The 288,358-nt window shown below is 35.7% G+C and overlaps 1 long non-coding RNA gene across 1 annotated transcript; it reads left to right on the top strand.

The window, feature by feature from the left end:
- Positions 1 to 2,447: 2,447 nt before the first annotated feature.
- On the top strand, positions 2,448 to 160,311 carry LOC309659072. Its single transcript, XR_014262567.1, has 2 exons — positions 2,448 to 4,243; positions 159,261 to 160,311. It is a non-coding gene; the product is annotated as an uncharacterized lncRNA (long non-coding RNA).
- Positions 160,312 to 288,358: the final 128,047 nt, after the last annotated feature.

Below are 288,358 nucleotides of genomic sequence, written 5' to 3' on the forward strand. Positions count from 1 at the left end.
ATGCTAAAGGAACTTCTATAGGCAGGAAACACAAGAGAAGGAAAAGACCTACAATAACAAACCCAAAACAATTAAGAAAATGGTAATAGGAACATACATATCGATAATTACCTTAAATGTAAATGCATTAAATGCTCCAACCAAAAGACATAGACTGGCTGAATGGATACAAAAACAAGACCTGTATATATGCTTTCTAAAAGAGACCCACTTCAGACCTAGGGACACATACAGACTAAAAGTGAGGGGATGGAAAAAGATATTCCATGCAAATGGAAATCAAAAGAAAGCTGTAGCAGCAATTCTCACATCAGACAAAATAGACTTTAAAACAAAAACTACTACAAGAGACAAAGAAGGACACTACAGAATGATCAAGGAATCAATCCAAGAAGAAGATATTACAATTGTAAACATGCACCCAACATAGGAGCACCACAATACATAAGGCAAATACTAACAGCCATAAAAGGGAAAATCAACAGTAACACAAGCACAGCAGGGGACTTTAACACCCCACTTTCACCAATGGACAGATCATCAAAAATGAAAAAAAGGAAACAAAAGCTTTAAATGATACATTAAACAAGATGGACTTAATTGACATTTATAGGACATTCCATACAAAAACAACAGAATACACTTTCTTCTCAAGTGCTCATGGAACATTCTCAAGGATAGATTATATCTTGGATCACAAATCAAGCCTTGGTAAATTTAAGAAAATTGAAATCATATCAAGTATCTTTTCTAACCACAACGCTCTGAGACTACATATCAATTACAGGAAAAAATCTGTAAAAAATACAAACACATGGAGGCTAAACAATACACTACTTAATAACCAAGAGATCACTGAAGAAATCAAAGAGGAAATCAAAAAATACCTAGAAACAAATGACAATGAAAACACGACGACCCAAAACCTATGGGATGCAGCAAAAGCAGTTCTAAGAAGAAAGTTTATAGCAATACAATCCTACCTTAAGAAACAAGAAACATCTCAAATAAACAACCTAACCTTACACCTAAAGCAATTAGAGAAAGACGAACGAAAAAACACCAAAGTTAGCAGAAGGAAAGAAATCATAAAGATCAGATCAGAAAAAAATGAAAAAGAAATGAAGGCAATGATAGCAAAGATCAATAAAACTAAAAGCTGTTTCTTTGAGAGGATAAACAAAATTGATAAACCATTAGCCAGACTCATCAAGAAATAAAGGGAGAAGACTCAAATCAAGAGAATTAGAAATGAAAAAGGAGAAGTAACAACTGGCACTGCAGAAATACAAAGGATCATGAGAGATTACTACAAGCAACTGTATGCCAATAAAATGGACAACCTGGAAGAAATGGACAAATTCTTAGAAATGCACAACCTTCCGAGACTGAACCAGGACGAAATAGAAAATATGAACAGGCCAATCACAAGCACTGAAATTGAAAGTGTGATTAAAAACCTTCCAAAAAACAAAAGCCCAGGACCAGATGGCTTCACAGGCGAATTCTATCAAACATTTAGAGAAGAGCTAACATCTATCCTTCTCAAACTCTTCCAAAATATTGCAGAGGGAGGAACACTCACAAACTCATTCTACGAGGCCCCCATCACTCTGTTACCAAAACCAGACAAAGATGTCACAAAGAAAGAAAACTATAGGCCAATCTCTCTGATGAACATGGATGCAAAAACCCTCAACAAAATACTAGCAAACAGAATCCAACAGCATATTAAAAGGATCATACACCATGATCAAGTGGGGTTTATCCCAGGAATGCAAGGATTCTTCAACATACGCAAATCAATCAATGTGACACACCATATTAACAAATTGAAGGAGGAAAACCATATGATCATCTGAATAGATGCAGAGAAAGCTTCTGACAAAATTCAACACCCATTTATGATAAAAACCCTCCAGAAAGTAGGCATAGAGGGAACTTTCCTCAACATAATAAAGGCCATATATGACAAACCCACAGCCAACATCGTCCTCAATGGTGAAAAACTGAAACCATTTCCACTAAGATAAGGAACAAGACAAGGTTGCCCACTCTCACCACTATTATTCAACATAATTTTGGAAGTGTTAGCCACAGCAATCAGAGAAGAAAAAGAAATAAAAGGAATCCAAATCGGAAAAGAAGAAGTAAAGCTGTCACTGTTTGCAGATGGCCTGATACTATACATAGAGAATCCTAAAGGTGCTACCAGAAAACTACTAGAGCTAATCAATGAATTTGGTAATGTAGCAGGATACAAAACTAATGCACAGAAATCTCTTGTATTCCTATACACCAATGAAGAAAAATCTGAAAGTGAAATTAAGAAAACACTCCCATTTACCACTGCAACTAAAAGAATAAAATATCTAGGAATAAACCTACCTAAATAGACAAAAGACCTGTATGCAGAAAATTATAAGACACTGATGAAAGAAATTAAAGATGATACAAATAAATGGAGAGATATACCATGTCCTTGGATTGGAAGAAACCACATTGTGAAAATGACTCTACTATCCAACGCAATCTACAGATTCAATGCAATCCCTATCAAACTACCAATGGCATTTTTCACAGAACTTGAACAAAAAATTTCACAATTTGTATGGAAACACAAAAGACCCCGAATAGCCAAAGCAATCTTGAGAAAGAAAAACAGAGCTGGAGAAATCAGGCTCCCTGACTTCAGACTATACTACAAAGCTACAGTAATCACGACAGTATGGTACTGGCACAAAAACAGAAATATAGATCAATGGAACAGGATAGAAAGCCCATAGTTAAACCCACTCACATATGGTCACCTTATCTTTGATGAAGGAGGCAAGCATATACAGTGGAGAAAAGACAGCCTCTTCAATAAGTGGTGCTGGGAAAACTGGACAGCTACATGTAAAAGAATGAAATTAGAACACTCCCTAACACCATACACAAAAATAAACTCAAAATGGATTAAAGACCTAAATGTAAGGCCAGACACCATCAAACTCTTAGAGGAAAACACAGGCAGAACACTCTATGACATAAATCACAGCAAGATCCTTTTTGACCCAGCTCCTAGAGAAATGGAAATAAAAACAAAAATAACAAATGGGACCTAATGAAACTTAAAAGCTTTTGCACAGCAAAGGAAACCATAAACAAGGCGAAAACACAACCCTCAGAATGGGAGAAAATATTTTCAAATGAAGCAACTGACAAAGGATTAATCTCCAAAATTTACAAGCAGCTCATGCAGCTCAATATCAGAAAAATAAACAACCCAATCCAAAAATGGGCAGAAGACCTAAATAGACATTTCTCCAAAGAAGATATACAGATTGCCAACAAACACATGAAAGAATGCTCAACATCATTAATCATTAGAGAAATGCAAATCAAAAATACAATGAGATATCATCTCACACTGGTCAGAATGGCCATCATCAAAAAATCTACAAACAATAAATGCTGGAGAGGGTGTGGAGAAAAGGGAACCCTCTTGCACTGTTAATGGGAATGTAAATTGATTCAGCCACTATGGAGAACAGTATGGAGGTTCCTTAAAAAACTAAAAATAGAACTACCATACGACCCAGCAATCCCACTACGGGGCATATACCCTGAGAAAACCATAATTCAAAAAGAGTCATGTACCAAAATGTTCACTGAAGCTTTATTTACAATAGCCAGGACATGGAAGCAACCTAAGTGTCCATCAACAGGTGAATGGATAAAGAAGATGTGGCACATATATACAATGGAATATTACTCAGCCATAAAAAGAAACGAAATTGAGTTATTTGTAGTGAGGTGGATGGACCTAGAGTCTCTCATACAGAGTGAAGTAAGTCAGAAAGAGAAACACAAATACTGTATGCTAAAACACATACATGGAATAAAAAAACAAAAAGTTCTGAAGAACCTAGGGGCAAGACGGGAATAAAGACACAGATCTACTAAAGAATGGACTTGAGAATACGGGGAGGGGGAAGGGTAAGCTGGGACGAAGTGAATGAGTGGCATGGACATATATACATTACCAAACGTAAAATAGATAGCTAGTGGGAAGCAGCCACATAGCACAGGGAGATCAGCTCGGTGCTTTGTGACCACCTAGAGGGGTCGGATAGGGAGGGTAGGAGGGAGACGCAAGAGGGAAGAGATATGGGGACATATGTATATGTATAGCTGATTCACTTTGTTATAAAGCAGAAACTAACACACCATTGTAAAGCAATTATACTCCAATAAAGATGTTTAAAAAAAAATAAAAACATGGTATCTTATAAAATTTTCAGAACGAACAGCATAATAAAATTGCAAAGCCTCACTTTTTCTCTTCATGACTTTAATTTGCCTAAGTGTTTCCCATAACAAGTTCTTGCTTGGTGCATTTGTTTATCCCGGTGATGAGTTTGTGTTTTGTTTTTTGATTTTTATCGCAAGTTTATTATCCAACCAACAGCTGTATTGAATGAGTTCCCACCACAGTTCCATTTACAATGAAATATTTCCACTTAAATGCTTAACCTTATCTCTTGAGAGTCTCCCCTCCCACTTAGTGCTCAAACTGTACTGAATAGCCTGACATTTCCTGAAACACCATTCTAAAAGCCCCTGACTTTCTATATGTTCTGCTCAAGATGTTCTGTCTTCATCTGTTTGCCTAACTCCCTAGTCATCCTTGAAAACAAAGCCTAGAACTTTGCTCTTCCAAGAAGCTGTTTTTTCTTTCTTCCAATTCCCTTGCATCCAAAATTGTAACTCCAAGAGCATATCCAAGCTCTAGAGGCATACTTCCAAATGGTACTGTTAGTGAGCTGTACAACACTGTGATTTATTTAATTTTAATGTCTGATCTCCCTGAGATAATGAGCTCCTTGGCTGCTTCGGGGCTGTATTTTAATGCTGTCTATGTTCCCACACATCACATCCAGCCTGCTCCATTCATAGGTGGTCATTTAAAGCTGGATGAATTTAATTAAGTGCCAAATACTTCTTCAGAGATGCCTGTTATTGGAATTTCTTTTAAAGCCAAAATACATTCATTTACTATTTTAAAAATCAAAAACTAACGTAGAGGATTCAAAATCCTAACCAACATCACCACAACAAATGACCACCTCCACCCATTTAATTTTTGCTGCTTTGTTCACTGAGAAACAGTCACAGTGACAGAAATGCATTAGCAGAAGAGGATTTTCAGAAGTATCAATAATCACGGAATGTCCCAGCAATCCACCAGAAGTGTCAAAGGTTTTAATTATTTGATCCTAGGACAGTTTTTGATTCGCTTCCTTAGCTCACTCTTCAGCAAGGATGGGCTCTAGATTCAGGGTTCTTAACTTCCTAAATCTTGAGAGGGGTGGTATCCCTTTCCCCTGGGTGGAGAAACAGGGGTTACACCACCCCTCTTTCTGAGCAAGAGGACTTGTAAACCCCCAAAGTTCAGGCTGGCTGACAACCGCAGCCACTGCCCAGCTTGAGAAGACCCGAGAGTCCAGATGGGTGTTGGGGTGGAGGTGGTCGAACCTCCAGAAGCTCATCTCCAGACGCCCTTACAGGCCTCCTTCCATTTCCCCAAGCCCCTCCCCCTCTCCCTTCCCCCAACAGCACCCCCCCCTCGGCCCTCCTCCCGCCCAGCACGCAGGTAAAAGATGGGATCAGGCTCTGGGAGAAATAGTGAGGTGAAGGCCCATTACAGCTTCTAGTATCAGATTTAAAATAAATAAATAAATAAATTAAAAAAAAAAAAAAAGAATGGTCTAAACTGACTGCTGAGACCTTTTGAGAATTTTCTAGTTTCTTTCTGTCTGTTTCTCTGTCCTTCTCCCTTCTTTGAGTGGAGAATGTGGGGCAGGGGGGCGGGTGTTGCCTTGCGTTTAAAGGAAGGCCCTTGGTGGCTGTTTTATCTCTGAATCCTGTTTCTTCTCTATGAAGTTTAAGTGGGATTGGAGTTTTCTAGACTTACTGGAGTTTTCTAGACTTCTGCCAGAGGAGTAGTATCCACAAAGGGAGTGAGAGATTCACATACACATTCACAGAGTTCCTTATGACACCTCTGTCATCACTTGTTTCCGGCAGAATCCTGAGTCGGGGTCGTCATACAGCACCCACCCCGAGTGGGCGATCGGCTGATCGTGCATGTATTTGTACTTTCCGGATTGAGCCATGCAGGGAATATAAAACGTCCTGTAACTCCTTTCCCCCTCCCTCCCCCACTTACTCTGCTTGGGGAGAGCGTGAGTTGGCATGTGCGCCCACGTGTGTATTGAGCACAGGTGCTTGGCAGAAGCTAACCCTCTCGCAATGCACCCCCAGTTCTATCTGAAGCATTTCTCCCTCAAGAAGTGTCTCTCATCTGTCCCCAGCTGAGGTGTCCTCTTCACGCTGAAGTGGACAGACTCTCTCAGAGCACCCACGTCCAGAGAACTAACGCTTTGGGGTCCCAGGAGGGCGACCTGACTTCTTCCTACTGTGCTGCTCTCTCCCCAGATGGTGCCAACACTGGTTCCCCAGCAGGGAGTGTCTGTGTCGGGGTGGGGAGTGGGGACTGCCCTTGCCTCCCGCACTGCGCAGGCGGCGCTGCTACAAAACAAGACCGCAGCAGCTAGGCGAGTGGCTGTTTCTTCTCATTTCCCTGCTAGGAAGAGGAAAGGACCAATGACATCGTTGAGCTCAAGTGCAAGTAGAAGCCGCCACCTCCCATGCCTTAGAAGGCTGATCTAAAAAGACAGCTTAGTGCCAGGGAGGAGGGGTGGAGTGCCCTGGGCGCTCGTGTGAACCTCGCAGGACCACACAGGGCACCGATCGCCTGGGACACAGCAGGAGCTCAGCCTCCGTGGATCCTCCGCTTCACTGCAGAGATCCTGCTGCTCCAGGAGGGGCATCTGGGCTGCCTGATCGCCTCATATTTTATGGATTCCCCCCACCTCGGCTATTATCTCCCCCAAAAAGAACCTTCCTATCAAGAGAAGTGAGGGAGCTGGTGCCTCCAGGGCTTTCCCGGGCATCCAAGATGAGCTCCTACAGGAAGAGGTGAACGATCTGCACAATAAGTCTGCTCCTGATCGTTCGTAAGAGAAAAGAAATGGCAAGAACTGAGGGACAGGGGGAAATACAACTCATGTGGTAATTCAGGATATAACAAAAAGTGAAGCTATAAATGAAATGTGAATACAAATGGTAGAATGAGGGCTGAACACAGTGTGTGTGTTCCTATGAGTGTGTTTAGTATCATGAATTAAAGACAAAGGCTGTTGTTGAGATGTGTGTGCCTCTCTGTGCTTTTCCCAGTGTGAGTTCACCTTCCCCAGAACAGCAGTAGTGGCAGTTGTGTTGGAGAAGTCACTGAAGACATGTCAACAAATACATGTGCTCTGTCCTCTAATCTTGAGCAGAACTCAAAGGAGGTACCTGTATTCACCATTTTGTTGCCCTTCCTTCTTTCTCTGCCCTATCACTCTGGTGAGTTACAAACGGGTTTCCTGAAAGGCTGAAGTTAAAGCCCAGAAAGCAGGGAATGCCTGCCTCCTCTGTTTCTCACCTCTTCCCTCCTACAGCCGATTTACGTATTGAATTGGAAACTACAGGGCTATCAAGGACGCCACATTATTTGCCCTTCCTTGGAGGAGCTTTTTATAAGCTTGGGTATAATTGTAGAAACCGGGTATTGCACACATGATTTAATAACCTCTCTCCTGTGTTCGTCCAGATGAGGTCTTTAGTTTAACAAGTACAACCTCCGTGATTCTGAAGTTTACCCAGAAGGCGGCTATAATTTTGTGTTAATGACACAGCTTTCAGGACGTGAACCTGGTTGTAAACACATTCAATAGTCCATTTCTGGAAATCCTACATCTCTTCATATGAGAAAGTTTACATTCCTAAAAGTATAGGTGTAGGTATTTGTTCTAATGTAAGTATATACCCTTTATCCTTCAGACTTTCTTTATACTACTCATCTGCTATCCTTAAAAGATGTAGAATAAATAGCATTTATAACTTACCTTAACCATTAGTCAAAGTAAACTATGTATTATGCTACTTAAAATTCTTCTTACTTTCACAGAGCTGGCATTTTTTGTTTTCAGTTTCAGGGATGATGAACTCTGTTTTAATTGATCTCTCATTAAGAGTTCTTTACTCTTTATCTACAAATAATAAATGCTAGAGAGGCTGTGGAGAAAAAGGAACTCTTCTGCACTATTGGTGGGAATGTAAATTGGTGCAGCCACTAGGGAGAACAGTATGGAGGTTCCTTAAAAAACTAAAAACAGAACTACCGTATGATCCTGCAATCCCACTCCTGGGCATATATCTGCAGAAAACCATAATTCAAAAAGATACATGCACCCCAATGTTTATTTCAGCACTATTTACAATAGCCAAGACATGGAAGCAACCTAAATGTCCATCCATAGATGACTAGATAAAGAAGATGTGGTACATATGTACAATGGAATATTACTCAGCCATAAAAAAGAATGAACCGATGCCATTTGCAGCAACATGGATGCAACTAGAGATCATCATACTAAGTGAAGTAAGTCAGAGAAAGACAAATATCATATGATAATCATTTATATGTGGAATCTAAGAAACGATACAAATGAGCTTATTTACAAAACAGAAACAGACTCACAGACATAGATAACAAACTTATGGTTACCAAAGGGGAAAGTGTGGGAGGGATAAATTAGGAGTTTGTGATTAACAGATACATACTACCATATATAAAACAGATAAACGAGGTCCTACTATATAGCACAGGGAACTATATTCAATATCTTGTAATATCGCATAATGGAAAAGAATCTGGAAAAAATATATCTATATATAACTGAATCACTTTGCTGTACACCAGAAACTAACACAACATTGTAAATCAACTATATTTCATAAAAAATCATGTGATCTGTTTATGAGACATTGCTCTAACTTCTTTCAGAAAATGAATGTTTGTAGGATTCACACACAAAAAGAGTTTTTCACTCTTTAGCACTCTCTAGAATGTTACAAAATCAAGTACTGTTTAGTGCTGGACATAAAGTGAGTTTCTTTAGTAATGCATAATGAATTTAACATCATGTCATAGATGCCTTGTGCTTGACCAACATATTAAACACTGATTTATACTTTAAATATAAATATTTTAATAAGAGAGTGTCAGCTCAATTTAATGATGCTTAGGGAATGATGTGTATCATAAAAGTAAAACCATTACACAATTGACATGTTCAGGGATCAACCTATGATTTTTGAATCACTGTCTTCACACTGTGCTGTTAAGATATTCAACAAAATACTTATATTTAGCATCTTATTCTGTTCTGTACATAATGGCCCCCCAGAGAGAATTTAAAATTATGTAGCCCTATGGTTTTAAAACTAAAAGATAGATATGTCTTCTGATGGGAATTTTTTTCCCCGTCTTAGCTGCATGGAAGACTCAATTGAAATTAAAGTAAGCTAACCTTAGGATGTACTTGAAAATCTTTTATTAACTTACCTTATAGATTAATTGCTACTCATATTTCTACATTCTTTTACATTGATGAAACATTTACTGAGTACTGCTTATGTATAGATGTCTGACAAAATCCTAACTCTTAAAGGGAGAGATTGGAAAATAAATGTGAATGAAACTCAGTACTAGGAAAAATAAAAATGTGATGGAGAAGGAGAGTCTACCTATTAAAAAGAAGGAGAGTCTACCTATTTCATTCTGCTGGAAAGTCTTCTGGGTCTAATAAAGAAAATGAAATTTAAATGACTCTCTTTGAATAGATAAATTTTTGATATAAAAATTGGGGAAAAGGAAAAAGGCAGAGGAGATATGTGAAGAAAGTGAAGGCTTTGTTCAGGAACCAGTTTGGATACAACTTTGTTTATGTGTCAAGACCTAGAAGAAAAATGTCTAGAAGTATTAAAAATAGGTAGGGATAAGTTGGGCAGACCTGGCTTCACCCCCATAATTTTACCCAGACCCTTTCCCTTCCCAAAGCACTTTCTCTGTATGTTCTTTATGGAAGAGCAGAAAGTATCAGATGGTACCAAACTATCAAATGGTACATGGCCCTGAGAAACAAAGACATGGGTGGACAACCATTAGGTAGTAAGCTGCCCTTGAAGTAAGGAAAGAGGAAAGTGTGTCGGGCCATTTTGCAGCTCACCTGTGACGAAGGACATATTAATCACTAAGAGGTGTGGGGATTGAGGAAAGGGAGAAAAAGTCTAGTGGCTTCCTTAACGTTACTTGGTAATAAAAATAAAGCTAAAAGTCCATAACCCCTCCCCTTTTTTAAAAAAATGTCAAGAAGAAAGAATTAAACTGTTGCATTTACTCACACTCCCTACCTTATTGTTAAAAAGTCTTAATTTTAGCTTCCTTGCTCTGGCCATTAAAATGCCCACAGCATGGACAGCATAGTTAAAATGACCTACATGTAGGAAATGCTATGTAGAAAAAGGAAGAGACTGAGGATCATGGAACGTACCTCTCTGGGGAGTGGGTGAAAGAAGAGAAGGTTGTGAAGATGTGAGATTTCTAGAAGGGTACTGTCAAAGAGAAACAGAGTCAGACGCTAGCCAAGCGCTAAGGACAGGTTTCATTCAGTAACTACTGCAACAGGGAAAAGAATCCAGCATGAACTGAACTCAAATCCTCAAAACAAAAGCGAGAGACCTTTTAAAGGCTGAGGGTGCTAGGAGAAAGGCGTGGAGGGGCGGTCCACGTGAGCAGGCCACCTGGATTTAAGTGGTGCTTACGGGGAGGAGAAACATACTTCTGTCTTCATGACAGGAGGCAGTCATGCAAGGCACTCACTGAAGTGACGCCCTTATCCTCCCTCAGGGACTAGAGTGAGAGGTAGCTCCCTGAGTGCATTTCAAAGAGACTACTCTGGTCCTGAAGACAAGGGTTTGGGTGGTAGTTTTACATCTCAAAGGGCAGAGAAAAGATTTATAATTGCCAGCTTTCTAAAGTAACTCCTCTAACAGAGGCTTCTGGGCCTAGTCACTTATCACCAGATTCTGGCGGAAACAAACAATAAATTCTGGCAGCATTGAGATTTCTCAGGAAGGCACCTTAAAGGGGGCTGGGGTCACACTAGGCCATGACCCTGAGCTGATAGGAAAGTGCTAGAGTCTGCAGGGGTTCTCCAGGAGTCACTATGTGCTGAGAATTCTGCAGTCCTCAGTGCAAAGCCATTTAAACACAAGTAGGTTAAAAAGAGTTTTTGCAGCTATGAATTAATAAAGTGGGTTTAATGATAATTTCATTTCAATGACCTGTTTATCAATATAGTCTAAAACCTTAAGATTAATGCATTCATGCACATGTCGTATTAGGAAATAGTGTATTTGATATCTACATTAATACAGATTTTATTAAGTGCTTACTATAGGCATGGCACTGTTTTGAATTACAGTGCATTTTAAAAGTATATTTTTAGAAACCCATTGATTATTAATTTTTCTTTGGGTATTATTTTCATAGTGGCAATAGTAACGGTGACTCTTTTCTTTATAGTTAGAACCTCATAATCAATATGAACTACCGTAATAACTCTGCATAATGTTTTTTTCTGTTGCTGACGTACACCTAAAGTTTTATTGCCATATCTATTAAAATGCTGCACAAGTTTAGGGAAATCTTAAATTATAATCTAGACATAATTGTAGAATAATAGTTTAGAAAAGATCAATTAATGTTCTATTATTTCTGCTATCAATGGGAAACAATTTAAACTTAAAAAGCCATATATACATTTATTATTTTTCTAATAATGTAGGTTCTCCCAAAATAAATCTTCATAAAAGATACAAGCTAAAGTGACAACACCTTAATAATAGGAAATATGCGTTGGATGCCTTTACTTCTCCCTGGGCCTAGCATCCTGTCATGCACTTAGCATACACTCAATGATCACTTATTAATTAATATTATGATTATAAATGGAAACATTTTAATTAAAAAATTACTGGATAAAGAATACCTATAGATTTCTTGGGGAAAAAAAGTTGTTTGAGGGCAGAGACTATTTGTTCTCAAACCCGCCACTAAATTTATAGAATTGGAATGGAAGTAAGTTGGAAAATTCATTGTCATTCAGGAACTAGAAAAGTTTCCTCCCACCTCAAACAAACATGCATATTCCTTCCTTGATCCCACACCTCTCTTCTCATTAAACTACTAGTGTGCATGCACTGCCATTTCTTTTGGTTTTGTTTTCATTCTTAAATTCACTAGCTCTGCTCCCAGCATTAGGCTGATAATTCTGTGGTGTCAGTTCTTATCTTACGGAAGAGTAACTTGTACAAAGTTGGAGTTCATCAGTGGGAATATCACCTCTCTCTTCTCTTCTAATTTCTCTTTTTTCCATCCTTTTCTCTTTTGCTCTATTTTTCTTTGTCTTTAATGTCGTCTTATCAATCATATCTACTTTTTTTCCCCCTTTTATTCTAACTTTATCTTTTCTGATATATTTATACAGGGAATGTCCTTTTTAACACTGGTGTCAGGGAATTTGACATATTGTTGTGACATATACATTGTTTGTCGTTATGTTGGGGACCATAAATCTCTGTTAACATTTAAACATGATGGAACAGAGCTCTACTAAGCACATTCACATGCACCCCTTGACCAGATAATTACAAGTTTAATCATGAGCTCCTTTGTGCAAATTATATGGTCTAAAGAGAACTTTAAGCTAGAATTTTATTATCTAAATTTACTGAGAGCTGAGATTTGGGTGTTGCTGAAGTGCTACATCCTCACAGAGACCCTGTGTACAGCGTCTACAACAGCCTCCCTCTCTTTCACCCTCTGTTGCTCTCTCTGTCTTATTTTTCTAATCACTGATGGATGTTACATATTTTTTCAGACGTTACTTTTTTTTCAATGCATTTACCCTTCCTTAGAGGACAAGTCTACAAGGGAAGTATTTTAGTTTGTTTTGTCTATTCCTTCAATAAATATTCATTGAGTAAATAAAAGAAGGAATACTAAAGTATAACGATGCTTCTGAACTGTTCATTAGAAATCATAGATAGTTTGTTCCTATTTCATTTGCTCCCTTTACAGGAGAACTGGGAAACTTGGAGATGACTTGTAATGCTAATTGCCACTACTTGAGAACATATTATCCTTTCTTTGGCTGAGATGGAATTCAATATTTCTTTACCTGCTTTGCGGGTTTCAGTTCCAAAAATGAAAAACACGAGTAACTTGCCTTTCTGATGTTAACTCTAGGGAAGAAGAGAATTCATGAGTTTATGGAAGATCTTCTTGAACTCTAGTGGAGTTACGTGGTGCTTTTCCTCCATGCTCTACCTGCCCTTAAAGCACACCCATCAGCGTGGGACTCTCTGGTCATCACACTCTAGATGCAGTTATTGTTGAATAATTTATTTGGCACTTACTCATGCACATCTTTGGGACATCACTTTCATTATAGTTGTAGACTGTTACTTAACATTTTCTGTTGTTGTTTTCCTCAATCACATTTTAACCTCCTTGAGGGCAGTGGCTATTTCTTATTCTTTCTTAGCACAGTCCATATAATAGGCACTTAATGAATGTTTATCTTATCTGATACACCAAGATGTACAACATCTATTATCCAAATCATGGATTCAATCTCAATTATGACTTTGCCTTGAAATGTAGATTAAAGCGCATATCAGTGTTACTCAGATGCTATTTCTTTCCATACATTTAAGCAGTAAGAGAACTCATTAGGATTTTATAATACCTTCATTACAACTGAAGGACTTTTTTCTTAATTTAATTTAAGAGCTCTGTAACAAATGATATTCAAATAACCAAATCTTCTTGGTACATAATGTGTTACCATTACCATTAAGAGAACCTGAGAGAAATATAAACAAATGTAAGAGAACATAATAAGTACGATATACAAAGGTTGTATGATAAAACACCATTTCTTTTCCTATATAAAGGTAACAAATATTTCTACATTAGTAAGTACGTATTAAATGAAATCTATTTAATTACCTCAAACTTCTTTATCAACCAACATAGACACGTGTATAAATTTAGAAATACATGTGTGTATATACACTAAATGCATATATATATACACATAAGTAGAATATTTACATATGCATTTACATATATATACATATACATTCACAGTATATACACTATAATTTTCAGTAGCCTAGGTGTTGATCTGCCTATTGGAATAAACCAGAATCTGAGAAGGAATTCATTTTTTTATATTTCCTAGCTTAAAGAAATTCAGGAATTGGAGTGATTTCCTCAGAATATTAAAACATTTCTCAGAAAAAAATCATAGTAATGGTAGTGATAAGTCATAGTAAACCTTCAGACTTACATCATCTATATGTAGTTTTGATCTTGGGAATAAAACTAATTAGTTCAACACTATAACAAACTTAAGTATAAAAAAAAAAAAAAGGAAGATTTTAATATCTTAGAAACCAAGACTTATCATACAGGTTTCTGTGAATGTCTTGGTTTCAAAATGACTTTAGGAAGTTAAAGTTTTGTGTCAGTTAAAGGGAAACAAATTCCATAACCAATCTTAATGCATCCCACAGAATAAGAATCACCCTCCTGGGTACTCTGCCTCTTGGGGCTAGATAAACTTGAATTGTTCAGTATATGAAACTATGATCAACAAATATTGTTGGGACTTCCCTGGTGGCGCAGTGGTTAAGAATCTGCCTGCCAGTGCAAGGGACACGGGTTCGAGCCCTGGTCCGGGAAGAACCCACATGCCGTGGAGCAACTAAGCCCATGAGCCACAACTGCTGAGCCTGCGTGTCACAACTACGGAAGCCCGTGCGCCTAGAGCCTGAGCTCTGCAACAAGAGAAGCCACCACAATGAGAAGCCTGCACACTGCAACAAAGAGTAGCCCTCGCTCGCTGCAACTAGAGAAAGCCCATGCGCAGCAACGAAGACCCAGTGCAGCCAAAAATAAATAAATAAAAACAAAAACAACAACAACAAAAAACAAATATTGTTGACTAACTCTGATCATAAAAGGAGGATGACAAGGACATGAGTCTTTAAGGGAAAGTTTTATTCACATAACTACAAATGAATAGACAAGTATACCATGCTGTAGAACTAAAAAAACAAAAGAATCTAGAACCTAAAGCACATTTGAATGGAATGTATTGATGATTTTATGGTTAATTTAATATTTATAATTTTTGTCAAACACTATGCTAATTGTCACTATAATTAGCAAAATTTTATTTTAAGGGTTGCTTAGGAAGCTTTAAAGTTTGCTCAAGAAGAGTTTAATTTGATTTCCAAGTTTTTTATTTGTCAGCCTTTTTTTTTAAAGTCAACAAATTCATATAACTAAATTTACTCACAAGTTCCTTTTCCACCTGTGAAATATTTTATAAATACAAAATACATTGCAACTATATTTTAAGAAATAAAACGCTAAAAATAAATTTACTCATAAACTTTCTTAGCCTTATATTTCACTCCAGAAACCCAAACTGCAAACAGAATTGGACTAACAACTACAGCACAGGCAGATTGTATATTACTTGTATCAAATATCTATAAAGATTTATCAGGATAGAAATTTTTTTTTTTAATTTCCCTACTTCAAATTTTAAAGGCTACTACTTTATTACTTTATATATCTAATTGTTGAGTGTTTAGTAGTTTGGGGGTTCCCATTGACATGTCTGGGTTTCCTCTATCTATCTATCTATCTATCAGAATATTTTTATATCCAGAAAGAACACAATTTACCCTAATAAAAATTGCAAGATATATGTCTGCAGAAAATTTATGCATAATATTGTAGGCATTCCATGACTGTTCTTGTCTTCGAAGATCAAAAGAGAATTTTACTCTTTTACAAGGGGTTCTGGCATAACTGTCTTTCATCAGATATCTTTTAAAAATCCTTAATAATTTCGTTAGAATAAATGACTAGAAGTGAATTACTGGAAGAGAGGGTATAAACATTCAGATGTATTTTTTAAGAAATTATTACAATTTAAAATTCTACTAAAGGAGTGTAAAACTCCCCATCATTCTATAGTAATTCCAATACTCAAAAACCTAACTCTTGATGTCTACATACTATATGTCTCTTAAATGAATGAATTCCAATGGTAAGTTGTATTTTCCAGAGAAGTCTCATGGATGATCTATTCCTTGACTTCTTCCATACTTGATAATATTTGTTCTCTTTATACTCAAGAAAGTTCTGACTGTATAAAAAATTCTTGAGTTATATCATATTTAGTTTTGTTCAGGACCCAGAGACATTGCTTTATTGTTTGTAACTGAACATTACATTAATCCTTTTACCATATTTTTACTATTTGCATCATCTTGGCTGAATTTCATTACTGAGTAATTTTTGTTTTTGATTCGTTTTTTCGTTTCTCAAGAAGGAGCTGTGCATGTCATATACACTGAGTTCCTTCATGTGTAAAGATGTGTCTGTTACACTTTAAATTCAAAAAACAGATTACCTAGGTTTAACACCCTTGAGTCATATTTTATTTCCAAGTTTTGGAGACTCTTCTACTATGTCTGGACAGTTAATAATGCTGTAGAGAAGTGTGAGGGGCAGTTCAACTTTCTCCTTTTGTAGGTAACTTTTTTTTTTTTCTGCCTGGATGCTTAAAGAATTTTATCTTTAAAGTCCAATTACTTAAACATATTGACATTAATTTTCTTTAAATAGAATGTGTATTTTAGATTTGAATGTGTAGATTCAAATCTTCATTTTGAGAATATTTTCTTTGATTATATCTGTTAATACATTTTTGGGTCCATTTGATCCCTGTGTAAAATCATATTTATCTTTTGTGGGAAAATAAAACTTTCCTGGATTCCTCAGTGCTCCTATAAAAGCTCTAGTCTCTTAATATTCTTCACATACTATGAGAATTAAATCTGTAGCCTTTCCTCTGGTTAATTTTTCTGATCCCTGAAGGCCAAGTGGTTACAGCCCTGATTAGATCCCTAGGCTAAGCCCCAAGCTGAGGGAGAGACTAGAGCATCATCTCTTTAGAATGAACAAGGAATGAAGCTCCAGGAACTGAAGATACTTTAGGTCATTAAAGCTTAAGAGGCACCACCTGGCTCTTGAAGAGATTTTATTTACATATCAAATGATTGGAGTAAGAAGAAGACCCCTTCAGGAGGGGAGGAGTCAGCTTCCTCCTTCCCCCTTTATAATCAGAGCAAAATCATTTTTCCTTATCCTTCAACTTTAGAGTGTCCTGTTACTTCCATGAAACATTTGACCTTCTTTTGATCACATCACCCCATGGATAAGGCCTGGGGACAAAAGGCCAATATACTTATTATTTATTGTAAAGTCATTGATAAGAAATCTATTTCTGATCCAAAACACCTCATGTGTGCAGTCAGGATAAAATTAATACAGATGAATATTAAAAACAGGTTTTGTTTTGGATTCCATGTATTGATTGGAAAGCACTGTTATTAAGCATGCCCCTGCCCTCAGAATTGAGAACTGGACAAGGACTATAAAACTTCCAGCTTTTCCTTTCCTTTCTGTGTAACTAGACAAGTAGATAAGGCTTAGACCAGTGCCCAAACTGGTTATCATTAAGGGTCTGCTGAGCAGTTACCCAGGTGGCCACACGTAGACCTGTGTCTGCTATGAACCCACTGAAGCTGAGAAAGAGCACCTGAGAGCAGCAAGATTGAACACATCATCTCTACACAGCAAGTGAAGGCAAGGATGCTACACTCTCACCCAGCAGATAGATCATGCTGTCTTCCACTGGGAAGCCAGGAAAGGTACTGATAAGGGCAGAAGGTTTCTATATAAATTATTGTTTATATAATGAACAAGAATGCAGAGAACATCACAAAAACAGCACCTCTTACATTATATAATAAGGGTACCAGTCATATTGTAGTAGGGTCCCACCCTTCTGACCTCATTTAACCTTATTTCTTTAAAGGCCCTATCTCCATTCTAAAGCACAGTCACATTCCAAAATACTGGGGGTTAGAGCTTTAACACATGAATTTTGGGAAAACACGACTGAGTTCATAATAACTGTGATTAAAGAGTTGGATTTAATGCTAAATGTCTTGGGAGGCCATGGTAGGATTTCATATGGAGTGGATAGGGTGAATGACTTACATGTGATTTGTTCATCCTCCATTCTGAGTTGGAGTTTGTGAGTGAGTATTACTTTATGTCCATTTTTCTGATACGTGAGGTCTGGGCACAGGACAGGGAATGTGCAAACCTTTGTTGGAGGAACCAAAGTTCTAGCCTCTCCTTTGAGCTTGTGTTAAAAAGTATCTACCAGAGTGCTCTCCAGCAAGCCTGAAATATATATTTAGTCCCATGGTGTGGGAATTCTGCAATTCAGCTGAGAAGCCTGAAGCTCTAAGTGTTCAGTCTACCTCATCAGATGGTCTCTTCCTAGAAGCTAAGGCTACTTCTCTATCCAGCAGAGGGAAAAGTAAGGAGGATTTGTGTGGAGTGGAGGGTGAAGGACAAGTGACCTTGGTACTCAAGTACTCAGTGTACTTCTTCACCTCCACCCCCAGCACTCTGCTCCCTTAGAGGGTGCTGTAGCTTCTGTGCTCCCTATTTATTGCTTAGAATAATTATCTAGACAGAGTTGTGATGATTTCCACTTTTCTTTCAGTCTGAAGAGACAATATGGATGGAGGCTCTCTCCTGGAACTTTCCTGCTGCAACTGAAATCCCACTGTGATGGCTTCCTTCATGACTTTCCCTGGATACAGTCTCCATTCCTCTCTACATCTGTGCATGCTAGTGAGCAGTCTCATGATCTTCTACCCACATTTTCTGTCCCCTGTATATTTCCTGGGGGCAGATTGAATCAGTGTACAACGTGCTAAGAATTTACACCTGATTTCTTTTGGACCACCACTTTTCAAATTTTATGACAAAATGCTGTAAACTCATCTCTTCTTGGTCGATTGCTTCTGGTGAAAAAAATTGCTCATGCATGTATTTTATTATTATTAATTTTGGTTGGAGGCAAAGTCAGTGATCTGGGTAAAATCTGCCCTACAGTTTCTCTAAGGATATTTTATTCTTATATTCTGCGTATTCTTGTGGTTGCTTCACATTTGGTTTTATATTTAGTGATTCAGTTACATGGCAGCCCCTTCCTCTCTTTAATTTTAGATTGACTTCACTCATTATTTTTTAATTAAACAATGTTTCTGCCACTGGATTTGTGTTTCTAATCAAGAGAAAGCAGAGCAATTAGTTGCTTGAAATTACGAACAAACTAAACCACACAGTTCTCAGCAGACACTGATTCTGTCCTGACTCTTTTACATTCTAAATGAAGAAGAGAACTCATAAAAGACTCTGCTGTGAACCAAACAGGCAGAGATAACACAGGCTCAGACATACTAAAGCTAATTACCTACAGTAAAGTGATTTGAAGAAGAGCCAATAAGAGACTGAGGAGTAAGCATATTAAAGCCACTGTAATAGAAGACATGAAATGAGACAAAAGAAAGGAAAGAGGGAAATGTAACGCATGGAAGGAAATTCATATGGGAGATTAAGAAAACTACATTGCTATTGTGTTTTATTCTAGGTAAGTGAATGACCTTCACTGGCAATTATTTTGAATCCAGTATTTGTAAGAGAAACGGACTTGTCAGTGGTTGATGGCATACAGGCTAACTCCTTTCTGTCCTCCCAGCCCTGCCTTCTTTCCTTATCCCTTTCCCTCATGGTGTAGATAATTAGATATATGGCAGAGAATTATAGGCATATGAAAATTCAAAGAACACGGATGCTGTGAGCTATGCTTATCTAGCTGAAGGCAGAATTTTTTCCAATGTCATCCTCTTCGTCAGTTACAAAACTGCTGGGTTTATACATTAATAATTCTTCAGTTGATGAAAGGACGTTGCTGTCAGAACACATTCTTCCAACTTTCATTGAACTGTTGGTCCCAGAAGGTCTGGCTCTCAGTTGGCTGGATGTCTCTATTTTGGTGGAAAGTCATTTTTTCAATAACTCATTATCATATACTAAAAAATGTGAAAAATTTGCTTTATTATTCCTGTGACAAGGCTGCAGTGGACCACACGTGTGACTGGAGAAATGAAACATAAGTCAGGCAGCATTTTGGATCTGTGTACTTTCTCGCTGGATAAGAAGACTGTGCTAGAATCCACGAAATTTTAATGAATATTTACTTGACTACTAAAGGAGTATGGAACAGGGATAAACTCTAATAACCTTTTTTTTTTTTATTGCTAAAGGCAAGAAAACAAGAGGGAGAGACTAGGAAGTTAGACTAGTCAGATAACGTAGCATTTTACAGAGATTAAATTCTTGTTGCATAGTTTTTGATATGTCATGCCTTAATCTGATTCAGTCATCTTAGCGAAATTACACATTTTAAAAGATGTATGTGCCCTGGCATATTTCATATTTTAAGGACTATCAGAGGAGCACAGAAATGTTTTCCCATCTTCTCGGATTAAAATAGCAAAAGTGCACCATCAGATAGGGTTCACTTTACAGGAGCAAAATCTACTCTAGCTGATTAACCAGAATAGGATTTCTTACAGAGTACCGAATGGCTTAAAGAATGATTAGGCGAGCTGATAAAATAGACTTCAGGCTAAGCACCCAGAAACTGTTTCTCAGGTCACACCACAGACCTCGGCAGTCAAGGCAGCTGCTGCTCCTGTGACAACCAGGGTGCTGCCTGGTGAGGAGATACCTGATGCTCAGCTGCCTGCTCCAGGGCAGTGCTAACCCCGCCATGATCCTCGCCAGGAAAAGGGCACTTGATGCTCTGCTTCTCTTCCCACTTAGCTCCTGTCTGAACTCTAGTTTTCTAGCAATGCTTCTGATTGGTGAACCTAAATCACATTCAGAACTGCACATCTAAGGGAGTCTGGGAAACGCAATGCTTACACTGCCAGTCTAGGCAGTACAAGGGACACACTAAAGAAGTTGGATTATCTGCTGAATGCGTTAATCTAGTATCTGTAATTTTATAACATGGGTGTTGCACAAAGATTCCTTGAATTTCTTGGCACTCTACGGGTTTCAAAGTGCCTTTGGAGTCATTCATGCATTTGATCATCACCACAGGATTATAATGGCTAAGGTCAGGTGTCCGAGTCTCAATTTTTCTCATACTTAGCAATACTGTGTAGAAATATTTCTAAGGCATCTGTACACCTTTAATTCATACATTTCACTAACTGCACAGTATTACATGATGTAAATGTACCCCAAGTTATTTAATAGTCCCCCATTAAGGGACAGTTACTGAGTTTCCTATTTTCCTCCATTATAAACAATGCTACAACAAATATCCTAGAAGACATGTCCTTGTATGCAATTACTTTTTTCTTTTGCCCCATCAAAGAGTGAGTACGTGGCTAGTCATCTCTTAGTATCATTTCACCTTCTTCCTTAGCAATATAACCCTTAACTTTCAAGTGAGCATATTTATTTCTTGTAGCTAAAAGTAGTTGTGTGACTAAGTAATATAAGCACAGTTCCTAGAAAACATCTTAATATGGAAGCAATGAGTTCTTTAATGCCTTTCTTTCATATACTAATTGACAACTGATATGCAATTGTGATGGCTGGAACTCCAATATTCTTTGAGAGTCCAGAGGTGTAAGCTGTGGCTAAGGATGGCGGTTTCGGACAAGACCCTGATGACCATGGAGTGTCCTAACCAGATTGTGTATTTCTAGGCTTATTTTATGTGAGACAGAAACTTCTATTTTGTTCCTCCACTGTCATGTTAGATTTTCTGTTAACTGCAGCCAAATGTACATATTTTAATAGTCAAATTGTGTTCCCCCAAAGCTATAAACTTTACATTTCCATCAACAATGAATAGAAACATACTTTCCCCCACATTTGTTTTTTAATTTTTGCCAATTATATGGGTAAAAATATCTATGTTAATTTAGTTTGAACTCCCTTAATATTATATTTGAGTATGTTTTTATGTGTACTTGGCCATTTGGATCTGCTTTTCTGTACATTATCATGCCATACTGAGTTGTTTATCTTTCTTAAAATGTATGAGAGCTTTTCATAGGTTTTTGATAACTATATCTCTTAGCTATTATATTGTTTTTGTAAAATTTCTAAAACATGTGAAACAATAATAGTAATTCCATGTATATTTCTAAAGTTCTTTTTATCAAAAACTTTTTTAGTATTTCTTAACTAAGTATAGTTTGGGGGAGTGTATATTATGTTTATTATGGTAACATAAGATACTTCTGTGGATATTTTATTTAAAAGTTTTTTAAAAACAATAAATGATAGGCAGTATGAAATATAAAAATAATTTTTAAAATAAGAGCAAAATCAAATGATCTTAGTCATACAAAATTTCTAAAGTTTATGTCCACATACCCATCAGGAAGATATGGAGAATGTAATGGTGGAGTAACCAAGATAGAGACAGAATATAAAAAACAGAGAATGCCCATAGGAAAGAATGCATTACCAGTCTCCATTCTAACTCCCACAGCAAAGCAAAGTTCCCTTCCAGTGGCAATGCTCGGCTATGTATCTTGGTGAAGAGAAACAAAAGTTCTAGAATACAATGATTACAATTGGTGTGCCTCATGGAGCTTTTTATAATTTATAAGAACATAAGAATCAAATGTTTTCTAATAATAATCTAGATGATACCCATTTTATTCTTTAAAAAAATTATTGAAATATAGGTAATTTATAATGCTGTATTAGTTTCAAGTGTACAGCAAAGTGTTTCAGTTATATATATATATATATATATATATATACACAAACACATATATACATATTTTCTTTTTCAGATTCTTTTCCATTATAAGTCATCACAAGATATTGAGTATAGCTCCCTATGATTTTATTCTTCATTCAAGTATTCTTTAGAATAAAATAAATGTTATTCTGTATATGATTTTCCTCCAAATGCTGAACTCCTGACCTAGACTTAGTTCTAGAGGACCAACACTAACACACAGGTGTCTCACACTGTGTTAGTAGATTCAAGGCTAGTCTGATGCTAGACACCTTGTGAGCTATTACTGTACCTACAACAGGTACAAAATCCCTTATTTTATTCATTTTATGTTCCTTGGCGTCACAAACATTTAACTCTGAATCCTAGGAAGTCAATTAACTTCTCTGTATCTCCATTTTCTCACCTATAATCTCTATTTTACTTGTTGGGAAGAACAGATACATTAATGTATGTGCAGGCACTTCATTCAGTTTTGGCATATGATAGATTCTCAATAAATGTAAGCTTCACTGAGTCCTTATATGATGTTACTGGGAAGACGACTTGAATTCCTGTAAAGATATATATGCCATACTCCCTACACTAAAGTAGTGGTTCTCAACCCAGGACAACTCCCCACCACCACCAGAGGACATTTGGCAATGTCTGGAAGCATTCTGGTTGGGTCACAACTGGGAGAGGTGGTATTACCAGCATCTTCAAGGTAAGGCCAGGAATGCTGCTAGATTTCAAACAATGCACAGGACAGCCCCCCACAACAGAGAATTATCCAGTTCAAAATGTCAGTAGTGCCTTTCTCTAAAGATACTTGCCATCTAAAATATCTAAACATGTTTCTGACTAGATTCGTAGCAAAACTGAAAGCATGACCCAATAAACTTGTTACATCTTAACATTCTCTCCTTGACTATGGTTTGAGGGAGATGCATTACATACTTTTGACCAGGCCATTGGGATCCTTTCCACCAGGAGCGGGGGAATCTTACAATCTGGACCCTCAGCAAGACCATCATCAACTGCAGAATATGAAGATCAAGCTTTGTCCGGAGTGGTGATCTGTTTAACTCAACCTGGCTCAAGTTGCACGGTAGTCCCGTTGCTCTACCATATGGCTTTCTACTGTCATCCAAACTGTGACATTATCCGTACGGTTTAGGGCAAAATTACTAACAGCGCATACATTAGCCACAAAAAAATGTAGTGGTCCCATAATAAATATGCCATAGAAGAAAATGACTGACTGTTGATGTTCTGGTGCAGAAACTAGGTGGATAGGGTACCTATTCACTTGCTTGTGTGACAGGGGATGCAATATTTATGATTTATTTAAGGCAGAAATTTCTACATCTTTTTTAATAAAGCAGGCTGTACAATGAAGAAAATGTATTTTTATGAGGGCAGTTTGGGAGCACCTTGGCATTTCTTTTATTTTTCTATCTGACTTTTTGCAAGTTTCTCTCTGATGCTTCCATAAATCAATAGTTGACTTATGAAATGCAGATTCTGCACACTCTCTAAAATCACAAAAACCTTCTATAAGGTAAATATAATTGATTAATATAAGCATAACATCAATATCCTCAAAATATGCATATTTCAATGGTAATTTTTAAATGTTAATATCTATAAGCCTGCATGTATCAAAAAGTTGTAAGCTTTTTATAGAAATTATAATTCATCTGCATATTCTATTCCATGTGTTGATATAATATATCCCTACATAAATCCATTTAAGTATTACCAAAAATCTGCAAACATAAAATTAAAATATTATTGTGAAAACCTCAACCTCTGTCCCAATAACTGCTTTTTATTTATACTAAAATAATACAAATTTGATAAAATTACAATATTTTTATAATGCATTTTATTATATCATTCATATTTTCTTCTCAAGTTATCAAAAGCTTAGAAATTAAAATTAGGCAAAATAAAACAATTTACTTGGTAGAAATGTGGCAAACTTCTTCAAATCTCTTAACCAGTGCTCCTAAGAAATATAATAACAAAGTGTATAAAAGAGCCAATAAGACATGATTTCCAAAGATGGATTCAATCTAACTACCAAATATACCAGTCATGCAAACTAGTATTAACCTACTCTCAGGGCTGAAAAGAAGTTGGGCTTTATAGGTCTACTACCATAGAAAAATGAGGGAATCCACCTGACCATTTTGATCAAAATCAACTACTGTCCTATCATTATATTAAAAAGAAACCAAGCAAACAATAATAACTCTTAATGACTCCTATAGGTTTTTCAAGTCTATGGTTGATAATTAAGAGCACATGATCCTAGAGAAATAAGTGTGCTAATTTATCCTGGCATTTTCTTATACAGGCCTCCCAGTAAAACTCATTAGCAGATATTTTACTCTCATCAATTGCTAAGCGAAATTGTCCTGCCTTTAGTGTCATCTGCAAATCTTGAGATTTTATAATCATTCACTCTATGGAGAACAATATGACAGGTCCCAGAAATTCAGAATTGGACATACTTATGCGAATGTGTACTGGCCATCTATTCTAATTCTAGATTCCTTTTCTGCACCCTCTTATCCGATCTATTCTCTTGGCTTTCATCACTACTAGTAAATGGAGAGAGGAAGAAGGTAAAGCAAAATGTTTCATACTCTGTGCACGGTCGTTTTCCTGTCAGGCAGAGGGAGATGTTGTTCTCCTGCTTCCTTTCCCTTTTGACTTATACCCATTTATTCCTTCCCTCACATGGCCCCTTCAGCCTCTGAACTATTTGTTTTTTATCTCTACCCTCCCCCCAACACACCAGGTTCACTATCTTGAGATAACTCTACAACAAATTTATAATTTTATAAAGTTATAATTTTATAAAGATTCATAAGTCTTAGTTTCAAATAGGTTTTTTGTTTGTTTGCTTTTGTTTTTATTTTATTTTTTACCTTGCAAGGAGAAAAATGCTAAGGATTTGACTACTTGCTTGAAATGGAAAGCTGGGAGAGGAGGTATGGAAGAGAGAAAACAGTTCTATAGGAAGCAAACGTATCTCTTTGTATTCTTTTTTTTTTTCTTTAAACAAAGGTATTTGGAAATCCTAATACTGGAAGGGCAAAGAAAGCATGTATTAAATGTATGTATATAACTTCTTTCACAAATTTATAATTTCTCTCAATTTTCTTACAGACAAATATTACTTCCCATAGATATTCTGTGTAATTAAAATTTTTATTAAGAAAAAAATACTAAGAAAGGTAGATTCAAATTAGGAGTGTATTTAAAAGTTTAACTATACCCTTAAATAAAAAAAGTTCTTTACTAAAATTAACTATTAATTCTTTAATGGAGTCCAACTGCAGCAGATAAGACATGGATGCTTTCATATCACCCACCCTGTCCTCCAATTAAAGCAACATTATCAGTACAGAATTTTTATACGATTTTTCAAAAAAGAATTTATAATTGATATATAAATCACTTGAATCTTAGACCCTGAATTAACATATATACTGAATTATAAATAACCCAGGGGTTCAGGGAGCTTTTAGTTTCTGAAATTTTCATAATGAGTTGTAAAAACGCTTTGTCAAAATCTGTGACTTCCAGAATGAAGATTCTCTTAATGTTGCCAGAGAAACAAACAAACAAGAGCCTCAGAGTCCTTGTAAACCTTTCCTCTAGTTACAAAATAATGGGAACTGTAGTTCCTGAAATGGCTCAGGAGTCATTGATTCTACCTTTCAATGAGCATCTTAATATAAACTTTAGAATTTACAGAAAGAAAAAACAATAGTGTAGCTATAAAACAAACTGCCATAATGGTAGATCCTTGTTGCCCAGCTCTGTGATTAATATTTTGCAAATGGCATCTGAGAAAATGGAGCTTAAATTCACTCTTCAGTTGCAATATCATATTAAACTGTATTTGTGAGCTGTTAGACCATCATTGCGCTTGGTATTAAAATAGATCTTTTTGGCGTTTTCTTTCATATCATAATTGCAATACAAAATTGACATGGGGACAACAGTTAGATAGCCTTAATGTAAAGCAAGTTCCAACCCAAATTAGGATAAAAACTTTAACTAATCCTTTTAAGTTTAGCACATTGTCTAACTGATAAGTGTAAAAAAAAACAAAACAAAACAAAAACAAATGGCTTTTAAAGCTATTTCTAGTCTTCTTAAATAATAAATATTATCATTTGCAATTTGGAAGTGAAAGAGCTAGTTTTAAGGGAAAGTGCTCTGGCTAACCTTATAATGAAACCAGATATTTGAATGCATGTTTGAATTTTGTGGAACTGAGTGATGTGTTCAAGTTTGCTCTTGGAAAATTGTTACTTGTCATCCATGCCAAGTATCTATCTTTACAGGTGACGGCTGCATTGGGGATTATTTCTGGCAAATAAGAACGGTGCAGACTTTGGAGGCTAGGCACTGGATTTTCATTATTTCTTCTACAATAAATGAAATTATGTGTAATGAACTGTAATTTTGTTAATGTGTATGCAGATGTTCAAAGAAAATCTAGTTTTTGTTCGGTCTGTCTTTCTATTGTTTCTTTGTTGTAAACCTGTTGAGTAGAATAGGAACCATAGTCCCACATACTATATTTAGAACAATCCAGTAAATTCATTTGAATCCAGGAACTTAAACTGTTTCTTTAGGTATACTCATCTGTTTTGAATGAATCAACCGCTCAGATTTCTTCTCTCTCTGCCTGCTCTTTCTAAGATACATTTTGAGTGCTGGTCATAATGTTTACATGTTCTTGTAATAGTGTCAGGAAACAGGGCAGTGGAGCCAAATAATTTTCTCTGCATCATTCTGGTCTCCACTGAACAGTGGCTGGTCCCTTCTGTTCCCTGTACAGATGACCACTGAGGTGTGAGTCCTGCGGCTCACTGGACGTGGTGAGGGCATCTACCTTAAAGCATATGGTTCCAAAAACATGTCACGCTATATCCCAACCTAGGTCTCTGCTGGCCCACTGAAAGCCTTTTCCAGGACAAAGAGGAAATTTCTGAATGCCTGTGTACACCCTCTGAAGCCAGTAGGGATCAAGGACTAACTCAGGCTTATCTTTCTAACCACTCCCATCTCCCGGTGCCATATGATTGCTTATCAATAAACTTGAACTTCTCAATAATAATATCACTGGCCATTCCCTCCTGATGTTTTCAAGATCTACTTTCTCCAACTGGGCATTTCTACGGGAAAAAATAAGGACATGAATATCTAAACTTTACCACACACTTGAATACATTACTCTCCTTCCTACTGTCCACTGGGGTCTTAGTGGATAGCTCTCTTACACTCTTGAATAATAGAACTTTTCAATGTCATGGCCTTCTCTCTGAGATGCTATTCACTCTAACTCTTTTCTTGAGGTCTAATGGCAGGTAGGAAAGAGAGAAGTACAAACTGGTTTACAGATAAGAGAATATAAATGGGGAATATTTAAAAAATACTATTTCTTTTACACAGCTCAATTTTCTTCTTCTATAAGTAAATGTCAGTAAATAGGCTTTTAAATAGTAGGTTATTACTTTGTTATTATAATATTATAAACATACTTATTATCTATTATTATCTTTTTAAAAATCTCATCTGTCAAATTGATAAGTATGGGAAGCTAAACATAATGATCATGAATGATCCAGGTAAGCGGATAACAAAGTGAAGAAATAATTTAAGAGAAACACTGTGATGTTAACAATGTGGAATGTCCAATACCTACTTATACTAATGCATAGAGTTATGTCATTCTTCTGAATGTCTAATATTAATATTCTCCAAGTTTTAAACCACAATCTGCAACTCAAGAATCGCTGATCAATGCACATCCTAAAATCCTTGAGCCTGACATTCTGAGTCCATTATCTCTTGTTTATTGTCTGATGGGTTTATATACATAACATTTGTCTTTTTCTAAAAAGACGGAATTATTCATAGGTTCAACTTTAGTTGATAGTACCCAATAGCTTTCAATTGTGATTGCAAAAACTATTTCCACCAGCATTGTAGGAGAATGAAAGGTGGATGGTAGAGATTTTTATGATGATATGTGTTTATGGTTTTTCTATTATGGTGGGATTATTTTCTAGGAAAAAAGATCAATAATTATGTAAATTACATAGACTCATATATAAGAGAGTTTAAAAAGTCAGGGAAGCTTAAAGTCAATGCAGTATATCTCATGACATCTCTCTGTTGTATCATACAGCAAAATGGTTTAATTCTTTTCACTGGCCTTTAATGAAAGTAAAATAAAATTTTTTTCTTATGAGACTCTCATCAATATACATATTAGTATAGATATATTTATTAAATACATTTTTGAAATATATGTTTTAAAATAATCTCTGGTAAAAACTAAAACTAGGATATTTGTCTTACAAAACGATAAAAGGAGTAAACACAATTTGAATATGTCCTATATTGAACAAAAGAGAAAAAAAACTAACAAAAAAGCATTACAAGCATAAACTGTTAAGTAGAGAAACTGAAGCCAAACCAAGTGTAATAACTACTGGATGATAGTAAGTAGCCCAATCTTTTTTTCATTAAGAGGTAATAGTGGGACTTCCCTGGCGGTCCAGTGGTTAAGACTTCGCCTTCCAATGCAGGGGGTGCGGGTTCAATCCCTGGTCGAGGAGCTAAGATCCCACATGCCTCAAAGCCAAAAAAATAAAACATAAAACAGAAGCAATACTGTAACAAATTCAATAAAGACTTTAAAAAAAAAATGGTCCACATCAAAAAAATCTTCAAAAAAAAAAAAAAGGTAATAGTTTCACAATGGAATGGAAAGGGCTTGTGATACATATTGAATATTGCCTTCACCTCTCTAAGTTTAAAGATGAACAGTTCCAACAAGGTATTCCAGTGAAAAGAAGGTTAGCTACAGATAAATGATAAATATAAAAAAATTAAGGCCCCATCACCAGACTTACCCCCAATATCCTGCTTTGCAGAGAATTACTTGAATAATTTGTGATTTAAAAAAAAGTTATCAGGTTAATTACCTTAATACTTCATTTTCTTTGAGTGTGGAGACCTAACTACTGCTTCATCATACTAATTACACACTGCATTTTGTTAATTCGTATTAGCTACTATTTATGAGGATACATATTATCTTCTAGGCATGGTATTGGGCCTACATATATTACAATAATCAATCCTCACAATGAAAATATAGATTTTAGAATTATTTCACAAATGAGGAAACTGAGGCTCAGAATAAAAACATAACTAGCTCAGCTTCACCTCGGGTAGTAAGTGGCAGAAAAGGATAACAAACAAGGTCTAGCAGACTTTAAATTTGTTTTCTTCCAACTAACCTATATATAAAGAATTTATTGAGCACCTGTTCTGTCCTTACTAATTTTTACTGAAAATCTGGGTATGGTTAAGCACAAAAAGGAAGGTCAATTACCTATAGCAAAACCTCCCTCTCTCTTATCTATTACATTGCCAAATATATATTCTTTTATGATACAGAACACAATGATATCTGCCTAAGGTATGGCTTTATAAAGGGGGCTCTACTTATTAAGTTACATAGTTTGGATTATTGCTCAGTAAATATTTACATCTCCCCCGCCCCCATGTGAGTGCAGTACACTTCTCCATCTCATTGACATCGAGTTCGGCCAAGAAATTTACATTGACCATGCGTTATTTGCAATTGTGATGTAAATGGAAGCTTGAAATATGCTCTGAAGTTGCACTTGGTCACTTGTATTCCTGCCTCTCTATGAGAAGACTAAGTCTCAGGTACCTACTGGTCTAAGAATAAGAGACACATGGATCTCATGATTTTTCCCTTTTCATCTATTAAGGTAGTAAATGAAATTGACTGCTTTTCAAATTAAACTACCCTTGCAGTTCTGTAATACCTACATGGACAGGAGAAATAGTACATTTTATACACTGCTGGATTTTATTTTCTAATATTCTGTTGTGGATCTGCATATGTTCATTAGGGATATTGTTCAGCAGTTTTATTTTCTTGTAATTCTTTGTGATTTTGGAGTCAGGGTAATGTTGGCCTTTTAAAACAAGATGGGAAATTCTCTCTCCTTTTGCATTTTTCTGTTTGAGTTTTTGTAGAATTGGTAATACTTCTTCCTTCAACGTTTGATAGGATTTGCCCGTGAAGTCTTCTGGACTTGGGGTTTTCATTGTGGGATGGTTTTTATATATGAATTTGAGATGTGTAAGAGTTATTGGTGTACTAAGGTTATATATTCCCCCTGAATGAATTTTAGTAATTTGTATCTTTCAAGATACTTGTCTCTTAAGTAATAGGATTTATGGGCATAAAGTTACTTTTAATATTCTTTTAATTTGTTCTCATTTTTCTGGTTTCTGGTATCACAGATCACTGATTCAAGGCCTTGAATCAGTTACCTACTTTTTTTTTTGTTATAAATTTCTCTGTAAGCACTGCTTATCTGCGTCCCACGAAGTTTGATATTTTATGCTTTATTTTTTATTCAGGTCCAATATTTCATAATTTTCCGTCTGATTTATGCTTTTACCCATGAGTTAAGACTGTGTATATACATTTTTAATTTCCAAATTATTTAGGGATATGTAAGATACCTTGCTGTTTTTGAATTCTAGTTTGATTCCATTGTTGTCAGAAAATTTAATTTGTATAATTTGAATTATTTTAAATTTGTTGAGATTTGTTTTTTTGCTAAGGCTATACACTATCTTGATAAATATGCCATTTGCACTTGAAAAGGATGTGCATTTTGCTATGGATATGTCTACTGAAATATGGTCAATACATCTGAAAACCTAAACTTTCTATTTTCTTTATTAAAGTCATTTAATTAATTTTCAGATTTATTTTAAAATTAATCAAATGAACTTAATTGATTGAAAGTAAATAAAATTTAACTTACTATGCAAGACTTGATGACTTAGAACTATAATAGCAACAACAACCATTTCTTATCTCTCATTACTCTGTGGGTTGCCTGGGCTCAGTTGAGTGGCTCCTCTGCTCTGTGTAGTGTTACTTGGACCACAGACTCTAATGAGTGAGAATTTCCAGTGAGGCCCACTTGCATGGCTGGCAGTTGATGCTGGCTCGGCTTTCAGATTTCACTTGGGGCTGTGAACCAGTGTGCTATGGTCCTCCTCTAGGTGGGCTCTCCACATGGCTTGGAGTTCTCACTGCATGTCTGCTGAATTCCAAGTAGAATGGAAAATATGAATGGTGAAAGCTTCTGAACTCTTAAGGTCCATCTTCAGAAGTTACATAGTGTCATTCCTGCTACTTTGTATTGATGAAAATAATTTGCAGGATAAAGTCAGATTCTAGGAGAGGGGAAATAACCCCAATTCTCAGTGAGAGAAATGGGGAAGACTTTGCAACCATCTTTAATGCCCTATCTTCTCATATATCTTTTTGACAAAAACAAAATATGTCAATGGTAATTCAAGAGACTTTTCTTCTCTTTTAATCAGGAAGTTCAAAAAGTCATGGATACTTCGTATTACCATATTTTAACAATGCTAAAATGTGCATTTTTTCTACTTTATAAATCAAGAAACATGATCAATAGTATTTTACATTTATAACTGGTAGCATATTATTTCTCTTTATATGAGGATGCAGCTCAAATAGTGGTTTAGATTTGATAAAATATCACAGTTAGGGGATTTTATGCATCTACTTAGCATTACTCATGCTCTTTTTAGCTATGAAAGTTTGGGATTTTACTTTATTCTATGCCAATGTTGTTACGCTTGAATGTGAGTGGGGAGTCTCTTCAAAAATAATACATCTGACAGGCGGAAAAGAATCTATGAGCAGATCCACCATATATGTTAGGTGGTTGGTCAGAATAGGCTAGATTACAATGCCTTAAACAATCCCCAAATCTGTAATAATGAAAGGTATTTTTCTCACATACTACATGAACAATACAGCTTTGTTTTATGCAGTAACTCAGGCACCCAAGATGATAGAATGTTCACATCCCATAGTGTCATCATCTGTACATATGACCTATTATGGGAGCAGGAAAAGAGATGGTTGGTACTGACTCTTTTATTTTGCTTTCAGCTGGTCCTGTCTATTGCACAGTCTATTCATCTTAATAATTATGACTCCACACAAATGAAAAGGGAGGTTGATTTTGGGGGAGACAGATGGAATACTGGGTGTGCATCTTTCTTTCTACATAGGCTGGCATTGCTTCTATCCAGTGTGATTTAAGAGGACATCAGGAATTCTCACATTTAGAAAAATTGCCCTGCAGGCTAATTATTTATGTTTAAACATCCATTATTAGAGATTTATTCCAGTGGATTAAGACAGTATTTCTCATTAACATAATTATGTAATTATACAGTGAATGCTGAATACTTTGAATCATTATTAATATTAACAGCTTGGTATGAATGAAGTTATTAAGGGTTTTTTTAATGGATAAACTTAGTAAAATATAACTTGGTAGCATGAAAATCTAGATTCAACTCAGTAAAGTCAGGCTTGAGTAGCATGTTTTAGTGAGGCATTCTGTGCAATTCAGGTAAGGATAATGGAACTAGGCTTCTCAGAGTGACAGACGTATCATAGGAAAGGGTATGATAAAACAAACCTTACTTTAAGTGACTTACTCTAAAAATAATAACTAAAAAAAAAAAATTTGTGAGAACCTTTGGTGCTGTTCTTCAAATATTTTAAATTCTGTGCCTCCAGAACGTATGGTTAGTTTTCACTTTCTTACCTATTTATTGTTGGATGGAGGCTTGTAAACTAGCCAGGGCTGATTTGTGGGCATGTGATCTGTGCAGTCTCACAGGGCCCTAATTAGAATGTTCCCATGCTTGATTCAGTTTTCTACTACCATCATCTTTAAAGTCCTACAATTTTTTGAATAAAAGATACCACATTTTAAGTATGCACTGAGCCGCATAACTTATGTAGCTAGTCCTATAACTAGTTCTAGGCAATTAGTTGTGAATGGAAGTGATATGTATCACTCCTGGGCTGGTGCATTTATAGTCAGGGCCAAATCCTGCCCAGCTTTCTTCTCCTACAGCAAATGATCCAGGTTTCTCTGTTAGCCTGGAGTGAATTTCATTTTGAACAGAGGTGACACGTGAAAATAATGGTCATGTCATATGAATGAGGAGTAAGTTTGTAGTAGATTTCAAATATTGATGATAGGGAGAGGGACAGAATAAGATAGTTACACAGCTAGAAATCCCACTAGGGGAAGATAGATAGAGAGGGACTTCAGGAGATCACCAATAAGCTAGACACCAACTAGAAAATGCCCATAACATATGGCAGCTAAGCAACAATCAGAACATTTCAAAACTAAACAGACTTACTTAGGCCACTATCACAGAAAAATGGGTATAAGACCTGCATTCGGCTTTGGGAGGTCTGTAAGATAATGGACCCTGAAAAAACTGTATTCCTGCACGTAGCCAAAACAGGAATATAGGTGAAAGGGGAAAGAAACTAGGTGAAAGGGAACATCATACTGGAACCCAAGATGAATTACCATATTTTAGTACGTGTTACCACCCTTCTGCTAATATATGTATGATTTAAATAGTGCCATGACAGTCCCAGTTAGACCATATAGGGTCAAAGGAGGAACTACTGATGTAAGCCTTAATGTCTACCCAAGAATGAGGAAGAAGGTGGTCTTCTTCCCTCCCCATTTTTTCTTTGATTATAAAAATGTAGCACTCTTTGTTCTCAGGGCTGAGTTCCCTTGCCTGCCTGCATGTATCTCTCACAAGCGTCCTGTGCTAATATACTCATTCTTGACTTATCACTTTGCCTCACGCTGAATTCTTTCTGCATCGAGACAAAAGAACCTGAGCTTCAGTAAGTCCTGACACTAGGTGAGCAGTTTTATTTTTTATTTTTTTCTGGGCCAATTTTATTTATTTATTTGGGGTATAGTTGTTTTACAATGTTGTGTTAGTTTCGACTGTACAGAAGTCCTGACACTAGGTGAGCAGTTTTAATTAAAAGGAAGTGGGTTCAAGTCCCCTCCTAAGGCAGGGATTGTGGGTTCAATTCCCAATCTGTGGTACAGCTGGGTTCGAGGGCCGTCAAGGAGTATGGTTTCATGGATACAACTCTCAGTGTTCCATGTGTGTTTGCCCCTTAGGAATGAGCTTTTACAGATCCTTACTTCAACAGTGGAGTCGACTTTTCCACTCCTTGAATCTTGGCTTTCTTGTAACTTGCTTTGGGAAATAAACTGTGGCGGCAATGATACTGTATCTGATCTGAGCCCAGCCCCTGGGAGGCCTTCCATGCTTTCTCTCTCTCTCTTTGAAAGCCCTGCCAGCTGCCATGTAAACAAGCAGGGACTAGCTTGCTGGAGGATGAGAGACCATGAGGAGCAGAGCTGAACCACCCCAGTTGAGACTGCAGGGATGTGTGAGATCCCAGCCATAAGCATAGAGGCTTCCAGTAGATGGCCCCCCAGCTGACCACAGATGCATGAGTGATCTCCTCTGCGAGTGGTTACCTCTGCAGAAGAACTGCTCAGGAGACCTATGAGCTTTGAGCTATTGACTTTTTGGGTTTTTTATTCGGCAACCATAGCTGATACAAAGATTTGAGATTGTTATCACAGAATATTGACTGAAAAGCTATTTTTTTGAAGCATGTACTCTGTGCTACAGATACTGTTCTAAGTTCTTTATATATTATCACATTTGAGTCTTGTAACAATTACATTGTTCTATTATTATTCTCATTTTACTTATAGGATAACTGAAGTAGCAGAAAATGATTCACCCAATGGTTGCAATACGTAGTACAACAGAATGCAAGCCATGCAATTTCACATTGGGACTGTTTATTTTACTCAAGGTCACAAAAATTGCTAATAGGAGATCTCTTTGTGTGACAAAACACAGATTGCTGGACATCAACACGAAGGTTTCTTATTTGCTAATATTACTGTACGGGGGACTGTACCTTGTAACCACTGCTCTTGGCTTTTGACCTTAGACTGGTTAAAACGTGTTATATTAAAATTCAGAGTGTTTCTCTTAACATTTATTGCTATTGATGCTTTTTACATTAATTAAGTGAAACATAGTTTGATATTTCTAGGAACTATTATGTTCACTTTCTCTATTTGCTATTTGTAAATGAACCATAGAATTCCTAATTGAAAAGAGAAATTCTGTGGCAAAATCTTAAAGGAGAACTTCTAAAACTCTGGTTATTCTTTTGTTTCAGAGATGCCTGGAAAAACCGTGGTTATAGATGACAGTGAGAAGATTTAGTACTAGGGTTTTTAATATTCAATCTCACCATATTTTCAGGCTGTAGTTTTACAAAAATAGTAGTTCATGTCAATCTAGATTGCTCTGATAATTGAAAAAGAAAGAAAACTGCAACTTAATTTGTTTCCTCAATGGCTGTGTAAAAGCAGACATTCCATAATGATGTTAACCACAGGAGGTCATGGTGAAAGATAGCCCACTGGTATTTCGATTACCACAATGAGTTTGTATAGGCATCACTGATGAATGATTATTATTGTACATTCACTCACAACTTCATTAAACTCCATTAGGAAAGTTTATTGCACAGTTGCATAATTATAAGTAACACGAACAGCCAGAAAACCCTGAGGAAAACACAGTTAAATGGTGGATTAAATAGTTTACTTAAATGGAAGAAATGGTTTAATATTAATTAGAGAAATGAGTATTTTTAATTGTGCAAGCCTGGGCTTACTGCCACATGCATACGGGTTAGGGCTATCTATGCAACAAAATCAGTATGAGGCCAGTTTCCATATACCATCCGTTCGAAAGACTGAGGAAAACAAACATACTATTTTCACCAAAGTCATCAAATTGTAGACTGGCATCCTAGCCATCTTCTATGGAAATTATTGATTCCAGTGGTATGACAGCTGTTACCTTTCTTCTAAGTAAGAAACCAGCTGTTACTTTTACTGGAATCAAATTATCTGTCAAACACTGTTGTTGAACACAAAGTTAATAAGTGTCTCCCAGTCCAATTTGAAAAGCATCTGACATAGAAGGAATTTACCTCAACATAATAAAGACCATATATGAAAAGCTGACAGCTAACCTCATACTCAATGGTGAAAAACTGAAAGCTTTTCCTAATCAGAAACAAGGCAAGGATGCTCATTTTCACCAGTACTGTTCAACATAGTACTGGAAGTCCTAGCCAGAGCAATTAGTCAAGTAAAAAGAAGTAAAAGGCATACAAATCAGATAGAAGAAGTCAAATTATCTCTTTGTAGATTACATGATCTCAAAGAAAACTTCAAGAATTTAACAAAAAATGTTAGAACTAATAAACCAGTTAGGTAAAGTTATAGGATACAGAGTCAACACACAAGAATCAGTTGCATTTCTATACACTAGCAAGGAACTATACAAAAAAGGAAAATTTTTAAAAAGTCCTATTTACAACAGCATCAAAAAGAATACTTAGAAATAATCTTATCCAAGGAGGTGAAACACTTGTACACTCAAACTATAAAACATTCATGAAATAAAATAAATTGTTTTTCTTAGATTTAAAAGAAACTTTAAAGAGATTTGAGATGTATTTTATCATACATCCTTACGTAGGTGAGGTAAGAACACTTCTGGAATAAACAAAATCAGGTACCCATTTTATGCCATTTATAGTAAATCCATTTGCCTTCCACTTACTGAATATATGCCATGTGCCAGATTTTGTGCTTGGCACTTTCCAGATTATACTTCATCCTCACATCAGCCTTTAGGTTAAATATTTTCTTCCCTTATCAAACAATTCCAAAATGTGTACTTATAAACAAATTCTCTTATGGACTAGAATAATAATTCTAGTCCATCACAGTTACTTGAAAACTATACTTCTATTAATGACAACTAAATCCAAGGATCAAACTAGTAATGGTGATAATACCTAATTATTGACTGAATGTCTCTATAGTATGTCAGAACATTGATAAAATGGGAAAAAAATCATGATGTAAATAGTAATATAAATGGAATTACAATTTTGGTGCCCCTTATTTTACCAGTCATATGGGAGTGAATATATAAGACAGTATTTGATTTCTATTTCTACCCAAAAGATATTTCTTCCCTTTTTCCTTCCTTATTAACAAAAAAAGAATCTGATTTTGTTCAATTATTTACTCTAAAAGGACAATAACCCTGTTCAAAAATTAGGGGTAAATGTGCTTTAATGAAAACTAATCATGGAAAGCCCAGACCTCTCATAGATAATTAATCTAGGATGTGATACAATTCCATTCAATGGGATGTGAAGGAACATCAGCTATGAGGCTTCTTGGAAGGGATTTTTTGATTTTTAATATGATTAAATTGGAGTAGACAGCATCTTTTTTTTCCCACTGTACATTATTATATCTTTCTGTGACAAAGGAACTGCAGCACCCATTGTATGATGATAGGATAGCTGGACTGTTGAAAAAATCACTTGTAAAGTTATACTACCTCAGGCTTTCTCTGCATACAAAATTAAAATTTTAATTAAACTTACTGATTTTGAATTAAGCTTTTTGTTACTGGTAGCTAAGGTACATCCTATTTATTACAGTATGCAAAGTACCGAGTGCATGGAGACTACAGTGAAAGAAGAAATTGATCTACAGTTTGTTCTATGTGGTCTCTTTTTGCAATTCTGAGACTAGTAGTACTTAATTTGCTTAATAAATGATTTATCCTCCCATTTATTTCTCAAATTCAAATTACAATCAATGAAGAATATAAAATATCTCAACTAGATTCAGATTTCCCACAATACACATGATTTTTTTACAACTATACCTTGAAAAATCAGGTTATTTCTTTTTGAGTTTTCTCTTGCCATCATCTACAGTTTCATATATCAATCAATGAGGGTTATAAAAAATGAACAAAAATCTAAAGAATATTTTGAACTTTACTAGACATAGAAATAACTTTTCAGAATTATCTGATCAAGTAATTTCTTTAAAGAATATAGAAGGAAAATCAATTACAAATCTAATGATAAAACAAAAGCATGGAACAAGTCAAAGTAGATGAAATTGATTTGTAAATAATTTAGAAGGTGGCATGAAAGACCAGATGTGGAAACTTGGAAGGCCTTTAATAATCTAACCCTTTTTTTAACCTCTCCTCCCTTATCCCATGCAATGTCTTACCCTGGTCTCTCCCCAACAGTTTCCTTGAGAAAGACAAAATTTCTTCCCATTTTCTCATTGAAACCAGTGCTTCACTCAGCTGAGATCTTTCTCTTTAATACAGCACCTTCTTCCTGGAACATTCATTCCCCAGATCTCAATGTGACCAATCCCTACTCCTTTTTCACTTCTCAGTTTAAACTCCTTTCTCCTTGAAGCTTTTCCTGACCCACTATAACCTGTTTAGGTACCTTCCTATTTAGGATGCACCTGCTACTTTTCCCATTATGGCACTAATTCTATTATATCGAATTTGACTCTTTAATAGACTATGAGCTCCAGAAGAACAGGGTTGTGTTTGATTTGTTCACCATTTTATAGCCAGCATCTAACACAGCACCTAGTACTTAATGGAGACTTAGTTAATACCTGTAGTTTGAATGAATAAATAATTATTCTGAGTAATGATGTTGGCATTTTAGAGCTTATGGGAGGAGAAGAGATTACACATATTAAGAATGGAATTGCAGGCTTTGAGAGGAAAACAAAATAAACTCAGACTCCCTGGCAGATCACTGCACTGTTTTCCAGATGTGGAATCCTACAGAGCTGTAGGTTTAGTTTTATAAACACCAAAAGCTATTAAGTATATTATTTTTACCTTTCTTCTATATATGAGATACCATGGTAGATATTGTTTAAATAATGATGAATAAAACCTTGGTTTCTGTGCCTTCAGGGGCCTTTCAGTCTATGGAGTGAATGTCTGAATAATGTGTTTCTGTGCAGTACTTTAAAAAAGTATTTGCATTTACTCTCATTCCTCAGAGACTCTTCTTCCACCAACCCATTTCTCTTTTATCAACAACTTTTTCCAAGGAGTTTAAATTTAGATCCTTGGGTAGGAGGAACTTGATTATTATGCTCATCTCTACGTGGCCTCTCTATTAGTTATGGTTTGGCAAATCTACATGTGTTCCATCTTGAATTGTTGACTTTGTAGCAGCTTTAAAAAGAGATAATAAAAGTGGAGAAATGTATTGGACCCTTAATTAATGGGTGGTTCTAAGAGCAATGTCAAGATGATCAAAGGCTTAAAATAAAAACAGATTGATTGAAGTGATGAAACAAAAAAGTAATTTACCTTTCTTGGTACAACAAATAGGCTGAATGTTCTTGTGAAACTAACTTTGACCCAAGTACGTTACATGTTTGATTACAGTGAACATATCAGGCCTATATAATTTACTGGTAAATAAATGTTATGTAAGGTTGATGTGAGTTAGAACTTCATAGACTAATGGCCATTTATACTATGAATACCAATTTTCAGCACAGCTGAGGCAGCACAATAATGAATCATGGCTAAAAGGGGAAAGAATGAGAAATATTTCCGCATTATGAACCACAGTCCACTTCTTGCTAATGAGGCTTAAATCCTGCCTTCATATTCAGTATAGAGACTGAGCTCTTCATGTCCAAATATTTTTGGGACAACAGATCCTTCAGTTGGGGAAGACATTAAGCAAAAACCCAAACAAACAAAATATTCATGTTTCAAAAGTTAGAGAACAAATCGAGTTTTTCTGTTTTATTGTAACTAAAAACCCTTTAAAATAATATAACTAGATTATAAAGGCAATTTGTAATAACAGAAATATATGTCACTCATTATTTTACTAGTATTAACCAAATTGCTGTTATTAATAACTATATTTGTTTCTATTTCAAGGCTTTTACATTTTTTAAAAAAAGTGATTCTTTTTTCTTGAAAATCTTCATTGTTATCTATATGTGTAACTTTATCTATATATAGTTTATTCATACATGTACAAAGTTTGTTTTTTCCCATGGGTTAGGATTTTATTAGCCTAACTCTTGGAATGTCTAGTAATTTTAGATCAAATACCATTTTCTGTTAATCTTTTTAGAGATTCCAGATGATATTTCCAAGAGAAAAAATAGACAACTGAAAAAGACTCATAGGTGATTTAGATATTAGTGTTTACAGGTTAGGGCTTTAACTGAAATTACCATGTTTACAAAAAGGAAAAAAAAAATTTGGAGAAAAAAGTTCAAATGATTGGGAAACATTAGATTGTAACATGGAATTCCAAGAGTTCTTGGAAGAACCTAGTATGTCCTCTGGAGTTTACTGTTGTACTTCAGTACAGACTGAGTGAACAAAGACATTGGTGGTTTTCTTTTGCTCGGTGAATTATGAATGCAGAAGCATGGGTGGCAAAGTCTGCTACTGTAGGCACATCACACAGTGCCACGGTGGGGCATCTTGTATTCCCCTATCAGGTGTGGTAAGAATAGGTGGCCTGCCAAATGTATGTCATTGTGGCTAGCTGGACTCAAGCTGTCTTTAAGCAACCTGTCCCTGTTGAGGAGTGTTTGTCTTGGTATGAAACTTCAGGAGCAGTAACTACTGCACATAAAAGAAAGTGTAGCCTGTATGTATATAGCTCATATCAGGAAAATATAAAACGCTGAGTTTCTCACAGGGCCCCCAAATATTCTGATGTTATCAGTTTGCATTATGTTGAAGATTGCTGTACCTTTGTTTTACTTTTTCTTATTTTTTCATTTTATTTTTTCCTTATTATTTTATTTTTCATTTCATTTTATTTAATTTTATGTTATGTTATTTTATTTAATTTTAATTTGATTTAATTTGATTTTCATGGGGAGAAACATTTCTTGTTAGTAGTTATCTTGAGCAAAGCTATGAAAATTATGAAGTAAAGAAAATTCCATATGAGCCATGGACTATTTACATATAAGGATTTATATGTTACATTTTCATTATTTACTTTAAAAGCTTTATTTTAGAGGAGATCTTTCTAATACTATTGGGAAGTGAATAACTCGCCATAAGTAGAAAATAATAAAAAATTATTAACTATTTATATTTTTTAAAGTTCTCTTTGTATCATCACAAAGTCTCATTACAAACAGTGACATCTATAGCCCGTTTGGGAAAAGATGCGTATATTTGAACTAGCAACAACTCTGATGTTAGGAAGACCAAGACTACATCTAACTTTCTATCACTTTTAATTCAAATAGTGATAATTTATTCTTGATAGTTGTCTAACATATCTGGCATTGGTTTCCTCATATGTAACATGCAAATAAGGGTATCTCAAGATTAAATTTAGCAGAATGTCTTTAAACAAGAAAATAGAATAGTGCCTGGTCAGAGTCCCTAAGCAGTGCATAGGAATTCTTATTATCATCGTCATTTCTTTTTCCTAAACTGTTTGTTCTACTTTCTTTATTTCCATCTGCTAAAATCCTATACAAGACCAAACTTAAGTATTACTTCTCCTATTTTCCTAGTTGTAAGTAATAATTTCAAATAATATCTTCAAATAATTTAAAATTATATATGGAAAAGTAATACTTGGAAAAAAGTCAACACCTTTTTAGGCCTTTAGTTCAAGATACAGATTCAAATATTAAGAGAAAAATAAATGGATAACTGGTAGGATTATGGGCATATCTTGGAGATATTGCAGATTTGGTTGCAGACCACCACAATAAAGCAATTATCACAATAAAGCAAGTCACATAAGCTTTTTGGTTTCCCAGTTCATATAAAAGTTATATTTACAGTATACTCTAGTCTATAAAGTATGCAATAGCATTGTATCTAAAAGAACAATGTATATACCTTAATTAGAAAATACTTTATTGCTAAAAATGCTAAGCATTTTCTGAGACTTCAGCAAGTCATAATCTCTTTGCTGGGGGAGGGTCTTGCCTGGATGTTGATGGCTGCGACCAATCGGGGTGCTGGTTGCTGAAGGCTGGGTGGCTGTGGCAGTTCCTTAAAATAACAATGAAGTTTGCCCCATCAACTGACTCTTCCTTTCATGAACAATTTCTCTGTAGCATGCAGTGCTGTCCGACAGCATTTTATCCACAGTAGAACTTGTTTCAAAATTGAGGTCAATCCTCTCAAACTCTTCCACTGCTTTATCAACTAAGTTATATTTTAAATCGTTTATTGTCATTTCAACAATCTTCACAGTCTCTTCACCAGGAGTAGGTTCAATCTCAAGAAACGCTTTCTCTGCTCATCCATTGGAAGCAACTCCTTATTTGTCTAAGTTTCATCATGAGGCTACAGCAATTCAGTCACATCTTCAGGCTCTACTTCTAATTCTAGTTCTATTGCTATTTCCACCACATCTTCAGTCTTCGGTACTGAAGCCTTGAACCCCTCAAAGTCATTCATGGGGGTTGGAATGGACTTCTTCCAAACTGCTGTTAATGTTAATATTTTGGCCTCTTCCCATAAATCATGAATGCTCTTAATGGCACCTAGAATGGTGAATCCTTTCCAGAAGGTTTTCTACTGATCTTGCCTGGATCCATCAGAGGAATCACATTCTATGGCAGCTATAGCTTTACAAAATATATTTCTTAAATCTCAGGACTTGACATTACTCCTTGATTTATGGGCTGCAGAACGAATGTTTTGTTAGCAGGCATGAAAATGACATTAATTTCATTGTATATCTCTACCAGAATTCTTGGGGGATCAGGTGCATTGTCAGTGAGTGGTAATATTTTTAAAGAAAAAAATTTTTTTTTCTGAGCAGTAGGTCTCAACAGTGGGCTTAAAATATTGAGTAAACCAAGTTGTCATTCAGGCTTTGTTGTTCCATTTATAGAACACAGGCAGAGTAGATTTAGCACAATTCTTAAGAGCTCAAGGATTTTTTGGAATGGTAAATGGTAAATGAGCATGGGCTTCAACTTCAAGTCAACGGTTACATTAGCCCTTATCAAGAGAGTTAGCCTGTCCCTTGAAGCTTTGAAGCCAGGCATTGACTTCTCCCCAGCTATGAAAGCCCTAGACAGCATCTTCTTCCAATAGAAGGCTGTTTCAGCTACACTGAAAATCTGTTTTTTAGCATAGCCACCTTCATTATTTTAGCTAGACCTTCTGGATAACTTGCTGCAGCTTCTACACCAGTCCTTACTGCTTAATTTGCGCTTTTAAGTTATGAAGATGGTTTCTTTCCTTAAACCTCACAAACCAATCTCTGCTAGCATCAAACTTTTCTTCTGCAGTTTCCTCACCTCTCTCTGCCTTCATAGAGTTGAACAGAGTTAGGGCCTTGATCTGGATTTCAGCTTAAGGGAATACTGTGGCTGATTTGATCTTCTGTCCAGATCACTAAAACTTTCTCCTATCACTTATAATAAGGCTGTTTTGCTTTCTTATCATTCCTGTGTTCACCAAAGTAGCACTTTTAATTTCCTTCAAGAAGGTTTCCTTTGCATTCATAACTTGGCTGTTTGGCTCAAGAGGCCTAGCTTTTGGCCTATCTTGGCTTTCGACATACCTTCCTCACTAAGCTTAATCATGTCTAGCTTTTGTTTTAGACTAAGAGATGTGCAACTATTGCTTTCACTTGAATACTTAAAGACCATTGTAGGGTTATAAATTGACCTAATTTGAATATTGTTATGTTTCAGGGAATAGGGAGGCCTGAGGAGAGGGAGAGAGACAGGGGAACGGCCGGTCAGGGAAGCAGTCAGAACACAACATTTATAGATTAGGTTCACCATCTTATATGGGCGTGCTTCATGGCACTCCAAAACAACTACAATAGTAACATCAAAGATCACTGATCACAGATCACCATAACAAATATAATAATAATTAATATTTTTGAAATATTGTGACAATTACCAAACTGTGACACAGAGACAAGAAGTGAGCAAATGCTGTTGAAAAAATGGCATCTATAGATTTGCTTGTTGTAGGGTTATCACAAACCTTCAATCTGTAAAACAACGCAATTTCTGTGAAGCGCAATAAAGTGAAGCACAATAAAACAGGTATGCCTACGCCTGTACTCCATTACGTGCTTTTCATAGCATTATTTTTATGAAATTGATATTTTAATATTAGAAATAATGGGGGTTCTACTTTACATTTCATGAAAATGTTAGAGAAATAATACCCACAATCTTATACACAACACACAATTACTGAAAATAATCCACTGCTCAGTACTCTCACTATTTTTAAAGAGAAAGGAAAAAGGGCAGTATGCCATTTTGTATAACTAGAGAGTTTAATAATTATAATAATAAAAACTCTTATATAAAGAACAAAATTAGCTGCACTTGCAAAAGGAGTGTAGAACACATTAAAATTTGTTAGAGTAAGTGCTTCTGCCTTTTAATGAGCTGAAGCATATTCTCTGTCTGTACAATTGGATACATTCCTATCAGGACAGGGAAGGGCTATTAAAGCTGAAGAGGCCAGAAAATAGCAAAATCGTGAATAATATTAAATGCTTAACAATATGCATATAGTGATTCTTCCTGACATCATTAGTGGAGTTTAATGCAATGTATGTAATTAACATATCTGTAATTATTATTCTTATTTTTAAGGGAGAGTGCACTTATTTAATATGAATTTTAGTTGTACATAAAAAATTTGAATATTTAAAATATAATAATCATTGTTTTTATTCCTACAATGAGATTAAATCAAACTAAATAGTGTAAGAGCTCAGCACTGAAAAATTATAGAGCAATAAATGCACAAGAAAAACGTGTCAAACATGATTTTGAAGGGTCAGGATAAGTTTTCAAGAAAGTCTCCTTTCTCAGTGGTAACATTTTCTTTCCTATAACTTTTAATTTAGTCTTCTTTAAGGTTATAAAGGAAAAGTTATACAGTATATATAAATCCATAAGCAGTTACAATCACTTTATAAAGTCAAATCTTAGCAGATGGCACCACTGGATGATTGAACAGTTTCCTGTAGTACTGTGTGTCTCAACTAAAAGAGTTCTGGAATTCATAAATATGTAATGTGTGAAATGTGAAATAAAATGGAATCTCTTATGTCAAGAGGCTTTAACATGGAGCCAGGAGGCCATTAAGGAGGTGGTGGACCTCATGCACATCCTCACCAGGCAGAACCAAGAACTTTTTAACTGGGCCAAACCACAAATAGTCCAATGACTCTACAAGAACACCTGCAACTTGTCACAGTAACAACTTTTACCTCCCTCTAGGGACAGCCTTAGCACTCAATCAAGTTTAGCCAAGACTAGCTTCTGCCTCTAACTCCAATTAAAATCCTTCGTAATGTAAACCTCCCATCTTCACCTTTAAAAGCCCTTTTCACTCCCTAGTGTGGACACTGAGTTGTTACCCAAGGATTCTATTTGGTCCTGAATTGCAATTCTTTGATTCTGAATAAACACTTTTTGCTTCACTATTGCCTCCTAAGTTTATTTAGGTTGACAAATGCATTAGTAGTAATGGAGGCTGAGGCAATGTCTTATCTTTTGAAACTGGCAATCTTAGCAGTGGTGAAATGATGTTTTTTATTTTTTAATTTTTTTTTCATGGAAATAGCTCAGCTGACTAAAAGTCATTGTTTATATTCTATTAATTAACTTATTAAAAGGTCAGAAGTCAAATTAACTTTTAATTTAGCAAGTTCTATTTAAATACTAGCTTGTTCTTTACAAGTGATCTGATAAAAGTTTTTGAGGACAAGCTTCTAATTCCCAATAACGTGTTGTTATGTTCAGAAGGCATTTGATAAAATTTGAAAAGATGACAAAAATCTCTGAATAATATAGATCCTAGGTCACCAAGTATTAGAACTGTAGGGGAATCTCTTAAAATGAAGAGGCAGCTGCATCCAGTGGTTACAGATCAGCTTCTTTAAGGTTTTCTCTCTAACGGCTGCTGTCATTGCTATAACCTCTGGAGCTGCATCTTCCCTTTTAACACTCTGGACTAAAAAATAGACATTTCCTTTGGTAAACCCATGTAGAACTGGAGATAGGTTGAGACTTAAAGAGCCAGGGAGTAAGAGAAGGAACATGAGTTACAGTACAAAGAATCTGAACAGCCTGGATTAGAAGGGGTATTTTAGAGTTTTTCAGAATTTGAGAGAGTGCAATGAACTGAATGTTTGTGTTCCCCCAAATTTCACATGGTGAAACCCTATTTCTAATGTGATGGTATTTGGAAGTAGGGTCTCTGAGAGGTAATTAGGTCATGAAGGTGGAGCCCTTATGAATGGGATTCGTCCCCTTATGAGAAGAGGCCGGAGAGCTAAGAGAGCTAGCTAGCTCTCTTTCTGCCCTGTGCAGATACAATGAGAAGTCGGTTGTCTTTAAACCAGGAAGCAGGCCCTCACCAGACACTGGCTCTGCCAGAACCTTGATCTTGGACTTTCCAGCCTCCAGAACTGTGAGAAATAAATGTTTGTTTTTAAGCCCCCAGCCTACTGAAGTTTGTTATAGCAGCACAGAAAAGTCTAAACTAAGACAGAACTAATATAGACAAAAACTAAGACAGAAAAGTCTGAAACACTACCAATGTTTTAGGTTTCAAATATGTTAATAATGAAGAAATCCAAACAGAATTATAAAAATGGGGTGTTCTTTAAATGTGAAAGAATTTATACTTTTAACACAGTAATATAACTACTGCATATATAGCATCTTTTGGCTGTGTAATTAATAACCTAAATTTTAATTTTCTTGGAAATATGAGGCTTGGGGACAAATGACCTTTTTCCCTGTCTTGTATAGGTCCTGGATTACTTCACAGAATTTCTTTCTCATTGTGATCAAATCTTAAATATAGAAAAATATTCCACTGGGTCCCTTAAATGCCTGCTGCCATGAGGCAAATGCTCTGTTTCACAGTCATCACATATGAACACTTCCTACTGTAGTCAGACTTTAAATTTTCTACTAAGACAGAGGCTCATTCCCCTTTTCTTCTTACCTGTTACCTATATTTGGTTTTCTGGCAGAGGAAATTTCAAGAGGAAAACCATGCCCTAATGTCATGTACTAACCACATTTATTTAAAGAGAGACACGCATAGTAATAGTGAGGTCATTCCCTTATAAGAAGGACAGCAAATGAGAACTCCTTGGTTTTGTAAAGCTAAAAGTTGTTAAGTGATAATACTCTGAAGATCTGCACTCTTGGAATTTAAAGTTATTTTTCTCATTTTGTGTGGAAAACTCCCTAATAGTCTTATAAATAGATATACAATTACTGTATTAGTGCTCACATTAATACCTATACCAGGCTACAATGACTTTGGGGCAAATTTCTTCCCACAGGTTCTGCTACCTAAGCTGCCACATTCACTACTTATTATTTACCATCAGGGATTAAACTAGACATGTGGGGATGTCAATATATGATTGGCTAGTAACTTATGACCTGTGTATATAATCTTTTGCACAAAGATGTATTGGCCCTTCAGATTACTTCCTTGAGTATTTGGAATTGGGCAACAATCAATGACAGAGGCAGCTGGTACTGGGTCTAGATACTGATCTAATTGAGAGATTACTGATTTAGAAATAGGACAGAAATGAGTCGTGAGCAATCACACAGGATGAGGGAGCAGGAGCTATCAGTAAGGAGAGGAATCTGGCTGATAGAAGAAGGAGAACCAACCAGAAGAGCCACAGACACCATCCAGGCCCCGAAAGAGAGAGTCAGCACAGTTTTTGACAGTTTCCTATGTCCAGTTGCATGTATTTTATCAGTGAATCACTGCTCTTCTCTTGAGGTGACTTGAATCTGGGTCAGTCCTAGCTTTTACATAAATTTGACTAAATCGTTGTCAGTTCTTAGCTTTTACTCTGTATGTGTGACTAAAACAACGTTTTGAGAATGATCTGCAGGGACAAATCAAATGAGTATTCTTTCTTCTCCACCTCGTTTTAGGGCCAGTATTCCTTTGAGGATACATTTAGAAACAGCCAATTTATATTTGATATCAAAGTCACTGATAATGTAGCAAATTTAACTTCAGTGAAGAGACTGAAAAATTCAGCAGCTTTGACAAGGAGATTTAAGGGTCAGTGGGTACCCAACAGATTATTTTATAAAGAAGAAATGAAGAATGATTGATGCAATCAGCAAATTAACAGCCTGCCAGAAGCTGTCCCATTCAGGCAGCTCTGGACCCAGACATGAGCAGCTTGGGTGGAACCATGCAAGGAACCCAGTGCAAACACAGATTCTAGCTTACATTCTTCAGTAATTTACTAACTACCTTCTGGGTTCCAAGCACCATGTTAGGTGTTAAGCACTCATGGCAGGAAACAATCAAACACAGAAAACAAGGCTACCATACAAAGAATCACAGCTTTCTCTGTTTAGGAATTTGTTTTTTGCAGCAAATCCATTAGAGTACCTAAAATAATAACTAAGCTTCTTTTGGTTGACAAAGGCTGTATTAAAATATATCATTTTAGATGGCAAAGCTAATATATGAAACCACTAATAGTCAATAATTTGTGAGCAAGAATTAATTAGGTAAGTGGATTATGAACAAAGAAGATAGTGCTACTGGTAAAATTTTAGTCATCAGAAACAGCACTGGGGATATATTTATGGCAGAGACCTCACTGAGGCTCTACAGATCAAAAACTATAGAGAACTCTTTTTTCTTTCCTTTTAAGAATAAAATAGATTTGGAGTAGACAACAAAAAAGTTAAAGTGCAGCACCTCTATGGAGAGTTCCAGAGAGTGAAGAAATGACATGAGGGTAATGCACCATTGGGCAAGGGGAGGGGTGAAATGGAGTAGGAATTTAGAAAAGTAAATCCTGAAAATGAATAACGCTTAGCAAAACAGAGGCAGTGAGAAGTCAGAAGAGAAATGCTGGAAATTTGGAAGATGTTCTGGCCTCATTTGATGAGACTAAGATTCCACAGCTTATTGTGTTGACCACGCTTCTCTAAATTATCTCTCTTCATGAAAACATTTTAAAAACTACATGTTGACCCTGGGGACCACTGGGGCAAAGCATCTTCCCACAAAGAGAATTAAAAACCATGGAAGTACAGTTTTCCAATGTCTTTTCCCTGTGGTAGGTCTAGAGTGAACCAGTAGTTCTGAATGTGAGAAATTTAAATTCAAGAATAATATTACAATATTAGCAATTGTCCTACAGTGAAATGACACCAAGGATGGAAACTAGCATTTATTAAAACAACAACATTTGAGCTGCTTTCGGAAGAAATCGGGCTTTACGTATGAGTTAATTCTCAGATTAGCATTTTAGGGACTAATTGACTTTGAAATTACTTTGCTTTCAGAAAGACACCTTGTTGAACTCTTACCTCATCCGATAAAACAAACATTAACTTAAGGAGAGTGAAAAGAATGGTGGCATTTTATGAATATGAAAAGCAATATAAATGCTGAATGACAATAATGCCATTTCTGCATGACATCTACTGAACTTTTGTTTGTAAAAGTTCTGCCTGTGTACTAGATAGCTGTTCCTTCTCTCTGCATTAAATAAGTGAAATGAAAGTATATCAAGAAGCGGAAAACGGATAAACACAGGAAAAGTTTGTTCTGTTTGAATGTTTAATATATTGGAATTAATTGCTAAAAGTGTTTTCAGCTGTAAGACTGTAAGAACAACATGCCAGTACCAAGCCAAATAAATATGCCAGAAAGAAGAGAGTAAATCTGGAAAAAATCATGACGCAAAAGAAGGATGTCTAAATAAAGAGCTATGGAGCTCTGGGTTCAAGATGGCGACCTAGTTACATCCCGAATTCACCTCCCCCCTCCCCGCGAACATGCTGAGTCCGCAGCTCCAGAGCGAAAATTTTCCTCTTAAAAAAACCTAAAGGCTGGCTGAATGACAACTCCACATCAGATAAACTAAAGAAAAACCACATCAAAGCAGGGCAGAAGAGGCCGAAACACAATCTCGCCATAACCCCCCTCCCCCTACCACCCCGTGACGCGATCCACAGCAGAGAGAGAATTCAAAACCTGGACCTTCTCCCTGAGGAGCAAAGGGTTCGAAACCCACGCGGGGCCCCTCAACTTTTTAAGATGTGTACGCGAGAAACAAGCTCCCAAAACATTTAACTTTAAAAACCAACAACGCTCCCGTCTCCAGACCCAAAAAACTGTACGTAATGATCTGAGAAACAAAGAGCTCGCGCTACTCACCTACCCCAAGGCCCAGCAGAGGGAGCAGATGGCGTCCAGACATCAAGTGAAGGAGGCTCACCTGCTTATATGATAGGCATCCGCCTGAGGGGCAGGCGCCTAATTAGCACATTCATCTAGGAGTTCTGCCTGTCTATTAGATTACTGTTTCTTCTCTTCTGCATTAAAAAAATGAAATGGAAGTATATATTTTAAAAATAGGCACTTATGTTTTTTGGATCTGTGAGTCTACCAGAATCACCAAGGCGATCCCTGAATTCTGCTAAAGGTCAAAATAAAGTGCCTGCCAAATCAGGATTGTTCCCAACACCTGGGAAAGGAGAGCGGCCATCCATTTAAGGCTTTAATATTGGAAACTAGAGGACTGTGGAAGGCAAAAAGTAAAAGCTGAAACTTTAAATTCAGTAGGAGAGTATTAGATACACGAGTGGAAGAAGATCAGTTCTTTCCTCATCAAGGAAACTGACTCAAATTAACTTAAGCAGGAAAACGGGATGTATTTGGCTCAGTAACTGGAAACCTCAAAGGAGTAAACGGGCTTCAGACATGGCTGGATCTCAGCATTAAAACTACACGATCAGGAATCTGCCTCTTTCGCCATCTCTTAACTCTACTTTCATCCACGTTGGCTACATTCTCAACAGGACCAAAAAAACAGCCACCACCAGGCGGACTGAATTATCTTTCAAGCTAGAAAATTTAGTGGAAGAGAATATCTCTTCCAAAAGTTTCAGCAAACGTCCAAGCAGGGCTGATTTGCCTGGCTTGTGTCCTGTGCCCACCCCTAAACCAATCACAGTCTAGAGAATGAGGAATCTGATTGGTGGATCTGGGAAATGTTTCCACCTGTACGGGCGAAAGGTGCGGGGGTGTGCAGACATACCCAAACACAAAGAGAGGGTTCCTCAGAAGAAAGAGGACAAAGGAAGGGGAGCAAGAATATATGATGGGTAGACAGGGAATACAGGCATCCCAGTTCACTACAGCCTTGTTACTCAGTGCGGTGGGCTGAGCAGGAGCATGGCCATCCCCCAGGATCTCCCGTACAAAGGCAGAATCGCCAGGCCTATCCTAGACCTGCTAAATTAGAATTGGCAACCAAAAAAAGATCCCCAGGTGATCTGTATGCACGCTGCGTTTTTTACAGCACTGACTGACACTTCCACAGAGGATTACATCCATAACTAATCTCTCCAACCGTACCTTCTGCCAGTTCCTATTACTAATCTTTTTCTTACTCACATCCCCAGGTTTTTAGGCTCTACTTAGTGGCAGAGAGGTGGCAGAATGTCTGATAGTTTCCTCCGAAGGCTCCCACACATCACAATAGCAGAAATAATCCTGATGCAAAGTGAGAGTAAGTGGCAAGTTAAGGTTTGCTTGCAGGATTATAATGCCCATCCGTTCCCTTCTCTAGATAAATTTTAATTTAATTCTGTATTCCACTTTATCCTTTAACGGCTTTTCTTTTGCTTTTTGTTACATTATCTTATAGTTTATGCAGATATAGATCTAGAAGGATCAGTGGATATTATTTTAGTCACAGCCCTTGCTCAGACCTTGTGCAAGTCACTTGATTGGCAATTGTTTACTCTGCTATTGTCTGGATCATCCCAAATACTCAGACAAGGGATGTCAAAACCATTCACTGTTCTTTTTTTTTTTTTTTCCTTGTGGTTTTGTTGCTATGCTGCTGTGCTTGCTCTGTGTTAATGTGACATTACTGTCAGAAAGTTTTCATTTTGGTCATCACTAGCAGTTGCACTGCATTTTTCCATGGCAGCTCATAAAATGCCCTGGAGTGCCTTGTTACTCCGTTGTAATCACAGGGCTGAAGTTACTTTGGCTTTTCTTATGGTCCAATTTACCAAGATACATCAATAGTTTTGCAGAACCAACTCAATGAGGCTAAAATCGCCTTAAACATGACATTCATTTTTCCCTTAACTTTAAATAAATAGTAAATGGATAAAGAGTAAATTGGTTTATTTCAAAGGCTTTACTTCTCCTATTAGCAACCAATGTCTTTGCTTCCTGACTCCTGCTTTCCTGAAGACATTTTGCTAAAATATGCCATTCTTGGAAACCAAAACCAGCCTATTCCCCCAGAAAGAATGCTTACCTCTTTTTATTTGCTAGTAAAAGGAGGGAAATAAACATTTCGCTTCAAAAAGTTTAACTTGGAAATTAACATTTATTTGTAATTAGTTACCTCTACTTTTCTAAGATTCAGATCACTTCAAGAGCAACCACAAATAAATTACTTGGAAATAATCATTCTTTTTGGAGTATGCTGAAATGGGGCACGATGTGAAGACTGGGCAGACCTATGCACAAATGATTGTTTCATCTCTGCTGGGAAGTCATTTTATCCTTTAAGGTGGGGAGAAATGGCAGGTGTAGTTGACAAACACTGAACATATTTTTCTCAGTAAAATATAAAATTGCTTATCAGGTTTTGGAATGCTAAAGAGCCATCATTTTACTTTTATTTTTAAAAATGTAAACAGTACTATACATGAGTACATATCTTAATCTGAATCATTCTTTAATCTGAGTTCATGAGAAGCAACCAGAAAGAGATTCTCAAATACTTGGTATAAGCTAGGCAGGTGAAGTGAGAAAAAAGTGGCTGAGATAATAGTTGTCTTAAATATTAAGTAATGTAGGAGAATTCTTTTCAATATCTACCCGTATTATTAGTGTTAAATAAACAAGACTGGAAGGGCATGATGTGATTTTTCAGTCTATCCATTGTTGAATTATCTCTCATGGCTCATGGAAGTTCCCTAAAAGGAAAAATGTGATTGCTCTTAAATTGCTTAGGCTTTTTTTTTTTTTTTACTAATTCAATCATCTTTGATATTTTGTTTACTGTTGGTCATATAAAAATCAATTTTTTTTTAACTTTTTCAACATAAAAGTATACCTTAAAGTAGGAGGATAGAACATATTTTAAATAACTTTGTTAGATTGAGTCATAAAATTTAAATATTTAGATATGTATTATGTTGGGTCTTATTTGTATTTTGTCCCTGAACCCCTTGTATCTTAGGGAAATCCAATTTGAAGGTTATTATATTGCTTAGGCTTTTAGAATTTACTGAGCTTTATGGAATTTTATTAGGAATTTCTGATCTCCCATAAGTAGTCCTAGAGCAATGAATTTTTGTCAGGACAGGTCTTCTTTGCCATATATCCTCTAGGGCACACCGCCCAATATGGTAGCTACCAGGCACATGAGACCATTAAGCACTTGAAATGTAGCTAGTTAAAATTGAAATGTGTTGTGAATGTAAAATACACACTGGATTTTGAAGACTTAATTTGAAAAAATAAAGTGAAATACCTTATTAAGTTTTATATTGATTATACATTGAAATGATAATATTTTGGATATATTAGGTAAATATATATTATTAAACATAATTTCAACTGTTTCTTTTTACAGTTAATATGTGGTTACTAAAGAATTTAAAATTATATATGCGGTCCTCATTTGTGGCTCATATATTTCTACTGCAGTGCTGATCTAGATTCTTTATTGTTTCTGAAAAGGATTTAACTTGTGCTTCAATTATTAAGCACAATTACTTAATAATACTTAAATTCTTAGTTGATTAATAAGATATTTTTATCTTCAATATTTCTCGTGGCAATTGAGACAGAAGGACATATGAATCTCTAATGTAGTTTGAGATTAGGAGAATACATAATGCAATGTGTTTGTGCCGTGCTTTTCATTCACTGTTCAAGCAATCAAATAAATGAAATATAGAGACTAACAAATGACTTAATGTTTAAAAGAGAAAGAGAGAGAAAAATGTTTCACTGAGTACTCTTTGGAAATACCAATGACCTTGGCATTTGGTTACCACATCTGTGGCTTAGCCAGAGGTAACTTTTTTTCCATATTAGAAGGAGAAGCTGTTATTCTCTCAAAAAGAAGATTAAAAATAAATGAGTGGCATTTATATTATTAAACACCAATTTTTGTTAGTAGTTGAATCCAATAGCCAGTTTATAAAAATTGAGTACTGTAATAAGAAAATACCTGGTGTAAGTGAAGAAACCAATGGAACAGTTGGTTTCCTAGGAAGCAATTTGCAGAGGTATCCTGTAATGTGAAGAGTTGATGTTGAATCTTACATTGTTAAGTGGCTTTGCTCAGGAATTTTATCGACACAGTTATGATGCATTTTTCCATTAGAAAACTAATTTTCATTTAAGCAGTGAAATCAAGCTCCAGCTTGATTGTTACAGTGACAAGGATTATGCTGTCAAATCAGATGGATCCACATGAAGGCAATGTTTTTGTTTAGACAAATACTGAAAATTATTTGAGTTCAAAAGATCAGCACAACAATAAGCTTCCAACTTCACTGAATAAACTTTAAAGAGAACTTGTGTCTTCTTTCTTAAATGAGAGTTTAAAAAGACTAGAAAATGCCATGAACAGAATTTTATTTTTCATTATGAATTTAAAAATTTGATTTTGATTTTGTACTGATTACCTGGAATACTATATTGATAGTGTTCTTTACTAATGTTAATGCTTCCAGTATTTCCAAGTTGTACACTTCCAGTATTGCGGGACATTATCCCCCAGAGGCTTTAATTTGGTGAAATTCTTTTGTTGTTTGTTAAAGTACATCGTAAAACCAGCAATGTGTGAAGTGATGATGCTTGTGGCTAGGTAGCCGTCTTTCCATAATGAGAGGAGGAAGACTTCATCACCAGTGAGAAGAGCAGAGAAGAAGAAACAAAGGAGCCTTGAAGACATCACTGAGTTCCTGAAAATACCTTGGGACTTCCCATCTTAGTGATGTCTTAAGTAAACAACTAATAAATAACTAAAGCACTACGCTTTAATCACTGCCCAAAGCATTCTTTTGATGATGTAATTCCCAACCTGGGGATCTAAGGTGCTTGCTCACACCCATTAAGCACTTTCAGAATCTCAGAGGTCCTGGCATGTGGACAAGGTACATTACCAGGTTAGTAGGGTGGCCTTGGCTTGGGCCACAGCTGGCCTGATAAAGCAGCTTTGGTCTGGTAAAGCTACCTTGGCTGGCATACCTGTGTCCTCAGCACTGGCTTTCAGTGTACTGACTCAAACGTGCCTATGGAAAGGATGAATGAACAGGATCAGATGGGTGGACGGTGTAGTGCCTTTGATGACGGGTCTTCATAATCCACTCGCACCTTCCCACTCCCCTTTCTCCTCCTCAGCTGCTCTAAGTGCTCTGTTGAAAGATAGTGGCGGCTGGGGAGTTTGTAAGAAATTGATGCTTTCACAATTTCATTGTTGACTGCTTAGAAAAACATCTGTTTTTCTTTTTTGCAGGAGTTTTAATTACAATCTCCTAATTCCAGGAGCTAGGGGAAAGTAGTTATAATTTTATAATCCACAATATCATAATATCATGGCACTACAGAAGGAAGCTCTGTGGGCAGAAGTAATTGTTGATGGATCATGGGGAAAATTTGGAGTAAGGGTCAGGGGGCTTTAGTTCTTGTCCAGCCCCACTACTGACTAGCAATGATGACCTTGGGATCTCAGTGTATTCATCTGTAAAATGAGGAATTTAGATGACTAGCTTTCTTTCACTAAAACACTGTATAACCCTCCTACAGTCCTCATTGCTTTGTTGCTTTAGTGGAGGCTTCAAACCTAAGCTGTACACTGTGTCACAGCTCTAATATATATTGTGCTATTTCATTTTTTTAAAAACGAGGAAGAATGTATGTGTAGCTTTTGGTAGCCACTGGGCTTTATTTCAAGTAACTCTTGATAGTTTTATACCTAAAGGGCAAAATACATCAAAGGGATGATCCACTCTGTAACTCCTGACATATTTTACATTGTCATACAGGTGCCTTTTCAGCTACATATGCCAATACTAAGGTTATACTCAAGGTCTTCAAAGTATATTTGGACTTCTCAAATGAAATTGAGTTTTCTGTGTCTCCTAATATTTTGTATGTGGAAAAAAATTTCTATTTTGGCATTGGATGGGAGTAGTTAAGTGTTGTTGCCCGTGATGGCAGGACAAAGAGATAAGTGCTTAAAGGTATGTAAATTATCTATCTATCTATCTATCTATCTATCATCTAGCTATCTATATAAATATTCTAAATGAAAGGCTTCCATGAAGTTGGTGCTGATTTCCCTATGAGCCTATTAAGTACTACAGACTCTCACCAAGAGTAAAAGTAGAAAAAGAAGGCCTATTATCATCCACACCATGCCCTTTCAACAAAAAGAAACGCTGTGCCTTTTGAGAATCCAGCTAGTCACAGGGATTTTTCTGACTCATTCAAAAGAATAACTCAGGTGCTTTCCAAAGAAGGATTAATTTTTTTCTAAGTAGCAAAACAAATTTCTTCCTATGCCAATGATTCACATGAGGAGCTGGCCCAAAAGCCAGAGATTAAAATGAAGCTGTCCTATTCCTCCTCTACATCTCTCTTTGGAGCATACTTTGCTTTTGGAGTACACAGACACATTTTCAATCAAAAGTAAGCTTTCTTTCTTTTTTTTTAAACAATGTACAAAAAACTGTTACTGGTGGACACCTGAAAATATATTTTCTCCTTATCCTAACTGAAAAGGTACAGTTATCATCATTTCTATTAGTACTGCACCTGTAGAAAGGCAGAATCCATCCAGTCTAAATTCCTTGCTGCAAAGTCTCTGCCTCGGCATATTTGGGTGCCTTGGCTCTTTTTTCCTGTTGTTGTCAGATTGACAGATTCTATATTTCCTAATATTTATACCACCATCACGGACAAAAATAAATGGGATTTTCAACTACAAGTGAGTGAGAGTCTTGGGTTTGTTAAGAACTCTGCACTGGAATGGGAGCAGCCAAAGAAGTAATGCCTGGGCAACTGTCCTCAGAGCCTAAGTCCTGGGGCTGGATTATGAATATCTGCTCAAGCCTTATTTGCTATGGGATGTTCCCTAACTTCCCTCCAGTCAGAGGATTACTCCAGGAAGATGGTCTATGTGCTCAATTCTCCATTTCCCCTGTATATATGAGTTTGAAAATCCAAAGGAATAAGGTTGATAGGTACTAAGAAATTTTGTAAGGGAAATCTGTCTCAATGAGAGCTTAGTGTAGACTGGAACATATGGTGCGGCTCTACCTTATGATAATTCTTTCATAGATGAATCCCCAAAAGAGACACCACCTCCTCGAGGTCACATAGCTAACAACTCAGACTCACCCCCAGGTATGTCTTACTTTACAGCCTGGGTTTTCCACCCCACCAATGCTTTACCATCTTTACTGGTGTGGGAGAATATCTTTAGTAGACAAGTTTAGTAAGAACACTATTTTTCCAATAAATTCTGGGTGCTATTGGAAGAAATGGAATGGATATTTGTTTTGGGGTTTCCTTCAGATTCACTTTAATTATAGTTATGATGTACAGAACATATCAAGCTGTTTTGGACTTATAGCATATTAAGTTCTTTGGGATTTCAAGACTATAAAAATAATTAGTGATAGGACAGGAATCTCAAGAGACTGGGAACTGAAGGTTTGATACAGGGCCAAGGACCATCATTAATGATTACAAATAGTATCAATAAAAAGTGATGCTTTTTTTTTTTTGCTTTAAAGGTGAGGAAAAATTGGTGGGAAATCAAAGGATTTCATGAGTACCTAAGCACTTATCAGCACTGTGGAGCGTCACAGCTCAGGTGAGATAGTACTGCTTTCTGCCTGTGGGTGGCAGCAGAGCACCCCTGGGCCAGTAGAGCCTGTGGCCTGTGACCTGGGAATTAGAGACTTCAATGAAGAGCATATGAAACTGCAACTATAGTCTGTGGAAATCAAGAGGACGATGAAGAACTCTGAGGAGTTAACACTAAGCTAAAATTAGTCAGAAGAGCTTCCATGAAGCCGCAAATCAATCACATGCACACAGATATGGAAAATGAAGGCCCAACTGCAGTATTCTCTACTAAGAGCAAGTAAAGAAGCAGCAGTGGGTGGCTCAGAACAGGGGTCCCCAAGCCCCGGGCCGTGGACCGGTACCGGTGGTCACGCCTGTTAGGAAGCGGGCCGCACAGCAGGAGGTGAGCGGCGGGCAAGCGAGCGAACCTGTTACCGCCTGACCATACCCCCCGCCGCCCATGGAAAAATTGTCTTCCACGAAACCAGTCCCTGGTGCCAAAAAGGTTGGGGACGGCTGGCTTAGAAGGCTTGAGCTTTCGGAAAATCTTTCCTTCTCTGTCTGAGACACTAGACCAGAAAGAAGATCTGAGTTCAAGCTCTACCCCAGCACTCATTCCTAGTGCAGCGTGGGAGAGCGCTGGGCTGTTTTCCCATTTAGAACAAGGCTGCTTCAAAGGTTCTCCCAGCTGCGGCATCTAGGATTCTCCCAGGTTGGCCACCGCTAGCCCGTACCTGCTCCCCTTCTGAACGCTCCTCTACCTGTAACAGGAGTCACCTAATTTTGTGGAGTTAGGTTCTCAGTCTCCTTCTCAGGTTCGAGGTCTTCATCTGACTGGGTTCCTGGTCCTCTCTTTGCTTCACGTCACCTCTGGCTTATCCTCAGTCTTCTATTTCAGTGTACATCGCTTGTTCTTTCTGCCTCTGCTCCCTAAACTGGGCTCCTCTCTGGATTGATTCTGTCTTGTCCTCCACCCACTACCACTCTTGCCTTCCTAAGCCAAGTAAATTACCAGAGTTCAGATATCTTAACTCTAAAGGAGAGCAATACAGGACACAAATGAACTTCAGGTATACTAAATGATTCTAGAATGCAAGTTATGAAAAAATGAAAAGCATAAGGATCCTAGAAAACCTTTGCTGTTTTGTACAAATACATTAGATAATCAGCTGAAGAAAACAAGTATTTGGTATTTATTAAAAACATCTGGGTTCAGCTGAAAAGAGTAAAGATAACACACTCTGTAAAAAAAAAATTTGAATTTAAACAGGTAGTTTATTAATTTTCACATCCAAAATTAGATTTTCCAATGCACTTTTCCTAAGAATGGCAAAAAACATTAAGAAATAATAAAGATATATAAAATTTTAATTTACCTCTGAACCCTTGATAGCGAGGAAAAAATCACTCATCACCAGGATTTTCTGAAAGAAACGTGGAAAGTTCTGTGGAAACTATGTGCCCTATCATAGTCTGGCTCTTGCTATGCCTTGTCACCTCTTACTTCTCTTTTAGCTTTCACCTTGGTGCATCACTTTCTCAGCAGTAACTGACCTTTGTTTTATAAATGTTTGCCATTATCAAAACATAAACTGCTTTGTACACAGTAATTTTTGATCCATCTGCTACGGCCTTTGTTAACCATGACATCCCTGAGTGGAATTTTGTAGCCAGAAGAATCACACATCCACCTGCACTGCAGATTGTGGCAGAATTCTGCAATGATCACAGCAATGCAACTTTTTAGTGGATGACCATTAGAAAAAAAAGTCCTCATTGCATAATGTGATTTGGGTGCTTAGCAGCTAAAGCTTGAATGCTTCCTGTAACTTCCAGGTTTCTAGAAGCTCCTAGAAGTTAGATTGTCCTACAGAAAGAGACTGAACTCTAGAATTAGATAAACCTAGATTTGAATTTGTGTTCCACTGTTTACAGTCTGAGTGATGCTAGGCAAGCTTTTTCACCTTTCTGAGCTTCTGCTTCCTTTTACTTACAATGGGAATAATACCTTATAGCAGGATTTCTTAGCCTTAGCACTACTGGCAATTCTTTGTGATGGGACCCCTCCTGTGCACTCTAGGCTATTTGGCAGCATCCTAAGCCCCTCCCCCCACTAGATACCAGTAGTACATCTCTAGTTGCGACAACCAAAATCTCTCCAGACTTTGCCAAATGGACCCAGGGTTAGAAATTACCCCTGGTTGACAACCACTGCCTTACAAAACATGAGAATTAAAAACAATATTTGTGAAGTGCTTCATATATGGAAATAACTAGTTATTAACTGGTACCCTCTTGGATATCATTTTAAACTCTGATTTGAGTTAGTATTTTGGGTACTGAGAATAAAACTACACAGATCAATGAGACAGGAGCCAGGAGCCTGGTGATCGTAAGGATGTAAGGGGTCGCTGAGCTGGAGTCAGGCATGAAAGCAATCTGGATAATAGATGTTGGGTGGCATAGATTATAGTGTATTACTGATATCTCCACCAGCCTCTTTTAATTAGGTAGAGATGAGGGTAATGCTTTTTGTTTGAGAAGTGGGTAAATGATTTAATTTGGGAGGACAGGAGCAATTTGGACATATGGCATTAGTCAATGATAACACTGGGGAGTTTCTAAGAGCAACTAACAAACAAAACAACCCAGAGCCATCCAGGAGACTGTCTTTCTGAGAGAAATACATATTGCAATTCAGGATCTGTTATTCTTTCAGCAAGATCTTAAAAATGCCTCCCAAGAGAAAGTTCAGTTTTCAATTGTCTCCCCTCTGTTGTGTTATTGCGTATTATGTAGTATTTCAACATGATTTACAATGTAGTATATGAATTATTAGTTGTATCCAGAAATCTGTGCCCATTTTCTCCTCTGCAACTATAAATATTTCCTTAGAAATCTTTGTGGCAATACACTATATACTCTGGATATTGCTCTATGTAGTGTGGATGGTTCTATAAATTATCTTGAAAGGAAAAGGGTAGTAAATGTGAGTCATGGCACCACATGCTGCTATAAATAAACAGGGGTGGGCTCAGTGACATTTTGAAGTCATTCAGAAGTGTTTTGTGAGGTCACCTGTCCTATTAGATGCATATTCTTATTAATGGTTTCTCCGCCTTTTTTTTTTTTTTTTTTGAGAGAAGACTAAGAGGAGCTGGGGAAGAAGTTAGGGGAGTAGAGACGGTGGAAGGACATGTCAGCCCTGGCAATTATATTTATTAACTCAATTACCTGGGGGTACCAATAAAAACTGTAATCATGAGGCCATCTAAAAGGCATTAGCTGTTTTACTGCTAATGGGGCCCTTGCCAACATGAAATGGAACCAGATGCTCTCGGTGGGTGCTGGCAGCTGTTTGGTAGCACAGAATCAAATAGGTTGGACTCGGGTAGGGCATCTGGACTAATGACAAAAATGCTTTGTATTTATAGAGTGTCTTTATTCAAGGAATACCAACACATGCTTTGCAAAACATGAATGCACGAACCCTTACAGGGCCTCCCCTGGGGAGACAGCCATAAAGACAGAATGAAATTTTATGGATGGAAAGAACTGTATGCAGGAGCACACAGAGGTGTGCCTTCCCAGGCCATCTGTGATAGACTGAGCTATCAAATCTTAACTGACACATGCCCCAGGTTTTCCTTCTCCTTCCCAGCTCTGCAGCTGAGGCTGCTCTAGAAGTTTCAGTGCCCACTGTGAATCTGTCAACCTAAGTATCCAGTGAGCTGCTCAGGAGGTGGCATCAACTCTGTACTCTGAGGTCTAGAATTCTATGAACAATTACAGGGTGATCCTTGGACTGCTAAGACTTCAGGGATGGCATGTGAATATTTAGATCTTTTATTCATTTACCGTACATTTATTAAAAACATGTGGAATGCTAATCACTGGGTTGGAGAAACAGCGTCATGGAAAACAGCATTGTCCCACACAGAGCTCTCAAGACACACTGAAAAAAAAAAAAAAACAGCTGGCATTCATAATACATCTAGGCAACTGGGATGGACACATACAGTCTGGAATATTTGTGGGTGGTTAGGAGAGACTTCCTGGAAGTCAGGAGAAAGGCACGATCAAGCTAGATCAGAAGGAAGAGCAAGAGAAAACCAGGTAAAAAATGAAGAAAATAGATGATGTCATGTGAACGGCAGATATGTCTAAAGGTCTAGTGGCAAAAAAGTATTTTCCACTCCAGGAACAGCAAATGGTTCCAGAAATTAGGAGACAGGAAAGAAGACGGAGAAAGGGAGAATAGAGAAAGATGAATTGAAGAATTATGTAAAGGACTAGACTTGTTACAGGCACACGAAGGATTTCAGATCGTGTGCTGAGGCTGTCATGGAGGACACCTAAAGGAAAAAGACAGGATTTTCCCTTTATAAAGGTCATTCTGCTGGCATTCTGAAAGTGAGTGAAACTGGAAACAAGACCAATATGTGGCAGCGGCAGTAATCCAGAATTGAGCAATGAGAATGCGGCAGTGTGCAAAAAAAAAAAAAAAAAGGAAGGATTTTAGAAATACATAGCAAATGGAATCCTCAAGACTTGATTATCTGGATGAGTGGTTGAATGATCTGAACTGACCGGCAGTTCTTGCTAGAGTTGGTCTATTTCTGATTCTCTCACTCTGGAGTATAGCCACTGGGGTCCTAATCCACGGTGACTTAAGTGTACCAAGGCCCTGCCTATTTGACATGCCTCGAACTACAATATTTCCTCCCAGGCCATCGTGGCTGTCAAAGGTGGGGCTCAGATTCTGTTACACTTACAATTTCAGGAAAAGCGTTAACCTTCCATTTCTTGGAGATGGAAAGTCCCCTTTTGATGATTATCAGTTATATTAGCCATGCAGATTGTTCAAATAGCTTGATAGACTGTAAAACGATTTACAAACCTGAAGAATTTCCATGTGCTCTTCCTGCTTATGGTACATTGCAATGATTGCTCTGACAGGGCAAAGGTGGAGACAGGTAATGACTCTGATATTTTTTAACCTCTGCTTTCCATAAAGAAGGTACTTCTCAAGAAGACTATGAAAGTGCTCACCTTGCTATTCTCCTTTCAGTAGATTGTTTACTACACTAGGATTAAAATTAAAGAAATTGGATCCAATCAGAAGACAGAGTAATTGATTTAGTTGACATTTCTTTGTTAATTATTGATAAAGAGGTGAAGTTAAATATTTTGAATATTTGTCATATTGGTTATTTTCTTCAATCATTACTTTTTTATTTTTATTTGTGGTGGTTTTTACTTATAAATTTTTAAAAAAATTTTTGTGGCGGACACACCTTAAGGTGATCGTCAACAAGTCATGCCCTTATACAATCCCCTCCTAATAGAATATGAGAAAGGTGATGGGACTACATTGTATTATATAAGACTCTGTCTTAGCAGACGGAAGTGAAATTCCCCGTGGCATTGAAGAGGTAGGTTACCATGCTGTAAGAAGTCCTTTAAGAGGAAAGGAATTGCTGGTGGCATCTGGGAGCTGAGGTTGTTCCCTGGCGGACAGTCTGCAAGAAAATGGGGATTTACATCCTCCAACCAAATGCAATTGAATTCTGCCAACAACTACATTAGCTTGGAAGAGGACGCTGGGCTCCAGAACACAGCAGTATGACACCTTGAAGGCAGCCTTGTGAGGCTCTGAGAGTGAGGGGAGAGGCTGTTTTATGCCTGGACTCCTAAACCATGAAACCCAGATAGTAAATGTACGTTGTATTAAACTACAAAGTTTGTGGTAATTTGTTATCCAGTAATAGATAACTAATACAGTTGTCATTTGATCAAATTGTTTTTGTGTGACTTTTCCCATTGTTTTAATTATGCAGAAATATTCTGCCCATATTAAGATCATGAAATAGTCACCTACTGGTGTGTTCAAATTCAGAATAAATGCCTGATATTTGCTAGAAAAGAAAATTAAAGAAGTCTCCAAATTACCAATTCATTCATTCATTCACTTATTCATCCCAATAAAGCTACCAACCTCCTTAACACCAACTATATACAAAGTACATGATAAATAAGCCACAGTTCTATCTTTGAGAGGTTGTAGTCAGGTGCAGATAGAGGCTGACTATAAACAAATATTTTCTCTATAATGGGATAAAAAACTACAACAGAGGCATACATAAGAATTAATATCAATATCTAAGAGAAAAATTGTTTTCCTTAGTGAAAAATAATATAGAAAGACTTCAAAAAGAGGTATTCTTGACTTGACTCTCAAATATGAATATGAGTTTCAGGCACTAAAGAAGAGAGGAAGATATGCCAGGAAGAGGAAAAAACGTGTGGAAAGATATGAAAAGATTTCAACTAGGTTTTAAGCTCAGTGAGGGTGAATCCGTTTCTGGCTTTACCACTTTTGCATCCCCAGCACTTAGCACTTTGCCTTACCCAAATAAATCATTAATATGCTCTGAATACATGAAAAAATGAAGACATGCAATCATGCAAGAAATAATCACAAATGTTCAGGAAATAGAAAAATTTTTGTTGTGGCTGGACCATGGAGTGAGGTAGTGACCGGAGTGTGAGTGGCAACAGTAGGGGGAGAGGAAGGGCCCAGTTTATGCAGAGCCCTTACATTTGATATCTATTCAGGCTGAAATGGGATGACCAGCCACTTTTATCTGACAACAGAGTAGTTATTTATTTTGCACAAGAGCTTTTTAATATGACAATAGTTACAAAGGTAGAAATACTGATTTCTTTAGCTTTTTTAAATAAAAATTCACTCTATCAAATTTTTCTTCTGACAATAACCCAAACATACGGCTAAGATGGTATGGTTTTAAAAGCATTAGCAGGGGGTGGGTGTCAATATAGCTATACTGGGAAAAATAGTGTAAGACTGCTGTCCAGGCACCAAGATAGTTTGCTACCTAGATTCCTGCACTGTGAAGCTAACTTTGTCCTTTCCAGATTCTGTTGACTTTAGCAATGCCAACAAGCCTAATCTGCTGTCCTGACATCGCTGCTATGTAAAACCTTCAGGATTTTCATGACCTCTATTATCTCAAAATATTAATGTGATGTAACGTGGTTGGGGACCTCTATTGGGTGTGTGGGTGTTCCAAATGATGCTCATGTAATTTACAGGCCAGTTTCTAAAATTATTGAAGTGGTTCCCTGTGATGCTATTTCTGATGTAATTTCTCAGGAATGTCTACCATAATTATCATCTTCTTGACTCTCATAATCTGGAGTTGAGAAGTTTTGTGAACTTAATACATTATGAAGACAGACTTGAAAGAAGCTGGTGATGATATAATTCTTCTCTTCCGTGCTCCCTAGGAATTGAGTTGAGACTAGAAATTTCCTATCTAGGTAAAATGCATCACTGAATAAAATGACTAAGGGTGCTTCCTGACCAGAATTGCTCATAATGAGGTAAAATTGCCTTAGATCTAGAAGAAAATAATATTTCTAATAGACACACAAATGAATACACACAGACTGTAAATATAGTAGCTTTAAAGAGATTTTGCTGAACTGATATCATTAAAAAGGCCCAATGATCATTTGTGCCGTCCCTCAGCACCCCATGATGCACTCCTGGGCCTTCAGCATTTGACAGCAATAAAAATCTGTTTGCATTTCCATGCTCATTATTGGAGGCATTCTACCACTGGGAAAGATTTAAATTTCCATAAAAAATGCAATGAATCTAGAGCTGACATAAATGTGCTTATAAGATGACAAGTTATGATCAGTGCCTCCTTGGATGTGGTGGTCTCCATTTATTAATTCTAGAAGGAGGTCAGTGCATCGGCTGCTCATTAATCACTTCCCTTTCAACGAAATGACTTTTAAAATGTAACAGTGCATAAATGTACCTGTTGTTCCATAACATGCGTGTTAAATACTTCAGTCTTGAGTGACTCAAAGTAACCCATATTTGGCGATGGATTTGCATTGGTGCTTTGTCTCCTTGTTCTCCAATTCTACTCTGATGGTGTCTCCTCTTATTTGAAAAACTGACGAACAGTTAAGTGCATGATTATGAGGCACCTAGTTTAGGTCTGATGAGTTTGTTAAGCTGAGATGTTCTGGAAGTTGAGGAGATCTATGTGCAATGCCATGAAAGGCTGATTGATTATATACCAACGTGCCTACAAGGAATTACCTGGCTGTTGGCAAATAAGACTAAGCTATATTCATACTTCATAAAAATTACAAACATAAGCACTAATGTCCACATACCCATAAATGCATAGAAACACAAGCAGTCAAAATGAGCATGATTAGCTTCTTCTGAGGTACTTATGCTTTTGGTTCCTTGTACCTAATCTGTGCATATTTGTTATTTGCTTTCATTAACTAGTAGATAATAGGTAGTGGGTTCCAAAGGCTCAAGAAAATAATGTAGGAATTTAAAAAAATATATAGTATATTAAAATTAAATGGGATAATAACTCCATATATCTTCCTAAAGAATGTTAAATTCCTCTAACATGTTATATCAGTCATGGTTTACCTCAGTTCAGGTGCCACAGTTTGAGTATGACAAAGCTACTGCTCTAATATGAAGAACTTTGTGATGAATTATAATAATATATAAAGTGATAAATGACAAGTCATGCTAAATCTGGATGAGAATAAATTTTGAGAAAAGAGAGACTTAACACTCAAGCCAGTTGAGAAGGGTATTAACATATTATGCAAGATAATTACATACAGATTCTCAACAAAATAAATAAAATAAATAAAGGCACAAAGCACTGTGGAAAGTATCTGTGGCAGAGTGAATCTGGGTCAATGAATAACACTGTTAAGGCTGATTTTTAAAATAAAAAACAAAATGAAAAACATGTAAAATTTAAAGATAAATATTCTTAAGTGAAAAGAGTATATAGTATTAGAATATGTAGTAATTTACTCAAGGTAAAATAGAAACTTGCAACAATTGTATGTGTAATGGACTAGAATATGAAAAGGAGATGATATTTTAAAATGTTTTACTTAAACTATATTGACATACATTTGCATCATGCCTGTTTTTTAAAGAATGTTATTTACCTTTAGATATTGTTTATTGTTATTTTACAAACCAGCATTTTATGATTTAAACATCACATTGAAAGTTAACTAAATAGTCACCTTGGTAATAACACACTGTATTATGTATTCTATAAATCATTAAAAAATTCTTCCCTGACCTTTTTGGTTTAGTTGCCATCTAGTGGATTTGTTACTTAAAGATATGGACAAATTGATGTATTTACTACAATCATATCCCAGTTAACCCTAGGCTAGCCAATATATTTAGAATTGTGTTTATTTTATTTGCATCTTTGCTTATTTAAATATGTGACTATTTAGCAAGTGTGCTGTCATTATGTACTCAGTACCCATTTGTTGCATTATTGAAGATTAAATCTATTACTTCAAAGATTCAGCCATTAATTCTAAAAGGCATCACTAAATTTAGTTATAAAATTCACATTTTTATTAATAAAGTAAGAACTGTAACTTCATTAAATCTTAATACTCCAACTGTGCCAAAGAAATGTAGAAAAATAACCTAGTTTTGAAGAAGAGTCAGGATTTTTTTTGTTTTTTTTTTCATTTCAATTACAAGAAAAAAGATTAAGGGAGCTCTGACATTTATCTGGGTCTAAGGTAATGGTTATAGATTTTAAACACATTTAAGGATTTATTACTATATTAGTCTCTATTTTTCCCTCACCGAGTATTATGTAAGTCTATGAATTTTAATTTTTTAATCACTCCACTCAAAAAGAAATGGGCAAATATTATCAACACATGACTTTGTTCCTCATGTCTTTTATAATTTCATGAAATAGTCAAAAGCAAAAGCTTCAAAGTAAAAAAATAAAATTAAAAGTGTTCTAATTATCTTGACTGTAGTAAAACAAAACAAAATAAACAAAACTAATTTCTTAATGGCTAATATTTGTGCCACAAAGCTAAACAATTGAGTTAAACTGAGTTAGATGATGTGTGTTTCAAGTTATTACTGTACCTAGAAGAACCGCAACTTACAAAAGGAAATTTTATGTTCATCCTTCCTTGATCAAGAGTTTTGGTTGGAGGGTTGTCTCCCTCTCTCTCTCTTTTTTTCTTTTTCTCCCTCCTTTCCTCCCTGCCTTTCTCCTTCTCTCTCTCCACATTAAATCCCCCAAACCTGGGAAACAGATTCATGAGGATTTGATGTACTGGTCAAAATGGCTTCTTTTTAAAATTTATGCTTGGTTGGGTTTGTTTTGCTTTACTAGGGAGCAGAAATTAAGGATCTGAATATTCTTATCTTGCCAGATATTAGGCTTTCATATTTGAATGGAGCCTAATTTTTTTTCCCATAGATGACAGAGTTGTTCATGAACTAGAGTAGAATGGGAAGTTAAGGGTCTACTTTTGTTCTGACTTTTGACATCCAGTCCAATTGCCAAGTAAGCCTCTTTGAGTCTTCTTTTCATCATCAGTGGAATAAAAACCACTTCAAAAACACACTGGCTACATCCCTGTCATGTAGATCTTAAAGTGTTAACAGATCAAAGGAGAATAAGAAGAATTCCAATCTAAACTTTTCTCCTGGAACAATAAGAAAACAAAGAAACAAACACGGCAGGGGAAGCCTCCCGAGTGCTCCTGTGAATTAAGCTGTTACATCTCTTGGCTTCTCTTTCTTGGATATACAATGGTAGGGAATCCTAATTTAACTTCCACAACTTCATGCTACTACCACAATGCATAAAGGGTTTAGGACTAGAGCCAGAATTCAGGGAATAAGCCAGTAAATCCTGATCCAAATCTCTTTTCAAAATTACATTTAGAGATCACATGTCTGGAGTTCTCATTCTGCATTATCATAATATAGCTTAACTGTGCCATGGTGTCATATATAATACATATTTACATGATTAAATTTCCCAGCTGTTATGAGAATTTACTGAATATAAAACACTTTATGCAATATTTATAAAGAAATATTTTTACTACTAAAGGAACTAATATAATGCCTAATAATTTTTATTGTTACTTATAAGGACCTGTTAAAAAAAAAAACTCTTAAAATCTTGTGGTTGTATGAGTCTGACTATTTCATATTCTGCATATAAGTGAGATCACATAGTATTTGTATTTCTGTGTCTAGCTTATTTCATTTAACATAATGCCTCCAGGTCCACCCATGCTATCACAAATGGCAGGATTTCCTTCTTTTTTTAAGACTGAGTAATATTACATTCTATCTATTGATCAATCGATATATATATCAAACTTTATCCATTCATCTATTGATGGACATTTCAGTTGTTTGTGGGGAGGTCATGGTTAAACAGCACAAAACTTCAGTTGTACAAGATAAGTTCAGAGATCTACTCTACAGCATAGTGCTTAAAACTAATAATATTGTATTGTATACTTAAATTTTTCTAGGAGGGTAGATCTTATGTTAAGTATTCTAACTACACACACACACAAATAATAATAATAAAGAGGGGTGGGAGGAAACTTTGGAAGGTGATGGATATGTTTATGGCCTCGATAGTGGTAATGGTTTCAATGGTGTATACTTATCTGCAAACTCATAGAGTTGTATACATTAAATAAGTACAGCTTTTTATATGTTAATTATACCTCAATAAAGTGGTTTAAAAAAACATCCTTTGGTTGATTATGAATATTTATGCCTCCCTATAACGATTACCTTGGATGATCCCTTCCTAAACCAAATCTGGCTTTGGCTATGTAATTTGTTTTGGCCTTTTGGATAATGGGTCAATATCAAACATGACAAAGGAGCAGAGACTTGAAAAGCGCTTCCATATTGTTGCTCCTGGGATAGCCTAACGCATATTGAGAGATATATGGCTCAGTCAGCCCCACTGCCCACACTGATAGCCAGTCACCCCACAAAGCAGCACTTTCCAGATGACCAACATTTGACTGCAGATGTATGAGAAAGCACATCCAAAACCAGCAGAAGGACCACTTAGCTGAGTTCAGGCCAAATTGATGACCCACAGAATTGTGAGCTAAATAAATGTTTGTTTTTTCTGCTACTAAAAGTTGATATGGTTTATTATGCAGAAAAAAAGCTAACTGATACAAAAATTGGTACCAGAAACGAGGCACTGCTGTAATAAGAATGTAAAACACGTGACACTGGCTTTGGGACCATGTGGCAGGCAGTAGCAACAAGGAAACTCTTCATGCAGTCCAGAAAAGCAGTGAGAAAACTGTTAGTAAAGGCTGAAAAAACTGGTGAGGAAATTGTTAATAGAGGCTAGAAAAATGGCAACTTGCGTGTGTCTGTAACAAACAGCTGGCAAAACTGTCACTTGTGGTATCTTGGAATCTCAGAAAAGTATCTCAAACTTTTGGGGTCTGCTTAGAAAGGATGTTTAAAACATGTGTTAGATATTCCTAACCATATAAAATAAAGCATTATAACAAGTTAAGCTAAACAGGGAACAATTTAATGTGTAAGCAGAATTTAGAGGAAATACAGAGGGATAGGACTTGCTGTATTAGGAAATAAAACTGGCTTTCGTTTCATTCTCCCTAGCTTATAAATGTTTTTCAAAGAAAATGCAGTCTGAGGAGAAGTCTTCAGGCAAGGATAAGATTGTAAAAACCATAAACTTCTATTCAAACTTCTAAACTATTTAAGTCAGTGCCTAGTAGACACTATAACTTCAGCACTATCGACATTTGGGGCCAGATAATTCTTTATTGTGGGGAGTGTCTTGTGCATTAAAAGATGTTGAAGAACATATCTAGCCTTTACCCACTAGATGACAGAACACCACCCTCACAACAACTGTAACAACCAAAAAATGTCTCTAGACATCTTCAAATGTCTCCTGACGAGCAAAAGCACTGAGAGCCATTAAGTCAGACAAAAGCGATTCTAAGGATCTTTATGACATTTTCCACAGATGCATGAAATGCCCAGAGTGGAGAGAGACCTATCTCAAACAGAACTGTTGTCGTTATCTTCCGTGGAACAGAGTGGGCCATAATCTGATGCACAGAAATTCCACAAATTTTTAAGAGAGCTGTATTAATAAGTGACCACACTAAATTAGACAAACATGGAATGAGATTGCTCAAGTTGCCAAAAGACTTCTGGGCCTTTCTATGGACAAGTAGCAGGCTGAGAAAGCTACTACACTGCATGTACAGACCATTTTTCACATAAAAGAAAAAAAATATGTGAGTGGATCAACACAAGAGTCCAGAGAGAAGAGCCAAGAACAATGGAAAATAATGCACTGGGGAGTCACTGGCCGGGAGCAGAACCAAGTCCTCGTAAAGAAACATTCCCTGCTCCCAGTGTAAGGGCCTGGGCAACAGGTCCCTCTCAAGACTTCAGAAGAGTTATACAGCAACAGACTGTGCCTCTTGTTTCCTCCCTTTCTGAAATGGAGAATCTTTTGTGACTACTGCATTCCTACCTCACTATCAAGTGTTGGATGTGAGGACAGATCATTTGACTTTTTATTTTATAGGTTCCTGAATCAAGTATAACTATATCAAAGGATATCCAATAAATTTGATTCTAGATTTTGTGGTCTTGGATTTTGAAGTTATCCAGTGAGATATTTAATGAGTTATGTGCATAATGAGTCTTATTATCCAATTAGACTTCTGGGGATCCTGGTAAGAAATGAATGAGTTTTGCACTGTGAGGAAACTGAAGCATTAAGGTCTCAGGACAGACTGTGGTAGATACTCTTTAAATATGGTTATCCATTCATTCATGCCTTGCATATTCATGACCTCTGGTTATCTCCTCTATCAGTGAATCTGTCTATCCACATGGCTTATTTTGGCAAATAGCACAATAGCAAATCTACTTGATATAAACAGATGATTGAAAAGTGCTTGCCTATTGGGGCTTACCCTCTCCTGATGCTCTCTGACGTACATTTCCACATTGTGGAGATACCTGGGCTAGCCTACTGGATGAGGGACACATGTGACTACGGCCATTCTTATCTCAGCTGATGAATCAAGCCCCAGAAGCAGAAGCAACTCAGAAGCCGAAGTAGCAACTAAACACAGAATCATGAGTGAACTGAGCCAAGACCAGCCTAGCTGAGCCCAAGTTAAATTATTAACCCACATACAAAATTCTGAGCAAAATAAGTGGTTGCTGAATTAAGCCAGTAAATTGTGAGGTAGTTTGTAATATAATAATCAAACAACTATTCCCAGAAAATGTGTTGCTAATTGCAATTCATGTTAAAAATACTGTAAGAATGTTAGATTTCCATACCACCCGAATTTCCTTTTTACTGTGCTTGCACAAAGCCTACCCGTAGTAGGTCCTCAATCCATATTTATGAAGAAAAATTAATCGTAAGCAGGCTTTAATTGGTTTAGATAGTGGCATCATGTTTTCCGCTACCAAATTGTTTTCTTTGATGACTTGGAAAAATATTTCACCTTTAGATCTGTCCTCTTTTAATTTCACATGATTCAATCTCTCCCCTTCCTTTCATCCAATTCTAAGGGAGGCTTTGTGGTTAAAGCAAGCTTCTAGTAAAGCCTGTCAAAATTCTCACAAACTAAGATCAATATGATGATTTATAAAGTTAATATTTTCCCTTAAAAATTACTCTTAATGATGAGGATGCCCTTTATTAATAAGGTTATAGAGACAGAGCTCATTTGCATAACCATACCAAAAGGGGGCTAGAGAGGGTAGATCTCCATTCTCATGTGTGAGGAAAACAGGAAATAGCAATATGCTCAATAGGCTATGTGCATGGTCTAATCACAGGGCTCTGCATGTCACTTTATTAATTAATTATATAAATAGCTGCTATTTAAATCTCTGTCTTTGAATGAATCACTATAAGACACATCAACTAGATATTCCCATTAATGAGATGGTATTGCAAATATAGTAGAAAATGGGTATCTCTATTAGTATACTTGGAAATTGGAGGAAATGGTGAAGAGTGTGGCAGATGTCTTCATCAGACAAAGAGCTGTTTGACAAGCACCTAGATCCACTGACCCGAACACCCCTGGGGAATGGGAAATGAGCCAGAACATGTGGGGGAAAGAGTTGTCTATGTATTACCTATTATGAAAAGATTTTCTTATTGCTTTTTCATAGTTTTATGGGGTTCATTTTCACAACAGATCCTAGGCAGTGTCATTTCATTTGAAGACAGGGCTGCATCTGACAGAATGGGAAAGAAGTTATTCATGGTCCCTATTATCTTACAAAATATTTAAAACGAAATCATTGCTACCTCTTACTGAAAAACAGCTTGTTAGACAATGTTCTGTCCTATTAGATATCAAGTTATATAATTGCATGGGATATATATTTATAATATATATATATAATGCAAGCATACTCCAAAGAACTTAGAATAATTTAATTTTTAGCCAAGAAAAATTATTATTATTTTTCCAGGCCAACAACAAAAATGTAATATCCAGCAAAATGTTTGTACTGAACAGTAAAGAGAAACAAATGATGGCATGTCCCTACCTGAATAAAATTTAAATAATTCAGTTAAAAATTATTTCTCCAGGTACATTATTTTTATAGCTATTTTGACTTAAAAAATTAAATTGTACGTAGCTTTATCACATAAGATAAATATATGATTTCATATATTGCGATCCTTTATAATCTTTCACAAATAATCCTTTCTGATACTATATATCATTTTACAATAGAACAATAATTTATTTCATAGTAGTAGTTGCATATGGATGTCTCCTATATATGTGGGCACTACGTATCTTAGATTTTCTTAAATAGCTCTCTTTTCAAATAACATTTCTCTACAACCTTCAATGGATTATTAAGCCTAGTATTCACCTATGCTGCTTAATTTGCTTACAGATGAACCTATTTGCAGGGCAGGAATAGAGACACAGATGTAGGGAACAGACAGGTGGACATGATGGAGGGGGGTAGGATGAATTAGGTGATTGGGATTGACATATATACACTACAAGTGTAAAATAGATAGCTAATGGGAACCTGCTGTAGAGCACAGGGAGCTCAGCTCCATGCTCTGTGGTGACCTAGATAGGTGGGATTGGGGGGGGCGTAGGAGAGAGGTCCAAGAGGGAGGGGATATACGTATACATATAGCTGATTCACTTCGTTGTACAGCAGAAACTAACACAACATTGTAAAGCAATTATACCCCAAATAAAAAAAACCTTACCATTAACGAATGAAACATTTTTTAATAATTAGAAAGTGATACACTGAAGAATTCCTTATAATTACATCAGTTTTTGCAGGCCCTTTAAGAACCATTAATCCCACAGTGGCTAACTGAGTGCAACAAAGTGGCTGCAGGCTTAATTAATATTTTTTGGATTATACGATGTTGACATATCTGTAGTTTTGGGGTACAATTTTTCATCATGAAATCTTATTTTAAAAAACGACAATGAGGGACTTCGCTGGCTGTCTGGCAGTTAAGACTCTGCGTGTCCACTGCAGGAGCACAGTTCGATCAGGGGTTGGGGAACTAAGATCCTGCATGCTGAGTGGTGAGGCCAAAAAAATAAAAATAAAAATAATTTTAAAAAAGGACAATGAGAGAAGAGCATGTGGCGGGCAGATGGCGAAAATCTCCCAGAGATCTCCGTCTCAATGCCAAGACCCAGCTCCACTCAACAACCAGCAAGCTGCAGTGCTGGATACCCTATGCCAAACAACTAGCAAGACAGGAACACAATCCCATCCATTAGCAGAGAGGCTGCCTAAAATCATAAGGCCACAGACACCCCAAAACACACCACCAGACGTGGACCTGCCCACCAGAAAGACAAGGTCCAGCCTCATCCACCAGAACACAGGCAACAGTCCCCTCCACCAGGAAGCCCACAAAACCCACTGAATCAACCTTAGCCACTGGGAACAGACACCAAAAACAACGGGAACTACGAATCTGCAGCCTGTGAAAAGGAGACCCCAAACACAGTAAGTTAAGCAAAATGAGAAGACAGAGAAACACAGAGCAGATGAAGGAGCAAGGCAAAACCCCACCAGACCAAACAAATGAAGAGGAAATAGGCAGTCTACCTGAAAAAGAATTCAGAGTAATGATGGTGAAGATGATCCAAAATCTTGGAAATAGAATGAAGAAAATACAAGAAACGTTTAACAAGGATCTAGAAGAACTAAAGAGCAAACAAACAGTGATGAACAACACAATAAGTGAAATTAAAAATTCTCTAGAAGGGATCAATAGCAGAATAACTGAGGCAGAAGAACGGATAAGTGACCAGGAAGATAAAATAGTGGAAATAACTACTGCAGAGCAGAATAAAGAAAAAAGAATGAAAAGAATTGAGGACAGTCTCAGAGACGTCTGGGACAACATTAAACATACCAACATTCGAATTATAGGGGTCCCTAAAGAACAAGAGAAAAAGAAGGGGACTGAGAAAATATTTGAAGAGATTATAGTTGAAAACTTCCCTAATACGGGAAAGGAAAGAGTCAATCAAGTCCAGGAAGCACAGAGAGTCCCATACAGGATAAATCCAAGGAGAAATACAACAAGACACATATTAATCAAACTATCAAAAATTAAATACAAGGAAAAAATATAAAAGCAGCAAGGGAAAAAAATAAATAACACAAAAGAGAATCCCCATAAGGTTAAGAGCTGATCTTTCAGCAGAAACTCTGCAAGCCAGAAGGGAGTGGCAGGACATATTTAAAGTGATGAAGGAGAAAAACCTACAACCAAGACTACTCTACCCAGCAAGCATCTCATTCAGATTTGATGGAGAAATCAAAACATTTACAGACAAGCAAAAGCTAAGAGAATTCAGCACCACCAAACCAGATTTACAACAAATGCTAAAGGAACTTCTCTAGTCAGGAAACACAAGAGAAGGAAAAGACCTACAATAACAAACCCAAAACAATTAAGAAAATGGTAATAGGAACATACATATTGATAATTACCTTAAATGTAAATGGATTAAATGCTCTAACCAAAAGACATAGACTGGATGAATGGATACAAAAACAAGACCCGTATATATGCTGTCTACAAGAGACCCACCTCAGGCCTAAGGACACATACAGACTGAAAGTGAGGGGATGGAAAAAGATATTCCATGCAAAAGGAAATCAAAAGAAAGCTGGAGTAGCAATTCTCATATCAGATAAAATAGACTTTAAAAAAAGATTATTACAAGAGACAAAGAAGGACACTACATAATGATCAAGGGATCAATTCAAGAAGAAGATATAACAATTGTAAATATTTATGCACCCAACAGAGGAGCACCTCAATATATAAGGCAAATGCTAAAAGCCATAAAAGGGGAAATCGACAGTAACACAATCATAGTAGGGGACTTTAACACCCAACTTTCACCAATGGACAGATCATCCAAAATGAAAATAAATAAGGAAACACAAGCTTTAAATGACACATTAGACCAGACAGACGTAATTGATATTTATAGGACATTCCATCCAAAAACAACAGAATACACATTCTTCTCAAGTGCTCATGGAACATTCTCCAGGATAGATTATATCTTGGGTCACAAATCAAGCCTTGATAAATTTAAGAAAATTGAAATCATATCAAGTATCTGTTCCGACCACAACGCTACAAGAGTAGATATCAATTACAGGAAAAAAATCAGTAAAAAATACAAACGCATGGACGCTAAACAATACACTACTTAATAACCAAGAGATCACTGAAGAAATCAAAGAGGAAACCAAAAAATACCTGGAAACAAATGATAATGAAAACACGACGACCCAAAACCTATGGGATGCAGCAATAGCAGTCCTAAGAGGGAAGTTTATAGCAATACAATCCTACCTTAAGAAAGAAGAAATATTTCAAATAAACAACCTAACCTTACACCTAAAGCAATTAGAGAAAGAAGAACAAAAAACGCCCAATGTTAGCAGAAGGAAAGAAATCATAAAGATCAGATCAGAAATAAATGAAAAAGAAATGAAGGAAACAATAGCAAAGATCAATAAAACTAAAAGCTGATTCTTTGAGAAGATAAACAAAATTGATAAACCATTAGCCAGACTCATCAAGAAAAAAAGGGAGAAGACTCAAATCAATAGAATTAGAAATGAAAAAGGGGAAGTAACAACTGATCCTGCAGAAATACAAAGGATCATGAGAGATTACTTCAAGCAACTATATGCCAATAAAATGGACGACCTGGAAGAAATGGACAAATTCTTAGAAATGCACAACCTTCCGAGACTGAACCATAAAGAAATAGAAAATATGAACAGACCAATCAAAAGCACTGAAATTGAAACTGTGATTAAAAATCTTCTAACATACAAAAGCCCAGGATCAGATGGCTTCACTGGCAAATTCTATCAAACATTTAGAGAAGAGCTAACACCTATCCTTCTCAAACTCTTCCAAAATACTGCAGAGGGAGGAACACTCCCCAACTCATTCTACGAGGCCACCATCACCCTGATACCAAAACCAGACAAAGATATCACAGAGAAAGAAAAGTACAGGCCAGTATCACTGATGAACATAGATGCAAAAATCCTCAACAAAATACTAGCAAACAGAATCTGTAGATGGAGAGATATACCATGTTCTTGGATTGGAAGAATCAACATTGTGAAAATGACTCTACTACCCAAAGAAATCTACATATTCAATGCAATCCCTATCAAACTACCACTGGCATTTTTCACAGAACTAGAACAAAAAATTTCACAATTTGTATGGAAACACAAAAGACCCCAAATAGCCAAAGCAATCTTGAGAAAGAAAAATGGAGCTGGAGGAATCAGGCTCCCTGACTTCAGACTATACTACAAAGCTACAGTAACCAAGAGAGTATGGTACTGGCACAGAAACAGAAATATAGATCAATGGAACAGGACAGAAAGCCCAGAGATAAACTCACACACATATGGTCACCATATCTTTGATAAAGGAGGCAAGAATATACAGTGGAGAAAAGACAGCCTCTTCAATAAGTGGTGCTGGGAAAATTGGACAGGTACATGTAAAAGTATGAAATTAGAACACTCCCTGACACCATACACAAAAATAAACTCAAAATGGATTAAAGACCTAAGTGTAAAGCCAGACACTATCAAACTCTTAGAGGAAAACATAGGCAGAACACTCTATGACTTAAACCACAGCAAGATCATTTTTGACCCACCTCCTAGATAAATGGAAATAAAAACACAAATAAACAAATGGGACCTAATGAAACTTAAAAGCTTTTGCACAGCAAAGGAAACCATAAACAAGACGAGAAGAGAACCCTCAGAATGGGAGAAAACATTTGCAAATGAAGCAACTGACAAAGGATTAATCTCCAAAATTTACAAGCAGCTCATGCAGCTCAATATCAAAAAAGTAAACAACCCAATCCAAAAATGGGCAGAAGACCTAAATAGACGTTTCTCCAAAGAAGACATAAATATGGCCAAGAAGCACATGAAAAGCTGCTCAACATCACTAATTATTAGAGAAATGCAAATCAAAACTACAATGAGGTATCACCTCACACCAGTTAGAATGGGCATCATCAGAAAATCTACAAGCAACAAATGCTGGAGAGGGTGTGGAGAAAAGAGAACCCTCTTCCACTGTTGGTGGGAATGTAAATTGATACAGCCACTATGGAGAACAGTATGGAGGCTCCTTCAAAAACTAAAAATAGAACTAACATACGACCCTGCAATCCCATTACTGGGCATATACCCTGAGAAAACCGTAATTCAAAAAGAGTCATGTACCAAAATGTTCACTGCAGCTCTATTTACAATAGCCAGGACATGGAAGCAACCTAAGTGTCCACTGACAGATGAATGGATAAAGGAGATGTGGCACATATATATAATGGAATATTACTCAGCCATAAAAAGAAACGAAATTGAGTTATTTGTAGTGAGGTGGATGGACCTAGAGTCTGTCATACAGAGTGAAATAAGTCAGAAAGAGAAAAACAAATACCGTATGGTAACACATATATATGGAATCTACAAAAAAAAGGTCATGAAGAACTTAGGGGCAAGACAGGAATAAAGACACAGACCTACTAGAGAATGGACTTGAGGATACGGGGAGGGGGAAGGGTAAGCTGGCTCAAAGTGAGAGAGTGGCATGGACATATATACACTACCAAACGTAAAACAGATAGCTAGTGGGAAGCAGCCACATAGCACAGGGAGATCAGCTCAGTGCTTTGTGACCACCTAGAGGCATGGGATAGGGAGGGTGGGAGGGAGGGAGAAGCAAGAGGGGAGAGATATGGGGACATATGTATATGTATAACTGATTCACTTTGTTATAAAGCAGAAACTAACACACCATTGTAAAGCAATTATACTCCAATAAAGTTGTTTAAAAAAAAAAAAAAAGGACAATGAGAAATTCCTTTATTACCATCAAGATTTGATTCAGATTTCAATGACAATGTTTCACCAACATTTCAATTAACAATGAACTCACATCATTTTATTGCATCAAGCTATTTTTCAGTGTCAGTGCCCAATTTTGTACATGAGATTAAATGACACATATTAATTTAAAAAAGGCTTCCAAATATTTATTCCATTAGTACATGTAGGTCCAATTTTTAACCTGTTGGTTGTAGAATTGGATTTGATTACACTTAACATTGCTTCTGACCTAGATATTCTGATTCTAGGTACATAAGTTTAAAAAATATTATTACATATCAAGAATGTGATAATTTAAAAAATATACTGATATAAACATTTAAAATTTCATTTAAGACAATTTTCTTAAATTGAAATTATATATAATGGCTTCTCCTGTAATATTCTCTGTCCTTGCAACAATGTTTAGTTCTATATCTGTCTTTTGTTGTTTTTTTTTTTTTTTTGGCCACAGCCTGTGGCTTGTGGGATCTTAGCTCCCCCACCAGCAATCGAACCCTGGCCTATGTCAGTGGAAGTGCCAGATCCTAACCTCTGGACTGCCAGAGAAGTCCCTCGACATTTGTCAAGTAACTATTTCTTCTCTTTTCTTTCAAAAACACATAAGAGGGGGAAAGGGGGAGAAGGACATATTGGGAGATTGGGATTGATATATACACACTATTATATATAAAATAGATAACTAATAAGAACATACTATATAGCACAGGGAACTCTACTCAATACTCTGTAATGACCAAATGTGAAAAGAATCTAAAAAAGAATGGATATATGTATATATATAACTGATTCACTTTGCTGTACAGTAGAAACTAACACAACATTGTAAATCAACTATAGCTCCAATAAAAATTAATTAAAAAACAAAAACATGTAAGATCCTTCATATGTCCCAGTAACTCTATATTTAAATATTTGAATGGATATGTTTAGCTACAAGCATTAAATGTGTATTTGTTTGTTCTCTATTTCCTATGTCATGAACCTAAATAAGTAGAAAGAAAAAGAAAAGCTTAGAGTAGATTTCTATCATCCCATGAATAAATACTGAAGCACCATCATTTTCCTTTCGCTGGTTGAATCAAGACATTACAGCAATATTTTGGATGTGTCATCTATCAGTTTAAATGCCTACATCAATTAAATTATGTATTAATAGCTTGCTCTCAAGACATATATGAGGCAAATGTTATCACTGTCTACACCTTATAGATAAAGAAACATGCAGAAAACAGTTGCATAACTTTCTGAAGACCGTGCTCTTAAGCCTATGCTCTGAACCACTGCCCCGTAATAAGTTAACTTCAGGGTATCTATCCAGCAACAATAGTTTCCTGAAACTACATTTCCTAGAATTTGTTAATTTACTGCACTGGACTTAATTACTGAAGATATTTGTTGTTGCAAATTTGTCATTTCTCATTTCTCACTGTTGTTTCCTTCACATGAGAACAATAAATTATATTTCAAATCTGACCCACTGTGAATTATTTCACCTAAATTAAATGCTGTTTGGATAACTTCACAGTAGTACTTTAAATGATATACTACTAGCTACCAGTTTATGTGTTGAGTATAAAAAATTTAGCTGGAGTAAAACAGTCCCAACAAAGTCTCTCCATTTTAATTGCAAAATATATTTTTATTAATGTTATACTGCCTATATGTCAGAAGTCTCTTATATATAAAGAACTAAAAAACAAATCAACAGATTCTACTGTATTTTACACCAGGACTCATAATCCAGTGAATTGAGATAAAGGAATGTTGTTCCCAGAAAATTCAGTCTTTCTTTAGATTCACTCATTCATGTTTTATCCTACAAGTTTACCTACCTAGACTTAAATAAATTTGAACACTGAATCTTCACATGGAGCTGAATCTTTGATTCCCTTTTCCTGACTTGATGAATACATGTAATCAACTGTTAGGAATTCCTATGGGAAAGATAACTAACTGCAAGCTCACTCTTTTTAGTTTCTGTGTATTTACACGTACTCTTGGTCTTCTTTAATTCTTCCTTTCACATTCTTTTCCACCTTCTGCTTTCTCCAAGAACATGTCAAAAACATTTCTACACATACCCTCAGCTCCCCAGCAAGAAGGTACAGCACAAATCATTAAAGTTTTTAAAAAGGCGATCTGGAGAGAAAATCATGAGAACGTGCTCCTTTTAATGAGCCCAGTTACCTTAGCTCTTTATTACTTTGTTATAGTGCTTTTATTAGTTGTATAATACTGACAGATTCAAAACTGAACACATTGGAGGAAGTTTAACATGAAATGAAAGGTCTTTGGTGTGTATGTGCGGCTGTACATCTGTACAAAAACAAGTGACAAATCCTAGGCAGAAAAATCTAATGTAGCCTACGAGTTATGTTTCTAAAATCATGGAACTTATTTTTGAGTCTTGTACTGAAGTGTGTCATGATTTACAGTTCACTGTAGTCTCTAGCAGTGCTATGTAAATACTTCATGAAATATTCTATTGAGTATTAGCATTTTGAGATGCAGCGGAAATTATTTATATGCCTTTCTGTTTGGTAAACACTTTTTGTCTGTAAATATGAAGACATGAAGAACTCATATGTTTTATTTATAGTTGGGAAATCTTGCCTGGGAATTTACTATAAGCTGAGGCTTTGCCTGCTGAGATTCTATTAAGTCTTCATTGCAACAGAAGCAAATTATTTTTCTTTAAAAATTATCTCGGGATTAGCATCATTAGAAAATGCTGCATGCTTGCAATCAGAGTTTGTTCTAAGGCATCATTCACAAAATCTTCAGTAAATTTTAAGAAACTAACCATTTCCCATGGGCCAAAAATACATTTTCTTTCTTCACTCAGCTACAGGAAATAAAAAAGAAAACCTTTTTAAGTGAGATTGGGAGAGGGTGAAAACTATCATTTCAAATAAACGTAAGCACCACGCTTGGATTATTTAATTTTCAACATAATTTTAAAAATATTTATATATAAAGTATAGAAACAGATGCTTTCTAATTTCTCCAGTGTCTTTAATCCCTTGAGCACATCACATTTCTCAATTAACATCAATTTTAAGTAATTACATTTAGTCATGACCTTATGGCAAATAAGATGAAGAAAGATGGCCTATTCTGTTTAATAAACATATTTCAAATATTTCCTCTACTCCAAGCAAAAAACCTAATGCCATAAATACAAAAATGAAATACCATGTAGTACCTACCATTGTAGTACTTTTAATTTAGTAGGGAAGAAAAAAAAGATGTGTACCTCATAATATAAGGTATTCAAAAGCTGGGCTTCCCTTGTGGCGCAGTGGTTGAGAATCTGCCTGCCGATGCAGGGGACACGGGTTCGAGCCCTGGTCTGGGAAGATCCCACATGCCGCGGAGCAACTAGGGCTGTGAGCCACAACTACTGAGCCTGCGCGTCTGGAGCCTGTGCTCCGCAACAAGAGAGGCCGCGACAGTGAGAGGCCCGCGCACCGCGATGAAGAGTGGCCCCCACTTGCCACAACTAGAGAAAGCCCTTGCACAGAAACGAAGACCCAACACAGCCAAAAATAAATAAATAAATAAATAAATTAATTTAAAAAAGTAATTGGTATGACATATTAACAAAGTGATATTGCAGACAGTAAGGAAGATTACTGTTGAATAAGAGAATTAGAAAGTGCTTCATGAATTAATAATGCTAATATCCAGAAACTTCTAACATATGCCTAACTTAAAATGTTTAAGGCAAAGATAATTCTATCCATGATATCAGAGTAAACATATGTCAGCTTTTTTCCTAATTCAATGTATTATTTTAATACATATTCTATATTCTTTTCCTGATTCTAAGGATCTGTGGGAATGACAAAGAAGAGAATATGTTCTACATATGCTTTAGATTTGATAGTAATTTAAATTTATATTTAAATTTGTCATCACCTTTATAATTTGGAAATTGACACATTGTTTTAAAAGTGCTGAGTCCAAATTTTTAGTCCAAATTTTTTCTATGTCGTAATTATAATTCACTACATTAATTCCCTCTTGTAACCAGATAATACTCTGAAGCATTATATATGCACTTAACAAGAAAGAAAAGTATGCCTTTAAATCTTAATCTTTGAAGATACTAAAGAATAGCCCATTTCTCCATCCCTTCTTCTATATCAGTTCATAGAAGACCATTTAATAGACACCTATATAGGGAGATGCCCCTGATCACTTGACGTGACCATTAGCCTTCAAGATAGGCCTGAAACCTGAGGGAATCATTGGTTGGCTTGTTAGTTTGTTTTTTGAAAATGACATGCTCACCCACCACTATGTAAAAAGAATCTCTTGCTGTCTTCGTCCTGCCAGTCTGTGAACAAAAAAAATCACATTCCTGTTCTTTCTTTAAAACAAACAAACATTAAACTAAAATCAATTTAAACAGACAAAAAAACCCAAATAACCCCCTCTCTTATTTCTGGGTTTATTGTCATTTGTTTTTGCCCAAGTTAACGTTCTTGGACTAATAAGTCATGGATTGAAAACAGTTTATGAACTTATTAACTATTATACTCATGGCCCTCATAAAAAAAATCAAATCTTGATATCTTTAGTAGGAAGAGTTGCAGATAAAGATCTCTCAAAAGTAAGGTCTCAATGGAACATGGCTTATCTCTTTTTTATGAAGGCTCTAAAGACAGAATAATTGAAATTCCAAACTGCTTTGATGGTTGAATCAGTGATGTGGAAATCCTTGCACATAAGAACCATTTCAGAATCATGACTGAAAACTACTATTGATTCACTTGTGTGGGAAACTTGAGCAAAGTGCCTACAATCTTTCAATGTCTTCTGTAAGAATTATGAGTTATATATAACCCAAAATCTCAAGGAAGCTTGACACACCATCCATGTTTGTGCTTAGAATTTACTTATTTATGTTCTTATTTATGATTTGGTGAACAATAGAGGTGTTTGAAAGATGGCATTCCGGTGGTTGGAATGTTGAGTATTCCACTAGGAAGTAATAATGGAATGAGGAATAAAGATAAATATAAGCAATCCCAGACACATTGCCATGCTTGGGTGATTTATGTAGTAGTTTTGTTACCAATTCTATTTTGTTCCTACATAAAAAACCCTTCTAAACCTCTGGGTATTTACATTTTTCTTGTAAGATCATAAAGGCAATAAAGATGCTTATAGTGGCTTCTAGACTTGGTGTTAAAAGCTGTGATTTAGGAAACAATCAACATTTAAATGGGGAATATTAGAAAGTAAAATAACTTGTCACATAAATTACTTTTATGATGTACTACTCTAGCTATGTTATGCATAGGCATGCTCTCATTTAAAACTGGCTTGCTTGAATATTGTTTATGCCTTGACAATATGTATGTGCTGTCTTTTTTTTCTGCTATAAAAAGATCCTAAATGCTTTTTGCATATTCTATAAGCACATCCTACAGAGTTTTTAGTAAAAAAAGCACTGACTTAAAGGTTAGAAGAGTTACTACAAATTTGTAACTGCGCCCCACTCTGAGCTCCTCTGCATCCATGGCCTCTAGGCACTTAATTTGTTAGGACAAATAACATGGAAGGGCAAATGACTGCCTATTGTAGACTAATTCAGGGGCACAATACTGCAATACTGACACATGCTTAATGTTACTGCTATTGATTAATGGTATAGCTCACAGTTTGTTGACATAATATTTCCAGTAACTATTTTTCTTATCATGGTATATTTTGCTACTTCTCCCATGTAACAGAATTTGTGAGTATATCCCCAGTTAAAATTCCAGTAGCATTGTTTCATGTTTCCTACATGGGCAATTACTGGATCCAAAACATTACAGCTAAGTCTGGCCTTACCTATGTGTTCTAATCAAAAAAGGTCATTTGAAAAATTAGGGGAAAAAAAAAAAGTAGCTTCCTTGACAGAACGATTTTAGATGCAGTGATTATAGGTATGTTTAAATCGGGGTCGGACTATTTACAGAATGTCTCCACTTTTGGTGAGAACTGTAAGATAGAGTGGTGTGAGGTATTGGTATTCTGAGATTATCAAATAGTTTAGAGATTAAAGTAGAGATGGCCTGTTGAGAACAAACATTCTATATTCCTCAGTTGGCCAAGTTTCACATATGGCTTAAACTGTTCTCTGCCATTTTCTTCCTCTGCCTTTCTCTCTGTCCTGAATATGCAAATTCAAGGTGTGGATGCAGAGTCTTAAAAATTATACAACCTTCTCACATAGCTGAAACTGTTTTTAGCATCAAAAATTCTTCAGTCTTGTTCACAAAATAGGCTCTGTGGAGCTTAAGAGATGTACGAGTCAAAAACTGTTGCTTTTTTTCCCCCAGTCTCCTCCTTTTTTTTTTTTTAAAAAAAATCTCTTGGGATAAATATTGCATTGCCAAGAAAAACCTGCCTTTACCCTTCCAAGTGCACCATTCTCTCCTCAGCTAGGGTAGCACCTATCAATAAGAGCTCATGTGTCTCCAGCACTTTTCAGCTTATGAAGTGATCGCAGCACCCCAACTGATGTGCACAACCAACTTTGTGGCAGGTAAAAACTTAGCATCTCTATATAGATGGGGAGGCTGAGGTCCAGATTAGTTAGTGAGCGGTAGAGCTGAAACTAGAACCCATATATAGAAATTAATTTTGATGTTCTTCAAATTGTGGGTCCATCACACTCACCCTGCACTCAAGCTAACACTAGAATTGTAGAACTGGAGCAGACCCAGGGTCACTAAACTAGTCTCAGTACCTCTCCTTATAATGCCCCCTTTCTGGAAGTCAGAAACACGTACCACGTACTCTCAGAGAGACCTTGTTGGTACAGTAGTTGTGCAAAAAGGTGTGTGTCTGTGTGTGTGTGTGTGTGTGTGTGTGTACAAAGAAAAGAACACAATTTCTGCCCTGGTGAGCAGTGACCCAGCCTGTTAGAGGCATAGCCAGGGCAAGCAGGAGAGCACAAGATCTCTGACTGAGCCTCCAGAAGAAGGGGCTTCCCTTCCCACTGCCCATGCAGCAAACCACCCTGCTCACCTACATTCCACCCAGCACCTCCTTGTACCCACCACACTCAGCTTCTAACGTTGCTGAGACCATCCTTTCAAAATCTTACCAAGATAAAAATAAACTTGTTCTCAGTTTCTGTATTATAAAACCCTGTCAGTGGTTCTGTCAGGTATATCGCTACCTCTCGTGTCTGTTTCTTCATTTTGACAGAGCTAAGTCATGTTTGAAAATATGAATGGAAATATATGTGAGCAAAACACAACATTTCTGAAGTTAGAAAAATGATTTTACCATAATTAGATTCTCATCAATAGAGCCGAGGATCAAAGGATTAGGTAGGCATAAATTAGGGATATGGACACTCCTTATGTTTCAGTCATTCAGTTTCTCTTAAATTATACCTCTTCAATTTCATATTTCTTTTTTATGTTCATGTCTTTGATGTTTTGAAAGATTTAGTGTAATTCTGTGGATTTGGAATACAACATAATTGATGGGTTATTTGTATAAACAAATCCACATTAATGCAAAGTTAGAAGTATGTTACAAATGAGTTTGCTCAAATTTGCTTTCTCATATGTGACTGGTAATTGCTCTTAAGGAATGATTCACTATTTCCTCTTTCAAGAGACTTATGACAGCTGAGCAGCAATCCAGAATGTATAAACCGAAGGGCAGTGAACAATCTCACACATCCCAACAGAAAATAACTGCAGCATTCACTTCTAAAATCCATAGCAAAGCTTTAGAACAGATTCTCTCAAACTTTATTACAGCATATAATCAATATGGACCCTATAAAGATGAAATAAAACAACTTACTTTTGTTAAATTTAATGTAGACTTTAAATTTTTTTAATTAATTAATTAATTTTTATTTTTGGCTGTGTTGGGTCTTCGTTTCTGTGCGAGGGCTTTCTCTAGTTGCGGCAAGCGGGGGCCACTCTTCATCGCGGTGCACGGGCCTCTCACTGTCGCGGCCTCTCTTGTTGCAGAGCACAGGCTCCAGACGCGCAGGCTCAGTAGTTGTGGCGAACGGGCCTAGTTGCCACGTGGCATGTGGGATCTTCCCAGACCAGGGCTCGAACCCGTGTCCCCTGCATTGGCCGGCAGATTCTCAACCACTGCACCACCAGGGAAGCCCGACTTTAAATTTTTAAATAAAACAACCGCCTTGATTATAAAGTCTATATAAAACTAAAAACAAATGTCCAAGAATACTTCAATGAAATAGAATGTATTTTAATTCCATTATTTTGGGGGCCAAGTTAACTTTCTAGCTTCAATACTATACAATTTTGGTATTTGATATCAACTTTTTTCCTTTATGCACTTCAAATAACTCTCAAAAATAATTTTATAAATAAACAGGCAAAGGTAAAGCAGTATTTATACAGATAAATCATCCAATGGCTATTGATATTTTTCATCAGATATGAAAAGAGAAAAAAATAAAAGCACCTGCTTTCTAAGGTGTTGGAAATATATCTTATTTCATCACCAACAATACCATGGTTGGTAAGAATAGTAGGAAATACTTATAGTAGGTGTTCAGTCTTTTCTAGAATCCTGAGTTCTGAGACCTTCAAGACGGCGGAGGAGTAAGACGTGGAGAACACCTTCCTCCCCACAAATACATCAAAAATACATCTACATGTGGAACAACTTCTACAGAACACCCACTGAACACTGGCAAAAGACCTCAGACTTCCCAAAAGGCAAGAAACTCCCCACGTACCTGTGTAGGGCAAAGATAAAAGAAAACAGAGACAAAAGAATATGGACAGGACCTGCACCATTGCGAGGGAGCTGTGAAGGAGGAAAGGTTTCCACACACTAGGAAGCCCCTTTGCGGGTGGAGACAGCGGGTGGCAGAGGGGGGAAGCTTCAGAGCCACGGAGGAGAGTGCAGCAACAGGGGTGCAGAGGGCAAAGCGGAGAGACCCTCGCACAGAGGATCGGTGCCGACCAGCACTCACCAGCCCAAGAGGCTTGTCTGCTCACCCGCTGGGACGGGTGGGGGCTTGGAGCTGAGGCTTAGGCTTCGGAGGTCAGATCCCAGGGAGAGGACTGGGGTTGGCTGCGTGAACACAGCCTGAAGGGGGCTAGTGCACCACAGCTAGCCGGGAGGGAGTCAGGGAAAAAGCCTGGATCTGCCGAAGAGGCAAGAGACCACTGTTTTGGGGTGCATGAGGAGAGGGGATTCAGAGCACTGCCTACATGAGCTCCAGAGACAGGCGCAAGCCGCAGCTCTCAGCACAGACACAAGAGATGGGCGAGAGACGCTAAGGCTGCCACTGCAGCCACCAAGAAGCCTGTGTGCAAGCACAGGGCACTATCTACACCTCCCCTCCTGGGGGCCTGTGCAGCCTGCCACTGCCAGGATCCCGTGATCCAGGGACGACTTCCCCGGAAGAACACGTGGTGAGCCTCAGGCTGTTGCAACGTCACGCTGGCCTCTGCCACCGCAGGCTCGCCCCACATTCGGTACCCCTCCCTCACCCCGGCCTGAGAAAGCCAGAGCCCCCTAAGCAGCTGCCACCTTAACCCCGTCCTGTCTGGGCGGGAAACAGACACCCTCAGGCGACCTAAATGCAGAGGCGGGTCCAAATCCAAAGCTGAACCCCAGGAGCTGTGCGAACAAAGAAGAGAAAGGGAAACTTCTCCCAGCAGCCTTAGGAGCAGCAGATTAAATCTCCACAATCAATTTGATGTACCCTGCATTAATGGAATACCTGAATAGACAACCAATCATCCCAAAATTGAGGTGGTGGACTTTGGGAGCAACTGTAGACTTGGGGTTTGCATTCTGCATCTAATTTGTTTCTGGTTTTCTGTTTATCTTAGTTTAGTATTTAGAGCTTATTATCATTGGTAGATCTGTTTATTGATTTGGTTGCTCTCTTCCTCTTTTTTTCTTTTTATATATATATATATTTTTTCCTTTTCTCTTTTTGAAAGTGTGTATCTGTATGCTTCTTTGTGTGATTTGGTCTGTATAGCTTTGCTTTTACCATTTGCCCTAGGGTTATCTCTGTCCGTTTATTTTTATTTTTTATTTTTTGTATCATTTTTAGCGCTTATTATCATTGGTGGATTTGTTTTTTTGGTTTGGTTGCTCTCTTCTTTTTTTTTTCAGTACTTTTTTATTTTTAATAATATTTATTTTTATGTTTTATTTTATTAACTTTATTTATTATATTTTATTTACTTTTTCTTTCTTTCTTTTTTTTTCTCCCTTTTGTTCTGAGCCGTGTGGCTGACAGGGTCTTGGTGCTCTGGCCAGGTGTCAAGCCTGAGCCTGTGAGGAGGGAGAGCCAAGTTCAGGACACTGGTCCACCAGAGACCTCCTGGCCCCACATAATATCAAACAGAGAAAGCTCGCCTGGAGATCTCAATCTCAATGCTAAGACGCAGCTCCACTCAACGAACAGCAAGCTACAGTGCTGGACACCCTATGTCAAACAACTAGCAAGAGAGAAACACAACCACACCCATTAGCAGAGAAGCTGCTTAAAATCATAGTAAGTTCACAGACACCCCAAAACACACCAACGGACATAGTCCTGCCCAACAGAAAGACAAGATCCAGCCTCATCCACCAGAACACAGGCACCAGTCCCCTCCACCAGGAAGCCTACACAGCCCACTGAACCAACCTTATCCACTGGGGGCAGACACCAAAAACAATGGGAATTACAAACTTGGAGCCTGTGAACAGGAGACCCCAAACACAGTAAGTGAAGCAAAATGAGATGACGGAGAAACACACAACAGATGAAGGAGCAAGGTAAAAACCTACCAGACCAAACAAATGAAGAGGAAATAGGCAGTCTACCTGAAAAAGAATCAGAATAATGATAGTAAGGATGATCCAAAATCTTGGAAATAGAATGGAGAAAATACAAGAAACATTTAACAAGGACCTAGAAGATCTAAAGAGCAAACAATGATGAACACCATAATAAGTGAAATTAAAAATTCTCTAGAAGGAATCCTTAGCAGAATAACTGAGGCAGAAGAATGCATAAGTGACCTGGAAAATAAAATAGTGGAAATAACTACCACAGAGCAGGATAAAGAAAAAAGTATGAAAAGAATAGAGGACAGTCTCAGAGACCTCTGGGATAACATTAAACATATGAACATTCGAATTATAGGAGTCCCAGGAGAAGAAGATAAAAAGAAAGGGACTGAGAAAATATTTGAAGAGATTATAGTTGAAAACTTCCCTAATACGGGAAAGGAAATAGTCAGTAAGTCCAGGAAGTGCAGAGAGTTCCATACAGGACAAATGAAAGGAGAAACACGCCAAGACACATATTAATCAAACTATCAACAATTAAATACAAAGAAAAAATATTAAAAGCAGCAAGGGGAAAACAACAAATAACATACAAGGGAACCCCCATAAGGTTAACAGCTGATCTTTCAGCAGAAACTCTGCAAGCCAGAAGGGAGTGACAGGACATATTTAAAGTGATGAAAGGGAAAAACCTACAACCAAGATTACTCTACAAGGAAGGATCTCATTCATATTCCACAGAGAAATTAAAAACTTTACAGACAAGCAAAACCTAAGAGAATTCAGCACCACCAAACCAGCATTACAACAAATGCAAAAGAAACTTCTCTAGGTAGGAAACACAAGAGAAGGAAAAGACCGACAATGACAAACCCAAAACAATTAAGAAAATGGTAATACGAACATAAATGTTGATAATTACCTTAAATGTAAATGGATTAAAAGCTACAACCAAAAGACATAGACTGGCTGAATGGATACAAAAAGAAGACCCGTATATATGCTGTCTACAAGAGACCCACCTCAGACCTACGGACATACAGACTGAAAGTGAGGGGATAGAAAAAGATATTCCATGCAAATGGAAATCAAAAGAAAGCTGGAGTAGCAATTCTCATATAAGACAAAATAGACTTTAAAATAAAGTCTATTACAAGAGACACTACATAATGATCAAGGGATCAATCCAAGAAGAATATATAACAATTGTAAATATTTATTCACCCAACATAGGAGCACCTCAGTACATAAGACAAATGCTAACAGCCATAAAAGGGGAAATTGACAGTAACACAATCATAGAAGGGGACTTTAACAGCTCACTTTCACCAATGGACAGATCATCCAAAAAGAAAATAAATAAGGAAATACAAGCTTTAAATGACACACTAAACAAGATGGACTTAACTGATATTTATTGGACATTCCATCCAAAAACAACAGAATACACTTTCTACTCAAGTGTTCATGGAACATTCTCCAGGATAGATCATATCTTGGGTCACAAATTAAGCCTGGGTAAATTTAAGAAAATTGAATTCGTAATCGTATCATTTCCAACCACAACACTATGAGACTAGATATCAATTACAGGAAAAAAACTGTAAAAAATACAAACACGTGGAGACTAAACAATACACTACTACAGAACCAAAAGATCACTGAAGAAATCAAAAATTACCTAAAAACAAATGACAATGAAAACACAACAACCCAAAACCTTTGGGATGCATCAGAGGCAGTTCTAAGAGGGAAGTTTATAGCAATATAATCCTACCTCAAGAAAAAAAAAAAAAAACTCTCAAATAAACAACCTAACCTTACACCTAAAGCAATTAGAGAAAGAAGAACAGAAAACCCCCAAAGTTAGCAGAAGGAAAGAAATCATAAAGATCAGATCAGAAATAAATGAAAAAGAAATGAAGGCAATGATAGCAAAGATCAATAAAACTAAAAGCTGGTTCTTTGAGAAGATAAACAAAATTGATAAACCATTAGCCAGACTCATCAGGAAAAAAAGGGAGAAGACTCAAATCAATAGAATTAGAAATGAAAAAGAAGAAGTAACAACTGACATTGTAGAAATTCAAAGGATCATGAGAGATTACTACAAGCACCTATATGCCAATAAAATGGACAAACTGGAAGAAATGGACAAATTCTTAGAAAAGAACAACCTTCCGAGACTGAACCATAAAGAAATAGAAAATATAAACAGACCAATCACAAGCAGTGAAATTGAAACTGTGATTAAAAATCTATCAACAAACAAAAGCCCAGGACCAGATGGCTTCACAGGCGAATTCTATCAAACATTTAGAGAAGAGCTAACACCTATCCTTCTCAAACTCTTCCAAAATATTGCAGAGGGAGGAACACTCCCCAACTCATTCTACGAGGCCACCATCACCCTGATACCAAAACCAGACAAAGAGGTCACAAAAAAAGAAAACTACAGGCCAATATCTCTGATGAACATAGATGCAAAAATCCTCAACAAAATACTAACAAACAGAATCCAACAGCACATTAAAAGGATCATACACCATGATGAAGTGGGGTTTATCCCAAGAATGCAAGGATTCTTCAGTATATGCAAATCAATCAATGTGATACACCATATTAACAAAATGAAGAACAAAAACCATATGATCTTCTCAAAAGATGTAGAAAAAGCTTTTGACAAAATTCAACACCCATTTACGATAAAAACCCTCCAGAAAGTAGACATAGAGTGAACTTACCTCAACATAATATAGGCCATATATGACAAACCCACAGCCAACATCGTTCTCAATGTTGATAAACTGAAACCATTTCCACTAAGATCAGGAACAAGACAAGGTTGCCCACTCTCACCACTATTATTTGACATAGTTTTGGAAGTTTTAGCCACAGTAATCAGAGAAGAAAAAGAAATAAAAGGAATCCAAATTTGAAAAGAAGAAGTAAAACTGTCACTCTTTGCAGATGACATGTTGCTATACATAGAGAATCCTAAAGATGCAACCAGAAAACTAGTAGAGCTAATAAATGAATCTGGTAAATTAGCAGGATACAAAATTAATGCCCAGAAATCTGTTGCATTCCTATACACTAATGATGAAAAATATGAAAGTGAAATTAAGAAAACACTCCCATTTACCACTGCAACAAAAAGAATAAAATACCTAGGAATAAACCTACCTAAGGAGACAAAAGACTTGTATACAGAAAACTGTAAGACACTGATGAAAGAAATTAAAGATAATACAAACAGATGCGGAGAAGTCCATGTTGTTGGATTGGAAGAATCAACATTGTGAAAATGACTCTACTACCCAAAGCAATCTACAGATTCAATGCAATCCCTATCAAACTACCACTGGCATTTTTCATAGAACTAGAACACAAAATTCCACAGTTTGTATGGAAACACAAAAGACCCCGAGTAGCCAAAGCAATCTTGAGAAATAAAAACTGAGCTGGAGGAATCAGTCTCCCTGACTACAGACTATACTACAAAGCTACAGCAATCAAGACAGTATGGTACTGGCACAAAAACAGAAATATAGATCAATGGAACAGGATAGAAAGCCCAGAGATAAACCCATGCACATATGGTCACCCTATCTTTGAAAAAGGAGGCAAGAATACACAATGGAGAAAAGACAGCCTCTTCAATAAGTGGTGCTGGGAGAACTGGACAGCTACATGTAAAAGAATGAAATTAGAACACTTCCAAACACCATACAAAAAAATAAACACAAAATGGATTAAAGACCTAAATGTAAGGCCAGACACTATCAAACTCTTAGAGGAAAACATAGGCAGAACACTCTATGACATAAATCACAGCAAGATCCTTTCTGACCCACCTCCTAAAGAAATGGAAATAAAGACAAAAATTAAAAAATGGGACCTAATTAAACTTAAAAGCTTTTGCACAGCAAAGGAAACCATAAACAAGATGAAAAGACAACTCAGAATGGGAAAAAATATTTGCAAACAAAGCAACTGACAAAGGGTTAATCTCCAAAATATACAAGCAGCTCATGCATCTCCATATCTAAAAAACAAACAACCCAATCCAAAAATGGGCAGAAAACCTAAACAGCCCTTTCTCCAAAGAAGAAATACAGATCACCAACAAACACATGAAAGGATGCTCAACATCACTAATCACTAGAGAAATGCAAATCAAAACTACAATGAGGTATCACCTCACACCCCTTAGAATGGCCATCATCAAAAAATCTACAAACAGTAAATGCTGGAGAGTGTGTGAAGAAAAGGGAACCCTCTTGCACTGTTAGTGGGAATGTAAATTGATACAGCCACTATGGAGAACAGTATGGAGGTTCCTTAAAAAACGAAAAATAGAACTACCATATGACCGAGCAATCCCACTACTGGGCATATACCCTGAGAAAACCATTATTCAAAAAGGGTCATGTACCACAATGTTCATTGCAGCAGTATTTACAATAGTCAGGACATGGAAGCAACCTAAGTGGCCATAACAGATGAATGGATAAAGAAGATGTGGCACATATATATAATGGTATATTACTCAGACATAAGAAGAAATGAAATTGAGTTATTTGTAGTGAGGTGGATGGACGTAGAGACTGTCATACAGAGTGAAGTAAGTCAGAAAGAGAAAAACAAATACCGTATGCTAACACATATATACGGAATCTAAAAAAAAAAAGAATGTTTCTGAATAACCTTTGGGGCAGGAGAGGAATAAAGACGCAGACATAGAGAATGGACTTGAGGACATGGGGAGGGGTAAGGGTAAGCTGGGATGAAGTGAGAAAGTGGCATGGATCTATATACACTACCAAATGTAAAATAGGTAGCTAGTGGGAAGCAGCCGCATAGCACAAGGAGATCAGCTCGGTGCTTTGTGTCAACCTAGAAGGGTGGGATAGGAAGGGTGGGATGGAGACGCAGGAGGGAGCAGATATGGGGATGTATGTATATGTATAGCTGATTCTCTTTGTTATACAGCAGAAACTAACACACCATTGCAAAGCAATTATATGCCAATAAAGGTGTTAAAAAAAAAAAAAAAGAATCCTGAGTTTTGTGGCTTAAGATATAAAAGGCCTCAAAAGTAGGAAGTATTTTTTTTTCTTTGTCAGTGTACAAAGAGGATGTCAAAATTAGGCAGATAGGAATTAAATTGACTCTTTGGAAATCCATATGGATGCTGTTAGAGAATTCTCTTTAATTAAATATATATTTTTTTATTCTATAATAATAATAATTTTATTAGTTTTTTATAATTTTATAATAATAAATGTATAATTTAGAAAATTAATAGCTCTTTATAATGCCCATGTTCCTCCCTCCTCTACCAGCAAATTGACAAGAAAGAGCTAATGTAATTGAGTTCATCTTACTACATAAGAGGAGATTTTTATTCATAATTCTAATATTACTCAAGGAACTTAACAAATATGTAAGAATACCTTTTTTAATGTATGTAGACAATTTTAGAAATAAAATGGCACATAAAGTGATGGTAATAATGTTTTTTTTTTCATAATTTGTTTTGTTCATCTCACAGTAATTTGGTTCTAATATGGACAGAATAATGGAAGCACCAAGAGGGTAAACGAGTGACTCTTATCAGATAACTGTTACAGGGTCAAGACTAGCACATACTTTATGCTCCTAATTTTAGTTTGCACTATAGGCCTTTACCAATATTATAGGGAATGATAGATCATTCCATGTTTTAATTACCATGTGCACACTTACTTTGAATTATCAAGGAAGTGTTTGTTTGTTTTTTGTTTTTTTTTACTCCTGTCTTCCTCTGGGCTACACATCTAAAAATTTTAGGATACGCTATAAATTAGTATATCCTAAAATTTCATTCTAAGTAGTTAAAGACCTGAGTTTACAAATAAGGTCAAGTTTAGGCCAGGCTGGTGTCTTTTGAATCTCTCGTCTCCTTTAATATCAGAACTAACTTTCTTACTTGAAACATTTAACATCTTTCACATGGATTATCAAATGACTTCCTAACTGCTCTCCTGGCCCTCCGCATTTTACTGAAAACACTTAGTCTGAAATATCTTTTAAAAATGTGTATCTGATTATATTATTCCTCAGCACAATAACTTTCTTCTTAATTTTTTCCAGGATCTCCATGATCTGGCCCTTTCCTATTTCTGCTTTTCCAAACCACACTGCCTACATCTCTTCGCCTCACTACGTTTCTGACATACTAAATGTCTGGCAGTCCCCTAATGTATTCAGATGCTCCACAGCTTCTACATTTGTTTATCCCAGGGCTTAGAACACTTTATCTGCTTGGTGATTCTTTGAATATTCACTGTAGCTCAGTTTAATGATCTCTTCCACAGGTAGGCTGTACCTCCTATGAGCCATCTCTGCAAACATGTACCTCTGTATAGCTTACTTACTACGACGTATTACAATTATCTCTACATACTTGTTGCCTCCACTAGTCTGAATTTACTTGAGGATAACAAATGCACTATTTCTGTGTCATGAGTCTATCTACAGCCATGCAACCTGACACGCAGTAGTTGCTTTAGAAATGTTTGATAAATAAATGAATGTTACTGGAACAGTATTTAAATCTGTGAATCAGAACCTGTTATACTCCTAGATGAGGCCTGGCTTACTCACAGCAATCCCATTTTTAGAAGAAGTCACATTTATTTTGAACCTGATTATAAGTAACCTGAATTAAAATGTATTTTTGATCGGATTCAGAGAGGGCAAATAAGATTCCAGAAAAACTCTTAATGAATATTCATGTAAGAACTCTGGTTTCAAAACACAAGAAAGAGGAGACACAACAATAAAAGCTCTGTATACTAAAATTTGATAATTTACACTTTATATTATTCAAGTGGTTTTACAATTTTGGGCTTCTGTTCAAATTTAATTTCATGTTTTCTGGCAAAAATATTCATCTATAATAACAGCTGTGCTCTTCAAATGTAAGAACTACTTGTTTCTATTTTGAACTTGGCATTAGTATCTGTATGAAGTAGAGGATTTGTAAAACATATTGAATTTGTCTATTAAAATAAATGCTGTATATGGTCTGTGGGTGTGGCTTACAGAGTGGGAGAATTTAGTTGTCGGCAAGGTCAGATGTGCATGAATGCTGTTTTGTTGTTGGGTAAATTGAGTTCTATCTCTGATGTAGTTTCAGAATAATAGTTTAAGTGCTAAGTTATACATATGTTTCACAGCAATTTTAGTGTCTATGGATGAATTAACGTCTTTGATATTTATTTCAGTGTTTTTAGCACCAACCATGTTAGAGAATAAGGTAGACTGTCTTTCAGATTTCCTGGATGACGGTTTTGCTCTGGCAGTTAATGTTCCCTCAAGAGGAGTAGGAACTGTACACTCATGGTAGCTTTTATCATGTACATTCCTCATTGTTATTTACTTCACTATGTGAAAGCGCATGTATAAGAGTAAAGTCAGGAGAAGGAGTTGTTCAATTTATTTTCTCTCTCTTTCCCTCTCTCTCTCTCTGTCTCTTTTTAATAACAGTGCAGTTCTTATCTTCCTGTTTTCTTATAAGTCATTAAAATGCTATGAGTTTTTAAAGTAATGCTCTCCTATGTCCACAGATAAAGGGATGTAAAGTTTGAAGCTGATAATGTGTGAACACATTTATTAGGAAGTGTAATAGTTGCGGCTGATATTAACCATTGTGTGTGTTCTTCCTTTAAAAAGCAAGATCTAAGGTGTGACAACTGAAATATCTAAATGTTGAACTGAAAAGTCATCCATAAATATTTACAATCATGTAGAAACACAAAATAATCACCGAAAAAATTTTTTACCGATATTCCAATGAAATCAACTGGTAGCTTTCTCTTCAAAAAAACAGCACTTAATGTATCACCATACAAAATTACAGACAAGATTGCTTTTTATGTATTCAGTGGATCTGCTCTGTTTCTGAAAATAAAATAAGACATGCACTTCCTCTAGAAGAAGACAGGACCAGCCACTTTGTACTTTTGTTGTATGTTTACTAACCTTAGGAGCATCTGCCCCTGACAGCAGGTGTTTGGCAGTTTCCTGGGGCTTAGGAAGGAGTTGGCTGCAGAAGGATGGCTGCACTGTGTCAGGACCAGTGGGTTCCAAACTCATCCTGGAAACCATCGAGCAGGGCTCATATAGCAAATGATGCATGGAACTAGGGGAAAAAACATCTCCCATACAGTAAACCTTCTGTTCTCTTAAACCACGTACATTAAAAGAGAAAGCTATATCTGTATAGTGTTGTTTTCCTTTATTCTTATTCAGAGCACTAGTTTAAGCTTCAGAAGAGATAGCTGCATTATCTCTATAAGAATGAGAAAATCTGTTTGAAAGGATGTTCAAATAAATTGGGAAAAAGACATAGAAGGAAGCTAGAGAAAGAGATACTCTGATCACCAGGTAGAGGTTATTATGCTGAGAAATGAGACATGATTTTCTTGTTTTGCTTTGTGTTCCCCATCTCTAGGACTACAGATCCTTAAAAATATTCTTTTGCCCTTGAAATCTGATGGCTAATGCTCAGCTTGACATGAATTGCTTTAGCTATTTCTTATTGTTCTGAATTTACGAACTTTAACATATTTTTATTGAAAAAATGCTTTTTAAAAAATTTAATTACAATTGTTTAAGAGCTCATCTTATTGTTGAAAAGAGAAATGAGTTTTTTTTATAGAAAAGAACAGGATGGGGATAGGTGCTCCATTCTAAGATGGAGTGGGATATGCAAGCATTAGAATTTAATTATATGCGGACTATCTCTTTTTTTTGAGATTTTGCATTACTCTTATTATTTAAAAAAATTGAAAGTCATTAATTAAACAAATGCAGTCAACATGGTCTTCTAAAACTTATTTTTAGGGAGTTCATACTAATAAAACCAGACATAGAGGTCTAAAAGATGTATCCACATAAAAACATATAATGCAATTTTATAAATTTTTTTGAAGGGGTGGAGTAAAGAAAGTCCACAGATTAATGAAGATGAGGCTCTATTTTCAAAAATATGAATGTGTGAAAACACTGGTAGTGCTGGTCAGGGAGCAGAGTCTGAATGAATTAAAGAATTTTAAGAGTTTTCATTTAAGTAACAAGTATCTATTAAGTTCCTAGCAAATGATCAATGCTGTTAATCTTAACTACATGGAAACTATTTAACAATAACAGCTTCAGCAGCAGTAACAGCAGCAATAAGCAGCATTTATTGCATTCTTTCTGTTTGCCAAGCCCTCTGTTAAATACTTTTTATGGTTTGGCACACCAATATGTAGTGGGGTGGAATCCACATAGATGCTGACTGACTCTAAAGCCTATGTCCTAATCCCTAAATTGCCTCATAGAGATTAAGTAAAATATAAATCTTGAAGCTCCCTGTGGTGGAGATCATCCCCAAATACACAGCAGCAAACGATTAGGCACAGGTCTTTATATGACAGACTATGCAGTGGGGTAAAGGGGAGGAGGAAGTCAGTGGACACTGGACAGATCAAGAAAAGCTTTCTGGAGGGTGCTTTGAGCTGAAGAATGGGGTAGCTTCTATATATTGCTATTAGAGGTAATGGAGGTCGTGGAGAAAGAGAATTCCAATTTAGAAAATATACATGAAACAAGGCACAGAACATAATGTATTTATGAGACTGGATTTGATTAAAGAGTATGCATTGGCAGAATTCAACTCAAAACTGATTTTTTTTGAGTCCCCCCCAACTCCCTCCATAGCCCAACCCAACAATATACTGTGGCAGAAATCTCTGTGTTGTGAAGTAAAGTGCCGGTGGAAACAAAAGATGAGGAGAGTAGCTATTTGGAGCTTATTCTTGAAAATGACTCATTTAACTCTGTATGATTTTGTTTTCTCAGTCTAAAATGATTAGCTACATGGCTTGAATAGCTATGCACATTCAAAGAATGAAAATGTCTTTGTATCTGGGAAATAAAGGCAAAATGAAATGGGCACTAGGATAAAGATGCGGGCATTTCCAGTAATAATTTTTCCTTGATGCAAAATGTTTTTCCTGGAGTGAACACTCCAAATATGATGCAATACATTGTCCATTTCACTTGTTTCTTCAGAGGTGGAGAGGGAAATGTTAGACAGTCTAATGGAAAAGGAGACCAGTTCAGTGAAGAATACTTCAGTGTAGGATGAGATTAAAATTTCAGGTTCACAAATAACTCATTTATCTTACCATAGAAATTTAAAAAATAAATTCACCTCTACTTTTTTAATTTAATGAAACCAAATTTTTAAAGTTATTTTTAAGTCCATGAAGTCAGAACAGAAAAAAAGACTAGCTAGATGATTTCAGATTAAATAACATGTCCTAGATGAACGGAGTATATGGATAGTTAAAAAACAGTATGGGTGTGGATGTAGTGTTGACAAGCTTTAATTTTTTTCCAAGAAAGAATATATACTAAAAGAAAAGCACTGCTACTCTCCCTTCTCATATTTTTTAGCATAATGGATATTTTAAATGTAAAGTACATAATCCTATAATAGAGTTATCATTTAAATTGAATAAATTAAGTTGAATAGACTTGTTACATTTTTCTTATTTGTATTATTTCCTTGAAAAGCAAAAATGTTATCAGTGACTGCTCCTGGTATGTGGATGGAACGAGGAACACTGAGCTAGGCCAATGGTTTAAAATCATTTTACAATGTGAGTAATCGTGAGACAGAGTATGCTATTCTCATTAGGATACAATATGGAAATACCTTTATTTTGTTTCCTCTATGGACTTCAAATCCATTTTCCTAAATTCCTATTCTCTATTCTTTGTCAACATCTCAAGCATACTCCCTCAATTTCCTTTTCATTTTCAGCTGTTAGAACAGTTTCATTTCAGTTATTTAAAAGTCCTAACAAATTTGAATCAAAATTTTAACCTCTCACTCAATTCAAACTTAACACCCTTTGTAACTCACAACACTCCTAGAATTCTCAGACCCAGTAAGAAAGGGGGGATAATCTGACCTTTTTGCTCTCCTTATTACACTTAATTACTTCTGCTGTTTTCTGGCTTTTATGGGATCAGGGGCAGGTGACAGAGTAAGCAAGAATTAGAAAGAAAGGTCAAATTCCTCTGCTTGGTGCTGATGTAATCTGGCAATGTACGGTGCATGACCAAATTCTAGCTATCTCTTGCTTGAGGCTCTTTTGTGTAATTTTGAGACCCTTCCTTTGGTGACTGCTGCACTGAACTATGACCTGCTGTAGGTAATATTCTATTCAAATAGCTTCTTACACATCCAGCCAAACTCCTGTGCTCCAGCACTACACCTCTATCCTTTCTACTAGAATACTGAGTCTGGAAGACAGATATCCTGGGCCAGATTTCTGTAAGATAAATACATGTATACATATCAAAGAGCAAAGGCCAGTGGAATTCAGGCATTCTTGCCCCAACCAACCTTGGAAGCACATTCATCACTCTCCCCTTTCCTTGTTCTGTTCCATAGGCAGGAACAGTCAACTGTTCTTGAAAATTCAGAGGAGAGTCCAGTCCAAATCTTCATGTCCTGCCCAAACTCCAGAGGACGATGTCAAGTTTATCAAATATTCTTTCATTGTTCTTAGTGATGGTGTCATAACAGGGTCTGATCTATTTCTACAGACTAGCAAATGTCCAACTAGAAAGGAAATTCTGGACTCTCCTCTGGAAACCAACCCAATCCCACCACCACCGTTACAGTCTCTCCAGGGAATTCTCTTGCTGCTCACTTTACTTGGCTTGAAGTACATGAAGGAGCACGTCTGAGTCCTCTCTCCTGCCATTAATTGCTTCAAAGAATTATTTTTTCTCCTCAGTGAATCTCTGACTGTCTTTTATTTAGCCTGCATAATGGTAGCTAGACTTGTTTTTTGTTTTCCGATACCTCTGCTAAACCTTGAGGAGGTGTGGCCTAGAAATGTGGAAACTCATTGTCCACTGTGCTGACAATTTCAGCCCAGACAAAAATTTCTGAGACAAAAGAAAATGTCCTATCCAAACTTCACTAGATTTATTTATACTTTTGCTAAATCATTTGTTTGAATATTGGGAAAAAAACATTAGTCTAGGCAAACCAGAGCTGTAGATTCTAGAGATTTTTTTTAAAGTTAAGGTTAACTGTATAGCTTCTATTACTGAAAAACAATTATAGTAAATGATCCAGCTCTACTTGATTTTAGAATGGGCATACCTAAGAACAACATTTTTCTGTCTTCTACTTGGAAACTATAATCTACAAAGCCAGTACTGTGTGATGTTTCCAGGCACAATCTTCGATCTGAATTTGAGAGTTATGGCATGTGCTTCCCAACAGAAATTTTGAAAGCACTTCTGTTCAGTTCTAAATAAATTACTATTTGAAATTTTTCCTAATACTTCTACAGTGCAGGGACTCTTAAACCCAGGTCTCTGGCAATATGAATGGTTTATTTATAGCCCTCATAGAACTTTAGCTTCCTTTTGGGGGGAAGAGGTATTATTTTCATTTTATAATGCAATGTAGCCAAAATTATTATTTTGATTCTCCAAGATTGTGCGTGTGTGTGTATGTGTGTGTGTGTGAAGTTTTCCAGCATCTGGGACAAACTCTCATCTCCTTTTAAACCCAAACACAATATATTGGAACCAGTCTCAATGAAAAACAGAACATCAAGAAAGTAGATAAAGTGCTACAGCTTCCAACTTTGGCCTTGCTTTACAGGTTCAACTAATTCACTAGTTCAACATGGGATTTAGGAGTCCCATGACAGCTGGTGATTTGTTATTGATGGTAGCAGTGACTATGATATATCAATATACATCTACTGGGTGCTTTACAGAGATCAGAAAACTAATGTCACATGATTTAAACATAAAAGGTGATTTTTTTTTTTAAATGAGGAGCTTCACTTTTATGGTAGTGATTTAATATCGGAAAATATTCAATTGAAAAATAACGCAAGGTGAAACCACCGAATTTTCTTCTTTTGCACCATTTTTAGGAACATGTGATAGAATTATTTTTGGACAATTCAGGGTAACTTGGGGGTCAGAAACATTACTTTTAAAAAGATAGAACTGAGGGAGGGGCAAGATGGCGGAAGAGTAAGACGCGGAGATCACCTTCCTTCCCACAGATACAGTAGAAATACATCTACACGTGGAACTGCTCCTACAGAACACCCACTGAACGCTGGCAGAAGACGTCAGACCTCCCAAAAGGCAAGAAACTCCCCATGTACCTGGGTAGGGCAAAAGAAAAAAGAAATAACAGAGACAAAAGAATAGGGATGGGACCTGCACCAGTGGGAGGGAGCTGTGAAGGAAGAAAGTTTTCCACACACTAGGAAGCCCCTTCGTGGGCGGAGACTGCGGGTGGCAGAGGGGGGAAGCTTCGGAGCCACGGAGGAGAGCTCAGCCACAGGGGTGCGGAGGGCAAAGTGGAGAGATTCCCGCACGGAGGATCGGTGTTGAGCAGCACTCACCAGGCCGAGAGGCTTGTCTGCTCAGCCGCCGGGGCGGGCGGGGGCTGGGATCTGAGGCTCTGGCTTCGGTGCTAGCCAGGAGGGAGTCCGGGAAAAAGTCTGCAGCTGCCGAAGAGGCAAGAGACTTTTTCTTGCCTCTTTGTTTCGCAGCGAGCAAGGAGAGGGGATTCAGAGCGCCGCCTAAACGAGCTCCAGAGATGGGCGCGAGCCGTGGCTATCAGCGCAGACCCCAGAGGCGGGAGCGAGCTGCGGTTATCAATGCGGAACCCCAGAGACGGGCAGGAGACGCTAAGGCTGCTGCTGCCGCCACCAAGAAGCCTGTGTGCGAGCACAGGTCACTCTCCACACCGCCCCTCCCAGGAGCTTGTGCAGCCCGCCACTGCCAGGGTCCCGTGATCCAGGGACAACTTCCCCGGGAGAACGCACGGCGCGCCTCAGGCTGCTGCAACGTCACGCCGACCTCTGCCGCCGCAGGCTCGCCCCACCTCCTCTGTACCCCTCCCTCCCCCCGGCCTGAGTGAGCCAGAGCCCCCGAAGCAGCTGCTCCTTTAACCCCGTTCTGTCTGGGCAGGGAACAGACGCCCTCAGGTGACCTACATGCAGAGGCGGGTCCAAATCCAAAGCTGAACCCTGGGAGCTGTACGAACAAAGAAGAGAAAGGAAAATCTCTCCCAGCAGCCTCAGAAGCAGCGGATTAAAGCTCCACAAACAACTTGATGTGCCTGCATCTGTTGAATACCTGAATAGATAACGAATCATCCCAAATTCAAGAGGTGGACTTTGGGAGCAGGATATATTAATTTTTCCCCTTTTCCTTTTTCTGTGAGTTTCTGGGTGAGATTTTGTCTGTATAGCTTTGCTTTCACTATTAGTCCTAGGGTTAGGTCCGTCCATGTTTTTCTTTTACTTAAAAATTTTTTTTTCCTAATAAATGTTTTCTTAATAATTTTTTCCTTATTTTCTATTTTTAGAAATTAAAAAAATTATTAATAAGTTTTTTCATATATTTATTTTAAAAAATTTTTTTCTTAATAAATTTTTTCTTAATTTTTTCTTATTTTTTACTATAAAAAATTAATAAATCTATTTTTAAAAATTAAAAAAAAATTTTTCTGAATACATTTATTCTTCATAAATTTTTTCTTATTTTTTACTATAAAAAATTAATAAATCTATTTTTAAAAATTAAAAAAAAATTTTTTTCTGAATACATTTATTCTTAATAATTTTTTTCTTATTTTTTATTATAATAGCTTTATTTTATTTTATTTTATCCTCTTTCTTTCTTTCTTTCTTTCTATTTTTTTCTCCCTTTTATTCTGCGCTGTGTGGATGAAAGGCTCTTGGTGCTCCAGCCAGGCATCAGGGCTGTGCCTCTGAGGTGGGAGAGCCAACTTCAGGACACTGGTCCACAAGAGACCTCCCAGCTCCACGTAATACCAAATGGTGAAAATCTCTCAGAGATCTCCATCTCAACATCAAGACCCAGCTTCACTCAACGACCAGCAAGCTACAGTGCTGGACACCCTATGCCAAACAACTAGCAAGACAGGAACACAGCCCCATCCATTAGCAGAGAGGCTGCCTAAAATCATAATAAGGCCACAGACACCCCAAAACACACCACCAGACGTGGACGTGACCACCAGAAAGACAAGATCCAACCTCATCCACCAGAACACAGGCACTAGTCCCCTCCACCAGGAAGCCTACACAACCCACTGAACCAACCTTAGCCACTGGGGACAGATACCAAAAACAACGGGAACTACGAACCTGCAGCCTGTGAAAAGGAGACCCCAAACACACTAAGATAAGCAAAATGAGAAGACAAAAAAACACACAGCAGGTGAAGGAGCAGGGTCAAAACACACCAGACCTAACAAATGAAGAGGAAATAGGCAGTCTACCTGAAAAATAATTCAGAATAATGATAGTAAAGATGATCCAAAATCTTGGAAATAGAATAGACAAAATGCAGGAAACATTTAACAAGGATGTAGAAGAACTAAAGAGGAACCAAGCAACGATGAAAAACACAATAAATGAAATTAAAAATACTCTAGACGGGATCAATAGCAGAATAACTGAGGCAGAAGAACGGATAAGTGACCTGGAAGACAGAATGGTGGAATTCACTGCTGCGGAACAGAATAAAGAAAAAAGAATGAAAAGAACTGAGGACAGTCTCAGAGACCTCTCGGACAACATTAAACGCACCAACATTCGAATTATAGGGGTCCCAGCAGAAGAAGAGAAAAAGAAAGGGACTGAGAAAATATTTGAAGAGATTATAGTTGAAAACTTCCCTAATATGGGAAAGGAAATAGTTAATCAAGTCCTGGAAGCACAGAGTCCCATACAGGAAAAATCCAAGGAGAAACACGCCAAGACACATATTAATCAAACTATCAAAAATTAAATATAAAGAAAACATTAAAAGCAGCAAGGGAAAAACAACAAATAACACACAAGGGAATCCCCATAAGGTTAACATCTGATCTTTCAGCAGAAACTCTGCAAGCCAGAAGGGAGTGGCAGGATATACTGAAAGTCATGAAGGAGAAAAACCTACAACCAAGGTTACTCTACCCAGCAAGGATCTCATTCAGATTTGATGGAGAAATTAAAACCTTTACACACAAGCAAAAGCTGAGAGAGTTCAGCACCACCAAACCAGCTTTACAACAAATGCTAAAGGAACTTCTCTAGGCAAGAAACACAAGAGAAGGAAAACACCTACAATAACAAACACAAAATATTTAAGAAAATGGGAATAGGAACATACATATTGATAATTACCTTAAATGTAAATGGATTAAATGCTCCCACCAAAAGACACAGACTGGCTGAATGGATAAAAAACAAGACCCATATATATGCTGTCTACAAGAGACCCACTTCAGACCTAGAGACACATACAGACTGAAAGTGAGGGGATGGAAAAAGATATTCCATGCAAATGGAAATCAAAAGAAAGTTGGAGTAGCAATTCTCATATCAGACAAAATAGACTTTAAAATAAAGACTATTACAAGAGACAAAGAAGGACATTATATAATGATCAAGGGATGGATCCAAGAGGAAGGTATAACAATTGTAAATATTTATGCACCCAACATAGGAGCACCTCAATACATAAGGCAAATACTAACAGCCATAAAAGGGGAAATCAACAGTAACACAATCATAGTAGGGGACTTTAACACCCCACTTTCACCAATGGACAGATCATCCAAAATGAAAATAAATAAGGAAACACAAGCTTTAAATGATACATTAAACAAGATGGACTTAATTGATATTTATAGGACAGTCCACCCAAAAACAACAGAATACACATTTTTCTCAAGTTCTCATGGAACATTCTCCAGGATAGATCATATCTTGGGTCACAAATCAAGCCTTGGTAAATTTAAGAAAATTGAAATCGTATCAAGTATCTTTTCCGACCACAATGCTATGAGACTAGATATCAATTACAGGAAAAGATCTGTATAAAATACAAACACATGGAGGCTACACAATACACTACTTAATACCGAAGTGATCACTGAAGAAATCAAAGGGGAAATCAAAAAATACCTAGAAACAAATGACAATGGAGACACGACGACCCAAAACCTATGGGATGCAGCAAAATCAGTGCTAAGAGGGAAGTTTATAGCAATACAAGCCTACATCAAGAAACAGGAAACATCTCGAATAAACAACCTAACCTTGCACCTAAAGCAATTAGAGAAAGAAGAACAAAAAAACCCCAAAGCTAGCAGAAGGAAAGAAATCATAAAGATCAGATCAGAAATAAATGAAAAACAAATGAAGGAAACAATAGAAAAAATCAATGAAACTAAAAGCTGGTTCTTTGAGAAGATAAACAAAATTGATAAACCATTAGCCAGACTCATCAACAGAAAAAGGGAGAAGACTCAAATCAATAGAATTAGAAATGAAAAAGGAAAGGTAACCACTGACACTGCAGAAATACAAACGATCATGAGAGATTACTACAAGCAACTCTATGCCAATAAAATGGACAACCTGGAAGAAATGGACAGATTCTTAGAAATGCACAACCTACTGAGACTGAACCAGGAAGAAATAGAAAATATGAACAGACCAATCACAAGCACTGAAATTGAAACTGTGATTAAAAATCTTCCAACAAACAAAAGCCCAGGACCAGATGGCTTCACAGGCGATTCTATCAAATATTTAGAGAAGAGCTAACACCTATCCTTCTCAAACTCTTCCAAAATATAGCAGAGGGAGGAACACTCCCCAACTCATTCTATGAGGCCACCATCACCCTGATACCAAAACCAGACAAAGATGTCACAAAGAAAGAGAACTACAGGCCAATATCACTGATGAACATAGATGCAAAAATCCTCAACAAAATACTAGCAAACAGAATCCAACAGCACATTAAAAGGATTATACACCATGATCAAGTGGGGTTTATTCCAGGAATGCAAGGATTCTTCAATATATGCAAATCAATCAATGTGATACACCATATTAACAAACTGAAGGAGAAAAACCATATGATCATTTCAATCGATGCAGAGAAAGCTTTCGACAAAATTCAACACCCATTTATGATAAAAGTGCTGCAGAAAGTAGGCATAGAGGGAACTTTCCTCAACATAATAAAGGCCATATATGACAAACCCACAGCCAACATCGTCCTCAATGGTGAAAAACTGAAACCATTTCCACTAAGATCAGGAATAAGACAAGGTTGCCCACTCTCAGCACTATTATTCAACATAATTTTGGAAGTTTTAGCCACAGCAATCAGAGAAGAAAAACAAATAAAAGGAATCCAAATCGGAAAAGAAGAAGTAAAGCTGTCACTGTTTGCAGATGACATGTTGCTATACATAGAGAATCCTAAAGATGCAACCAGAAAACTAGTAGAGCTAATAAATGAATCTGGTAAATTAGCAGGATACAAAATTAATGCCCAGAAATCTGTTGGATTCCTATACACTAATGATGAAAAATATGAAAGTGAAATTAAGAAAACACTCCCATTTACCACTGCAAGAAAAAGAATAAAATACCTAGGAATAAACCTACCTAAGGAGACAAAAGACCTGTATACAGAAAACTATAAGACACCGATGAAAGAAATTAAAGATGATACAAACAGATGCAGAGAGGTCCATGTTGTTGGATTGGAAGAATCAACATTGTGAAAATGACTCTACTACCCAAAGCAATCTACAGATTCAATGCAATCCCTATCAATCTACCAATGGCATTTTTCACAGAACTAGAACAAAAAATTTCACAATTTGTATGGAGACACAAAAGACCCCGAATAGCCAAAGCAATCTTGAGAACGAAAAATGGAGCTGGAGGAATCAGGCTCCCTGACTTCAGACTATATTACAAAGCTACAGTAATCAAGACAGTTTGGTACTGGCACAAAAACAGAAATATAGATCAATGGAACAGGATAGAAAGCCCAGAGATAAACCCACGCACATATGGTCACCTTATCTTTGATAAAGGAGGAAAGCATATACAGTGGAGAAAAGACAGCCTCTTCAATAAGTGGTGCTGGGAAAATTGGACAGGTACATGTAAAAGTATGAAATTAGAACACTCCCTGACACCATACACAAAAATAAAGTCAAAATGGATTAAAGACCTAAGTGTAAAGCCAGACACTATCAAACTCTTAGAGGAAAACATAGGCAGAACACTCTATGACATAAATCACAGCAAGATCCTTTTTGACCCAGCTCCTAGAGAAATGGAAATAAAAACACAAATAAACAAATGGGACCTAATGAAACTTAAAACCTTTTGCACAGCAAAGGAAACCATAAACAAAACCAATAGACAACCCTCAGAATGGGAGAAAATATTTGCAAATGAAGCAACTGACAAAGGATTATTCTCCAAAATTTACAAGCAGCTCAATAACAAAAAAACAAACAACCCAATCCAAAAATGGGCAGAAGACCTAAATAGACATTTCTCCAAAGAAGATATACAGATGGCCTACAGACACATGAAAGAATGCTCAACATCATTAATCATTAGAGAAATGCAAATGAAAACTACAATGAGGTATCATCTCACACCGGTCAGAATGGCCATCATCAAAAAATCTACAAACAATAAATGCTGGAGAGGGTGTGGAGAAAAGGGAACACTCTTGCACTGTTGGTGGGAATGTAAATTGATACAGCCTCTATGGAGAACAGTATGGAGGTTCCTTAAAAAACTAAAAATAGAACTACCATACAACCCAGCAATCCCACTACTGGGCATATACCCTGACAAAACCATAGGTCAAAAAGAGTCATGTACCAAAATGTTCATTGCAGCTCTATTTACAATAGCAAGGACATGGAAGCAACCTAAGTGTCCCTCATCGGATGAATGGATAAAGAAGATGTGGCACATATATACAATGGAATATTACTCAGCCATAAAAAGAAATGGAATGGAGGTATTTGTAATGAGGTGGATGGAGTTAGAGTCTGTCATACAGAGTGAAGTAAGTGAGAAAGAGAAAAACAAATACAGTATGCTAACACATATATGTGGAATCTAAGGGAAAAAAAAGGTCATGAAGAACCTAGTGGCAAGATGGGAATAAAGACACAGACCTACTAAAGAATGGACTTGAGGATAGGGGGAGGGGGAGGGGCGAGATGTGACAGGGTGAGAGAGTGTCATGGACATATATACACTACCAAATGTAAAACAGATAGCTAGTGGGAAGCAGCCACATAGCACAGGGAGATCAGCTCGGTTCTTTGTGACTGCCTGGGGGGGTGGGATGGGGAGGGTGGGAGGGAGGGAGATGCGGGAGGGAGGAGATATGGGAACGTGTGTATATGTGTAGCTGATTCACTTTGTTATAAAGCAGAAACTAACACACCATTGTGAAGCCTAACACACGGGAAAAACTGCATACACATTTCTGGAATAAATAAACTTATTTTCTACTTAAAACTTAATGAAATAGGAAAATACCAAAAGCCAAGGGGGTACATTACTTGATTCTTCCTATAAAAATGTTTGTGATGAGAAAATGAGACATTAAAACGTGGAAGAAATAATGACAAGTGACTTCAACAATGGCTGTTAGTCACATTATTTTACTCATTACAATGTCTTTAGATAACGGATTTCATCTATATCCCTTCTGATGCAATTCAAAACACAAACCAAATTCAATATAGACATTCTACTCATAATATATAGCAAAACACAAGGAAGGAAACTTATAGAACGCAGCAATGTTTATTGAAAGATGTTTCCATATTATCTAGTGGGAAAAATGTCCTATTCATTCATCTCGCTGTAGTAATTTGGTATCATCAAATATTACACATTTGTTTATATCTCATTTCTATCTAAAATGTATGTAGATTTATTTATAATAAGTGATACACTTAAAATGAGGATATTCAAATATACACAGACCTAGTAAACCAAGGTCACAAAAAAAGAGAAGGAATAAACATACTAACCATAAAAGGGTGATATTCTGCCTTATATTACCTTAGGCTCTCAGCATCCCTTTTAGCAGAATCTCCCTAAGACAGCACTTCTAGCTTATCAGAATGGAAGAACACAAAAGCTCTTCTAGATAGAGTTTCGTTTACACTAATTTCCATGTAAGGTCTCATATAAGTAACACTGAGTGATGATATATCAAAGAGCATCATAAAATATTTTCACATCAAATACAGTACATATTTATGTGTTATTTCTTATCATGTCCAATGATAAAAGCTTATGCCATAGTATTAAAATACAACTTGGCATTCACTCCCAACTTTCCCTTATTAACTGTCCTATGCTTTTTGAGAGGCAAGTGTTTCAACAGGTTTGCTATATGCTCATAGGAACTTGTAAATAAGAACAGTGATTATGTAACCAATTATGCTGCCTTACTACTTTTATCACTTGGGTATATGTATCAAGCACCTCTGTTTGCAAGATAAGACCCATTCACACTACTGATAATTTCTTAAAGGATGGAGAGCATATGGTTTAGATATTGGGTCTGTTTCAATGCTTGTCACTTCTAGTGTCTTGCTTTTATAGAATTTCCTATGGAGCTTCTTGCATTGCTGCTGATGTTTCTGTAACTGGGCCTTCTGATCCTTGGAATAATAAGCTGGTTCAGAGAGAGTAAAAAGAGACTTTCCTCTAGTTTTATGCTGAAGCCCTCTATTCCAACATTAAGATGATTCCTTTATGCTTGCATAGTTTTAACTCATGGTATCCCTCTGATATCTTTCAAGTTTAGCTTCCTTTACTTATGACCTTATACTCTTAGCGTTTCTTTTTTTTTTTTTTTTTCAGATTGTTCCAAAATAACTTGGATTGGCCAAATTAATTTGGATCCATTTATTTATTCTGGACAATACTCTCAGTTGATGGACAGCCTAGGGCTTCCCTTGTTAGGGATCCAAGCCTCCTCAATATAATATAGAGAGCTTGACTACTGTAATGTGTTTCACTACTCACAGATTAGATAACATAGTAACTAAGATGATGAGGGTATTTAAAGACGATTGGCCTTCAATGCCAATGAGAAACGCATGGATATTTCTCTTTGAAACTATACTTCTACCGCGACTCCTATATACTTCTCTTACTGTCCTTAACCTACCATATAGCCAATTCTTCTGTTTTTCATATGTTCAGTTCATTCAAGTTATATCCCTTCATCTTAGAAATCTGTTTATATTTAGCCAACTCAAAACGAACAAAATGGAATGGTTCATAATTCTTTGTTTCTATGATGTACTTAAGTTCTTAGAGGATGTAAATCTTGAACTGGGACTTGAGGAAGTTGATGCACAGGGAATAATTGTTTGAACGCATAAAAGATCTCCAGCAAAGAATGAGACCAGGGGCTTCTCTGGTGGTGCAGTGGTTGAGGATCTGCCTGCCAATACAGGGGACACGGGTTCGAGCCCTGGTCTGGGAAGATCCCACATGCCGCGGAGTAACTAGGCCCGTGAGCCACAATTACTGAGCCTGCGTGTCTCGAGCCTGTGCTCCGCAACAAGAGAGGCCGCGATAATGAGAGGCCCGCGCACCGTGATGAAGAGTGGCCTCCACTTGCCGCAACTAGAGAAAGCCCTTGCACAGAAACGAAGACCCAACACAGCCATAAATAAATAAATAAATAAATAAATAAACCCAAAGTTTGAAAAAAAAGAATGAGACCAATATTTATATGAAGTGAGAACAATTCGCATATGAGTTAATTTAGAAATTAAATTAAAAATTAAGAAAAAGTGCTAAGCTCTATTAATTACCTGGAAAACTGGTATTAGAAACCTGGTTATATGATGACAATAATTACTGACTTAAAAAGTGGAATGATTTAGATAAGGTAAGTTATTGCAGGTCACATACATAAAGATCTACAAATAAAATCAATTTAACATTTAGATCTAGAATGTAGACAGAACTTCATGTCTATCATATACCACATTTAAGAAAAATTGAAGTAGAGTAGATTTACAGTATTAGTTTCAGGTGTACAGCATAGTGATTCAGTATTTTTATAGATTATACTCAATTAAAAATTATTACAAAATAATGGCTATAATTCCCTGTGCTATATAATATATCCTTGTTGCTTATCTATTTTATACATAGTAGTTTGTATCTCTTAATCCCATATGTTTCCTCTTCCCTCTCCCCCCTCCCCACTGGTAACCATTAGTTTGTTTCCTATAACTGTGAGTCTGTTTCTGTTTTGCAATATACATTCGTTTTATTTTTTTAGATTCCATGTATAAGTGATAATATATAGTATTTGTCTTTGACTTTTTTCATTAAGCATAATATTTTCTAGGTCCATCCGTGTTGCTGCAAATGGCAGAATTTCATTTTTTAATGACTAATTCCCATTGTATATGTATATCACGTCTTCTTTATCCATTTGACTGTTGATGGACACTTGGATTGCTTCCACATCTTGGCTACTGTAAATAATGTTGCTATGAACACTGGGGTGCATGTACCTTTTTGAATTAGTGTTTTCATTGTTTCCAGATATATATCCAAGAGTGGAATTGCTGGATCATATGGTAGCTCTATTTTTAGTTTTTTGAGGAACCTCCATACTGTCTTCCATAGTGGCTGCACCAATTTGCATTCTCACAGTGTACAACGGTTCCCTTTTCTCCACATCCTTGCCAAAATTTGTTATTTGTCGACTTTCTGATGATAGTAATTCTGACAGGTGTGAAGCTATAACTCATAATGCATTGTGGTTTTGATTTGCATTTCTCTAATAATTAGCAATGTTGAGCATCTTTTCATGTGCCTGTTAGCCATCTATATGTCTTCTTTGGAAAAATGTCTATTCAGGTATTCTGCCCATTTTTTGATTGGGTTGTTTGTTTTACACAGAGCTGTCCAGTTTTCCCATCATCAATTATTGAAGAGACTGTCTTTTCTCCATTGTATATTTTTGCCTCCTTTGTTGTACATTAATTGACCACAAGTGCATGGGTTTATTTCAGAATAGCATGGGCTATTCTGTTCCCTTGACCTATGTGTCTGTTTTTGTGCCAGTACCATATTATTTTGATTACTGTAGCTTCGTAGTATAGTCTGAAGTCAGGAAGTGTGATACCTACAGTTTTGTTCTTTTTCCTCAAGACTGTTTTGGCAATTCAGGATCTTTTGTGGTTCCATATAAATTTTAGGATTATTTGTTCTAGTTCTGTGAAAGATGTCATGGGTATTTTGATAGGGATTGCATTAAATCTGTAGATCACTTTGGGTAGTATGGCCATTTTAACAATATTAATTCTTCCAATCCAAGAGCATGGGATGCCTTTTCATTTCTTCATATCATCATTAATTTCCTTCATCAATGTTTTATAGTTTTCATAGTATATGTCTTTCACCTCCTTGGTTAAGTTTATTCCTAGGAATTTTATTCTTTTTGATGCAACTTTAAATATGATTTTTTTTTTGCTTTCTCTTTCTGATAATTCATTGTTAGTGTATAGAAAAGCAACAGATTTCTGTATATTAATCTTATATCCTGCAGTTTTACTAAATTCATTTATTACTTCTAATAGTTTTTTGGTGGAGACTTTGGGGTTTTTTATATATAGTATTGTGTCATCTGCAAATAGTGACAGTTTTACTTCTTCCCTTCCAATTTGGCTGCTTTTTATTTCTTTTTCTGATTGCTGCGGCTAGGATATCATACACCACTTTGATGAAATATATGAATTGTGAATCAGTTAGTAGTATATTTTTGTCAAAGAGCAAACTATAGTAATGGAAGTGATTTATCCAGATTATAAGAACAATATAATCTCTGTGTTTCAAGTCTTACTTGAGATCCTGTTATTTAGGGCTATTACAACTGCAGCTGGTAAAATACTTACTTAAATTATATTTTTAAATTGGGGTTTGGGGGCTTATGCAACACCAGAGTTCAGAGTGATGAATGTAGCTGGTTTCAGTCAGTCTGGACTCAGGATCTCAGATTACAGGGTCAGAACGTTATTGCTTTCCATTTTGTAGCTCTGCTTTTCTTTTTTGTCTTCTCCTATTCAAGTTAGCTTGCCCCATGAAAAGTCTGATATTGTCATGAAAAAGATTATTTAACTTTCTATTATCTAACAATCCTACAAAAAGTACATGTTTTATTTTGAATAATGTTAGCAAAATTCTTGAGACTGACTCTCACTGGGCTGGCTTGGGTCACATGTCCATCCCTGAAATAATTGCTTCAGCCTATCTAGTGGAAGGTACTGATTTCTGTGTCTACTACTAAGTGGGGAGGTGCTTAGGGCTGGAGGGTGTCAGCACTATCCCTGCATATGAAATGTGGATGGGGAGGGATGGTCTTCTCTCCCTCGAAGACATAATTCTTTTTATCAACAAATGAAAATGTAGGTAACCCGAGACAATAAATAATCAATTCAGAGGGTAATCTATTTACTAGAGATTAAGGGATAAAACCCAGATTAAGAGATTTGACCAAGGTCATTAGAGGGCTTACTAGAATTAACGACAGATCCCAGATGTTCTGACCTTGAGTCAGGTGCCAATTCTATTTACCTCTCAAAATGCACTGTTTGTGGTGACAGTGGGATCAGAGGGCTTGAGTCTTCAGCATATTCTGTGATTGTTCTACTTTAAGATTCATAGCATTCCATCTCTGGTCAAACTTTGGAGTTGTGCAAATTTAAACACATTAAAATAATAGAGAAAATGGATGAGAGGAATAACAAATGTACAAAAAACCAGAATGCACTCAATAATGTACTTGATCCCACTGTCCCCATGTGGGCATCCTGGAACTGTCTGGCTACCAAGTGATCCTGGAGTTCTAATATTTAGAGGGTATAGTTGATTTCTCCCCCAGGAAACCACATCTTTGACACTCTAGAATACCCCAGAGAGCTGTCAATGTTTGTTCTTGGACAATATCTATAAGAAATAAAACTGAATTATTACCATCTTATTTTATTTCATATTTATATTTTCTAGGGCTTTAAAAACTTTTAATAGTCACATTGTATCCTTTATTTTTTCTTAGTGCTACTACATAAAATGATACTCAGGAAACTAGTTTTGTTTGTACATATTTTACAAGAAATCTGTGCTAACCAGTGTATGAATAGCTGTCATAAACATGTGGCAGTTGTTATACCAAAGTCAGCAGATTGTTCTATTTTAATAATTATTTTGTGAAAAAAAGATGATGAGATCACGGATTTCATTGGTCATCACAGAGGATAGTCAATATTTCTTATTGCTTTATGGCAGATGAAATTACATGCAGAAAACTGGAGCTATCATATAGAACTTTAAATCACAGTGCAATTAAGTATTGCAATCGCTCTCTGCTGGGTGAAGCAGAATGCAGGGTTTAACAGTTTCTAAATCCTTCTATCTATTTCTTATACATTTTTTTAACCAACAAGAGAGCACAATATTCTATTCTATTTAATTCATAAACCCTTTTTTTCAGAAAGAGATCATGATTGATGACACATTCTGCGGTCCTTTCTTCCATAAAGCTATGACTGTTTGTATTGCTCTGAGCTTGTGAAACAGAGATGATTCTGTTGTTTTCATTCTTCCTTTTTATATTTTCGGATTTGTTGTGTGTCAGCAGAAGTTGATGAGAGATTCCAAATGACTGCTTATAGAGCACACTCTCCAGAGTTCCTGAAGGCTCATTGTTATCTGTCATGCTATACACAGGCTCGATTTACTGCCCTTCCCAATAAACACTATCAGTACACTCCTTAAAAAAAACACCTGTTTTGCACATGAAGTCGTTTGGGATAGAACCACTGGGCAGCACCTACACTCTAAATACATTCCTGAGTTTTACAACATGAACACATTGTGAGGTTGAATTCCCTTACACTAACACTATCAGGTGTTAGGAAAGGAAGTTTGTTTTTCAGGGTTCAGTATTTGTTTTGAACATTAACTATCTTTGCTTTTATTATATCTCCCCTGACGCTGAAATCTGTTCAAACTCACCTGGTCAAGAGATTCTAAGTGCAGCATAAGAGTCCCAGGAACTCTCATGCTGAATATTTAGTGAAAAACTCACTAGGAAATCATAGACAGTGTGTGCGTTTCCCATTATTAAGACTGATGATGTGGAGTGCTGCTCAGAACAGGTGGAGGCTGGCTCTCCTCCTTTACCCTTGAAACTGCCAGAGTAAAAATAAATTTTACCTGCTAGGAGCTGCTTACATCTTCATGGCCTAGGCTACGCATTATTTATGCTTTATAAAGACAGTACAAATTTGATAGTTAAGTGCATGTGAGTTGTAAGGTAGAATATGTGTCTTAGTAACATATGATTTGAGTGTACATACAATGCTTTTTATCATATGAATTCCTAAAAAAGATGGAAATGGAGAATGAGCTTTTGATACTGTATCATCCAGTAATTTAAGTCATTTGATGCTGTATTTCCTGTTGCTGTTAATTAATCTTACCTATTGCCACACAAGAGCTGAAAATGGATAGTTTCTATTGATTTTCTGAGAGTAGTGTGGTCAAAGTTCCTTTACTTAAAAAAGGCAACGAGAGAGAGACAGACAGAGAGATGGAGACAGAGACAGAGAGAGACAGAGAACTGATTGGTACCTTACTGATCTCTGAGTATCTCCCTAATGACTATTTTGAGACCTAGACTTTGGAAATAAGTTCACCTTGCACAGGATGTGATGCTCTCGTGACCGTAACAGAGGCCAACAAGTGGAAAATATTTTAGGGCAGGAGCCATCTTCAGATAATGATGTAGTTGTTACAGGAACAAGTACTTGAATACAATTTTGCAGCAACTTCTCTCCTTTGGGGTGGAGAGAGATTCTCCAGTGGCAAAGCTTACACTGTTCTAAGTCTCTAGAGTAGCAAGAAATAAAACACACATACATATACACTGATCTCCTTCCCAGGAATTAAAAAAAATACAGTATTAGACTGTTAGAAGGTCTAATAGAATTTTAAGAGGTTTACCCAAATGTGTGTATGTGTTCCCTTTCTAGTATATTTTGAGGGATACATGGAAGTTAACAATATGGCATCAAGTCTGATAACCCAGAGACGAATTTAAGCCACGGCCTCTGAGTTGAACTGCACAAACTGAACTTTGTTGATTTTTCTAGGAACTAAGATCCGCTGTAGGGAACCAGCAGTGGTAGACCATCTCTGGAACTCCTTCCTTCTGATCTGCACCTTGAGAGTTTAGTTTTCCAGTGGAGTTGGGGTTAAACATTCCCTTGAGTTCTAAAAGGTTTGTGTTTATGACATGGGGAGGGGCTGTGAGAAAAAGAAACAGGAATAGCCAGAGGTAAAATTACATATCAATAGTCTAAGTATCATGTATTTCTCCTTAGTGTTAGGCCTTCCTAATGTGTCCATGTGAGCCAAATACTAGTAGAGGTCTCTCTAACTCTGACCGGGCACCTCCTGTAGGTGAAATAGAGCCTCTTCTATTCCTCCTTGGCTACAGTGTTATAGATTGTCTTTGTTTCAGACTTACCGCTTTATGGCATGGAACATGCTGTTTGACATTGTAGTAGATGTTCTTATTTGAATATGAAGCCAGAAGAGGGCAATGTTAACCTTACATTTTTAGATCACGTAAAGGTTTGTTTTTATTTGAACATATGTTTTTCTATTTAGAGATTTTATGCTACATAGTTCAAACATTCTGTGTTATATAGATCTCAATTAATGTTTAGTATCTTTTTAAGATTCCAAATCTTAGTTAGAATAGCATTTTATTAGCTATTAAATAATAAAAATAGGAGAATAATACCATTATTATATTCTATTGTGAAAAAGTTTATGAAAAATTTCTTCATTTTCAATGTAAATACTTGCTTTTTTATTATGCTGCACACTAATCAAGTGCAAAAACTACCTTGATTTAAAATTTAAAAAAATACAGCACACACAAAGTTAGGCACAGCAAGTTATACCATATTTGAGATGCATTTTATTCATGCAAAGGTTAGGGCTAATATAAAATGTTTATTACTCATGTAATTTTGGAGGCATACATGTAAATTTGGAGAAAAAATGCCTGTTGTCACTTATAAATTTCTTTTGCATATAACCAGCATCAATAATATGGAAATCTAATTTGGTGCTGATAATATTTCACACATTTATTCTTTCCTAAATTTACTATAATGGCTTTCTTGCTCTTATAAGTTTTCCACGTAATTGCTTAGATTCTACTTAAAAAGAAAAAGCTCTGAAGGAGAATGTCTTCATTGTCAATATCTGGCCTGTACTTATCCTTGAGTCTGCCTTTATCTAATTCTGCTAGCAAAGCCCTCGTTTGCTGCTCTCTTTCTGTTGGTATCCCCCTCAGGGCTCTGAATAACTGTTTCTTTTAAAACCATGTCTCATCTGAGGTCTCCCATACAGAATGAGAGTAAAAAAGATTACTTAATTTTAAAGGTACCTTGGAAACGTAAGTATGTGGTAATACCATGTGAGATTTTCTATACTTCCATGAGTTTCCCCATAGCTCAGCCCATGGGAACCTCTGACTGAAGGGAGTCCTAAATACCTGCCTCACCAAATTATCATGGAAGGATGGCAACATTTTCCAAAGATATGCATCACCAGACTTTGTTAGGCAGTAACCAGAGACAGAAGGAAAGAAGATTATACATCATACTGTATATTACCTTAGCATAATTATTTTAACCAAGGTTAAAAATCAATATTTGGGAGGATTTTCTTGGTCAATGAATGGAGTAAGAGTAGGCTTTTCCTACAAAATATTCCCTTTTTCCATATGAATGATGCTATATCTAATTTAAAAATTTTAAGTATGCATGTATTATTTTGAATAAGCAACATATAATAACAAAATTCAAAAGGTACAAGAGTACAAGTGAAAAGTAATTTCCCTTCTTCTCTTGTCTCCCAATACCATCCCCTGAGGCAACCACTGTTTACAGAATTTTGTTGATTAGCTGAATTTGAAAACACTGATTGTTTTTAAAAGACAACTTTTTAAAGAGAAGTTTTAAATTCACAGCAAAATTAAGAGGAAGATACAGAGACTTCCCATATAACACCTACTCCCGCACATGCATAGCCTCCTCCATTATCAACGTCCCCCACCAGAGTGGCACATTTGTTACAAATGATGAACCTACATGGACACATCATAATCACCCAAAGTCCACAGTTTAAATAAGTTCACTCTTGGTGTTGTACCTTCTATGGGCTTGGACATATGTATAATAATATGTACCAATTATTATGGTATCATATAGAGTATTTTCACTGCCCTAAAATTTTCCATGCTCTGCCTATTCATCCCTCCCTTTCCCCAAGCCCTGACAACCACTGATCTTTGTGTTGTCTCCATAGTTTTACCTTTCCCAGAATATCATGTAGTTGGAATCATACAGTATGGAGCCTTTTGAGATGGGCTTCTTTCACTGAGTAATATGCACTTAAGTTCCCTCCATGTCTTTTCATAGCTTGATATTTCATTTCCTTTTAGTGCTAATATTCCATTCTTTGGACATTTATCCATTCGCCTACTGAATGACATCCTGGTTACTACTAAGTTTGGCAATTATGAATAAAGCTGGTATAAAGTCGTATGAACATGTTTTCAATTCCTTTGTGCAAATACCAAGGAGCACAGTTACTGTACCATATGGTGAATGTGTGTTTAATTTTTTAAGAAACTGCCAAACTGTCCTCCAAAACGGCTGTACCATTTTGCATTCCCACCAGCAGTGAATGAGCATTCATAATGCTCCACCTCCTTGTCAGTATTTGGTGTCATCAGTGTTCCAGATTTTGGCCGATCTAATAGGTATGTAGTGGTATCTCACTGTTGTTTTAATTTGCATTTCCCTGATAACATATGACGTGGAGCATCTTCTCAGGTGGTTATTTGCCATTTGTATATCTTCTCCTTGGGTATATGTTAAAGTCTTTGGCCCGTTTTTTAATTGGATTGTTTCTTTTCTTATTGTTGAGTTTTAAGAGTTCTTTGTATATTTTGGATAATAGTCTTTTATCAGATGTGTCGTCTGCAAATATATTCTCCTTGTATGGGTTTGTCTTCACATTCTTTTGATACTGTCTATTGCAGAACAGAAGTCAGTAATTTTAATGAAGTCCAGCATACCAATTCTTTCTTTCATGGATTATGTCCTTGGTGTTTTATTTAAAAAGTCATCACCATACCCAAGGTCATCTAGGTTTTGTCCTATTGTAAATGAGCAGGACCTTATGGGGCATTCCTGGAACAGACCCTTCCCCCATATCCTCTGCTTTATCTCTTTGAAGTACCTAGATAACAGTATTTGATGCACATTTCCTGAGTTGTTTTAGAGATGTGAAAACCCCCACCAAATGGAAGACATTAACTACTTGATGACCATGAGCACATAGCCTCCAGGCCTACTGGAGGATTAGAGGCCTAAATTTAAGACCAGACACTATAAAACTCTTAGAGGAAAACACAGGAAGAACACTCTTTGACATAAATCACAGCAAGATCTTTTTTGATCCACCTCCAGAGTAATGGAAATAAAAACAAAAATAAACAAATGGGACCTAATGAAACTTCAAAGCTTTTGCACAGCAAAGGGAACCATAAAGAAGACGAAAAGACAACCCTCAGAATGGGAGAAAATATTTGCAAATGAATCAACGGACAAAGGATTAATCTCCAAAATATATAAACAGCTCATGCAGCTCAATATTAAAGAAACAAACAGCCCAATCCAAAAATGGACAGAAGACCTAAATAGACTTTTCTCCAAAGAAGACATACAGATGGCCAAGAAGTACATGAAAAGCTGCTCAACTAATTATTAGAGAAATGCAAATCAAAACTTCAATGAGGTATCACCTCACACCAGTTAGAATGGGCATCATCAGAAAATCTACAAACAACAAATGCTGGAGAGGGTGTGGAGAAAAGGGAACCCTCTTGCACTGCTGGTGGGAATGTAAATTGATACAGCCACTATGAAGAACAGTATGGAGGTTCCTTAAAAAACTAAAAATACAATTACCATATGACCCAGCAATTCCACTACTGGGCATATACCCAGAGAAAACCATAATTCAAAAAGACACATGCACCCCAATGTTCAATGCAGCACTATTTACAATAGCCAGGTCACGGAAGCAACCTACATGCCCATCTACAGATGAATGGATAAAGAAGACATGGTACATATATGCAACGGAGTATTACTCAGCCATAAAAGGAACAAAATTGGGTCATTTGTAGAGACGTGGATGGATCTAGAGACTGTCATACAGAGTGAAGTAAGTCAGAAAAAGAAGAACAAATATCGTATATTAACGCATATATGTGGAACCCAGAAAAATGGTACAGATGAACCAGTTTGCAGGGCAGAAATTGAGACACAGATGTAGAGAACAAACATATGGACACCAAAGGGAGAAAGCGGGGTGTGTGTGTGTGTGTGTGTGTGTGTGTGTGTGATGAATTGGGAGATTGGGAGATTGGGATTGACATGTATACACTGATGTTTATAAAATGGATGACTAATAAGAACCTGCTGTATAAAAAAAAAAATGCCTACATTAAGTAAAAAGAAATCTCAAATAAACAGCCTAACTTTACACCTTAAGAAATTAGGAAAAGAAGAAGAAACTAACTGTAGAATTAGCAGAAGAAACGAAATAATGAATATTAGAGTGGAAGTAAATGAAACAGAGACCAGAAAGACAAATAGAAATGATAACTAAAACTAAGAGCTAGTTTTTTGAAAAGATAAACAAGTTGATGCATCTTTAACTAAACTAAGAAAAAAGAAGAGAGAGAAGACTCAAATAAAATGAAGTGAAAGAAATGAAAGAGGAGACATTACTATGACAACACAAAATACTAAGGATGGTAAGAAACTTCTAAAAACAATTACATGCAAAAGAAATAGATAACCTAGAAGAAATAAAAATTTCTTAGAAGCATACAACCTATCAGTACTGAATCATGAACAAATACATATTGTGAACCAAGTAAGGAGATTGAATCAGTAATCAAAAATCTCCCAACAAAGAAAATCCATGTCCAGATTTCTTCACAGGTGAATTCCATCAAACATTTAAAGAATTAATACCAATCCTTCTCAAAGTCTTCCAAGAAACTGAAGAGGAAAAAACACTTCCAATACTAGGCCAGCATTACCCTGATACCAAAGCCAGGTAAGAACACTGCAAGAAAAGAAAATTACAGGCCAATATCCCTGATGTATATAGATGCAAAAATTCTCTACAATATAATAGTAAACCAAATTCAGCACCACATTAAAAGGATCATACACCATGATCAAGTAGGATTCATACCTGGGATGCAAGGATGTTTCAACATATGCATAACAATAAATGTGATACATCACATTAACAGAATGAAAGATAAAAATCATATGATCATTTCAGTAGATACAAAAAAGTATTTGACAATATTCAACAACATTTCATAATAAAAACTCAACAAATTAGTTATAGATGGAATGTACCTCAACATAATAAAGGTGATATATGACAAGCCTTGAGCTAACATCATATTCAACAGTGGAAAAGCTGACAGATTTTCCTCTAAGATCAGGAATAAGAGAAGAATATCCATTCATGCCATTTCTATTCAAACAGTACTAGACGGCCTAGCCAAAGCAATTAGAACAGAAAAAGAAATAAAAGGCATCCAAGTTGAAAAGGAAGAAGTGAAATCGTCTCTGCAGGGGACAGGTTACATATAGAAAACCCAAATGACTCCACCAAAAAACTGTTAGAACTAAGTACATAATAACTGATGCAGGATTGAAATACTTTTCTCTATTATAACAAAGTTTCTTTACATAGCATATTTGTTCTGCTCCTTCTTGGGATACAAATGAATAAACTTTTTTTGCTAATCAACATGAGAACTTTACGAAATGTTGCCCATGTGGGAAGCCTCTCTTTTGTAAATAAACCTCTGTGATGCTAATAATGTCCCTTGTTCTCACTGTTCAAAGTTAATCAGATTCTGACTGGGGAGTATAGGTAGTTGAAATTACAGGTTGTTCAAAGGAACTAGTAGTAACTGAAGAAAAGTAAGGGATGTGTGTGTTTGTGTGTTTACCATCTTTTTCAAATTTGGATATCAGAGAAATACTTGCTGGAAATTCATGAAAACTCAATTCCATCTCTGTGTTCTATAGTAGTTGAAATATTATAGAAAATTTGTTTCTTAATATTTAAAGAAAATCCTTGGTGAATATCTCTGGACCCAGCATTTATTTTTATGATAATTTGATAACACTTTTTTCTTTATTTTTTCAGGTTATTGTTCTGTTAAGGATTTCTAATTTTTAACTTTAATTGTATTTTTGTAAAAAGCAGTCCAGCTTATTTAGAATTTCAAATGAATTAGGGAGAAGACTATATAATATTCTATTATGATTAGGATAATATTCTACTTCGGCTAAAATACTTTACTTCCATTTTTTCTCTTAATTAAGATATGTAGTGTTTTGTCTGTTTCTTCAAAGAATCCCTCTTGACTCTTTCAGTTGAAATTTTTTCCAGGTTTTTTTTTTAATTTTTAATTTTTTTGTCGTTAGGAAAATTTTTTTCCTATTCCTGCTGTTATATTTTACAAACTCCTTTGTCTTGCTTTTTAGAGATATATAATATTTCCCTGCCTCTTTTTTTGGTTTAACATAGAATTTATTTTAATTTCTCTCAACTGGAAAATACTTACGTTTAAAAATGTTTTACCCTTTAAGTCCACATTATTGTGGGAGCCTATTTCTGAGTACACTCTGATAAAGAGACAAAGGAGAGAATTTTCCAGAAAATAGAACCAAACAATGTGGGCTGGTGCTCTTGAACGTAGTATAGTTTTTTGTTTTAATTTGATAGATGAATATCACCCATTAAGAGACTGACATAAAACCAAATATGTTTACATTCTGTGATAGAATGCAAAATGCCCTTAAAATTTAAAGATAAACCTGAGGATCTCAGGGACTACTTGGGAGTGTAAAAGGATGGTTGTATGATGCATACAGAACCCCCAGGGATACTCAGTCTAACTTTTCTACTTTTAGGAGTAATTTCCTGGGAAATCTAAAGACTGGTTTGTCAAAATACACCTCAATTTCAGCAGGATGCTTCAGAGTCTCTATTGACTTTTTAAAAATTGGTTAATTAGTGGTGAGATTCCCATTAAAGAAGTTATTTATATAGGGAGGCTGGACCTCCAACTGGCAGAGAGATCACAGCAAGAAATCTAGTAGATTTGCAGTTGAACTCAATGAGATTTAAATTTCTTTCTAATATTCATGACAATAGGTGGTCATGTTGTTTGTTTCTTTGTTTACTTAGAGACTTTGAACTTTTATGTGCATTTTTCAAGACTTTTATTGTTTTTTCATTGTTCTCTAATTGGAAGAGTGTTTTTATTTTTCAGCTCAGAATTCCATACTCTTCTTTGAAAGTATAGCATGGGTAAACAATCTTTATTGATGTCTCCTTTTTTTTTTTAAAGATAAGTTTCATTTGACTTTGACATTTCATGTATATAATTTCTCTTAAGTGTTACCATTTAAAAAACAAAAATTTCTAGATTTCAAAAACAGCAGATTTCTACATTTCCCAGAAACTATAAATTGTTCTATTATTTGTAACATAAGATGCATCATACTAAGAAATTTTTTCCTAGTGTATTTTGTAGGCACAGAGATGGCAGTTATTCTTTTTCTACACATAAATCCTTTCAAACATAATAGAGGGCAGATCAAAGAAAGCTATGTATTTGTAATTATAAAATAAACTGCTAGGCATAACAAGAAATAAAATTGCTAATTCTCAAAGCCACTTGTCACAGTGTATATTAATGTGAAGGTGTATCATTTGCACTCTCACCTAAGGCAAATGGCTGAGCATGGTGTGGAGAAAGTCTTGGCTTAAAGGCAAAGTTGTGTATTTTCTGATGGGTTGAAAATCAGTCATCAAAGGCTCAGCTGTCATTTAACAAATGTTTAAAAATATGAGAATAAACTGAAAACCTAGGGTAGAAGCAGTAATTGTAATGCTTGCAGAACATAGCCTTCTTAAATGCTAGGTCATTTTTGCTTATTAAATCCTTCTTTGGTAGCTTTCCTGCTGTGTAAAACTCACTATGAAAAGCAGGTACTTGTAAGGCACAGCTGGAGACCAAGTGTAACAGGATTTCAAAACCCAAAACATTCTAAAATTTCTTATGATCTCCCCACATGCTTACTTAAGAATGCTAAAGCTTCCATTGTTAGCCATTTTATGTATGTGTGGCTTCTGATTAATTATACTTGAAATGCTGCTTGAAAAACATGTCATAATAATGATGATATAAAATTTTTTTTTTCTATAGAGTTTAAAGTGTGGTGGTTGGCTCTTGTTGTAAAGGAAAAATTGGGGGAAATATATCTGTTCATTGTCTACAGGTATGTTACTTAATTGTCACCAGAATTAATTTAATAAATTATTTTCCAAGATAATGTGGATTATACTAAAACATCATTAGGTTCAAGTTTACATATTTGTAAAAGAGGGCAGTTGATTAGGTTATCTTTGAGTCACTTTTCAATCATAAAATTTTATGATTCTAAAAAGAAATATTTAACATTATTCTCAATCATAAATAGCAAACATTGAAATCTCATATCAATGCTTTTTTTTAATCACTCTTTCTCTCTCTTTCTTCTTTCTCTTATTCGTTTTCTCTCTGGTTATAAAAAGTTGCTGGAGGCAAGCACAAAGGCTCTTGTAGGACATGCGCATTGGTAAAACTTACTGTAAGTCTTTGAACTGATACAGGTACCTTGTACAATACTAAAACTATTGGGAAGTTCATATAAAAGTATATTTAGTTCTAGTTTCACATCTAACATGTAAAGAGCTTGGAATTCATCATTCCTATCATTACAATTTGAAAAAGCTGGAAAAACTGAAAATCAATGACTTTTCTTGAAACCTAAAGAGAACTGATGTCTAAGAGCAAACCATCACCTGAAAATCTGGAGAAAAAGGCACATACACAGAGACACAGAAACCAAGATCTGCTTATCTAGAGTAGAAGCTGCTGGAGATACAAACTGGCAAAAACATTTAATGGTAATTTTGATGAATTGCTGGAAGCTGAGAGTGGATTCACATGAGGGTGAGAAAATCCTAGAGATCACAGTCTTAAGGGCGTCCCAACTGTTTCCTTCTAGATATCCCACCGAGTTCCCACTGTGAGGATGCAAGAATCCAAGGATTCCTTGTGGCTCACAAGGAGGATGAGAAGAAACAGACAAATACACTATTATACTTGAACACTTCACTACTCCTTTATCAGTAATGGGTAGAGCAAGCAGGCAGAAAATCAATAAAGATATACAAGTCCTGAACAGCACTATCATCAACCTAATGTAATTGATATTTATACACTGAATCCAACAGCAGAAGACTCCACATTCTTGTCAAGCTCACAAGGAACATTTACCAAGATAGGCTATATTCTGTACCATGAAACACAGCTTGACAAAATTATAAGACTAAAAATCACAAAAAGTATATTCTCAGATTAAAATGGAATTAAACTAGAAATGAACAATAGAAAGCTGAAAAATCCCCAAATAGTTAAACATCAAACAACATATTTCCATATGACCATGGTTCAAAGAAGTCTTGAAAGAAATTTTAAATATTATGAATTAAATGAATATGAAAATGAACTTATCATTTTTTTTGGCTACAACTAAAGCAAGGTATAGAGGGATATTCATAGCATTAAATTATAGGTTATAAAACAAGGAAGACCTAAAATTACTAACCTAAGCATCCACCTTAGGAAAATATAGAAAGAATAGAAATATAAGCAGTGTAAAAAGAAGAATGAAAAATAACAAAACTAGAGTAGATATCAACAAAGTTGAAAACAAGAAAACAGCTAAGAAAGAGAAAATAAACTAAACCAAAAGTTGGTTCTCTGAAAAGATAAACAAAATTGATAAAATTTTATCCAGGCTAATCAAGTAAAAAAGAGAGAATATAGATTAATAATACCAGAAATTAAAGAGGGGTCATCATTACTGATTCCACAGACATTAAAAGGAATAATACAAATAACTCTAAAATTTTGTCTAAATTTTTGATAATTTAGATGAAACAGACAAATTCTTTAAAAGATACAAACTACCAAAACTAATGCAAGAAAAATAGGTAATCTGAACAATCTTATATCTATTAATAAAATTTAATCAATAATTAATAATCTTCTAAACAAGAAAGCTTAGGCCCAGATGGTTCACTGGTAAATTCAACCAAAATTTTAAGAATGAAATAATTATTTTCCACAATGTTTTCCAGATAATAGAAGTAGAGGAAACAATTGTATGAGGCCAACATTACTCTAATATGAAAACCACATAAAGACTTTATATGAAAAAAAATATATAGATCAATATCTCTCATGACCATAACTGCAAAAAATACTTAATAAATATTAGCAAATCAATTCAGAATATATACAAGCAAAAATACATGATGATTAATTGGGCTTCATAAAGGAATTCAAGGCCGGTTCAACATTCAAAATCAGTCAATGCATTTCATCATACTAACAGACTGAATAAGAAAAAATGTATCATCATATCAATAGATGCAGGAAAAATATCTAACAAAATTCAAGATACATTCATGATAAAAACACAAAATATGAAGACTAGCAAGAAATTTCCTAAACAATCTACTAAAAAAGACAGCTTGACACTAACAAGCAAGTGGAACAACATCCCAAGATACAAGGTTGATAGACAAGTTAATTGCTTTTATATATATGAGCAATAACAATTTTTGAATTTGATGTTATTTTGGAACTGCTATTTACATAGCACCAAAAAAAGTGCATACTTGAGTATAAATCTTATATGTACAGATCTGTATGATGATAACTATAAAAGAGATGAAAAAAATCAAACAAGATCTCAATAAATGGGAGATATTTTGTGTTCATTGATTAGAAGACTCAATATTGTTAAGATCTGAATTATACCTAACATGATCTATAGATCTGATATAATCCCAATCAGAAGCCCAGCAAGCTTTTTTATAGATGTCAACCTACCTATTCTAAAGTTTATATGGAAAGGCAAAGCACATATAATATCCAAGAAAATGTTGATAGGGAAGAAGAAGGAGGAGGAAGAGGAGGATGAAGAGGAGGAGAATGACAACAACAAGTTGAAAGAACCATACTACCTTATTCAAGACTTACCGTAAAGCTAAAATAATCAAGACAGGGTGGTATTGAAACAACAGGCACACAGATCAATGAAACATAATAGGAAGCCAAGAATAACATAAATATACTCAATTGATTTTTAACAAAGGCACAAAGACATTTCAATGGAGAATGGATAGTTCTTTTTCCAACAACGTGGAAACAATTGATCATCCATATTTAAAAAAATGAACCTAGATGAAGACTTTATGCCTTACATATTGATATTATAGGTATGTACCTTAGATATGATGAGACTAAAACTTTACCTCTATGTTCTTCCTCTTAAAAACATATAGCCCCAGTGTAATCATGAGGAAGACAACAAATTTCAATTGAGGGACATTCTACAAATGTATAAATACATGTACAAAATACAAATGTATAAATCTATTTATTTATATAAAATGTATCAATTTACTTATACAAACTAATTATTTATTTATATAATATTAATACATTATACCAATAAATGTATGAAATAATGAATGTGTAGATAAATATATAAAATATCTGACCAGTTCTCCTCAAAACTGTCAGGAACATCCAAACAAGGAAAGTTGGAGAAACTGTCATAGTTCAGAGGAACCTCAGGAAATATTACAACCAAATGTAATGTGGTATCCCAGATGAAATCCTGGAGCAGTAAAAGAACATTATATAAAAACTAAAGAAATCTGAATAAACGACAGTCTTTAGTTAATAGTAATGTATCAATATTGGTTCTTTAATTGTCACAAATGTACCATACTAATTAACGTAAAATGTTAATAATAGAGGATACTGGGTATGTTATATATGATGATTCTCTGTACTATATTATTAATTCTTCTGTAAATCTAAAGTTGCTGTACATTTTAAAAATGTTAAAATATCTATTCAGATTTCTCCCTTTTAAAAGTATATTGAGCCTAGTACTTATTGTTTATATCATTTTGGATATTACCATGCTAAAATAATATAATAATTGAAAAATTGTGTTACATCTATACCATGGAATTCTACTCAGCAGTAAAAAGGAACAAACTATTATACATACACAACTTGTATGAATCACTAGGTAGTTATGCTGAGTGAAACGGAGAATAGAGTCATGGTTGCCATGCATCAGAGGAAGGTGTTTACAGGAATCCTTGTGATCAAAGAAACTTAACTGTATTAATATCCATACTCTGGCTTTGAAATTGTACTATAGATTTGCAAGATGTTAAACCAGGTAATAGGTACACAGGATGTCTCTGTATTATTTCTTACAACTGCATGTGGATCCATAATTGTCTCAAACTAAAAAGCTTATTAAAAAAAAGAGAGCCTCTAAATACTGAAAACAAACTAAAGCTAATGAACTTAAACGAATTATGGGTCAGCAGTATAATCACTAAAGGAAAAGAATCATTCCAAGAAGACTCAGAGTAGTATTTTGCACTAAATCTGTGGGATAGGTAGATGTGAAAATGTGAAAATAATCCTCTGATTGCCTCTATTTCCTCTGTGAAATAGAAAGCAAGGAGATCAGCCGGAGATGAGGGCCAGAGTAAATGTATTGGAGCTGAATTGGGAGAGTGTCATGGAAATGAGATGAGATTACTGGGCATCCTTAGGGTCACATTTGGGCTATAGGGACTGAATTTAATGTGAGATGAAGTTAGCAGCTGTGTGTTTTTCTCAAGCAAGGATTATTAGTAGATCTGTGTAACAGGCAGAGAAATGGCTTCAAAACAGGGTGGGGCTTGGCAAACAAGTATCACAAATCAAGAAAGAGGTAAGGCAGTTGAGGTTTTATGCAGAATAATAATGATAATGAAGGACCATGAAACTTAAGCTGGGTAATGAGGGTAATGTGATATGAAAGTGTTGATTAGCAGTGAAAAAGTCATTGGATCAATGGATTATATCTGCTGACTGTAGAAGAACGTGGGCAATCACCTGCTTTGCTATAATCCTTCTCTATGTATAGTACACATGCTTCCTAAAATCTCCTGAGGTCTAATACTTAGCCTTTGGTATGCCTCATGTTCTACAAGCAGTAGCTTACATTTATAGGCTGCTGAGATTACATTTTTCATTCATTCACAGGACAAAGCTTCTTAATTTTTCTTTAAAAAATGTGGCTGTGTATCAATGTATACCAATTGGGCAAGTTACATAGCTTCCTTCTAAGAGAAGACAACATTATATGTATCATCAGATATTTCCCAGAGATTCTATCCGCAAAATGTAAGTAGCATATATTTATTTTAGATTCAGTAATAATACGTACTCTAGAGGTAAACAGATGAAAATGACTTCTGCATGGGTTAGCTAGCAATCATACAAGAATATCTGTGTACAGCTAAGATAAATAATAGAATAAAAAGTTATCTTTTTGCAGCTATACCAGCTGCTTTTTTCCAAAGCTATACCATTTGCTTTGGAAGGTTTAGGAAGATGGAAAGACCTAATTGCCCCTTATTGGAGAGTGAAAAGGAAAAGAGAGCAATTTACAATGAAATATATCGTAAACAGTGCTCTGAATAGACCACTTCTTTGTGTATATTTTTTAAATATTTGATGTTTTTAAAATGCATGTAACTGTGATTTTTGAAAAAAAAATTCTCCTTTCAATTATTTTCATTATTCAGCAACTACTCTGTGTAAAGAATTGATCTAGGTAATATGATACAGTAACAAAAAGATATAGTATTTGGTCACTGCCACCTAGGAGTTTTAATCTACTCTGAGAAACATCTTTTTAATGCATGCATGTATGTTTATTTTAGCAAACATTCATGGTGTGTCTAATAAGCATTGTGTTGAATGTTGGCAATTTAAAAAAGAAGTATACATTTATTCAACAAAAAATTATTTTAAATTCCTATGATATATCTCACGTTGCTCTGGGTGCTACTGAATCTACAGTTAACAAGACTGACACATTTCCTTTTTGTAAAGGGATTATGTTCTATAGCATAAAAAAGAACACATTAATTAGATTCTGTTAAGCCATATTAAGGCAAAATAGGAAAGAAAACAAGGGAATGTTAACAAAAAAATTCAAGGAAATATTTCTCTTGTTTGAGGAAGATGGAATGGAGATGAGGTGAAGATCATATCATTCTCCATGCATTGTTGTGTATATCCCAGGTACGTATGTATGTATGTATGCATTTATAAGTGGTAGCTTTGCAGAAGTGTATTAATACTCTTAAAATGACTAAGTGATTCATTAAAAGTGAGGTATTCATGGGCCTATGATGAGAATAATGTGCCATAAATCAAGAAGAATAACTGGTCCAATTTTGTGCATCTTCAGTCCAAAGAGAAAGAGGGAGAATAAGAGAATGTGAGAGATCTACGTTTTCTTTGTTCTTTTTCTTGTTTCTTTTAAATTTATTGATTCCTTTTTATTGGGGTCCATTTTAGTTGAGATGCTTGGAAATTTAAACATAGGCATTTTAAAAAATAAAGGCTGATCAATAGTTTTACTCTCTTCCTTCCACAGAAAAGGGAGGTTAGAACACGTAAATTCCTATTACCCAAACTGATAGAACTATTATTCTCACGTATTTTGATTGTCACTCACTTTTTTAAACTCCGAAACATTTATTTATTTTCTACAGTCACTTGTTTAAATCTACCTGCATAGGTATCACTTTTTCTCTTCATTTCTTCTTATATCTCAAACCTTCTGAGATCATTTTCCTTCTCCTAGAATATTTAGGAATTGCTTTATTGATGGTCTGTTCTGTTGATTTTAGACTCTTACTTTTCCTCTCTCTCTCTATTTCCCCATCTATCGCCCTATCTATCTATCTACCTTCCTACCAATTTGTCTTTATCAATTATAAGACTAGTTTAATACATAAGAAATTTTGATTATATTATATACAGGTTGTACAGTAAAAGATTCACTCAGCAGATCTGTATTGTCCAAATTTTGCATATTCCAAAGAAAGATTTGGTTCTTGCTTACATCCTAGGAATAACCTCTAAACCCTTGGACTATCCTGCCTGGACAGAATGTGTTTGTTTACCTGAATCCTTGGACAACATCATATAGTTTATGCTAACTATGTGATTTATGGTTGAAGCTTTGGGTCCATTGTTACCAGCTTGACCCCTGGAGAGGATGGAAACTGAAGGTTAGCTATGCAGGTGGTCAGCCATGCCTACGTGATAACCCTCAATAATATCCCTAGACACCAAGGCTTGGGTGAACTTTCTTCCCCGGTTGGTAATACTCCCTGCATACTGTCATTCATCATTGCTGGGAGAATTAAGCACTTTCCACATGACTCCACTGGGAGAGGACAACTGAAAGCTTGTACCTGGCTCTCCTGGACCATGCCCTATGTGCCTTTTTCCATAGCTGATTTTAGTCTCTATTTCACTGTACTAAATCACAACTGTGAGTATAACATTTCTGAGTACTGAGAGCCCTTCTAGCAAATCACTGAAACTGAGGATGGTCTTGGGAACCCCCAAACACACAAAACATATGGTAATTTGTTCTTCTAGGCTGAACCAACATGAAGGTTTGCATTCTTAGATCAGATTCATACAAAACAGATCTTATCCAGTATCAAGTTTTACTGATAATTTCAAAGATACAGGTAATCAAGATGCTGAGACAAAGCAGGTATAAGAAATCTTGCACAGCTGTCTAGATCTATTCTTCCCTTACTGAACATGAACAATCTGACCCAGAAAATAGGTGACATCTCTATGTGAGAACTACAAGTAACTTTACAGAGGGAGGAAGCCTTTGGGTTTTGAAATATCTTCATTTTATACTCCACATAATGTGACATTTGCTGGCATCTAAGCCTCACAAACCATAGATTTTCAGTTTATTTACTCCACATAATCCTTGGCCAAGTACATCCTCCTAAGACCATTCCAGAAATAAGGGCTATTGTTCTTAGAAAATATCACTCATTTATTTATGTGAAGGAGGATAGATTGGGTAACCTGCTTTCTTTTTTCCTTCTGGTTAGAGAGCTTGAATAGACACAGGACAGCTAATTTATATCCTTATTCCCCAAAATATGAGTGAACTGTGATGACATTTAGCTCAGGACTATAATTATATCTAAAAATGACATAAGATCAGAAATTATAAGTTCCATGGAATCTCTAATAAATTTTTTAAAAGATTTATTCTTAATATCCGGGTCATGATGTTACTAATTATTATCAGTTTTCCACCTTTGTTAAAGCCCCTTTTCCCAACCTTCCACACTGCTTTGTTGGATAAACTAACACAATGTTTTTTAACTAGCTTCTTTCATAAAGAGTCATTTACTTTATTAATTAGTTATTGCTGTATAACAAATTACCACAAAATTTAGTGGCTTAAAACTATTATAAACATTTGTTATTTCTCACAGTGTCTGTGGAGAATAATTTGCTGGGAGGTTGTGTCTCAGACTTTCTAATGAGGTTGCAATTAAGATGTTTATCGAGATCTCAGGTTTAACTGGGGATAGGGGATCCACTTCCAGTGAACTCCTTCACTTGCCTAGCAAGTCACTGCTAGCAAGTTGTCCAAAAGCTTCAGTTTCACTCTCTATAGGGCTCTCCACAGGATTGTTTGGATGCCTTCACAACATAGCGTTCCGCCTTCCCCAGAGCAAGCAAAAGTTATTCTCTATTTATGATCTAGTCTCAGAGGTCACATAGCATGACCTTGGCTATATTTTATTTGTTAGTTCCTAAATCTGCGTAACAGAAATTAGTGGGTGGGAAATTTGTGGGTGGGAAATTTGGCTTTTCATTTTGAAGGTAACAGTGTCAAAGAACTTGTGGACATATTTTAAAACTATCACAGTTAGTGTTAGAACTGATAATCCTTCAACATATCACAAATTTATTACACCAACTGGAAACTTCCCAGGGATGACTCATCAAAAGGTCATGACTACGATGTCAAAGGTGACATTTAAAATATGAGCAATGAAATCACGGAGACACTAAACAGTCAAAACAGAAAGCAACCCACCAGGATGGTGTACTGCACTTACACTGTGCCCAGCTAGGAGTCACTTTGCTGTTTGTGGGCTTTATAAAGTGTGAATGATGCTTTGAATTGGTTTTGAGAAAATCTCAGTTATTATCTCTTACAACTTTGCCTCCTCTTCTGAAACTCCAATTAGATTTTCTCACTTTATCCTCCATATCTATACCCTCTCATTGTATGCATGTGCCTTTTATCTTTGGGATAATTTCTGGATAATTGTTTTCAGTCTGTCTTCTTGTTTTTAGTTTTCTCTACTGGAGTAAATAATATTTTTTTTAAAAAAGCATCCAGTAGGTTTAAATTACCACTGTTGTATTTCTATTAGTAGTTTTGCTTGGCCCTTTTTTCAAACAGTTTTCTTTTTTATATTTAAGGTTCTCTTTCATTTTTTGAAATATTTCATATTCTATATCTGATCATTACAGTGTTTGAATGGTTAGATTCTGCTTTTTTGATTCTCTGCTGGCTCTTGTTCATGGTGCTATAATTTCTTGAGCATTTACTAATTTATGTAAACTGTTTGCTGGCTAAAAAAACTAGTATTAAACTATTTTGTTTTATTTTCTAATAAGAAGAATATAGATTTAAGTGTGAGAACTGATGGTAGACTTGACATTCAAAAGTGAAAAATACATAGGATTATTTTCTGCTTCTAGTTTTTCTTAGAATTACCAGAATGAGTATTCGTGGGAGGTTTAACACAGGTGCTTAGAGATGACATGTTATTAGGCAGAACTGGGTTTAAGTCCCAGCTCTGATACTTACTACATATATAATCTCAATTTATTTCAGTTTACTCAGAGGTAGAATGAGGATATTAGTTACCTCATGGAGTTACTATGGGATTAAAGAGATTATGTATGTGATACACCTAGCACACGTTTTGCATATAATAGATACGCAGTGAAGAACTGTTATGTTGTCATCATTGATATGAATTACTAAGGAAGATAATCTTTAAGTCAAAATATCAGTCCTTATATGCACCACAGAAAGATGTTTTAGAATGTCATAAATCATTTTTTTGTGGACTTTGTTTACAGATTTTCTAAATTTAAAGCAACTGCACATGGTAAGGCACTGATATATTAATATTAGTCTCTGTATTACCAACATGAATTTTTAATAAATTTAGTGAAATGGTTTAGGCCACAGACAGTGAAGTCTGATAAGCTGGAAAGAATCCCATTTCCACTTCTCACTACTTGAACCACTTGGGCAGTTACTCATTTTCACTCTACATCATTTTTTTCACTTATAAAGTGAGGATAATAATGGTGCTGAGCTCATAGCCTTGGTATGAGGATCAAGTTTTATTAAGGTGCTTGGAGGACTGATAGGCTCATACCAAGTTCTATGTGAGTGCTTAGGAAATCAAGTTTCTAAAACAAATATTTTATTACATAGGCTCATTTAAAATGGGTTTTAGGAAAAATAATTCTAAATGAAAGAGAAATCCCTACCTTGAAGAAACACGGACTTGGTTTTTTAACCATTTCCATAACCAATTGGTTTCTCAGTGAATCCCTTCTTTGGTTATAGTATCTCTTCCTGTCTGAGTTAAATTAACCAGGGGAGTACCTACCATTAAGCATATCAGATCTGGAAGGTGTGTGTGTATGTGATTTAGGGTACTAGGGAAATTAAGGCACAGTGGAAAGCATGGGTTCAAACTTGTGTTCTACCTGCTGAAAATGTCTGAGGAGGATGACTACCTAACCTTTTTCCTCCTCAAGGCAATAAAATCTATAGACAGCCTGATATCAATAAAACTCACAGAAGAATCTAGCTCTGCTAATCTGTCCTTATAACCATCAACAGAAAGAATGTTATATAAATGAAATCATACAGTGTGTAACCCTTTGGCATTGGCTTATTTCACTCACCCTAATTCTCTGGGGATTCAACCACATTGTTGTATATATCTGAAATTCATTCCTTTTTATTGCTGAGCAGTGTACTATGTCATGAATGTATCACAGTGTAATCATTCACCATTGAAGGGCATCTGCTTATTCCCCTCCCCCTCCCACCCCTCTGGTTTTTGGTTATTGTAAATAAAGCTGCTATAAATATTGTTATTAAGGTTTTGTGTGTGTGTGTTTGTGTGTGTATACATTCTATTTCTTTAAGATAAATGCACAAGATTGCAACTTCTGAATCATATGGTTTTGCATGTTTAGTATTTTAAGAAAGTGTCAACTTATTTTACAGATTGGCCATACCATTTTATCTTTCCACCACAAATGTATGAATGAGTAATTCACAGTCTCACGGTAGCTTTAATTTTCATTTCCCTAATAGCTAATGATGTTGAATATTTTTAAATGTTATTATTCTCCATTTTTATATCTTCTTCACTGAAATGTCTGCTCATGTCTTTTGGCCAATTTCCAATTAGTTTTTTTTTATTTGTTTTGTTTTTTACTGTTGAGTTTTGAGAGTTCTTTATGTGATACAGATACTAGTCCACTGTCAGATATGTGGTTTGCAAATATTTTCTCCCAGTCTCTAGCTTCTTTTTCATCATCTTAACAAGGTCTTTAAGAGATCAAAACTTTTTATTTTTGATGAAGTCCAATTTATCATTTTTCCATTTACATATCATGCTTTTGATGTCAAGATCTTTTTGCTTAACCCTAGATCCTAAAGATTTTCTCCTATGTGTTATTTTTTAAAGATTTATTTCACTTTTTACATTTAAGTTTGTGATCCATTCTGAGTTAATTTTCATAAGGTGTGAGACTTAAGTCAAAGTTCATTTTCTATTTTTAATTTATTATAGATGTCCAATTGTTCTAGCGCCATTGTTAAAAGGCTCTTTCTTCCATTGCATAGCCTTGAGAACTTAGGCAAGTACTGGGTGAGCATTATTTGTATGGGACTATTTCCAGGTTATCTATTTCTTCTATTGATCTATATTTATCTCTCTGCCAGTACCACATAGACTTGACTAATGTAGCCACAGATCTTCCTCGGCTTATGATGGGGTTACATCCTGATAAACCCATCGTAAGTTGAAAATATTGTAAGTCAAAAACGCATTTAATACACCTAACCTACCTAACACACAGTTTAGTCTAGTGTAGCTTAAACATGCTTAGAACACTTATACGAGCCTACAGTTGAGCAAGATCATCTAACACAAAGCCTATTTTATAATAAAGTTGAATGTAATTTATTGAATACTGTACTACAAGTGAAAAACAGAATGGTTGCATGGGTACAAGGTGGTTGTTAAGTGTATCGGTTGTTCACCCTGTGATCCTGTGGCTGACTGGGAGGTGCAGCTCACTGCTGCTGCCCTGTGTCATTGGAGAGTATTATACTGCACATCACTAGACTGGGGAAAAAAATAAAGATTCAAAATTCAAAGTATGGTTTCTACTGAATGCATACTGCTTTCACAACATCGTAAAGTCAAAAACTCTTTAAGTTAAACTATCATAAGTAGGGGACCATCTTTACATAGTAAATCTTGGAATTAGGTAGAATGATTCATCTGACATTCTTCTTTTTTAACATTGTTTTAGTTATTCTAGTTCCATTGCCTTTCCATACATATTTTAGAATAGCATTTTCTATATGTGCAAACGTTTTTCATTGGTATGGGAATTTTGTTAAATCTATATATCAATTCAGGAAGAATTGACCTCTTTACTATATTGATTTTTTTCAATAGTGGTGTATAGCTTTCAGCATGCAAACCCTGACTCTTATTTTTTTTAAATTTAGATTTAAACCTAAGTATTTCATTCCTATGCAATTATAAAGATTTGTATTCTAAATTTCATTCTATTGTTCATTGCTAGTATGCAGAAATATAATTGATTTCTACGCTCTACCTTGTATCTTGCAGTCTTCCTGAAATACCCTGATTCCTTGGATTTCCTACGGAGATGAATGGAATAAAGAGCTACCAAGTAGATCATCTATATCATCTTTCTAGATTTCACATATATACGATATTTGTTATTCTCTTCCTGACTTACTTCACTCTGTATGGCACTCTCTAGTGAACCCAATTTCATTCCCTTTTATGGCTGAGTAATATTCCATTGTATATATGTACATCTTCTTTATCCATTCCTCTATTGATGCAGACGTAGAGAACAAATGTATGGATACCAAGGGGGAAGGGGCAGGGTGGGAGGAATTGGGAGATTGGGATTGACATATATACACTATTGATACTACATATAAAATAATTAATGAGAACATACTGTAGAGCACAAGGGACTCTACTTAATGCACTGTGGTGACCTAAATGGGAAGGAAATCCAAAAAAGAGGGGATATATGTATATGTATATGTATAAACTGATTCATTTTGATGTACAGTAGAAACTAATACAACATTATAAAGCAACTATACTCCAATAAAAAAGCACAGAATTTGAATTTGTGCTTTCAGATGACAAAGGTCATCTGCTTTTAACTTCACATGAGTAACTTACATGGAGTGTTACCTATGTATGTCGGATGTTACATCACACTGAAAAGTAAATATTTGTGTAAATTATACACAGCAAGGAAAACCTAAAAGAAAATCATAAATTAATGCTTTATATACAAAACGGTTTAATCGGGACATATACTGACAAAAATAAACTCACCTGTATGAAGTCACAATATTTGATCCAATGTAGAACATTACTTTCAAAGCACTTAACCAGGGAAAGCAATACTGGCCCTTTTCCCATGACAATGCATAAATAATATATCACCAGTGGCTCAAGCTTCTTGGGAGATACTTTATACATTCACAGATTTGCTTAATCATTGAGTCAGGCTCTCTTAAATTATAAATTATTCCTCTGATATGTTAGACATTTTTTGGAATTATAGAAATTCATTCTAAGACAAGGTGTGACTGTAAATTCTTTGTGTTTATTTTTGTAGGGGTAGCTACAGATCAAGGAAATAATTCATTAAATGCTGTTGACATATTCCAAACAATAGTGCCATCTCTGGATTATAAGGAGGGTATAACAGAAAGCTCAATGTCCTGACATTATTATCTTCCTTCTCACATCAAATCATACTATAATGTTTCAATTTCCTTGAGAAAAATCCATTTTCCTTTCATTTTAAAATGTAATAAAGCATAATCTATGGAATTATCAGATACCAGCCTTGCAAATTCTGAAACATAAGATTATATATATGTATATCTATATTATATATATGTATATCTATATTATATATATGTATATCTATGTGTGTGTGTGTGTGTGTGTATGTGTATATATATATATATATATATATATATATACATATACATGTAGGGTTTTTTTTTTTTGTCAAAAAATAAATAAATGAATCCATTGTGGAAAACTCAAACCCTACCAGGATAGATTTTGGCTTCCAATTACAATGACTCTGATTGTGGGGCAAAGGATAGAACATTATACAATAGTAGGTCAGGGCATGTTGCAATTTGTTACCTGCACCCCAAAACACACAAACCATATGATGAGTATATTTATGTCACACTCCCTTTATTTCACTAATTTAATTGACAGATACAATAAAAGCTTGAAATGGTTAACCTAAAAAATAATGTTGGAAAGCATATCCATCCATACATATTTAACTTAAAATGCATACTGTTTATTTTCTAATACCAATATATGCCTCAAACTGATTCAGTTTCAGCTCTTTCTTATCTAACCTGTATTCACAGGGCATCTATGTTTTCAGTTTTGGTCTCTTTAAATTAGAATATGAACTTAAATATATTTTAAAAGGACTCTGGGTGACAAATGTAAATCTTCTCATTTTCCCCAATCTTTTACAGTCATCTCACATTTAACATCAAATTTTTTATGCCATGTTGAAAGCATTTAACTTAATTAAATTTAATTAGATTAATTAATTATTCTAAATTAATTAGACTAATAACAAAAATGGCATAAACAAGTTTTGGAAAAAAGACTACTGTTGTTGGAAGCATTCAACTCCACTGTCAGGCAGAGAATTGTGTGGGCATCCTGGAGAATCAATATGCCAGGAGCTCAGTCTAGCAGTGGGCAAATCCCCAAGTCAGTTAAGTGGAAGGAAGTAGGCTAAAACCATTTAATGATCCTGTTTTACATTCATTTCTTTTGGCTTATGAAGGACAGTCCAGAAATTGTCTGCAACTCCTTACAAAGGGTCTGGGATATCTCTTTCCTATTGCCACTTGTGCCACCTCAAGCAAATGCAAATACCATGAACAACACTTTGGCAACACATGATGCCAGCTCTGACTAATGCCTGTGGGTTGGCATATTTTCTGCATCAACTCTTCTTCCAGATGATTGGATCTAAAATGGTGACAGGTGTTGTGGGCTTTATTACTCCTCTTCAGGAAGAAATTTGAGGGCACTTAAATTTTTTAAATAGTTGTATGCTATCCTATACAGCTGCCTTAACCGCCTCATCTTTTATTATTGATACTTACATCATAAATATACTTCTAAATACTAAGCATACCAATATATAGTAACCTATTTCCCTCCTTGCATCAAGTATGTAAAATATTCAGAAAAGCAGGGGACAACTTTTAAGAACTCAATCTACTTACGTTTCTACATGGCTAAGAATGACTGTAACATGACTTAACTTTTGATGAGCAATTTTAAGGACCTCCAGCAAATGACCGTTCACTTCCATTACTGCTGTTGGATCCAACTGCACTTCTCACACTGTGTTTTTATTTTAAATAGCCAGATTCTGATTTCTATGTGAAGGGGATCAGAAAATGCCATCCCAAAATATGCCACTCTGGCGTAAGGATTCCTTTGAGCTGAAGGCAAATGAGAAAAAACAGACACAGGATACTCTTCCCCTTATGTGCCTAAAAAACAGGACATACATTTCCCATCTCACCAGAGACAGAGGCAGTGCCAAGATGAGTCTGCATAAAATCTTACCAAATAACCCTTATCTTCCATTAGTTTCTCTCATATATTTACCTTCCACAATTTACTGCCCAAACCCCTTTTCCTTTGTCTCTTAACTTCTCCACAATTTGTTGTCCATTGTTAAAATGGTATATAAACCCCCAAAGTTAACTGCTTCTTTGGATCTTGCACTTCTTTGCTCTGAAAACCTCCATGCACATAAAAAATTAAAATATTACCATCAAATGAAATGTGTATGCCTTTTTCCTGTTAATCTGTCTTTTGTCCATTTAACCTACAGGTCCCAGTGATAGAACATAAGACAGTAGAGGCAAAATTTTCCCCACCTACACGTTAGAAATACATATTTTAATACCCAGTAACGTTTTATTTCACTTTAAAACTCTGTTTAGTACTCAGTGATGGAAAGAGATAGCATTGTGTGTGTGTGTGTGTGCGTGTGTGTATAATTTTAGAGGCATTATCATGTAGTATTTAAGAGATTTCTGTTGTCAGACTGCCAATTTTTAAACCTGCTCCATCACTTAACTGTGTAACCTTGAAAATTTAATTAAGATCTCTTGCTTTAGAAGTTTTTTTTTTTATGAAAACAAATTTGCTTCCCCATAGAATTGTGGTGAAAATTAAAGGACCCTATAAATATAAATCACATAGAACAATACCTGACCCATAGTTCTCAACAATGTTAGCTTTAAATAGTAGTACAGATGTAGACTCCAGTACTACAGTCACACTGAAGCAAAAGAGCAGTACTCACATTACACTAAAGCTCTTAGCTTGAATTTAATTCATTGCGAAGCTTTAAAAAATTAATTTGTAATTTGGCTTTGGTTTTATTTCTTTAAATGGACCCTCAGTTAACTCACATATGAGAAACACTGTCTTAAATCTTCTTCCACCATCCCAAGTCACAATAACTTAATTCGACCTACCAATACATACATTCATGTGGCATGTTGGACAATACAAAGATTAGCACAATATGGCTTCTGGCCAGGATAAATGTAATTTTTTGGTAGAGGTCTGGGAACCTGCTATCTCTTCTGGGAAATCAGAGAATTTTGAATACAAATGGATTGCCAATTTACATTTGCAGTTAAGTAGTTGAAATAAAGCTTTTAGTTCATAAGATACTGGATGATACAATCATCTGTTTATGTACAATGTATATTACATCTGCATTTTTTGTAGAAGCTAAATTTTCATCTAATATGTTCAATATGATCAGATAAAAATCTCATCTCATTCCTTATGTGTGATCACTGTCATTAGTAATTTGACATATACCTTTGACTAATATAAAACTAGTCAAGACTCACTTTTCATGGGAATTTCTGAGATAGTCTAGAGCAACTTCTAATTATCTGGTTCTTTACCCTTTTTTGTATTTTGACATAGACATGAAAAATGGAATGATCTGACTGGAATATAAAGTAACATTTCCATAAAGTGCTTCTACAAATTGTGCTATGCTTCCCTACCCCTGTTTAGATGACTAATGTGATTGATTTATTTAGTAGCGTTTTATACTCTGTGGTAACAGGAGCAAAAGGTTTTCATGACACAGGAGCATAACATGTGTGTAAAACACTAAATATCTTGTCACTTGTGCATTAAATAAAAACATTCTAAGAGTGACTCTATGGTCATTTAAATGATATTTTAAAAGTAATTTTAGAATGCTTATCCAATTCAGAATAGGACCACAGAAAGACTACGTTTTCATTTACAAATGAAATCACATTAAAATAACTAGGACCCGTATCTATCTTTGGCATAGGCTGCTTCCGATGATGAATCTCTTAAGAAGCTGAGGGAAGGTGACCTTTTCAGAAAATGTCTCTGCTCCGAATGGTCTTTATTTAATCACATTGCCTAAACACTGACCAATTTGGGTCAGCAAGCTTCTTTTTAAAAAATCTATCTCAGGATGTATATTAATCTTGCTTATTAGTCATTCATACCTACTACAGAATACTACAAAGAGTTTAGAAGAACTTCATAGAAATTTAAGAACTCATCTAGTACACCCTCATATTTAATAGCTCGATTCAAGGTCATTTCAGCATAATGGCCAGAACCACTGCTTCAGGGACTGGACTGCCTGAAGACCACAGGAAACTTGTGAGACCTTGGGGAAATTACTTAAATTTTCTTTACCTCATCTTTCTCAATTGTGAAATGAGATAATATCTGATACCTTAGTAACTACCTCCCAGGTTATTGTGAGGATTATATGCCATAGTGTATACACATTGCTTAGAAGAGTATCTGGTACATGATAAGTGTTCTTTTGCTATCATTACTGTACTTATTATGAGGAGACACAATTAACTTGCCTTAAGTGAATATCAGGGTTGGTATTTGTAGATACTTAACATTTTTATTTTTGGCTGTGTCATGCGGCATGTGGGATCTTAGCTCCCCGACCAGGGATAGAACCCACGCCCCCCTGCATTGGAAGCACGGAGTCTTAACCACTGGACTGCCAGGGAAGTCCCAACTTTTTTTTTTTTCTTAGTAATTCACTACATGACAGTGAGGGTAGTAGGGGGAAAGGGAACTGATGGCATTCATATACATGGGTCACAATGCTGCACCAAGATATAAGACTTAGCCCATCTTCTTTAAGTGGCTTCTGTTCCCTAAGAAAGAGGCATACGAGAGGAGACCAACACTCCTACTTGACTTTCAGTAGGGGATAAATATGACAACAGAAAAAAATTACTGAAGAACAGACCTTTCTGCCTGGCTTCCTCACACTTCCAACAATTAAATGATGCTCTGGTAAATGGAAGAAATTACTGTATTTATTTATTGTATACAAATGAGCCAAGCGCAGTTAACTAAATTCATGGAGTTAGCTATTTCCATTGTCTCCAAATACATTTTTCTAAGATCAAAGTGACTGAGTAAAAATTACAACAGGAATTCAGTTCTAACATAGAGATCACTTTTAGCAGAATACTTAAGAAACTAAAGATAATCATCAACCTTACGAGATCACTGAATGATGCCACGAATAGAAACATCTGTGAAAATAGTAAAGAACTTTAAATGCTTTTTTAAATCTAGGTATAAAGAGTCAGTTTAGTGAATACTGCATGGAGTTCTAATTGCATTCTTAACATTAGAACCCAATTGCTTTCTTTTCAAAAGCTCCATTTCCCTAACCTAATCATCCTTTTCCATGATATATATGGGATTACAATGTTTCTAGTATACCCAGAGCACTAGTAGTTGGCCTTATTTTCTCTTCTACATGTATTTAACTCAGTAATTGTTCCGACTGCTGAAATTTCCCCTGTTATTTGATATAAAAACTAACATTATTCTATTGTGTATGTATCCTTTGCCTTTACTTGTAAGACCACTCCTTACCAAATGGCAGCCATTTCATGTCAATAAAACTTGGAAAATTCAGCACAGGAAAGTTAAAGCCTTTTTCTTGAAGTGAGTCTCCTTGGGAAAGAGTGAGCAGGGATGCTAGAATCAGAAACACCCCAGGTCTTATATGGGATGAGTTTTCTCCCTATTTATACCGTCACTAATATTTGGCTAATGGAAAGAGATGTGCTGGTGTAAAGATGAGGTTGAGACTGTTTCTAAAAGGCAATTGGAAGGAATTACACTAGCAGCCTTCTGTCCTTGCCTCCCTAAGGCTGAAATACCAGGGGCAAATGAAAGAGGCTATGGTTGCCATCAATCCCAAACTATCTAGCAAAGCACTCATGCTCTATATCTGTATGTAGCCCTAGATACAGGCCAGTTTGGGGTGTAAATTTTATCAGAAGATGGAAGAAGACAGGCTGAAGAGGTATGGTTGATAAGGCAGATAAAGGTGATTTGGGATCCATTGGGGATAGAACTCAAGGCAGGTAAGACAGGGAAGAAAGTGAAAGCCTAAGGTCATAGGATCCTACCAGGGAGGTTACTGGATCCACGATGGGAAGGAGATATTGTAAGATGGAGTATTGGGAACATACAAAGAGCCATTGTAAAATCAACATTAAAATGTTTACTTTGGTGTTTTAAAGTATTTTATTTGTCTGTTTATTTTCCTGACTATGTTTAGCCTTGTTCTTTTTCTGACAGCATTTGTGTAGACTTCTATTTAGATTTCACAACCAAACAACAACATTTCTGTGGAAGGAGCACAGATGTGGAATTAGGGTCAGAGTCTGAGTCACTGCCCGGGCACTCACTCTCTGTGGTCGCGTGCAAGATTCATGTTTCTTCCTATTTGCAAAATAGGTTTCTTCATAATACGTAGTTTATACTGTTGCTATAAAGATTACATAACGTAGGTGGGAAATGCTTTGTAAAATATTAACTGTTAATACAAAATATTAACTTTGTAAAATATTAACTGTTACACTGCTTTAAAAGCAGGGTAAAATGCGAGATTCCTGTGGCAGCATTATCTATTCTAATTTCTCAGTCTTTTAAAAAATATCTTGTTATTTAGAACCTCTGGGTTTGGTTCTACTTGAGCCCTTTCATGCTTCTGCTAAACTGAAGGTTGCTGGTCAGTGTCGCAGTGCTGGAAATTTAAGACAAGTCAGTATCTGCACCTGGGCAGAGGGCCAGCATAAAAGAGATGAGTCCTAAGATCTGGGATGGTATCTGGGAGAGATGACAGCAGATATTGTATCCAAAGGCTAATGCTGTGGGGAGGACCTTGGGGCTTGGGCAACAGTATTTTGGAGCCATCTATACTAAAAGTAGTTCTGGCATCTGCCAGGAGGTTCTAATGCCTTCATGAGGCAAAACAGCCAGGTTCTAATGCCTTCATGAGGCAAGAAAGCCAGGCTTTCTTTTTCAATCTTACTCTACCTAGCCATTCCAGTTCAATTTGAAACACTCATGGTAGTTTAATATCCATGGGGCCATGGCTAAACCACCTCCTTCCTCATTTCTGCTCTCTCTAGCCAGGTTTTTTGTGGAAGCTTTGTATACAGGAATTCTAAACATGCCTTTCCCTCTACAAGTGACAGATTTTTTGCTCTGCTCTCAATTAGCCATGATTAACAGCTATAATTGTAATTGTAACCAAGGCGAAAGTCAGAATTCCAAAATCTGGTTCCAGGGCCTGGGAAGCTCTCTACTGCTAAGAAGGGCCATATGAGCTTGGTCTGCTACCTCCACAGAGATGCCATGCCAGTGTAGGTGTCACACTAGAATTCACCTTGGTCTGTTCTCAGAACGTGTCAAAACACACTTGCTGTTTAGTCAAAGGTGGAGACATGATTCTACATCCAGTTAGTGTAGATTAAAAACAACAATAGGGACTTCCTTGGTGGCACAGTGGTTAAGAATCCACCTGCCAGTGCAAGGGACATGGGTTCAAGCCTTGGTCCAGGAATATCCCACATGCCACGGAGCAACTAAGCCCATGAGCCACAACTACTGAGCCTGCGCTCTAGAGCCCGCGAGCTACAACTACTGAACCCGCGTGCCACAGCTACTGAAGCCCATGCGCCTAGAGCCCGTGGTCCGCAACAAGAGAAGCTGCTGCAATAAGAAGCCCGTGCACCGCAACGAAGAGTAGCACACGCTCACTGCAACTAGAGAAAGCCTGCGCTCAGCAACGAAAACCCAATGTAGCCAAAAAAAAAAAAAAAAAATGAAACAAAAGACAAAACCAAAAGCTTCTGACCACTCTTTTCCCCTCTAAATTGATAGACTCCCTGTTTTTGTGCTTCAGCTTCTCATTGCTATCAAAGTAATGCAGTCTTTTTCTAAATACAGTTGATTTATTTTTTCATTATTGACATGGGATTATCTTTTGCTCTGACTTTATATTAAATTATTAATCTTTTCTTAAAGTGAGAGTTTTCCTATGACTAGTGCTCACAATCATCCTTTGTGTTTTATTGTTTTTGAGCCACTGAAAAGCAAAGGTTTCAACAAGCAATTCTATTTTATATATGTCTACATTATCTCAGTGTCATTTATCTATTCACTTTGCTATATTTATGCATAAGAGTAAATAAAGAAAAATGACTTTTCTAAGTCATTGAGCATTATTTTCCTTCTCTTTTTCCCAGATTTATTGAGGTATAATTTACAAAATTTATTTTTCTTCTTAATCCCAGGAAATAAGTTGTCAACTGTGTTTCCATGTTCACATCTTCATTTTACCTTCAAATGCTCTTTCACCTGGTCTCAGCAGAGATGCTCAGAGGGAGGTTAGAGGGAAAATCAAGGAGTGGATAGAAGCTATTACTCTGTCTTTTGAACTATTTGTGGATTTTCTAGTCCTTACACAGAAGTTTATAAAACTCTCTTCTTCTCACCAGCACCACAAGCAATATATAAGAAGCTGGGGCCATTAGGAGTCCAATATTACTGATTGGATTTTCAGTTACTTTAAAATGTATCTTTGCCCCTAGTACAGATTTATTTACAGGTTTCTGGTTGGGTCTTATTCTAATCTGATGGGCTATGGTTTCCAAACCCATTATTGAATTGGAAGTTACAACTACAAAGATTAGTTAAAAAGTTTTTCAATTCCACCTAGCATCTGTGGTCACAAAGTCAGCTCCCGTGTTATTATGTAACTTTCCATAGAGAAGTGTTAGTTCCCTTGGAGAATTAATTTTCACTGAATTTTCAACATGATTTAATCCTAATAGGATTTACCTAAATATTTCCCAAACTGCAAAACATGTTCTCCAGAGTTTCAAAAGAAGAAAAGAGATGAAAATAGTGCACGTGGGAAAATGAAGTTTACCTGTAAATCCTTACTGACTTTTTCAGCATATGTGTTTATTAGCAGTTCCTCAAATTACAGTAGCAACAATACTGATACAATGCAAAGTACATATTTGGCAATTATCAAATTCTTTTGAACTTGTAGGTTCAGCCAGGCCAAATAATACATGGCTTTCTGAATGTTAGTTGGTTTGTGGTTTTCCTAGACAGGTAGTCCAAAACAATTAAATTAGCAAATAAAGGGCCCAAAGATAAAATTTTAATTATTTAAAGCTTAAAAAATTTATCACAAAGGCTCTCTGTGTGTGTGTGTGTGTGTGTGTGTGTGTGTGTGTATATATATATATATATACATATATATATTTCAGCCAAGAGTATCAAATCTAAAATTCAATCTTACTTTGCTATCATATTTAAATCAACTCTCTAAAAAATGATTAATCAAAAGTGGTAGGGTTCATTATATATCTTACAGAGGCTCATCTAATGTAGCAGATTTTATTTCCCTAATAACCAACGGTATTACTTTTCCTAAGTGCATATTTGGTAAATTATGCAGAGTATGACACACAAGCATTATGTCATGTAACCCTCATAAAAGCACAACAGGCACAGGCAGCAGACTGCCTGAGCTCACAGTCTGTTTCTTTTTTTTTTTTTTTAATTAATTAATTAATTTTATTTTTGGCCACATTGGGTCTCCTTTGCTGCGCGTGGGCTTTCTCTAGTTGCGGCGAGCGGGGGCTATTCTTCATTGTGGTGTGCGGACTTCTCATTGCAGTGGCTTTTCTTCTTGCGGAGCACAGGCTCTAGGCGCAGGGGCTTTAGTAATTGTGTTACACAGGCTCAGTAGTTGTGGCTCACGGGCTCTAGAGTGCAGGCTCAGTAGTTGTGGCTCACGGGCTTAGGTGCTCCGTGACATGTGGGATCTTCCTGGACCAGGGCTCGAACCCATGTACCCTGCATTGGCAGGTGGATTCTTAACTACTGTGCCACCAAGGAAGTCCCACATAGTCTGTTTCTTATACTTACAAGCTGTGTGACTCTTGGGTCTATCACTTCACCTCTCTGTGACTCTGCATCTTCATCCATAAAACTGGAATGATGATAACAGCACATAACTCATAAGGCTGTTGTAAGAATAAAATGTGGTAATTCATATGAAATACTTAAAAAGCCAAATACCTAGTAAGCCTTTTATAAATGTCCCTATTTCAATGATATGACTGCTATTATTATCATATTTTATGCATGAATAAAATAAGCCCTGGTTTAAAGAATGTTTTCATGAGCAGACAGGTGATGGATTGTGGAGCTGGAATTTTAACACAGGTTTGTCTGATTTTAAAGCCACTGTTCTTATTTATTGTTCAAGTCTCCCTCACTGCTAGTTAACTGTTTGTTATTGAAAATCCAGAGACTTCCAGAAAGCATCTCCCTTAGGAATATCATTCGTTCCAATGTAAAATCAACAAATGTTTATTGAAAATAAATAGCTTTTTGTTGTTCTAGTTAATCAATATTTCTTATTTTTCACTCAAAATTAAAGTTTTATGCTAATTTGGGATATATCACTTTACTAGTTCACTTATTTATTTAATAAATAATTGAAGCATAAACTACCTATTTTAAAATCATTGTCTGAAGAAAGCTCATGTGTTAAAATCCACACATATCTGGAACTCAGGAGTTCTTAACTGCTATTTATTCATACTTTAGGTGAGTGTGATTTTCAGTATTATTCACCTAGGTTTTTTTTCCCTTCAGATGTACAGAAATTTTACAAATGTCTTTTTTTTAAATAAAGATTTGGTTCCCTAGAACCACTGAGTTTTGCCTTATTTCATTCTATTACTTAAATCCTGCATATGTGCTTTACTTCTCTGCATGTAAATGGAGACCTTGAAAGCTAAGAAATTCTTTGAAATACTCTCTGAATACCAGATTCTCCCCAACTCCCTTCCCAAACTCATCCCCAACTGCCTAATACAGATATCCTGGGACTACTGCTTTTATCAAACTTTCACTTCTATTGCTTCAAATCTTTTTCTCAAAAACCCAGTTTTCTTCTGCACTGCCTATTTTTATTTTATTTAAATTTAGACAACCTGCATTTTTGTAAAGTTCCATAAAAATAGGCATTAACCTCCTTAAATATCTTTCGGCATCACATAGGAAATGAAAAGCATACAGAATTTTAAAAGCATAGTGTGTTAAACCAAGAAAAAAAGAAAAAAGAAAAAAAGGGCCAACTGATGTGTTCAGAGCCACTGTTGGAAATTCAAATGCCATTCTGAGGTTAGAAGTTAAAAGAGTCCAGAGTTGGAGAGAGGAGAAGATGGTGGAAGAGTAAGACGCGGAGATCACCTTCCTCCCCACAGATACATCAGAAATACATCTACACGTGGAACTGCTCCTATAGAACACCTACTGAACGCTGACAGAAGACGTCAGACCTCCCAAAAGGCAAGAAACTCCCCACGTACCTGGGTAGGGTAAAAGAAAAAAGAAATAACAGAGACAAAAGAATAGGGACGGGACCTGCACCAGTGGGAAGGAGCTGTGACAGAGGAAAGGTTTGCACACACTAGGAAGCCCCTTCGCGGGCGGAGACTGCGGGTGGCGGAGGGGGAAGCTTCGGAGCCACGGAGGAGAGCGCAGCCACAGGGGTGCGGAGGGCAAAGCGGAGAGATTCCTGCACGGAGGATCGGTGCTGACCAGCACTCACCAGCCCGAGAGGCTTGTCTGCTCACCCGCCGGGGCGGGCGGGGGCTGGAAGCCGAGGCTCGGGCTTCAGTCGGATCGCAGGGAGACTACTGGGGTTGGCTGCGTGAACACAGCCTGAAGGGGTTAGCGCACCACAGCTAGCCGGGAGGGAGTCCGGGAAAAGGTCTCGTTCTGCCCAACCGGCAAGAGACTTTTTCTTGCCTCTTTGTTTCCTGGTGCGCGAGGAGAGGGGATTCAGAGCACCGCCTAAACGAGCCCCAGAGATGGGCGCGAGCCGCAGCTATCAGCGCAGACCCCAGAGACAGGCATGAGACGCTAAGGCTGCTGCTGCCGCCACCAAGAAGCCTGTGTGCAAGCACAGATCACTATCCACACTGCCCCTCCCGGGAGCCTGTGCAGCCCGCCACTGCCAGGGTCCCGTGATCCGGGGACAACTTCCCCGGGAGAACGCACTGCGCACCTCAGGCTGGTGCAACGTCACGCTGACCTCTGCCGCCGCAGGCACGAGCCGCCTCTTCCATACCCCTCCCTCCCCCTGGCCTGAGTGAGCCAGAGCCCCCGAAGCAGCTGCTCCTTTAACCCCATCCTGCCTGGGCGGGGAACAGACGCACTCAGGTGACCTACACGCAGAGGCGGGTCCAAATCCAAAGCTGAACCCCGGGAGCTGTACGAACAAAGAAGAGAAAGGGAAATCTCTCCCAGCAGCCTCAGAAGCAGCGGATTAAAGCTCCACAAACAACTTGATGTACCCTGCATCTGTGGAATACCTGAATAGACAACGAATCATCCCAAATTGAGGAGATGGACTTTGGGAGCAAGATATATTATTTTTTCCCCTTTTCCTCTTTTTGTGACTGTGTATGTGTATGCTTCTGTGTATGATTTTGTCTGTATAGCTTTGCTTTCACCATTTGTCCTAAGGTTCTGTCCGTCTGTTTTTTTTTTTTACTTAAAAATTTTTTTTCTTAATAATTATTTTTTATTTTAATAACTTTATTTTATTTTATCTTACTTTATTTTATTTTATTTTATCCTCTTTCTTTCTATTTTCTCTCACTTTTATTCTGAGCTGTGTGGATGAAAGGCTCTTGGTGCTCCAGCCAGGCATCAGGGCTGTGCCTCTGAGGTGGGAGAGCCAACTTCAAGACACTGGTCCACAAGAGACCTCCCAGCTCCACGTAACATCAAATGGTGAAAATCTCCCAGAGATCTCCATCTCAACGCCAAGACCCAGCTTCACTCAACGACCAGCAAGCTACAGTGCTGGACACCCTATGCCAAACAACTAGCAAAACAGGAACACAGCCCCATCCATTAGCAGAGAGGCTGCCTAAAATCATAATAAGGCCACAGACACCCCAAAACACACCACCAGACGTGGACGTGCCCACCAGACAGACAAGATCCAGTCTCATCCACCAGAACACAGGCACTAGTCCCCTCCAGCAGGAAGCATACACAACCCACTGAACCAACCTTAGTCACTGGGGACAGACACCAAAAACAACAGGAACTACGAACCTGCAGCCTGCAAAAAGGAGACCCCAAACACAGTAAGATAAGCAAAATGAGAAGACAGAAAAACACACAGCAGATGAAGGAGCAAGGTAAAAACCCACCAGACCTACACAAATAAAGAGGAAATAGGCAGTCTACCTGAAAAAGAATTCAGAATAATGATAGTAAAGATGATCCAAAATCTTGGAGATAGAATAGACAAAATGCAAGAAACATTTAACAAGGACCTAGAAGAACTAAAGAGGAACCAAGCAATGATGAACAACACAATAAATCAAATTTAAAACACTCTAGAAGGGATCAATAGCAGAATAACTGAGGCAAAAGAACGGATAAGTGACCTGGAAGATAAAATAGTGGAAATAACTACTGCAGAGCAGAATAAAGAAAAAAGAATGAAAACAACTGAGGACAGTCTCAGAGACCTCTCGGACAACATTAAACGCACCAACATTCGAATTATAGGGGTCCTAGAAGAAGAAGAGAAAAGGAAAGGGACTGAGAAAATATTTGAAGAGATTATAGTTGAAAACTTCCCTAATATGAGAAAGGAAATAGTTAATCAAGTCCTGGAAGCACAGAGAGTCCCATACAGGATATATCCAAGGAGAAACACAACAAGACACATATTAATCAAACTATCAAAAATTAAATATAAAGAAAACATACTAAAAGCAGCAAGGGAAGAACAAAAAATAACACACAGGGGAATCCCCGTAAGGTTAACAGCTGATCTTTCAGCAGAAACTCTGCAAGCCAGAAGGGAGTGGCAGGACATATTTAAAGTGATGAAGGAGTAAAACCTACAACCAAGATTACTCTACCCAGCAAGGATCTCATTCAGATTTGATGGAGAAATTAAAAACTTTACAGACAAGCAAAAGCTGAGAGAGTTCAGCACCACCAAACCAGCTTTACAACAAATGCTAAAGGAACTTCTCTAGGCAAGAAACACAAGAGAAGGAAAACACCTACAATAAAAACCCAAAACATTTAAGAAAATGGGAATAGGAACATACATATTGATAATTACCTTAAATGTAAATGGATTAAATGCTCCCACCAAAAGACACAGGCTGGCTGAATGGATACAAAAACAAGACCCGTATATACGCTGTCTACAAGAGACCCACTTCAGACCTAGGGACACATACAGACTGAAAGTGAGGGGATGGAAAAAGATATTCCATGCAAATGGAAATCAAAAGAAAGCTGGAGTAGCAATTCTCATATCAGACAAAATAGACTTTACAATAAAGACTATTACAGTAGACAAAGAAGGACACTACATAATGATCAAGGGATCGATCCAAGAGGAAGGTATAACAATTGTAAACATTTATGCACCCAACATAGGAGCACCTCAGTACATAAGGCAAATGCTAACAGCCATAAAAGGGGAAATTGACAGTAACACAATCATAGTAGGGGACTTTAACACCCCACTTTCACCAATGGACAGATCATCCAAAATGAAAATAAATAAGGAAACACAAGCTTTAAATGATACATTAAACAAGATGGACTTAATTGATACTTATAGGACATTCCACCCAAAAACAACAGAATACACATTTTTCTCAAGTGCTCATGGAACATTCTCCAGGATAGATCATATCTTGGGTCACAAATCAAGCCTTGGTAAATTTAAGAAAATTGAAATCGTATCAAGTATCTTTTCCGACCACAACACTATGAGACTAGATATCAATTACAGGAAAAGATCTGTATAAAATACAAACACATGGAGGCTACACAATACACTACTTATTAACGAAGTGATCACTGAAGAAATCAAAGGGGAAATCAAAAAATACGTAGAAACAAATGACAATGGAGTCACGACGATCCAAAACGTATGGGATGCAGCAAAAGCAGTTCTAAGAGGGAACTTTATAGCAATACAAGCCTACCTCAAGAAACAGGAAACATCTCGAATCAACAACCTAACCTTGCACCTAAAGCAATTAGAGAAAGAAGAACAGAAAAAAACCCCGAAGTTAGTAGAAGGAAAGAAATCATAAAGATCAGATCAGAAATAAATGAAAAAGAAATGAAGGAAACAATAGCAAAGATGAATAAAACTAAAAGCTGGTTCTTTGAGAAGATAAACAAAATTGATAAACCATTAGCCAGACTCATCAAAAAAAAAAGGGAGAAGATTCAAATCAATAGAATTAGAAATGAAAAAGAAGTAACAACTGACACTGCAGAAATACAAACGATCATGAGAGATTACTACAAGCAACTCTATGCCAATAAAATGGACAACCTGGAAGAAATGGACAAATTCTTAGAAAGGCACAACCTGCCGAGACTGAACCAGGAAGAAATAGAAAATATGAACAGACCAATCACAAGCACTGAAATTGAAACTGTGATTAAAAATCTTCCAACAAACAAAAGCCAGGACCAGATGGCTTCACAGGTGAATTGTATCAAACATTTAGAGAAGAGCTAACACCTATTCTTCTCAAACTCTTGCAAAATATTGCAGAGGGAGGAACACTCCCCAACTCATTCTACGAGGCCACCATCACCCTGATACCAAAACCAGACAAAGATGTCACAAAGAAAGAAAACTACAGGCCAATATCACTGACGAACATAGATGCAAAAATCCTCAACAAAATACTAGCAGACAGAATCCAACAGCACATTAAAAGGATCACACACCATGATCAACTGGGGTTTATTCCAGGAATGCAAGGATTGTTCAATATACGCAAATCAATCAACGGGATACACCATATTAACAAATTGAAGGACAAAAACCATATGATCATCTCAATAGATGCAGAGAAAGCTTTCGACAAAATCCAACACCCATTTATGATAAAAGCGCTGCAGAAAGTAGGCATAGAGGGAACTTTCCTCAATATAATAAAGTCCATATATTACAAACCCACAGCCAACATCGTCCTCAATGGTGAAAAACTGAAACCATTTCCACTAAGATCAGGAACAAGACAAGGTTGCCCACTCTCACCACTATTATTCAACATAATTTTGGAAGTTTTAGCCACAGCAATCAGAGAAGAAAAAGAAATAAAAGGAATCCAAATCGGAAAAGAAGAAGTAAAGCTGTCACTATTTGCAGATGACATGATACTATACATAGAGAATCCTAAAGGTGCTACCAGAAAACTACTAGAGCTAATCAATGAATAGTAAAGTAGCAGGATACAAAATTAATGCCCAGAAATCTGTTGCATTCCTATACACTAATGATGAAAAATCTGAAAGTGAAATGAAGAAAACACTCCCATTTACCATTGCAACAAAAAGGATAAAATATCTAGAAATAAACCTACCTAAGGAGACAAAAGACCTGTATGCAGAAAATTATAAGACACTGATGAAAGAAATTAAAGATGATACCAACAGTTAGAGAGATATACCATGTTCTTGGATTGGAAGAATCAACATTGTGAAAATGACTCTACTACCCAAAGCAATCTACAGATTCAATGCAATCCCTATCAAACTACCACTGGCATTTTTCACAGAACTAGAACAAAAAATTTCACAATTTGTATGGAAACACAAAAGATCCCGAATAGCCAAAGCAATCTTGAGAACGAAAAATGGAGCTGGAGGAATCAGGCTCCCTGACGTCAGACTAAAGTACAAAGCTACAGTAATCAAGACAGTATGGTACTGGCACAAAAACAGAAATATAGATCAATGGAACAGGATAGAAAGCCCAGAGATAAACTGATGCACATATGGTCACCTTATCTTTGATAAAGGAGGCAAGCATATACAGTGGGGAAAAGACAGCCTCTTCAATAAGTGGTGCTGGGAAAACTGGACAGCTACATGGAAAGGTATGAAATTAGAACACTCCCTAACACCATACACAAAAATAAACTCAAAATGGATTACAGACCTAAATGTAAGGCCAGACACTATCAAACTCTTAGCGGAAAACATAGGCAGAACACTCTATGACATAAATCACAGCAAGATCCTTCTTGACCCACCTCCTAGAGAAATGGAAATAAAAACAAAAATAAACAAATGGGACCTAATGAAACTTAAAAGCTTTTGCACAGCAAAGGAAACCATAAAGAAGACGAAAAGACAACCCTCAGCATGGGAGAAAATATTTGCAAATGAAGCAACTGACAAAGGATTAATCTCCAAGATTTACAAGCAGCTCATGAAGCTCAATAACAAAAAAACAAACAACCCAATCGAAAAATGGGCAGAAGACCTAAATAGACATTTCTCCAAAGAAGATATACAGATTGCCAACAAACACATGAAAGAATGCTGAACATCATTAATCATTAGAGAAATGCAAATCCAAACTACAATAAGATATCATCTCACACTGGTCAGAATGGCCATCATCAAAAAATCTAGAAACAATAAATGCTGGAGAGGGTGTGGAGAAAAGGGAACCCTCTTGCACTGTTGGTGGGAATGTAAATTGATACAGCCACTATGGAGAACAGTATGGAGGTTCCTTAAAAAACTAAAAATAGAACTACCATACGACCCTGCAATCCCATTACTGGGCATATACCCTGAGAAAACCATAATTCAAAAAGAGTCATGTACCAAAATGTTCATTGCAGCTCTATTTACAATAGCCAGGACATGGAAGCAACTTAAGTGTCCATCATTGGATGAATGGATAAAGAAGATGTGGCACATATATACAATGGAATATTACTCAGCCATAAAAAGAAACGAAATTGAGTTATTTGTAGTGAGGTGGATGGAGTTAGAGTTTGTCATACAGAGTGAAGTAAGTCAGAAAGAGAAAAACAAATACCATATGCTAACACATGTATATGGAATCTAAAAAAAAAAAAAGGTTCTGAAGAAGCTAGGTGCAGGATAGGAATCAAGATGCAGATGTAGAAAATGGACTTGAGGTCACGGGGAGCAGGAAGGGTAAGCTGGGACAAAGTGAGAGAGTAGCATGGACATATATATACTGCCAAATGTAAAACATATAGCTAGTGGGAAGCATCCACACAACACAGGGAGATCAGCTCGGTGCTTCAAGACCACCTAGAGGGGCGGGATAGGGAAGGTGGGAGGGAGACGCAGGAGGGAGGAGATATGGGGATATATATATATATATATATATATATATATATATATATATATATATCTGATTCACTTTGTTATAAAGCAGAAACTAACACACCATTGTAAAGCAATTATAGTCCAATAAAGATGTTAAAAAAAAAACTCAACAGAAAAAATAAAACAAAACAATCTAATTAGAAATTTAACAAAGGACATGAAAGATATTTCAGCAAAGGGGATTTACAAATCGCAAAAAAAAAGAAAACAGATGAAGATTAATCTCATTAGACATTATAAGGAAGCACAAATTAAAACTATAATGAGACATCACTACACACCTAACAGAATGGCTAACAAAAAATAACTATAACACCAAACACCGATGAGGATACATATTGCTGGTGGGAATGTGAAATGTTACAGTTTGGTAAAGACTTCAAGAATTCTTACAAAACTAAACATGGAATTACCTTACGGTATAGCCACTGTACACTTGGGCATTTGTCTCAGAGAAACAAAAAATTGTGTTTACATAAAACATGTACACTAATATTCATTATTGCTTTATTTGTAATAACTACAACCTGAAAAAGCTCAGATGTCTTTCAATGAATGAATGGTTAACATACCATAAATTTTTATATTAATTTATTAATCAACTATAATTCTAGTTTTGAGTGTTTCTTAAAAATGTTAAACTATTTTTCTAGTTTTTTCTTTTCATCATCTTTATTGAGATATGAGACATACAGAAAAGTAGAAAAGTGCTCATATTTAAAACATTTAATTTGATGTTTTGGTATAAATACATATGTGTATATATTCTCCATGAAACCATCAACATAAACAAGACTTTGAACAAATCCACCACTGCCAGAAGTTGCATCATACCCCCTTGTAACCTCTCCCTCCTGCCCCTCCCTGCCCTCTTCTTGTCCTGGAAACCACTGAACTACTTTCTGACACTATAGATTAATTTGCATCATATAGAGTTTGATGCAAATGTTATAATATGTATTTCTCTTTCCATGATTTACTTCACTCATTTGTCATTCATGTATTTTTTGAAGATGTTCCATTTGAAATATTTTGCCCTTTATTTATGAGTGTTCACTTTTTTGTCATTAAGTTTAAAGTGTTTTTTAAAACATTATGTTTAAAAGTCCTTTACCAGATACACAATTTTCATATATTTTATCCCAGTGTGTAATTTATCCTTTCATTATCTTAACAGTGCCTTTCAAAGAGCAAAGCTTTTCAACTTTTATGAAGTTTGAATTATCTTTTTTTTTTAATGGCTTGTGCTTTGTATCCTATTTAAGACATCTTTGCCTAAGTGAGGTCACAAACATTTTTTCTGATGTTTTCTTTTAGAAGTTTTCTAATACTAGCTGTTCCATGTATATTCATGATATATCTGAGTTAATTAGGCAATTCTGTATTTTGGTACAAAATATGGATCAAAATTATTATTTTTTGTATATGGAAATCCAACGGGTTCAACCCATTTCTTAAAAAGATTGTATTTCCCCACTGAATTGCCTTTGCATCTTTGAAAAAAGTTAACTTCCATATATTTATAGTTCTATTTCATCACTCTTCTGTTCCCTTGATCTATTGGTCGATCTAGACAATAACATAACTTTCTCGATTAGTTGATGATCACAGTCCTATGGAGTGATAAAGTTAATTTTGGTGTTTAAGTAGCTAAATGCATATATCATTTCACTGTTACATAATTTGTCTACTGAGCTTTACTGAGACTTGTGTATATTTGGAAAACTTCTCCATGAGGAAGAGAGCTACATATATTTGGTATGTATGATTCACCTCACTGTTATCTAACCAAGTTTTATACTTGAGAATCTTTAGCCCAATTAAACATTTACACATGCCAGGGGAATGCAATTACCATGTCAGAAGGACTGCTTCTAAAGAACTCAGGAATCTAGGAGAGAAGAGGTGAGAACTTTAAATATATTTTTTTCCTAGCAAGTTATATTTTTCACCTAAAACTGTGAACAGCAAGGTATGAGCACAAACAGATTTGATAACACATTCTTCCTATTATCAGTTAAGGCTGGCTGAAAAGTCTGACTTTCCTGTAAGTCAAACAATTAAAATGAACTTCAATGCAAGTCATTTTCCTGAAATTTTCTGCCTTTTCCACTTTTTGATCGGGATGCATTTTCTAAGTTTATTATTGGAAAAACTTAAATATTCAGTTCTCTTATTAATAGAAGATGATGCTAGATAATCATGAAAGTCTTTCACTGTTGCCAAGATGACAAATGGACCAAGAAAAAAAAAGACCATATGCATTCTGACAAAAATCAATTGACTATATATTTCTGGACTCTCCATTCTTTTTCATTGAGCTATGTATTTCTTTTTCTGAAAAAAGAAATCCTGATTACTATAGCTTTATTGTAAATCTTGAAATAAGGTAACTTATCCAACATTATTCTTTTTAAATATTGTTTGAATCTTATAGGTCTCTTGCATTCTTTTATTAATTTAAAAATAATTCTGTCAATTTCCAGAAATAAAACCTGCTGGGATTTTCATTGGAAATGTAATGTAATCTAGAAATCAGTATGGGGAGAACTGCTATTATTGCACTGTTGATATTCTAATCTACAAACATGGCATATCTTTCCATTTATATAACTTCTCTCAGCAATAATTTTACTTCTCAATGTAGAACACTTGTGCACAAGTTTTTAGATATAGTCTTATGTACTTTTTCTACCAAAAATGGAATTTTTAATTTAAAAAATTAATTGAAATTAAACTAACATTAATTCATTTTTTAAATTTCAAATTTTTAATTTTTGCTGTTACGTATACAAATACAGTCAATTTTTATATTAAACTTGTGTCTTGCTAACGTGATACATTCAATAATTTGGTTTCTTAGCTGTGTTATAGATTTCCCGAGATTTTTCTATGTAAACAATCATAACATCTGCAAATAGACAATTTTTACATCTTCCTTTTTAATCTTTAACTATATTTTTCTTACCTTATTGGAATGGCTAAGTCATCTAGTACAATGTCAAATAAAACTAATGAAAACAGGTGTCCTAGTTTTGTTTCCACACTTAAGGAAAAACTATTCAGCGTTTCACCATTAGTATGATTTTGGCTGTAGATTTTTGGTAGCTATCCTTTATCAGTTTGAGGATGTTCCCTACTATTTTAAGTTTGCTGATCATTTTTTATCCTGAATGGACATTGAGTTTTGTCAAACTAAGCAGCTATTTATCCTCCTTTATTTTACGGAAAAAACTCTGTAAATTTGGCAATTTTTCCTTCTGAAATGTCTAAGAGAATTCATTAGTAACACCGTATTTGGTGCTTTTTTTCAGGGAGAGTTAATATAAACACAAATTTTTGTAAATATATAGCACTATTCATTTTGTATTTCTCTGATCAGTTTGCTTATAATCTTATCTATGTGTGCTTCATTTTAGATGTATTTTCCTTTCTTAAAGTTTTTCTGTGACGTTTTTATGTCATATATTTCTCTCATCATGTTCATGCTTTTCCTCATGTTCACAAGAATATGGAGCATATCAATTGTAGCAGTTTTAATATCCTTTTCTTTGTCCTTTGTTGATCTCTGTCTATCGAATTTTTAGTAAATGACAACACTAACAAAACAAACAGTTGATAAACCCACTAACAGTTTAACAGCCCACCAATATCTCATCTATATATTGACCTTAGCATCTTTTGAGTTAGGAACTGAGCATTTTCATTTTTAAAATAACACTCTAGTTGTTCTCTTTACTAAAGTTGTGCACCACTAACGTAGAGGTTAACAGTTGGGCTTTGGATCAAAAAGACAGTGGTTTCTTTGCTATCTCCAAATATTTCACTTACTAGCTATGGTAAGTACGTTGTATTTCTGTTCAACAATATAAAATTATTTTGCCAGAGTGAACATAATACTTCCCTACCATCTTGATATCAGAATCAGCCATATGACTTGATTATGCAGATGAATTGTTAGCAGCAGTTTTGAGGATATAAGGACCAGTGTGCATTTCTACCTCTGCTGCAATGGTCCACACTGTCTCAAACTGGCTGAACCATCATCCTTAGTTAATGATGATGAAATAAAAAATAAAAAGCATAGCCACCCACCAAGCATAGTGGATATGTAGCCAGAGAGAGAACTACATCTTTGTGTTTCTCAACCATTAAGACTAGTTTTTGTTTAGTAATTCATTCATTTATTCATGATCATTTATTAGAAATTAATTGTTGCATAACATTATAACTGATATTCAAATGACAGTTAATGGTGTTTCATATTAGTTTCAAAACACTATTGTTTTGAACTAAATATTAGCTTGGGTTTCAAAATACATATATTATTTTTCAAGAAACACAAAGTTATCTATAGAGATACTATTATACAAAAATACCTAAACCAGAACTGGCAATTGGGATGGGAAAATTACTATAGCCCAAATTTCTGGAACTGAAAAGTAATTGTTTAAAGCATATTCATCAGAAGAAAAATTGACTTCATTTGAATTTTTAGAAGAGATGATTTTATGGTGATTGAACATGGCTAATGTAACAAAGAGTAACAGTTTATTCAAATATCTTTGAAGAATATAGGAGCTTTGTTTCCTTTGCCATTAAGCGAACTATTTAATGTTTGTCCTAAAATAATTTCAATCAAGGGAGTTTACATTTATCAAATTGATATTCTTTTTCATTAAAAGAACATTTCTCAACCTAATTTCACCAAGACATGCATGACAGCTTGTGCTAATAGTTTAATACATTTGATTTTAGGACTATCCTTGCCTTTCATGAAGTTAACCTGTCTACCCAAGACAGTTTTAATCCATTTTGATGCATCTAATAAATGTCACTTCTTTGATCCACCCTGTTAGTTTGTAGCATGTTAAAATTTTATCATCTAAGAAACTACTGTATTTTATGCCCAGTGTCTTTATGTTTGTGAATTATTATAGAGACCCTACATCTGCCAGTTTTCTGTGTTTCCAATTAACATGTCTGAAAATGTGTTTTCAATGTGTAAAAAGGTAAAGGATCCTTTTAAACATTTAATAATATTTACATGTATATTGTCATTTTCCAAAATATGTTAATTTTTTTAATTTCAGTGGTAACTGACAAATTAACTAAGACCTCACCTGCATTTCAGTAAACTATTATGCCTAGTGAGAGTGCACCGAATATTTACACTGGGGTCTTTGTGGTTGATTTTCTTTTTTTTGCTATTACCATAAAAGATGTACACTCCAGTTTTGATAGGTAGTTTTTCTCGCAAAGGGTTTAAACTTTACATTAAAAAGACTGTTTGCTTTTTTCAAAGTAAAATGTGGAGAAGTTTTTGGTTTAAGTACAATAATTTTAAAAAAGGTAAATCAAAATTCTAAACTTAAAACTTTTAAACAGTTTGGACTTTTTTCCTGAATCAAATAAACACCTGCAACATATAATTGTCATTTGAGAGACCCTTTCAACCCATTAGCTTTAGATATAAAATATTTAAAACTGTTTTGAAATTTTAACCTATTGTCATGATAGGTTGAATCACTCAAGTTGCCTATGTTGCTGGCACTGGAAGCCAGATATTCTTTCTAAAATACTATGCGATCATTTTCTTCCTTTGTGCTGATATCACTTAGCATTTCATTGCAGGCCCTTGGACATTTAGTTTCTGACTAACCTCATCCTTCTCTGGTTCCCACAACTACCCTTTGAAGCAGTTATGTATCACACCAACACATGTCTCCAAGGTCCCTCTATCAGTAGCAAGCAACTCACATTTTTGGGTCTAATTCATACATATTCATTATTCTAATTTAGAATAACCTCATGTCACAAACCCTCTTTCTCCTCTCTACTCCCATAAAACTTTTAGACAAATTTTAATATTTAAATAAACCAATTAATAAAAATTAAAATGTTTTAATATATATTATGACTGATTTACTCATCTATCTCCTCAACTATTTAAGCTTCTTGTGAGAAAGGACCATGTCTGTGTCACTGCATCTCCTCACCAAATAGCATATTATCTGGAACCACAGTGTCTAGTAAGTGACACTTACTAGACACTGTGGTGACTGGATAAATTAATAAACAGCAGTGCTTGTCAGATATTTAGTAAATATTCATGGAATAAAGTACATAATGATATATTGAGGAGAGTCCCCCTCCTATGTTACTTATACCCTTTGTCACTAAGAAAGTGAAAATAATATCCATCTGTTACACAAAGATCTTGAATTATATATGTAATATCCATTTAAAATATTCCATTGTGTTAGTTTCCTTTACTTATGTTCTTCATCCAAAATGCAAAAGTGCCACAAATCCAACATTTAGGAAACGATCAACAAATACACCATCCCTAGCCATAAGACATCCTGAATCTCACTATAACTTACATATTGTTTGTGATCACAGGCCCCACTGATATTATTTCAAGTCTCCTTGAATCTTTCAGAACTCAGAATGCCCACAATTTCAAATATCATCAAAAAAGGACAAAGATCAAAATACACAGACTTTCCACTATCTTTGATAGCTCTTATTTCTGCTTGAATAAATGGCATCTTTAAATGAGTAACTTGCATTTCTATTACCAAGCAGTATATGTGTAATATCCCTGAATTACCTCTGTCACATGCAATTGGAATCAAAGTTTTCTGCTATACTTCCTATTCCAAATTAACTAAAAATCAATTCATAATCGAATGGAATGGATTCTACTTGATTGTAAATTCTGGTTTCCTCCTTTTTAAGGTGTTTATCTACGTCACCAATTAGAATTATTACATTTTTATAGTAAAGTGCCACAGAACTAATTGAATTGAAAGAAATAATTGAAGATATATCTTATCCCAAGATGATCTAAAATATTTTTAACAAGCCTACTGTTTTAAGAGTTAAGGTTCTAAATATAGGAACTGACTTCTGAAAATCATAAAAGTACTCATATTCTTGGGCAGAAACCTTAAAACTGGCTATTCAGGCACTATTAATTTGTTTTACACAATATATTTAATAAATTTGAATTCTTACAGATATTAACTTTTAGTTCAATGATAATCATAGTGTAGGATTAAAAATATTTTTAATTTGATCACTACATTGTTACATAACCATTAAACATTCTTATGTAAGAAAAGATCATAGCAAAATTGATACATGCATTGAAGAACTAAGTTCACATGATTCATGAAATGAAAGAATGGATCTATTTCATTTTCTAGGAACTATCATAACATTTTAGTAGAACTAAAAATTGAAATCAGAAGTTCTATGTAAACAAGTTTCAGAAAAACATAATTCCTTATATACTTTGCTCCAAATGTATTGAGAGATTGTAATACTGCAAGGCTTTGAAAACTGCAATGTGTCTTTCCTGGGGGATATATGGAAACAAGGTTTTGAGAAAACCAGCATAAGCATATGAGAACGAACATGGGCTCTACATTCTTAATATGGGAACAAAGAGATTTTCTTTTATGAAATGTTTCACTATCTGTGTCTGACTCATTGTGTAGGCAGTTTTCACCTACACAATAAGCTGTTACTGAAAAATGTCATGCAAGATTTATTCCCATGCCTTCATTCACTCATTAATTCATCCATTTATTTGATCAACATACATTTACCAAATGCCTTCTATGTGACAGGTGCTAGCCTAGGCACTTTGTATTCATCAGTGAAAAGAACAGAAAAGATTCTAGACCCTCTTGGGCTTACCTTTTAGAAGCAGGATACAAACAATACATAATAAACATTAAAAAAACTATACATGTGGTTGCTAGTTTTGATCAGTACTAGAAAAAATAGGTTAGAGTAAGGAGAATCACTAATGTCTATAAGTTGTTTTGCCTCTCAATCTCACAAATATTAAATTTATGGAAAATTGGGAGAAATGTTGTCACCCCAGAAATCTTATTTTCCTTAGAAACATTCATTCATGCAGGTATTGCTTAATTTTCTATTTAGAAAATGTAGTTTCCACAACTCCCATTATTTTCTAAATAATTTTCTATAATAATGTTGTATGTGTTTTTTCTCCTGAAATTTTTTTCTCTGAAAACCTAGTGCAATGCATGTAAAGTATTTTAATATATGAGGGAATTTATTGTTTAAAGGAGACCATCCACTCCCTGAAGGTGTTCTCTTGTTTAATCTGATATTAAAATATTGCTCCTTGGATAGCTTGCCTTATCAAGATAGTTGTAAAAAACCTTAGTACTTTTCTTTGGAAAATAGATTTAATGATATTATGCAAAAAAAAATATTACTTGAAATACAAGACCAGATAACAACATACTTTTTGACAACATTTGGGTCAAAATCACCTACCTGCTATAACAAATAGTCACATTTATAAAGTATTTTGTATTTTGATTAGTTTTGTTTGTCTCATTATATTTTGTTTAGTTCTATTTGGCTAGCGTCTTTTCTATATTCTATATTGTCTTTAGTCTCTGTTGTTATGAACAGTCCAAGATGGTTAAATCTGTCAGTTCTAAAAATATTCTTTATTGATGACTGATTACTGTATCTTCATTGCTCACCTGGCAGCTTATGGTATTTTTATTAAGGATTGTTTGGAGAATTAAGATGTGCAAATCAAATCACTGTTATTATGATTTCAAAAAAAAGTTAATCTATTTTCTCTCAACTCCTTTAAGTTAGAATTGAAATAACAATGATCACCTGAGATTACTGATCACCAATTTTTGTTACCAAAAGCAAATGATTTAAACCATTATTTTCTTCTATGAGGTGAAGATCTGTCAGTATCAAAGATACTACATCTCACTCTAGGTTAATACAATATACAGTATCATGATATCAGAAAACTATTTAGGCTGGAGAGAAAAGGTTAATGCATTGTTCTGTGTGATTACTATGGGACTTTGTTGACCCAGAGCTGTAACATTTATATATTTTGGTCAATGGAACTGCTTAATGAAACAATCACAAAACCCTTACAGTCAAACTGAACAGACAGAATAAGAAAGGGGGTGGGGTGGGAGAGGAGCTTGGGGGCAGTTGTTTGAGCATGGTATAGATTTGAGGTTTCACTGAGAAAGACTGGGAAAATGTGATTTGTGAGATTCTCTAAGCTATTTAGGTTTACTATCCACTTTCTTTACACCTAAAATAGCTCTTTGGCTAGGCGAAGAGATTTTAAATCAACATTTAAAATTGAATGGAACAGTTTCCATCAGGCTTCTGGAAGAGAAGTTAGAATTGCACTTCTACAGTTTCATCAATTTCCCTCTTTATATTTCTTCTGAAAATCAACTAGGGAGAAAAAAAGAAGAGAGATTTACTATCAACCCAAAAGATTATAGTAGCGATGGGGCAGATGTGATATAGTTTTTTAATCAAACCTCCACAGAAATTTAGATAGTAGCTTATCAGTATCTAAATATTTAGATAGTAGCTTATCAGTATCTAAATTATTAGATTCCACGTTTCACTCTTAAAGGCTGGCCTTGGTAGAATAACTGGAACTGGACTAGTCTGTCTGCTGGAAACAAGTTTGGAACTGGACGAAGCATATGAGGCATTGAGTTTCACAAAGAGGACAACAGTCAATGCAAAGCTGCAATTCTTGACAGAACTTTGGAAATGACTCTATGATGTGAGGAGTCTCTGACTGGGTGGAACTTGGGCTGCACAGACATTCGGAATTCTGCAGAGCATGGCAGTGCCACTGTACTGAGGAGGCAGAGATCAGAGTGCTGGTCAGCTGAAGTGGCAGGACTCCTCAGGCCAGGGTACTGATAAGGAAGAGGCTGTGTAGAGACTGGAATTCAGAAGTCCGCATGGGGATTCCTTGTGAGCCCACGGCTGAGGGCTGGGCTGTGCATCTGCAGGGTAAGACCACTCATGTCTACCAGAAAGTGGCTGATCAAAGACTGAGAGGGGGATACTAGAAAATGAAAAACTCCAGCAGAAGAAGAGTTCCTTGGGACACAGCAATTCTGACTCTGTCAGAATTGTTCAACCTACTGAATATCTCCCTGGAATCCCACTGAAAAACCAAAAAGACCAAACCTGCAATATAAGGATCATGTCCTAAATTAAGACTTGTATTTGTTTCCTAGGGCTGCGATAACAAAGTCCCATAATTTGGGTAACTTAAACAACACAAATTTATTGTTTCACTGTTCAGGAGGCTAGAAGTCTGAGATCAAGATGTTGGCAGGATTGGTTTCTTTTGAGACAGTGAGGGAGAATCTGTTCCATGCCTTTCTCCCAGCTTCTAGTGGTTTACTGGCAAGCTTTGCCATCCCTTGTCTTAGAAATAAATTACCCCATCTCTGCCTTCATGTTCACATGATGTTCTTTCTGTGTGCATATCTATGTCCAAATCTTCCCCTTTTATAAGGACACCAGTCATACTGGATTGGACCTCACCCTACTCCAGGCATGACCACACCTTAATTTAACTAATTACATCCGAAATGACCCTATTTACAAATAAGTGTGCATTCTGAGGTACTTGGGGGTTAGGACTACAATATATGAATTTGTGGGGGGACACAGTCCAACCCATAATACTTATTGTAAAGTCATCCTAAGAGAAAGATTTAAAGCGAGACCTGAAAAGATTCCCCAGGGGCGAAAGGGTTTGGAAGTTGAGTCCCTCATTTTAGAAGGATTGTGGATACCATGGGCCTTCCACAGTCCACACTAACAAAGTTTAAAAACAAGCCTACAGAAGTTCAAATACACATGAGAGCCTCACACAAATTGTGGCTTCTGGATTACATCATGTTGCAGTTGTTCTGATACGTCACTATTCTCAATTCTTTCTTTAGAAAAGGCCCATATATTTGACGCTCAGTTCCTTGTAACAATTCCAGTGAACACTGAAATAAAGATACCTTTAAACTGAACTGCTTGCTAAGGTAAGAAGCAACATTCTGCAGAACTGAGTTTATAGTGAAAAATTTAAGGAGTTCCCAAAAATAAGAAATCAAGATAAATAATATTTAAATGCAACTTTTAAAAATAAAAGAATGTAAAAAATCCATGAGAAATTAAAAAAAACAAGATTTTAAACAGAGATAGTATCGACATCACTGATCGTTCTCTTTTGCCTCAGGCTCCAATACAACAATTTGAATTAACCTACACATAAAGTATAATTTAATATGCTGAATAATACTATGACTACACATACTGTATTTTAAATGTTTAAAATACCTTTTCTCTGGGAATGTAAACTGGTGCAGCCACTATGGAGAATAGCATGGAGGTTCCTTAAAAAATTAAAAATAGAGTTGCCATATGATCCAGCAATCCCACTCTTGGGCATATATCCAGAAAAGACAAAAACTCTAACTTGAAAGGATACATGCACCCTGATGTTCATAGCAGTGTTATTTACAATAGCCAGGACATGGAAGCAACCTAACTGTCCATCAATATGTGAATGGATAAAGAAAATATGAAATATATATATATATGATGGAATATTACTCAGCTATAGAAAAAGAATGAAATAATGCCATCTGCAGCGATCCCCAGTCTCATTTATCTGAGGGCACAATAGGCTACACGTTCCTGGGGAATCATCTGTGACTCTGAACATAGGAGATACAATAAGAAAGAAAGATGTTAAGAGGCCATGCCAAGAGATTCTCCTACATATCTGTGACAAGGCTGGGACAATGAAAGAAAAAACTGTGAATTCCTGTCCTCCTTGTAAAATTTGACCAGATGTGAAATCATTCAAAATGTGCAAAAATTATGTCAATGGGAGGTGCTCTAAACATTTTCTCTGCTAATTCAACCACTTTATAGCCTTGTCTCTTGGCTAGGTAACCTAACTTCTGTAAGCTTAGTTTTCCTATCTGTGAGAAATACATGAAGTTCTTAGTACGTGTTTGACACTCTTACTGCTTAAAGTTATTTTCATTAATGGTTATCCATCCTAACACTCTGACCTTAAACATAGTCTATTCACCAGTAAAATTCAGGGAAAAGTTATCCTCCAAACATATACTAGTACTTCTTGAGGTTGTCCATTAGCTCTTCCATTCATAATTTTAATTCATCCTCTTTTGTAGAATTGATATAATCAGTTAGCATCATCTTAGAGATGAAATAAAATTTTGATGTGGTCCTTTCTTTTATTTCTTCCAAACTTAACTCCCTAAAGCTTCAATGTGGTAGATACTGAAAATACAACTTTAAAAGATCAGCTCTGTGCTTTGTGACAACCTAGAGGTGTGGGATGGGGAGGGCGGGAGGGAGGGAGATGCAAGAGTGAAGAGATATGGGAACATATGTATATGTATAACTGATTTACTTTGTTATAAAGCAGAAACTAACACACCATTGTAAAGCAATTATACTCCAATAAAGATGTTAAAAAAAATAAATAAATAAATAAAATAAAATCGAAAAAAAATATAGCTGTTGTAATAGCTTCAAAAAATATCTCCTTAAAAGAACAGGCCACCCACTTTCAAATCAAGCACCTAGAAAGCATTCTGAGGCCTCATTAAAACCAAAGGGCTGTATAGAAATAAACAACTTCCAGTTAAACTAGTTAACTGCCATTTTAGCTAATGTCTTCATATATTAACACTGAAGAGGATTAAATCAACATAGTATTAACTTTCAATATCTAACACACTGTAAAAATTAAATCTTGAAAAGTGATGGTGGAAGCCATATTAGGAATCACCTTTTAGTTTCTTGAAATTTAGATTCAAATATTGACTAGTCAGTTAAGACCTTTCAGCCTAACTGAACTGTGCTCTTTCCCTCTGAAAATGAAACAATCTGATTTTTTATTTTATTACAAATGTATTAGTTTCCTTTCAACTGTTTTCGGTGCTTTATTCAAATGTGTGATTACATCATCTTGGGGCTAGCTTTTCTTTTCAGAAAAACATCTGTTATTTCATAGTCATAGTCAATATAAAAATACTATTTGGGGTATATTCTTTTCTTGCCAAGTCTTCCTACTTCCTCGTAATGTGTTTATTCTAATTATTAAAGCTTTCCTCAAAGTACACATTCTTCTCCACATAAAAGTAAAGTGCTAACATCTTGTTTGTATCTAGATACCATCTGTGTGTTTTCACTTTACTCAAAGTACATGTTTTTATCAACATTGGTAGTAAGATTGGAAATAAAAATGTCTTGCATTGACATAAAACTGGATATCAATCAATTTTCACTACTCACAGTGACTATACAGGACTAAAATCAAGTTTTTAAATATCTCTCGTTTTGAAAGAATATTAATGCCAACACAATCAGAAGCTGATAATGCAAAAACAATCCTCAAAATTGATGTGGAAAAATTGCAAACTCTTCCTGAGGAAAAGACCTAAGACCTAAGAAAATTATCTATTACTTTGAAACTAAATTGTCAACATTAGAAGCAATTTGAAACAAACAAAACAAGTCAGCTCATTTAATAACAGAAAAAGTTTCATTCACATACAAGATATTGAATAGTTTGCTTTTCAATATATTTAAGCATTTGAGAAAGCTTAATAACTATCTATTTGCAAAATATTCAATTTCAAACTATTGCAAAAATCCAACATATTATTATTATCACTCTCTGTGAATTTGTGAGTTTTATCAATATTCATATTAATCTGGTCAAAGAGAAATAATCAACATTATAGTAATATAAACATTTATTAGTAAATAAAAATGTCAGTTCTCCTCATCTAATTTATTATAGGGTTTTTTTTATGATTTAATTTGGTTGGACTTTTATATATCACAGAGCCATAGGTTCTTGTCTAAATCTAGGTAGGCATTGCTCTTACTGAAGTGATCTTACACACACACACCTGTGTGTGTGTGTTTTAGCACCTGGTTTTCACCCTTAACAGCAATCAAAACTATTTCATCTATTTACTTACATACTGCCAGTGATCTCCATTAGTACAAACAAAGGAAAGTTCTGATTATTCACACCATCATTCCTGCTAAATAAATACCAGAGTATGGTTCTTTTCTGATTCCTTAATATCTAGTCTATGATGAGATTTCTTAGTGTTTTGAGAATGCACTTGCCAATAGTCAACAGCAAACAATTTTAGGAATTATTCCAGCCTCACTTGATTTCATTGCTTTCAAATTCCTTACTTTCTTGCATAGCCTGTTTTCTCAAATGTTTTTCAGAATATTTATCCTTTTATAATTAAAGAAGACATTTTGGACCACTCATCATGGTCACTCTTATCACTTCCTTAAAGTAGTAGTACTTCCAGTCATTTCCACCCAATGACATGGTACAGCTATGAGCAAGAGCTGCTTCAACTCTGTACCTTGTCCAGTCCTTCAGGAATCCTGCCTGACTACACTTATGATGCCACTTTCAAAATCTGCTTTAAAATTAGGCTTAAGACTGATCACTACATTCAGATCCAAACTATGTTTTGCCACTCATCTACACAAATTATTAGATCAATGACAGGAAATAACTGATTTGTGAGTTATTTTCAATATTTCAGATAGCCTACAGAAAATTTTAAAAAATGTTACTCACTGTTTTATGTTGGTTACATAGTTATTTAAATATTTGAGCAATATAAACAACAAACTTAATGACATTCTTCAACAGAAACTAAACAGCATATTCTATTACATTTGATAATAAAAGCTCTAATGATAGAAAGGAGATAAGCTGCTAGCTCAACAAAATGAATAATGCATTAAATAAAATTTATAGCAGAACAGGATAAGAACTCTAAGTTTAAAATTAAACTAGAGAAATAAATATAACCTCATGAAATTAAAAAAAAAATAACCCTTCTCAGACACAAAGGAGTTTCTGAAATTTCTGGTGTCACCCTGCTTTCCACACATGGTTAGATAGGGCTATTTTCAGTGAAATTTAGCACTCAAATTTAGACCTCTAATGTTGGACTAAGAGTCAGTTAAATCAAAGTTTAGGGCAAGAAAAGTCAAGATAACCCAGGGATATCTTGTTACCATCAAAAAGTAAAGATAATTTCAAAGATGTCTAAAATAGTACCAATAAGAATGAAGAAGCCAGAGTATCAGAGTCCCCTCCTGCCAAATAGTGACAATTTGTGCTTCATGAAAAGAAAACAGTAATTGCAGTCAATTCTATCAAGTTGATTCTATAAAGGGTCCAAGTTCATAATGACACTCAAAAATGACAAATACTTAAAATGTGCTAAAGGTAAATCACACAGAATCTTCCCAACTATGTTTACAAAAAAACTGCTATATGCTGATTGAAACAAATCAATGAGTAGTATGTATTTAAATTTTGGTAATTGCCAGCTGAAAGTCATATGGAATATACAGCAATTTTAAAGTAACTTTTGAAAGTATTTATATTGCTTTCCAATGTTAATGAAAAATGTTAGCTTCCCTGGAGTCATATAAAAGGTAATAGTAAATATATACCATGACATTAGTATTATAAATGTCATGAAATAACATAAAATCAATAAAATATATGATATAATAAAAGAGAAGCTATCAGGAGTTTACACCTCCATTATACCCTAGATATGAAAACAGCCAGAGAACTAAACAATAAGTTGGTAACCACTTTCTAAGACAGGATTAAGCAACATCAATAAAATAGCTTACCAGCATTTTCATAGTACCTCACAATTAGTCAGGGTTTCCATGTCTTTGATCTTTCTTCTTGTAAAAAATAGAGACACATTTATACACCATGTTTTACTCCACAGAAGCTTTTGTGAATTTTATCAGATACTCTGCCAGGCATAATGCTGGTTTGAACTTTGGTTCATTAATATTTGCCTGACTTTAGTTTTTCCAAAAACAAATTCTATGGGACCCTAATTCTACTGGGTAGTACTGCAGGTCAGGCAGAAAGGGAAGTTTCCAGTATAAATTAAAGAGGAAAACTGCAAGATTAACTACCTTAAATCTATCTATCTATCTATCTATCTATCTATCTATCTATCTATCTATCTATCTATCTATCTGTCTTTGTTTCAGGGCTTATTGAGATGTTAATAATTTAACTTATGTTGAATCTCCAAAGAAGTCTTATGGTGTATGGTCTCCAAACATAATGAACCAGAGAATTGTGTTCTTTTTTTGGGCATCTTGAGAAACTACATTTCTGCAGAATGCACTTTAGGAAATTATGTTTTCATTTATTCTACAAAAATCCACAGTATCCTAAGAATCAGATTAATAATACATTTTGCAATTTGTATTTCTGGTATTTCTAAGATTGAAACAAAGTTTTGTGGTATGTAAGGTGCTCATGACGCTTCTAGGACTGCAGTGGTGTCACATTGGCTATGAAAGTGTATTTAAAAAGACTATTAAAGTTTTAAATAAGGAGAGAAACTGCATATGATGTGTTTACCTATTTTTTCTAATATAATATTTAGTATTCAAATTCACACCATGCTCCAATTTGCCTTTCCTAGAGCTTAACATACATAGACTAATAAACAGTAGGTAATTTCTCTTCTGATTCCTGATTTATTTGAGAACCATAACAGTAAAAACAGCTTGCTCCAAAAGCATATTTTATAATATATCATTCTAAGATTTTTAAAATGTAACAGAGGCAAGAATTTTTTTTTCTAGGAATACATTATAATAGCACTGGGAATGATCTAAGAGGAATATAATAGGAAGTCACATTAAAGAGAAGTAGCATTCTCTCTTTAAAATAAAAAATAGTACTCATTATTGTATGTTTGCAATTTCATAATGCTTTTCATTTGAATACTTCAAATGTCCAGAGTGTGATTATAATAGTGGCAGGTTTACCTAACAGACTCAGGAGAAGAAGTATGCTGTGTGAGTGAAAACAATGTATGTTTTTAAAGAAAATTTGTTTTCACAGCACTGAGAGCTGGTTTTATTATTGTAGTTACAGTAGAGGTAGTTTTTCTGCCTAAAAACTTTCAGGAAATTAATAGGTCAGCAAAAAATCAGATATTTGGATATGTATTCAAGATTATAGCAAGCGTTTATTCATTTTAGTAAAATACTAAATCCAAAAAGATAGGTCAAAAGATACAACACAGAGTAAAGTAGTGAAAACTCTCCTGTGACTTCTTTAACCTCTTGAGGACATCTGGTTTTACGGGCTCTGTTCAATGTGGGCATAGTGCCATGTCAAAGGAACTCTGAGTCAACTTGCCCTCAGTACTTTTATCCATTAGTCAGATGATATATGGCTGCTTCCATGACAATGAAACTGCTCTGGAACTGCATGTTCCAGAGACCTCGTTTCTGTATTCCTGGTATTAGATTTATAAGCACGCCACATGGCCTGGAACTGTTCAACCTAACAGGTCTTAACACATTACATAGGAATCACCACACATGTCCATTTCCAGGCTTGGGGCTTTGCAAGCAACAGTGGCTGTGTTCTACCACACTGAGTAAATGCTCTCATTGTATCTGATATTTCATAAAGCACTTTTGTGAGGTTCCTTTATATTCTGAATATAATGGTTGTCCTTATGAAGTCACTCTCAATTAACCTATCTACAGTGTTGACACGTAAGTTAACAAAAGGTTTTTTCGAATAGACAAAACTTGCTTTTCCAGGATGAAAAGACAAAAGTAAAAGAGGCAAGAGTATGGGTGGGGCAAAGTATGGTTCCAGAGTCTGCCCTATTTTTCTATAATTAGTAGAATATATATATATATATATATATATATCTTTAAAATAGTCTAGGTGGAGTTACTTAATCCAAATGAATTCAAGGAAGAAGTTAACAGTGAAAACAGTGAGGGAGTTTCAGAGGGTGGGCTATTGCACTCACCTGTCAATACTGGCAGCTTCTCTTCTAGTGTGGGACTGGCCTTGCCCCCTCAATATATATAAGAAACCTAATTAAAACCTAAATACAGAACACAATGATCCTTTCCATGGATATTTGCTTGCATAGTGCTTCCTGATCTAACTGTTCTACATTTCAAGACACAGTTTTTATATATTTCTTCTTATTGTGAAACATCCACTATATACCAGGCATGTAAAAGACACTTTCACACATCGCTATAATCTTTGAACTCTCAATATACTCCAGAACAATATTATCATCATTTTACAGATGAAGACAAATAAGGCTCAGATTAAGCAATTTGACCAAAATCATTGAAATTAAGAGGAAAAGCTGTTATATTAAAAAATGACAATTAATGTATTTATAATCTAGTCCATTCATTTACTCATACATTGACTATACTGAAGACTCATTTAGCACTCAGGACTGAGATAAGTGAAAGGGGTATGTCACAGTCACTGAAAGTACCTTTCCAGAAGCCATTCTCCACTTTCCCTCTAACGGAAGGCCAAGCTCATCTGAGGCAGCCCCAAGGAATGTCTCATGGTTGACCCTGACCAATCATAATCCCACTCCCCCTTGGTGGATTCATACTTTTCTTACTTTTCCTGCAGCTATGGGTGGCCATATGATCCAGTTATGGGCAAGACGAATTTTGTGAGGCATTATTTCTTTGATTGAAAAATCACAGCCTCTCAAGCAGAAGACCTGGCTCACGCCCTTTCTTCCTGCTAGACTGTTGGGTAAGAAAGTATTGTTTGTAACTATGGCAGCCACCTCATGATCATGAAGGACAAAGACGACAGGCCAAGAGGTTGAGGAAAGTGGAGAAGACGAAGTAGGTTTATGGTAACATTGAGGCACTGAGGAAACTCTGCTATACCTCTAAATTTTCATGTTAATTGGGTTAGTAAAGCCATTTCCAAGGTGGTGACATAGACCTGAAGGATCAGCAAGAATTGATTAAGCAGAGAGAGCAGGGTCCTCTCAAGCAGCTATGTATCACAGTGTGTTTTAAGAATTTAAATATATGATGTTGTGGAGAAAAGGATTAAACTTGCCAAAAGAAATGTTTGGCTTTTGTTCTCAGCTCCTGGGAGATAATCTCTAACCCCTTAGAAGGTTTGGCCTGAAAAGAGTGTCATTGGCCCACATCACACAGTCTATGCTAACAATATGACTGATGATGGTAGGGGCTTGAAGGAGTTGGAACCTAACCATTGGAGGATTTTTTTCTTTTAACCCTTTTAACCCTTAACCCTTCTTTTAACCCTTTTAACCCTTTTAACCCTTTTTCTTTTTTCTTTTCTTTAGTCAGTGTCGGATTCTGACTTAAAGCCTGCCACCAGATGCAGCTGTACAATTGAAGTACATCAACTCACTTGCCACTATAAAGCCTGCCACCAGATGCAGCTTAATTGTCACTTGTCACTCACTGATAGGGTTTTGATATGAGTCTGCAAGCAATTTATTTATTACGGTTTCTGTGCGGTCAAACCTCTCTGCTAATGATAATCTGCATTTGCAACCACTCCCCAGCACTAGCATCACCGCCTCAGCTCCACCTCAGGTCATGAGGCTTTAGATTCTCATACAGAGCACACAACCTAGACCTCTCGCATGCACAGTCCACAGTAAGGTTCGCGCTCCTATGAGAATCTAATGCCGCTGCTGATCTGACAGGAAGCGGAGCTCAGGCGGTAATGCGAGCGATGGGGAGCGGCTGTACATACAGAGGAAGCTTCGCTCGCTCGCCCGCCACTCACATCCTGCTGTGTGGCTCAGTTCCTAACAGGCCACGGACCGGTACCTGTCCATGGCCCGGGAGTTGGGGACCCCTGCTCTAACGTAATTCCTGAAATCAGAAAAAGCTCCATTCGAATATGGAAATGACAATATGAGAAAAATCTATCACTGAAACATTTTGAGAATGCGATTTTATATAAACAAAACAGTCTTAGAGAATTACATTGAACTAAAACCCCAAATCATGAAAAGTTAGTGTGACCTGAGTTTTCCAGGAAGAAGGCTTTAAAATTTATATTTTTCTAATTTGAAAAAAAAATAGAATGTAAGACATTTTTTTCCCTAAGGTGATTGTAATCAACTATGGTGGAGGAACATTTCTGCCATTGGTTAAATGGCAAAGTGTATTGAAAAGTGTGTACGTCATCCTTATCAAAATTCAGAAATCATCAATAAAAACTTAGTATCATGTGGCTTTTAATAAAACTCATAAATGTAATATGTCACATTTTAAAGCTTCCTCTACTTTAATTTTTATGTTCTCTCTGAGAGAATCTCACCCTGAGCACAATGGAGCATTTTCCCAATAACCTGTGGAGTAATACATGCTTTTCACAATGGGAAAATCAGGGGCAATTCTGTTTTCTTTGAACAGTCCTCCCAACATCCTGACATCATAGGCCTAGGCCTATGCCTACTCTTATAGACAGGAGGCCATTTCGACTCTATTGTGCTTACTTTTCTTTCTTTACAATGTTTTCTGAAACTAATGCTGACAAAAATAACTTGGGGGAGTAGAAAGAAAACTTAATTAGTTGAAAGGAAAAACAACACATCAAAGTCTACACCCATGAGCTTAAATGCAAAACAATGTCATTGTTCTTACCAGAAATCCTTTCTTGGCTTTCAATATGTGAAAGTGTGGAGGAGATTAATGACCCTTTAGCTGAAAGACTCCAGCAGAAAGAATCTGTAAATCATTTGTTGGTTTCTAGAAAATACCCCAAGAAACTTTCATTAGATGTTCTATTTCAGTGACAGTATTCCACTTCTTCTTCAAGTCTTTTCTTCTTTCCAGTGTTGCTAGGCTTATAATCAATGAGGACATGCTAATTACATTTCTCTCCAAGGTAGCCTCTCCAGCACAAGCCCTGTCTACAAAATCGCTTCAAATGGGATTGCCTGACTAACCAACTCATTCCCACAACTAATTTGATGCACTTAAAGAATTCTGTCTTTAGTTCTTTCATCTTGGTTGCAGACATAAAAATGTACAAAAATGGTTTCAAATGTTAAAAACTAGGAATCATCTGTCTTCTAAATGCAAAGAAATTCCATTAGGTGATTTATCTTTCACTTTAAAATCACTGCTTTTTTTTCCCCTCTATATATCTGTTTTCTCCTCTTTTTGTTTTAGCTGATTTTCTTGGGAGTATGTAGATTATTAAATTTCTTTGGTGACATTTTTGGCCATTCAACACAGATGTCAAATATTATTGGCATTCAGTGATTAATTATTAAGTAAAGTCTATATTTTCAGACAAAAAATCAAAAGCTCATTAGCTTATAGAGAAACCAGGTATAATGAATGTCAACACCATAGATGAAAACTTCACCATTTCCATACAGGGAGTGAAAACAGTTGGGATTTATTTTTTAATTAAAAAACAGGGGAGCAGAAATCTCTGCTGAAAAATAAGCATGTGCTTAAGAAATAGATAAAGAGAATTGCAAAGAAGGAGATGGAAATTAGTAACTTCTGCTTAGAGAAAACTTTTCATTGAGAAGGTAGTCTAATGATAATTCTGTGCATTTGTTTACTAGAGAACTTTGCCTGTTCAGGAATTCAAAAGAATCAGTTATGTGTTCCTAAATTATTCATGTCACTGTGTTATATACTTTGGTTACTAAAAACAAACAACAACAACAAAAAACCTAACCAAAAAAAAAAAAAAAAGAAACAAAACAAAACAAGGAAGACACAGGCCATGATGACAGAGTAAAATGTTCTTGTCAAAATAATTTCCTTTCCCTGCTAGACTAAACCATGAAATTCCAGTTAACAGAAATACATTTCTCTAAAGTTGGTTTACCAAACAAAAACAAGAAGAATATAGATTTTTTTCTTTAAGAAAAAGAACTAGTTAAATATATATTTAAATGTATTTGATGTAAAAATACAACACAATATTTGCTTCACAAACTTTTAAACAATCAAATAGACTCTGAATTTAGTAATGCATCATGATATAAAGTATTTAATATAAAAATCTCTATTTTATATTTTGTTTGAGCAATACTTTTTTCTATCACATACAAAAACTTTGAAATATGTTATTTTATTTTTACTTGTAACTTATACTGCTCAGTATATATGAACTGCATAATGTAACACTCGGCACAAAATAACATTTCACCTACTAAGAATTGAACTTATCAATTACTCTTTAATTATTATATTATGCATACAAAATATTTTGCTTGTGTCATTTTAAAATGGATGCAGCAAGTTCCTTGAGGGCAGAGGCTCTCTCCATCTTTCTCACTGCTGTATTCCCTGTCTAGCAAAATACCTTGAATCTATTAGCCACTCAGTATGTGAAGAATGAGTGATAAGAAAATAATGCATAAGTGAAAGATTATATTGCTATAAAATCTCAGCAAAGACAGAAAAATGACTTATTATTTGATTCTCATTCAGCATGTTATAAACATCCAAGGCAGAAATACCCTTGTTATATAAATAGAATAACACCTTAAGTCCTTTTTTCAGCTTAAGGTGGGATCAGGAACAGAGAGTTGTATAACATCTCTATAGTTAATTCACTTTTTAAATTCTATGACCTCATAGTTGTTATAGTATGTGAATAATATGTTTAGCAAAAAACTTCATAAAATATTATATTCATAATTAAAATAGGGCAGCAAGAGTTTCATAGTAATAAATTCAACTTTCAAACCTTTTAATTTAATTTAATATTTCTTTATGGGGAATGCTGGCAGGCCGAGGCTGGGGCCTGGTCTGGGTGGATGGAAGGTGGGGTTTTCCAGGCAGGCAAACGGGATGCAGGCTGGAGCCCACAGGGTGCGCTGTGTGGCTCTGGGTGTGTGTGGAGGGGAGGAGTAACTGTGGTCCTAAAGGAGGGGCAGGGAGAAGATGGGCTAATGCACTGAGCAAGAGGGGTGGCTCAGAGAATGGAAGAATCAGGCCCAAGTTGTTTCTGCCACAACTACTCTTCCCTGAAGAAGCCCAGTCTCCCGGGATCTTGGTAATTCCACTGGGTCAGCAGGGGCATCCTGGGATGAGACACACCTGGGTGCTCTGGTGCCCTTGTCCCAGACTCATGTGTAAGAAGTCTGGCTCACACCACCCACCAAGCAAACCCCAATCCTTGTCAGGCCTAGCCCCCCACCCCTCAGAGTCACAGGGCAGCAGAGCCTTGCTCCAGGGCATAAGTGTGGGGAGAAACTGTTACTTACTGTGGCTTTTGTGTGTGGCATGTGAGCTCTACCATGGAACACTACCATTTCCCTTTCCATCTTAAAATGTTCAACATATCCAAATGAATGGTTGAAATACCACCTATTCTTCTGTAATAAATACATCAATAAAGTTCTTGATTATTTTTAAAGAACATTTTTATTATTTACTACTATGTTTCCTGAGGATAAACGGGGGCTAGAAAGTGGTTGAAATTGATTTGCTCAAGAATTTGACGGCCTATAAGCCTTTTCTATACACATCATATTGTTCATCACCATAAAACCTCCTGAGTATTTAAAGCAAATATCTATCTACTGGCCATGCTTGTTTCATGATATACATACTTTGGTTTTATTGCCCTGTTTTTGCAATCAGATGCTATAATGTGTAATGCAGTTGAATCATATCTTTGTTTCTTGTCTCTTCTGCATCTGGTCTAACAAAAAATGGAACATTAAGTCAAAAGGGAAATTTAGTGCAAATCTAGATCTACTATAGCTGGACTTTGCTATGGTGTGGATTTCAGAAAAATAAGTGCAGGCAACTCAAGCATGCCGAAATGTCCAAAGCTATCTGTTATCTAGAACAGAAGTAGACAGATAAAGAAGGTCATTATAAAGATGGACTTTGATCTTCAATACATATTTCTTAAGGAATACATTTTTCCCTGGGTAGTTCAGGGCTTGATGCACAAAGGCACCTGCTATATACTGTCTGCAGTGAAACTGTTGCTGCTTCTCTCCCTGAGAACAGATTCACTTCTTGACCAACACCAGGGAATTAAGTATAAAAGGCTAAATTTAAAAGGCATCTAATTAATTGCCACTATTTCCAAAAAAAAAATGTGTGAAATGAATTGTAAAGTGCCAAATTTTGAAAGCCAATTATGAGCAAGGGATTAAGAATTCAGAGATGAATAAGGCACAGCTCTTTCCTTCCTGAAGGTGCATTCTATTGGAGAAACAAACACTTCCATAACAATTTAGGAGAAAGTGTGACAAACTCTATCGACATGGTACAAACACTGGGCTGGGGAAGTACACGGAAGACAGAGATTAATTTTGACTGGAGGAATGCAAAACTTCCAGGAGATGGAGACTGAGATAGACATTAAAGGGTGAATTCAAGAGGACTTTCCTTGGTGTGAGCATAGAGAGGAAATTCAAGGCAAAGAAAAGAGGGGGTAACTTAAAAAAAAAAAACGGGGAAAGTCTTCTTTATTTTAAACTTAAAAGAGTCAGAATTTTATACCTGGAAAGGACACTAAAGTTCATTTACTTTATGAGTCTTCAAATCACATTTCTTGTTACCCTAAATATAACAGTACTCCTAGAACATGAAGATAAAGGGGAAAATATTTTGTGGCAAAAATTAGTTTTCAGTATCAGTGGTCATTTCTAATAGCTCAATTTTACCAAAAGGGAAATAGTTGCTTAGAAGTGGCATGTGATAGCCATTCAGAAATCATTTTGCGTGGAAGATAGGATTTAGGAGTCTTGACCTGTATTCTGATCAAGTTTACCTTACTCTACTACTACCATATATCTTTTCATCTAGAAGGATTAAGCCAATCTTTGAAAATTAAAAATACGGCATCTAAGTTGTGATAGTATCATACCCTCGTTTTTTAATTCAATAAATCATTTCAACACATGATTAATGAGCCTCAACTATAAGCTACGTGCTGTTTCTATGCATGAGAAATACAGAAGGAAACAGCAGAATCCTGTTTGCATGAAGTGTAGCTTCCACCAAAAGAATTTTTAGTAACTTACTATTGTTAATGTCTACATTATCATCATTATTATCAATGTAAATAGCTCAAATATGTTTGTAACTGAGAGAAAATAAAGGAAAGCCATTAGTATTAGCCACTGCTATATAGTTCAGTACTAGTTTAGTACTAGTACTGAACTGTCAATGTTTAAATCTAATCTATACTCATAATTGGCTGAATGACCACATGTAAATTACTTAATATCTCTGTGACTGAATTTCCTCATTTGTAAAACTGGGTAACTATGATATTGAGTTCAAACTGTTGTTTTGAAGGTTAAATAATACGTGTAAACGTCTTAGAACATTGTTTCACATATAGCCAGGATTCATTATTATTTTCTTTGTCATTATTTTTTTTCATTTATTTTTATTTCTATACTGTACTGCAATATGCCTTTTCTAGTCTTTTAACTTCTTTATTCATATAAAATTGACATATAAAAACTACATATATTTAAAGCGTACAATTTGATAAGTTTTTTTTTAATTTTTAAATTTTATTTAATTTTTTTTATACAGCAGGTTCTTATTAGTTATCTATTTTATACATATTAGTGCATATATGTCAATCCCAATCTCCCAATTCATCCCAATTTGATAAGTTTTGTGGTAAGTATGCATCAATTGAATCTTTCACCACAATGGATAATGAACACCCCTAAATGTTTCCTCATGTCCCTTTACAATTCCTCCTTTCTTTCCTCCCATCCCCTACTTGTTCCTAGGCAACCACTAGAGATTACATTTGTATTGTCTGGGGTTTTCTTTTTTGTCTGACTTCTTTCACTCAGCATAATTATGTTGAGATTCATTTTTGTTGTTGCACATAACAGTTTGTTCCTTTATACTGTTAGAAGTATTCCATTGTACCAATTATGCCATAATTTGTTTATCCATACACTTGTTGATAGACAAATATGTTGTTCCAGTTTTTAGTTAATGCAAATAAAGCTACAATGAACATTCATATATGTTTTTGTAAGTACATAATAATATTGAACGACTTTTCAGGTGCTTATATGCCATCCATCTTCTTTTACAAAGTGTCTAATCTAAACTTTCGTTCATTTTTTACTGAGTTTTTTTCTTATTGTTCAGTTTTGGGAGTTCTTTATATATTCTAGATACAATTTCTTCATGATCTGCAAATTGTTTTCCCAGTCTGTGGCTTCTCTTTTCATTCTCTTGAGAGTGTCTTTCGAAGAGCAGGCATTTTTAGTTTTGGTGTAGTCCAATTTATTAATATATTTCTTTATGAAATATAATTTTTGTGCTAGATCCAAGAAACTCAGTCATAAATAATTTCTCAACACTCTGTTTCCTGATAGTATTGAGTTTTGGGTTGTACATTTAGGTCTATGATTCATCGTGAGCTCATTTTTCTTTATGATTTAAGGTATAGGTCAAATTTCATTTTTCTTTGCACACAGACATCCTCTTTTTCAATCACCATTTCTTGAAGACTATTCTTACTCCACTGAACTGCATTTGCACATTGGTCAGAATCAGTTATCCTTTTTTGTTTAGGTATATTTCTGGACTAACTATTCTGCTCTATTAGTCCAATACCACACTGTCTTAAAACTACAACTTTTTTTGGGGGGGGGTTATTTATTTACTTATTTATTTATTTATGGCTGTGTTGGGTCTTCATTTCTGTGCGAGGGCTTTCTCTAGTTGCGGCAAGTGGGGGCCACTCTCTTCATTGCGGTGCGCGGGCCTCTCATTATCGCGGCCACTCTTGTTGCTGAGCACAGGCTCCAGACGCGCAGGCTCAGTAATTGTGGCTCACGGGCCCAGTTGCTCCGCGGCATGTGGGATCTTCCCAGACCAGGGCTCGAACCCGTGTCCCCTGCATTGGCAGGCAGATTCTCAACCACTGCGCCACCAGGGAAGCCCCAAAACTACAACTTTTTAAAAAAATTATTTATTTATTTATTTTTGCCTGTGTTGGGTCTTCGTTGCTGTGCGTAGTTTTCTCTAGTTGCGGCGAGTGGGGGTACTCTTTGCTGCGGTGAGCGGGCTTCTCATTGCGGTGGCTTCTCTTTGTTGTGGAGCACCGGCTCTAGGTGCCCGGGCTTCAGTAGTTGTGGCACGTGGGCTCTACAGCGCAGGCTCAGGAGTTGTGGCGCCTGGGCTTAGTTGCTCCGCGGCATGTGGGATCTTCCCAGACTAGGGCTGGAAACCGTGTCCCCTGCATTGGCAGGCAGATTCTTAACCACGGCGCCACCAGGGAAGTCCCAAAACTACAACTTTTTAAAGTCTTGAAATCAGGTACTGTTAGTCCTGCATCTTTGTATTTTTGTCAAAATTGTTTTGGATATATTGGGTCCTTTGCATTTCCATATGCAATTTAGAATCAGCTTGACAATTTTTACAAAAGAAAAAAAAAAACCTGCTGGGATTTTGATTTGTTTAGGTAGAATCTATTGATCAATATGTAGAGAATTTATACCTTAACAATATCAAGTGATCCAACCCATGACCACAGTGTATCTCTCCATTAATTTAGATGTTCTTTGATTTTTCTCAGAAATGATTTTTAGTATTCATGATATTGATGTTACATATTTCCCCAAATTTATCCTTAAGGACTTCATATTTTGTGATGCCACAGTATATGGTATATTTTTATTTTGATTTCTGATTGTATTGCTAGTTTACAGAAATACTAATGGTATTTTTCTATATTGATCTGGTACTATGCAGACTTGCTAAATTCACTTATTAATTCTAGAAGTTTTTTTGAGAGTCTTGCGGAATTTTCTACACAGATGATCATGTCTTCTAGGAATAAAGAGTTTTATTACTTCTTTTCCAATGTGGATAATTTTACTGCCTTTTCTTGGCTTATATCACTGCCTAAAATCTCAGATAATGTTGCAAAGAAATGAGGATCTTTGGAGGAAAGTATTCAGTATTTCACTTTCTGTTAGCACTAGGTTTTTCATAGATTCATATTATAAAATTAAAGAAGTTCCATTCTATTCATGGGTCACTGAGTTTTATCATGTTTGGCTTTTAGATTTTGTCAGATGCTTTTTTATACATCTACTGATGTGTTTTCTTTTTTTTTTTTTTTAAATATAGTTCCCTGTGCTATACAGTAGGACCTTGTTGTTTATCACTTTTTTTTTTTTTTTTTTTTAATGGCTGTGTTGGGTCTTTGTTTCTGTGCGAGGGCTTTCTCTAGCTGCGGCAAGTGGGGGCCACTCCTCATCGGTGCGTGGGCCTCTCATTATCACGGCCTCTCCTGTTGCGGAGCACAGGCTCCAGACGCACTGGCCCAGCAATTGTGGCTCACGGGAGCAGTTGCTCCGCGGCATGTGGGATCCTCCCAGACCAGGGCTCGAACCCGTGTCCCCTGCATTGGCAGGCAGACTCTCAACCACTGCGCCACCAGGGAAGCCCCTGATGTGTTTTCTATTTTCCTTTTTAGTGTCAATAAAGTAGGTTATATCAGTCGATTTTTGAATTTTAAGCCAGCCTTGAATTCTTGAGATAGACCCTGCTTAAATGTTATTGGATTCACTTTACTAAATTTTGTTAAGGATTTTTATATCTACATCCATGAGAATACTGTTCTGCAGTTGTTTTTTTTTTTCTTGTAATGTCTTTGATTGGAAAGTGTTTCCTCCTTGTTAAATCTGTAGAAGAGTCTGTGTAGTATTGGTACTAGTTATTTCTCATGGACTTGGTAGAATTCATTAGTGAAGACATCTAGGCCTGGAATTTTCTTCTCTTTTGCTCACCTTTTTCATCTTCAGTGTCCTTTAATAGGCAGTCAAGGAATGTTTCTATTTCATCTACATTGTCAAATTATTGCAATAAATTCATTCATAATATTTTCTGTTTATCCTTTCAAAGTCTGCAGAATCTCTAGTGATGTCACAGTTCTCATTTCTGGCATTGGTAATTTCTGTCTTTTTTTTCTTGATCTGACAAGCTATACATTTATCAATTTTACGATCTGAAAAACTTGGAAACCACTTTTTGGTTGCATTGATCTTTTCTACTGATTTTATAGTATTTATTACATTGTTTTTCACTTTAATATTTAGTGTATTTTATCTGCTTATTTTGGGTTTAATTTACTTTTTTTTTTCCTTTTTTTTTAACATCTTTATTGGAGTATAATTGCTTTACAATGGTGTGTTAGTTTCTGCTTTATAACAAAGTGAATCAGTTATACATATACATATGTCCCCATATCTCTTCCCTCTTGCATCTCCCTCCCTCCCACCCGCCCTATCCCACCCCTCTAGGTGGTCACAAAGCACCGAGCTGATCTCCCTGTGCTATCATTTGTTAGTTTCTTAAGGTGGAAGCTGAGATCACTGATTTGAAAACTTTCTTCTTTCCTAATAAGGAAAGGCACGACTGCTATAAATTTATTTTTTAGTGCTTCAGTAGGCTTTTGCAAATTTTGATTTTTTTTTCATGTTTATTCAGGTGAAATATTTTGTAATTTTCACCTGCATTCCTTTTTGCCATTTAGAAATGTGTTGTTGCATTTTCAAATATTTGTGAATTTTACACATACTTTTCTTTTATTGATTTCTAATTCAATTGTGGTCAGAGAATACACTTTGTACGGTTTGAATCATTTTAGATTGAGACTTGTCTTATGGTCTGTTTTGGTAAATGTTCCATTGTGCTTGGAAAGAATGTGTATTCTGCTTTTGTTTGGTGGACTGTTCTATAAAACTCAATTAGTTAAAGTTGGCTGATTGGGTTATTCAGACATTTTATATCTTATTGATTTTCTTTTTATTTTTCCTACAATTTTTGTGAGAGGAATATTTAAATTTCAAAATAAAATTATATACTGATCTATTTCTCCTTGTACTTATATACTCATCCTCCTCTCTCCACCCCCTCTATGGTCGGGCCCACAATGAAATATGTAACAATTTAAATGCTTATTTCTGAGGAGCAGTGTTTCTGATTTTATCAGTAAAACATTTTCAGTAGCCACTTTGTTCAAGGAGCAAACCAATGTTTTACTTTGCAAATGATCATCTCAGTCAAAGAGCTGGCAAAATTGTATGAAGATAAAATCATATTTTTGTTTGATTGAGTGGACAACTAACTTCTGTTAAAATGTTTGATCCAGAGTTAACTGATCTCAAACCCTTACTTTAAGATGTCCTTGACAATTTTTATATATAATATATTATGTAGATAGATAAGATATGGATATATAGTTTTATATATATGTATATATACATATATATGTATATATACATACATACATATGTATATATACATATTATACATATATACACATATATGTATATTTTATATACATATAAAAAGCTATATAGAAACATACGAATACATGTAAACTTAATTTTATCTTCACAATGTTAAAGAATTCTTTCATTGTATAATCTTTAGACATGAAGTCTTCTTCAACTGGTAACTCCCATGAGAGAAGTTTTCTTTCATTATTGTCCTTTTAAAGATGGATAATGTAGGTATTTCAAGAGAAACATTCTGTCATACCACTAAGAATTGTATTTCCTCAGTATAATGAGCAGTTTTGAGTTGCTCTGTGGATCATTATTTTTTTCTTGATACTGCTAGAATTCTAGTGTTTTGAACTGTGCTTGTCATATAGCAGATTTATCCTTTTTGTAAAATGACCATGGAAAATCAGTGTTTCCCTGTCTTACACAGAGAGGCACTTGATCTTGTAAAACCTAAATGACTTTTCTATTTTCTTCCTTGAGACTTCTGGAAAAATACTTCTTTCCCTGGATTTCTAGAGTATCTAGAATTTGATTTAACTCTAGAACAATGGATAACACTTCTGCCATCTTATCTCATTGATGTACAGGAAAAAAAGGTATAGTCTCTCAGCACCATGGAAATTTCTTGTTATTTTCATGCTGTAATAGACATGGCAGAGTAGACTGCTGGCTCCTACTCTAATATACAGTTTCTCCTTAGCACCTAATGAGAACCCTGATTTTGTTTTAACCCTAATATGCCCAGCATAAAAAGAAAATCTACATTTCCCATTCTCCCTTCATCTTTTAAGCATTTCCTCCTTCTTTCTACACAAAATTCAAACATGATGTCTGGTGATGAAGCAGCCATCCTATACGCATAAGGAAACAAACCAAGTGCATTGCTGAGACTTTAGATCTGATATCTTCAAGTCTCTGAAACAACACCATGAGCTAGCTGCCTGATCTATATTTCTACTTGAAAATAGTAACACACTATATTATTTTTATATCATTTAGCTTTTCTTTACATGCAACTGAACTTAGTACATCACTACAATGGCAAATATTACAAAGGTTCCTATTACAGTAGATCTGTATGGCCTATGATACATTTTACATTGAATATTTTGATTGTTGTCATTCTTGGCTATCTTAGCTTAAACATTAAAAAGACTTTCAGGTTCAGATAACTGAGGAAATCAAGAGGAAGAAAAAGTGGGCTGGCTGGGTACATCAAGGTTCTGCCTGTGTTGCTCTGAAATACTTTGTGAGAATGCCGTCTTCAGGCTGACATCTAGAAGACTGCAGTTCTTCTAGGTTTTACATATTCACACTCAGTTTCCAAACGAAAAGAGAAAGATCACTTCTAAAGCTTTTCTCAAAAGAGAGAAGGAAAGGCCCCCAGTAAACTTTTCATAGTATTAATTTATGTAGTCAGGGGATTACCAAGCACACTCTGCTTGTCTAAACGAACCTCCAGCAACAGAATAGGATTACTTACACTGGCTAGCTCAGAGGAATGGGTTTAAACTTATTTGATGACAAACCTCATCGAGCAAAACCTGATATTTACATTGTGAATCATTAGGCACATATATGCATATACATACACAGCATAAACATATGTTGCTAAAATAAATTTTTCAGATAACAAAATGCCCACATCTAATTTTATTTCAATGCTGGCTACAACACTGTAAATTGATCTGATAACCTACAAATAGGTCACAACTTCCGTTTGTAGAATGAATCAGAATTCAATCAGTGCCTAACCACAGAGTCAATCTCATTCACCGCACTGTGATATACAGTGTAACAGAGTGGGGAAAATACTAGAGATACAACCATAATGGTCTTCAATACCCTCAAAATACCAAAAAGTCATAAACACATACATTTTTCTTTACTGATTCCAGGGACTCACAGAATCCCTGAGAGTTCACAAACCATGGGACACTCATGTTGTTCTATCATAGAAGGGGAAAAAGTTTTTGATAGGGAAGGAACCTGATGGTTTATTTTAATTCAATGGCTGCAATTTGTAGAGTTTTCCATGATATACACCTGTCAGAAGGTTTATGTCCAATTACAGGCATACTGATCAGCTTATCTTAAATTTTGGAAATCCAGTATAAAAAATAAGAAGAGTTTGCTATCCACCTTAAAATTTAGTTTCATTTCTTTAGATGCTTATTAATTTTCCTACATGTATAATAAAAAGATTATTGACTAGCATGGAAACCTGCGTGCTTGCTTCTTTAAGTTTGGAATGGTTGTGTCATGGACAGTCACTGAATACAGGTCAATAAGTTGCAGACAATGACTGGGGCCACTTTGACAAGAAATTCATGATAATAGAACTCATTTATTTTCATATTTTTAAGCTAAAATAAATTCATTTGTTGTGTTTATTCTGGTAGCACTTTCCTAAAATTTGATAAGCAACAAAAACTTAAGAGTTGAGCTCATTATTTTAATAAACTGTTATAATTTTAGGGATCACTTCTTTATCCATTTAACACATTTGTTTGCATCTTTTACATACAAGGCAATGTGTTCTTTGTTTTGTGTAGCAATAGGATGAGCTTGGTTACACCGCTGTAACAAACAACTCCATAACCTCAACAGAAATTTATTTTTCTTTCATGCTGCATCATTACTGCCTGGTTTTTGGAATTCAGCTCCCTGTCTTTCTTACTCTGGGATTAGGCTGGCTCTCTGAAGTACTGCAAGTTGCTAATGCAGAAGGAAAGACAGAATGTGGTGAGTCATGCATTGACTCTTAAGGCTTTACACCAAAGTAATAACTATCTCTTCCATTCATTTCTTTTTTAATTTTAAAAATTTTTAAAGGTTACTTTTCATTTACGGTTATTACAAAATATTGGCAATATTCCCCGTGTTATCCAGTATGTCCTTGAGCCTACCTTACACTCAATAATTTGTATCTCCCACGCCCCAACCCCTATATTGCCCCTCCCCCCTCCCCACTGGTAACCACTAGTTTGTTCTCTATATGTGTGAGTCTGCTTCTTTTTTGATATATAAAGTTTGTTCTGCTTTTTAGATTCCACATTTAAGTGATATACAGTATTTGCCTTTCTCAATCTGACATTTCACTTAGCATAATGTTGATGGAGTCACAGGACTGTAATTCCAAGGGTCAATGAAGAGCTATCCTACCACGGATCCATAAGGAAAACTGGAAATACTTGGTAAGCTGTACTAATGTCTACTTCTTGTTTTTAAGGAAAAAACACAACAAAAATGTTGAGCCTAAATGGATATACATCATGCAAAAATAGATATATATGATCCTTGTAGTAACAGACTTAAAGAACATTTGGGATAATAAAGAAGGATAATAAAGAAGTTATTCTGAGTAGGATTATTTCAGAAGGCTTCATGGATATGGCATATAAGCTGGAACCTGCAAGGACAGAAAGTAGCTGCAGAGGTACATGAGTCATCTGTGCTAAAGAAAGCACGTGATTACAGCGAAATGGAGGACACAACAGAGTCCAGTGAGAATGGACAAAATAAACTGTGAGAAGCCAAATGGCAATAGTTAAGATGAAGGGCAATGGGATAAAGAAGAAGTATAACATGTAAGACTGACTGAATTTGGTCAATAGCAGATGGGAAAGTAAGCAAGAGGCAAGAATTTCATTGACAAAATTATGGTTTTGGCTTAGGGAAGAGCTTCAAAAACGGTGTTGTATGGAACCCTGGTTCAGTGACATGGTAACTGTTATGGAAAAATCACCCATAGTCAAATGACATTGGAAAATATTGCACCTAAGCTATTCCCCCTTCTAATTTCAACATAAATATTTGTCCATTAAGGTTATGGGGAAAAAAATCATTTGAACTCAATATGGTTTTTTTGGTAAACAACATTTACTAACAGACCATATACACTAAATGAAAACAGTTTAGATGTTCTAATTTGTACTAAGTATGACTTAGGCTTCCTGCTCTGTGACTAGGAGTGTTTTGCTTAATATACTCACACAAATGAAGCATCAATTTCCAAGGGGGGAAGATGAACACTAAATATGTGCTGACTACACACCACAGTCTTTATTAATCCAAAAGTCACTTCAGGATATTGCAAAGTTTCAGAGTTCTCATTATGTGCTATTATTTGAAAATTAGAAAATTATTTTAAATCTATATTAATCTTATTACATGTTCTAGAAACAACATGTTGGAATAGGCTTCTAAAATCAGCCTACTTCCTTACCATTTGTGTTTATTTAAAAGAAAATGAAAGAAAATAATGTGTGGATTTTGACATTACTTTTTAATATCTAAGTTTAGATATATATTAACTCTATTGTTAGAAAATAAATAACTTGGGATCTTTGTAATTCAATAGTTTTTTTCCTCCCCCTTCTAATGTTAGTATTGTTGTCATTACTGATTTGCTTTTCCTATAGGGATTTGAGAGTGACAGGCTGAAATGTGTTTCTAACTGGCAAGATTTCAGATATCTGAGAAAAAAGACTATTTATTGAAATTACCAAAAGTAACAAAACATCTCAGGTGCCGTTTCTGATACAATCTCACATATATCAAGTGATCTAGTAGGGGTTGAATGATTAATTCATTTACTCATAAATGAGTATCTCTGATGTTTAAGTATAGAGGAGAATCTTTTTATTTTCAAATCTATGCTATGCTATGTCGAAAAGGTAAATCTATATTAACGAAAATATAATCTATTCTTGTTGTCATATATATGACATATATACATATAAATTATACCTTATAAGCTTTAAATATACTGGCTGAAAATGGGTTATAAGTGACACACAAATTCATGATTCATTTATTTATGAAAAGATTCAACTTATAAATTTATGAGAAAAATATTAAATTAGCAAACCCAACTACACCTAATTAATTTGTTTCATCACTCAAAACTTCTTTTCTGCAGATTTCATTGGACCTTCATCAGTTACTACTTTTTATTTATTAGCTGATGTTCAGGTTGATTCAACTAACGTCCAGTTGAATTTGTAATTCCTTGTGGTCATGAATTGAGTCTTCATGCTTAAATATCCCATTAGATACACTTTGCTGGCATTATTAATTCTCACCTTGGGTGTGTAGCCAAAGGAGGATAGTAAGACGGGATAGACTGAAAGGTCCTTCTGCTCATCATCTTCCCTTCCACTCCTTCCTGCACTACTAGCATTTGTATGTTACTTCATTCTTCTCTTTCATTTTATAATTTTAATTGTCCAAAGAAATTTTTGTAATACACTAAAGAATATTGTGACTGGGTATAAATAACTCTTGGAGGAAAAACATCAAATAGGATTGTAAAGCGATAAAGAGCCTCTCAACACACCTAAAAAACTATTTTGGGTACCAGAAGATAATGTTTTTCTCTCTCATACCTTGTCATTTAATACTCCTGTGAAGCCAAGTATTTGTTTAGTTGACTCTGACCCAATAAATATAATCCAAATGAAAGAATTAAAAAATTATTTAGGAAACAATGTATGTGTATAAACATACACTCATACACACACATATACACATACACACATATCATCAATATTCTCCATGATACATACAATGTAGTAGCATATTTCCATTTATGGAAATATTAGATATATATATATAATAAATTGTATTTAAATATATATAAAATATAAACATATAAAATAAAATCATAATAAAATAAAAATATTTGTGATATATATCACATAAGGCTATAACTAAAAGCATACTCGCTTGAAATTAAAATGTTGAGATCTGAAATACAATACGTTGCACCATGAAGATGGCAGTTTTCAGCAGCTAATTAGCCTTCTAATTTGGAACACACTGTAATTGGGTCTCCTCTATTATGGGAGTTAAAATGGAAAACAAGCATATATTCCTTACATTTGTATTCCTAAATTGTCACACATAATTGTTTTTTTTAAGTTCTGCAGGTAATTGACTTGTAATTTTTATGTTATTGCCATATATTTCTGCCTTGGAGTCTCTTTATAATCCATATCCACTGCAAATTCTTCATTTCAAGGACTATAGAATGTGTAACAACATGAACTCACTTATATAGCTTTATGAAAACAGTATCATCTAGAAAGGAGGCACTTCGTATATCAACTAATAAAACATTTTAGAACACTTTCTCATGGTCCACAACCCTGATTTTTTATTATAAACTCACTGTAAAATTATGGAATATGTGGAAATAAAAAGAAAATATGTAATAACTTTAATAAGACATTTATATACTTTACATTGATATATCTATAATTTGAATTGTTTTATATTTTCTAACACAACATTTTTTAAGGAACTAAGAAATCTGAGAGATGAATGTTTATTCTTTGAGGACCATAAATGAGAAAATAAAAAGCCCCTGAAGTTTGTGGATTTACTAAGCATCAGATTGAATATAATTTATAGTTATGTTTTTTGCAATATAGAACAGTTGAGATTTGGTTGGTTATGCTACCAAATTACAGATAAAGGCAATAATTTAATATTGGAGCATTTGGCTAATAATGGGTGAAAGGGAGCCTGGAACAGGGAGTATCCAGAAAGGAGTATCTAGAAAGAAGTATCTGTTCAAGTAGGGAAGATATTGCAGAAAAAAAAAAAAAAAAACAACCCTACACTAGGTTAATTCCTACAAAATCATTAACTGTTTCTCACTCACCTAAATATCCAATGCACGTTTGGTTGCTTCAACCCCACAAAGTCATGAATGATCCAGAATAATGGAGGTTGCATTGTCTTTTGTGTCAATCCACTCTCTATAAAGATGAGGTCCCTTTGGTCACTGCAGCAGGGAAAGAGGTAGAAAGAAAGTCTCATAATTAAAAGATTTAGCCTAGAAGTAAAGGTATATCACTCCACTTACACCACTATGACAAGAATAAATTTTAATGCTCTATCTTATTGAAAAATTGTTAGAAAATTTTGTTTTCTCTGGGAGCCCAAAAGGAGATCCAGATGGTATTGAGCACTTATTCTACGTACCACAGACAAATGGTCATATTTCTACCATTGCAGCTAACTAAATATGATAACTCTACCAATTAGAATTGTTTCTGTACATTTAGTGAGCTGACTGGTGTTCCTCCAAAAATCATGTCTACACAGAACCTCAAAATCTGACTTATTTGGAAATAGGGTCTTTATAGTTGTTATTAGCTAAGATGACGTCATACTGAATTAGGGTGGGATGTAAATCCAATGACTGACATCTTTATAAGAGGAAGGGATTCAAAGAGATACACAGAGAAAAAGGTCATGTGAAGTAGCCAGAGAGTGGAGAGGTGGAGCTACAAGCTGAGGCTTACCCACAAACATACAGAACTGAGGAAGAAGCAAGGAAGGATTCTTCCCTAGAACCTTCAGAGGGACCATGACCCTGCTGACACCTTAATTTTGGACTTCCATCCTCCAAAACTGTGACAGAATAGTTTGTTTGTTTTAAGCCACCAAGTTTGTGGTAATTTGTTATGGCAACTCTCAGAAACTAATACAGTATATATAATCAAATTTTCAAAAACATAATTTTGTTCTTGAAAGCTGCATCAATTTATTGTAAGTTTCTTTTGCTGGAAAGATTTACTGAAAAGTTATACTAGGGACTTTCATTTCTATTTGATTCTCCTTTTTCAACTTTGAATTTTACGTGTAAAGTGGTACCATTTTGGGGAGGGAAAATTCCTCTTATTAGTCTATTTTAATTAAAGTGACTTTTAATAAGGTATAAAGAATTAAAAGGATAAAGAACTAGAATCACACTTCTGTAGTTTCATGATACAGACTATGAATCATATCAGATGGATTAAATTTAAAAAGACAGTGAATCATATCTGATGTGGATTAAATTTTAAAATATGTTTGCAGTGTTTCACATTGTGTAGGTGTTCAATAAAGAGTAAACCATAGTTTAATTGTATGAGATTAATGTAATTATATACCTATAGATAATAATCACATAAATGACTACTAGATTTAGAAAAGCAAAGTTTTATTAGTATTTACCTCAAATTACATATGTGATAAAAGATCAATTATAAAGAGCTAAGCACATACACAGACACACAGACACACACACACACAAACACACACACACACGAGTCAATGAGATTGGTAGGTTTAATCAATATCAATATCCTGGTTGTCATATTGTACTATAATTTTGCAAGATGCTACCACTGAGGAACACTGTACAAATTGTAAACAGGGACTCTGTATTATTTCTTAAATAGCATGTGAAGTTTCAATGATTTCAAAAATAAAAAGGTTAATTAAAAAATATATTAGGGCTTCCCTGGTGGCGCAGTGGTTAAGAATCTGCCTGCCAATGCAGGGGACACGGGTTCGAGCCCTGGTCTGGGAAGATCCCACATGCCGCGGAGCAACTAGGCCCGTGAGCCACAATTACTGAGCCTGCGCGTCTGGAGCCTGTGCTCCGCAACAAGAGAGGCCGCGATAGTGAGAGGCCCGCGCACCACGATGAAGAGTGGCCCCCGCTTGCCGCAACTAGAGAAAGCCCTCGCACAGAAACGAAGACCCAACACAGCCAAAAAATTAAAATTAATTAATTAATTAAAAAAAAATTAGATGGTACATTAAAACACATAATATTAAAAAGAGACCAAAAATATGTCCTGCAGACTGCTACCTTTAGGAGATAAGGGAGTATGTGTATGTATTTGTGTGTGTGTTGACAGACACAGTAGTACTAATATAAGAAAAACATTAAGGACTGTTTATGGTATCCATTAAAATACCAAAAAAAGAGGGTTTGAGATAATAATAAATTTGCAATAATTTTATTTATTCCATCAAAATGACCAGTTCTGGTTACGACTGTGTACACACATGATCATGAAGATTCTATTTGATTTTGTTTTGTGATTGACAAAATTTTACTTTTCCTAGCTATATTTCTTAGGCTTTTAGTATTACCTTTTTTGTTAATTAATAAAAAATACTGTGCAGAATTTAAAAAGAAGAAAAATTTGAAGATGAAAAAATATTTTCACTAAAAAGTGATGAATGACTACAAATAGTTCATCAGAGGTTAACATAATTTGGTTGTTATTTTAGCATTTGTATCCTAAAGCTTCAATTATTTTTCTTAATGGCAATTTATAAATTAAATATTAATGCCAAAGTTGAAAATTTCAAATTATTGCCAAACTGACATATTATTTAAATAAATGTGTCATGGATTTAGGCTGAGTCAACAGAAGGATGTATAATAAATAACATCCTCCTTGCCCTAAGCCTGCTCCTCACTCTTATCTAATCTCCTGAAACAATAACTTTTGTTTTACAGTTCAAGTTTTCTGTTTTTAGCTTCTATAACTCTAAACAATATATAAATGCAAAATGCTATTTATTTATTAACTTTAGTAAATAAAAGATGAGGCCATTCTCATATAAGTTATTTCCTCACAACTTTTCATGCCCCAACTTCAGAATTTGTATATTTGTATTATATACTTTATATACATACACTACATATGTAAATCTCTAATTCTTATTTTATTAAGCTAAGAGTATATCTTGGCTTCTTATTATATAATATGACCATATTAACAGCCCTGCATTACTTCCATCTGCCCACCCCATCATAAACTTTCCCCTTCAAACGTTTACACTATTTACTATAATACTTTTGAGGTATAATACCACTAAATGTTCTAAAAGTTTAAAAATAAATGAAGTACACATTTTAATAACCTGGTAAATTCTCTTTGTTAAAGAGCCAAGAATGCACTAGGGTTATTTTTGTCCCTATGACTCAATAACACAATTTCTCTGTCATACAATGGAAATGAGCTCCAGAACAAATAATATTCTCTTTTCTCATGTTCCAAAAATTATGCCACATTTTACTTTGCTTCATATTTGGACTATTAGTTTCTTGTATCTCATGTTTTTTCTCCTGATATCTATCAACCATTTTTGTTCTTTTCTCTTATTGAAACGACTTTCCAATTTCTAAAGACAATCTCTTTGAAATCAACCCTACTATATGAAGGGAAGTGGGGATAATATCAGTAGTGCGGTGGAGAGATTGGGATTGATTAATGCTGTTTCTCTTTATAATAATGGATGGTCGTCCATACAATATTATCCACAATATCAGATATTCTTCTAAGTCTCTATATAACTCTACCAGCTGTAAGGCTGGATCTTCTGGTATTTTACTTGGAAGATTGGCTTTCACACACTAAAGATATATTGCCAAAATATATATTGTCAAAAAATTTTGTCCAATAATACTCATTATAATGATGACTTTTAAGAAACTATGATATCATGAGAAAACACAAAATATCATGTGGAAGAAAAGGACAGCTAAATGCATTCTAAAACATACTAACTTCCTGTACTGACTTCCCTTTCTATACTTTTATAACATATAATAACGTTATGACTAAATTGAGTAATTAGTAGTTTATAGTCTATTTCCTCTCTAAAAGCATAGGTTATAACAATATTGCTCAACATAATATCCTCTGTACCTCACATAACAATTGTACATTTTCAGTCCTGATAAGTTGGGGGAGAATAAAAGGATGAATAATGATCACTAAGCTCTAAGATACTGCTATCAAAAATATTATAATCCAAATTCAAATTATTTAGCAATTCATTTAATAAAAATATGTTCTGGTTATAGAGTTTGACCTTGGGTTTATAGTTGAATATAAAAAATAAAATATTCTATCCTTTATAGTAAGCTTATCCTTTCTCAAAGAGGAGATGACTTATTAAGAAAAGAGACTGTGAGAATTACTGTGAGTCAAATAAATAAGGAAAGATGTTATATAAAAACTAAGACTTTCTTTTTGGTAAGATGGTCAAATAAAGCCTTTTGGAGAATGGATAATGAGAATTTCACGGATGCACAGAAGATTATTTTTTGGTACTTTTGCATATCAACTGTGACTAAGTTTCATCAAACTCATCAGTGAAATTATTACATAGTGTTTATATTCATATATTTGTGTTTTTAAATAAAAATAATATTAGAAATCGTTTAAACATAATATAAAATTCTATGCCGAAAAGTCAACACTCTTATGGCTCTTTTTTGGAACTTAAACCACTGTACAGCAGCAAGACAATTAAACATCTCATAAAAGTGTTTAAAAGGCTGTGATTTGAGAGTGTTTAGCAGAGTGTACACATGTGAGAAATCATATGGGGTTAATAATACAATAATCATGGGAGGAATTAATTTGGAGACCCTAAGGACGCTACCAACTGGCATCATAGGAGATGGGGTAAAAGAGGAGGACATACACATGGATTTCCTCATACACATGGCAAAGTTACTACTTGTAGGATTTGTCACTTCTATTAAATAAATGTTATCGTTCTAACAAAATCATTCATTTCTCTAGTTTATATTGTTGTCCCCGGTAGAGGACTGCATAGTAAATCACTGAAGGTATCGTATTTAATAGATTTCATTCCATATGCCATTCTAACAGCTCTGCCAACAGATTAAGAATTTAAAAAATAAAAGTTACCTCCAAGCAAGTGTTTGAATGTAGTGATAACCTAGAAAAGGGTTAACAATTAAGAAAGCAATTCTTTCAGACTGGGCTGCAGGATAATTTGGGGCAGGTTCATAGAATTCTTTACAAAATCATCTTTTTCACTGACTGTTGGTTGTTCAAGTTTCTGGTTTATATATATAACCAATTTTATCTTAAAATAAATACAAGGATGTAGAAGATGCTTAGAAAAACTCAGTTTCTAAATTGTTAGAAAATAGTTTTCATATTTATACCCCATCAAGGAAACTATTTTAACCAAATCTGATTTTTAAAAATTCTGCTTCCATCAACAGATTAAAATAGCTTTTCATAATAACACTGAGTAAATTAAAAGATTTTCTTCTCCCATAAGGAATATATTTTCACCAAATATTCATCTTGGTGGTTTTATTTTGACTGATAGCTTTTCTTTCCTTGCTACATATTTAATTGCTGCTATGTGCAACTATAAGAATTACTATGTTCTCTCATAAAGCCTGTAATCCAATTCAGCTTTTCATTTGTTATGATATTTCTATTAAAAAGGAATTAATTTGGACAGTGATGAACTATGAAGGATTGGGATTGACTTGCGGACATACCCAATTAATGGCACAAGTCACAGTGGGTATAGGATTGTGGATCTACCACAACAATCTCCATACACAGAAGGATCTTTATAATTCGATGCTGTGGCAGATTTGCAAACAAGACTTTTCCAACACTGAAGCATCAGCTTTAGCTGTAACCACTTTGAACACAGTATTTCCAATTCTCTAAAATGTTTAACTCTCAAATATAAGTTGGATGGGGTACAGAGTTACTCATATTTATTTTGGCAAAAATTCAACTCAGGGAAATACACATATGAAGTATCCATCAACTGCTTCAGCACTTGCTATGTCAGTGCACTGCATGGCAGGCGGTTTGCTGGTAAAGTGGAAGGATACATGTACTTCTTCCAACTGGTTACAACGCCTTCCCTGATTCTATGATAGCAACACAACATCTGGTTCCAGGTAGACAATGAATAAAGATATAGTCAGCCATGTACATGTCTTTTTATATAGTTCTTGATAATTCATCATGAATTTTATTTTATTTAGAGAAACATTTAGAGGCAAGGTCCTACTGTCAGTTGCTGTTATTTTGAAAACATTAAAATATTAACAGAAATAAAATGAATTTATTGTGAGATGTCAAGAATGATAAGCTTTTCTTCTCCTAATTTTGTACTCCCTCCACAGACCACATCTATTAGTAATTGTTGTGAGATATTAGCAGAAATCTGGTGGTCTTAAAAACCCCAATAAATTCTTAGCACATGGAGTCTTCATAACGTTTATTTTTTTCTGCCTCCCTGCTTATCTTTTGCAATAAAGTTAAACTGCATTTTCACATGTAGTTGAGTCAAGGGGAAAGTTATGTCTCAAAGATGGCAAACCTGGGCGACTCTAAAAGGCTTACTGAAAATTACAAATAAGATTTAAAGACAAAATAGTGATGGCAAAAAGAAATAACTCAATTCAAAAAAAACGTAAAAATAAGATAAGACAGGTCCTTGGAGAAAGCTACCAGCTAGAGACAAGTTAACTAAAGTCTATTTTCAGGCATCACAACAGCAGATTATTCATTTTATAGGAAGGGACAAAACAACGCTCTGGTGTTATCGCAGTTATCAAAGATATGTAGATCAGAGGATGATTATAGTGCTTAACACTTTTAAAGTACAAACTTTAATAACTTGACATCACTATTTAGCTAGAATTTTAAAAGAATTATCAGCTACTAAAAGTCACCACCTGCTAATGAATCACTGGTTGCTTTTGAAACCAATTTATTTCCTTTACAAAGCAATTTCAGACAAATTCATAGCCATTAAATTATTAAATACAAGTGACATGCTGGGAAAAATGTGAAGGAAAGAAAACATTCTAAAATACTCATTATTTCTTACAAGTGAAATCCCACAGATTGGACTACTCCTGCATTATTGGTTACCATATCAGCCAAATACTCAGAAAATCTAGGAAGTTTTTTTCTCCTGCATCTTTTAATTTAATTTTTTAATTTGAGGTATGCTTGGCATGCAATAAGATGCATATATTTAAAGTGTGCAATTTGATAACTCTTGACATATGCATACACCCATGAAATGATCATCATAATCAGGATACTAAACATACCTATCACCTTCAAAAGTTTCCTTGTGCCACTTTATGATGCCTCCTTTCTACCACTCCTTGAATCCCCTTCCCCAGACATCACTGATCTCTGTTCTGTCACTATAATTTGTGTTTTCTAGAATTATATCAGATAACTAATATATTATGTACTCTTTTTTGTCTAGTCTTTTTGTTCAGCATAATTATTTTGAGACCCATCTATATGGTACTATATATCTATACTGCATTCATGTATGGCTGAATAGTATAATGTTGTATTGATATTTGACAGTTTATTCACCTACAGATGAAAAATTTTGGTTATTACAAATAAAGCTACTATATGCATTTGTGTAAAAGTCTTTGTTTTCCCTTGGGTAATTGCTCCTGAATGCAATGGCTGGATTGTATGACAGGTGTCTGTTTACACGTTAAGAAACTGGCAAATTATTTTCCAAAGTAGTAACAAAATTTTACATTCTCATGACCAGGTTTGAGAGTTCCCATTCCTCCATATGATTACTAAAACTTCTTATGGTCAGTCTCTTTGGTTTAAGTTATTGTAATTGGTGTGTAGGGTGTGTACTGTTATCTCATTTTGGTTTAATCTGTACTTTCCTAATAACTATTGATATTGATAGTTTTCCAATGCTTATTTGTCATTTATGTATCTTCTATGGTAATGCGCCTATTCAAATTTTTGTGCTTTTTAAAATATTTGGGTATTTTGTTTTCTTATAATTGAGTTTTGAAGGATTTTTTATACTCTAATTTGGATACAAATTCTTAATCAGACATATGATTTGTAAATATTTTCCCTAGTCTCTAACTTTCTAACTTGTGTTTTTATTTTCTTTATAGTCTCTTCCAAAGTGTATATGTAATACACTATTGAGATATGTTTTAAACAGTAATGAGAGTCCATGGCAAGATTTTCAAACACACTGATTCCTGAGCTTTACTTCTACAGATACTGGGTCTAGGGAAGAGGCTATGGGTATGCATTAATTTGGTTGAAATGTATATTCTTCATTTTAAAATCATGTAATATTGATTAATTTGTTGTTTAATCCACTTGATTAAGATGTAATTTACATAAAATAAAGTTCAGTGATTTTAAGTTTAGAGTTCAATGTGTTTTGATAAACATATACTCTTGTGTAACTACCACCAAAATCAAGATATAGAATGATGACATCTCCCAAAAGAGCTCCCTCTTGCCCCCAGGTAATCACCAATACCCTATGTCATGCAGCCAACATTCCACTTAATCTACAGATTTGACATTTCTATAAAATCATACAAATATAATCATATAATAGTATTTTGTGTCTGCCTAATTTCACTTAGCATAATGCTTTGGAGATTCATTCATGTTGGTGGTGGTATCAACGCTTTGTTCCATTTTTGTTGCTGAGTAGTATTTACAGTATTGCTATAACACAGATTTTGTATTCTTCCATGACTAACAGACAGTTGGTTTGCTTCCAGGTTTTGGCTATTATGAATAATGTAGAATATTTGCTTACACGTTTTTTGTGTTGGCATATGTCTTTATTTCACTTATATATCAATGATATACCTGTGATATATGAGAAGTCAAATCAATCCACATATTTTCAATACTTGTTATTATCAGCATTTCTAATTGTAGATATTCTAATGAGAGTGTAGTTGTATCTCTCTGTAGTTCTTGTTTGCATTTGCCTAATGGATAATGATTTTGAGTATCGTTTCATATGTACCTTTATATAACTTTTTCATAAGAGAGCCTATATAAATATTTAGTCCACTGAGATTAATTCTTTCGGCTTTTCGTTATTCATTTGTACGAGCTCTTGACATTTTTAGATACAAGTCCTTTATCAGATATATGTTTCACAAATAATATCTCCCATTCTGCAACTTATGTTTTCATTTTCTTAGTGGTTTTCAAAGAGTGTAAGTTTTAATTTTGATGAAGTCTAAGAATCTATGTAATTCTGGTATGGTTCATACTTATTTTTAATATCCCAAGATAATGTTGTCTAAGCCAAGTACACCCGTATTTTATCATAATTTTCCTCTTGTAATTTCTTAGTTTTGACTCCTACAGTGAGATCTCTATTCCATTTTTGGTTAATTATTTTAAAAAACAGTTTGAGGCATGGGTCAAGTTCATTTTTTTGTCCAATGGCTATCTGTTTCAACATTATTTGTTGAAACATGTACCTGTTCTCATTGTTTTGACACACTTGTTAAAAATGAATTGATTATATCTGTATATTTCTCAACTTCTCATTTCTGTCCTTAATGTCAATACCATCCTGTTTCATTAGTGCAGGTTTGGAGCAATGCTAAGGTAGTTTCGATCTTCTAATGTTGATCTTTTTAAAAAATATTGTGTTATTCTAGCTTTTTATTTGCATTTCTGTATAAGTTTTAGAATCAACCTGTAAATTTCTGCAAACAAAAAAAGCTTGCTGAATTCTGACTGGGCTTTGGGTTAGCTGATTGATAGCTTAACTGTAGTGAATCTTCTAATACATGAAATCTTACAAATTTGTAGGTCCATTATTCTCCCTCTGTATTTTATGTTATAGTTATTATATGTATTAAACCTACGTGAATTAAGAAACTCTAAGACTATCTGCTAATTTTCACTTTAAACAGCCATATGCTTTATAACAAGGTAAGAGGAAAATGGCCAAAAATAATCTCTTGCAATTTACCCACCCAGTTATTTACCATTTCTGATCTTCTTCTTTATTGTTTTCCCTGAGGATCAGAGTTTCCAAGTTGTATCTTGTCCCATTAAGCTGAAGAGCTTCCCTTTAGAAATTCTGCTGGCCAAAAAAAAAAAAAAATTAGATTTTTATCTGAAAATGAATTCATTTAATTTTTAATCTTGAATAATATTTTTTGCTGGATATAAAATTCTGGGTTGATGGTTTCCTTATAGTGGTGCTTACATGATTATATATGATAAATAAGGACTGTTATATGAATATCCATTTCATCAATGATCCTGTAATTTGTTTGAGGTATATATGGTGAGTGGTTTCAGCTCAGTTGTTCCTAACTCTTCAAAATAGAGTGTTAAAATTTCAACCCTTATCAAATAGCTAAATGCAGTTGACAAACTCTCTCTATTAAAGGGGTTATATAATGTAGTTTCATAAACTATGCCTCACCCTAATAGTCAACATCCAAATTTTACCTTTTTAGTTTATATTTTTTTAGTCATTCCCAAATAAGCTTTGCCTGTTCTATGAATACAAACAAAGGTTATTATATCATATTTACATATATATTTCTGTTCTCTAGAAACATGGGAATTTATTATTATAACTGTTATTATTGTTGATTTGTAGATAATGCAAATCTCTAAGAAAGTTTAAGGTTACTAATTTATCACAAAGGGTTTATTCAAATATACTTAAATCAAGATGCATCATTTCTACAAAATAATTTTTAAAAAACCCTCCTTTGGCAGTGAAAATCTGGGTTACAGCTAGTAAATTCTGTCTTTTAACTTCACAGTTATTTTCTCAACTAACAGTAAGTGGAACTTTTATAGTGATAGTCACATTAAGAAAGATGAAAAAAGGAATGGTATCACTACTTAAATAAGGATGGTTAATCAAATGCTAGCAAGGATATGGTGATGTAGGTATCTTAAAGATTGTAAACTTCAGTGTATATTGGTAGAACCTATCTGGAAAGACAGTCAGCTGGCTTCAAGAGCCTTAAAATGTTCTTTTAAGAAACAATTCTAATGAAACAAAAATATGAGATAAATTTTATGAACAAAGATATTCACATCTTGATGCATCTATGATAATGAGGATTTGGAAATAACCTAAATAAACAATAAAAATAATAAACCATCATATAGTTATACAGTGACACATTATGCATATATTAAAACATTGCCTTAAATATGAAGTGGCATAATAAGCAAAACCATAATAATAAACAGATAATATTAACAAAAATGGCAAACACACTTATGAAATATTTCCCATTTTTTCAGCATCAAACATTGACCTACCTGGAATGTACAAAATAAATGTTTTTTGATTGAACATTGAAATTGGCATCCACTGTTCATTATTTTAATAATTTCAAGAGAAGAAAGCTTATTACTTCCAATATTTATCCATATTCCAGCTTAGCTGGGATTGTAAGGTTCACTGACAATTACTACAAACCATTCAGGTTCATTTCTAAACATAAATATTTGATTTAAAAAGAAACACTGAAACACACAGGTGTTTGGCATCAGTAATGTGGTCACTGAAGGACAGAAGAATGAAGTCAAAGTAAATTAGCTTAAGGAGGATTGTTTTAGAAATCACAAATTGAAATAAAACACTATCAATTATTATAATAAACATTTATATGAATAACATTTTTATACATCTCCTCATATGGTCTCCAATCTTAAACAGAAAATTGACCAAGAACATATTATTATCATTATTTATAAACTAGACACAAACCTTGAGTGTTTAGGTGATTTTCTCAGTCATACTTCTAAAACCGCTGTGTACAAATAAGATTCAAACACCTAAGCCCTATTTTGTTAAACACCTTGTTCCAACAACTGGAAATGTAGAAAAAGAAGAGAACATGGGGGTGGAAGGGGGGAGAAAGTTCCTTATTGTCTGAAGCGCTGACTTCCAGATTATGGCAGATTTTAGAATCTGTCACCACTGGAAAGATACTTTATTGATTATGCGATTGTTCAACTGTTTTCTTGTTTACTTTTTTGTCTTTTTATTGTATTAAGTAATAAATACTGTTACATTACCAAATCACATCACCATGATTCTTTTGTTTAAGGATAAATAAAATACTGTCCATCCAAAATATTTCTGCTTCACAACGTAAAAACTGTTTCAATCCTAAATTCAAATTAATAGTGTGAAAAATTTCAAGCACTGAGAATGTTTTCAATATTTTCTTTTGATCCTAAATTAGGTTAAGATGATGAGCAAATCAGGCACTTTGATCAACACCAATCGAGAGGAATCAAATTTGAAGCTTTAAACTTGATGCTTTAGATTTGATTCTTTAAATTTAAGGGCAGGAAATCCACTGTCTATGATTTAGCAATTCTGTGACAGCCAAAATGCCATGCACAAGTAAAATCTCACTATAGAACATGACCACATGTATTCAAAAGTGCAAAGGAAGCAAGTTAATAAAATGGAAGAATGTTAGGACCTGTATATGTTTTAAATGCAATTCATCATTAGAAATAGAAAATATATGTTTAAGCAAAGGTTTAAAAAGGTATGCTTGTAATAACTTCAGAGTTCTGATGCTGTAAAATGGAAGCCCCTTCATCTCCTAGCTTCTTTTGTATCAAAAGCTAGATGAGTGGAATACAAGATCAACATAACACAGTGCTTTTGGACCTGATTTAAATTTTTTTAAAAAATTTTATTTATTTATTTATTTATTTTTGGTTGTGCCGGGTCTTAGTTACGGCACGCGAACTCTTGGTTGCGGCATGCATGTGGGATCTAGTTCCCTGACCAGAGATCGAAGCCGCGTCCCCTGCATTGGGAGGTGAATTCTTAACCACTGCGCCACCAGGGAAGTCCCTGGATCTAATTTAATTTTGAGGCTTCTTGTCTTGATTTGAATAAAGCAACCACATTAGGAGATCCAAATATCTTGAGGAAAAAATATCTTGAGGAAAAAAATAAAGCCTTCTCATTTGAAGCCAGTAGTTTTTCCTTCATTCCCTCCTGTTCTGCAAAAGGCCTCACATTTATTACTCCTATGTAAAATTCTATACTCCTATAATCTACATACTCTCAGTTTTGAATCAAAGAGCTACCATCTGCAACTTTCTTCACCTTTAACAGCAAATTTCATTTCAACATGCTTCTTGATTGGCTTAATGGAAAGTAAAAGATAGGTAACCATTACACTCAGTCTGAGATATGAAAAGCTAAAAATACTCATAAAATTAACAAAATGTCCTCCTTCAGAGCTTAGCTCCAAACACCTTTAGAGACTGTCTGCCACTATCTCAATTTTCATGTTACATAAATCTCTAACCAATCGCTTTTTAACCAGAAAGTCTTTAGAGCAATTCCATATAACAGCAGGGAAGGTGACCAGGTGTAATTAACAACTTTCTTGTTCAATTTCTTTTAGAGCAAGAAAATTGTTCAAATTCATCTTGGCCTCTTACCTTGATGTTTATTACAGCAGATGAGATTTCCCCTCCGGGCAACCAGTGTGTTATTGCTCTTTTCATACTAAACTAATTTTCTGTTATACCTATATTAATTTTTCCCTTCTTTCTTCCTTCTTTCCTTCATTTCTCTCCCTCCCCTCCCCACCCTTACCCCGGCCTCTCTCCCTTCCTCCCTCCCTTCCTTCCTTCTTTTTTATTTCTTTCTTTCTTTGTCAGCATTTTAAAATTCCATATTTTATATATCCAAAAATCTCAAACAAGTATACAATTGATTCATGAATTGATAATCTGTTTAGTTTTTAACAACTTAAATTTAATCTCAGTGTATTTATACATCTTCTGGGTTAAAAAACTGCTCTGTAACAGGTGAAAGGTGTTATAATTAACTGTATATACAAACAAGCTTCATGGGGTTCAAGCCAGATATCTGTGATATTGATAGTAACTAAATAAATATTTTTATTATTTAAGCTTCATCATCAATATTGGACCTATGATTTTAGGAGTGCTCTATAATTTTCTCATTTAAGCTATCTTAACAAATAATATTAGTAGACATATAATTGCTTTCAACTAGAATGCAATGGTTTTCTCTCCCTTAGCCTAATTTGTAGTTTTTACATTAAGTTAATAAATATTTCAAAGTAAAAGCATCAGTTGTTATTTTCACATCGTAATAACTCAAGTCCCTAAACTAATATTTCTGATTTTTTCCTTACTTTTTTCAGGAAATAACAGAAGGGTGTGTGGAAAAAGAATACACAGATCCAACAACAATAACAACTACCACAACAAAACTTTTAGAAGTGATATTTATGATACTTCTAATTTGAGTAAAAGCTTTCTTTCAACGTGATTTTTGAACTTCATCAAGCCCTTTTTGCTTTACTTGTAAAGCAGCACTGAAAAAGAATGCCAAGGACATATATGCAAAACATTGGTCTACTATTTTCAAAAGTTGATCTTCTAGTGGAAGTATTTCTACATATCTGGGTAATCCACAGTCTTTTAAAAGAACTTTGTTTATTTTTAGATAAACACATGACTTTCAGAAAAATACCAAGCAGCTTGAAAAAATGAAAAAGGAATTACAATATCATTTGAAATCTCTTTACTCACAAATAATCACAATGAAGATTTTTAAGCAAAATTACAGACATTTCTCTTTGCCTATAAAGAGCTACATATTAGAAAGAACTTAATAAAGTGCAATTGGATTATACTTGCTTATAAATATGAAAAAAATACTCAAATGCATTACATTCCTTTGTAAGACAAAAGAGTTTGGAGAAACTGCTGAATTTCAGATAAGTATTTTCTTAACAAGGAATATGTATATACACAATACACCTCTAAAGTTTAAAAGGATTAAAACAATAAGGCATTTGATTTCTCTAAGTGCTATATGTTACACATTTAACTATATCTATAAATTTTATGCTATAAAACAGAGAAGATTGTGAAATTAACATCTCACATTCTCCTTATACTATCCTGTCTCCTATAATAAACTGTCAAAGTGTAAAACATTCTTTTCTATATTCTTTTCTGCAATCACCACAGTTTATACTAAACTAATTCAATATTCAAAATTTGTTTGTGGTTGTTATTGTTGTAGTTGTTGTTTTCCTGTGAGGGGATATGCATGATTTTTGTTGTTGTTTACAAAGTTTAGAAAACTTTACTAGAGTATATCACCATGCTGATTATTTTTGTTGTTCACCTGAGAAATGCAGTGCCATTTCAGGATTTTGGAAACACTTTTATTATGTCTTCAAACACTTTCCTGTTTATTATGTTATTTTCATCAAGAAAAATTATAAATATGTTGGAAAAAATTGTTGGCCTTTCAAAAAAGTACCTTAAGGAAAAAAATTATTCTCTTCTATTCAGTTTTGTCTGATTTTGCCTTGTCTTCCCATGTTAGTTATTTCAATTCTTTTTTGCTTTTATTTCTTTCACACGGGCTTCATTTCTATTCCCTACCTTACATCTAAATAGTACCAAATAGTGAATGTGGGTAGGAATATTGAATATTACAAGTCTAGATACTAAGATACCCACCATGAGTATCTATCCTCTCTCTTTCCTTTATCTAAGGAGCTGAAAGTGAAAGCCTAGGAGGGAGATAGCAGAGACAAATTAAGGAAGAAACCAACATCTTGACTCACCTCATGGAGGGAAAAACTTAAGAGAGTAGTCTGACCAATACTAAACTGTGATTCAATCAAGAAAGCAACTTTTATTGAGTTAAGCCACTAACTTCCATTAGTTATTTTTATGCCTACATAAAAGTAATTATAATTGGAATTTAATTTTAAGTAACGAATGTGGTCTATCACTCATAGAAACTTTCTCTCTCTCTTCCTATCTCTCCCTCTCTCTCTCTCTCCAGTAAACCAATGTGACCTGATTATGTATGTAAAGGGAAATTTCAAAACCCAACAACTCCTCTTTTGTCTGAATTTTCATTGTTTTACTATGAAGTATGCTTCCTAATACACACTATAAAGGTATTCAAGAGGATACAAACTAGAATTTATTGTGCTTACTGCTTATATATTGCATATATTTTTATCACTTTAAATGTATTTCTTTGAAAGTATTCTATGGATTGTATATAAGGTCTTTAGAGGCCCTGATGCTACACTATCAATTTAGTATTATCTAAGGAAACTATGTTACCTTTAACCAAAATCAGAACATTTCATCATTACTTTTTTTCTTTGAGATTGTTTCAAGGTTTCACATGAAGTTCTAACCAGTTATTTTCTTCCCTTTGAATTTCAATAGAAAAAATTTCCACCTGTTCTTGACACTTACGTTATACCTTCCTGATTTGTAGTTTTGTTTTTCAGGTCCTATTTGTTCAACCAGATTGTAAGTACTTTAAGACAGCGACCATGTTTAAAGAATCTGTGTGCCCTGTGGCACTTAACAGATACAACTAGCAAATTTTTGCAAAATGATAGTTGCTACAGCTCCAAAGAGACTCATGTGATTTTGTAGCCTTTGTTTGATCATTTTCCTACAAGTTTATTTTAAATGAACCTGCATTCTGATATATGAGCCTGCTACAAAAATGAAATAAGCTTGTTTTTACTTTTTCAGCCTTCTTAGATCATTGGTCTTACCACTACTATAGAGAACTTGTTCAATTATTTAATATTAAGTTTTAAATATATTGTTTTGTATCTCATCTGTCGTGTGACACAGTTTTTACCTTCTTCGTGGACACCTGCCTTTCCTCTATACCCACAGTTCACCCAAAATAATGCACTGAGCTATGACATCAGCTGTCAGTAAAAAGGTTTTTTAAAATATAAATGAACAAAATTATTTAATTATTTGATTGCTGAGTAATTCTATTAGTGATTTGTTTTACTCTATCTTTAAGCATCAATATAAAGGATACATTACTAAATATTTAATATTACTAAAGTATAACTATAAAGGCACATTGTTAGAATTACTGGCATATTTTACCATTATGCTGTTGTGCTTTAGTGATAAGAAAACACATAGAGTTGTTTGAAGTAATGTTTTAGTGCTTTTCTAAGCAAACATATAAACAGAAGACTAAACTACTTTTGTTTTAATCATCACCTGCTAAAAACCTATCTTTGATGTCTTATGTCCGTGTTTATGCCTACATATATTCTCCAGATATATAATTCTATTTATATTCCAGACAGTTTTGCTAAATTAAGAATGGATGATTTATTTTGAGCATTTTACATACAGTTTATAAATGCAATGCAGGGATAGCTATCACTCAGAAAACACACACACACACACACACACACACACATACACATCCTATTCGTGGACATAGCAGTATATAATATGGGCAGCTGAGAGATGGATTCATTTTAGAAAATCATTACACAAGGTTACACAATTAATTTTAGATAAAGAATAAGAGTCACATGCTTGAGGTTGACAGCTTCATTAGAAACCTAAAACATATTCCTTTCTGCTAAGGAATGTGGTTCAAAAGGACATACAGAAAATATGTTAGCCGGTTTAAGACCTAGTTATAGTCAAAACAGTGTCATTTTCTAATTATATAGAATCATGTTTTCATTTTGTTCCTATTAAAACTACATGAGTTGGATTAGTAAGGGAAAAAGAAGCTACAACAGTTGCTGTGGCAAGAAATTAGTGAAAAGCTTTAAAATTACATTATTACCATCAACATCATCACACCATAGAGAAGAAAAACTGCATCATTATTGGCACTGTAAGTAGAAATAAACTAGTTCAGCCAAGTTGCCTAATTTAGGAATGAACAGTAATAGGGTGAGGTGGCTTAAGGTTTAAGGTGAGATGGTTAAGAGGTTTAAGACGGGTGAGTATAGGCACAGCCTTTGTGTAGTACATGTAATATCTTATTTCCTACCTCCCAAGTGAGAAAGAGAAGCTAATTTTATCATGTGACGTACTTCTTTATTTTTCTGACCCATATTTTAAGCTTCAAGGTAGAAATCTGTCCCAGAGATGAAACTGAAAAAGTCACCTGAGATAACAAGTTATCTAGAGTCCCTATTTCAGATTCTGCTACAGAGGTTCAGTGTTTTTAGTTTAGCCATTAAAAGCTCAGCTACACATCAGGGGAGACTTGTGACATTACTGTTCCTTCTATGACAAAATATCTAGCCATCCTGACTGTAGCCTATCCTCTTCTGGAAAACAGCTCATATCACTAGTGATTAGCAAAAGACAAAATCAGAACTTCAAAGAAATAAACTAAGCCTTCTTTTAATTTCTAATTAAAAAAAAACATTGACCGGAATATAAAACATGAAACAAACAAATGAATATAACAAAACAGAAATGGATCCACAGATATAAAGAACAAACTAGTGGTTACCAGTGGGCAGAGGGGTGGAGGGAGGGGCAAGATAGTGGTAGGGGATTGAGAGGTACAAACGACTACATATAAAATAAATAAGCTACAAGGATATACTGTACAGCACAGGGTATATAGCCCATATTTTATAATACCTTTAAATGGAGTATAACCTACAAAAATATTGAATCACTATGTTGTACACTGAAACTAATACTGTAAATCAACTATACTTCAATTTTTAAAAAGATATTGAATATATTACATTAGAAAGCAGGGAATTTATTAACTAAATCAGAGAAAAGAGGAAAGTATGACAACTTCTGGGTTGTTTTATATTTTCAGCCTTGAAATTTCTGTGTAGGCTAGTTGCTGTATCTGCCAAGGGTAGTAGGTGGCAGCAAAGAAGCTTCCCTTTGGGGATTTCAAATCATTTTAAAAACAGTAACTGACAAATCATAATTTACTGGTGGCAACAACATAAACTGAGGTGGACCATCAAAATGTGCTGTGCATTGATCCACTGAGCAATTACAGACAGTGGTGAGGTCTGCAGTGAAAGTGCCAGGACATTTGAACCACACTGTTACTTATAGCTTGCTCACACTGGTCTGATCCAAAGTCAGATTTAGCTTATACATAAATTTTGTATATAAAATTATGACTTTAATAAACTGTTGTTACTAATGGAAATAAAGTACAGAAATTTATAAATGATTTTCATTTCATAATAAAAATTAAAGCACAATAAATTATCCCCACAAAATAATGACTTTACTGCCTCCAGTAAGTATAATTTTCCCAATGACTTAGCCTGAGTTACGAAAAAAAATGGGCACAGACATTTTAAAAATGTTGAAATAAAAGTCTTTGGCCTGTCATACAGAGTGAAGTAAGTCAGAAAGAAAAAAACAAATACAGTATGCTAACACATATATATGGAATCTAAGAAAAAAAAAAGGTCATGAAGAACCTAGTGGTAAGACGGGAATAAAGACACAGACCTACTAGAGAATGGACTTGAGGATATGGGGAGGGGGAAGGGTAAACTGTGACAAAGTGAGAGAGTGGCATGGACATATATACACTACCAAACGTAAAATAGATAGATAGCTAGTGGGAAGCAACCGCATAGCACAGGGAGATCAGCTCAGTGCTTTGTGACCACCTAGAGGGGTGGGATAGGGAGGGTGGGAGGGAGGGAGATGCAAGAGGGAAGAGATATGGGAACATATGTATGTGTATAACTGATTCACTTTGTTATAAAGCAGAAACTAACACACCATTGTAAAGCAATTATACTCCAATAAAGATGTTAAAAAAAAAAAAAAGCTGACGTTTTTATCCCCATGTATCTGGGGAAAAAAAAAAAGTCTTTGGCAAATAATGTTTTGCTTTTTGCTAGGTGAGGTTTATATATGATTATTTTCTTATCTTTCATTTGTTTTGAATTACTTACTATATATTGAGGGCGTTTTTTCTTCTTTGTATTTATTTTTAGTTGAAGTATAAGTTACATTAAGTGAAAAGCTCAGCTATTTTTACTATTTTTTAATTTTTTAATATCTTTACTGCAGTATAATTGCTTTACAATGTTGTGTTAGTTTCTGCTGTACAACAAAGTGAATCAGCTATAAGTATATATACATCCCCATATCCCCTCCCTCTTGCATCTCTTTCCTACCCTCGCTATCCCACCCCTCTAGGTTATCACAAAGCACCGAGCTGATCTCCCTGTGATATGCAGCAGCTTCCCACTAGCCATCCATCTTACGTTTGGTAGTGTATATATGTCAATGCTACTCTCTCACTTTGTCCCAGCATCCCCTTCCCGCCCCCTGTGTCCTCAAGTCCATTCTCTACATCTGCATCTTTATTCCTGCCCTGCCACTAGGCTCATCAGTACCAGTGTTATTTTTTTAGATTCCAGATATGTGCATTAGCATGTGGTATTTGTCTTTCTCTTTCTGACTTACTTCACTCTGTATGACAGAATCTAGGTCCATACACCTCATTACAAATAACTCAATTTCATTTCTTTATATGGCTGAGTAATATTCCATTGCATATAAGTGCCACATCTTCTTTATCCATTCACCTGTCGATGGACATTTAGGTTGCTTCCATATATGGGCTATTGTAAACAGTGCTGCAATGAACATTGGGGTACATGTCTCTTTTTGAATTATGGTTTTCTCAGGGTATATGCCCAGTAGTGGGATTGCAGGGTCATATTGTAGCTCTGTTTTTAGTTTTTTAAGGAACCTCCATACTGTTCTCCATAGTGGCTGTATCAATTTACATTCCACCTACAGTGCAAGAGGGTTCCCTTTTCTCCACACCCTACCCAGCATTTATTGTTTGTAGATAATGGCCATTCTGATCAGTGTGAGATCATACCACATTGTGGTTTTGATTTGCATTTCTCTAATGATTAGTGATGTTGAGCATCTTTTCATGTGTTTGTGGGCAATCTGTATATCTTCTTTGGAGAAATGTCTATTTAGGTCTTCCACCCATTTTTGGATTGGGTTCTTTGTTTGTTCTGATATTGAGTTGCATGAACTGCTTGTATATTTTGGAGATTAATCCTTTGTCAGTTGCTTCGTTTGCAAATATTTTCTCCCATTCTGAGGGTTGTCTTTTCGTCTTGTTTATGGTTTCCTTTGCTGTGCAAAAGCTTTTAAGTTTCATTAGGTCCAATTTCTTTATTTTTGTTTTTATTTCCATTACTCTAGGAGGTGGATCAAAAAAGATCTTGCTGTGATTCATGCCATACAGTGTTCTGCCTATGTTTTCCTCTAAGAGTTTTATAGTGTCGGTGTTACATTTAGGTCTTTAATCCATTTTCAGTTTATTTTTGTGTATGGTGTTAGGAAGTGTTCTAATTTCATTCTTTTACATATAGCTGTCCAATTTTCCAAGCACCGCTTATTGAAGAGGCTGTCTTTTCTCTATTGTATATGCTTGCCTCCTTTGTCAAAGATAAGGTGACCATATGTGCATAGGTTTATCTCTGGGCTTTCTATCCTGTTCCATTGATCTATATTTCTGTTTTTGTGCCAGTACTATACTGTCTTGATTACTGTAGCTTCGTAGTATAGTCTGAAGTCAGGGAGCCTGATTCCTAAGCTCCTTTTTTCTTTCTCAAGATTGCTTTGCCTATTCAGGGTCTTTTGTGTTTCCATACAAATTATAAATTTTTTTGTTCTAGTTCTGTGAGAAATGTCATTGGCAATTTGATACAGATTGCAATGAATCTGTAGATTGCTTTGGGTAGTATACTCATTTTCACAATGTTGATTCTTCCAATCCAATAACATGGTATATCTCCCCATTGCTTTTTATCGTCTTTGATTTCTTTCATCAGTGTCTTATAGTTTTCTGCATAAAGGTCTTTTGCCTCCTTATGTAGGTTTATTCCTAGGTATTTTATTCTTTTTGTTGCAGTGATAAATGGGAGTGTTTCCTTAATTTCTCTTTCTAATTTTTCATTGTTATTGTATAGGAATGCCAGAGTTTTCTGTGCATTAATTTTGTATCCTGAGACTTTACCAAATTCATTGATTAGCTCTAGTAGTTTTCTGGTCGCATCTTTAGGATTTTCTATGTATAGTATCATGTCATATGCAAACGGTGACAATGACAGTTTTACTTCTTCTTTTCCGATTTGGATTACTTTTATTTCTTTTCCTTCTCTGAGTGCCGTGGCCAAAACTTCCAAAACTATGTTGAATAATAGTGGTGAGAGTGGCCACCCTTGTCTTGTTCCTAATCTTAGAGGAAACGATTTCAGTATTTCATCATTGAGAATGATCTTGGCTGTGGGTTTGTCATATATGGCTTTTATTATGTTGAGGTAAGTCCCCTCTATGCCCACTTTCTGGGGAGTTTTTATCATAAATAGGTGTTGGATTTTGTCGAAAGCTTTTTCTGCATCGATTGAGATGATCATGTGGTTTTTATCCATCAATTTGTTAATATGGTGTATCACAATGATTTGCATATATTGAAGAATCCTTGCATTCCTGGGATAAACCCCACTTGATCATGGTGTACGACCCTTTTAACGTGCTGTTGGATTCTGTTTGCTAGTATTTTTTTGAGGATTTTTGCATCTATGTTCATCAGTGATACTGGCCTGTAGTTTTCTTTCTTTGTGACATTTTTGTCTGGTTTCGGTATCAGGGTGATGGTGACCTCGGAGAATGAGTTTGGGAATGTTCCTCCCTCTGCTATATTTTGGAAGAGTTTGAGAAAGGTAGGTGTTAGCTCTTCTCTAAGTGTTTGATAGTATTCACCTGTGAAGCCATCTGCTCCTGGGCTTCTGTTTGTTGGAAGATTTTTAATCACAGTTTCAATTTCAGCTCCTGTGATTGGTCTGTTTATACTTTCTATTTCTTCCAGGTTCAGTGTTGGAAGGTTGTGCTTTTGTAAGAAAGTGTCCTTTTCTTCCAGGTTGTCCATTTTATTGGCATATAGTTCCTTGTAGTAATCTCTCATGATCCTTTGTATTTCTGCAGGGTCTGTTGTAACTTCTCCTTTTTCATTTCTAATTCTGTTGATTTGAGTCTTTTCCCTTTTTTTCCAGATGAGTCAGGCTAATGGTTTATCAATTTTGTTCACCGTCTCAAAGAACCAGCTTTTAGTTTTACTGATCTTTGCTACTGTTTCCTTCATTTCTTTTTCATTTATTTCTGATCTGATCTTTATGGCTTCTTTCCTTCTGCTAGCTTTGGGTTTTTTCTGTTCTTCTTTCTCCAATTGCTTTAGGTGTAAGGTTAGGTTTTTTTATTTGAGGTTTTTCTTGTTTCTTGCATTAGGATTGTATTGCTATAAACTTCCCTTTTTAGAACTGCTTTTGCTGCATCCCATAGGTTTTGGGTCGTCGTGTTTTCATTGTCATTTGTTTCTAGGTATTTTTTGATTTCCTCTTTGAGTTCTTTAGTGACCTCTCGGTTATTTAGTAGTGTACTGTTTAGCCTCCATGTGCTTGTATTTTTTATAGTTTTTTTCCTGTAATTGATATCTAGTCTCATAGCATTGTGGTCGGAAAGGATACCTGATATGATTTCAATTTTCTTAAATTTACCAAGGCTTCATTTGTGACCAAAGATATGATCTATTCTGGTGCGTGTTCCATGAGCACTTGAGAAGAAAGCATATTCTGATTTTTTTGGATGGAATGTCCTACAAATGTCAATTAAGTCCATCTGGTCTAATGTGTCATTTAAAGCTTGCATTTCCTTATTTATTTTCATTTTGGATGATCTGTCCATTGGTGAAAATGGGGTGTTAAAGTCCCCTACTATGATTGTGTTACTGTCGATTTCCCCTTTTATGGCTTTTAGCATTTGCCTTATGTATTGAGGTGCTCCTATGCTGGGTGCATAAATATTTACAATTTTTGTATTTTCTTGTTGGATTGATCCCTTGCTCTTTACGTAGTGTCCTTCTTTGTCTCTTGTAATAGTGTTTATTTTAACGTCTATGTTTTCTGACATGAGAATTGCTACTCCAGCTTTCTTCTGATTTCCATTTGCATGGAATATCTTTTTCCATCCCCTCACTTTCAGTCTGCATTTGTCCTTAGGTCTCAAGTGGGTCTCTTGTAGACAGCATATATATGGGTCTTGTTTGTGTATCCATTCAGCCAGTCTATGTCTTTGGTGGGAGCATTTAATCCATTTACATTTAAGGTAATTATCGATACATATGTTCCTATTACCATTTTCTTAATTGTTTTGGGTTTGTTATTGTAGGGCTTTTCCTTCTCTTGTGTTTCCTGCCTAGAGAAGTTCCTTTAGCATTCGTTGTAAAGCTTGTTTGGTGGTGCTGAATTCTCTTAGCTTTTGCTTGTCTGTAAAGGTTTTAATTTCTCCGTCGAATCTGAATGAGATCCTTGCTGGGTTGAGTAATCTTGGTTATAGGTTTTTCCCTTTCATCACTTTAAATATGTCCTGCCACTCCCTTCTGGATTGCAGAGTTTCTGCTGAAAGATCAGCTGTTAACCTTATGGGGATTCCTTTGTATGTTATTTGTTGCTTTCCCCTTGCTGCTTCTAACATTTTTTCTTTTTATTTCATTTTTGATAGTTTGATTAATATGTGTCTTTGTGTGTTTCTCCTTGGATTTATCCTGTATGGGACTCTCTGTGCTTCCTGGACTTGATTGACTCTTTCCTTTCCCATATTAGGGAAGTTTTCAACTATATTTTCTTCAAATATTTTCTCAGTCCCTTTCGTTTTCTCTTCTTTTTCTGGGACCCCTATAATTCGAATGTTGGTGCATTTAATGTTGTCCCATAGGTCTCTGAAACTGTCCTCAATTCTTTTCATTCTTTTTTCTTTATTCTGCTCTGCGGTAGTTATTTCCACTATTTTATCTTCCAGGTCACTTATCCATTCTTCTCCCTCAGTTATTCTGCTATTGATTCCTTCTAGAGAATCTTTAATTTCATTTTTGGTGTTGTTCATCACTGTTTCTTTGCTCTTTAGTTCTTCTAGGTCCTTGTTAAACGTTTCTTGTATTTTCTCTATTCTATTTCCAAGATTTTGGATTATCTTTATTATCATTACTCTGAATTCTTTTTCAGGTAGACTGCCTATTTCCTTGTCATTTGTTTGGTCTGGTGGGTTTTTACCTTGCTCCTTCATCTGCTGTGCATTTCTCTGTCTTCTTATTTTGCTTACCTTACTGTGTTTGGGGTCTCCTTTTCATAGGCTGCAGGTTCGTAGTTCCCGTTGTTTTTGGTGTTTGCCTCCAGTGGGTAAGGTTGGTTCAGTCGGTTGTGTAGGCTTCTTAGTGGAGGGGACTGGTCCCTGAGTTCTGGTGGATGAGGCTGGATCTTGTCTTTCTGTTGGGCAGTACCACATCCGGTGGTGTGTTTTGGGGTGTCTGTGAACTTATTATGATTTTAGGCAGGCTTTCTGCTAATGGGTGGGGTTGTTTTCCTGTGTTGCTAGTTGTTTGGCATGGAGTGTCCAGCACTGGAGCTTGCTGGTCGTTGAGTGGAGCTGGGTCTTAGCACTGAGACAGATATCTCTGGGAGAGCTCTAACTGATTGCTATTATTTGGGGCCGGGAGGTCTCTGGCGGACCAATGTCCTGGCTTGGCTCTCCCATGTCAGAGGCTCAGGCTTGACACCCGGCTGAAGCACCAACATCCTGTCAGCTTTTGGGAAATCTGAGGTCTTCTGCCAGCTTTCAGTAGGTATTCTGTAGAAGTTGTTCCACATATAGATGTATTTTTGATGTATTTGTGGGGAGAAAGGTGATCTCCATGTCTTACTCCTCTGCCATCTTAAAGGTCCTCCCTTATACTGTAAATGCATTACTTAAAGAAACAGCTAAATAGTGTTATAATGGGATTTGAAATTAATAGCCATAGCCATTTGTGTGTGTGGAGGGGGTTTGTGTCTGTTTGAGAGACAGAGAGAGAGAATGAGAAATGGAAATAAAAGATTATACAGAGGGGGGCTTTCCTGGTGGCGCAGTGGTTGAGAATCTGCCTGCCAATGCAGGGGACACGGGTTCGAGCCCTGGTCTGGGAAGATCCCACATGCCACGGAGCAACTGGGCCCGTGAGCCACAATTACTGAGCCTGCGCGTCTGGAGCCTGTGCTCCACAACAAGAAAGGCCGTGATGGTGAGAGGCCCGCGCACTGCGATGAAGAGTGGTCCCCACTTGCCACAACTAGAGAAAGCCCTCGCACAGAAACGAAGACCCAATACAGTCATAAATAAATAAATAAATAAATAAAAAGAACGTGAATTTCTTTAAAAAAAAAAAAAAATTATACAGAGGGAATCCCAACTATATAATTTTAAATTTACACAAAACAAAAATAAGCACATGAGGGGCTTCCCTGGTGGCGCAGTGGTTGAGAATCTGCCTGCCAATGCAGGGGACATGGGTTCAAGCCGTGGTCTGGGAGGATCCCACATGCCGTGGAGCGGCTAGGCCCATGAGCCACAATTGCTGAGCCTGCGTGTGTGAGCCTGTGCTTCGCAACGGGAGAGGCCGCAATGGTGAGAGGCATGCGCATCGCGATGAAGAGTGGCCCCTGCTTGCCACAGCTGGAGAAAGCCCTTGCACAGAAACGAAGACCCAACACAGCCATAAATAAATAAATAAATAAATAAATAAATAAAAATTAAAAAAAAAAAATAAGCACATGAATAATGATTATAATCTTCTATTTTGGACCAATCAGAACAGAGATGACATACAACTGTTCTTTACCATTCAACCAGTCAATCTAGCATGTTGAATTAGTTACACTGCAAACATCTGTGTAGGAGTGATCTCTTCATATTATTACAAACTCTGGTGGAGAATAAAAGGACACAAAAGATGGGCTGATAACTATAGAATATATTCGTTTTCCTAGGTGCCATTACTGAACTATTGCACAGCTTGTAACAGTATGGAAAAATATTTCTAATATAACAGTTTTATGTGGCCCATATAATGGCATTGATGCTGGCCATACTAATATCAGTATCTCTAATTTCTAACCATATTTGCTAGTTTACTCTCCATATTAGCTGCTCCATATTAGCTCTACATAGTAATATGGAGAGCTACTGTTCTCCATATTAATAGACAAGTAAAAATTATAATTATCTTTTAAAAATTTCTTCATAAATTCCTAATAAAAACAAATCGAAGTAGAAAAGAAAGTACTGTTTTTGGCATTAGACTGCCCTAACTTGTTTCATTACTTTGGCTAATAAGGAGATTCTGATTCCCAAGAACTCTGAGAATACACTTTATTTTGTGCCCCTTTTCCCTGATCTCAGAATGCCAAAAGAAATATCAATGTGGTATAGAAGTAAGCTTTCCATTCACAATAAATAGTATTTTTCTCTTCTTTTATGCCTGTCTTTTATTTATTTTTTATTTTTTCTTTTTTTTATTCAAACAGAAAGTCACAAAAATTATAATCATCCTCATCAGTTCACTCAGTCCCATGTAATTAATTTTTTTTATCTTGATCTTTTGTTAGCACTTTTATGAATTCATCAGTTTTCCATTAGATTTCTGAAAATGCTTATTCATTCAGTTCAGCCGTATAGTCAGTTACCAGAAACCTGTACTTGTCAGTGTTTTCCATGAATTCCTTGAAGATGAAACCCTTTTATAGGAACATTTTTGCAAAAGCATCAGAGTACACCCAGAACTGTCTGTAAATGACAAAAGACTTAAAAATGACCATGGTTAAAGATTTGATGAAAGTTCATAATAATGCAATTGGCAAGGAAATTTAGTTATTTCTGAGATATACATTTTAAAGTAATAACTAGAATTATGACTTATAACATTATACCAGAACATATAAGATTTTTAGGAATTTCATGTAATGTCTGAAACATTTATATTAACATATTTCCATATAAATAACCCAAAGAAAGTTTAGGATTAGTTCTTTTATTTTTTAGTTTTTTAATTTTAATTATTTTTTATACAGCAGGTTATTAGTCATCAATTTTATATACATAAGTGTATACGTGTCAATCCCAATGGCCCAATTCAGCACACCACCATCCCCACCCCCCATGGCTTTCCCCCCTTGGTGTCCATACGTTTGTTCTCTACATCTGTGTCTCAACTTCTGCCTTGTAAACCGGTTCGACTGTACCATTTTTCTAGGTTCCACATACATGCATTAATATACGATATTTGTTTTTCTCTTTCTGACTTACTTCACTTTGTATGACACTCTCTAGATCCATCCACGTCTCAACAAATGACTCAATTTCATTCCTTTTTATGGCTGAGTAATATTCCACTGTATATATGCACCACAACTTCTTTATCCATTCATCTGTCGATGGGCATTTAGGTTGCTTCCATGACCTGGCTATTGTAAATAGTGCTGCCATGAACATTGGGGTGCATGTGTCTTTTTGAATTATGGTTTTCTCAGGGTATATGTCCAGTAGTGGGATTGCTGGATCATATGGTAAATCTATTTTTAGTTCTTTAAGGAACCTCCATACTGTTCTCCATAGTGGCTGTATCAATTTACATTCCCACCAACAGTGCAAGAGGGTTCCCTTTTCTCCATACCCTCTCCAGCATTTGCTGTTTGTAGATTTTCTGATGATGCCCATTCTAGCTGGTGTGAGGTGATACCTCATTGTAGTTTTGATTTGCATTTCTCTAATAATTAGTGATGTTGAGCAGCTTTTCATGTGCTTCTTGGCCATCTGTATGTCTTCTTTGGAGAAATGTCTATTTAGGTCTTCTGCCCATTTTTGGATTGGGTTGTTTGTTTCTTTAATATTGAGCTGAATGAGCTGTTTATATATTTTGGAGATTAATCCTTTGTCCGTTGATTCATTTGCAAATATTTTCTCCCATTCTGAGGGTTGTCTTTTCGTCTTGTTTATGGTTTCCTTTGCTGTGCAAAAGCTTTGAAGTTTCATTAGGTCCAATTTGTTTATTTTTGTTTTTATTTCCATTACTGTAGGAGGTGGATCAAAAAAGATCTTGCCGTGATTTATGTCAAAGAGTGTTCTTCCTATGTTTTCCTCTAAGAGTTTTATAGTGTCTGGTCTTACATTTAGGTCTCGAATCCATTTTGAGTTTATTTTTGTGTATGGTGTTAGGGAGTGCTCTAATTTCTTTCTTTTACATGTAGCTGTCCAGTTTTCCCAGCACCACTTATTGAAGAGACTGTCTTTTCTCCATTGTATATCCTCGCCTCCTTTGTCATAGATTAGTTGACCATAGGTGCGTAGGTTTATCTCTGGGCTTTCTATCTTGTTCCATTGATCTATGTTTGTGTTTTTGTGCCAGTACCATATTGTCTTCATTAGTGTAGCTATGCCTGTCTTTTAGATTGTTGGCTTCAGAAAAAATCATTTAGAATATTGTGTGTGGTACATATGCTTGGAATCATTCATTTGGAGCTCAGTACACATTCTGTATACTTCTCCACCCTGCCTTCTGTCTGGGAAGCTGAGCTGTATAAACTAGATCAATAGGACTCCCAGGCCTTTTTCCTCTGCCTAGGTCCAAACAATGCCAAGCTCTGTCAGGAATTGGAAGAACATAAAGTGAAGAGTGAGGTCAGACTGCTGATTCCTTTGACTTTCTCTCAGCATGCTTGCCTTGAGCTGTCTGTTACCTTCCAATGAAGATTACAGATCCTTTCAGTATGGATGACCCGCTGCAGTTCTCTCTCCTTTCTCTAGTTCTAATAAATGTCCTTCCCCTGTCCCTTGATCTTGTTTAGTTGCATTTTGAATTATCCCCAGACTCAGTGGTATAAAATAACTTGCTTTGTCCAGACAGGGCAAAGCAAGGTCAGGTTGTCTCTGATTCATGATGTCTGAGGACTCTGATGAAAATTAAGAGTCAGGAATAGTAAATAACCAGGGACTGGAATTATCTGAAGGCTTGTTCATTCTTACGTCTGCTGTTTGAAGCTAAATATCAGCTGGAACTTTAGCTGTGCTCTGTAACACCTTCATAGAACCCTCCAAATAGCCTGGACCTCCTCACATTACGGTGACTAATGTGAGCGTTCTGATTGTGAGACAGAGAGAAAGAAAGACAGAAATAGAAACTAGACAGAAGCTCTATTGCTTTTTAGGTTTAGCCTAAAAACTGAGCCTAGGTTTTGCCTCAGATGTCTTGTAGCATCACTTTCACTCCATTTCTTATTGAGGCAGTTACAAAGTCCTGTCCAGTTTTAAGAAGAGGGGAAATAGATTCTAACTCTTTTAACTGGGGAGTGGCAAGATTCCTGAAGTATTCATAGGACTCTCAGATATTTCTATGGACATTTTGAGATAACTTATTTAGCCACAAACCTAGGGGTGGTGTTTGTCTACTACTCGTCCAAAGTTCCAACACTACTCTTTGTGGTTTCTAAACTTCTGTAATAAACACTCTTTGAATTATGCTCATTCAGAGTGTTTTCTGTTTCTTGTTGGAACCCTAAATAAAGTACATTATTCAAGTACTGTTTGAAAGAAACAATATTTTCAGAATATTGAAATAGTCATATTTATAATATACATATCAATCTGTTATTTTTATAGTTATTAAGTTGAATTATTTTTTGTTACGTGGAAATCATGTAGAAAGCAAGTATAATCAAAATAACATGTATTTCTTATTTAATCCATGGAATTCCTAAGGAACAAGTTAAAGAAACCTACTATCACCATGTTTTTTTAATATTGTTTTACAACTTCTGGCTGATGTGATAGAAAAACAGTTTTAGAGGAAAAATATTACAAAAGACTAGATAAAATTTTATGCATTTCTAGATGATATAATCAGATATATCCAAGGCCTAATATGCAATTCTAAAATATCTGCAAAAATTAAATACAGAATTTTGTAAGATGTGTCTGTTTTTACAATAACCATTTAAAAAATATAATTACCAAATTATACTTTTGTGGTAAACTGAATGCCACAATGACCTCAATCAACAGTATCCTTGTGTGTACATGCTTTGCAATTTGACTTTGTAGCTTTTCCCAAGAACAAAACCTGCCATAGGCTCCACTATTTCTCACTCCTTGAATCTGCTCTGTTTGTGTGACTTACTTTCCCCAACTGAGTCTAGTGAGAAACTGACATTAATTAGCCAGTTTAAATTCTAGGCATTGAGTAGTCTTTTGCGCTTTCATTTCTTATCTTTGAACACAGCCTCCTTCATGAAAATACATGCTAAGCTCTAAGAGGGTGAGAAACTGCACCCCAGGTCATGCTAGTCAACACCCAGAAACAGAGAGTAAAAACAAACCAGCAGCTGATGACAGAAGTGTGAGAAAGATCTACTGATACCAGAAAAAACAGCTGGACCCACTCTAAATTACTGGCTTTCTGATTCAAGAGTTGACAAAAGGCTTTTATTTTTTTAAATCAGTTGAATTTTGGAATACTTTGTTAATCAGTAATCAGGAGTTAACTGATGCACCGTTTATAGATGTTTCAAAAGTATATAATATTTAGCAATATTTTTAATGGGAAATATATTTATCAGGCCACACACATATAGAAAAACACCAAATATCTGTTATATTTCTTATTTTATATATGTTCAAATATATGACTATAAGAATTTTATAGTATATAGCATATTTAATATAAAATATATATATTTAATGTTTATGTCTATAAGTATATTCAACAGGATATATATATATACACATAATATATATATATATATATATAAAAATAAAATTAGCCTTGAAATAACGAAAAGTAATACTCTTATTCTTGGATAGGAAGATCACAAAAGTTTCAATTATTCACAATATTCTACGATTTACATACAGTTGCAATTAGAATCCTAAAGGAAATTTTGCTGTTGTGCTTTTTTGTTATTTTTCTCCTTTTGAAACAGTCATATTCTTTTGAACTCATTCCCAAGAATATCCATGAAATTTTTTTAAATGAAGACAATAAAAGTAAAAACTAATGTGTGGGGTAATCCTGTACTGAATATTAAATGTTACTATATACAGTAAGTCCCCTGCATGCAAACGAGTTCTGTTCCGAGAGTGTGTTCATAAGTCCAATTTGTTCGTAAGTCTAACAAAGTTAGCCTAGGTACCCAACTAACACAATCAGCTATAAGGTACTGTACTGTAATAGGTTTATAATATTTTTCACACAAATAATACATAAAAAACAAACAAACAAATAATAAAGAAAACATTTTTACTCTTATAATACAGTACCTTGAAAAGTACAGTAGTACAGTACAACAGCTGGCATACAGGGGCACGTTCACATGTTTGAAAGTTCGGAACTTGAAGGTTCGTATGTAGGGGACTTGCTGTAATCACTATATAATTTAAAAGATTGAATGCCACAGAAAAATAAAAATAAATCTTCAAAACACAATAAGGTGTCCATAAATAGATATCCAACTATTTGTGAAAACTCAACATACAACTGAGGTAGACTGTCCTTCAATGCAGTGAGAAAAATATGGTTTAGTAACTGGGAGACTGCATTTGTCTACTTCTCTAAGAGAGAAAGCAAAGGAAAAAAACCCTTATGTTACTAACTCATGCTATATCCCAATGTAAATCTAGAGAGAATAATAATTAAATTTAAAAATAAAAGAATAAAGATACTAGAGCAAAATATAAGAAAATGTACACATGAAACTACCTTCACCTTCAGTTTTTAATAATATTGTTGCTGGATGTAGGCTAGTCTACTTGTATACCTAAGGTTCCTACAGAATGCCCATGTTCTGAACAAGGAAAGCTTCCACTTTGCCCGGCAAAATCTGGAAAATCTTCCATCCCTGAATGAGCTATGAAAATTGGTTAGCTCATAACTTCCCAGGTAGTACTTTTTGGTTGTTCTTTGCCTGGCCTCACAGAATCTAACCCTGCTCCTGCACAGTTTAGGATTGAGCCAAACATTTAAAAGACCCTCTATGCAAATTTCTGGACTTCTTTCTATGATTAACTTCCTCCTCTCTGGCTGTTTGGCCTACAAATTCCAGCCACCTCAATCTCCCCAAAGACTAACCTTGTCTCTTCAATAGATAAAAATACCAAAATATCCTTAGGCCAACCTCCTCCATCCCAGGTAGAAAGCCTGTGTGTTCTCAGGCTTTGTATTCATATTCCTTCTGAGGAATCATGGCTACATGTTGTTGCCCAATTTCCAAAATCATTTATTTGACATTCTGTTCAATTTTCTAACTGATTTTAGACAGAGGGTTTTAGATAACAGGTACTATGCCAGGTCAGTGCCCAAATAATATTTGTGTAACTGTACAGACACCATATATCATGAAGTCAATGAATCAGTACTAGACTCCAAAAATTATCTGCAACATATATGATAAAAAATAGCTAATATTCCTAATATACAAAGACTCTTAAACTAGGCAAAAAAAAAAAAAAAATGAAGAAAGAATCTAACAGAAAAACAGGTAAAATATATATTTGGAAATTCATAATAGGGAACAAATACATTGTAGTATGGGTGTAGAAAATACTGTATTTCATTTGTGGTTAGGAAAATTAAAAAGTGAAAAAAAACTTTAAAAATTAGATCAGAAAAAGCCATAAGTATGAATATGAGTGAAAACATCCTATGCTTTTGAGGATGTGGGAAATAGACGCATACATATGTCTGGTGGGAATGTATATTCCTATAACTTTTTTTTATTAAGAATAATATGACTACATATTAACATTAAAACAATATACTCTTTCAGTTAGTAATGGTAAATATGTAAGAATCTCTATTTTAGAAGCAATGCCACCAACATGGAAAGATATGTGTACAGTAATATTTATTTCAAGAGTTGTGACACTGGCTAAGATCGCAAAAGAATTTGAATATACACCAGATGGGCATAGTTGAAGGGACTGCAATGCATGCATAACATATCATTATCTGAAGCTATTTAAATGAAGAAATATCCATTCATAATGCCAATTGAGAAAATCGGGTTCAGAGGAATGTGTAAACTATAACAAAATCGCCTATATTGGTGAATAATTTGTGAGCTGGAGAAAGACTTGAAGGTTACACAAAGCTGTTAATCTTTGTTACATCAGGAGATCATTAGTGGAAGTGTGGGTGATGGGGTATTAATTTTTCAAAACATACCTTTGCTTTGTTTCACTAGTCACAATAAACTATTTCTGTAAAATTAAACAGAACATTAAACTCACATGAAAATGAGAAATAAAATATATTGTATAATGAGGAAAAACCCAAGTATACCAGGCAGCAATTGAAAATATCTTGCTATTATAAAAATAAATACCTCAGAGATCCACCCCTATCTCAGTATGGTGTGTCAATTCCTCTAAAAACTTAAGAGCAGGCTTCTTCTGAAGGTGTCTAATAAGAAGGCTGTATGACCAGGTGGTAAAATGAATGACTCTAGACCTGTCTCTCTAAGTTCTAATATTGACTCTAGCACTTGTTAATTAATTCCATCTCAGAAATGTAACTTCTTTGAATATAGCATTCCTGACTCTTTTGAACAAACACAAAAATTGCAAAAGAACAACGAGAAGAAGAGAATGACAAGAAGCTAGTTCTAAGTTTTAAAAAATATTTTGAATATGTCTGAAGATAAATGGAGAAAATCCTGTAAATTTATGATCATAATACTTTAGTAATTAGGATTTGAAAGTAAATTTATATATTATAAAAGTTTAATATTGGTAGACTATTTTTATTTTTATATTTTATATTTTTCCAGTTCTGATAATAATTTACCTTACTAAATAAAATTTATTCAGTATTTGGCTTGAAATTTCATCTTAGCCTTTTTAGTTGGTGCATATATAGGAAAGCAAAGCTGGAGATGCTGAAAAAAGTTATTACTTTGGTATTAGAAAGTCTATGCACATGTGCATAAATGCAAATAAGTTTAGGAACACAGAGCTAGAAACTCCTCTTTCAGTAGGTATACCATAAGCTGCTTAACAAGCAATAGTGGAGGGTTAATAATATTTTGCTGCCTTGCTTAACAGGAAAGAGATAAAAAATTGAAATTTAATAGATGTAATTCTTCTGCTCCTTCTACTGAGACTCTGTGCTGAGTGTTGAGGACACATCCAAGGACAGTTATGATTGCTTCAGTGGAGCACAGCTCTCTACGCTAGCCCCAATCTGAGAAATCTTTTATTAAAGAATGGCCCACTTATTATAAATCATTATTCCTGTTCATGCACTGTTAGGAAGGAAGAATGACAGTCTGCTCAAAGTGATACAAAGATCAGTGATTTCCTAAAAGGCAATGAGACAACATAGGGTTCTTACAGTGAATTCTGGCCAATTTTCTTGCACTCAGCTCTAACATATAATAAGCTGGGACCAGAACAGTCATAATAGTCCAGAAACCTTTTTAAGTTGGGGTGAAACTGCACAAAGTTAAGACATCCTTATTTTTCCAAGTTCTCATGAAGCACTTAAGCATAAAGGAATGTGAGTTATTCTCTATCAATATATTTTAAAAGTAATCTTAACAAACATAAGATGCTAAATACTATTTTATATTTATCAATATATTGTCAATGAAAATTTTATGTAACTTTTTCATACCCTAGGAATTATTATGTTTATATTTTATATGGTTATTAAAATAATGAATTCACAGAAATATACCTGATATATCAAATAAATTAGTCTCTAGTTTTTTCAAATCATGTCATTTAGGATCTGTTTCTGAGTTCTCTTTTCTCACAGCAAAATTACCCAGGATGATCTATGACCTTTGATTATTTAATTCTATGGAAACATCGTAACTAAACCTTTGATTTTGTGAACTCTTACAAGGCATAAACAATGCTCCTACACAAAATCACTTAAATACGTGATTTCTTATTACCTTGTGTGGATGTATTCTAGTGTAATTTTACATATTAAATATACTGAACAAGTATTTATTGAAGAACTACCATATCCCAAAGTAAACAATAAGCAGAGATTTCTGCCCTCCTTGGGCTTACTTTTTGATGTAAATCTGGAGTTCAAGAGAGAGAAGTGGGTAAAAATATGAACCTGGACATCATCAGCATATATACATGGTATTTAAAGCCATGAAACTAATGAGATCATAAGGGACATAGGGCAAATTTTTAAGAGAGAGAAAGGATCACAGGACTAAGAGATGGGAGAAAGGCAGGAACTTTCAAGAAGCTTGGTACAAACAATGGATAGGACGTACAGTGAGGATTTGTAGTTCTAGAGCAAAAGAGGTCAAACATTAGGAGGTAACGAGTGAATGAGGAGGTAATGAGCGAATGAGGTTTATAAAACCTTGAGGTTTATAGACTCTATATGATGGAAGGGTTGCAGGTATCAGTAAAAACAGGGTCTAGTTTATGACCAGGCCAGTGAAGAGCTCAAATAATTAGAAGTTAATATCACTGGAGGAGAATATCTCAAAAGATTGAGAGGTCTGGCCATTAGAAAGATTATCTAAATTTGTACTTTAGACTACCAAGAAATAAGGCAGGAGAAGTCCTGAAAAGAAAGGCAATGATCTAGGAGGTACATTTACTGAGAAATGAGGGAGAATGACTGGGTTTTTGTAGATGACAACACAATGAGGGAAAGTAGTGCTATAGTACATTGACAAGTTTTAAAACTTGGATTTTTGGTTGGAGAGAAGCAGAAGGGTTGGGAGGTGACAATGAGGAGCCAGAACCACAAATCCTGTACCTCCAAGCCCAGTGATAACCAGAGTTGTGAGATGGCTGTGGGGAAAACAAGGTCCCCAGTGGAGAGCCAATGTTCCCTCAGAGTAAAAAGGTAAAGGAAATGCTTAGAACAAAGGTAGAAAACATAGGAGATTTTTCTGTTGATCTGCCATGAATCCCAGAGGGCACAAAGGAAGCATTTGGGATGTTGGGAACAAATAAAAAAGAGGTCTAAATAGAAAATGTGCTAAGGGTTACCAGGATTAGAGTACACAGATGACTAGGTGGTGATCTGGTAGTCTGCAGCTTCTTGTCATGACTGACATCCTAAAACATAATGACACCATTCTTAGAGAACTCAAGGTATAGAGTGACAGACAGCAGGGCTGTGATTGTTAGTGGTAGGCAGGGCAGTTGTAAGTGAGGTGCAGTAATGCACTGGTTCTTCTTAACCCCTAACCATGCAGGGTGTAAGTCATGGACAATGTTTCATATTAATCCCTTCATAGAGATTACTCTGATATCTGTCCATGATGTGTGCATTTATTCCAAACGTGCAGTTTTTCACATTGACCTTTTTGATGGAATTGAGGACTTGAAAAAAGTCTTATTATAAGCTCAGCTCTCATATGCCCCTTGTTATTGGAAAGTAGAGGTATTCCAGAGGAATGAAAAATACATTATCCTCATCTCAAATGAGAAGATGCTTCCCACCAATTAAGGCCAAATACAGTTTTCTTACCACCAGAGGGGGGGAAATATAATTCCTCTTTACTCTTTACTTTGCCTTTTGTTCACCAAATCGCCCTATGTACCTAATGTCCTTCCCATTAGGCCATGGTCTCATGCAGGAACCATAGATAATTTATCTTATTCCCATTTGTGTTGTAAACAGAGGAGCAAGGCCCCCATGTGGGGTCTTTAAGGATTACTCCAACATGGCTGTGGAAATTACACTCAGAAAAGTATATGCGATTAAAAGGATTTACTATATTCACTGGTCTCAGAAGAGGGAGGCACAGCACACCATGCAAGGACCACATGGGAGAAGCACCAAGGGAGTGGTACAACCTAGTAGTTGGGGAGCTAAGAGAGAGTGTGAGGACTCCTGGGTAAGAGTCTCTTTGGAGGATCAGGATGGAGGACACAAGCAAAAGGCATGAAGGTATTTCACTGGTGCATTTGCATGTCACCACGCCACAACCAGAAGAGGGCAAAGGAGGGGAACTTGGGAGAAATCTGATCACATTGGTGCACCTGGTCATCTGGAGCGTTGCTCATCGCCTGTCTTTGGGGATGTTGAGGCATCAGGAAATGTGAATAGCTTATGAGTGGCAGTAAAATATTCTAGAAAAGTGTTTCTTAAACTTATTTAGTGGATGTGCGTGGAGGCTGAGATTCTACCATTTCTAAAAAGCTCCCAGGTAATCCCAATGCCAGTTGTTCTTGGCCACACAAAAAGTACCCAATTCTAAGATGGTAGACACATATAAATTAAAGACTAATTATAATAATTACTATCAGGTCATAAAACGGCTATAATTTTGCTTCCCTTTAATCAAGAGAAATAGATTTTTTCCATATAAGAGAGCCATTCTTTTTTCATGTTAGAAATATTCATGATACTAATTTAAATAAAACTTTGATTTTCATGTTGTGCTACAGGTGAAATTATAGTCCACTTGAGGCTGAATTAACAAAGCAAGTCACAACAATATATAAAGAAAAACAGAGTGTAAGTGACTTGACCTCATCTAGAATAACGTCCTCTGATCATGCAGGCACCAAATACCATTGTGATCAAGAAGCAGAGAGTGTCAAAAGACCTCATCTGAGATGAATACACTTTTATCCCTAGTTCACAGAACCCAGAACATCAGACAGGGTAAATGTGACAGAAGTTACAGACGGACTTTAGCTTGGAACAATAGTTTCAATAATCTAATTTCTTGAACATTAAGTTATTTAAATTCACCGTATTTATCCTCGTAAGACCACTGACAAAAATCCATTCATTGCATGTGAAATTGGACTTCTGTGGTTATACTGCAAGGAACGTTTGTGTTTGGAGAGAGTGTCTGGTAACACCCTGTGGACCCATATTCTAGGAGCACCCTGAGGACCGTGGGTTGCTGAGTGGGGAAGAAGAGCCTACTGCATTACAATAGTAAGACCAGTTTGACCCCAAACCAGGGCTTGTTTGCAAATATTTTAGATGTTTACAATCTGAATATGAAGGATATACAAAACTAATTTCATTTACATCAATTTCTTGGATTTAAGAGTCCCATAATTGTGCTGGCACAAGTCAGAAAGAAGAGATGCCATAATTTCTTTAAAATGTAATACATTATCCCTGGCTCTTGTTAATGTCCAGGATTCTTTCTGCAGACATATATATATACTCTCTAAAATTTTACTTACTGAGGTGCTCCTATGTTGGGTGCATAAATATTTACAATTGTTATATCTTCTTCTTGGATTGATCCCTTGATCAATGTCCTTTTTTGTGTCCTTCTTTGTCAATACATAAGGCAAATGCTAACAGCCATAAAAGGGGAAATTGACAGTAACACAATAATAGCAGGGAACTTTAACACCCCACTTTCACCAATGGACAGATCATCCAAAATGAAAATAAATAAGGAAACACAAGCTTTAAATGACACATTAGACCAGATGGACTTAACTGATATTTATAGACATTCCAGCCAAAAACAACAGAATACACTTTCTTCTCAAGTGCACATGGAACATTCTCCAAGTTAGACCATATCTAGGATCACAAATCAAGCCTTGGTAAATTTATGAAAATTGAAATTGTATCAAGTATCTTTTCTGACCACAACAGTATGAGACTAGATATCAATTACAGGAAAAAAACTGTAAAAAATACAAACAGATGGAGGCTAAACAATATGCTACTGAACACCAAGAGATCACTGAAGAAATCAAAGAGGAAATCAAAAAATACCTAGAAACAAATGACAATGAAAACACGACAACCCACAACCTATGGGATGCAGCAAAAGCAGTTCTAAGAGAGAAGTTTATAGCAATACAATCCTACCTAAAGAAACAAGAAAAACCTCAAATAAACAACCTAACCTTACACCTAAAGCAATTAGAGAAAGAAGAACAAAAATACCCCAAAGTTAGCAGAAGGAAAGAAATCATAAAGATCAGATCAGAAATAAATGAAAATGAAGAAAACAATAGCAAAGATCAATAAAACTAAAACCTGGTTCTTTGAGAAGATAAACAAAATTGATAAACCATTAGCCAGACTCATCAAGAAAAACAGGGAGAAGACTCAAGTCAACAGAATAAGAAATGAAAAGGGAGAAGTAACAACTGGCACTGAAGAAATACAAAGGATCATGAGAGACTACTACAAGCAACTATATGCCAATAAAATTGACTAATTCTTAGAAAAGTACAACTTCCCAAAACTGACCCAGGAAGAAATAGAAAACATGAATAGACCAATCACAAGCACTGAAAATGAAACTGTGATTAAAATTCTTCCAATAAACAAAAGTCCAGGACCAGATAGTTTCACAGGTGAATTCTGCAAAACATTTAGAGAAGAGCTAACACCTATCCTTCTCAAAGTCTTCAAAAATATAGCAGAGGAAGAAACACTTCCAAATTCATTGTACGAGGTCACTATCACCCTGATACCAAAATCAAAGATGTCACAAAAAAAGAAAATTACAAGCCAATATCACTGAACACAGATGCAAAAATCCTCAACAAAATACTAGCAAACAGAATCCAACAGCACACTAAAAGGATCATACACCATGATCAAGTGGGATTCACCCCAGGAATACAAGGATTCTTCAATATATGCAAATCAATCAATGTGATAAAGCATATTAACAAACTGAAGAATAAAAACCATATGATAACTTCTATAGATGCAGAAAAAGCTTTTGACAAAATTCAACACCCATTTATGATAAAAACTCTCCAGAAAGTGGGCATAGAGGGAACCTACCTCAACATAATAAAAGCCATATACAACAAAACCACAGCCAACATCGTTCTCAATGGTGAAAAACTGAAACCATTTCCACTAAGATCAGGAAGAAGACAAGGGTGCCCACTCTCACCACTATTATTCAACATAGTTTTGGAAGTTTTAGCCACGGCAATCAGAGAGGAAGAAGAAATAAAAGGAATCCAAACCGGAAAAGAAGAAGTACAGCTGTCACTGTTTACAGATGACAGGATACTATTCATAGAGAATCTTAAAGATGTGACCAGAAAACTACTAGAGCTAATCAAGGAATTTGGTGAAGTAGCAGGTTAAAAAATTAATGCACAGAAATCTCTTGCATTCTTATACACTAACAACGAAAAATCAGCAAGAGAAATTAAGGAACCACCCCATTTATCATTTCAACAAAAAGAATAAAATACCGAGGAATAAACCTACATAAGGAGGCAAAAGACCTTTATGCAGAAAACTATAAGACACTGATGAAAGAAATCAAAGACGATAAAAAGCAATGGGGAGATATACCATGTTCTTGGATTGGAAGAATCAACATTGTGAAAATGAGTATACTACCCAAAGCAATCTACAGATTCAATGCAATCCGTATCAAATTGCCAATGGCATTTCTCACAGAACTAGAACAAAAAATTTTACAATTTGTATGGAAACACAAAAGACCCTGAATAGGCAAAGCAATCTTGAGAAAGAAAAAAGGAGCTTAGGAATCAGGCTCCCTGATTTCAGACTATACTACAAAGCTACAGTAATCAAGACAGTATGGTACTGGCACAAAAACAGAAATATAGATCAATGGAATACGATGAAAAGCCCAGAGATAAACCCACGCACATATGGTCAACTAATCTATGACAAAGGAGGCAAAGATATACAATGGAGAAAAGACAGCCTCTTCAATAAGTGGTGCTGGGAAAACTGGACAGCTACATGTACAAGTATGAAATTAGAACACTTCCCAACACCACACACAAAAATAAACTCAAAATAGATTAAAGACCTAAATGTAACACCACACACTATAAAACTCTTAGAGGAAAATATACGCAGAAACCTCTATGACATAAATCACAGCAAGATCCTTTTTGACCCACCTCGTAGAATAATGGAAATAAAGTCGAAAATAAACAAATTGGACTTAATGAAACTTAAAAGCTTTTGCACAGCAAAGGAAACCATAAACAAGACGAAAAGACAACCCTCAGAATGGGAGAAAATATTTGCAAATGAAGCAACTGACAAAGGATTAATCTCCAAAATATACAAGCAGCTCATGCAGCTCAATATTAAAGAAACAAACAACCCAATCCAAAAATTGGCAGAAGTCCTAAACAGACATTTCTCTAAAGAAGATATACAAATTGCCAACAAACACATGAAAAGATGCTCAACATCACTAATTATTAAAGAAATGCAAATCAAAACCACAATGAGGTATCACCTCACACTGGTCAGAATGGCCATCATCAAAAAATCTACAAACAATAAATGCTGGAGAGGGTGTGGAGAAAAGGGAACCCTCTTGCACTGTTGGTGGGAATGTAAATTGATACAGCCACTACGGAGAACAGTATGGAGGTTCCTTAAAAAACTAAAAATAGAACTACCATACGACCCAGCAATCCCACTACTGGGCATATATCCTGAGAAAACAATAATTCAAAAAGAGTCATGTACCACAATGTTCACTGCAGCACTATTTACAATAGCCATGACATGGAAGCGACCTAAATGTCCATCGACAGATTAATGGATAAAGAAGATGTGGCACATATATACAGTGGAATGTTACTCAGCCATGAAAAGAAACGAAATTGAGTTATTTGTAGTGAGGTGGGTGGACCTAGAATCTGTCATACAGAGTGAAGTAAGTCAGAATGAGAAAAATAAATACCGTATGCTAACACATATATATGGAATCTAAAAAAAATGGTTCTGATGAACCTAGGGGCAGGACGGAAATAAAGACACAGATGTAGGGAATGGACTTGAGGACACTGGAAGGGGGAAGGGTAAGCTTGGACGAAGTGAGAGGGTAGCATTGACATATATACACTACCAAATGTAAAACAGATAGCTAGTGGGAAGCAGCTGCATATCACAGGGAGATCAGCTCAGTGCTTTGTGACCACCTAGAGGGGTGGGATAGGGAGGGTGGGAGGGAGGCTCAACAAGGAGGGGATATGGGGATATATGTATACATGTAGCTGATTCAATTCGTTATACAGCAGAAACTAACACAACATTGTAAAGCCATTATACTCCCATGAAGATGTTAAAAAAAAAAACAAACAAAAAATAAAATAAAATAAAATAAAATTTAGGGCTAATTTTAATCCATTCCATAGACTGTAAAAGAAGAAAAAGGCAATGACATTTAGCTTACCCTTATGAAACACTAGAAGTTATTTTAAAACATTGTATAGAAATATTTAATTGTTGAGACATTTGAAGCTATGAGAATTTCACCCAAAAAGAATCATAATATTGGGATTATATCTTTATAACTGTGTAATTATTTAAACCTTGTATATCTATTAGGACTTTTTTTTATGTCTTTCATAACTGCTAAGCACTGCGGTGTTTTTAGAGCCTCCTTGCTTTTTCACTTTATGTTTGTTATGTCTCGTTATAGTTTCATCTGTATTTAACAGAAAAATCTCAAAGCATCAGATATGAATAAGTCATGAAATGATAATGGAAATAGAAGTTTTCTTTATTCATTTTACTCAATTAGGTTTGACAGGTGGATTTCATAATTTATACCATTAAGATTTCATCCTTTTTCAATACATAGCTTTTAAAATAAAGATAGTTGTGTTGTATCAGCTCTTAGAGGAACAAACTTAAGGACAGTTATTAAGTAAAGGGAAATATTGACCTGGGTAAGCTTTATAATTTATATTCCTATATCACAAAATCTAAAGATATAATTAAAATATATAAAATAAAATCATACTTAAATGGTTTTTCACAGTGATTTTATTTAATAGTACACTGGGTTTTGGTAGGTAACGCCAATTATGAAAGAAAAAACATAACTTTACAATTTTTGGAGTATACTGAGAAAAAATTGCACAAAATATGGTTATTTCTACATTCTGGCTAGAAAAACTGAAACAATATTACGCAATAAAAATTAGTCTACCTAATTTCTCTCATAATTACAAGACACTTATTAAATATTCATGATCACAGTCATAACCAAAATCATACAGTAGGATCACACATTGCATGCATGTGTATAGAATAATGTACCAGCTTAAGAATAATGTATAAGTGGTACATTATAACAGATTTTTGTTATAATCTGTTTACTATGTTCTCTTTATCATCATATTCATCAAAGATTCTTTTCTTCTTTATTTAGGAAAAACTTCAGCTTTGCTATTCATTATCATTGATGCAATTTTACACAGAGCAAATGCTTTGACTGACTCCCAGGCAAATGTTAATTTTACCTTTTCATTTTACTTTCCTTGAGCTCTTTCTATAATTTACTTACCTTTTCATGCCACCCCGTTTTCTTTTATCTTAGCCTGAACTTTTCTATGACTTTTTGCTTCCATTTCATAGAGAAGATACTGCTTTATTTCTTTAGAAGACACCAAATATCTTTTTAAACATTTCTTGTACCCCCCTCCCAACAATGAATCACTTCTGCTCTGATCTATTCTTCATAAAATACGCATAAAACAGTAGCAGAAGAGAATTTTCTCATAATGCCTCTTTGCCCTTTTTATTTTGTTCTGTAGTGTTTTTCCCTTTCTGGTTATTTATTCTAGAATGAGATGAACTCAGTCCATAACAGGTGTTCATAAAGAGACGGTGTATGCACCATGCCCATTCACATGTCCTGTGGGTATTGACAAAATCCCTGTATGAACTAAAGGGGCAGCCAGTTGTGCACAGCCACTGTCCCAATATTCTGCATGTACTACATGTTCAACTAGTGTAGGTTAATAAACATGCTAGAAACAAATAGTTGTTTGCCATATTGAAATTTGAATCTTGGCCTATTCTTGATCACTATACACTTAGCCACTCTCTCTAACCAGTACCTTCATTAGAACACCTTGCTTACTAAAAACATTGCTGTTATGAAATGCACCTTGTCAATTACATATCTTCCTAGGCTTTTATCTTCAGTACAATACACACACACACACACATACACACACACACACACACACAGTTTTCTTATAGTTGAAGTTTCACATGAAGGTATAAGATATAATACTGATATGAGTATGGGAATCATTTTCTGGTGATTTCATAAACCACTACCAAAATGTCACAGAGAATTGACAAAGCGTTCTGTTTGGTTCAGATCTTGGGTCTAACTGGGCAAGAATGCAGTCAATGGGGAAGGACAAACACTCCCATAAGCTCTTTTAGATTAAGCAGTTTGCACTGCCTCTAGCTATTGTTTCTCTCCATTCAATTTTGCTAGAATTCGAAGGTAAGAAAAATCAAGCAATAATTTGGAAGTCATGACCATTGATCAGGCATTATTTTAAGCAAACTTAACTGTTGAAAAAATTTCTAATAATAAAGCCACATTATAAATATAAAGTAAGGAGTATTTGGATAGTATATCTTATAAACATTCTTTGAAATACACGTAGATATACGGAGAAAAAATATTTATGGCCACTTTGTTTTTCCACTGGGACTTTTTCTCCTCCAAAATGCATGGCATGGAGGATGACAAGAAAAGAGTGACATTGAAATTATGCATTATTTTGGGTTATGGAGACTAAAATTATAATTCAAGGCAACAAGTCAGTCAGGATTTCAGCAGGGAAGCAATGAGAAGATTGTCACAAGTCCTGTTTTCCCATATGTGTTCAAGAAGGCAGAAAGGACAAAGAGGCACTATAAGAAAGTTCTCTTCTGCTACTGTTTTTATCTTGAAGCAAAATGCTTTCCTAGAAATCTTCCTTTAAAAATTGTTTGCTAGAATTGTGTCACCCATAAATGTAGAAGAGTTTGCACAATTGAACATGACAGCTAGGAGTGGCTGCCATCCAAAAACTGTAATTCCATCCCACTGCCTATTTCAACACTGAAGGGTTGTGTGCAAAAATTATTTCTGATGAGTTTGCTCTGTCTCTGCCATTTGTTTCCATGAGCAAATAATTTTAGCATATTTTTCTTCTAGGGCATTTGCTTTTTGGTATAGGAGAAGCCTTTTAAAGTATGTAAAATAACTGACATACGATAGAAAATTTTCAGATACAGGATATACACTGGGGAGGGAAACTGGGGAGGGGAAAATTCAAGGGGATTCTTGATGCATTTAAAATCTCACAAGCAGATGTTTGGTTTAACAGATCCATAGTTTAAATGTTACAATAAATATAATTTTTCCCATTTTGATAAATTGGGGATTAATAGCTGGGCAGTACAATATGTAATGCTGGGTTCCAAAATGTTAATGCTATTCTAAATAGGACATTTGGTTTCTTTTTAAGCCATTACCACCTCCTTGATTTCATGGAATTTCTGACTCACTAGGCATCACGTTCAGATTTTGAATAAATGGCTCTTGTTCCTGGAATTAACCATTTAACCACACATTGGCATCAGTCAGTCTAATAAGCAAGACTTGAGAGTACTTGTAAAAAGGCACTTCACTGTGGAACACATCACATATTTTCAAAGGCACTATCAAATCAACACATTGTACACAACAAACCTACACAATGTTTTATGTCAATTATATCTCAATGAAAAAAGAACAATACCTTGATAACCAATTGTCATAGAAATGTCTCTCTTTATCCAGTAATTTGTAAATATAATGCCAAGATAAACTGGTCTATGTATTATTTATTGCCAAATTTGTTTGGCATTTGTGTGTAGGTGTGTGCGGTTTCAACTTGACTTGATTAGCACTCACTCTTTCTAAAACAACTTATGGTAGAAAAATGTATTAGTATTGATCTATTGGTACTTTAATTTCTTTAAAAACTATTTGGTCAATATATATCTGATTGAGATTACTGCTTGTTTCATTATATGCCTATTATATAATGGGGGTATAATAATTATTTTTATAGTCTTAGAATACGCTCCCCACAGCTGTTACATTGAAATAATTCAGTTTTTATCCCCATGCTAGTGACATCAATAAAGAATAAAAAGATTCCAGAATAGATGAAGCATAGACTAAAAGAAAGAAGATTATCATCATGATACTTATAGTTTCACAAATAACATAATTTGGAATCTCACATTTTGTAGATATTTGTTTAACTTATAAAACTGTAATCTTGAAAAGTTGTGTTTTATTGAAGTTTCATGTTTCATGTCCTTCTCTAAACTCCCTTTACAGCTTTAATACCTTCAGAATAATAAGGTTGGCTGGTTGTCAGAAAAAAAAACTCAATGAAGAGTTTTGCGGTGAGGGCATGTAACTACAATTCATTGAATCTGTTAAAGTTCCAAACATTCAAAGAGCATTACCTATGTAATATAAATATTTATACCTATCTGCCTGTGATTACTAACTAGGTCCACATTTCCTACAAAATTATCCGAAAGACTTGCCGTGTCTTAGGGTAGCCATCTTGAAATGCCTCAAGGGATTTCCAGGTTTTCTCACGTTTGAATATGGATCATATGTCCACTCTATTACTGTGCCAGCTGCCACCAGCCAGGAGAGTCAGATCATCACAACAGAACCTTCTAAAATGAAACTCCATTACTTTTAGTTGGCCCAACCACCTGGTTTTTACCGCTTCTAGTTCTCTTCTTTGTGCGTTTTGCTGAATACTATGTGAAAACCACAGCCATCCCATAAAGAAGGAGGTAGGCCCTATCATCAATTTTTCTGGACCAGAGTCTTCATTTACCATGGTCCCCAAAAGGAAGAGCCTTGGTGTCACCCTGGTAGCCCAATACTAACCATCTCCTGACAAAGTCACCTAGTGACACTCTCAATCTAACTAACGTAATTCCATCATAATTCCTCTAGGTCATAGGGATCCCTTAACAAATGTTTTTCAATGTCACACTCTGTCAGGTGGTCTCACGAAAAAAAAAAAAAAAATCCCAGTGTGGTATAGTTATTCAGTTAAATTTTAGTTCACACATATACTAATTTTCCTGAAGGTCACCGATGGAAGCAGATGAGAGTGATTTCTAGCATCAGCCATGGGCTATGCAGAACCATGAGTCCCTCGCAAATTTAGGCCTCCTTTAGACCTCAGGGTTAACATGCCACCTGACTCATCCCTTTATTTGATCGGTATATTTGAACTCAGAGGATTCAGCTGGTTGGAGTCATCTAACTTCAACTATGAGAACCCCAGTTCATCAAAAATATTTGAATAATTGTTGATTTTTTTTTGTATTTAAACTGGTCACAATTCTCAATCTTGTTGGTGAAGAGAAACTCTCAAATTTTCTACCTTAGAGTTAGTCACTTTCAACATCAAATATCAGTCAGTTACATGTTAATTAACTATATTTAATATAAATACATAGTCTTGTAGTTTCTCTCCAAATTATCTTTCTCTTTTCTTTCAGCCTGAGGTGCTATCTAAGTTCTTAAATGGCTTATATGCTATCAGCTGTGACCTAGCTTCTACCTTCCTTCATCTATTCATTGGAGTTTCTTCAGACCTACTCAAAGTTTTCTGGTTTGTCTTTTTTGGGTACTTTGCTTATATAACATGCTGAAGGCCATGGTCTCTGTTACTGAGGTCTTACTACGTGGCTTTCTCGGCTCAACCTTAGTTCCTTTTACTTAGGCTTTCTGTATCCCACCCTAAGATATGTAGAAAACTTCTGATTCCATCTGTACCACACCCAGTCCATGGGTTAGGAAAGGTCTATCTGTCTAAACACTTTCTGCGTCAATAGCCTCAAAAATGCGCTTGTATTTCTCAAAATTATGTCTTGGAAATGAGAAATAAGCACCCCTGAGCTGGAAAAACCCCCACAATTATTTGACTGTCCTTTCCCTTCCAGCCTTGTCTGACCTAGTTTAATACCATTCAAATGGGGCATAAAAAGAAGTAGAATTATCTCTAGCACATCAGTTCTTAGTCTTTCCTATAACCCTTAGAAAATAAAGCTTATGAAAAAGAACATGATTGGAGATCTAGTTCTTGATACCCTCCTTTTACACTAAATTTCTTGAGTGGAAGTTCAATTTGTACTTTGTTGTTTTTGATCTATTTGATTTAATGTTAACTTTAAAGTAAAACTTCTTCAATGGCAGTAGTATCTATAAAATTCCTTTACAATCTAAAATTGTGCAAATTCTTAGGATATATTTACCATGTTTAAATGAGGATGAAAATTATCCTTTCTATAAACCAAAATATAAAATAAATGCCCAGGATTCCATATTTATATAAATGATTGAATAAATAATAAATTGAGGATGAGACAAATAACTCATGCAGAATAACTCTAAATTATTTATGTAAATATTCCACCACCCCTCAATTTGATGAGTCATAACCCTTCACCTCTTAAATGTGGGCTGCACATAGTAGTCAAAGAGAACAATGTGGAAAGAGAAAAAGAAGAATATCCTTTGAGTAGAGAAACATGACAAACACAACCTCAGTCAGGTGATGAAGGTGAACATCAACAGTAATGTCATGTTGACAGTATGGACCCTTGATATGTAATGAAAATGGCACCTTATCTCTGCAGTCTTCATCCCCAAAACACATAAGCCCTGCCTAATTAGGAGAAAAGCATCAAACAAATCCTAATTGAAGGATATCACACAAATTATGACCAATAATCCTCAAAACTGTCAAGGTCATCAAAAACAAGCATGTTTTGGGGAATGGTGGAAGCAAGGGCTTTCCAGGGAGGCTGTGAATAATCTGACACTCTGGAGAAGCTTCAAGTTATTCACTGTAGTAGTAACATCCAATGTGGAAAAAAGTATAGTTTATATTAATTTAGCAGGGACCAAATGGTGATCCTCTGTACACTATGTCAAGAAGTTTGAGCTTCCTTCCATATGGAGCTTTCTCTTATGGTTTTTAAGTTGCAATCTACTGTACAGTGATATGTGGATTAGAAAATATAGCAGAAGGAGTAGACTAAAGCAAATTGATTGAGATGATAAATAAATGCAATATAACTGAATTACATTTTTTCCCTTTCTCAAAGGTTTATCCTTTAGATTGAGTAAATATGTTTATTCCTTCATTATACACTGCTCTGTAATTTTCTCAAATGGTACCTCATTTGAAGTCTTTTCTCCCTGATCTACTTTTTAGAGTTTCCTAGACAGGGACTGTCACATTTTTCCCCCCTATTATCTCCCAGTGCAGTGTTGACCATATATAACTAAGCATACAATTAATATGTCTTTACTGATCAGTAACTCATGTAACAGACATGCTTTAGGACAATAGATTTATGTGCACATATAAACTAATAGTTTTTTGTAATTTATACTATTTACCTGATATGAACTGTTTTTGCTATTTTTAAATTACTTTAAAATTGAAGGTAATCTTTACTTTCAAATGTTAAAATTAAAACAGGATAATATTTAGCCTTTCATTGCTTTTCTAATGAAATGACAACAAATGGTGGACTTACACAGTGAAAAAAATTTCCTGTCTCTTTTTATCCAACTCTTTCAGCACAACAGGTATCTCTTTGTTATCTTCTTAATTTATACGATTGCACATTATTGCTTATTGAAGTAGGTTTTAAAGCAGTAATAGCTTAACGAAAGACATTATATGTGATACGGACTTAGGACACTATGTGTCCATATATTTTTAAATAGGTGATGGACTACTGGTCGATGAACAAGGGATCTTTGTTTTATTTTCAAGGTAATTTATAGCTATGTCTCTGTGGCAAGACCTTTAATCTCTATGCTCCTTAAATAACACATTTATAAGGGAAAAGGTTTAAACTAGATGAATTTTCAGTTTTCTTTTTATTTTAATATTCAATGATATGTTCAATGCATAAGAAAAAGAACCATTTTGGTCACTGTGATAAAAATTAGTAATCTTTTAACATATTCTTGGCCAATTTTTGATACATGCAATTTTAACACCACAGTTAATTGATAGATTTATATCATAATCTAGCTTTATCATACTGAATAAAATGTAAATATTGAGATTAAATTTATTTCTGTACCTGAATTAACTAGCAGTCTAATTTCCTGATTTGTCTCAAGTCCATTATCAATATACCTGATCAAGATAATGAAGTACTCTATGATGGAAGAAACGAAGTATATTAAACAAATCTAAACTCTTATATGCCTTTTTTTTTGGTACAAGATGTTCTCCAAAGGTTATTAGTTAACTCTTACAGAAGATTTAATGTTAACTGAAATATGGATGTAGATTTGCTAACGAAATATCAAAAAGAAATTATAAATATCTAGGAAAATACAATAGTTTCCTTAGTTATATGGAGATTAGTTTGCATTGGAGATTTCACTTCATTAAAACAAATTAAACTTAATTTTCTTTCCAGAGCGGGTAAAACAAAGCAGTCACATTAGTTCTGGAAGCGTAGTGACTATCTTTTGAAATAGGACTGTAGAGCTGGTATGGGGTCATACTGATGCTTCAAAAACATACTAAAAAACTAGTGTAAGAATGCAAGGAGAATGATAAGGGAGTTTAATTCTCTCACTCTTTCCCTCACCTATTCCTCAGAAGATGGCCTACATTACTACATAAAACCTTGATTGGCTATTCCAAACATCAAGCAACAGAATATAGGAGGAACTAAAGTCATGATGTTCATAAAGTGATCAAAAGCAAAAAGTACATTGATCCTGTTCCCTCTAATCTTAGAAAACCAACTACGGAGCAATCTTCATTGTGATGAAATGTCTGTTTTTTTCTGCCTACCAATTTTCCATTTTATCTTTGACAAAAAGTCTATCAAACTGACACACTAATGGAAGGAATAGTTATAAGTTGTTACCGGGTAGCTGAGGCTAAAAAAGCCAGTGGTAGACAAATTCCTATCATCTACACTCTCCAAAAATAAGTATGAAGGCAAAAGATTATTCATGCTCCTCATTTCAAGAAGATTGAAGAGGCAAAGCTGAGGAAGTGGAGGTCCTTGATGCAGTTTTTAAGCCTTTGTATTGTGTCAGTAAACTTGAAATACAAGAAAAATGGAACATAAGCATTAAGACAACCACCAACCAAAAATGTACGCATTATAACAATATGGCTTCCTCATGTATTAGACGTTTCTTAATGTCTCAGGCATACTACCTACACCAGGAGCATCCCAGTTTCTTGCTAAAAACCGTGATTTGTGGTCTTCTGTGGTTCCAGAAACTCTGCATCTCTGGGGGTAGAGGAATATGAATTGTTGTTATGTAACCTGAGGAATTCTTATTCCCTTCATTCAGAGCTTAGAAGTGACTGAGTCAGCTGCACTGCTCTCATTTTATACCAACTTTACTTTCGATTCTACAAAGTCCACACTCTCACACACTGATGCTCATAATCTGTCTTTTAGAAACCAACTTATGTCTTTTGTACATCAACTGATGAAAGTTAAAATTTATTGCATTATGATGTTGCCTATCAACCAGGAGTTTGCTCCAGCAGTATCAAAACCTTCATCTTTGAATGTATTAAAATGCATTCAATATGTATCTGAGAAACCTTTAAGATGGCGGAAGAGTGAGACATGGAGATCACCTTCCTCCCCACAAATATATCAGAAATACAATAACATGTGGAACAACTCCCACAGAACACCTACTGAATGCTGGCAGAAGACCTCAGACCTCCCAAAGGCAAGAAACTGCCCACGTACCTGGGTAGGGCAAAAAAAAAAAAAAAGGAAAAACAGAGACAAAAGAATAGGGACGGGACCTGTACCAGTTGGAGGGAGCTGTGAAGGAGGAAAAGTTTCCACACACTAGGAAGCCCCTTCACTGGTGGAGATGGGGGGTGGGTGGGGGGGAAAGCTTCAGAGCCACGGAGGAGAGCGCAGCAACAGGGGAGCGGAGGGCAAAGCGGAGAGATTCCCGCACAGAGGATCAGTGCCGACCAGCACTCACCAGCCCGAGAGGCTTGTCTGCTCACCTGCTGGGGCAGGTGGGGGCTTGGAGCTGAGGCTTAGGCTTCGGAGGTCAGACCCAAGGGAGAGTACTGAGGTTGGCTGTGTGAACACAGCCTGAAGGGGGCTAGTGTGCCACAGCTAGCCGGGAGGGAGTCCGGGAAAAAGTCTGAGCTGCCTAAGAGGCAAAAGACCATTGTTTTGGGGTGCTGAGGAGAGGGGATTCAGAGCACCGCCTAAACGAGCTCCAGAGACAGGCGAGAGCTGTGGCTGCCAGCTTAAACACCAGAGACTGGCATGAAATGCTTAGGCTGCTGCTGAAGCCACCAAGAAACCTGTGTGCAAGCACAGGTCACTATCCACACCTCCCCTCCTGGGAGCCTGTGCAGCCCGCCACTGGAGGGTGCCATGATACAGGGACAATTTCTCCGGAAGAACACATGGCACGCCTTAGGCTGTTGCAATGTCATGCCAGCCTCTGCCACCGCAGGCTCGCCCCGCACTCTGTACCCCTCCCTCCCCCAGGCCTGGGTGAGCCAGAGCCTCCTAATCAGCTGCTACTTTAACCCTGTCCTGTCTGAGCAAAGAACAGACGTTCTCAGGCGACCTACACGCAGAGGTGGCGCCAAATCCAAAGCTGAACCCCGGGAGCTGTGCGAACAAAGAAGAGAAAGCGAAATTGCTCCCAGCAGCCTCAGGAGCAGCGGATTAAATCTCCACAATCAGCTGGATGTATGCTGCATCTGTGGAATACCTGAATACACAATGAATCATCCCAAAATTGAGGCAATGGATATTGGGAGCAACGATATATATATATTTTTCCTTTTTCTCTTTTTGTGACTGCCTATATATATGCTTCTGTGTGTGATTTTGTCTGTCTTTTTGGTTTCTTTTTAGTACAGTTTTTAGTGCTTTTATCACTGGTGGAATTCTTTTTTGGTTTGGTTACTCTCTTCTTTCTTGCTTGCTTTTATTTTCTTCTTTTTTATTTTATTACTTTGAATTTTTTTTATCTTCAAAAATTATTTTTTATTTTAATGACTTTCTTTTCTTTTCTTTTCTTTCTTTCTTTCTTCTCTCCCTTTTATTCAGAGCCGTGTGGCTAACAGGGTCTTGGTGCTCCAGCCAGGTGTCAGTCCTGTGGCTCTGAGGTGGGAAAGCCGAGTTCAGGACATTGGTTCACCAGAGACCTCCAGGCTCCACATAATATCAAACAGTGAAAGCTCTCCCAGAGACCACCATCTCAAGCTAAGACCCAGCTCCACTCAACCACCAGCAAGCTACAGTGATGGACACCCTATGCCAAACAACTAGCAAAACAGGAACACAACCCCACCCATTAGCAGAGAGAGAACCTAAAATCATAAAAAGGTCACAGACACCCCAAAACACACCAACGGACACGGAACTGCCCACAAGGAAAACAAGATCCAGCCTCATCCACCAGAACACAGGCACGAGTCCCCTCCACTAGGAAGTCTACACAACCCACTGAACCAACTGTAGCCACTGGGGGCAGACACCAAAAACAAGAGGAACTACAAACATGCAGTCTGCTAAAAGGAGACCCCAAACACAGTAAGTTAAGCAAAATGAGAAGACAGAGAAACACACAGCAGATGAAAGAGCAAGGAAAAATCCCACCAGACCAAACAAAGAGGAAATAGACAGTACCTGAAAAAGAATTCAGAGTAATGATAGTAAAGATGATCAAAATCTTGGAAATAGAACGGAGAAAATACAACAGACATTTAACAAGCATCTAGAAGAACTAAACAGCAAACAAACAATGATGAACAACACAATAAATGGAATTAAAAATTCTCTAGAAGTAATCAATAGCAGAATAACTGAGGGAGAAGAACAGATAAGTGACCTGGAAGATAAAATAGGGGAAAAAACCACCTCAGAGCAGAAAAAAGAAAAAAGAATGAAAAGAATTGAGGACAATCTCAGAAACATCTGGGGCAACGTTAAAGGCACCAACATTTGAATTATAGGGGTCCCAGAAGAAAAAGAGAAAAAGAAAGGGTCTGAGAAAATATTTGAAGAGATAATAGTTGAAAACGTCCCTAATATGGGAAAAGAAATACTTAATCAAGCCCAGGAAGTGCAGAGAATCCCATAGAGAATAAAAACAAGGAGAAACACGCCAAGACACCTACTAATTAAAGTAACAACAACAACAAAAAATACAAAGAAAAAATATTAAAAACACCAAGGGAAAAACAGCAAATAACATACAAGGGAATCTACATAAGCTTAACAGCTGATCTTTCAGAAGAAACTCTGCAAGCCAGAAGGGACTGGCAGGACATATTTAAAGTGACGAAAGGGAAAAACCTACAACCAAGATTACTCTACTCAGCAAAGATCTCATTCAGATTCGACGGGGAAATTAAAACCTTTACAGACAAGCAAAAGCTAAGAGAATTCAGCACCACCAAACCAACAAATGCTAAAGGAACTTCTCTAGGCAGGAAACACAAGAGAAGGAAAAGACCTACAATAACAAACCCAAAACAATTAAGAAAATGGGAATAGGAACATACATATCGATAATTACCTTAAATGTAAATGGATTAAATGCTCCAATCAAAAGACATAGACTGGCTGAATGGATACAAAAGCAAGACCCATACATATGCTGTCTACAAGAGACCCACTTCAGACCTAGGGACACATACAAATTGAAAGTGAGGGGATGGAAAAAGATATTCCATGCAAATGGAAATCAAAAGAAAGCTAGAGTAGCAACTCTCATATCAGACAAAATAGACTTTAAAACAAAGACTATTACAAGACACAAAGAAAGACACTATATAATGATCAAGGGATCAATCCAAGAAGAAGATATAACAATTGTAAATATTTATGCACCCAACATAGGAGCACCTCAATACATAAGGCAAATGCTAACAGCCATATAAGGGGAAATAAACAGTAACACAATCATAGTAGGGGACGTTAACACCCCACTTTCACCAATGGACAGATCATCCAAAATGAAAATAAATAAGGAAACACAAGCTTTAAATGACACATTAGACCAGATGAACTTAATTGATATTTATAGGACATTCCATCCAAAAACAACAGAATACACTGTCTTCTCAGGTGCTCATGAAACATTCTCCAGTATAGATCATATCTTGGGTCACAAATCAAGCCTTGGTAAGTTTAAGAAAACTGAAATCGTATCAAGTAACTTTTCCAACCACAACGTTTTGAGACTAGATATCAAGTATAGAAAAAAATCTGTAAAAACTAGAAACACATGGAGGCTAAACAATACACTACTTAGTAACCAAGAAATCACTGAAGAAATCAAAGAGGAAATAAAAAAATACCTAGGAACAAATGACAGTAAAAAACATTATGACCCAAAACCTATGGGATGCAGCAAAGGCAATTCTAAGAGGGAAGTTTATAGCAATACAATCCTACCTCAACAAACAAGAAACATCTGAAATAAACAACCTAACCTTACACCTAAATCAATTAGACAAAGAAGAACAAAAACCTCCAAAGTTAGCAGAAGGAAAGACATCATAAAGATCGGATCAGAAATAAATGAAAAAGAAATGAAGGAAACAATAGAAAAGATCAATAAAACTAAAAGCTGGTTCTTTGAGAAGATAAACAAAATTGGTAAACCATTAGCCAGACTCAGCAAGAAAAAAAAGGAGAAGACTCAAATCAGTAGAATTAGAAATGAATAAGGAGAAGTAACAACCGACACTGCAGAAATACAGAGGATCATGAAAGATTATTACAAGCTACTATATGCCAATAAAATGGACAACCTGGAAGAAATGGACAAATCCTTACAAAGCACAACCCTCCGAGACACAACAGGAAGAAACAGAAAATATAAACCGATCAATCACAAGCACTGAAATTGATACTGTGATTAAAAATCTTCCAGCAAACAAAAGCCTAGACCATATGACTTCACAGGTGAATTCTATCAAACATTTAGAGAAGAGCTAACACCTATCCTTCTGAAACACTTCCAAAATATAGCAGAGGGAGGAACACTTCCAAACTCATTCTACGAGGCCACCATCACCCTGGCACCAAAACCAGACAAAGATGTCACAAACAAAGAAAACTACAGGACAATATCACTGACGAACATAGATGCAAAAACCCTAAAAAAATACTAGCAAACAGAATCCAACAGCACATTAAAAGGATCATACACCATGATTAAGTGGGGTTTATTCCAGGAATGCAAGGATTCTTCAATATATGCAAATCAATCAATGTGATACACCATATTAACAAAATGAAGAACAAAAACCATATGATCATCTCAAACGATGTAGAAAAAGCTATCAACAAAATTGAACACCCATTTATGACAAAAACCCTCCAAAAAGGAGACACAGAGGGAGCTTACCTCAACATAATAAAGGCCATATGTGACAAACCCACAGCCAACATCGTTCTCAATGGTGAAAAACTGAAACCATTTACACTAAGATCAGGAATAAGACAAGGTTGCCCACTCTCACCACTATGATTCAACATAGTTTTGGAAGTTTTAGCCACAGTAATCAGAGAAGAAAAAGAAATAAAAGGAATCCAAATTGGAAAAGAAGAAATAAAACTGTCATGGTTTGCAGATGACATGATACTATACACAGAGAATCCTAAAGATGCGACCAGAAAACTACTAGAGCTAATCAGTGAATTTGGTAAAGTAGCAGGATACAAAATTAGTGCACAGAAATCTCTTGCATTCCTAAACACTAATGATGAAAAATCTGAAAGAGAAATTAAGGAAACACTCCCACTTACCACTGCAAGAAAAAGAATAAAATACCTAGGAATAAACCTACCTAAGGAGACAAAAGACCTGTATGCAGAAAACTGTAAGACCCTGATGAAAGAAATTAAAGATGATACAAACAGATGGAGAGATATACTGTGTTCTTGGGTTGAAAGAATCAACATTGTGCAAATGACTATACTACCCAAAGCAATCTACAGATTCAATGCAATCCCTATCAAACTACCAATGGCATTTTTCACAGAATGAGAACAAAAAATTTCACAACTTGTATAGAAACACAAAAGAACCCGAAGAGCCAAAGCAATCTTGAGAAAGACAAAGAGAGCTGGAGGAATCAGGCTCCCTGACTTCAGACTATACTACAAAGCTACAGTAATCAAGACAGTATGGTACTGGCACAAAAAGACAGAAATATAGATCAATGGAACAGGATAGAAAGGCTAGAGATAAACTCATGCACATATGGTCACCTTATCTTTGATGAAGGAGGCAAGAATATACAATGGAGAAAAGACAACCTCTTCAATAAGTGGTGCTGGGATAACTGGACAGCTACATATAAAAGAATGAAATTAGAACACTCCCTAACACCATACACAAAAATAAACTCAAAATGGATTACAGACCTAAATGTAAGCTCAGACACTATAAAAACTCTTAGAGGAAAACATAGGCAGAACACTGTATCACATAAATCACAGCAAGATCCTTTCTGACCCACCTCCTAGAGAAATGGAAATAAAAACAAATATAAAGAAACGGGACCTAATGAAACTTAAAAGCTTTTGCACAGCAAAGGAAACCATAAACAAGACGAAAAGACAACCCTCAGAATGGGAGAAAATATTTGCAAATGAAGCAACTGACAAAGGATTAATCTCCAAAAGTTACAAGCAGCTCATGCAGCTCAATATGAAAAAAACAAACAACCCAATCCAAAAAATGGGCATAAGACCTAAACAGATGTTTCTCCAGAGAAGATATACAGATTGCCAACAAACACATGAAAGAATGCTCAACATCATTAATCATTAGGGAAATGTAAATGAAAACTACAATGAGGTATCACCTCATACTGGTCAGAATGGCCATCATCGAAAAATCTACAAACAATAAATGTTGGAGAGGGTGTGGAGAAAAGTGAACCCTCTTGCACTGTTGGTGGGAATGTAAACTGATACAGCCCTATGGAAAACAGTATGGAGATTCCTTAAATAACTAAAAATAGAACTACCATACGATTCAGCAATCCCACTACTGGGCATATACCCTGAGAAAGCCATAATTCAAAAAGAGACATGTACCACAATGTTCATTGAAGCACTATTTACAATAGCCAGGTAATGGAAGCAACCTAAATGTCCATCAACACATGAATGGTTAAAGAAGATGTGGCACATATATACAATGGAATATTACTCAGCCATAAAAAGAAATGAAATTGAGTTATTTGTAGTGAGGTGGATGGACCTAGAGTGTCACACAGAGTGAAGTAAGTCATAAAGAGAAAAACAAATACCGTATGCTAACACATATATATGGGATCTAAAAAAAAATGGTTCTGAAGAACCTACGGGCAGGACAGGAATAAAGATACAGATGTAGAGAATGGAGTTGAGGACCTGGGGAGGGGGAAGGGTAAGCTGGGACGAAGTCAGATAGTGGCATGGACTTATACATACTATGAAATGTGAAATAGATAGCTCTTGGGAATCAGCTGCATAGCACAGGGAGATCAGCTTGGTGCTTTTTGACCACCTACAGGGGTGGGATAGAGAGTGTGGGAGGGAGACGCAAGAGGGAGGAGATATGGGGATATTAGTATATGTATAGCTGATTCACTTTGTTAAAAATCAGAAACTAACACACCATTGTAAAGCAATTATACTCCAATAAATATGTAAAAAAAAATATGTATCTGAATATTTTTTAGCAGTTTTTTAAAATTTTTATTGGAGTATAGTTGATTTGTATCTGAATATTTCGTTACATTTTCCCTTATTTAGTGAAATGGTAGAAGAGGGGAAATACAATTTATCTGAAAAAAAATATTGTATTTGAATAAAGATTTAAAAAATAACAGTATACATTCAAAAAATAGTGATACTTTAACCTCATCCTGAATGTTATACTATGTTCAAAAATAAAATCAATGATTAAAATGCATTCTAGAAATATATCTTTCATGTCTCTGTCTAACAGGCAGGTATATTTGGTGATTTCATAAAGCATTTGCTTCTTGGTATTGAAAACGCCTGTTCCTTTTCAGTTTACTTTTGGCAATTTTATATTTTAATTCAAATGTCTTTTTCTTCAAAAATTTGTTATGTAAGAAAGTGGGGGTTCATTTGTGTATTTAATATTGAGAATATTCATTTAGTTATTTATGCATTGGACACTTATTAAGCATCTATCTCAGATTTAGAAGCAGGATACACTATAGTAACAAACCAGAAACAAAGACCCCTGTACACATACAGCTTGCATTCTGATTAGGAAAATGTAGACATTAAACAATCAACTGATTATCTATCAGGTGATGATTCATGTTAGGAAGAGGAAAATAAATAAATAAAACTACTCTGCAGTGGGTAGACTCTAGGATGAGAATAACTTGAAAGAGACCTGAAAGAAGTGAGGGAGGGAATCATGTGACTACTGGAGAAAACACACATCAGGACCAACTAAAACAAAGCCTGTTGAGTCAGGGGCTTTCACAGCATGATTGAGGAACAGCAGGGAGGCCAATGTGGGTACAGCAGGGTGAACAAGAGTGTGGAAAAGGAGATTACAAAGTTAGGGAGGATAGGAGACCAAATCACAGAGCAACTGATAGTCCATGGTGAGAACACTGATTTTTATTAGCCTGAGTGAGATGGATAGCCACCGGAAAATTTGGAGCAATGTGTCACTCTTTTAAATTTGATATAGTTTTTAAAAAGATTTCTGTGGTAGCTGAGTGGAGAGTAGCCTGGGTAAGTACAAAGATGGAATAGGGACACCAGTTATGAGACTACTGAAATAATCCAAGCTAAAGATAATGCTGGCTTACATAAGAGTGGTTACCATGGAGACAGTAAGAAATGGTTGGATTCTGGATAATATGAAATTATTTTGAAAAATTGATGATGAATTTGAAACAGAAGGGTAGGAGGCAGGGCAAACGCTTTAAAAGAATGACATAGCCTGAGGACACAACATAAACTGATTAGAACCTATTTGAACCTAAATAGGTCCAAAATGGCGGAAGATTCGACTTCCAGTGGACCTTGAGCCTCATTATATGCTCATTGTAATATAACAGAATATGCTAAATGACACACCCACCAGCACCATGTCAGTTCCAAGGCTGAACATAAAAGTCAGAAGCGGGCGGTGTCCCAATTCCTGGAAATCCCTACCCCTTCTCCAAAATAGCTGGAATATTCCTCCCGCTCGTTAGCCTATGAAATCACCCACCCCTATAAAAACTAACAACCCCATATGTTAGGGCCACTCTCCCCTTCTGAGATGGCCCACACTCTGTCTGTGGAGTGTGCTTCTCTCTAAATAAATCCACTTCTTACCTATCACTTTGTCTCTCACTGAATTCTTTCTGCGATGAGACATCAAGAACCTGAGTTTCAATGTGGTACATATATACAATGGAATGTTACTCAGCCAGAAAAAGGAATGAAACTGGGTCATTTGTAGAGATGTGGGTGGGTGGACCTAGAAACTGTCATAAGGAGTGAAGTCAGAAAGAGAAAAACAAATGTCGTACATTAACCATATATGTGGAATCTAGAAAAATGGTACAAATGAACCGGTTTGCAAGGCAGAAATAGAGACACAGATGTAGGGAACAAACGTATGGACACCAAGGGGGGAAAGTGGCGGGGGAGGGGGGTTGGGTGGGATGAATTGGGAGATTGGGATTGACATATATACACTAATATGTATAAAATAGATAACTAATAAAAAATAAAAAGAACCTGGGCCTCATTAAGTCCTGAGACCTGGTGTGTGATCTCAGTTAACAGACTGTGAGTTCAAGTCCCAATCTGGGTTTTCCCTGGGTTTGAGTCCGGGTACGTGGGTTCAATCCCAATCTGGGTTTAGGCAGGGTTTGAGTCTTGGTGTGTGGGTTCAAGTCCCAATCTGAGTTACACGGTTTCAAATTAGATGTGTGATGTGGAGAGCGGGAAAAGATGTCTTTTGTAATTTTTCTCTGTGCATCTCAAGGAAGGGAGTTGCTAATTATTGAGATGAGGAACACAGTCAACCTAATAAGATAACTTTGGGGATTGAGGGAGCATGGTATAAAATGTTTCACTGCAGCCATGTTACATGTGAGATGCCTATTCAACAGGGAAGTGGAGATGCCAGGCCGACTAACAGTTGTATGAATGGTTTTTCAGGGATAGAGTTTGGGGTGCAAGTATAACTTCGTGATCAGCCTCAAATAAATTATATTTAAAACCAAGAGATGAGATGTTATCTCCCAGGTAGTTAATGAAGATAGAGGAGCTATCTAAGAACAAATCCTGTAATAATCTGATGTTTAGAAATTTTAAAAGGTGAGGAGAAATCCCCATAGGAAACAGAGAAGAAATAAATACTAGGTTGAAGAGAAAAAAGTGATATTTCTTAGCAATCAAAAACAAAGGTGATGAAGAAAGAGTCAAAAGTGATGTTGAGGCTTCTATGCTTAAGTTACTAGACGACTAATGACGACATTATTTATGACATTAGGCAAAGGAGAGGAGAAATTTTGTAAAATACCTCTGGAGGACAAAAACCAAAGACAATATATCTTTCTTAAGGCTCACAACACATTTCATTTGCTGTCCCAATACAACCTAGCACAGATAGCAGTTATATTCAAAAAATTGTTGATTAAGAAGTGTCAAGATAGTAAATATTCCTTTGATAACTTAAGGTCATGATTTATGGGGTAGATAACAGAAAATATGTACGTTAATATGTAAAGTTGAATTTTTGCATACCATAGTATGCCTGGTTCAGTCTAATCCTTTTTATCTTCTCTTGTTGGGATCTGCTATACAAAGATAAATAGGATTACTGCTGATTATTCTACTTTGAATAAGAATGCTTTTGTTAGTAGTTGAGATATAAAACAGCAATAAAGAAATAAATATTGGAATTTTAAAATGTGAGCTTTGAACCCAACATAGGAGCACCTCAGTACATGAGGCAAATGCTAACAGCTATAAAAGAGGAAATCGACAGTAACACAATAATATGGGGGACTTCAACACCTCACTTACACCAAAGGACAGATCCAGACAGAAAATTAATAAGGAAACACAAGCTTTAAATGACACAATAGACTAGATAGATATAATTGATACTTATAGGACATTCCATCCAAAAACAGCAGATTACACTTTCTTCTCAAGTGCACATGGAACATTCTCCAGGAGAGTTAACATCTTGGGTCACAAATCAAGCCTCAGTAAATTTAAGAAAACTGAAATCATATCAAGCATCTTTTCCGACCACATGCTATGAGATTAGAAATCAATTACAGGGAATAAAACGTAAAAAACACAAGCACATGGAGACTAAACAATACATTACTGAATAACCAAGAGATCACTGAAGAAATCAAAAAATACCTAGAGACAAATGACAATGAAAACCAAAACCTATGGGATGCATCAAAAGCAGTTCTAAGAGGGAAGTTTATAGCAATACAATCCTACTTCAAGAAACAAGAAAAATCTCAGATAAACAATCTAACCTTATACCTAAAGGAACTAGAGAAAGAAGTCAAACAAAACCCAAAGTTAGCAGAATGAAAGAAATCGTAAAGATCAGAGCAGAAATAAATGAAATAGAAATAAAGAAAACAATAGCAAAGATCAATAAAACTAAAACCTGGTTCTTTGAGAAGATAAACAAAATTGATAAACCCTCAGCCAGACTCATCAAGAAAAAGAGGGAGAGGACTCACATCAACAAAATTAGAAATGAAAAAGGAGAAGTTACAACAGATACTGCAGAAGTAGAAAGCATCCTAAGAGACTACTACAAGCAACTCTATGCCAATAAAATGGACAACCTGGAAGAAATGGACAAATGCTTAGAAAGGTATAACCTTCCAAAACCGAACCAGAAAGAAATAGAAAACATGAACAGACTAATCACAAGTAATGAAATTGAAACTGTGATTAAAAATCTTCCAACAAACAAAAGTCCAGGACCAGATGGCTTCACAGGTGAATACTATCAAACATTTAGAGAAGACCTAACACCCATCCTTCTCAAACTCTTGCAAAAATTTGCAGAGGAAGGAACACTCCCAAACTCATTCTACCAGGCTACCATCACCTTGATACCAAAACTAGACAAAGATACTACAAAAAAAAGAAAATTACTGACCAATATCACTGATGAATATAGATGCAAAAATCCTCAACAAAATACTAGCAAACAGGATCCAACAACACATTAAAAGGATCATACACCTTGATCAAGTGGAATTTATCCCAGGGATGCAAGGATTCTTCAATGTACACAAATCAATCAATGTGATACACCATATTAACAAATTGAAGAAGAAAAACCATATGATCATCTCAATACATGCAGAAAAAGCTTTTGACAAAACTCAGCACCGATTTATGATAAAAACTCTCCAGAAAATGGGCATGCAGGGAACCTACCTCAACATAATAAAGGCCATCTATGACAAACCCACAGCAAATATTATTCTCAATGGGGAAAAACTGAAAGCATTTCCTCTAAGATCAGGAACAAGACAAGGAAGTCCAGTCTTGCCACTATCATTCAACATAGTTTTGGAAGTCTTAGCCACAGCAATAGAAGAAGAAATAAAAGAAATCCAAATCAGAAAAAAAGAAGTAAAACTGTCACTGTTTGCAGATGACATGAAAACGGTGATACACAGAAAATCCTAAAGATGCCACCAGAAAACTACTATAGCTACTAATGAATTTGGTGAAGTTGCAGGATACAAAATTCACAGAAATCTCTTGCATTCCCATACACTAACAACGAAATATCAGAAAGAGAAATTAAGGAAACAATCCTATTTACCATTGCAACAAAAAGAGTAAAATACCTAGGAATAAACCTACCTAAGGAGGAAAAAGACCTGTATTCAGAAAACTATAAGTCACTGATGAAAGAAATCAAAGATGACACAAACAGATGGAGAGATATACCATGTTCTTGGATTGGAAGAATCAATATTGTCAAAATGACTATACTACCCAAAGCAATCTACAGATGCAATGCAATCCCTATCATATTACCAATGGCATTTTTTACAGAACTAGAACAAACCATCTTAAAATATTTATGGAGACACAAAAGACCCCAAATAGCCAAAGCGATCTTGAGGGAAAAAAATGGAGCTGGAGGAATCAGACTCCTTGACTTCAGACTATACTACAAAGCTACAGTAATCAAGATAATATGGTACTGGCACAAAAACAGAAATATAGATCAATGGAACAGGACAGAAAGCCCAGAGATAAACCCATGCTCCTATGGTCAACTAATCTATGACAAAGGAGGCAAGGATATACAATGGAGAAAAGACAGCCTCTTCAATAAGTGGTGCTGGGAAAACTGGACAGCTACATGTAAAAGAATGAAATTAGAACACTCCCTAATGCCATACACAAAAATAAACTCAAAATGGATTAAAGAACTAAATGTAAAACCAGACACTATAAAAGTTTTAGAGCAAAACATAGGAAGAACACTCTTTGACATAAATCACAGCAAGATCTTTTTTGACCCACCTCCTAGAGTAAAGGAAATAAAAACAAAAATAAAGAAATGGGACCTAATGAAACTTAAAAGCTTTTGCACAGCACAGGAAACTATAAACAAGACAAAAAGACAACCCTCAGAATGGGAGAAAATATTTGCAAACAAATCAACTGACAAAGGATTAATCTCCAAAATATATAACCAGTTCATGTAGCACCATATTAAAAAAACCACCCAATTAAAACATGGGCAGAAGTCCTAAATAGACATTTCTCCAAAGAAGACATACAGATGGACAAGAGGCACATGAAAAACTGCTCCATATCACTAATTATTAGAGAAATGCAAATCAAAACTACAGTGAGGTATCACCCCACACCAGTTAGAATGGCCATCATCAGAAAATCTACAAACAACAAATGCTGGAGAGGGTGTGGAGAAAAGGGAGCCCTCTTGCACTGTTGGTGGGAATGTAAACTGATACAGCCACTATGGAGAACAGTATGGAGGTTCCTTAAAAAACTAAAAATAGAATTACCCAGCAATCCAACTACTAGCATATACCCAGAGAAAACCATAATTCAAAAAGACACATGCACCCCAATATTCATTGCAGCACTATTTACAATAGCCAGGTCATGGAAGCAATCTAAATGCCCATCGATGGACGAATGGATAAAGAAGATATGGTACATATGTACAATGGAATACTAGCCATAAAAAGGAATGAAATTGGGTCATTTGTAGAGATGTGAGTGGGCCTAGAGACTGTCATACAGAGTGAAGTAAGTCACAAAGAGAAAAACAAATATTGTATATTAACGCATATATGTGGAAACTAGAAAAATGGTAGAGATGAACTGGTTTGCAAGGCAGAAATAGAGACACAGATGTAGAGAACAAAGGTATGGACTCCAAGGGGGGAAAGTGAGGTGGGGGTGGTGGTGGTGGGATGGATTGGGAGATTGGGATTGACATGTATACACTAACATGTATAAAATAGATAACTAATAAGAACCTGGTGTATAAAAAAATTAAATAAAAAAAGAGATGGTAATACAGAGAAAAATGTTCTCATTAAAAAATAAAATAGGGCTTCCCTGGTGGTGCAGTGGTTGAGAATCTGCCTGCCAATGCAGGGGACACGGGTTCGAGCCCTGGTCTGGGAAGATCCCACATGCTGCAGAGCAACTAGGCCCGTGAGCCACAACTACTGAGCCTGCGCGTCTGGAGCCTGTGCTCCGCGACAAGCGAGGCCGCGATAGTGAGAGGCCCGCGCACCGCGATGAAGAGTGGCCCCCGCTTGCCGCAACTAGAGAAAGCCCTTGCACAGAAACGAAGACCCAACACAGCCAAAAATAAATAAATTAATAAAAAAATAAAATAAAACAAAATGTGAGCTTTGAAAATACACAAAAATTAATTTATTTTAAAAGGTAATTCCTGAAACTTTAAAGATACTTAATTGTAAAATGTTAATAACACGTTATGGAATTTGATAAATAGGTATAAGCTAACTGAGGCTTATTAGACTTTCATTGTTTTCTAAGTATAGTGAATTGGTTCACCTATGCACTACGGGGTAGTAATTAGGGTTATAAAATCACTGAAATTGTAAAGTGTCACTCACACCCCCTCGTTTACTGGTTATATTACTTACAATGGCAGGAATTTTGAAACACTATTTTACAAATTTAAATAGTCCCTTGAATTTCTTTATCAAATTTCCAAGGATTTCAGTTAAGATGATAAAATTTCAGTGCTTTTCACAGAGGAATAGGATTCTGAATGAGAACAGCAGATTGGGCTTACTAAATCAAGCTCTGGCACAACTGACTCTGCACCCATGCACCTGCAAGCTGGCTATTATTCAAGCACTTTCTAGCAAGTTCTGTCCTGTATTGAGCTCTGAAGAAGTAGTTCCAATTTCTTATTGACACTTCCAAATAAAATTCATCTCGAACACAATACAAGAAACCAAATTAATTATTTTCCTCCTTCCAATATAACCTCCGTTTGATCACTGTCTCACATAATAAAATCACTAAACATCCCTGTGTGTTAAACTTAAAATTTCAGCAGCATCTTTGATTTCTCCATTTCCTGTTGGTACCCTAGACATCTTCCAAAAGAATTCATATTAGTTACTTCATTCAGCTTACTAAAAACTCTCTTTAATTTAAAAACTAATTTCAATAGCCTTTTAGCTTATTATAAAAGCACTGTATGTTCATTGTAGAGGATTTAGAAAATGCAGATAAGCTGAGAGATAAAATTAATGCTTACTCATAATCCTATAAACCAGAGAGTATTACCATTAACATTATGGTGTTCATTAGTACAACATTTAATGTTCATACTGAAACTGTTCAACTCAGATTGGGACTTGAACCCAGCACCAGCACTCGAACCCAGCCAAAACCCAGATTGGGACTTGAACCCACAGTCTTTTAACTGAGATCACACACCTGGTCTCAGGACTTAATGAAGCTCAGGTTCTTGATGTCTCATCGCAGAAAGAGTTCAGCGAGAGACAAAGTGATAGTTAAGAAGTGGATTTATTTAGAGAGAAACACACTCCACAGACAGAGTGTGGGCCGTCTCAGAAGGCCAGAGTGGCCCCAGGGTATGGGGTTGTCAGTTTTTATAGGGGTGGGTGATTTCACAGGCTAATGAGTGGGAGGGGTATTCCAGCTATTTTGGGGAAGGGATGGGGATTTCCAGGAACTGAGACACCACCCACTTTTGACCTTTATGTTCAGCCTTGGAACTGACATGGTGCTGGTGGGTGTGTCATTTAGCATATGCTATTGTATTACAATGAGCATATAATGAGGCTCAAGGTCCATTGGCAGTCAAATCTTCTGCCATCTTGGACCTATTTGGTTCTAATCAGTTTATGTTGTGTCCTCGGGCTATGTCATTCTTTTAAAGGTTGTGCCCTGCCCCCTTCCCTCCTGTTTCAATACTAATTTATAAAATTTACAGAAGAATCATTGTATATATATACTGGTTTAACCTAGTTTTCAATGTTCTGTAAACATATCCCATTGCATTAATTTCTCCTCCAAGATAGACCCATCTTTTTTACTTAAGAGCCACAATTTATTCTTCTTAAAATAGTGTTTACTTAACTTAAAACTTATCTTTATACCAGCAATATAATATTCCATTAAGTAAATAGATCACAATTTACCTAATCCATCCCTATTGATAAGCTTATAAATTATTCTGTGATTTTAAACAATGTGTCTAAGGTCATCATTTTAGCTAAATTTTTCCACTAGAATTCCTAACATGTCCCTACAAGAACTTGCTAGGGATGTTCATTTTTGTGGCATTTGAAATGTACTCTGCAGAGACCTGGTTTGCTTACCATTTTCTGCAGAGAGATTATATACTCTTTAACATGATGTTTTCAACCATTTGGGTTCAACTGGTCAGTAGCTTTTCCAGTCTCATGGTCCACTAGAATTGTATCCATTCACACTACTGCAATCCAGTTACAATAAACCCTTCAGTTCTTTTGATTCAACTGCATATCTCTGCCTCTTGTTTAAAACATGTCAGGGGTTTTGATGCTGCTGAAAGACACGTCTTCTATGAAACTTCACTGCCCAAGTCTGTGTTGCCTTGGATAACACTTTTGCTCCCCAGTTTGCATTTCTGTGGTATTTAATGTCTCTAACAAACACTTCAGATGAACCTCCATGTAATAAAAGTATGTGAGACTGTATTTTCATCCTCCCCATTGTGCCTCACAAGAGGCCTGGGGCAGAGTATGTTGTAGCCACGCCTGCAGGTCCCCAAATGCCGTGCTCAAAAAGTGATATATATCCAATATTTGTATTACATCAAATATCTCCTATGGTAAGTGTAGCTTCGACCCTGTGGAGTATGGTTTAGGTGTTTATGATATATGCTAAATATTACATCAAGAGTTTTTCACATTTCTACAGAATAATATGAATTTTGAAAGTGAAGAGCCAAGGGGGGCATTAAATCTTTCTGGCACAGCTGAGGGCTCTGTGCACCAATGCAGCAGAGCACTGTCTAATACTCAATATTTCCAGTAAGACTGGCTTCCTACCGAATTCTGGACAACATCTTCATTGAACTTTGGGCCAATATTTAAATCAGTGAGATCTTTAGTTAACAATCTTTATTTCTTATTCATCCATTTGTCCTCAACCCTAACACATTTTAAATGCTCGATAAATAAAAATGATTTCATAGAATTTTATATGGTTATATTAAAGATTTAATAGTTCAGAATGCACTGAAATCCCTAAAACTTTAAAAGTCTATAGCAATGTCAATGTTTTATGCAAAAAACTGTATTTTATATGATATTTTAATTTCTCAAGATTGCACAGAATTAGGGACTTCTCTGGCTTTCCAGAGGTTAAGACTCCATGTTTCCACTGCAGGGTGCGTGGGTTTGATCTCTGGTCAGGGAAATAAGATCCCACATGCTGCGCGGTGCAGCCAAAAAGTAAAGAAAAAAAAAAAGATTGCACAGAATTAGACTTTCTTTCCTCTATAAACACATTATTATACTGTGACACAATCAACATGATGGTCCATCTTTTGTAAGAAATAAATGCCTTTTAAAAATATTTGTTTAAATGTCTGTGAGATTTGCAGTCAGGTCTAATACAGTGATTTCAGCAAAATCAATACAAAATTATTACCGAATTTAAGATCAATTACCTGAAAAGATTTGGTTTGCAACTTTTAATATGGTTTCTTGTATAACAATTTTCCCATTATGCTTCTTTTTAAAACTGGAATTTTACTAAATGCAATTTTCCCATTTGATAGGGCAAGTGTTTAAAAATAGTCAGAAAGTAAATGCAAAATACATACCCTCTATCATTTGACTTTTAATAGGTCTGTATATGTGAATGGTCCCTAAACTATCAGAAACATAATAGAGTCATTTTGGTAATAATTTAACATACTTATTCTCATACTTTTCTTTTCATAATGCTATCCACAGAAATTAGAAGAATCAAGGAAAATTCATCCTTCATGCACAGATTTTGTTCATTATCTTCTAAAGTATAAGATGCTGTTGCCAAGTGAGAAAGTATCTGTGCTTGAAAAGAACAAAAGCAGAAGTATAATCTCTGCCTGAACCTGGAGCGAAAAGTGGTGGTGTTAGGACTACTTTGAATCCTGTATCTTAGTGGTTCTCAATGGGGGGCAGTTTCATCGTCCCCCAGGAGAAATTTGTCACGGTCTGCAGACATATTTTGTTGTCTCAAGTTGAGGGTGCTACCAGCATCTACTGGGTAGAGGCCAGGAATGCTGTGAAATCTCCTATGATGCCAGGATACATAACCACAACCACAGGATGTCGAGAGTGTCAAGGCTGAGAAATACTGGTCTAGCGTTTATCAGCCCTAAGCCTCCTTTTATGGATTTCTCTTCCCCCACCTGGATGTTAGTTAAAACCAGTCCTTGTGGTTAAGAAACACAAAGACATCTATTAGATGCCATGAAATCTGTGATATTTCCATTTTTGGTCCAAAGTTACTCAAACCCCAGACATACATGTAAAAAAGTAAAAGCACTCTTAAGGCATTTCTTTTTTTTTTAAATTTTTATTTTTATTTTTTTATTTATTTTTAGGCCATGCCACGTGGCATGCGGGATCTTAGTTCCCCGACCAGGGATCTGGCCCGTGCTCCATGCAGTGGAAGCACGGAATCTTAACCACTGGACCGCCAGGGAAGTCCTATCATAAGCCATTTCTTAATTGCTTTCTCATACACTGATATACCCACGCTCATTTTCTTTCTTTGTTTGTTTTTCCTCAGTAGTTCATTTTTAAGAATGAAAGAATAAACTGATCGAATATGAAGGAATATTTAAAGTTCTTAATTTCAAAGAACATTCATTCTGATTGCTGAGTGTTTTTTTATAGCTGTTGCTATAATAAATGGGAGTGAGAATCTACAGGATTAATGAGGGTTGCTCAAAGACCCATATTTTCATGCAAATTTCCTAGTCACCCTAAATTATATCACCTGTAAGATTCAGTCAGCAAACATGGAGAAGTAGGACTTTAGAGATAAATGAAACCATTTCCTTACATCAAGGGTTGGCAAATTACAACCCACAGGCCACTCTCAGCCAGCCACCTGATTCTGTAAATACATTGAAGGATGGTCACATTAATTCATTAACATATTGCCCATGGCCACTTTCGTGTTACAGTGCAAATTTGAGTAGTTGCAACAGGAACTATACTGTCTTTAAAGTTGAAAATATTTACTCTCTGGCCCTTTACGAAAAAAAAAATTGTCAACCCCAAATATTAAAGTGCAGGTCTTCTGGCCACAGGGAGTCTGAGGACAGAGGTCTGAAGCCTGAGTGGTTTCTTCTTCACTTGTAAGGTCTCTGAGTCTGTCTGCAGAAATTGAGGACAATACACACTCTGAAAATTAGTGACTTAGATCTTTTAAGTGCCCATAAATACTGCAGACTGCAGGAGAAAAAAAGTAAAAGGCAATGTAAATTGGGTACAAGAAGGTATCCAAAGTTACAGGAAAATAGAAACAAAGTGTTATCTATTAAGAGGCCTTTCTTCTGACATACAATGGTGTGATCTCTTACAAAAGAAGATGGATGTTCAAGTCCAGGCTCTCAACTGTATACCCATCCCCCAAACTGTATACCCAAACCTCTGCTCCTCAGCAAATAGCAACCACATTTACCCCATTGCTTAGAACAAAAAGTTTGGCAGCATCTTTAATTCTTCTCTTTCCCTCACTTTCTACACCCAATCCATCATTAGTCCTATTAACTAATCTTCTAAACAATTCACCACTGCTGCCACTCTGACCCAACACTTCTCTATGGCAATAGTCTCCCAATTGCTTCCTTGTTTGCACACTTGCCCTCATAAGATCTATTTTATACAAAGCAGAGTAAATTTTTTTTTTGGCTGCGTTGGGTCTTCATTGCTGCGTGAGGGCTTTCTCTATTTGTGGTGAGCGGGGGGCTACTCTTCATTGTGGTGCGCAGGCTTCTCCTTGTGGTGGCTTCTCTTGTTGCAGAGCAAGGGCTCTAGGCGCACAGGCTTCAGTAGTTGCAGCATGTGGGCTGAGCAGTTGCGGCACGCGGGCCCTAGAGTGCACAGGCTTCAGTAGTTGTGGCGCACGGGCTCAGCAGTTGTGGCTTGCGGGCTCTAGAGTGCAGGCTCAGTAGTCGTGGCGCGTGGGCTTAGTTGCTCCACGGCATGTGGGATCTTCCCAGACTAGGGATCAAACCCCTGTTCCCTGCATTGGCAGGTGGAATCTTAACCACCGCACCACCAGGGACGTCCCCAGAGTAAATTTTTAAAATACAAATTATACAACCCACTCCACTCTATAATACCTCTCCCCACTTTCACAATTAGAATAAAATCCCAGCTCTTCCCTTGAATTATAGAGCTGTGAGTGACTAGTGTCTGGCTACATCTCTGACCTTGTCTCCTATGTCTTTTCCCTTTGCCTACACAGAGATGCTTGCCTTCCTTCTCTTTTTGCAGGGTAATTCAATCATTTCTGCCTATCCATTCTTTCTTCTGGGGATGTGCTTTCTCCCAAACTTTGTTGTATATATTCCTTCTAGAGGGTTTAAATGGAGCTGGAGGAATTTTAGCTTGATTCTTGCCGTGGAGGTAGCAATAGGTTTAGCATTTGCACTACTTTTATTGGCTTTCTATATACACTTTTAATATATCATTTTCTTGGAGATGTCTTCCCCTTCAATCCCTCATTCTTTATAGAATGTCTTATACTTTTTTAAAGTCTGCTTCACTGAGGTGTAATTTATATTCAGTTATAAGTTTTCTTTTCAATGAGTTTTGGCAAATATATTCAATATACAGGCGTGTAAACATCACTTAGATCAAGATATAGAACATTTCCGTCACTCTTAAAACTTACTTTGAGGACCTTTGCTATTATCAAACTGCCCTCACCTTGAGCCCATGGCAATCACTGATCTGCTTTCAAGTAAATGAAATCAAACCATATGCAGTCTTTTGTGTCTGGTTCCTTTCACATATGATTATTTTTTGTAGTTTCATCCGTTTCATTGAATGAATTTGGAGTTCATTTCCTTTTGTTGCTTTTTATGCACTGTATAGATGCACCACCTATTTGTTTATTCATTTACCAGGTGATGGACTTTTGAGGTGTTTCCTGTTTTGGTCTATTATGATTTAAGTTGCTATAGACATTTGAGTCATTTTCATATGACATTAGTTTTCATTCCTATAAGAGAAATTGCTGAGTTGTACGATGAAGTATATGCATAACCTTGAAAAAAATATTTCAAAGTGTTATACAATTGACTTCATGTTCATTTTTGTGCATTGTGTGGATTCATTTTTTCTCATATGGATATAGAAACACCATATGTTGAAAATACTGTCCTTTTTCCATTGAGCTACCTTAGCACTATTGACAAAAAACAATCACTCATATATGTACAGGTTGATTTATGAATTCTTTATTCTGTCCATTGATCTATATGTTTATCCTCACTTTATTAATGTACTTTAATAATAAGTCTTTCTGACTTCACTCTGTATGACAGACTCTAGGTCCATCCACATCTCTACAAATGACCCAATTTCGTTCCTTTTTATGGCTAATATTCCATTGTATATATGTACCACATCTTCTTTATCCATTCATCTGTGATGACCTAGATGGGTGGGATGGGGTGGGAGTGGGAAGGAGGTCCAAGAGGGAGGGGAATATATGTACACATATTGCTGATGCACTTCGTTGTACAGCAGAAACTAACACAACATTGTAAAGCAACTACACTCCAATTTTTTAAAAATTGAAAAAAAAAAAGTCTTAAAATTACATATTGTGAGTCATCAATTTAGTCCTTTCCTAAAATTGTTTTGGCTATTCTAGACCCTTACACTGCAATATAAATTTTTTTTAAATTTATTTATTTATTTATTTATTTTTGGCTGTGTTGGGTCTTCGTTTCTGTGCGAGGGCTTTCTCTAGTTGTGGCGAGCGGGGGCCACTCTTCATCACGGTGCGCGAGCCTCTCACTATCACGGCCTCTCTTGTTGCGGAGCACAGGCTCCAGACGCACAGGCTCAGTAGTTGTGGCTCACGGGCCTAGTTGCTCCGTGGCATGTGGGATCTTCCCAGACCAGGGACACTCGAACCCGTGTCCCCTGCATTGGCAGGCAGATTCTCAACCACTGCGCCACCAGGGAAGCCCCCATATAAATTTTTGAATCAGCTTGTAAATTTCTATGAGAATGCTTTTGGGGTTTTTTGATCAGGATTTTAGTAAATCTATAAATCAAGTTGGGCGCAATATATATCTTAGTGATACTGAGTCTTCTGATTCATGAACATAGTATATATCGTCATTTATTTAGGTTTTGTAATTTCTATTAAAGAGGAATGCTTTCATAGGTTTAAGTTTATAGGTCTTACACATATTTTATTAAATCTATTCCTAAGAATTTCATATTTTGAAGCTATCCTAAATGGTATTTTAAGTTTTCAATTGGCATGTTTTTATTCTTTGTATAAATCTTTTCACCATTTGTTATTTCTCTATTGGATTATTTTTTTAACTTACTTATATTGCTTTTTTTTTCCCCGCTAAAAAGTAAGCTTCTTCACAAGTGTCTATGTATTTTGATCACTATCACCTCCTCTGTCCCATAAAATTACTGGAGCACTGAAACAACCTAAGTAAGTATTCATCAATGAATGAATGGATAAAGGATTTGTAATATATATATACAATAGAATATTATTTAGCCATTTGTGACATGGATGGACCTTGAGGGCATTATGCTAAGTGACATAAGTCAGAGAGAAAAAAGCCAAATTCTATATACCATATGATCTCTCCTATATGTAGCATGTAAAAAACAAAGAAACAAAAGCAGAAAACAAAACAAATTTTAAAAATAGCTTATAGATACAGAGAACAGATTGGTGGTTGCCAGAGGTGATGGTGGGGGGTAGAGGGTGAGAATAATGGGTAAATTTTAATTTCTCTTTTTTTAATTTAACTGAATTGAATATTTTTTTAAAAGTACTCGTGCACATTAATTTCTCAGTAATTATTTATTCCTCTATGAATGTACAATATATGTGACACTGGAAACACTGTTTAATTTCTCTAAGTCTATGTTTCTTCATATACAGGTATATAAATATTTATATATGTAAATATGAATATCTATATATGTATAAACAATAAAACAATAGTACTTACCCTCCCTGAGATTTATAACTATTAAATCATATCATTTTATAAAAACTTTAACACAGCCTAAAAGGCACTAACTATACTGTATTTCTTAGTGTTTTTCTATAAAGAAAAACACATCATATTCCTATGGCTGATTGGCTAATAGATGGAGTGGATTTGTTTTACTTTAGTTCTTTCTCCAAGGAAATGTTGTCTACATAACATTGTTATTTATGACATTAGTTCTCAGCTGAACTAGGTTTTATAAATTAATTATAGCCTGAAGATATACAAAAAAAAATCCTGAAATTGCTCCTTGAAAATTTTAGAATTAACAGCTCATTAGTCCACTCCATCACTAATAACTGCCCCTAATTCATTTGTTAAATATATAAAAAGAAAAACCTAATTTTAAGTAATTTTTTTAATTATAATTTTGGGACATTCTCTGGGACTCTTGATCTTGAGATCAGTGTTCTTACTAATTTTTCATTTTGTAAAGATGACTCATCTCTTCAAAAAAATCATTTGATTTAGTGATTTCAGAAAGATAGGCCTTGGACTGCTCTGGCTACTCACCTCAGTGATTAAGATATATCTAGTAGTTATTTTGCAACTACCCTGTGCTCAGCTTTAATGATTCTTCTTTTGATGTGGGAGGTGGGTAGAAGGTGGGCTTGTGTTAACACAAATATAAAAGCAAATCCTTATATGTTTACTTTCAAAGAGTTGGTCAGCTATTAACAAGACTGGAACTCTATGAGTTATTAAAAGTGGTTGGGGTTTACTTACATTTAGAAAACTCTCAAACAAAACCACAAAACTGTCTTTACTCTTTGGAGCAGTGAGCTCTCATGGTCTTATCACTCAGCCGTGCCCTGTGCAAATGTCAAGTGATCCGGCATCTTGACTACAAGACACAGCACCAGATTTCATCTCCTCGTTCTTCATGATAAAGTGCTATGAACGTTCTGAACACTTTGTTCCTTAGGTTTCATGTCCAGACTGCTGGGGTCGGGGGAGGGGAGAATATGTTAATGGGTCCAAGTTACCGGTCCATGTTACTTTCTTCACTGTCAGTTTGGTGAAAGACACTCAAATGGAATGGTGCACAGCCAGGTGCCATGCATCCCGACACAAACTAGCATGAGGTAGGGAAAGTCACTGACCCACCATTTGACATCATTTCTTTTTTGCTACTTTGCCTCTGATACTGTTTTACCGGTACAACAAATATTCTAGGAATTCCTCTTTCCTCTTTAGCTCTAATCAATATTCCTGACTCTTAGCTCATTCATACCTCTCTCAGAATACCAGACCTTATATACTCTCATCACATTTCCCTAATAACACCTATCTTAGACACCACCGCATCATTATTCACCGGTTCCTGTAGTCAGCACGATCTCATAAACACTCTTTCAATGCCTAATATTATACCATTGCTATGTTAAATGCTGTGGCAAAAAAAGGCCAACTAAACTTCTTCCATGAAGAAGCATATATTGAAGTGGAGGACAGATTATGTCAATATAAAGGAGGAGGAATAATGTGGAGTTCACATTAGACTAAGCTATGAAGTCTCTAAAATTCCCCACACCAAGTCTTCATCCCAGACCAAGTGAATGGAAGTCTCTGAAGGAAAACAGAGGCATGAGAGTCCTCACTACCCAGATGATTTCAATTTGCAGCCAAGCTTGAGGCCCACTGACGGCCAGGCATACGAGATAGCCTAAGGTTTGATGAAGGCTTTGTGCTTGAACTAAGACATGAGGGAGAGATGAGAGCTATCTTGGCCGCAGGACATAGGATGACTGTTCCAGACATAGAAAATACTACTGAGAGAGGCATGGTCCATAAACCCATCAGCTTATCTTAAATGCTGACAAATTTTTTTCACTAAATGAGCTTTGTAGATAATTCCCATATTATTTGCTTGGTATTTTTACAGCATGGGTCTCTAAATATTAGTAGATAGATAGGTGAGAGAGAGTTATTTAAATGATGTGGCATAGTATGCAATAGATACTATGAAAATTTCACTTACTGCACAGATTTGAACACACCAAAAATATTTCTTAAAAATAGTTTGAGGTCATTCAAACTAGGGCTATGAAATAGTTCTACTCTATTATATTTTATGTAACTATATAATAAATTTAATTATTAATGAGTTGTTGTTATGGGGCCAAAAGTAATATAAATTATCTCCACAGGTTCATATTTTTACTCTGTACATATCTGGAAAACACAAACTTGGGTTTTTAATATTTAAATTTTCTGTTTATACACATGGGTGGTTGGCTGATGCTCCAGTAAGGCTGAATTGTCTTTTTTTTTTCCCCTGTGAGGAACAGAGACTGTATCTGTAAAGTTAAAACTTTGTTCCTTTTGCAAATGGACTTAAATGCACTCATTTTGATGCACCTAGATTTCAGAGAAAAAATAAGGCCTTTCTTTTATTTTCAGAAGGAAGAAAATAAATGAGTGATTTTGGAATAAAATTCCTCATAATAAATCTCTTTGTGTGAACAAAACTCTGTATATGTCATACACTTAACGCTACATATTATCTTACAGAGCATTAGTAATAATTTTTAAATTTCATATGCCTCTTTCCGTATGATTTTTTTAGTATCGAGAGACAGTAATTCAGTAATTTACAAGACATCTAACCACACATCTTACAAACCAAATTCTGACTGTATCCTGCAACTGCAAGGGTGCACCCTAAAAAAGAAACATTATTCTTTTGTTTATTTGGTAATTGAGCTTGAAAAGGTGTGGAATGTCAGGAATTTAAATCAAACCACTAGATGGCGCCCTGCACCCTGAATATACCAGAAAAGTCAGAAACTTTAGGAGAATGACAATTTTGAAACTGGTGTTACCATGGTGACCTGCTTGGCTTGTTCTGGTTGCTTTTCCCTGGGCCATTTTCCTTCTGTTCTTTCTAAATACATGAATTTACTCTTTTATGAACATGGTTATACACTGTACCAATGGAAAAAGAAATACATGCACCAACTACCTTTAAAATCACTGCTATATGTAATGCCCTATGCTAGTAGCTTCTAATAGGGATTAGAAAGGTAGTTTAAGCCATAGTATTTGTGATGACAGAATTTACAATCTAGGTTAAGCATAATAGGTGCAGATTAAAAAACAAAAACTAAACTAGCAATAGCAGGAAGTACTTCATTGTGTATTAAATAGCAGCTAGTCTTGGTAAGCATGGTTGGATTTAGAGGACTCTATGTAATGAATCAGGGGATATGGCTCTTGACTCGAGTTGAGTCATTAATTTGCTGTGTTTCTTGAGACTTTTTTTAATCTCCTATTTTCAGTTTTTTCAAATATGTGGATTGGACAAGGTAATCTCTAAAGTCCCACTCAATTTTAATATGATATGATTTTTCTAATGCTATAGGAATGGTGTGAAGGATACCTAGGTCATAATAGTCAGAAAAGCGTATCCATGTGTCTGGATATGTACTCTACATTGAAAATGTAAAGTTCTGAAGAATAGTATCTGGAGAGGGGAAAAGATAGAAGGAAGCCTGTCAAATCTATCTGACCAGGAACAAACCCATTTATATTGGTATGTTTTTGCAGTTCAAAATGTTTCAAGTGTTTGCATGAAAAATACGCTAAAAACACAGGAAGGACAGTGACACGTCTCTGATGCTGTAAAAAAGGTTATGACCCTGAGAGTTACTCCAATGAAATAAAAACATTAAAGTTAAAACTGATTCTCTATAGAAGTGCCTCTAAATTTTAGGTGTCTCATAAGCCAAAGCAAAAGAGAAAAATCCAGAAATCTAATCATAGCATGTATTAGGGGAAAAAGAAAAGGAACAGCCCTGTTTTTCTCAGTGTACTGTATGAAAATCCTCTATAAGAATCAACTTGTGTATGTGTTAGAACTGGAGATTCCTTGGCTTTACCTGAAACCTCGTGGCACTCTGTAATTTTTCAGTTTTTAAATTTTGCACACTGTAATTTTTCAAGGAAAGAACACATGGATGAGTAAATAATGAAGGAGCAATAGATGAGGATATAGGGACAATTTATGTCTTCTAGTAAAAAAGCAGATGATGTTATGACAAACCAGCAGAGTTAAGTATTTAAGTAAGTTAAGACCCCCCAGACAAGAGGGGGTCTGCATGCTCTTTTCATAAAGCACCATATGACTCTGCATAAGGTTGGGTTTGTTTGGTTTTTTTAATCTCAAGTCTTAAACCCTCAGAGATCCCTCAGAAACCACCCTACCTTAAAGTAATTCACTCTAATTGCCCATGTCTCCTATCTCCCTGCTTATTCCTATTTCACTAATGGATGGGTTTCCTTACACATTGTTTTCCCCTCCCCACTAGAAGACAGCACTCCTAGAAGACAGTACCCAGTGATCTCCCTTGTGTTTTGTGTTGTCACCAATGAGGCTGGAACTGGAACTTATAGATTCTGTTTCCCAAGTAAGAATTAAGTTCCTCTACACACCATCCCTGCAAATGGCCCGGCAATGTAATATCCCTGGGGAATAAATAGCCATTAATAACCATAAATATATTAAATGTTATTGAGTTTAATTATTTATCCATAGATATTTTTTTAGTAATCTGCATTTTAAAAACAAAGTGTAATAAGCTTACAGTAAATAACACACTCAAAGTCAAAACTGATATTTATTTTCTTAGATTGTTCCCTAGTGCCCTTTCCCACTCAATACCCCCTCAGAGATAACTATTATTCTGACTTCTATAACCACAGATTAGTTTGCACTGATTTTGATCTTTATAAATCAAATCATAAAGTATATACTCTTTTGAGTATAGCTTCTTTTGTTGAAGATAATGTTTTTGAGATCCATCAAAATTCTTTAGTGTATCTATAGCCCATGGTTTTTTTTTGGGGGGGGAGATTTAAGATTTTATTTTCAATTTTAGGTTAATTAACATTATCAGAAATAAATTTGAATTTATATTCTTTTTTATGTATTTTATTTTTTTAACAGCTTTATTGGAGTATAATTGCTTTACAAGGGTGTGCTAGTTTCTGCTGTATAACAAAGTGAATCAGCTATACATATACATATATCCTCATATCTCCTCCCTATCCCACCTCTCTAGGTGGTCACAAAGCACCTAGAGCTGATTTCCCTGTGCTATATGGCTGCTTCCCACTAGCTATCTACTTTACATTTGTTAGTGTATATATGTCCATGCCACTCACTTCATCCCAGCTTACCCTTTCCACTCCCCGTGTCCTCAAGTCCATTCTCTATGCCTGCGTCTTGATTCCTGTCCTGTCCCTAGGTTCTTCAGAACCATTTTTCTTTTTTTTTTTAAGATTCCATATATATGTGTTAGCATATGGTATTTGTTTTTCTCTTTCTGACTTACTTCACTCTGTATGACAGACTCTAGGTCCATCCACCTCACTACAAATAACTCAATTTCATTTCTTTTTATGGCTGAGTAATATTCCATTGTATATACGTGCCACATCTTCTTTATCCATTCATCTGTCGATGGACACTTAGGTTGTGTAGCCCATGTTTTTATAGTTGAGTAATATTTCATCTTAGGAATTTGTACATTTTGTATACACATTGTATGTTGATAAACTCATATGTTTTCTAGTCTAGCACTACTTTGAGTAAAGATGCTATGAACATTACTGTACAGGCTTTTCTGATCTGCATAATTTTTATATTTTCTCTACACATTCCGTTTTTAGACATATATATTACATCTTTTGTCAAAGTCACATATTTCTTTTCCAATCTGTCCTTTTCTACACTTTGTTTTTCTCCTCTTCAAACTGAAGAATTTGGGTATCTTCTATTTACCTGTCTTGGAAATTATTAATTATGCTTGCTACTCTATCCAGGCTACCGTTGAATCTATCCATTGAGTTCTTAATTTAACACACTGCATTTTGCAGTTCTAAAACGTCCATTTGGTTCTTTTTTTGACAGAGTTAGGTCCTCCTTTGAATTCTTCCATATTTGATATATCATTCATAGTCATTTTGAGGCCGTTATCTACTAATTCCAAATCTGGACCATCTCTGGGTCTGACCCTCTTTCCTATTTTATCTCCTATCCGTTACTTTACTGCTTATTTTCATGTTTCACAATTTTATATTTTGCCCCGTCTAGATAACCAGATACTGGAGTTCTAAATGAACATATCATTACTTAGGAATGTTAAAATTTGTTCATGCAGTAAAATTACTGGTAGTTCATCCTGATTCTGTCATAGCTTGGTTTCAGGTTTTGTTATAGTGGTTCTATATGAGCTTTGTTCTTATTTCTAAAGTGTGGCTCTTATTTTGAGGGGCTTATCCTTTGCTTAGGGCAGGGCCTCCCTGGAGTCTCACCTGAAAGCCAGTTGTGTCCACAAAGCTTTCTCTACCCTGATTGAGTTGGAACTTCAATATCTCCTCAACACTGTGGGAAATCTCTGTTTTCAGCCACTCAGCACTTTCTATGCTAGGCTTTCCAGACACACACTTGACATATATGAAGTGTAGAAGTTGGCCCAGCACCCAAGGTGAACTTTTACACAGATTTTTGGTGTTCCTTCTCTGTATCTGTCTCCTTCTCAGCATTCTGACCCCAAATCCCAGTAACTTTGGCCACCCATACAGAAATCTGTTTCCTCCTGCTGTTTCCTGATTGGGCTGTATTTTCCTGACTTATGGTTTGGAAAATCTCCTTAAAGATACAGTAGGAGAGAATGAATGCTTCCCTGCATTGTGTGCCGCCCAATGCTTGCAAAAGATTGCTAACTATATTTTGTCCAGATTTTGTAGTTTTTTTATAGGAAAGTAAATTTAATATAAGATAGTCCATCTCAACTGGAATTAGAAGTTCTCTAAGGGATGTTAATTTGTAAGTTTCAAGGAGAATCGATCATATCTGTTTTTTCATTATTTGTTCACTAATTTTTGAACAAATATAAATGTAGCACCTATTATTTGCAAGTATTAAGCACTGAGGATACAAATGTATTAATACAAAAACAAATATGGATCATGCCTTCATGGAGCTTAGAAAAGAAAATATTCATTAAATAATTAAACGTGTAGAAAAAAATAATCCACATCTTATAAATGCAACAAAGTTAGAAACAGAAGTTGCTATGAGAATGTATAATACACAGGCTCCCCAAATCAGCATGTTATAGCATCAATTTAGTATTGTTGTTTCTTAAATTTACTATTGAAGTCCATGCATCTACAATATTTTTGGCAGCAGTCACTTAAATAAAAGTGGGAGAAACATGTTTCTAAGAATACTAAGAATGCTTTTTTAAAAAATGTTTTGGGCACATTTTAATCTTTGTAATGTAAAATACCAACATATGAGCAGAAAGAGAACTATCCACCTAAAATATTCTGTTTTATGCAAAGACTATGAGTTCAGCTTATCCATTGGAGGAAGCAAGTAAATATATTTAAGTGAAATGCTGCCTATGGGGACCAAGTTGGACATATGAATTTCCAATTGAAAACTTCAGCTTCCCTTGGGGAAAAAACAGTCTTATGTAAACAACCTTTTGGCAGATGTTTTTAAAATGTCTGTTGTTCATTGAAAACTGAATTTTGTTATATAAAAATGATAAACATTTCTCAGAACAACAGCACAAAGCCACTTTCCCACAACCTCATCTGTCACTGTTGACAAAAATAGAAATTTGATACAAGGTTCACAGGAAGGTCAAGAGATAATTTATTTAATGACTCAAATTGAATGTTTTAAAGAGGATTTGAACCTTGATCCATTTAGGTATTACTAAATGAAGCCATTATTTCTTCAAGCACTCCTCTACCATTAATGAACAGGCCCTTATTGAGTTTTTTCTAAGACGAGCACTGAGCTCGGGATATGTGGGTACAGTACAACCAAACTTCTGAGCTCCATTCCCAAGAAAAGCAGTATTTTGAAAACACTGAGAAGAATTCAGGAAATTAAAAGTACCTATGAGTAGCTCAATTGTGTGACACAGGCAGTAAGTTTAAGTTCGAAGAATGAAGAGAAGCTTCGGTGGCTTAGAACTGTTATAAAAGGTTTGGTTAAGAAGGAAGGAACAGAGATGGCTCTAAGTCACATTACAACTTAGTGGAGGTTGAAATAAGACAAATGACATAGGGAATGCTTAGGCCTTTAGGCTCTGATCTGGAAGTACCTAAATGATCTTTGTCATGGACCAGAGAGTAGCCCAGATATTTGCTGTGCATCCTTAGCCTACAAACTACTCAGGAGAGGCTCCTTTTAGGACTCATGTATCCTATATGCCACATCATCTGTTTCAGAGCATAACAGATGAGGCTAATTTACAACCTTTCAGGAAATATTTATTGGGCTAGTAGATGACATTTACTTATAATACCTTAAGTTCACCCTACCAGGTATAACTGAGATTACAAATGAGGGATATTTGTGACCCTGGAAACAAGAATCCTAATTTCATCCTTAACTATCTCTAATAGACCTGGAAATATGTTTTGTGGTTCTTAAAAAGGGACATTAAGAGTAGACGTTGAATGTTAATATTTATGCCAGTGTAAAAAAAGAAAAGTAAACAAAAGAGGAAATGTTTCAAAAAAATCATGAGCAAATGATTTGTAAATAATCTGTAAAATGTTCAGTCTTTCCTGGGCCTCCTGAGTTAATTTCTTTGGTTTGATGGAATATGTGAACTCTGAAGAAGCTATATTTATATTTCCTCCCACAGATAATAAAAATCCCTTAACCATAGGTGATTGAACACAGTATAAAATAGCAAATACACCTACATATACAATTTAGGAAATTGAATAACACAAATATCCAGCTCAGACTCTCAAAATGATTCCTTTTCTGGTTTTTGATACAAAGTCTCTGTGGACAGAATGAAAGAGAAAGCCATGCTGAGAGAGGGAAGAGAAAATCAAGCTGCCAGCAGAACAAGATGCTTGAGTGCTTCATGGAAGAGAGATTAAACCTCCAGCTTTCACCCCTTGTCACATGGGTGACAAGGGGTGAAGATTGCTGCATCACCCACTGCTCAGTGTTGTTTGGGGGCTGATAACAGGCAGAATAAAGCCAATGTGGAGCCTTTTCTCTGAGTCACTCACAGAGCCCAGTGTGAGTGAACAGCACAGTGACCTGGCAACGGAGCTGCATCACTTGGAGCTTGTTTTCTGTTGTTACTTTGCTTTAAATCTCAGTTGTCAGCAAAGCAAACCTTTGAGTGAGGGAAGCAATCCATTGAACATGCAGGAATCAGGATGGACAAGTAGACTTTCAACAATATTTTGGTTATCCTACCAAAGAGAGGAAAATACTCCAAACACTCTTCTAAAGGCCTCATACCCATTAGCAGAATCACCAGCAGTCACAATTTTCCATATTAAGATTTGCCCCTCTGCAAATACAAAAAAAAACCTTCAATTTATACACCTAGATGAAATCCTACCCTGAACACTTCATTCAAATGGTTATTTGTTACGATTTTCTTAAATTATCTAAAATATTTCCGACATGTATTACGCACACACACACACAACACAAAACTATACTGAATGGAATCTAGTAAAAACTAAGTCTCCCCATCCTGTCTCCTATTCCTCCCCTCTTCCATAACTACTTGTATTGTAGTAATTATCCTTCAAGAATAGTCTATGCATGGGCAAATATCACCTTGTTACACAATAACAGCCTCCCACACACACTTTCTGTCTTCACTTAACAATATACCTCCAAATTAATTGTGTCAGTATATATAGAATAGCCTCATACCCTTTAATAATGGCATAATACTTTATATAATATTATGTATGAATAAATCATGATTTTTCCAACTGGTCCCATATGGATGGATAGATGAGTAACTTAGGTTGCTTCTAGCCCTTCGCTTTCACTCCTAATTGTGAATGAATATCATTTACTTATAATAGCTTAAGTGAATATATATAACCATATGTGAATATATCTGTCAAATTTATCAGACTTAACCTCCAAAGACGATATGGTTAATTTATACTCTCACCCACGAGAGTGTAAAACAAGGTTACCCATAACTGCTCTCCTTTGCTTCTCTAATTGTATATTCCTTCATAACACCAAATTTCATCTGTTTTGTTTCAGTTCTATACTTTTGCTCTACCAACTTTGCCTCAGAATTAGCTCTCTTCATCTTGATCAAATACACTGTTATCTTAACACTTCCTCCCCTGCCCCTCACCATCCATGGGAATAATCACTGATATTTCAGAAAGTCTAAATGTAAAACTTTGAAAGTATATCTCTCTTTGTTTTCTTTTGCTTGTTATATTACTAAATCATGGAAATGGAGATAAATTCAGCTCTTTGTATTCAGTTTAGTTTACCCTTCAATGTCATTTAATTTTTGTAGTATAATCATCCTATGAGTTTTAAGAAAAAATAATAACTAGTTTGTCACTTCTATTGTACTATTTAAATTGGTGAATGACTCCCTCTTTAAGGCACCATATCAGCATTTGTTTCAATCACTTGTTCTTCCTGGAGACTGTACTGACTTCAGCATTTCATTCTTTAAGTGTGAAAAGGAATAGGCTTTCCTAGTCTGGAAAGATGACGACATCTAACATGTTATACCTTTTTTCTCAATTCAGACAAACAAGCAAGTAAGCAAAAAGTAGAGGGTTTAATTAGTTTGTTTGTTACTATTTATGATGTAAAATGGCAATTGTTATTGAGGAGCTACAGTCTCCCTTATATTCTCTCTTATAAAAGTTAAAATCTTTTATTAAAAATTGCAATCTTTATAAGTGTCAAAGCAACCAAATGCTTGGTTCTCAAAACCCATATGCAAATTTCACTGACTGAATTATGTGAAAGAGGGGGGAAAAGATACTTTATAAGACTTCATATAATCGCACATAGACTTTAGTGATAGTAGATTCTCTAATTTCTGTCATCTTTAATCTCTCCTGTCATTTTTCTTCCTGTTCCCCACCATCCCCACAATGGCAGGCAAGTTGAGTGTGTTATCCGTCAAGCTTTAAACAAGGAATTAGAACCAGTAGAAGACTACCTATCATCTATCCATTATGATTTATTGCAATGAATTGGATTACACAATCATTATACAATCATTCAGGGTATCTGGCTAAGCAAGCCTGAAGTCTGTGGGGCAGGTAGTCGGGAAGGGAAGAGCAAGAGCAGCCTAGAACCCCACAAGCATGAAAAGACAAACAGGAAGCAAGATCCTGGGGAAATGGAGAATGACAGTGAACCCAGCTGTTGGTTGAAGTCTATGAACTCAGGAAAGGGCTAAGCCCTCTTTTAAAGAGCTTTTAACAGATTAAGTCAGACCAATAAAAGATAATCTCCCTTTTGATTAGCTTAGTCAACTGATCAGAGGCTTTAATTTCATCTGCAAAATTCCTTCACAGAAGCATCTAGATTATATTTAATTGAATAACTGGAAGGTGTGTGCATCTTACAAAATGGCTGCTGACTCTCTTATATTCTACAGCTTTTAATAGAGTATATCTTTTTTAGCTTACTCTCATTGGAATCATTTTAGAATGAGAATTCTGGGTACTACAGTTCACCTTAGCCAAGCTGACACATCATAAAGCCATCACGAGTATACTTATTATCCATTCATTATACTCCCTTTGTTTTTTTGATATTGATGTTATGAAAAGCATATTTAAAAGTAAATTAAATATCGCACGGCCTCCAAATAGTAACTGATTCCAGGAAATATCCCTAGACCCACACTGTCAAATACAGTAGCTACTAGCTACATGTGTGGCCATATAAAGTTAAACTTAAATTAAACAGAATTTAAAATTCAGTTCCTTAGTGACTCTAATCACGTTTTAAATGCTAATAGTCACATGTGGATGGAGACTATAATGTTGAATAGTGCTGATATAGAACATTTTCATCATTACAGAACATTCTATCATATGGTGATGTCTAGATAATATATTCTAAGAACTGCAAGAATATTTTTTTGTCTCACTCGAAATTGTTCTTGTACTTTTTTTGAAGTGTTGCAAAGTTTCTAGGTTAATCATCCACATAAAATTTTACAAGACCTAAGATGGAAATTTATCTTATTTTAAAAACTGTCCAATTATAACAAATGTACCACACTGGTCCAGGATGTTGGTGGTGGGGGACACTAAGCGGGAACTGTCTGAACTTTCCACACAATTTTGCTATAATCTAAAATTGCTCTACAAAAGTCTATTGATTTTTTAAAAATCCTTAATAACTATCTCAAACATCGTTGAAAAAGGTTGCAAGGGATTGACATTAGTATCATGATGGAATAAGATGTTCCTCATTCCCATCCCCTAAATGGATCCCCATTTTGGCATCCATCCACAGACAAAAGTGCCTTTGTAGGAGCTGTGGGATTCAGCATTGTAGGCCAAGGGACTTGAAGGAGTCTTGCCCACCCACGTGTAAGGTAGTAGGCTTACACAACTTGGCTGTAGATCCTGTAGTGGTCTGGGAACCATTTCCGGCCCTCTCAGCCACAGTTCAGAAGCCCCTGGAAAACCCTGTCTTAGACAATTATCCACAGATGAGAGAGACTTTGTGGAAGCCCAGGTTTCCAGTGGAGAAGTTCCAGGACACCACTGGAGCAAAAAATAGAAGTTTGGACATGTTGGAAAAAACAATACGATGGGATTAGTAAGTCCTTACCTATCAATAATTACTCTAAATGTAAATGGATTAAATTCTCCAATCAAAAGGCATAAAGTGGCTGGATGGAATTTTTTAAAAAAGACCGTCACTATATGCTACCTACAAAAGACTCACTTGAGCTTTAAGAACACACATTGGTTCAAAGTGAGGAGAAGGAAGAAGATGCTCCATGCAAACGGAAACCAAAAGGCAGAGGTAGCTACACTTCCATCAGACAAAATACACTTCAGTCCAAAAACAGTAAAATAAAACAAAGAAGGCCATTATATGATGATAAAGGGGTCAATTATTCCAGAAGATATAACAATCATAAATATATATTCACCCAATGTCAGAGCACCTAAATATATCAAGCAAATATTAACAGATCTGCAAGGAGAAATATACAATAAAATCATAGTAGGGTACTGTAATAATGGATAGATCATCCAGATAGAATTTTAATAAGAAAATGTTGGTCTTGCATTTTACTTTAGCCTCAATATCTAGACTACCTGGACCTAGCACATTCTTCTCAAGCTTATATGGAACATTCTCTAGGATAGACCATTTGATAGATTATAAAACAAGTCTCAGAAATTCAAGAACTTTGAAATCATTCCAAGTATCTTTTATTAACACAATGGTATGAAACTAGAAATCAATTACAAGAAAAAAAAAAAAAACAGGAAAAATCATGAATATGTTGAAACTAAACAACACACTCCTAAACAACTGATAGGTCAAAGAAGAAATCAAAAGAGAAATCAAAAAAATCTTGAAATAAATGAAAATTACCACACAATATACCAAAATCTATGGAATGCTGCAAAAGCACTTCTAACAGGGAATTTGGAGTGATAAAGGCCTATATTAAGAAAAAAGAAAGATCTCATGTGAATAACCTAACACTGCTCCTCAAGGAACTAGAGAAAGAAGAACAAACAAAGCCCAAAGTTAGCTCAAGGAAGGAAATAACAAAGATCAGAGCATAAATTAATGAAACAGAGACTAAAAAGACAATAGAAAAGATCAATGAAAATAAGACCCAGGTTTTTTTGAAAAGAGAAAATATGGAAACCTTCAGCTAGAGTGTCTCAGAAAAAAGAGAGAAGACAAATAAACATAATCAGAAATGAAAGAGGAGACATTACAATTGATACCATAAAAATGCAGAGGATCATAAAAGGCTACTATGAACCCTTATATGCCCAAAATTTATTAACAGAATAAATGAATAAATTCCTAGAAACATACAAACTACCAATACTGAATCATAAAACAAGAGGAAATCTGAATCATAAAAAAAGAGGAAATCTGAACAATCAATAACAAGTAAGGAGACTGAATTAGTAACCTAAAATCTAAGGAAAGCTCAGGTCCAAATGGCTTTAATGGTGAATTCTACCAAACATTTAAAGAAGAATTAATGACACTCTTTTTCAAACTCTTCCAAAATATTGAAGAGGAGGAAATAGTCCCAAACTCATTTATAAGTCCAGCATTACCCTCATACCAAAGCTAGGTAAGGACACAGCATGAAAAGAAAACTACAGGCCAGTATCCCTATAGAATATAGATGCCAAAATTCTCAACAAAATATAAGCAAACTGAATTCAACAGCACATTAAAAGGATCATAAGCCATGATCAAGAGGGATTCACCCCTGGGATGCAAGGATGATTCAACTTATGCAAATCAATAACTGTGATGCACCACTTTAATAGAATGAGATATAGAAATCATATGATCATCTCAATAGGTTCAGAGAAAACAATTTGACAGACTTCAACAACTTTTCATGATAACAATTTTCAACAAATTGGGTATGGAAGGAACATACTGTACATCAACATAGGAAAGCCCATAGCTAACGTCATATGCAACAGTGAAAGGTTGAAAGCTTTTCCTCTAAGATCAGGAATAAGACAAGTGTGCCCATTCTCACCACTCCTACTCACCACAACACTGGAAGTCAGCCAGAGATACTAGGCAAGAAAAAGAAATAAAAGCAGTCCAATTGGGAAGGAAGAAGTTAAATTGTCTCTGTTTGCAGATGATACGACCTTATAAGGAGAAAAATCCTAAAATCTCCACCAAAAAACCGTTAGATCTAATCAATGAATTCAGTAAGTTGCAGTACACAGAATCAGCATATAAATATCTGTTGCATTTTTATACACTAATAATGAAATATCTGAAAAAGAAATTTTTTAAAAATCCCATTTACAGTAGCATCAAAAACTGTAAAAAACTCCTAGAAGAAAGCAGGAGAAAAGCTCCTTGACTTTGGTCTTGGAAATGATTTTTTGGATATGACACCAAAAACACAAGCAATAAAAGCAAAAAATTAATAAGTGGTACTGTATCAAACTGAAAAGGATCAGCACAGCAAAAGAAACAATCAACAAAATGAAAGTTAACCTATGGAATGGGAGAAAATATTTGGGAACCATCTATCTGATAAGTGGTTAATACCCAAAATACATAAAGAACCCATACAACTCAACAGCAACGAAACAAATAATTTGGTTAAAAAATTGTACAGAATGACTGAATAGACATTTTTGAGAAGAAGAAATACAAATGACCAACAGGTACAATGAAAGGTGCTTAACATCACTAATCATCAGAGAAATGCAAATCAAAACCATACCACAATGAGATATCACCTTAAACCTGTTAGAACAGCTGTCATTAAAAAGACAAGAGTTGGCAGGGATGTGCAGAAAAGGGAAACCATTGCACTGCTGTTGAGAATGTAAATTGGTACAGTCACTATGGAAAACTGTATGGATGTTCCTCAAAAAATTTAAAAAACAACTAGCTTATGATCCGGTAATAACACTTCCGGTCATATACCCAAAGGAAAATAAACAAGGATTTTCAAGGTATATCTTCACTCCTATGTTAACTACAGCTTTATTCACAATTTCCAGGTTATGGGAAAAACCTATGTGTCTATGGACCAATGGATAAAGGATATATATATATATATATATATATATATATATATATATATATATATATATATATCCGTCAGTGGCTGCAGGACTCAGCCTGGGGCCTGGGTGCTGTATGCACAGCCCTCGATTGACTGGCCAGCCTTCCACAACCTGCTAGAGCAGGCCACCCATCACTAGTAGAGCTTCCAGCAACTGCGCCACCTGCCCTTCCTGGCCCCAGGCTTCCGCAAGCTCTTTGCCTCCAACCACTTGCCCAGATGTCCTTCACCAGCAGCCAGTTGGAGGCCCATAACAGGAAGAGCCAGACGCAAACGCTGAGCCAGACGCAAACCCTGATCCAGATGCTGGTGACGCACATCACGTTTCTAAGATGCGCCCCCGTGAGCACGCAGATGTACTGCACTGGTGAGAAGGTGCAGCTGTCAGCCTCGTGGTCACCATGCTTGCCTACAGCCTAGGCTACGCCAAGAGCGCATGCCCCACGGGCAACGTGTCTCCAAGCTGGAGCCGAAAGTGGAGGAGGTGTGCCGCCTTCTCAAGCTGCCCGTCCGCCTGCAAGCTCCTCACCTGCCAAGTTAAGTAGCCGGTCGCCTGCGAGATGAAGTGGAGAGGTGCAGTGGGCGGAGGCCTTGTCCCAGGCTGGGGTCATTCCCCGGGTGGATGGGGCGCCAGGATCCACTGGGGGAACTGGAGAGGAAGGGGCGCAGCCACGGGCTCAGCGCAGCAAGAGCAGCAGCTGGAGCACATCCTGAAGCGAGCGGCCCTGGAAGAGCAGCCTGAAAGGGACCTCTTAGCTCGTGAGGTCGTCAGGAGAGCAGCAGCCTCGAGCGCGCCGGACGCAGCCAAGCGGCGCATGGGCACGAGAGAGCTCTTAGCTCGTGAGGTCGTCAGGAGAGCAGCAGCCTCGAGCGCGCCGGACGCAGCCAAGCGGCGCATGGGCACGAGAGAGCTCTTAGCTCGTGAGGTCGTCAGGAGAGCAGCAGCCTCGAGCGCGCTGGACGCAGCCAAGCGGCGCATGGGCACTGCGGTGCGCAGGGCGTGGTCTCATTCCCATTAAAGTGGCGTGTCTCCATCACCATCCTGAGAAGCCTGTACTTCAGGGACCTGCTGTAGCGTCAGGGTCCACACCCGATGCCCTGGACCCTCACTGGATGTAAGTTACCTTGTTTTCTTGAATTTAAAATTGTAATTTATTGTATTAAAGACACTAACATGAAATCTACCCACTTAACAGGTTTTTAAGTGTACAGTATTGTTAACTATAGGCACAATGTTGTACAGGAGATCTCTAGAATTTATTCATCTTGCGTTCCTGAAACGTTATGTCTGTTCATTAGCAACCTCTCATTTTCCCCACACCCCTGGAATCATGCAGTATTTGTCCTATGACTGCCTTATTTCACTTAGCCTCATGTCCTCAAGGTTCATTCATTTTTTTCACATGTGACAGGATTTCCTTCTTTTTTTAAGGCTAAATTATTCCATTGTATGTATATACATTTCCTTCATCCATTCATCCATCGATGGACATATACATAGGTTATAATCATTCATCTAGTACCAAAATACATGTTTGAAGCTTATATATAATTTCTATCTTCTCCTGAAGAATAAGTATTTAAAATAATCTAGATTAGTGACTCCCTGATTCAAATACAACTGCTGTAATTTAATCATACCATGTGGGTTTAATGATGGTTAGGAACACTACT

The sequence above is a fragment of the Balaenoptera physalus genome (assembly GCF_965194825.1).
Source record: "Balaenoptera physalus genome assembly, chromosome: 3".
Taxonomy (NCBI): domain Eukaryota; kingdom Metazoa; phylum Chordata; class Mammalia; order Artiodactyla; family Balaenopteridae; genus Balaenoptera; species Balaenoptera physalus.